The sequence below is a fragment of the Perognathus longimembris genome, chromosome 15 (assembly GCF_023159225.1).
Source record: "Perognathus longimembris pacificus isolate PPM17 chromosome 15, ASM2315922v1, whole genome shotgun sequence".
Classification (NCBI taxonomy): domain Eukaryota; kingdom Metazoa; phylum Chordata; class Mammalia; order Rodentia; family Heteromyidae; genus Perognathus; species Perognathus longimembris.
The window spans coordinates 33,270,211-33,558,568 of NC_063175.1; positions in this window are offsets into that span (position 1 = coordinate 33,270,211).

Here is a 288,358-nt window from a genome sequence, read left to right on the forward strand (position 1 = left end):
TGAAACTTCTAGAAAGTCACTCATTCTGGAAGTGTTCTTGAAGAGAACATTGGAACCCTCTCCTAATCCTCTGTCTATATCCTTGCTTTCTGAATATTGCAAAGTGAGCAGCTTTTCTTTGCCCTCTATTGTCACCATTTTGAATTTTGTGTCCACAGACCTCAAAGCAACCAGGCCAAGAAGCCAGGAACTGCAAATTTGGAAATCCTTAAACAAAATGGAACTTTTCTCTTAATAAGTTGAATCTCCCAGGTAATTTGTCACTGTGGCAGATAGCTGATTAACAAAAATGCATATACCAGTTGGCATTGACACACATGGGAAGCAAGGAATAGGTCAACTAGGACTTTTCATCTCTCTTCTTAGGCCTCCACAACAAACACTGCTAGGTAACATAAAAAACCTAGCCATTACTAGGAAATAGTACCTTGGTGCCACCTTCACATTCTTCATCCACTTATTCAAAACTTCAAAAGAACCAAGTTATATCTCATTGTCAAAGGCATCTGAGTCAATAAAGGTTGTTAGACTTGTGATTGTTGATATAAAGTGTGAATATCACATATATTGGCTACTTATAAAACACGAAGGCGTGTTCTTATATATATATTGGCACTGTATAATCCACCAAAATAAAAATGTGCAAACTAATAGAGCTTACTAAAAATTAATCGATTCGATCCATGATAGGTCAAAATATTTATTTAAATATGACAGTGTGTCTAAATCTGAGAAAATAAAGTCCTTCTGCTGGCATAGTAAATGTAAACTGATAAAAACAGCTAAGGTTGTAATGGAAGAACTTAAGAGGATGATTTCAGCAAGCATTTATTTTTCCACAAAAGATGGAGTGTGGCTCAGTTCCCAATTTAGATAGAATATTCAGAAATAAACACAAAGTTATTACTGCACTGGTTTGTTCCGGTTCTTATGCTTCCAATAAATGACTTGAATTACAAACTTTGGATTTTGAGAAGTAGTATCCGTTGTCTAAATGGTTGGTTCAATCATTCAGAATACTCAATAAAGAATACCCATCAAGCAAACATTAACTGATCACTTACTATATAGGCTTTATTCACTCTTATATATGCTTAGAAAGAATTACAAAATTAAAGGACACGGCCCTTTTGGTGTTTATATTCTACTGAGAAGAAAAGGAAAATGGTGAACAGACAAATATCATATACTAAAAGGTAACAATTATTAATGCTTCTAAGAAATACTCTATGGTTAGAGTTCATTACTCTCTCCTTGTCTGTGGTTGTTATTGCTATGGTTTCCTTGCTTTGAAACAAGAACATTACTCCAGAAATTTCCCTCTGGAGTCAGGCACAAACCATTGCAGCTAGATCTACAGTGCTGTCACAAACCCCATGTACTCAAGGACTCTACCATCTATGAGAGTTCAGTAGTGGTTCATTGAGGATGACAGGGAGAGAAGGTGTGGTTCCTGATAACCTGTCATAACTGCTAGATTTGTGAAAGCAAGGAAGGCCACATGGCTGACACAGGTTTAGGAAGACCAAACACACATGACTCAAACTGGCAGGACCTCAATGACCTGCCTTCTTATCCGATATCTACTCCTGGCTGGAATAATTAAAACCCAGGAGAGAGCCAGCAGGATGGATAATAGGACTTGGTAATGACCCTCTTTGTTTCAACAAATTCATATAGCAGTTCCTGAATTTTAAAAAGTGCTGTGCAAATCGATTTGTTGGCTGATAAAAAGTGAATAGTAATTAGTTTATAATAAAATGGCCCATTTCCATGCTGGCTCAGTGTGATTGGCTAAGGGAGGAATAATAGGATTTCGGAGGCAAAACTCAATCAGGTAAAGTTTGGATGGATCACTTCAGCAAAGTTATTGAAGCTCATCTTACCACAGGACTGAGCAAGCCATATTTCATCACTATTATACTTTGGAAAGAAAGTTTTACTCCCAAAACTCTTGTATTTCCTTCTCACAGAACACATCATTAGGTCAAGAAAACATCACTGGGGCTGGGGATATAGCCTAGTGGCAAGAGTGCCTGCCTCGGATACACGAGGCCCTAGGTTCGATTCCCCAGCACCACATATACAGAAAACAGCCAGAAGCGGCGCTGTGGCTCAAGTGGCAGAGTGCTAGCCTTGAGCGGGAAGAAGCCAGGGACAGTGCTCAGGCCCTGAGTCCAAGGCCCAGGACTGGCCAAAAAAAAAAAAAAAAAAAAAAAAAAGAAAGAAAAAGAAAACATCACTGAAATGTTGTTTAGCTTGTTCCTCTGCTCCATAATCAGAAACTATGCTTTGGAGTCAAATCAAGCTTTTAGGATGTTGAAGGTAAGGACCGCTACAATCATTAAAATAAAGGTGACCAATTGTATTGCATCACTTTAGTTGTCATTGTCTATTAAATGTTCAGAACAACTTCTTAAGGTACTAAAATCCCAATGTTAAGATAAAACACAGAGATCAAGTGATTAAGTGACTACTAGTCTGAAGTACTGTACATGGTCACTACAAAGGCCAAAATTTGAGCCTAGAGTAAACTCCCAAGGTTTTGCTGCTTCTACAATAGTAACTTCTATTTTTGCAATAAAGAGGTAAATGTGACTTCAAAATGAATATATTTAAATCTATGTAATGTTAAGAAAGTGTTCCAGATTATAATCAAACATGATGGGGTCATAGTATTTTGAACTTTCTCGAAGAATTGGAAGGACTTGGAAAGGATGATTAGCCAGAAAGGAAAGGCCCTAGACATTTCACTAAACAATTATCTTAATCACAAGCACACATTAAAAATCATGACTGTAATGCTTCAGGGTTGTTTCAGTGACTTAGGGGATCGGGGAAGTTGTCAACAGGGCCTACAAAGAAAGTGCTGTGCACAGATTACTTTGTTCAGACCATGTGAGAGTGAGTACCTTTTCTGAGTTTTTATTGCTTAGTAGGTTCTATAGAAATTAGGGAAGAGAGTTGGTACCTTAGCAGGTATGATAGACCATAATGGAAGTTGCAGTGTTCTTCTTGGTTATGTGGCATCCATATATTCTATAAATAAATGGTAGAATTCCTCATAGTGGTAGTGTGGTGTGACTTTGAAGACACACAATAACTTGAGTGGCAGTTGGATTTTCCTGTATGTACACACATGAAAGAACTGTTGTAGCCTTTCAAAAGTGCCAACAATTTGATTGTAAATAGTTCAGCAAATTCCAGGTAGAAGTTATTGTGTTTTATTTAAGCGATAAAGTGAAAATATTGATTTGTTGGAAGGTGACATGCATTTAGCAGAATCTGGGTGGTACAGTGGAATAAAAGAGTCAAACATCCAGCATATTCAGAATAAAGAGCAGGAAATAGGATCTAATTTGGGGTAAATATCATTAATGTGTAGAACTATTTTTTGTGTCACTAATGCTTATCTCATTTAGTTTCATATTATGGATTTTCCAATCTAATTTACTTATAGTACATTTGGGTAGTTCTATAGTATTGAGTTCTATGCACCCTGAGAATTCATGTATTTACCTTAGCAGTCTTTCTGGAAACATATGCCAGCAAATATCAAAGGTCTATTGCAAAGCATGGAAACAACAATATCATCAGCTTTGTACAGAGAAAATTTCCTTATTCCTATATACCTCCATTTCACTTTCCCCTACAAGAAGGAGAACTTTATCTGACAAGATGCATGTGTTCATAAACTGACATGCTGATGTGAAACTCTTTTGTACAATTACTTGAAGATAATTCAAATACACACACACACACACACACACACACATATATATGTAAAGTTATAATGAATTTGTGTTCACTTTTCTTGTGGATCTGTCCTTGAGATGGAACTTTGCGTTATGGATGCAGAATTATTCCACTCTGTGTTTTCTACAAGCTTCCTATACCTGCTTTGGTAAAAACAAAAACTTGATTTCTTTAAGCAAATCAGCACACAAACTCAGGATAATAGCTTCATTCTGAGATATTTGATGTTAGTTAATGTCCCTACATCTTTAAATTTGCCAGTACAAAAAATGACCTTAAAGTTTAATTTAGTTATTATGCTCAAAGACTGATTTTGTCTAAGCACTCAACCCAGCAACATGCACATGGCAGCTTAGAAGATGGTACCTGTTGATGATCTGACTTAGAGAAAAGCCACAAAATAGTTCCTGCTATCACAGCTTCTCAAAAAGGCTTCTCCTTTTACACACACACACACACACACACACGCACACTCACAAGCACATACACACACATACTGATAAAGCTTTGGAACCTTCTGAACATTTTTAAAAGTTCGTTGAAATCATTATTCATTATATAATACAATAATACTGGTATTATTATTCTACCTTTATAGAAAATAGAAGCAAGAAATTAGTATTATAAACTCAGCATGACAAAAATAGCCACTCAACATTTTTGTCAAAAATAATTGCACTGATTGTACAATTTTGGTTAATTCCATTTAATAAATATACCACATTTTCTTTTTGTAGGTTTTTCTGGTTTGCAGGATGATTCTGAAATCCTTACAGTATGGTGAAGTCTGAAAAAATGGGAAGCTTACCAGCAAAGTCTCTAAAGAAACAGGTAGAAATATTTAATATAGATAATTATGCAAACAAGATTTTCTTATTCTAAGTTTTAATAAAATTAGGTTTAACAAAATTCTCCAGGGATCAAGCCCTAAGGAGTTTATCAAAACGAGCATTCAACTGAGGAAAATTGAGCTTAAGGCTAAATTGATTTAAGGGTGAAAAATGCAGGGCCTTCTAGGATCCATTGGAAAGAAATAGACTTATTTTTTGAAAAAAAATAGAACATGTGCACACATTTGGAAAAGTTGAATGTTTTTAAATTTTAAAATCTGTAGATAAACTTCAACCATGCTAATAGAGTGCAAGCTTGCAGCATGAGGGAACAGGCAAGGAAGAAAGTGTGTGACTTTTTTTTTCAACCTGAAATAACTTTACAAGCAGGATATTACTGTGATACAGAAACGTTCTGACAGAATCCAGGTCCATTGTAAAATGATCAGATCAGCTATATGTTTGTGGATCTATCTTTGTGTGGATATTCTTAATAAAAAGCTTATTTTTTATATTTGTATTCATTGACAGGGAAGAAGTGGCATCTCCTTCCTGTGATAATTCTGGAAATTTTTATACATCTTAAGCAGTATTTGGCATATGTGAATATTTCTAATTGACCCTCTAACACATGACTGAAATAATAGTTAACCTTAAATGAAAGGTTTGAATGAATGTTGAACTCGATGAATGAATGACCTTTTCCCAGGATCATGTGCAAGATATTAAAACATGTGTGATGAATAATTAGAATGTTAGTATCACCCTATAAAGGAATAAAAAATAACAAGCGAAGAAGTTAATGCCTCCTTTCAATGAGTTATTACATAATAGCCTTATATTGGAGAATATCCTTCAACATTGCTCATTGTCTCCAAACTTGAAGATAAACTTTCATGTCATGGTACATCCAGTAGCTCAGGTTCGCTTTTTCCTAGTTTTCCACTTGCAAGTTTCTCAGTGTGTACCCTCTCATCTCTTACACTGAACGACTTCCGACTCTGCAAATAAGATTAGCTACTTGATAAGGCTATTTCTGTAGGCAGGCTGAAACCTCTATGAAAAAGCATCCTTCTTTCCTTATAAAGAAGATTCAGTTACAGATGTGGCTTAAGTCTTGCCCAGTAGGCTTTGTTTAGTTGTGAAGACACACAATTCTGTTTCTCTTTGTCACAAAGCACAGTGCACCAAAGCTGCATAGCACACCTGAATAACTGGTAGCAGCACTGACTGGTGGATTTGGCTTCCTATCTACATTAATTACTTGAGTCAAAATGTACTGCCTTGCTCTCAAAACTAGTCCCAGAATAAAGTATCGGTTGTCATGTACTCAGTAAACCATTGCTATGTCAAAGTATGAGTATGATTGAAAAAAAAATATAGACAATCCTGAAAAGAATTCTTCTCCTGCATTTTATTTCAGTAGTGAGATCTTTGACTAAGAACTACATTAGTTTAATATTTGTAACAGCAATATCAGCAATAATAACAACCTGGATGCAGGAGCTTACATCTGTAATCCTATAATCCAAACATTAATCAGACTTCAGAGAGCAATCAGACTCCCTTCCTTTTTTGCTCCCTTCCTCCCTCCCTCCCTTCCTTCCTCCCTCCCTTCCTCCTTCCCTCCCTCCCTTCCTCCTTCCCTCCCTCCCTTCCTCCCTCCCTTCCTTCTATCCATTTGTCCTTTCTTCCCCCTCTCTGTATGTCTCTGTATTGTCTCTATATCTCTCCCCTCTCACTTCCCTTTACCTTCTCCCTTCCTGTTTTCACTTCTTTTTAGCTTTTAAAATTAACTGTTATTACTATTACACACATTGGAAAACAGAAGTTTTTTGTCTTAGTTTTGAAAAGGTTCAACCAAAATGTGTGCTAGGATAATCTTGAGTCTTAAATCAGAAGGAAAATGATTTGTAGCTAGCCTGACCAAAAAGTTCATGAGATCCTACATCTCAATAAAAAAAATGCTGAATATAGTTGGCCATACCAGCTGTGTGGGAAATTCAAGTCAGAGAATTTTGGTCCTTACTGAACCAAAAATAAGATGTGAAAAAAAAAAAAAAAAGCAAAATTGGCTAGGGTCATGGCATAAGTCCTACATACACTACTTAAGAAACCACTGACCCTGAGTCCAAACATTAGTACCATCAAATAATAATAATAATAATAATAATAACAATAATACCATCAACAAAAACAGCAACCATTGATTACAGGTAATTGAATGTGATTTTATTGTTTAAATAAGATAACTGAATACAAAAGGAAAAAGAAAAAAAAAACTTAGAGGGGTTGAGGTGAGAAAAGTAGCAAACCTTTCTTGTGTATAGAGAAAATGCAAGTAACCTAAAGGTCTTGGTTAGATATTTCTGGATAATAAAAAAAGTTATAATTATTTTGTAACATGGTTTCCACCCAGAGCCTTACACTCAATTTTATAGCTCAGGTTGGTTCCCTACCATTTGAAAAAAATTTCCAGACCAGTTTCTTCTTTCTTTTTTTTTTTTTTTTGTTTTGTTGATGTTGTTGTTTTCTGTCATGGGGCTTGAACTCAGGACCTGGGTGCCATCCCTGAGCTTTGTTACTCGAGTCTAGTGCTCTATCACTTTGAGCCATAGCACTCCTTCCTCCAGACCAGTTTCAACTGATTAGAAATATTTTTTTTCTGAAAATTATAAGCATGAACAATAGGTGTGAGGATTATTTACAGTTAAAAATATTACTTGGTAGTTCTACAAAAAGGTTTCCTATGAGTACAGTGCATCTTGATCAATGTCACCTCTACCATCATTTTCCTCAGTTTTCCCCTTAGCATTCCTACCCTCTAGTTATGTAGTTCACTTTTTACATAATGAACAATTAATATAATGACTGTCTTTTCTTCCCCTTTCTTCCCTCATATGTCCCCACCTCTCATTGTTTTTCCTTCACAACCATGTTGCTGCTTCCTGATATTAATGATTTTTTAATATTTTTATTTATTTGTTTGTTTGTTTGTTTAGCAAGTCCTTGGGCCTGAACTCAGCCCTGAGCACTGTCCCTGGCTTCTTTGTGCTCAAGGCTAGCACTCTACCACTTGAGCCACAGTGCCACTCCTGGCTTTTTCTGTATATGTGGTGCTGAGGAATCGAACCCAGGGCTTCATGTATGCAAGGGAAACACTCTACCACTAGGCCATAATCCCAGCCCCAATATTATTATTATTATTATTATTATTTGCCAGTCCTGGGTAGGTATTAATGCAGCACATTAGTTGTTCTTGTTACACCGTTGGAATAATCCCCTAAGTATTCCATCCTTTATGCAGTTGGTTTGTGTGTACACCTATAAATCCTTGCACATGTCATCTTGTATGCTTGTATTTTAAATCCATCTTCCACATATTTGTGTTTTGCTTCTCTATCTGGAGATCTCATTTGATGCTGAAAGTTGTTATTTAGTTAAGAGAGGCTAAAACTGAAATCACAAAAAAATAATAATTTTGACGCTCTCCACAAAATCTATGGTAGAAGCAGGAACCTACCTACTGTCTGCTTTCTGATATTTCATACAGGCTCTCAGTATTGTCTCCACAAATATTTCTTCAGAGAGGTGTAAGTAAACTTCAAAACTAATACATTATCAAATCAAATTAAATCAAAACCAAAATAGGTCACCAGCTCGAAGATTAGGTTTCTACTTAATTTAATCTGCTCTTATAAACTTAGATTAGTGAGTTTTAATTTTAACTAAATTAAACATATTCTTCTTGATGTTAAATAGGAGAACAGAAAAAAAAATCGCCTGGGGAAATAATTTGGACATCGATCAAAACTCATTGTACTCATATGTTGAATTTAAGCTTCTTTATACAACTACTTAATAGTAATAAATCTACTGATATGCTATAATTTCCATATATCTTAGATCTTGGTACAAGAGATAGCTCAGGTATTTTGGCAATTGTTTCTAATAATTTCTACTAAAATGTTTATGTGTATTGACTGTGATAGCAAAAACACTTATTGTCTTTGATATTTTGAAACATCTTTGAGTAGCTATACAAAGGAGTTACCATTCCGTATGCCAGTTGTTCCCTATCACCCCTTTCATCATTCTCCCCCATTGTTCCCAATCCAAATCCTCATTTCAGTTCTCCTAGTTTAATGCAATTTGCATTGATTATTATGACTTCAGATGATTATTTTTAATTTGAATTTTGCCAAAATTAAAAATACTCACAAGGTCGAGTCAAGACCCCTTCCTTCAAAATTACCTTGAGGTCATGAATCAGAGAAGGAAGGCTCATCCAGGTACAGGAGTGGACCTCATAGGTTCTCTCCCACCTGAGTGTAGGCTGATGAAGTAAGCTTACCTAAGGACATTAGGACAAGTATATTTCCACATAATTTTTCCCCTTGTATGCTTTGTATTTTGATTTTTTTTTCTACTCCACTATCCACCTACCTTAAAGAATCTTGAGGCACTTGCTCAATTGCATATTCTTGAAACCAATCCTACATCTCCTGAATTGTTTTTTTTTTCTTTTTGAACTTGAAATCAGAGAAAAATGGATTTTCCAAGGCCTTCCTTTCTTCTGTAGACACTAAAATTTGATTTACAATAAAGCAAAAGAAACACTGACATATAAGTAGATGTGGTACATTTAGGTAAGAGCCTTATGGCTTAATGTGGTCCAGACAAGCAGTCATCTAGATATTTGGGACAAAACAATTTAACTAGCTGGGAATTCTTTTGCCTCTAGTTCAAGGTGTTTAACTTCCTAAGGGACTTAATGGCTCTTGCAATAAAGAGTGGCTAATTAGCCATTAATATCCTGGAGTTATACCCCTACATCATTCCAATGTTGTTAATTCTAAGACTCACCTCTTCCTCTCTTTCCTATCACAGGGGCTATTTGAGGATCAAAGATAATATATATGGGATTAGCCCATGTTATTCCAGGTGGCTTACTTAGGTCCAGGTTCATTTGGATAGTTTGATGACCTTAGCAATGTAATCTGCCTTGATAAGAAGTCAAAATGCTCCTTAACACAAGGATGTCAGTTTTAATATTCCTCAAGGAGTAGGTTCCAAATCATGTTAATAGGAGACATAAGCTTTATGCATAGGACTATCTGTCCTTCTAGAAGAAGAAAATGAACACTTATTTAAGTGAGGTACCCTTAAGAAGACTAGCTCACAAAATGCTCATCTCACATATGTATTTATACTCAAAGTTTTAAATAAGCTTTCAGAAGCTATATGTGACATCACTGATTTAGTTTTCTTCATGCTTTATCCCTTCTTGCAGGTGTTTGTCAATATGTTCTTTTCTTGAGCATTTTTTCATATTGCTGTGCTTTCACTGGAAAATGATCATTGTTTCCTCTTCCACATTACATGAGGTAAAACTTGGTGGTGTGTGTCACAGGGATAATTCCAGAAGTTCTTTCTTCTCAATTACTTATTTCTAAGAAAAGTAGGCATGATCTTTTTTTTCCAACCTCCATTAATGTGAGATATTTCTACATGGCTTAGTCATGAGCAGTGGGGATGTGAGTGGATATGCTTGGTGTCGCTTGCAGGTCTGGTTCTCCATTCCACATCCCAGTCAACATGCTTCCATGTTCAACCAAAGACTACTAAAGAAAACCTATTCAAAACTGTTCTAATCTTCAGTTTAAAGATATCAAGATATCCTTTTTTTATTGTCAGGTACACGTGACTAATGCCTGAAAGCCTAGAGATTCAGGTGGCTGAGATCCAGGGAATAGTGGTTTGGAAGCCACTCTGAGCAGAAAAATCCTGCAGGCTTCATATCCAAAATAGACAATGAAAGCTAGACTGGAAATATGTTCTCAGTGGCAGAGCACTGATCCTGCAAAGAATATGAGAAAGTGCATAGCCATGTAGTACAAATATTAGAAACATTTCCTAAACTAATTAGTAAAGTTTCTTTTCACTGCTTTTTTCTTAACTGTGTCCAATACAAATTATCATCCCATTTTTGTGGGGACAGTTACACAATCATGAACCCCCTTGTCAAGGTAAAGCTTATTCCTGCCAGACTTACATTACATATCTACAGTAATTATCACATTATTTTCTGCTGTGTGTTTTGATACTGAAATGACCTCTTCCTTTATAATGTGTCTGATGTTTATCATTTGAATTTTGATTCAGTATGTTATTACTCAATGCAATCTTCTCTGATTCATTCCCAATATTCATTCATCTCAGAAATTTTTCCCACCAAATGTGGTTTCACAGTACTGAGATAAATTATGAGCTCTGAAAAATTAGAAGGACCAATTGTTCAAGTCAACAAGGTTACCTTACAGACTCTCGTAGACAAAAATGAAGAAAAGTTAACTGTGGCATGAAGCTCCATGAAAACCCCTGAGTATTGCACCTTCCTAAGAAGTGCATGGTGCAGTACTCACTTATGATCAGGACTTGGGCAGGAAAAATGCTGCTGAAGTTCCCCAGTACAAGGACTTGGGATGTAAGAACATGTCATTTTCACCTTAGTAGAGTGTGAGGAGAGTGGAGATATCAAGAAGAGACAATTCTGTCTTTCCACCCTAAATGTAATTTTTCATAGATCATGATCAACTCTGAGGATATAAAAATAAACTATTGTCTTTCCCTTATGACTTTATTGAGAGTCTAGCTAGAGAGACAGAAATAATAACAATATAATGTAGAAATATGATAATCACTTTCTTTTCCTTTTATTTTTGTTTATTTTTACAAAGTGTGGTTGGGGTTCAGTCATGGGGAAACAGGGAGAAAGGCAGGTATAGAAAGGGCAATATGTTACATGAGTATGTTACTTGATTTGAGAGGAAGTTCATGAGAGTGACAAATAGAAAACATTCTGAGCACAAAAGATGTGATAGGACAGGCATGGGAATAATAAATAAGAGAAACAAAACCAGAAAGCAAAAGAAATGAAACAAATCATAGCACATAGTATATTGTATAGTAATCTTCTAAGTCAAGAATTTACTGTGACATTTCCTATGGAAGGAAATAAGCCAAGGTATTTAGAATAAGTCCTTACTTCATACAACGTCCTGAAAGAAGTATAAGCAGAAGTGAAATAATTGGATTTGCCTTCCACAAAGACCTTTTGGGATAGCAGTATACAGAATAAGGAGCATATAGGCAATCTGGAAAGAGGAGATTTTATATCTTATTATATTCTCATTTGCACATTTTTAGTAGAAGATTTCTGTGTCCAGTCTATTTAACTTCGTGTTAAACTTCAAAAACAAGAAAAGTGTGAGGTACTCTTTTTTCACAGAGCACAATGTAAGGCACTTTTTTTCCCCCAAGCAAAGGATGTTGATTAAATGTTTGATTAAAGTTAACTTTGCCCAGCCCCCTGCTGGGTGGAGAAGGATTTCATTGCTGCCCTGCAGGAGAGAAGTAGCTATCTACTCTTGCCTTGAATAGATATCTTAACCTGTCCAGAATAGGGAAATAACTACATCCGTAGCAGGGAGGTGTTGGGAAGTTTAATTAGCCAGTGTTTATAATCTTCTTTGAAGCTGAAAAGTGCTAATTATGTTTTTCCCACTTTAAGACTCTGAGTCACATGGACCCTATCTTAAGAGCTTGGGAGTTAGGAAAGTTTTTACCTTCATAAATTGAGCTGAGTTGCTCTTGAAAGCACATGTTATAGCAACAAAGTCTTTGAGTTGACCAAGTCATTCTGGAAAAGAGAAGGCTTGGAGATTTACAAGTGCACTTTTTTGTGTGGTATTTTTTTTTTTTTTTTTTTTTTTTTTTTTTTTAAGCAGTAATACCATTATACTGATGTATTATGTAGTACCCCAAGGTACGGGGTACTACAAAGAAGCAGTGAGTTTCTCTGTCACATTGGGATATTTCTTCCAGATTACCTTTGCTACTGTAAAAATAAATTAAAGGTCATAGCTCCCTTGACATAAAAGCCTTAGTCCTTGCAATCTCAGTATTTAAGCATGAATTGAAATCTAATTTTTTTTAAAAAGCAACATCTACAATTACTCTGACAGCTTACTCTGAGGGATCTATTGGGAATCTGTTGTGCATGTACATTTCTAGTCTTATGTTAGAGTCATCAAGCTCTAAAATGGAGCCCTCACATAATAACAATAGTAGTAATAATGACAATAGAAATAATAGTAATGTTATAAAAGATATACTAAAGTTTTTCCTTTGCATATTGAAGTGCTATTTTTTCAGAGCTTCTTTAATTGTCATTTTGAGATCCCATCTTTTATGTTCCTATGATTTCCTTTGGACACATACATTTATTCCCCCTCAGTGGAGAATTTATTCCCTAAAGCAAGACTGATGGTCTTTTAAAATTGCTTCAATATGTCAAGCAGGTAAATACATGACCCAATAGGATCCATAGTCAAATGAAAGAGGGATACAATGGTATCTGGTTCTAGTGAACATAGTCAAAAGATCAAACATTTCAGAAGTTGCCTAGAGCAACATTGTGGTTATTGGTGTTCAAAGGTTTATCTTCTGAAAGTGGTCCTTCATGGAAATGAATGTCTACACATTGGAGACCATAGCCTAAGGGAACTTGTAACTGTGAATGGTACTGATGATATCTACTAGACATCAGTGATGTTTTGAGCAATCTACTGTGTGCTTTGCATGTAAAATTTCCTCTTTCTTTTTCTTCTTATGTGTGTGTGTATATATACACGCACATATGTATATATACATGCACATCTATGTATGTATATATATATATACACTCATACGCACATAAATGTAATTGAGAAGTTATGAAACACAGCTAGGAACTGGTGACTAGTATGAGAAATCCTAGCTACTCAGGAAGCTGAGATCTGAAAATAAATGTTTGGAGCTCATGCCAATAAATCTTAGAAGAGACTTTTATTACTAAATAATTAACAAAAATTGGTGACAAGGCAGAAAAGGTAGAGTTCTAGCTGTGAGTGAAAACATATAAGTAAATGGGGCCTTGGATTCAAGCCTTATTATTTAGGAAGGAAGGAAGGAAGGAAGGAAGGAAGGAAGGAAGGAAGGAGGGAAGGAAGGAAGGAAGGAAGGAAGGAAGGAAGGAAGGAAGGAAGGAAGGAAGGAAGGAAGGAAGGAAGGAAGGGAGGGAGGGAGGGAGGAAAGGAGAGAGGGAGGGAGGGAGGGAGGGAGGGAGGGAGGGTGGGTGGGAGGGAGGGAGGGAGGGAAGATTATAGAACTGGTAATAGATGCAGTATGAGTCTTGCTTGATGTCCCCAAGACAACTCCTCTCCTAAGTGAAACCTTTCCTGTTAATCTGTTCATTTCTAGGGAATCAAAGAGTAGGATAGAGTAGCAAGCTGAGACAGCTGAATGGGATTGTCTTTCTGGAGTTAACCTAACTTAAGTTGTGGAACTATATTAAAATTTTTAAATGTGACAGAAAAAAACTCTCATCTTTATAGCAAGTTATTTCTGATTGTATGTCTTCACCTATTTTTGATTCTTTCCCAGGGTTTTCTGCCAGTACTACACTTTGGTAAAAAGATTGTGATGACATTCACTCCTCTATGATGTGTATTAAAGATTTTACTCTGATCATCACTTAATCGAATTGCTCAATTACTATCATTCGCTTTTGAAGAATATTGTCCTCATGCTTTATACAAGACTTTAGACATTAGTTACTTTGTACTGTCTACAATAGAGAAAATTAACACCCTTTCCTCTTTTTTAATAGCAAAAATACAGTAATAAGAAAATAAAGAGATTTGTACAGGCACACACTCACTTACCCATTGCCTATTGAGTAAAAACACAAAACAGGCAAAGGTAATATGGTATCAAAGATACCAGCACATCTACAATATTGCACTCTGTTGGGCACTCATGAAATGGTAAATGAAAGTAGCTGGAATGGTCAGGATCCTTTAAATTATTTTTCATTTATTTATCACATGAACAAGTAACTTGCTGAGATACCCCAATTTTTCTTTCTTTTTTGAGGGGGCTATTGAGATTTCTTTCTTTTCATTTTTTTGTGCATTAAGAAGGTTGTTCGTGACCTAAGAGGGAGATTGGAGAAAATGTCCCGATATACCATCATGTGGAATAAGCAATTAATTTTCAAATTTATAGGTATCCTTAGTTTCCAGGTCAAACGATCCTAGGGAAAGTGCTGTAGCAATAATTATAAGTTAATTCTGTGTCCTATGCATATAATTTTATGATAATAAAAATTTCATGAAATTTACTTGGCTCTCTAACAATTTTATATGGTGAAGATTCTATTTGGAGAGAAAGAACTCCATTCTAGTCTTAATAATTTCATTATTACCAAGTCATATCAAGGTTCACTGAATTTGCTAGCCTGTCATAGACAGGAAGTGTGAGCCACCCATGGTAACATTTTTGCCTAAATCATGCAGTAATTGGATTCCAAAGACCTGGTGTCACATGATCCAGCCCACAGCTTGTGTTTTGTTCCCCATTTTTAATATGATTATATGCATCATCCACACAAGCCTGCGTCAGTGGCCAATTCCATCAAAACACGTGGAATCAGTTGTTTGCATGGGGCTGAAGATAGCCGTGAACTTCCATCCCACCACATTGCACAGACCAATGATCTTCATATACTCACATGTATTAGGGGGCAGATATTAACTTACACACTTTCCCAAAGAGTGTTATATTGGGATCAATATTTCATTAGCACTCTCCAGAGTTAATGATTAAGCCATGCACCAGCTGGACCCAATTCCCGCAGTGAGTCATTGACATTTGCACTGTGGCCTGTGAGGTAATCTGCCCTTTTAAAAGAATGAAAAAGGTTAACCCAGACCCTTGTAAACCTTTATCAATGACTTCACATCATTAAAATCTGTCCAGTCCATTTTCAGACAGTCAATCAAACATAAAACTCCCAAGTGTTATGCCCTCAATATTTTTTTAACTGAGGAAATCAAGCCAACAATCTCTAGGAAAGTATCATTTAAATATCTAATATTGAATAACCAATATTTAACATTGGAGCCAAATGATACAGGATACTATGTTAGAGAAATAAGAGGGAAGAATTGATGGCTATCTTCAATTCACATATGTGAACAAGATAGGAAAAATCACATTAAAACCAAAGAACAACACAGGCTCTTAAATATCAGCTAATATCTAAAACAAATAGATAAAAGAAATGACAGTTACAGTGATGAATCTGACCTTTCAAAGTTTATGATCTATTTAGTCTAGTGAGAAAATAAACTAGAATACAGTGAACATGAGAAATAATGTTTAGGTTGCATTGCTAATTGATAAGATATTTATTGGTTGGAAGAAAGAGAAGACTATTTTGGTTGGGAGGGTGGAATCAGTGTATATAATGTAAATAACTAGGAAACTCAGAAAATAAAATTTCAGCTAAAGAATTCTACACACCTGAGATTAAACATTTCAACCTGGCATTCTAGTGTGAGCCACACTGGAAAATCATTAGAAGTCAAACCTGTAGAAATGAAGAGCAAAATGACAGTTTGCATTATGTGTGGGAGAAATGTTGCTTGTATTATACTTGCAAAGATTGCAGTGTGAAATTCTCTAGGTACATCTTGAGTGCCTCCTAACATCTTTCCTGTATGCACACACTTCAGTTATATATTCATTCTCCAACAGGTAGGCTTCTCATTCTAACAAAGTTTTCCCTCCCAACTTCAATTCTGCTACTGAAATAAGTACCAGGTTGCTCTAGGTAGCTTCCAAAAACCCTTGCATCTCCCGAAGACTTCACCCACAGTCTTCCATACCTCCTGCTGGGCATCAGCTATGTTTTCATTCATGCAAGCCCACAGAATGACAGGTGCACAATTAACCTTCTCACAGGCTTCCTTCTTCCTTGGCAGTGGGTGCCATTAATATAAAAAATTTCTCCCTCTTAGTAGATTGTAGTTAGCATTAAGTGCTTGGTTGAAGAAAACAAACACAAATATTTGTGGGCTTAGTGAGGTGGAAATAACTTAAGAAGGAAAACAAGTAGGAGATTTCTTTTGCCCAGTTGTGGAGTATTTGGGAAGTGATCTCCATTTAGCCCAACTCTACCATTTTACTAAAGAAGAATATGGAAGCCTGAGAAACTGTATAAAATCCAAGATATGATGAAAAATTAATGACAGAAGAGATATAGTCACCTCAAAGACCAAATTCATAAATAATAATAGATATTTGAAGTTCCACCCTATCTAGAAGAGTTCATCTGTTACTCATGATAGATGCTAAGTAGCTGATTGAAAAGATGAGGAAATAGCTAAACGCTTACTTTAATTGAATTCTCAGAAATCTGGGTTATAATTTTTTCAGATTCCTTCCATTTTTCTACTAATATGATCAATGATGGTTGTTTTTCCTCTTGCTTTTAACCTATAATTGTATAATCCTCAGTCAAGTTATGTGAATATATATCTCTTTGGAACAACAAAAACAAGTATCATTATATCCCTGCTTCTTTCATTTCTATCATTCATGTGAGATTATTCCACATTTATTGTTTCCCTTACTACATATATAACATATATATATGTTATCATATATATCATACATATATATGTATATATCATAAGTGCTAGGGAACAGCTTTCAATCCTAAGTTTATGTCATCATCTAGTCATTACTAGATGAAAAAAGTAATTTCATCTATCGTAAATTGTCTACTTGTTTATACCTTAGTATTCGGTAAATGAGGGCTTTCAAACTGAAGAAACAATGTTCACATTTTGGATACCAGAAATAATTTTATGAATTATTAATGATCTCATAAAACACAAGGAATTATTAAAAAGCCCAAACCCATTTGATTTCTATTTAGATAATAAATGCAGTAATAATGATTTCTGTGCAATTAACTGAAAATTTCTTTCAATATCAGATCAGATGAGCTCTTGGGTCATACAAGAACAGAGAGAGAAGGATGAACATTCTCATGGTAGAAAAGATATAGGTACAATGCTTTAAGATAGAAAAGCATTGATTAGTATATAATTAGATGTTATTGTGTAAATACATTTTGTTAAAGCAAAGCACATACATACCAAGAAAGATGCAATTTTATGGGCAAGGAGTTTTATTTAGCCTTTCAGTTTTTGATTTAAGTGCCTTGGTAGGTAACAGTTACCAGATGATTCTGTTCACAAAGGGCTCATGTGCTCAATTATTAGCTACAAATACATTTATAGAACTAGTAAGAGTTAATTTTGTAACTTTTGTGGGAAAATGCATGGCATTGAATCAGCTATAAATGACGGGTTTTTCCCCATGAAATAATATCACCAAAGAAGACTTTACATGTGGTGTTAAATTTGAAATGGTATTGCAAAAGCATAGAGAACCTGGATTAGCCACTAAAACAAAAGACTCTACAAGGAGAAAGGAGAAAGGACATCCATGCTTGCTCTTATTTTTATTTGTTAGCTTATTTCTGCAGCCTTACAATTAATTGAAAAAAAATGAGCAACTTTCTGTGTTCAAAGATTTCATAACTTGGGGAAGTGAGGACACTGGGGGTAAAATTTAGAGCTATGTGGGTTCTTTAATGAAGTCCTCACTGCAGAATGTATGTTTTACTATGCTTCATTTATTTTCTACAATTAATATTTATTGATTTTTTTAAATGTCACTTTGGTAAATGCTAAGTGTTTCTGAAATGTAGACTGTGATTACTTTCTTATGAGTTTTCTGTATGTTCTTAATTGTCTTCATATTCAAGAAAAGATGATTGCAACCAGAAGTTTGTAATCTTGAGTATGCTTCATCTGCAATGATCACTATGAGATAACAGTAAAGTGATTTTGGAGGCATAATTAGAGTATAATACACAAATTAAATTACATCTGTATATTACATGTTTAATTCTACCTCCAGTATTATTAGTCTAACAGCATTCTATGAAATGGAAGATTTTCTGCTTCAATATTAGCAAACATTGAGTTGAAACTGTAAAACTGTGATAGCTATATATAACATTCAGAATCTGATTTCTCATGGACTACCAGTTACTGATGTTTTAAATTTTATTGGTATCTTGTTTATTTTAGTGCTTGTCCATTACCATTATTTTTAGTTTTTATCAGTTATACTTACTTTTTATAGAAATACCAACGTAATAATCCCATATAGATCATCCAGGTTTATGTCACAGCCCAATGGGTCCCCCTACCTTCTCTTCAATACACATGATTGAGTTAGTGTAAACCTCAGATAAACTATCATTTCAGCTTTAAATATTAGTAAGTTTCTCAACAAATCCAGAACATCTTAAGATCTAAAAAATCCAATGCAAAAAACATACTTAATAAATTAAAAATAAATTCTTAATGGCAATAATTTTTAGACAACAGGGATGATTATTAAACAGTTTTCACTGTTTTGTTATTGTTGAATTTATTAGAGTAATTAGAATTCTCTAATTATGTTCTAGTGGTAATATTCAACATGTGCTTCTCTGCCTTGAATTTTCTTTACGTCTCTTAGGTAAAGAGACTTGCTCAAATTCAGTGCCAATTTCTTAGAGAAAAACATTTTAGAGAGAGATGTGAGAAGAGCTATACCTTTGGAATGGGAATTTTCAAAGGTCTGCCTACCTCTAACTACATTACAGCTATAAGCATAAGTAATGTTATAAAACCTCATAGAAAGTAAAAGTTTATTACAAACAATTTTGTATACTGCTTCATATGGGTTCATGGAATGTGGGTACATTTGGGGAAACTCATGTATTTTTAGAACATAATAGTGTATGGAAATTAAGATGATTATCACATGCATGAGCAAAACACAGGAATGAAGCTCAAATATGACATAACATTGAAAGCCCAATGACAGAGAGGGTTTGATTCAAATCATTTCAGAATTTAGAGGAATGTATAATAATAAACATAAAAGAAGCAAAGTATCTCTTTCTCTCTCTCTCTTTGACACACACACAAACACACACACATACACCACACATACACACACACACACACACACCCCACAGTACAAAGCAAGTTAGGGTATAACAAAAGGAAGCATAGGACACTCAAGAGAACACCTAAAAGGTTATATTTTTCTCTTTTTTTCCCACCCAAGAAATTCATGTAGTTCATTTTGTGTACCTCTTATTGCTTTGCTAAAGAAAGTCATCTTATAAACTTAGTTTCTTTGTCTTCAATTTGAGTGTGTTTCAATGCAATCTAACATACAAAAATCATTTATGTTCCAGTTCAAAGAACTTTTCCTCCCTTCACTTCTCTAAAATATCTAATATTAGAAACTCATTTACTCTATGGGAGCTCTTTAATACTTGGATAAGGAAAGTAAAGCATGTCTTGCCCCAGGCCAGTAAATAGGTGACAATCTGCAAATTTAATATTAAAATGATTAATTCTCATAGATAGTGGTGCAGCACAGTAAAGCCCTGTAAATTTGCTCTATTAAAAAGGTGAAAAATAAAAACTTAATGAAAGCTTATATTTAGAGATTTTTTTATTGTATAATAGTAGTGATGCTGTGCTAAACTTGGAAGATATTTTCAACTTTAAAAAAAACAACAACAATATGACAAAGCAAAGATACACTTATCATTTCAGAGGAACTATTCTTTTTTTTTTTTTTTTTTTTTTTTTTGCCAATCCTGGGGCTTGGACTCAGGGCCTGAGCACTGTCCCTGGCTTCTTTTTGCTCAAGGCTAGCACTCTGCCACTTCTGGCCATTTTCTACATATATGGTGCTGGGGAATTGAACCCAGGGCCTCACGTATAGGAGGCAAGCACTCTTGCCACTAGGCCATATCCCCAGCCCCAGAGGAACTACTTTTAATACAGCTATTTTATTGGTGCAGCTAAAGAGAAGTAACTATAATAACCTTCGTAATGTAATAAATACCTACACTTCTGTTTTAACATTGCCATCTTAATTTTAATATAACTTTATTGTTATTTTTAAGGTGTAGTACAGAGAGATTAATGTTTCCTAAGTCAGGAAATAAGTACATTTCTTTTGGGGACAGTGTCACCCCTTCCTTTACTTTTTCTCAATTTGTCCCTCCTGTCGCTGCCTACAAGTTACCTAGGTCATTTTCCACACAGTATACTGAATAGCATGACTACATTTGCTCACTCTCCACCCCTTTCTGTATCTCTGTTGTTTCCCCCCCCCAAAAAAAAATCCCCAAAGCAAAAACAAACACTGCTATCACCAAAAAAAGAGAAATATTTGCCACATTGATTTTTTAAAATAATCATTGAATAACTAAATCTAGTAGGTCTAGCTAGAATGAATAATGTTATTTCCCAAGAAATAAAACTATTAGATTTAAAGAATTTACAAACTTAACAAATTTACAAATGCCTTATATTCATCTAGTTTGTTAACATCTAATCTGAATAGATGTCTATTTATTTATCAATTATTTGAAAAAATAAAAATCTCCCATTAATATAAAAGGCTCATATCCTTTGTGTATCATTCCACTCAAAGGGAAAGGTGTAACTGACTAGAGAAAGAATGAAAAATAACAGCATGAGAGATATATTGAGTATAATATTTCTAGACATAAAGAAGTAATAAAGATTTTATTATGATTTTATTTACTTGTTTATTTACTTACTGTATTTGGTTTTATTCACTTTGAAGACTGAAAAAGAATTATGGAAGCACAGTGGCAGCCTTTTTAATTTACCAAGTGTACTTAGTCCATTAGAAAAACACTGTCTTGTTTATAGCCCACATATAATCAAATTGTTCAACACCAAAGGACAAGTTTCTCAATATCCAGAACACATCACATCTTATACCTATGAATCAAAGTGAAAAGGTGTGGTATAGTAAAAATATATATAATATACAAAACACATATTATGCATATAATATTATGCATATATTATTATGCATATTATATATGCATATTATGCATATATTATATGCATAATATGTGTGATGTATATTATATATATAAAACATATATTATATGCATAATATATGTTATGTGCATTGTATATATAAAATGATTTGTTCTTGACAGAGCTACTAAATACTTTTGAACTTTCTAGGTGATAGAAGCATCCTAGTCAGGCTTCATGACACGGTTGAGACAAAGGAAAAATAATGTCTTGATAAGACACTTTAAAAAGGGTAGGCCTGGGCTGGGGATATGGCCTAGCGGCAAGAGTGCCTGCCTTATATACATGAGGCCCTGGGTTCGATTCCCCAGCACCACATATACAGAAAATGGCCAGAAGTGGCGCTGTGGCTCAAGTGGCAGAGTGCTAGCCTTGAGCAAAAAGAAGCCAGGGACAGTGCTCAGGCCCTGAGTCCAAGCCCCAGGACTTGCAAAAAAAAAAAAAAAAAAAAAAAAGGTAGGCCAACAAATGAGTTATATAAAAACAAAGAAAAGAAGTGGGCAAAGAAAGTCATAATGTTTATCAAACATATCGGAAAATGAACTTATGTAATTTGAGGGATGGATAAGAGTAGGAGAGATGGGAGCAAATGATGGAATAAGTAATATTGATCAACATGCATTTTGCACAGAAATTGATTAAAATCACCTGTCCTATTACTTAAAGACAATATCAACAACCACAACATCAATAATAATAACAGAATCCTAGAATATTTATCTTACTCCTACTCTTTGGGGAGAAGAAAGGGGTTGGGTTTGAGTTATTGTTCATGACTACCAAATAAAATCTCCCTGAACCTCCCTTGAGTAACATACTGCATGGAACTTCTTAATTAGTGAAAACAAGGTGTTGGGAGAACAATGAACCCAGAGAAGAAATGGAAGCATGAACACCTTTTTGCTAGACTCTGCTTTGTCCTTTGCATCCGTTCTACTTGGCTATCCCACATGTGAAAAATTAATCAAACTATGTTACTTGATAGATATGATTTTTTAAATCTTCTAAATGGATAGATATCATTTTTTAAATCTTCTAAATGTTATGAAAGATAAGAGAAATTGTTAAGAAACATCCACACAATTCTTGTACACGAACTTAAAATGCATTTGTTAGGAAAGCTGTTCTGTACAACTTCCCCAATGGATCAAATAGCTAAAATATCAGAGATATCTTGGACTAGAAGCATCTACAGGTCAAAATCATGAAGAGATGTAGGTGGGAAAAGTGTTTCTGGATCACAAAACCAGTTCCTGGGTTTGGCTATGCTAGGGAAATGGAGAACACAGTCTGCAGTGATATTCACTGTTATCCAAAACAGTCACATGACCTTCATTCACTCTCTCCTTGCTTCCAGGAGACACATACCAGGTTTTTTCCCCTCAAATTTCTGTGTATGTATAGGGCAAAATATTATGTTTTTTCTACACACTCAAACCTGAAAGACAGAGTGTGAGGGTCTTTAGCCCCTGGCGCTCCCCCGACTCACGGGACTGACAGGGAAAGGCATGCCCTGACAGGACAAGCCAAGAAAGGAGAAGGGTCAGCAGGCCACCCACACCCAGCCCTCCCTCACCAGAGGACAATCAGATGGCCTGGGAGTCAAGTCAGCACAAGATCTCATTTACTGGGGAAGTACCTGCCATTAATTTAAGGCACAGGAGCCAATCAGGTCTAAGATCGGCAGGAATGGGAGGCATGATGTCCATCAAGGGCAGAAGAGCCGAAGAGCCGGGGCGTCACAGCCCACAGAACCGCCTCTGGGTTATAACCAAAGATACTTGTAGCAGCTGTGCATTGTTGTTAGGCGCTGCCATCTTAGCCACATGTGGCCCCAAGACTGAGAAACAGGCAAGGCCAGCTAGTTGACTTCCAGGTGTGCCCCACAACAGAGACCATGCTATGCTGAGAATTTGCACATGTAAGCCTGAAGAATACGGAAGTGGGGAAGTGGAAAAGAAATTGTGAGTTCAACTTTTACAAAATTCTTCCACTTGAGCATTTAATAAGCTTTTGAAGGAATATGTATGTATGTGTGTGTGTGTGTGTGTTTGTCTTATTAGTCTTATTATTCCTTTATTAATCTTCCTGCCATAAAGGGGCCCTCAGTCATCAAATATCAGAGAGTAAGCTTCCAACCAAACACCAAATATGAACTCATATATTAATATTACTAAGACAAGGTAATTAAGGACGTTCTTTGTACATAATGTAAATTAGTGTTATTAAATAAATTAATAAATAGGATTAGCATTTTCATAACAATACTTTTTTAGATTTTTATTTTAGCATTAGTTCTCTGTAGAAAGGAGGAACGGCTTTGGGATAGTGATAGAAGGAGTGAATTTGATTCAGATACATAATAAGCACAAGTGGAAAAGTCACAATAAGTGCTGACTTGTACAACTGATGTGTGCTAATAAAATGATTTTTAAAAGGACAGAAGCAGAGTTTTGAAGCAAAATATTTGATAAAACTGACATGTACAATAAACTTGGCTGATTCTGATCCTGAGCTTGTGACTCTAAGGGAAGCAGCTTGAAAGGTTCTAGTAGACTGTGAGCTACAGTCTAATCATGGCCTTTAGCAAAACATTACAAGAAAGAGATACGCTCAGGAGAGAATTGGCTGGTCTTCAAATAGAGGTACACACACACACACACACACACACACACACACACACACACGAGAAAAGGAAAGAAAATCTGAAGTAACAAGCTTTTATAAGGTTAGGCTACACAGAAGCTTCCAGATCCTGAACTTCAAGTGTGATGTCACAACCAAAAGAGACATTTGAACTTCTTGAAAGTAAATGACTGTATTTTTATTGTGAAATAAATATGAATAATTGTTACCACAACCATACTATTGTAAATTGGTTATGAAAATGAACAAAACTTCTATTAGCCTTCCTCTGTGACAACGCCTTTGCAACTTTTCTCAACAAGAAGTGCAGTCAGATCTTTCCCATCAATTCTTGCATCTGGACTCCTCAAGAGGTATGTTTTTTTTTCTGAGTTTTTTATTTACTAATTAAATTTTGTTGACAAGGTGTTGTGCAAAAGGGGAACAGTTACATAATAGGGCAGTGAGTACATTTCTTGTGATATCTTACACCCTCATTTTTTTTCCCTTCCCTAGATCAGGTAGGCATATATACAATACCCAGTGTACCAAAAACATATACAGTAGCTATGTGGCATACGCCAAAGGAAATTCAGCTAGAACTTTAAATATAATTTTTAATATAATATATATAAAATAAGAGGTATGTTTTTACCAAGAAAATGGAAGGAAAGTAAGGAAAATGCAGCTTGAAACCTCAATGGGCTTGGACATCTTTCCTTCTTAGAGACAAGCTTCTTTAACCTAGACAAACCAAGGATAGACTGATGCCTCACAGAAAACAGGGGAACCATTCACCTTGTGTCCACTTGGCAGTCAGCCATAAAAGAAAAGTGTTCCAGGCCAGGCAGTTCCCACACAGTAACAAGCTAATCATATGAACAGGATAAAATGTATGTAAATTAAGTCACACCTGGAAAGTTCAAGAGGCAAAGCCAACTTCTTATTGATCCTTGAGAAAAATAAATAAATAAATATTTATTTATTTGGTAAAGCCAGGAATTTTGGTGATGTTAAGTATGCAGAAGTAGTCCATAGGAATAGAAGCAATAGGAAAAGTAATTCTCAGAAAAATAAAAATTTGTTAAAAATTTTGGTTCTGGGGCTGGGAATATGGCCTAGTGGCAAGAGTGCTTGTCTCGTATACATAAAGCCCTGGGTTCGATTCCTCAGCACCACATATAAAGAAAATGGCCAAAAGTGGCACTGTGGCTCAAGTAGTGGAGTGCTAGCCTTGAGCACAAAGAAGGCAGGGACAGTGCTCAGGCCCTGAGTTCAAGCCCCAGGACTGGCAAAAAAAAAAAAAAATTGTTCTACTTACAAACAAGTCTGAGAAATAAGATAAAAAATAAGTAGGGATAAGCCAACAACAACAATATTTCGCATTACTGGTGCACTTAATTTGAAAGTATTGAAAAGTAACTTGATAATAAGAAAGCTTCTCTTGCACAAATAAATGGGGTGGGGAAAGAAATTATACTTGAGAAGATGTGAATAGAGAATGCTAAAGATCTTCTATGATATCGTCATTTCCCTTGGCTAAAATCTGGTTTTACTCCTTGTCAATGATTATTAGAAAACCCAAGAGAAGACTCAGAGCTAAAAGCTGTATGAATGGAGTCATGCGAAAACTGAAGTCTCTCTCCTTGGCTTCATACCAATACCCTTCTTTCCTGTCTCTTTACCTTTGGATCACTAGTTTTGTACTCAATGCCTTATGTATGAAACTGTAACCCCTCTGTACATCACTTTAAGAATAAAGAAAAGAAAAAAATGCATTCATGAATACAATGAAAAAAAAAAAAAAGACTGCAAGTCTTATATATCTAGGGCCCATAGCGTGTTAACTTCTGTGAGGCCTGACTTCCAATGATGTCACATGAATGATTAAAGTTGCAATATGTGAAATCTTGAGAGAACACTATGTTTTATGGATGATGAAAGCCACATGACAACTTGTTGGAGATTCTAATTATGTGGGATAGGAGCTTAAAATTTTCTGGTGGATAGATTAGTGATAACCTTTGTGTAGTAGTTACTCTTCCTAAATCTCCTTCCTCAGTTCCTCCTCTGCAAAGTAAAGAAAGTAATAACTTCAAAAGATGGTTCCAATGCTAAATGTAATAGTGTGTTCAAAGCAAGTAAGAGTGCCTAAGATTACAAACAAATTCAACTCTTTATAAATTGTGGAAAATTACATAAACTATAATTTTTTTTCTTATACTCAAATACATCCACAAAAGCCACATAATCAGATGCCTTACTTTGTGATTTTTTTTTTTTTTTTGCCAGTTGTGGGGCTTGGACTCAGGGCCTGAGCACTGTCCTTGGCTTCTTTTTTTGCTCATGGATAGTACTCTGCCACCTCTGGCCATTTTCTATATATGTGGTGCTGGGGAATCGAACCTAGGGCTTCATGTATATGAGGCAAGCACTCTTGCCACTAGACCATATTCCCAACTCTACTTTGTGATTTTTGTTATTCACTCAAAACATAGAAGCTGCTTTTGTTAATATTATGGCTGTACAAAGCTACAATAGTGGGGCTGGGAATGTGGTTTAGTGGTAGAGTGCTTGCCTAGCGTGCATGAAGCCCTGGGTTCGATTCCTCAACACCACATAAACAGAAAAAACTGCAAGTGGTGCTGTGGCTCAAGTGGTAGATTGCTAGCCTTGCGCAAAAAGAAAGCCCTGAACAGTGCTCAGGCCCTGAGTTCAAGCCCCAGTACTGGCAAAATAAAAAAAAACCCGGAACAGAGTAAATCACTCTCAACTCCACCTCGAGCTTATGTGTTCTCTCTGTATGCTTGTATGTGTATGTGCTATGGGAAAATAGTGACCAGCTTTACCTGAGAGAGGATGTGACCATGCCTATAAAACTGGATAGATAGCACAGTGGTAGAGCTCTTACTTAGCCTATATCAGGGATCCATTCTCAGCATCAGCAAGAGAAAAAAACAGCTGAGTACCAGTGGCTCACCTTTGTAATCCTAGCTAAGATCTGAGAATCATGGTTCCAAAGCAGCCCATGTAGGAAAGTTCATAAGACTCGTAACTCCAATTAACCACCAGAAAATTGGAAGTGGCTTAAAATGAAAGAGTGCTGGCTTTGAGCAAAAAAAAATTCAGGGACAGTACCCAGACCCTGATTTGAAGCCCAATGACCAGAGGGGGAGAAAAAAAAAAGAGATATAAGAGAAGTCAGAAGGGGAGGCAGTATAGGGAACTGTCTGATACCACTGGAGACTGACTGGAAACATTGTTCTGTCATGTTATTATCTGGATCTAGAAAAGAATGGCAACAGGTTCTATCAACATGGCATTGTTCTAGGAGTATAGGTTGATATATCTTCCCTTTAGGGACTAAACAGAAGAATCATTGTGACCTCCCAAGTCACAGTTTTGCAGAAAGAAATGGAAGAGTGCTGGTCAGAGGAGCCAGAGTCAAAACTGATACAGACCTGACCAAATGACAGAGACATCATTTAAGAAGGGCTTACTATCTCTAATTCTGAGTCTCTAGAACTCCTCATTAAAAAAAAATAATAAAAAACAAAAAGACTTTCATACTATTTTGATCATCTAACGATTCACATATAAGACTATCTTATACAGTCTGTGCTCTTATCATTTATTGTATTATTATTTCAGAATGTCATTTTATTCAGATTATTCTATTGTTATATTAAGATTTTTGTGTCCAGCAAAATATTTATTTCTTGATGTTTCTGTATGATCTTTCATACCATTTTATGAAAGTCTCTGAGTTACCTCTTTTAGCTCCCTTTTGTGTCTACATCAATTCGTTAAAACAATGGTATTATTTATTTTTTGGTTTTGTCTTTTTACATAACACAATTACAATTTTGCAATTGTTATGAACCAAAAAATATTAGGAGTTTAATATAAACCTAAATAAACTCCTCCTTCACTAATTGGGCAATGTGGTAATTATATTTTTATTTATTTTCATAGTTTTCCTGTTTTTACATCCTTAAACAGTAAATATTTGGGTTTCCTTTGTATATGAACTCTGTAACAATGGAAGTAGGTTATATTCATGTTCTTTCAGTTCACTTGATGTTACATCTGTAGTATTTGTAGCATGGAATAGCATGTAGTAACAAAAATGAGTACACTACAATTGGGCATAATAATAATTGTAGTAGTTAAAATACAGAAGAATGTAAGTTAAAGCACAAAATCATTATTTTTCTTAGATCTCAGTATTTGTTCTCATGATATTCATCATAAGTTGCCATGTCACCAGAAATGTCTCTTATTCATTTGCTTATACATAAATGAGAAATAATATTAAGTAGATTGTAGAACATTCATGAATATTTGTTTTACTTAACAGGTATCTTGAGAATGTGAGTTTCATTGAGAACATGCCCATCTCATAAAAAACAAAACAAAAAGAAAAAACTTGTTTTTGGGAATAGACCAAGAGCCTTTGTATTCTAGGAAAGTGCCCTACAACGAATTTACATCCACAGCACTTTTGTAGTTGTACATTATCTATATAAATATCTTTAATTCTGATATTTCTATAGATGTATACAATGTATTTGATCAAATGAACCCCCTCCATACTTGTCCAGTTTTGGTTTGTAGTAGAGGTATATCAGAATCATCATCTTGCAATGATTGGCACTTTTTTTTCTTTTCTGTCTATTGCAAATTACTCATTTATGATATTTCTGCAGATACTATTTGGGGCATATTTATATGTAATATTGTGGTCTAAATTATTTAGGAATAGAAATCTGTTATTATTAGTTTTCTCGATAAAGAACTAACTTGGGTGCAGTAGGATCTCAACGTTGTTTTTATTTATGTTTCTTTTATGGTCAAAAATGTTGAACATTTCTTCCTAAGCCTATTGACCATTCTTATTTCTCCAGAGAAGCCTCTATTTTAGTCTGTAACACAGTTATTAATGGGGCTGTTTTTTCTTTGAGGAGTTGATTCTGGGGAGTTTCAGTTTTTTAGTTCTAAGGACATTTTAGATATTAGGTACCTGTCTGTTGTATAGCTACTAATGATCTTCTCTCAATCTGTGGGCTTTCTATTTGTCTTGCTAGCTATGTCCTTTACCATGCAGAAATTGGAGTTTAAAACAATCCCATTTATCCAGTCTTTCCTTGATTTGTTGTTTTACTGGATCTTTATTTAGGAAGTTTCTAACTGTGCCAAGGAAGCCTACTGTTTCCTCTATCCCTCCCTGTAATTTTTTCAGGGTATCTTTGATCCATTTGGAATTGATTGTGGTGTAGGGTGATATATAAGGATCTAACTTCACTTTTCTATACATGTATAGCCAGTTCTTCCAGCACTATTTGTTGAAGAGACTGTCTTTCTTCCATCCTGGGCTCCCTTATCAAAGATTAGGTGGTCATAGGTCTGTAGGTTAATTTCTGAGTCTTCAGTTCTATTCCATTGTTCCTCAGGGCTGTTCACGTGCCAGTATCAAGCTATTTTTAAAACTACAGGTTTATAATAGAGTTTGAAATTAGGAATTGATATGTCTCCAGCACTGTTTTTCCTGCTAAGGATTATTTTTTGCTATTTGAGGTCTTCTGTTATTCCATATTAATTTTTGGATTGCTTCTTCTATTTCATTAAAGAATGTTTTGGGATATTGATGGGTATTGCACTGAATTTATAGATAGCTTTGGGCAGTATTGCCATTTTCATGATGCCAATCCTCCGAATCTAGGAGCATGGAAAATTATTTGCACTACCATAGTCTTTTGTTTGTTTGTTTTTCATTTTTAATTGTCATAGTAATGTTCAGAAGAGGGCTTACAGTTTCATATGTAAGGCAGTGAGTTCATTTCTTATCAAATCTGTTACTTCCTTCCTCATTTTTCTCCCTTCTCCCCCCCTCCCCAATTCCCTCCCCCATCCCATGAGTTGTAAAGTTGGATTACTACATATAGTTTTGTGAGTATTGCTGTTGCATTGGTTCACCTTTTATTCTTTGCCTCTCCATTTTGATGTTCTCCTTGCCTTCCCTAATATATATATCCAAGGGTACTGAAATTAGTCATTGTGAAATCAGGGGTAAAACCCCTGGGGTATAAAGACAAAAGCAAGTGGCATAATTTCTGATGGTACATGGAAAATAACAACAACAATAGTAGAACTCTTATTTCCATAACTTGGAGTTCATTTCACTTAGCATTATCTTATGTGTTCATATGTAACATAGCTATTGTTATATTCTGCTAGGACTATCCTAGACATGTACTAATTATTACCAGTGAGAAAAACCATACTGTCTATGCTTCTTTGGTTCTGGCTTACTTCACTGAGTATAATTTTTTTCAAGTCCTTCCATTTCCTTCTGAATGGGGCAGTGTCATTTCTAATTGAGGCATAGAATTCTATGTGTTTATGTTCCACATTTTCTTGATCCATTCATCTAGTGGGGGGTATCTGGGTTGGTTCCATATTTTATCAATGACAAATTGTGCTGTGATGAACATAGTTGTGCTGGTGGATTTAGTGTAGTCTTGCTTGTAAACTTTTGGGTAGAAGCCCCTGTAACAAGCTAAAGGTAGATCCTTATATATCACCGGGCATCAGAATCAATTCCAATGGATCAAAGACCTCGAGGTAAAAGCAGATATCCTGAAAACATTTTAAGAAAAAATAGGAGAAACACTTTGGCTCCTTGAAACAGGTCAAAACTTTCTTAATAAAGGCCTAGAAACACAGAAAATCAAAGAAAGGTTGGACCGATGGGACTGAATGAAACTGCAGAGCTTTTGCATTGTAAAGGACATAGCTCGCAAGATAAAAAGAAAGCCCACAGATTGGGAGATCTTCACTGGCCAAACTACAGACAATTGCCTCATACCTAAAAATACCTAGAATTCAAAAAATTAACTTCCCCCAAAACAAATCTTCAAAGAAACTCCTTAATAAATGGAATAGAGACCTAAAAGGAGACTTCTCTGAAGAGGAAATAGTAATTTCCAAGAAGCACATGAAGAAATGTTCAACATCACTGGCCATAAAAGAAACAAACGTAAACCAAAACAACACTGAGCCCTTAAAGTCAGAAAGCAGGTGAAGGGTAGGATAGTTAGGTAGATCTATTCCCCCAAACAGACTCAAGATTCACTACAGCTACCCCACATACAATCATGTTAAAGATGAGTATTTTAATCTAACATTTTGTTCCACTATAAGTCAAATATTTTGTAGTCTCTTGAAAGAGAGTTTGTAGTTGAATACTGATGAGGATAAAGGTTTCCATCATATGACCATGCGTGTTTAAGATTTCCACAACAATGTATAATAGAGAGTCTTTAACAGGGATGTTTTCCATTCTAACTAGTGCACAATATTGGTTTTGCAATCATTTAGTAATTATATAAGGAGGACATATTTATTACGTATTATTGATTTTATAATTACTGCTGCTAGTATTCACATTATTACACAATGAAAATCTTTTAATATACAATGCTTTTCACCCTCAGCTGGTGAGACGATAGTGCAATGTAATTTACAGACTAGCAACAGTAGATTTTTATCGGCATTTTTTGGGGGGAGCCAACCAGCTAAATAGTTTTATTTCTGAAAAAGGATTGCTAATGGTGCTTAAGCAGAAGGGAATGTCTAATTTCAAGGTCATTCTTGGCAGTTGATTACAATTACCCAATAAGCACAGGTTCCTATTTTATTGTTAAGTTATTTTTTTGCTACATTCATTGCTGGGAATTAAAAGTTATGGTTGTAAATTTTCTGCCAGCTAAATAGACATCAAAGGCCACAATCATACACTGGATCATGACACATGAAGATATATCTCTTATGAAATTGGTTTTTCTCCATGTGCAAGGCAGCTTTGCATTACTTTCCTCATGGATTTTAGCACAGGAAATGCCTAGGCAGGATGAGTATAATTGTCAGCATAGTTTACATTCTAGGCTCAGAGCACTTTTGATTATTTTTTTTTCCTCTGTGAAGATGTGAGGGGAAAATGTTGTCTAAGCATATATTTTGATTTTACTTGCCAACAGTATGTGAATAGCTGATTTAAGGTCACCGTCACCCCCAAATGGGAAAAGATTAGGTTTCTGAGGACCAGAAATATTAAAAAAAAAAAAAGTTGGCCTAAACAATATTTGATGCTCATCAGAATTCAAAATAGCTGATTTTTAACCCAGATACATCCCATAGAGTTTTGTAAAGGCTGTAAGTCTATTATGCTGTTTTAATCCATCAAATTTTCCCTATCAGGAGAATAAAGGCATTGCATAATTTTACACAAGCTTGGTTGGAGTTTTTCTGTCTTTGGACACTACTGTTACTTTAACAGAGGGAATAAAAATAATGAAGGCTGGGTGTAAGTAAAATATATGAGAATTTAGAAACTATATTTCAGTGTAAATGGAGGTTAGTATTGCTGAACTTTCAGTGTGAGAAAGCTTTGTGCATTGTAATGGAAGCTGTATCTTTCACTGGTGTGACTGGGAACCCTCTTGTAAGAGCCAAACGTAGGAAATTCACTGACCTGAAGGTCTGTTCTTTGAATCAATAAAGTGAGTTTTGTTAATATATTCATGTTAATATATTCTAATTTCAAACACACCAGGATGACTTTTTAGTGCCTTCAAAAAGTCACTCTAACTTTTCTCATAAAATCTGCATCCCTTTGGACTTCCTGTATTGTTTCATTCAGATTAGCTATTATTTTTTACAATAGGAACATGGATGTTTATTCTTTCTCCACTTTAATTACCTGAAATGTTTGAACATTCTATTTCTCTTGTCTTCTCCCTCACTTTGGCCTTCATTTTCTGTCTGCCATTTCTGTATTTCCATTCTCTCCACTTCTTTCAAATGTCAGTTTTATTTTTTCTATTTATTGTTTTTTCTATTATTATTATTTTTTCTATTTATTCTATTTAAAGTGATGTACAGAGAGGTTACAGTTTCATGTTAGGCCTTGGGTACATTTTATGTCAGTTTTAGAACTCAGTTCTGAAAAAAAAAAGTTCTTTATCTCCTGTCTGATTTTAAATCTGTAGAAATATAGTCATATTCTAATTGTTGTTAAGTTTGATTTTTTTTCCTTCTTCTTTACTGTCAAACTGAAGTACAGAGAGGTTATAGTTTCATATGTTAGGCAAGTCGTATCTTATCCAACTGTTACCTCCTCCCTCATTTTTCCCTGTCTCCCTTCTCCCACTTCCCTCCCCTCCATGAGTTGTACAGTTGGCTTACACCAAATGGTTTTGTAAGTGTCGCTATTGCAATGGTTTGTTGTTTCATCCTCTGTCTCTCAATTTTGATATTCCCTTTCCCTTCCCTAGTTCCAATACATGTACATATAGTATCCAGGGTAGTAAGATCAGTTACAGTAATAGCAGGGGTCAAAGCACAGGAAGGGAATATGAGAGAAAAGAAAGGTACAGTTTCACATGACATGTTGAAAATAACTACAACAATGACATACCACTTATTTCCATACCTTGGTGTTGATTTCGCTTAGCATCATCTTATGTGTTCATATAGGCATAACTACTGAGCTATTGTGATCTGCTATGACTATCCTAGAGATGTACTAATTATTCTTTATGAGGGAAACTATAGAGTTCATTTTTCTTTGGATCTGGCTCACTTTACTTAGCATGATGTTTTCCAAACCCTTCCATTTCCTTATGAATGGGACAGTATCATTATTTCTGATAGAGACATAGAATTCCATTGTGTATATGTACAGGCCATAATAGAAATGTAAATCAATACAACACTGAGATTCCACCTCACCCCAGTAAGAACATCCAATATCAGGAAAACTAATAATAACAAATGCTGGAGGGGTTGTGGTCAAAAGGGAATCCTACTACATAGTTGGTGGGAATGTAAACTTGTTCAACCACTCTGGAAAGCAGTGTGGATGTTTCTAAGAAGGCTAAACATAGAGCTCCACCAAAATCCAGCAGTACCACTTCTATGTATCTTCCCAAAAAATCATAAGTGAGACCAAACTAAAGCCACAAGCACAACTATGTTCATCATTGCAATTTATCATTGCTGAAATATGGAACAACCCCAATGCCCCTCAGTAGATGAGTGGAACAAGAAGATGTGGGATGTATGTTTGGCTTTAATTAGTCCAGCTTGATTATCTGCTTAATCTTTCAGCAGAAAACTTGACTAATAATGCTACTCAATGAGCATGTTAAAATTATTACTTAAAAACTATTACTTACAAATCATTATATTAATTTTAAAAAGTGATAAAATAGAAATCTGAGAAATAGAATTCTAAATACCAGAGGCAGGAAATGTGTTTTTTAAATTGTACCACACAATAAATATTTTTAACCTTGACATGGTAATGTCAAGTTTACTTAAAACCTGTACTTTGATGACTGACATGGACTTAGAAACAATTATCCTCTGTTTCCTAACATAAGACAAAGGGAAAGCATCTAAGATATATGCAATATGCTAAGTACTGAGTTACATTACGGATATTCTTTAATTAAATCCTATATTAATTTTGTGACATAAGAGTTATAAACCTCATTTCATAGATAAATAAAAGAGAATGAACTCAGAAAAATGAGCAAAATAGCAAAGGTCATAAAATCAGGCACAAAAATAGTAGAAAAGCTTTGAATCCTGTCCTTGAAGTCCATATTATTTCCCATATTGCCTTCCTTGATATTCTAGCAAGCACATGAACACTTTATAAATGTTAAATGAATAAAATATATAGTTTAATGAAGTTTTCAGAAAGGGCATATTATATCATTTTGTCACTGTTAGTAGCATCTCCATCATTCTTTCTCCTCCAGGTGATATCTTCACTCATTTCTACCCAAGTGAATACTAAGAGGCTTTCAGGAGCTATCAGCAGCCTTTACCCCAAAATCAAATTATTTTGCGACCACATTAGGCCACATTAATATCATTGTTTGTACATCACACACTGTCCTTTTGTGTTTCTATTTTTGATACATTTTGCTTCAAAGTAATTTTTTCATCATTTTTTGCTAAATTTATGTTTATTTAATATTAGATATGGGAAGACTGATGCTAAAGGACAGGGATATTTATTGAAAATTACTTAATATAAGAGCAAGACCTCGGAACTGAATGATTTCTAAAACTGGTCAAGTTCAACCTTCTGAATCTTATATAGATACAAGTGGAATTCAAATACTTTTAGACTCACAACTTACACATGTGCATGTGCATGCACACAAACACATGAGTTTGAGTGAATATGTGTGTGGGAAAAGAACACAATGTTTTTTTTTTCATTTTCTGAATAATATATTTCTTTATGCAAGTTTTGTAAACGTATACAATGTTCTTCCATTTTATTTATCCTCCATTACCATCTCTGGTCCCATTCTCCCTTTCATTGGTCTCCCTCCAAATAGCACCCCTTATACATTCAAGTCATTTTGCTTATTTCCTTTTCTGTTTAGATTCAGACTATCAGAGAAAAATGCTGTATTTTCCTTCTCCACTTGGATTATTTTGTTTAACATGGTGATTTGAAATTCAATCTATCTTCTTGAAAATTACATTATCTTATTCTTGCTATGAATGAATGACATTCCATTATGTATAGACAGCATAATTTCTTCATCCATTTTTCCAATGCTGGTCACTTAGGCTAGTTCTTCAACTTGGATATTGTAAATTGTGTGTTACTGAATATGGGCATATAGGAATTTAGACTGTATGAAGAAGACGTGTGTATATGCCAAGAAAGGATACAGCAGTTTCCTAGAAGTATTTTTGTTGTTTAGTTTGTTTTTGCTTTTGTTGTACCTCCACACTGATTTCCATAGTGGCAGCACTAATTTACATTTCCATCAGTAATGAGGTTATTTCACACAAGGATAGCCTCAGTAACATTCCTGATTCTTCTCCTTTGGGATAGCCCTTTGAAGAGGGATGAATGGGGAACTTCCAGGAAGACAGCAGAGAAGCTGCAGAGCACTAGCTGAGCTTCCTCCGACATCGCTTTTTTCTCACCCCATAGAAACTTTTACTCCTAGAAAGACAGCCAGCGTAAGTTCTAACAGTACAGGGATTCTGGCCAGGAAGGAAAAATCGACTTTGCTCGTCTGAAAACACAGATTTGAGCTCCAGGCAGTGTCCCACCACCGCGCTTGTGCCAGTGCTGGCACAAGCGCCGGGCACAACAACCCCTACTCCACGCAGCTAAAGCACACAGCTTAGACCAGGGAGAAATACTCCAGACGGCGGCTGATCATGGACGACCTGAAATCACAGAGAAAGCATGAGTACCCCACGAAAGATATTCTCACTGGCGTCCACAGAACAGCTTCTGGAAGGCAGCCCTTCCCCCACCGCCAGAGCAAAGCGCCATCTTTGCCACTGGCATAGGGTCAGACCAGATTGGAACTAAAGCGGGCCTGGGGAAAGCGAGGTCAAAGGAGTCATCTTTGAAAAGGGCAAGAGGGTCCCACCGTTGAGCGCCAGCTCCTCCCAGAAGAACGCCCCCTGCCCTGGCGGGAGGCGTGTCCTTGGCCTTGGCTTAGCCAGTGCCTCGCCCTGCCCACCGGAATTTATAAATTTAAAGCAAAAGCGGCATGCAGCTCCTGTGAGCATGGAAACACCAGATGGGGAAAAAAACAGTTTCTGAGAAAGTTAAATGGTCCCTTCACAGAGGAAGCCCAATTCCCAGCCTGAAACGGAGCTGCATTCCATAGCCACCTCCACCAAGGAGGCCGCCCAGCCCAGGAGGGAGGAGCCTCACCCATGCAAGCAACTCTCAGCCCTGCTGAGTCCACAGCCTATTCAAAGCCAGGCGTTAAAGATAGAGGCCCCACAGCAGACAGAGGAGCCACTATTCCCCAGACTGCTCAAGTCCCCATCTACAGAGGACGCCCAAGGCCTATCTGCAAGTTGTGTGAACCACAGAGACCCAGGATTGCACCAACAGGGGAGAAGAGTCAGACAGAACCATCCCCTGCAAACTGAAATCAAGTCAAACCCAGCCAATCAGGAAAATAGACTGCAGACCATCACAAGGAAACCAGAGACTGGGGAAAGACCACCCAAACAAGGAGGACTCCATTTTTTTTCTTTTCAAACATTTTTTAAACTTAAAATTTTTTTTTCACTTCTGAAATGTCATCGTTTTTTTTTGTTTGTTTGTTTTCTTTCTATTTTTTACCTGTTTGTTTTATCAAGTTTTTTTTCTTTTCTATTTGTTTGGGTTGTTCCTTTTCTGTTTTTTTTTTTTTTTTCTTTTTAAAATGATTTCTCTCTGTTTTGTGCATCGGTCTTCCACTATTTTTACTTTATTTCTCTCTTTGCATTCCCCTTTAAAAATTACTTTCCTATGAATAACACCTCCACACTTTTCTGCTAACTCTCCATTGTCTATCATTTTAACCTTGTTCTTTCGACTGATTCTACTCTTCTCCACATTTCCACATCACTGAAACTAAACCAAAATCACCATCCCCCTCCCCAATACATTTTAATCTATTCTCTTTACTCCCTCCAACTTATCCTCCTGACTTACTGCCTGGACCTCCAGTTTCCATTGACTCCTGGTTAATAGATAGAGAGTATCCCAGCTTAATCTGAGTGAATCAAAGGGGTTCATAGAGAAAGCCGTCCTAAAAGAACTTAATATAAAAATAAGAATTGCTTATAGGGTTGTAACAGTAAATAAGTAACTACTGAATACAGGGCCCAGGATTGGTTGTTTTATTGAAATTGTATTCTTTATTAACACCAAATCTAATTTTATAGACAGGTATACAGGGTATCTGTATATAATTGTGAACTTGTAAGATTTACACAACAGTGCTTGGTAAGGGCTGCTTTGGGTCTTAAACGGTGCTCACAGGTGCTGGTAGACTGGCATTCCCAACTCAAATGGGCAGAAGGAACACAAGAAAGATGGCAAACAATAAAGTCTTATCCCCAACTCAAAACAAGCAGGAAGCAGAGCAGTCAATCAAAGACATAGAAGAGAACCCCCAAAATGCTCTACAAAGTCTACTGATAAATGAAAAGTTTGAATCTCTTCAGTCAATTATTCTAGAGAGTGAGGAGGCAAAGCAAAAATTAATGGAGAATTTCATGGCATCCACAAATAGAAAGATAAATGAACTTCAAGAGTCAAATGAAAAGATAGCTAACCAGCTTAAAGATTTGAGAGACAACACTCAAAACCAAAGTAATGAAGTTAATGAAGTAAAGAAGTCCATATAAGACCTAAGAAATGACATGGAAATCATCAGGAAGGACCAGTCAGAAGGAAAAGAGATTCAAAATCAAGTAGCAAGACTACAGTCCCGACTGACTGAAGCAGAGGATCGAATATCAGGAGCTGAAGATTCCTTAGATTCTATAGAGAAAGATCAAAAATCAATACAAATCCAGTCCAATCAACAACACAGATCGCAACAGGAGATTCAAGACACGATCAGGAAACCCAATTTGAGGATAATAGGTATTGAGGAAAACTTGGAGAAAGAGGTTAACGGTATAGGCAACCTATTTAACAGAATATTAGCTGAGAACTTCCGAAATATGCAGAGGAAAGGCTTATACAGATACAAGAAGCATTTAGAAACCCAAATCGACCAGACCAGAATAGGACATCCCACCGACACATTGTGATCAAAACAGGATCAGTAGAGTACAAGGAAAGAATCCTTAAAGCTGTTAGGGAGAAGAAAACAATCACATATAAAGGAAAAGCAATCAGAATTACCCCAGACTTCTCAGCAGAGACCATGAAAGCAAGGAGAGCCTGGAATGAAGTATACCAAACACTAAAGAAAAATAACTACCAACCAAGAATTCTATACCCAGCCAAACTCTCATTCATAGCTGAAGGTCAAATAAAAGTCTTCCACAGTAAGGAAAAACTGAAACAATATATCTCCACCAAACCAGCTTTAGAGAAAATCTTCAAAGATGTACTATACAGGGAAAATAATCAAGATCCCAATACAGACAGAGAAATGAACCCTAAATAGTAAACATCAGATCAAGAAATGGGAAGACACAGCTTTAAACAAGATAGTGATAATGAAAGGAAGAAACGATCAACTCTCAATCCTAACTCTCAACATTAATGGAGTTAATTCTCCAATCAAACAACATAGGCTCATAAGTTGGATCAAAAATCAAGATCCATCTTTCTGCTGCCTCCAAGAGACACATCTATCCAGCAAAAGTAAACATCTTCTAAAAGTGAAAGGCTGGAATCAAATCTCTCAAGCAAATGGCCCCCATAAGTAGGCTGGAGTTGCAATCCTAGTATCAGACAAAATTGACTTCAAGTTAAAAAAGGTAAGAAGAGACAAAGAAGGTTACTACATACTAGTAAAGGGATCTCTCCTATAGGAAGATATAACCATTCTAAATATCTACACACCAATGCAGGAGCACCCAACTTCATCAAACAAACACTACTGACTCTAAAAACACTCATAGACCCAAACACATTGATAGTTGGGGACTTTAACACTCCACTATCACCTCTGGACAGATCAACACGCCAAAAACTGAACAAAGAAACCACAGAACTAAATAATTGCATAGAACAACTAGACTTAACCGACATCTACAGAATATTCCCCCCAGCAACAACAGAATACACATTCTTCTCCACAGCACATGGAACATTCTCCAAAATAGATCACATCTTAGGGCACAAAGAAAATCTGTACAAACTCAGAAGTATCAAAACCATTCCCTGCATTCTCTCAGACCACAATGGAATAAAATTAGAGCTCAACTCAAACAGCCACCACAGAAAATCCTACAATTCATTGAGACTAAACAACACACTGTTGAACCATCAGTGGGTCATTGAAGAAATTAAAAGGGAAATTCAAATGTTTATGGAATTCAACCAAGTTGAGGACACAAAGTACCAGCTCCTTTGGGACACAACAAAGGCAGTACTCAGAGGAAAATTTATATCTCTGAGTGCATACTTCAACAAACTGGAGAAACAGCAACTCAAAAATTTAAAGAAGCACCTTAATTTCCTTGAGAGAGAACAACAAGCCAAACCCCACGTCAATAGATAGAAGCTAATAATTAAAATCAAATCAGAATTAAATCAATTAGAGACGAGAAAAAAATAGAAAGAATCAACAAAACAAAGAGTTGGTTCTTTGAAAAAATCAACAAGATTGACAGACCCCTGGCAAACCTGACCAAAAAACGAAGGCAGCACACTCAAATAAACAAGATAAGAGATGAAACAGGTAACATCACCACAGAAATAACCGAAATTCAGAAAATAATTAGGGACTATTTTGCAAACCTTTATGCCAACAAATTCGAGAACTTGAAGAAATGGATGCTTTCCTAGAAAAAAATCCATATCCCCAAACTCAAACATGAAGATTTAAACCTTCTAAACAGACCCATATCCAGTATTGAAATAGAAATGGCAATAGATGATCTCCCATCCATGAAAAGCCCAGGTCCAAATGGATTCACTGCAGAATTCTACAAGCCCTTCAAAACAGAACTCACACCAATATTTCTCAAAATCTTCAATGAAATTGAAAGAGAATGTTCACTACCAGACACATTCTATGAAGCCAGTATAACCCCTATCCCCAAAACCAGGCAGGGACTCATCACAGAAAGAGGACTACAGACCGATTTCCCTGTTGAACATAGACGCAAAAATTCTCAACAAAATTCTGGCCAATCGACTTCAACAGGTCATCAAAAAAATCATACACCACGATCAAACTGGATTCATCCCAGGGATGCAAAGCTGGTTTAATATACGCAAGTCAATCAATGTAATCCACCACATCAACCGGAGCAAGGTAAAGAACCACATGGTTTTATCTCTGGATGTGGAAAAAGCGTTCGAAAAAATCCAGAACCCATTTATGCTAAAAGCCCTGGAAAAACTGGGATTCCAGGGAACATTCCTGAATATAATCAAGGCAGTTTATGACAAGCCAACAGCAAGCATAACTCTAAATGGTGAAAAACTAAAGCCATTCTCTTTAAAATCAGGAACAAGGCAGGGATGTCCACTCCCTCCCCTGCTCTTCAACGTAGTACTTGAATTCCTAGCCAGAGCAATCAGGCAAGAAGAAAATATAAAGAGGATCCGAATAGGAAAAGATGAAGTTAAACTTTCTCTCTTCGCAGATGGCATGATCCTATACCTAAAGAATCCCATAGACTCTACCCCCAAGCTACTAGACCTGATCGAAAACTTTGGCAAAGTTGCAGGATATAAAATACACCCTCAAAAATCAATGGCCTTTCTCTATGCCAACAACCTGAAGACCGAGGCGGAAATAAGGAAAGCAACTCCTTTTGCAATAGCCCCGAAAAACACAAAATACCTAGGAATAACCTTAACTAAAGAAGTGAAAGACCTCTTTGAGGAGAACTTTAAAAGCTTGAAAAATGAAATTGAGTCAGAACTAAGGAAATGGAAAAACCTCCCATGCTCCTGGATTGGGAGGATTAATATAATCAAAATGGCAATATTGCCAAAGGCTATCTACAAATTCAATGCAATACCCATTAATATGCCAACACCATTTTTTAATGAAATAGAGTAAGCAATCCAGAAATTCATATGGAACAATAAAAGACCTAGAATAGCAAAAACAATCCTAAGCAGAAAGAACAGTGCTGGAGGAATTACAATACCCAACTTCAAGCTGTATTATAAAGCTATAGTAATAAAAACAGCCTGGTATTGGCACCAGAACAGGCCTGAAGACCAATGGAACAGAATTGAAGTCCCAGAAATTAACCCACAGAACTACGCCTACTTAATCTTTGATAAAGGAGCTAAAACAATAGTTTGGAAGAAAGATAGCCTCTAACAAATGGTGCTGGCAAAACTGGCTCAACACATGCAACAAACTAAAACTAGATCCTTATATATCATGCTGCACCAAAATCAATTCCAAATGGATTAAAGACCTTGAAATCAAAACTGACACCCTGAAAACACTAAAGGAAGGAGTAGGAGAAACACTTGGGCTCCTTGGCACAGGACAGAACTACCTTATCAATGACCCAGAAAGGCTACAAATAAAAGAAAGGTTGAACAAATGGAACTGCATCAAACTGCAGAGCTTCTGCACGGCAAAGGACATAGCTCACAAGATAAACAGAAAGCCCACAGACTGGGAGAAGATCTTTACCGGCAATTCAATGGACAAAGGCCATATATCTAAAATATATGCAGAACTAAAAAAATTACCTTCTTTCAAAACAAAACCACAAAGAACCAATAGCCCCCTCATCAAGTGGGCTAGAGACTTACAAAGAGAATTCTCTGATGAGGAAATGAGAATGGCCAAGAGACATATGAAAATATGCTCTACATCACTGGCCATAAAAGAAATGCAAATCAAAACAACATTGAGATTCCATCTCACCCCTGTAAGAATGTCATATATCAAGAAAACTAACAATAACAATTGTTGGAGGGGATGTGGCTAAAAGGGAACCCTACTTCATTGTTGGTGGGAATGTAAACTGGTTCAGCCACTCTGGCAAGCAATATGGAGATTCCTCAGAAGGCTAAATATAGAGCTCCCCTATGACCCAGCAGCCCCACTTTTGGGTATCTATCCAAAAGACCATAAACTTAATCACAGTAATGCCACCAGCACAACAAAGTTCATCGCAGCTCAATTTGTCATAGCTAGAATCTGGAACCAACCCAGATGCCCCTCAGTAGATGAATGGATCAGGAAAATGTGGTACATACACACAATGGAATTTTATGCCTCTATCAGAAAGAATGACATTGCCCCATTTAAGGAAATGGAAGGACTTGGAAAAAATTATACTAAGTGAAGTGAGCCAGACCCAAAGAAACATGGATTCTATGGTCTCCCTTATTGTGAATAATTAGTACAGGTTTAGGCAAGTCATAGCAGAGCATCACAAGAGCCCAATAGCTATACCCTTATGACACATAATATGACACATAATATGATGCTAAGTGAAATGAACTCCATGTTATGGAAACGATTGTTATTTCATAGTTGTAACTACTTTCAACGTCCCATGTGTATCTGTCACTTCTATTATTGATGATGTTCTTGTATAACCTTCCAGTGGTTGTACCTACACTGTCTCTCTAATCTTATCTGAGTATATTGGAAACCGTGTATACTGGTATTAGAAGTAGGAAATTGAAATGGAATACCAAAATTGAGAGACACAGGGTAAAAAAAAGACAAACAACTACAAAAGCAATACTTGCAAAACTGTTTGGTGAAAGTGAACTGAACACCTCAGAGGGGGGAAAGGGAAAGGGGTGGAGGGAGGGGTGTATGAGGGACAAGGTAACAAACAGTACAAGAAATGTATCCAAAGCCTAACATATGAAACGGTAACCTCTCTGTACATCAGTTTGATAATAAAAATTTGAAAAAAAAAAAAAAAGAAGAGGGATGAATGGAATCACAATTAGTTTCAATATACAGATCCTTGATGGGGAGAGAGGTAATATATTGTCCATGTACTTATTGTCCACATACTATTTGAATTTCTCTTGTAAAGTGCTTCTTCAGCTTATTAGCCTACTTTTTGACTGGGTTATTTATCCTTTTGGTATTTAATATTTGTATCCTTTTTGCAGTCTAGCTATGTATCCCTTGTTAGATGAATAACTGGCAAACATTTTCTTTCATTCTCTTCAGTGGCTTCATTCTATCAACTGTACTCTTTACTATAAAGAGAGTGACAAGTAAGCTTTTGAATAGTTGTAATGTAAGTTTAGCCATCTAACATATTACTCTGAATCTACACAGTTGAAGATCATGATTATAAAAATATCAAGGAAGGAAGTAGGTTTTAACAGTGCTCAGATAAACTGTGCAGTTACATCATTAGGTTCTATGAATCTGCTTTTCTCAGTTACTTGAAGGAGGATTTATTTGTTTTTTGTTTTTGTTGCCAGTCCTGGGCATGGACTCAGGGCCTGAGCACTGTCCCTGGCTTCTTTTTGCTCAAGGATAGCACTCTGCCACTTGAGCCACAATGCCACTTCTGGCTTTTTTCTATATATATGGTGCTGAGGAATCGAACCCAGGTATAGGAGGCGAGCACTTTACCACTAGGCCATATTCCCAGCCCTTGAAGGAGGATTTATATCAAGAAGTTGTATTTTAACACCCAGGACTTAATTGATTAGTACAAATGTAAGAGTTACTCAAGAAGGATTAACTGCTTAATCAAGGTCTCAATTAGCATCTCTAGAAATATTCTCAATGAAAGATTCATATAAAAATAATATGAAACTCTTATACAACAGTTTCACTGGAGATAGACTGTACATACTTTTTCTTTGATAAAAAAATTCAGTTTTTTGAATTTTATTTCCAAGATATGTGACTAGCAGAAACAGTTCTGAATATTGCTATCATCTTTGTTTGCCTTATATAATCTCTTACTTACAAAGGGTCATGTATATAAAATCAAGCAAGGAATTGGTACTTATATTCCCTTGCCAAATAATTAAGGGATTCTTACCATCTCTACAGAAAACAATTAGCAAGCATTTGCGCATCTTAATTCTTGAAATTCTTTGCTTTGGTTGAAAAAAATAGTTCAACTCTCACAAATTTGTGAGAGAGAATGGGATGGGAATAAAAAGAAAAGAGAGAAAGAGAAAGAGAGATTAGAGCAAGAGCAAATTAAATGTGATGCTGCCGTATATCCTGGGGTTTTGTATGACTTTGCTTTTCTCTTCTTAAACTCCTATTTCAAATGCTTTGTTCATTCTTTTCATATTCATTTGGACCATATTTTTTTCATTTGCTAGGAACATAGATGTAAACATAACAACAAATGGCCCTAATATCAAAAGTTGTTATTTCTTGGAAGAGAATGGTCAAAAATTCCAGAAAAGAAAAAAATAAATAAAAGTAAATGAATAAATAATGGCTTTAAACAGTTATGTTTTAGCTGGCATCAGTGTCTCACACTTGTAAGCCTAGCTATTGCATAAACTGAAAACAGAAGGATTGAGAATCACAGCCAGCACATAAAAGTCATATTCTTTTTTTTTTCTTTTTTTTTTGCCAGTCCTCAGGGCCTGAGCACTATCCCTGGCTTCTTTTTGCTCAAGGCTAGCACTCTGCCACTTGAGCCACAGCGCCACTTCTGGCCGTTTTCTATATATGTGGTGCTAGGGAATCGAACGCAGGGCTTCATGTATACGAGGTAAGCGCTCTTGCCACTAGGCCACATTCCCAGCCCAAAAGTCATATTCTTAATGTAACCAGAAACAAACAAGCAACGACAAAAGAATAGACACGGAATATGAGTGACAAAGCTCAGGTTTAGAAAGAATGAAGCCCTGTGTTCAAAGCTGAGCAACTCTCCTATGAAAATAGCTAAATTTTGTGAAGGACTCAGATTGAGTATTCAGAACTAAGACACTGGATAGTCTTTCCATAAATAAGATCTTTTAGATTAAAAAAGTAGTAAAGATCCTCCAAATAGTAGCCAGGTAGAAAAATTTACCATTTTTGTAAACACAAGTGTCTAAGGTTGACAGCAGAAATTGTGAAAGGTCTGACAGGAACACATGTGTTGCTGCTCTATAGAAGGAATAAAATATAACAAGTTACTGAGTGATTCAGTTGAGATAATGGTTTGGGACAAGGTAAACAAATTTTTTTTAGATAATAACCAGATTAGAGAATATATTATGTTGACAGTAAGACAGCAAGAATGGCTAAGGCTGCTTAGTGTAATTGGGGAGTCACTGGCATACCTAAAGAAAGAAATAATGTGTTCTCATTTGTCATTCGCATGTACATGTGTAAGGAAAATTCAATAGTAGAATATTCAATGGATTTTACAATTCCCATCTGCTTATTATTCTCATATAAATGTCAGAATAAAGGAGAAATTTCTCTGGCATATCTTTACCTCATTGAATATGTATATATATATATGTGTGTGTGTATGTATATATATATGCACATTATATATACACACACACACACACACACACACACACATAGAAGTTAGTTCCATTCTCATGAACACAGCATTTTTGAAATAATTCTCAAAAGCTGTTCTATTTGGTTGTTCTGTTTGGACTTACAACAAAAAGGAGAATATTTTTTCTAACACTTACATGGGTCCTGCGTGCTTATTAACATTTTTTTTCAAAATAGCTTTTTACTTACTTATTAAAATATGCATATATATCTTTCATTTATATCCAAGTGTAAATCATGGTGACTGATAGTCAGGGAAACTAATAAATTGTGAAATAAAATTAAGTTAACTAAATTATCCCAAATCTCTGAGGCAGAAGGCAAAATGTTTGTAAATAGATCTATCTCAGTACTTGTGTACTATGAGTGGAACTCAGTGTAATGTAAATGTTATAAAATTTTACTAGGAAGTGAATACACATTTAATAGACTGAAAATGGTTCATCTCCTGAGAATGAATGATGATTGTTTTAAAATTTTTATTGTCAAGGTGATGTACAAAGAGGTTTCAATTACATATGTAAGGTAGTGGGTACATATTTTGTCAAACTTGTTACTTCTTCCCTCATTTTTCTCTCACCTTCCATTCTCCCCAACCCCCACTCTGAGTTTTACAATTGGTTTATTACATATTGTCTTGTCAGTATTGCAATGAATTGGTTTGCCTTTTACCCTTTTGCTTGCCATTTTGATGTTCCCCTTCCCTTCCCTGATTCAAACATATATACAATACCTTGGATTATGTTTAAAGTACTTCCTAGAGACCAGTCCTATTCATGCAGTGTGCCATGGTTGGAAGCCTATCTAGATAATTAAGTATTTACTGTTCAAGGAAAAATTTGTTGACCTAACAACTCAAGCTTCAATGAAGAATCATTCCTTCTTAGGTGAGTGAGGTACTCTGAAGTTCACACTTGTGACAGTCCATGATCCTGATGAGCTACAATGATTCATCCTCTTACAAAGGTGAAAATATAATTATAAGGTTCCCTATAGGGCATTGTGATATCGTCCTTCATTTTAAAGTTTGTTTATATTTTCACATCAACCTTGCCTATCTGCTACTGGTTAATGTTTATTTCTGAAATTCCAAGATGGCAGAAATGTTCCACACATAACGTTTCCCCAAGAATCAAGTGTTTCAGGTTTGAAAATATTTTATCCTCCGATGTTTCACATCATCTCGTTAGGTTCAAGTAAGGGTGTTGTGTTTTCCATTAAGATGGATCTGATGTCTTCTTCCTACAAAGTGGTGTGCTTCGGTGAATGGATCACAGGATGAGGAAATACTCGCTCTCAAATTGCCATGCATTAGCATCTTTGAAATCCGACATCTTGATCAACCAGCCACCAAACTCCCCTTATCACTGAAACTGATTGATAAAGAATAATAAAATGCCACTTAAATTATTTCTCTTCTTTAGTCTTATAGATTAAGCCAAACTAATAGAGAATGTATACATATCTTAACAAACTTTTCTGAAAAGCACATCTAAACATTCTTTGTGAAAATAAATGTTCTATCCTTCATTACTTCTCACAGATCTCTCTTTCCAGGATATATTAGGGATGATGAGTGAAAATTCACCATTTGCTGTTTTTGCAATATTTCTGCAACACTGAATTCACTATATAATCTTAGTCAAGTTACTTTACCTCCATAGTATATCTGAAAAATACTGGGATTAAATTTATGGAGTTCCAGGGCATATATTCTATCTCCACAGTAGTTTTCTTTGTATTGGTTGTTTGTTTTCTTTTATTCGTTTGCTCCTATCTATCGATAGTAAAATGCCTGGTATTTTCATTGAATTCCATATCATTTAAAGGCTCATATAAATGGACCACACTATATTTTGTCTTTCTTCAAGGTAAAAATGATGAGTTTCCCTTTATTAGTTAATACAACTTAAGTAAACAATTTATCATGAATTTGGAATGCCAAGCCAAATAGACAATTAGAGCCATATTTCCTTCCTCCCTGCTACTGATTAATATTTGTCACTTCCCAATCCAAAAAACTTCCTGTGATATTATGACAGCTGGCACTTCTGTCAGTCCTTTGACTTTATTGCTTCTCATTCTTTTATTTCCTCCTATGTCTTTTAAAGTCTTCCCATTATTTAGCTTTCAGACCAAATCTTTATTTGCAAAGCCAAAAGACCACTTGCAATGAGGTTAAGAAGATCAATACTACTTTGGATAGACTGACTATCCTTCTCAAAATGCAGGGGCTAATTCAAGATTAAATGGGGTAGCATTGCTTTTGATTATCTGTGACATGGTTTGGTAAAAATAGCAGACCATTCAGGAATCACTCATATTTGGCCTTGCGATGTATTAGAGGATGGATCTTTGATCTCCTATTCTAATTATGTTTTGCTTTGGTCTAATGTTAAAGAAATAATTTGCATTCCCAAAGCACATATGAGCTAACAACAGAGGAAAGGGACATAGAAAAATAAAAGGCTCCGGAGAGAGAAGCAGGATAAGCCTTGCAAATAAGATGGAGAATTCATAAAGTAAATGTCTATGTAAATAATCCAGAGTTCATTAATTTCACCCTTTGTTCTGTAGGCCAAATATTCTTTCTCATGTTTTCCTATTCTTCTTCTTCCCAAAACCAGAGTCGCTGAAGATCAATAATTTTTTTTCTTTTACAAAGCCCAAACAAACAAGAATATTGTCAGAACTTCATATGGTAAACTGCAGAATGACAGTCCTTGCATGTGGAGAAACACATCTCTTACCTTCCAGAAGCTTGCAGTTAGTGCTGTGAAGGGAAAGTAAAGTCTGTGAAGTGCAGGATATAACACATGACAGAACTTAAAATTACTATACACAATAATTCCTCAATATTTATAGTGCATGTACTCCTCAGCACAAAATAATTAAAAGAAAGATTAATAAGAATGGATCTCAGACACACCTCAGAACAGCTTCCCAAGAGCACTGAAACAATGCTTAAATCCTAAATGGGGTTTAAATAAATAGAAGAAAGGCTAAGAACCATTGAGGTTCTAGTTTCTTCAAAAAGAAATATATGGAAATTCATTATTTAATACAGATATCTATTACATGTGGATAAAAAAAAATTCAGAGAAATTATCTTCAATTGAAAAACGATAATTGTAGAAAATGTGAAATGAAAGAGGGATAAAATTCCCTGGACAATAGTTGATGTCAGCTGTTGAAATTCAATGCCTCCTTCCAAACAAGCATGGTAATTGGATTTAAAGAATTACAAATTCAAATGCCATTTGAAGGTTTATGGTATAATGGTTAGTAAGAGAGTGGGGGAAGCGGGTGGAATTTCCTATATGAGATTTCTGCTGTAGGGTCAGGGTGAGGATTTGTACCCAATCTCATGGTCATATAACATTAAAAAAATGATGTGGGTTTTTGGTTTTCCTTTGTGCATGCATGTGTATGTATGTATTTTCATGATTATTTTTACATCTTACAACCAATGTTTTGTCAGGATATAGCCATAGACACAGAAATAAATGTATGTAGTCTTTGACATATTCCCACATTCCTACCCTTTAAGATTCTGAAAATCCCTACAAGCCTCTCCTCATTTAAATCTTCTTGAGACAAAAAGGAAAATTCAGTGGTAGAACACATAAGTTATATTTCTCACATATTTTACCAACTGCAGGTATAGATTACATGAGATGCTGGGTTTTAAAAAATAATAACCTGGAACTGGGACAAAGAGTGAGGAAAGATGGCCTTAGAAGTCACTTTATTTTTAAGGATGATATTACTATATCCTGAAACAATCTATAGAGTAAATGCAGGGACAATGTTAACTGAAAGAAATATACATATAAAATCAATGTACCAAAATAAGGACAATTGGAGACAATAAGTTCAGTTTGTAATGAGACAATGGGAAATGAAGCAATACCTTAGTACCAGCATATATAGACAGCACGGTGCCTTGGGAACAGGAAATTACAGCAATATTTAGTAACAAAATATGACAGAGAAAGGATAGTCTTTCCTTCCTAGGGTCTATAATCAGGAAAGTTTGTAATTCCCCATATTTAGTCATCTGTCATAAGTTTTCATAGTATTAAATATTTTATCTTACTTTACATCTAGGGACAGGTTAGTGAATTTAATCACTTGTATTATGTGATTGTGAATGCCCAAATTATATGTATATCTAACCCCCAAATTCGTTTTATATACTCAGGAGCTATTTGAACCTATTTTGAGAATGAAAACTAAAGCAAAGATTATCTTCAAAATAATCAGAACTAAAAGATGATTGCAATTAGGATTCCATGTTATGAATAGAGACATACAAAGAGGAAGACACAAAATGATGCAGGAGGCAGACATAGAAAGTAATTAAAACCACATAAAGACATGGAGACCATTGTAAGCCAAGAAAGGAATTTAAACTCTGTTGAAAACTTCGTCTCTTACACTGTTGTCAACTTATAATTAACCAGTAAATCCATTCTGTTACAGAACACTATATAAAGCCACCTCAAATGGAATGGACCCTTGCTTCTAAAATTGAGTTTGGCTAACTCCTACCTCATGAGATGGTTTAGCAACATTTGATATGTCAGTAGTTCCAAATATTCTTTCCTTAAAATTTTCTAGTGTTTGGGAGACACTTCTTGCCAGTTAAGTTGGAAATATTTATCCTTATTTTTCAAGTTTCCCAAGTGAGTCTAATGTACACCTATGGTTGGGAAACAATGGCTCACCTGAATTGTTAGCTAATTTTCATCTATCTTATATTGTCCTTAATTTTTAGTTATTTAAAACTGGTATGTTTGATAAATATATTAAAGCTTACACTTGAATGGTTATACATACATGAATTAATAAACCAAAGCAAAAAATCAAAAACATGTCTGTACTCCTTTGGGCATGTTAGTGTTTTTAAATGTATGTTTCCTCATCCATAAATTAATAACAACCACCCCCTACTAGAATTCTACACTATTAGGTGAGAAGAAAGAGAAATTCTAGAACAATATCTACTAATAATGATTCTAAATTAGCTCTACCTCCCCATTTTGCTTGCCTGTACTCTACTACTTTTAATGAGGAAATTGAGTGTGCAAACTAAAGCAACTTGTCACAGGTTCCAGAGCTAATTGAAAGCATAGCAAAGCCTAGATGCTTTCAAGCGTCTCTTTCCTACATTGTTTCCATTATAAAATTTTAAAGATAGTGGGAGGAAAAACAATAACAACAGTGAAAACTAATTGAAAGGAATAAATAAACCTGTATATGGTTTTCTCTCTCCTACCTAAAAGTCTACAATGGTGCCATGAATCAAGCTTATGACCTGCTTACTGGGTCTCTGCCTCACTGTATTATATACATTTCTCTCTCAATTTTTGCAACATTTTTTCAAACCTAGTCTGATTTCTGCATATTATTTGTGTCTCACCTTTCTTTTACTAGTAGGGTTCTTTCTTCAATGCTTCCAACTACCTGAAAATGGCTCATTTGTGTCTTTGGAGAGAGTGGAGAATGACCTTAGGGTCTCACTCAGGACAGGCCCATGCTCTATCACTACATAATACCCTCCCACTTTTTGCTTTCTCTAGTTTGTTCTTGAAAAAGATCATATCAAAGGCTGGGAATATGGCCCACTGACAAGATTTCTTGCCTCATATACATGAAGCCCTGGGTTTAATTACCCAGCACCACATATACAGAAAACAGCCAGAAATGGTACTGTGGCTCAAGTGGCAGAGTGCTAGCCTTGAACAAAAAGGAGCCAGGGACAGTACTCAGGCCCTGAGTTCAAGCCCCAGGATGGGGAACAACAACAAAAAAAAGATCATATTAACTTTATCCAAACTGATCTCAAGTGGCAACCCCTGTACCTCAGTCTTCTAAGTACATGCTAGTACAGGTATGAAGTACAATGCCTGGCTTTTACTTTAATTATTTATTATTATTATTATTTAAATTTCTGTAACCTCCCTGTCATTTTGTGCGTGTTTGTGGTTTTTGGATCATCTTCTAAGAACAAGGTGAAAAATCTACCTATCTTTCAAGATATTTTCTCATAATTTTATCAACTTAATCTTAGTTGAAAGTGAAGAATCCAGTCATGAACTACAAACTTCTTTATTTAAATCAAATTGCCTTTTCCTCCCCAGAAAGGGAGATGGGCACATGGGGAAGAATAAAACTTAATTCATCAGGAGGTACTTTTGAACACTTCCACAAAAATATTGGTAGAGAATATGTCAGAACATTCCATAGTTCATGGAGTATGTTGTTAAAATTAACAACAGTACACTATAACTTAGATTTTGTTTACATATATATCTATAATGTAACCCTGGGTCCACGTGAAAAATAAAATTGAGAGACGAGTTAGTTAAAAATCGAAGTTTATTAAGTGGAAAGTTTTCTATTTGAGAGAAAATAGTTATTTTTTCTTTAGTTATTCAAGCTGATTATGTCAATCCTCCAATTCATTTTCCAGTATAAAGTCTCTCAATGTTTTAATCCCAAACCTGCCACTCATTTCCTCAATGACCTTGGGCAAGTCACTTAATTTCTGCACATCTCAATTTCTTTGTGTGTAAAATTGGGATAATAATCTTGACCTCACAGAGAGGTTGTATGAATTAACTGATTAATGATTATAAAGCAATTTGAAAATACAGAACACCATATAAATGCTAAGTATTGTTATTAAGCAAATCAATTCAGAAAATCAAGATAATGACATTTCTTTTCAATCTATTTCTTAAAGTGCTTAACGCCTTTGCATCAGTGTTGTAAAAATGCTGTTTAAATATTTATAACTTGAAGGTTTTTTTTTTTCTTTTAGTTTAATCAGTTCCTAGTGCACCTTATGGAAGAATAGGGAGAAAAAAATCTCTTAAAGTAGAAATTTGAGTGCTCACTCTGTTTGACTTTTTAATAGATGTCCAGATTAATTTAGAAAAAAGTAAGCACATATATATCTCTCTGTCTATCTTTCTATTTGTCTATCTATATATCAACAGTATAGATGTATGTATGTATACAGGTATGTAAGTATCCATCTGCTATAATCCTGAAATTTCAGATCTGACATGAATATTATGGGCTTCATATTCCAATTATTGTGTTGTATTAATGTAGAGAAAAAATGTGGAAATAAACAACATGGTTTTTTTTCAAGTTTATAGGGATTATTTGTGGGAGGTCTGACTTCTACCCACAGTCCTTGCCATTATTTCTTGCATTCAATTTCATAGCATAGAGGGAGAAAAACACGAACCTTGCCTTATGTAATCTTTCATAGCGGACATAAAATAAAGGCTCTGAAAACATATAACTAATTATTAGGAAATTTCAAAGCCATGTGACATAATCTGTCCAGTTCTTACTGTATCATTTGTGATTTCTACCTGCTCAGTTTTGTAAGTACAAATTCACAGTGCAAGGTTTACATATGATCTTTATTCCTTTCCATTAAGAGAAAGATGAACAAAAATTGTCCCTATATATATGTGTGTATATATATATATATATATATATAATCTCTATATAGGTATGTTTGTAATAGATATGGATGATAGATATAGACAAGTAGATAAATACAGATATTTATATATATTAGTTTAAATAAAAAAAATGGCTGTTTGTGTGGAATACTGAATTTCAACTAGAATGTTTGAGCTCTATGTCCATCTCACCCTAATCAGCCACAGTCATTGACTGGGGCATCACTCACAAATCTATGAAAGAGACTCAAGGTAGAGAAACCTATTCCACCCTCCCCATGTTAAATTTCTGAATTTTAAGACATTGGAAAGGAGGTGGTAATAATTCTGTGGATGGATTTTGGATTTTGCACAGATCATAGATAATAAATCTAATTGCAAAACCAGTCACACTTTAAAACAAATGTTCATTTGATGTTTCCTATTTTCAAAGAATAAATTTTCAGATTGTTAATACTAGTATAAATATCAAAATGATTAGGTATGATGTAGTCATTTGATGAGGACACTAGTCTTAAAATATTGATAGTCCAAAGTCAGAGTCAATTCATGAAGAAGTTGTGTCTATGTTTGTGTGTATTTGTGTGTGTGTGTGTATATGTGTGTGGCTATGATCCTTGCTCATATATATCTCTAGGGTTTTGTAAATCTTAATTCTAAAGCATTGGCTAATATGTTAATGGAGTGACAATTCTCTTTGAGGTCAAGACATTCATAACCAAACAATGATCTAATCCTTAAATATTATTTCTTATGATTGTTCTCGTTTGCTCATCAGAGGTGCTTATTCTGAAGACATGCCTTCTACAAAGTTATATCTCCTTCAAATTAACAAGACTCAAATGCCATAGCACGTCACATTTCACAATATATACCAAACTTTCCCTTTTATGGCCCATTGGTAATTGACTTCACACATTTTGCTGAATGAATCTGCTGGAGAAAAAACATTTTGTTTACTCCTTTTTTACTTAATCACACCTTCTTTTGCCCAGGCTTACATTTTCATAGTGTTCTTCCAGGCGAAGATATGTTTGAAAAAGTTTCCAGTAACATTGAACAACAGGAATCTCTAAACAACACTGAGATTCCATCTCACCCCTGTAAGAATGTCATATATCAAGAAAACTAACAATAACAACTGTTGGAGGGGATGTGACCAAAAGGGAACCCTACTCCATTGTTGGTGGGAATGTAAACTGGCTCAGCCACTCTGGCAAGCAGTATAGAGATTCCTCAGAAGGCTAAACATAGAACTCCCCTATGACCCAGCAGCCCCACTTTTGGGTATCTATCCAAAAGACCACAAACATAATCACACTAAAGCCACCAGCACAACAATGTTCACCGCAGCACAATTTGTCATAGCTGGAATCTGGAACCAACCCAGATGCCCCTCAGTAGAAGAATGGATCAGGAAAATGTGGTACACATACACAATGGAATTGTATGTCTCTATCAGAAATAATGACATTTCCCAATATGTAAGGAAATTGAAGGACCTGGAAAAAGTTATACTAAGTGAAGTGAGCCAAACCCAAAGAAACATGGACTCTATGGTCTCCCTTATAGGGAATAATTAGCACAGGTTTAAGCAAGTCACAGCAGTGGATCACAGGAGCCCAATAGCTATACCCTTACGAACACATAAGATAATACTAAGTGAAATGAACTCCATGTTATGGAAATGATTGTTGTAACTACTTTCAACGTGCAATATGCAATTGTAGCCTCTATTATTGATGATCTCCTTGTATCACCTTCCTGTGGTTGTACCTACACTTTCTCTGTGTCTTGTCTGAGTATACTGGAAACCGGGTATACTGGTATTAGAACTAGGAAATTGGAAGGGAATTCCAAAATCAAAAGACACAGGGTAAAAAAAAAAAAGACAAACAACTACAAAAGCAATACTTGCAAAACTTTGGTGTAAATGAACTGAACAACTCATGGGGGGAGGGAAGGAAAGTGGGGGGAATGAGGGATGAGGTAACAAACAGTACAAGAAATGTATCCAATGCCTAATGTATGAAACTGTAACTTCTCTGTAATTCAGTTTGATTATATATATATATATATATATATATATATATATATATATACATACATACATATTAAACAAAAAACAGGACTAGTGGAAAACAAATGTGGATTTGGCATCCACTACTGGACAAGTTCTTCCAGCAGAATAAGTCCCCACATTTGGCACTCAAGTGGATATGTGAATAGCTGAGGACAAGTAAAAAAGCATCAAGAAAATCATGGGTGCTTTTTCTTGAAAGATAGAGGAGACCTTCAATCAAAACCTGCTCTTCAGAACAACTGGAAACGACGAACATAGAAATGCCACATCATTTTATATTTATGAATCTCTACTGGGTGACATTTACAAGACTTGTTGTATAAAATACTTGGTATTACAATTTTGATCTCATCAGATCTGGTCAAAAACATGCTTTTACTACAAGAACTTTCTTTTCTGAAAATTAACAAAGTACCAGAAATTACTGGTTATCAAGAAGTTTATATTTTTTTCAATTATTAGGTAGGGTAAAGCATGTATCTGATCATTTCAATTTCAAATGTGAAACCCAAAGTTTCAAAAGTAATTTCATCTTTCCTAGATACTCTCTAAGTAATTTTTCCCCACTCAAAATAACAATTTTCCCTCTTCTGTGAGGACCTCAAACTTAAAATATCATCATCATCATCGTCGTCGTCATCATCATCATCATTTTGCTTGTCTTGTAGTCAATGATTTAATTCAACAAGTGGTTCTTCATAGCATTTTTACTGTTGTGTGATTCTCCATGCCCTGTGACCTAGGATTGGAGTAATTACCTTCATAAATTTTAGATGCTTAAAAATCCAGTATGTAGGGAACGAAAGAAAAATGAGGGCGTAAGATATCACAAGAAATGTACTCACTGCTCTATTATGTAACGGTACCCCTTTTGCACAACACTTTGTCAACAAAATTTAATTTTAAAAAATCCAGTATGTACATATCATTAAAAAGTAAACATGTCCACAGGGTATTCAATCATATAAGACATTAGAGTGAATTAGTTTATTTTTGGAAATTTCCTAATATAACATTTAAAGAGAAAGCCAATGGACCAATAGAAGAAACAGAGGACAGTGATGAAATTGTCTATCATCCTTCCTCCTCCAAAGCTTAGATAGACTAATTTTTGAAGACCTAACCATGATAGCAGTAGACCTTAAAGTTCTCTGCATAAAAATCAAATACTCCAACTCATTCCTGAGGAATTATAACTCTATCGAATTGGTATGGAGTACTTTATTTGATATGACCTTAAAACTCTACCAGTAATCCCATTAGATATTTAGGATTGGAAGCTGCTGCCCAAACCCTCCATATCTTTGATTTCCCCCTCATCAGCTGCTTCCTATCTCTGTGTTTAATCCATTTCTCATGTGCTGACAAGAGATGTGCTCTCCTAGAGTGAGTTGCCCTCTCAGTCTGCTGAAGTGATGTGTGGGACTGATTTTTCTTAATGAAGGTAATATACATAAGTGTTACAGTTATGCAAATCAGGTAGTAGGTGTATTTCTTTTTGAATAGTGTCACCTTTTGCCTCATATTCTCCCAGCTTTTTCCCCCTTGCAAGCCCACTGCTCCCTAAGTTGTATAGTTCATTTCCAACAGACTGTCTAGTGTCACTATTGAATTAGTTCACCCTTTTTTTTTACTATTTCTGTGCTTCCCCTTATCCTACCCAAATGAGATATTACAAGATATAAGGCAAAAGGTAAAGAAATCTAAAACATCAACCAAAGGGGGGAGGGGAACAGAAAAAAAAATAACTGAAAAAAGGAAGGACAGCACCCAGGCCCTGAGTTCAAACCCAACAACAGGAGAAAAAAATTAACAACCAGCGTGATATTTAGTGCATGTTCCTCTGTAATTTCACCACTCACAGTTTGTGACTAAATATGAATGCTAGGAATGGACATCCATCTAAAATGATGGACTTGAACCTTGGCATGTAGTAGCCTCCCCCCACCCCCACACACACTTTAGAGAAATAAAATTAGATGTCCAGAGGTGTTGAGGGTCTAAAGTTCTTGGGAAATTTCAGTGAATGCCATCATCCCATATCCATACAGAGACACTTGTATCTGTATTTATCTGTATTTATCATAGCATTATGAAGTTCCTCTGTAAACTCCTGTGAGACCCAGAACTCTGTTCAGAATAAGTAAAAAGATTCCTTCTAAGGATTAATGCTTCTAATTGGGACACACCATATAGAATAGCAATTAAAAATATGGGTTTTGAGTTTGAACATGTACCTAAAATCTAGCTGTTACTAAACAATGTAAAGAACACAGATAAATTGTGTAATATTTGGTTTCATATCTATTTTAACTAAATTTTATTATAAAGGTGATGTATGGAGGGGTCAGGTAATGAATATATTTCTTTTTGAACAGTATTACACTCTCTTTCATTCATTCCCCCTTTGCCCCCTCCCAACAATGCCCTGCCCATGTTGTAAAGTTCATTTCCAACATAGTGTCTAGTGAGTATCATTGATGAATTGGGTCAGCCTTTATCCAACCATTTCTGTGATTCCCTTTCCTTCCCCAAATCAGATAATCTTATATAAAAGACAAAGAGTATAGAATTCAAAAAAAAGTTACAAATGGGAATTAACTGAATGAAAATAAAGAAATAACTGTTAAAAGTACGATAAATAAACATATTTTTCCATTTGTTCGAGTTCATTATGCTAAGCATAATTTTATATGCACATGTGTACATACCTATTGAGCTTTTGAGATCCTTTCCTAAGAATGTCCTTCAGTCTCACTGTGCAAATACTTAAAATGCTTAGATGTTGTATAATTAACCATGCCCGAATGAAGTTATTTGTCTTTTAATACCCATTGGATTAATTTGTTGGTGTACAGTCATATCCTCACTATTACAAATGAGGGAAACTATGGAGCCTATGTTTCTTTGGGTCTGGCTTACTTCACTTAACATATTTTTTCCAAGTCTTTATTTCCTTATGAATGGGACGATGCCATTCTTCCTGTTGGGAGCACAGAATTCTGTTGTGTTTTTGATCCATTCATCCACTGAGGGGCGTCTGGTTTGATTCCATATTTTGGCTATGGTAAATAATGCTGCAATGAACATGGTCATGCTGGTGGCTTTAGTGTAGCCCACTTTGTGATCAATTGGATAGATAACCAGGAGTGGGATTGCTTGGTCATAGAGAAGCTCTGTGTCTAATTTTTTTGAGGAACCTCCATATTGTTTGCCAGAGTTGTTGAACAAGTTTACATTCCCATAAACAGCATAGCCTCATTCTCTTTTGGCCACATCCCCACCAACATCCATTATCATTAGTTTTCTGATAATGACCATTCCTACTAGGGTGAGATGGAATCTCAACGTTGTTTTGATTTGCATTTATTTTTTATTGTTCTTGTTTTTTTTTTGTTTGTTTGTTTGTTTTGTTTTGTTATCAGTTTTGGGGCTTAAACTCTGGGCCTGGTTGCTGTCCCTGAGTTCTTCAGCTCAAAGCTAGAGCTCTACCTCTTGAGCAACAGCACCACATCTTGACTTGCATTTATTTTATGGCCAGAGATGTGGACCATCTGTTCATGCTTCCACTGGCCATTTTTACTTCTTTTCTTTGGAGAAGTCTTGCTTTACGTCTAGCTCATTTATCCATTGGGTTGTTGTTTCTCTGAGGATTTGTTTTGAGTAGGTTTAATTTTTTGAGCTCTGTGTATATTTTAGATATAAGATCCTTTTCTGATGCAAAGCTAGAAAAGATCCTCTCCCAATCTGTGGGTTTTCTATTTATCTTGCTAGATAAGTTCTTTGCTATGTCGAAACTCCTCAATTTGATGCCACCTTATTTTTTCCAGCCTTTCTTTGATTTGTTGTGGATTCAGAATCCTTAATCAGGAAGTTTCAACTCATGCCTAGAATCCCTTTAATATTTTCAGGTTATCTGGTATTATATTGAGGTATTTGATCATTTTCAACTTGTTTCTGGTTCAGGATGATACATTGCCAATTCTGCCAGCACCATTTGTTGAAGAGGGTTTCTTCCATCTTGTGCTTTGGGCTCCCTTATCAAATTTTAGATGGCTATATGTCTGTAGGTTCTTTTCTGAATCTTTTTTCTCATCTCTTAATTAATGGCAAGAACATCCAACACTGAAGGTTTACATGGAAAACAGTAGTAATGATAAATGGTAAAGAAAACAATAATAATTATTGAGAAGTACTGACACATTAGGAGAAGAGACAATGTAGAAGGAATACAGCATTGCCTATAGTATATTGGGGCATTCAAGACATTTCTCTCTTTGAATCACCTCAAGTATATGGGCTTGCATTTATATAAAAACTATGGATTTGGCATGAGAAGCAAACATAAAAATTAACATAAAATTAACTATAGTCAATTAAGAAGAATAAAAGGGGTAATAAACTGAAAGCAAGAACAAGGTAAAAATAATTGATGATTAAAATAATGGTTAGGTTGTGATGCAAAATCTTATCTTTTGCTTTCATATGATTGGCCATATATTAGAAGCAGTAATAATCACCAGAAGTCAACCAACACTGACCTTATTGCTCTCAATAGTGAAATGACTCAAAAGCCTTGGTTTTGAGGTGTAAAAGTATGTTTGTCATCTAATATTTTTCATGCATACTGACCTTTGCATACAGGAATAGGAGAATTCCATCTCTCCATAGAAGAGCACTACTCCATGCAGATTAAGCACTCAAATAGGGGCAAGAACATCTAGGTTTTCAGTATTCCCAGGAGGAAGCCCACAACAACTTGTGTTGCTATGTATTTGTCACCTACACCCTATTCTACACAAACAGTTCATAACATTGACTATAGCACGGAACTCATATAACTCGAAACTTGGTTTTAGCAGGCAAATGCAAATAGAAAATAAAAAGGATCCACTTTTCCCATCTCACTGATGGACAGAACTCTACACTGAACCATTACATTGGTACTAAAATGGATATATTACTTATCATAAATACATACACACACATACTCGCACACAGGTGTATTTACATATGTCTTCTGAATGACACTTTGCACTGCTATTTAAATAAACTCAGGTTTCTCAGTATGAATCTCTCTCCAAGTCTTAGCCAACATGAACTGGATTCTTAACATTATATATTTTTGTGTAATTCTGAGCTGATTTCTGTTTGCCCCAACCAAAAAAAAAATCAGAGCTAGGCTGAAGAATCGCACTGTGCGGAAGTCTCATGGTAGGAGGGCACTGAGGAGGAACATGGAGAAGCAGAGACCAACCTTTATTGCAGCAACCTGCTCAGTGTGTGCTCTTTGACCTACTTTCTGCTTCATATACTCAGCTTAGGCAAGTAGGTACTAAGCAGACTGTGGGTGGAAACAGGATACTGCTTTTCAACTGATATTTCCACAGCAAAGAAATGATCACATTAAAAAAGATAAAAATCCCACATATGGATTTTGCATTTCATTTATGTGGGATTGGATGTATAGGCTTTTATATGTTCATGCACAGCTATTTACATTCAATTATTCAGTCAGTGCCATCGAGACAGTATTACAAGTGTGAATAACTGATATTTTCTGTTACCTGTATACTGTTTTTAATGTAACAAAAAACAGTTACCTAGACATTGAGAAGCAATAATCTTGTAGTTAATATGAAAGATAAACCAAAAAATGCATATGTTCTTTATACCTATCCAAATAGAACATCAGTAATCCTGTGAACAAGTGGTGAGCCCAAATTAAATCAAAAGGCAATCACAACAGAAAGAGTAGGAGCCATACATCACTCCACAGGGAGGTCAGCAAGCTCTTAAAGCCTGAGGAGATGACCTGCCCTGAAAAACCCAATGCCAGTTATCTCCTGTCTTTTCCCTAGTTCAGATCCACATGGCACCAAAATCCAGTTTTTGCATAAAGAAAAGTCAGCTAATGATCCAGCCAAAAGCCAGTTAGAACTTCTAAGGTCCAGTAAAACCATGCACCTCCACAAGATTATTTTCATCCATGGAATTGAATACTCAAACCAAAAGTTAACCCTGAGTCCAATAAAAAGGGAACAAAAAATAAAATCCTTCACAAACCATTTACTCCTTAAAGGAAACCAAAGGAGAAGCAAAGATGATGTCTACCTCCTCATAACTCCTCCCTTAGATCCTGTGTTGAATTTAAGCCCCTAATGAACAAAGACGTGATCATGCGCCAAACCCTAAAAGTTTCCCTTAGAATTGTTAAACCTGAAGGATTCCCTTTCCTTTTGTATTTTGGAATTCCAAGGTCTAAATAACTGCATAAAACAAATCAAGGGAAAATAGGGTCCAGCTGCCCGTGGCCTTTGTTGACGGATAGGGCTCTAAGTCAGTCACTCAGCTGTTTTATTACTTGTCTTTAAGGCTGATGAGTCCCAAGCAGACCTGCATCACTGAATTCTCAATAAAGGGTTAGTGCTTGTCCTGCAGAATAATAAGAACCGCTAATGACACCAATTAAGAGCTGTAAATGTCATTTATACTTGTTTGTTATTTTTCAAATCAATAAGGCTGGAAAGACAGAGCAGCCTGAGATAATTTAGATTAGAACAGTTTGTAAGGACATTTTAATGGATATATTACACTCAGGATTCTCATTTTCCTTTCAGAGAAATTGTGTACCTCATTGCGTCCATTCTGATATTTATTTAAAACAGAATTTCAGTTCCAAATAATTAAAAGTAAGAGGAAACATATAGGGTAAAAGAAATACAGACAAATACATTCCTCTCTAACCTGATGTTAGCAAACACCCGCATATTATCTAGAAAAGATTCTATCAGGAGAATAAGAATAATTTCATTACACAAGAAAGATTCCCAAAGATGGGGAAAAGTAGTAGTGGAAACTACCAATGTATATTCTGGTGTAATAACCCCTGTGCATATGCTTTCAACAAGATTTGGTAGAACAGGGAGTGGTTTGTAGAAATCTAGGAATACCTATTTATCTGTGAAATAAATGACCCAGGAGGAGTCTCATATTTCACTGAGGCCAACTTCTAGCAATAGTAAACGGTTGAACCCTTCCCAGCTAAGCCTGAAACCAGTGACAGATCACCCATTTCTGATAGACTCACAAAGACCTCCCAATTATGACTCTGGATGTCTCACTGCAAAGCTCCAAAGCAGCTCACCAAACTCACCTCTCTGCATTTCTTTGTGAGTGCATGGTTCAACTTTTCTATTATAATATGGGATATTGACAGATTGTAAGTGGCACAAAAAATTAAAAGTCATCTGTCTTGGTTGCTTAGCTCTACACCTCTAAGATTTTAAAAAGTCAAATGGAAGTGGTTAACCTTATGAATGCTTGTTTCTAATTGTGTTTGAAAAGGACAGTAACATTTTTGCATAAAAACACCTTAAAACACTATTTGAGGAATTGCTGTTGAAACAACCAATCAATGATCATTTTGTGTAAATGTCTACCTGACAAAATAATAATTAGTTTAAAAGTTAACATTTTGCCTACTCAATTTCTTTTGATTGAATAGCACATATTGTCCAAGTGGGTTATTTACATTGTAGAACAGCATAGGGATCTGAAGGAGAAATTGAAAATTATTCCAAACATACAATTTCAAAATAAAAGCTGGATTAAAGTAGTAAGAAAATTTTAAAAGTATAGAAAAGATATCATCCAAAAGCTGCTCTTTTATTAATTTCAAACCTACAATGTCATATCAAGGAGAAATATTTTTATTTGTGGGGTTTGTTTATTTACTTTTAATAGTTTATGTTAGTTACACAAGAAAGAGGATTTCATTGTTATATCTATATATTTTATTGTGTATTCCAGAAATCTCACCCCCTATTACAATTGCTGACACCCTACTACCCTTAAGTAAAAAACATCTCCTACAGTTAAGAAATGTTTTGGTTTTTTTTCAAAAGCCAACGACATACCAGGCTTTTGCCATTGCTTCTGCTCAACTTATTTAATACTTATTTGCTTCAATGCTTTTCAGTATTACCAAAATTTTCTTTCTTTTAATAAATTCAATTATTGTATACACATTTTGTGTCTAACTAACTTTCCCACTCACTCCATTATATTTTCTGGATTTCCTTTCTGAGATGCACTCATCTACTCACTTTCTGTGAAATACTTCTCAACTCTGCTCTATATCTTCTAATTTACCTAACATCTAGCTTTGAAAGTTTGTTCTTTATAGGCAAATGCATGTCAATCCGTCCATACATTCAATCATTGTTTCTTCATTCCTTCACTTATTTAACACATATTTATGGAAGTACTGCTCGACTACACATTGTTACTGGCTTGTATTCCCAGAAAAAAAATACTATATCAATATTTGGGCCAAACACTTGGCACTTTCTGTATACTTTACAAGATGTTAAAACCATTTACCATTTTTGTCTGTTCTTTCTTTTGTCTTCTTACTGGTGCTAGTTTGTACAATCAGGGTCTTGTTATGCTACACAAATGTTTGTCCTTGAAGTTATATTCTACCTGCATGCAAAAGTTTTATGTTAACACAGCAATGTAAGTTCTTTCAATTATGAGACATTTCTTCAGCACTAATTCCCTGGGACTTTTCACAGAGGTAGTGAATGAAAGCTATGATTCCAGAGCAGGTGAAGTCCCAGTTTGGGGCTTATGAATCAAATTCAAGGTTTATATCTAAATTTAGATACAATTTCTCAATTGATTCCTTTGGTTTCTTTCACATGGGGTATTTACATATTATACAAAATGTGTTCAATGAATTTTAGGACTTTTTAAACATTGGTCAAGAAGGAGAATCGGGCCAACTTCTGACACAATGTTAGCAAGAATCTATCTCACATGGTCCAAAGATAGCCATGACTAGCTATACCCTTATGATCACATAAGATGATGCTAAGTGAAATGAATTCCATTTTATGGAAATGATTGTTATATCACAGTTGTAACTACTTTTAACATCCCATGTGTATCTGTAGCTTCTACTATTGATGATGTTCTTGTATCACCTTCTTGTGATTGTATCTACACTATCTCTGTAATGTTATCTGAGTATATTGGAAACCGTGTATACTGGTATTAGAACTAGGAAATTGAAAGGGAATACCAAAATTGAGAGACACGGGGTAAAAAAAGAGAAACAACTACAAAAGCAATACTTGCAAAACTGTTTGGTGTAAGTGAACTGAACACCTCAGGGGGGGTAAGGGTAAGGGGGAGGGGGGAGGGGGGTATGAGGGACAAGGTAACAAACAGTACAAGAAATGTATCCAATGCCTAACGTTTGAAACTGTAACCTCTCTGTACATCAGTTTGATAATAAAAACTTAAAAAAAAGATATTTTTCTGAAATCTAAAGGGCTGGTGGGGGAATTGAAATGTTAGACTGCCTAGCAAGCTCAAACCCCCATACATACATATAGAAATTGTGTGTGTGTGTGTGTGTGTGTGTGTGTGTGTGTGTGTGTACCAGTCCTGAGGCTTGACATCTGGGCCTAGGTGTTGTCCCTGAGATTTTATAATCAAGGAAGGAAGCTAACACTCACAGATACACTTATGGCTTTTTAATGACTCATTGAAGATAAGAACATCACAGGATATCCTTCTGTAACTGGATTCCAATCTTGAGCCTCAAACCTCAATCTACTGAGTAACTAGAATTACAGGTATAAATCACCAGTGCCCAGCTCATATCCACATTTTTAAGACTGATACTAAAATATTATTTAGAATTTTTAACATGTAGTTATTTAATCAATTATTATGTCTGGAAGTGGCTAAACTGGTTGCAATTGTTTATAAGATTTATCAATATCTGGGCACCAGTGACTCACACCTGTAATCCCAGCTACTCAGGATGCTGAGATGTGAGTGTCCTGGTTGAAAGCCAGCTCAATCAAGAAAGTCTGTGAGATTCATCTCCAATTAACCACCAGAAAAGAAGAATTGGAGCTGTGGCTCAAGTGGTAGAGTGCTAGCCTTGACCTGAAGAGCTCAGGGACAGTACCCAGGCCCAGAACTCAAGACTCAAGACCCACCACAAAAAGTGGTCTGTGAAAACAGGGAGATAAGAATGTGTTCCACCAACACAATCACTCTTTGCTAAGCTCTATAGAGCTTAAGCACAATTCCAAGATATGATGGTGACTTTTGTTAACTGACTGTTCAAGTCCGTGCAGAAGTAGGTAGGCAGAAGGTCCAAGTTTTGCTCATTTGTATCATGTCCTTTCCTCACAAGGCCAATTTTTCCTTTTCATTAAGTCTCACTTGGCCAATTCTTGAGGCTCCCTGAATTCATGCTTTCATTCTCCAAAAGATGTCCACCAGAAATCAATAAATAAACACTCTCAGTCTTGGATTTGGGGTTAATATGAAGCCTGAGGGGATGTTATATGAAGGGATTCAATACTCTCCATAGAATACCCGGTTCCAGGTAGTCATGTGAGTCAGCACCTACAAGACAAGCAGCTCTAAAATTAAAATTAAAGTAATTGGACATTTTAATGACCCTGTTTAAAGGTAACTGAGTCCCAGAGACTTGGGCCCAATAGAAATCTGCTTGATGGTAGTGTTTACTCATTAGTTTCTAAGTTGATATGCTTCTCTTACTGACAAAGGATTCAATAAGGCAGGATGACCTGCAGGACAGAATGGGCATCCACTGTTCATATTATTTTCATCATGGAGGGAAATTTCTGTTGTTCCATATGTGGGCGAGTCAGAGGGTCAGTAGTAAACAATATTCTTGGTGCAGAGAGGGTTTACGGTAGTGTTTTCTTTCAGCTATGAAATATAGGTTGACATCTCTCATTCTGGGGAGGATGTGGTCTTTCAGGGACACTGAGCTCATCAACCTGCAGACCATACCCTATTCTGGAGGACTGTAGCTGGGCAAAGTAGGTAGCAGGGTGGAGAGCAAGAGATTCACCTCTAGAGGATAGCTGCTCATTGCCATGCAAAAGCTCATGTTCCACATTGCCACAAAAAATTTGGACTTTCTGTGTGTAAGCTCCCAGTTTCCAAATGTTCACCTAAATTGACAAGTTGTTAAACAAGTGATATCTAAAGGTGTCATCTCTGGTGTGTGGAAAGTAAGGATATTGTGAACAAATCTGTCTTAGATACATGGATTGTTCAGCAATTTGTCGCATTTTTGGTCTGCACAATCCCATCTTCCTTACCTGACCACAACCACTATCTTCCGATCACTTTTCCCCAGAGGCTTCCTTCTTTGCTTGTGTAAAAAAGCAACTGTCTTTTAAAATGACATAGGAAAATACAAATCTTCTATTCATGTCTCTGGGTTTTTTTTTATGTTCCCTTTTCCTAGATAAAGGAGAATGATACTTTGACAAAAGAAATAATAACCTTTACCTGGTTGTTGTGTGTGTTCAGAAATAAAAAAAACTCCATCTATGTCAATTTTCTGTTTAAGTGTTGAGAAGTAATAAGGGAGTAACAAATGCCATTTATGATTGCAACTAAGAACTTGCTTCTTTATGAGGCTTGCTTATCCTCACTAAATATTTGGTGATTTTTCTTATTCTAATGTCCTTAATTAGATTTATAGACTCTTTACAGTGTTTTATGTTGATGAGGGACTTAGAATACAACACACACTAATAAAATATCCCCACTACCCAACTTGTGCTTTTTCATGTTTTGTTGCAGTGAATAATGAGTCTTAAATAATGTTGTGAATATGTTGTCAAGGATGTTCTAAAGAAATATGGACTGGAGATCCATCAGGAAGCATTAATAAACATATAACCACATGGAACTCGTGACCAAGAGAAAGTGATTCATTGGGCCATAAACCATTAAAGAGTTTGGGTCATGAATGCTTGCTACAAGTAAAAAAAAATGGATTTCAAAAAACAACCATTATGCATTCTCATTTTTTAATTTCCTATCTGAGACTTTTAGCTTGCGTAAATGTTTTAAAATTGAAAGTAATCATTGTATAACATCCTCAATCCTAGGGTAAAGAAATGTACTCAGCATGGTTTCTTTTCTTTTTTTCCCACATGGCATAGCCATTTTCATGGTTATAGCTAATTAGCTTCCTTTCGACATTAGATACGGAGGATGTTTAAGAAACGTAAACTAGCTGTCATCCAGCGGCATCATAATCAAAATGGCATAAAATTTCCCATAAAACCTGCAGCTAATAACATTTATAAGGCACCTTATTACATAAGGATATTGGAGAAGCTCAGACACTGTATATCACAATGTTTCCCCAGGGACCTGGTTCATTTTCCTAATGACTGTGTATGGGTTTACTTTAGGAGCTTTTATGCACCTGCCTGAGCACAGGGCTAACTCAGCCAGACAGAAAAGGACTGAGAAGAAGCAAGGTCCAAAGTTGATCTGCCTGAAAATGAGACAGCAGTCTGGCCACTTGAGACATTCATCAGCTAAAACATCATTACTGCATGGCCATGCTGGTTTTATGAGGTCTTCCATGCTTTCTTTAGCAGGTTTATATCTGTTTTCCATTTGAGAATCTTGAATATTTTCTTCTCCATGGCCTACTCCTGTACTTATATATTGTCACTCATCTTTCAAAGCTACACTCAACTTCATGCTATGTTGCCACACTTCTTCATGAGTTTTTTTTTTCTTTTTCTCTTCTATTTTTCTCCTAATTTGTTTTATTTCACTATTTTGGAATTGAACTGAGTTTCACATTTGCTACCAAATACCTGACCACTTAAGCTATCCATTCAGCTTTTTGTTTTGGTTTTTATGTGGAGATACTTACTCACCAACTTCACACTGGCTCACCCTGACTTGTGACCCTCCTTTGTTTGCTACCTGTAATTAAAGGCATGAGCCATTGTGCCTGACTTTATAGGTGTGTTTCCTCCTGATTCTACCACATGGTTTTATTTTGTTCTGTTTTCCATGGTTTTGAGCTCAGCAGTATGGGAAGCATGGCTCAAGTGGTTGAGCACAAGCTGAAAGAGCAAGCCAAGTGAGCTAAGCCATGTGCAAAACAACAGCAAAGAGCACTGAGCTGTAATAGCTTCAAGAGAAGGTTGACATGGGTATATTTTCTTGGCAGCTTTAACACCACCTCCAGCATTCTCGGCAGTAAATGACTTATTAAAACAGTGACAACAGGGCTGGGAATATGGCCTAGTGGCAAGAGCGCTTGCCTCGTATACTTGAAGCCCTGGGTTCGATTCCTCAGCCCAACATATATGGGAAACGGCCAGAAGTGGCGCTATGGCTCAAGTGGCAGAGTGCTAGCCTTGAGCAAAAGGAAGCCAGGGACAGTGCTCAGGCCCTGAGTCCAAGCACCAGGACTGGCAAAAACAAAAACAAAAACAAAAACAAAAAACAGTGACAACATTTAGTAAAGTTTTCAATAAAACAAACTGATATTTGCTCTTAGTTTTCACAATAGCTTAATTCTGGTATATTATGTATATATTCATTAGAAATAAATATTTTAAGTTTAAAACACAAAACAAAATTGTATTTCTAGCTTTAGGAATTAATATACTGCTCCTTTAACCTACATAAATGCCCCGGTGAAACATCTGAAAAGAACATGGAATGCAAATAATTCCTTTCTTGTGAAGCTTCGCTCTGCTCATTTCAGACAATTTTGCTGACCCCAGATCATGTGCACCATTCTCCATTCTTATTGTAATAATCAAAGCTATGCACACAGTCTTGAAATCCACCCATGCTGGCTCAGATGAAAACAAAAAGATTAAAATTCATTTTAGTTTATAGGGAAAAAACGAGGAGCTTAAAGAACAGTCAGAGATACAAATGCAACTTTGAAATTATGATCAAGAGAATTCTCCAAGTGATTAAGTCATAGGGCATTTAGGACAAAAGCTAAACTTCAAACAAACATAAACATTGACCAGTTAAAGTTGACCATCAAGCTTTATGATTCGAAATTTAGATATGCCTATATTGTGTCCACTGACATATTGAAAGACCCAAGTATAAAGAAGGGGAAAGAAAAAAACCACTCAAAATTGATGGCATATGGTTAGATGCAAAATGAACTAAGAATTCAGAAAATCCTGGGTGAATTCTGAGCTTCTTGGACTATGTTTGCTATCTACTAAATACACTATCTCTGTGATACTTTAATATGTGGATCTGTGTGCTATATACATCTGCAACTTGCATGCTTACCACAAACTTCATGTGAAGCAGCTAACAATGCTAAGGCTAGTGTTTACATTGCTGTATATCACTTGCTAATAGAGAAGAAAGAAATTACTGGTTAAATAGAAGATAATGGTCAGGAGATTTTTTGTTTTGTTGTTTTGTTTTGCTCTTTTGTCTTCTTTTGTGCCAATATTGTGGGTTGAACTCAGTATTCTGTGCTCTCACTGGGCTTTTCATTTTCCATGCTAGGTTGGTGCTGTGCTGCTTGAGCCACACCTCCACTTCCTGCATTTTGGTGGGTAATAGAAGATAAGAATCTCTTGGATTTGTCCATATGGACTGGGTTTGTAACATAGTCTTCAAACCTTAGCCATAACTAGGATTACAAGCTTGAGCTATCAATGCCTGGATGATGATATGATATTGATTAGAAAATATCAAACCAGAGAGATTGACCATAGTTGCAAATACTATTTTAATGAAATGCAATGGTATAAAATTATTCCTGAAACAGAACACCAGGATAAATCACTCCTTCCCCCATTTTAACATTATTCACATTTTTTTTTTACCATCAAAGCCTTTTCACATCTTTAAATAAATACAACCTATTTCTCTCTCTCTCTATATATATCCATATACTTCAATATATTCATATGCATTCTGTGTGTATAAATAAGCAGTTTATTTTGTGTTCATCAAATATTTCAGAATATTTCCCAAAGATTTAAGTCTCTTTTTTCTTAACTTTATAAAGAAATTTAATGCAGAGAAAAAGAAAATAATCCATTTTTTATTCATTTACACTTCAATCATCCATGTTGTTTAATATGAACTATTTGATATTCAAGAACCCTTGGGCCTTTTCAAGCATCCTTTGGAAATATTTTTTTTTCTTTTTACCCTAATAGAAGAAGTAGCATTTTGCCAAAGGCAAGTCATAGCAAGTGTCAAGGGAACAGGGTGATACTTTCCTCTGAACTTATGAATTTTGAGTAATGTTTGAATGGGAAGCTAGAGCTCTTGAAAGCTTTCTGGTTGTATGTATTGCTTCAACTCTATCTTGAACAATCTTATGCCTATTTTCTCTTTTAATTATGCAGTAATATGGGACATTTCCATCCTCATCTTCTTTAACTCACACCTCATCTTCTTCACCTCACACCTCATCTTCTTCATGTTTATTTCATCATCCTTTTTTCTTTCATGATATCAACAGAGTCATTAGACACTGATAGCTTCTCACAGAATAATCTATCCCTTTCTTGTCTTTAATTTCTCATTATTATCTTTAAGTAGTTGTACAAAGGAGTAGCAATTTAACACATGAGTTTATAAATCCAATATATGTTTTTGTCAGTGTCAAACCATTTCAACATTCTCACCCATCCCAGAAGAGGGGAAGAGAAACAGAATGTATTCAATCAATTTTCCTTTTTTTGTGGAAAAAATCAGTCCAAAACGATAATCATAGAGCCTTAGCTTTACATTAGGTATGATATATATGTATGTATATATATTCTGTTAAAATCTATACCAGTAACTTTCTAAATTCTAGTTAATTCAAGATATGTAAAGTTCACTGACTTTAGAAAAGAAACATGCATCCTCAAAAGTGATCAAATTTACCAAGATAAATAGACGAGAATTATGGGAACAAATGAAAATTGTAAGCTTATATACACTGAAGATTCTTTACAGAAAATGTTTTAAATTATTATCTTAGATTTAAGTATAAGATGAATCTTTATTTAAAATGAGAAATAGCACATTATAATTTTCTTGAGATGTTAATATTGCTTAAGACAGAGTCTTACTATATAGCTCAGGCTGGCCTTGAATTTATTTTGTAGTCACAAGCTGACCTTCAATTTATGATTGTCCTCCCTCAGCTTCCTCAGTGCTGGGATTACAGATATGTGCTATCATCTATGGTGGTTAACATAAAGTAGAAACAGAAAAATTGCATGTTTGTAATTATCATAGTAGGTGCACAAAAAAGTGTCAGATACTGTCAATCAATTTTCCTTAAATGTATTGGCTGCTGGCTCTTTGGTCAAATTTTCATATGACAATGGTTTTGTAGTGTTGTCTCTTTTGTGGAGTGAATAAGAAAATAATAATTCTTTCTATTGGCAAGGTTGATAGAAATGTGTTTTTAATCACTGATGGCTTATTACATTTCTTTTCAGCACCGTCACTTGTCAGCAATGTCATATAAATTGTTAATATTACTATCAAAGTTGGAAAGTACACAAGTAATGTCAGGAAATTTCAAGTGTGTGTGTGTGTGTGTGTGTGTGTGTGTGTGTGTGTTTGTAGTGACAAACAAGAAATGATCTTTGACTTCGTAACAAGCATAGCTATTTTTGAGGGAATGATCTTAATGGGAATGATTGTCTGAGACATTTATGTTATTTTCAACCATGTGTGCAGTTTTTGTCATATCACCATGGCAGTAATCACAAGAATATGTTAAGAAAATGTCCTGACATAGGAAAGACTATGGGGAAAAAAAAAGAAAAGTTGAATGCAAGGCATGTACAATTGAAAAGTGTAAAAGGACAGAGCAAATTTTTTGGAATTGGGTGTGGCCAAATGCTGTATTTTGGTATTGAGTCTACTGGGCTGTTAGTTAAGGAGTAAGCAGACACCTCCTAATGCTTTATTGTTCAAACAAAGTGTTGCATTAGGAACATTTTCATTTGTGTTCCACAAAAACAACTCTCACTGTTATCAGCCTCTGGAACTTAGCTAAGGAAGCTCACTAAATACACATTAAATTTATCTTCAGACTTATGGTCTCCTAGTCAAATTTTATACGTGCCAGCTGCAGCTCCAAAATTACCTCAATATAATGCCAAGAAATTAATCCTAATATTGGCCTTTGTTGTTTCTGATTGATGCACTTGTTATTTCTTTTCATATACCTGATCACAAGGTGTGTGAAGACCTAGGGCTAGAGTTCAAGAAAAATGAAATATAACTGTGGGTGGGGATGGGGAGGGAAAAACTGTGAGAGGAAAGGGGTGATACTGTTCAAAAATAAATATACCCTTTTCTGTCTTACATAATTATAACCCCTTCATATATCATCTTTACAATAGCAATAGGAAATGTGTTTAAAGACTAGCAAAAAATATTTCCTACCATGTAAAAGGCATTGAGTATGATTCCTAGCCCAGAAAAAAAAATTAAAAAGAAAGGTGCTGATGGTTCACACCTATAATTCAACTACTCAGGAGGCTGAGATCTAAGGATCTTCATTCAGAGCCAGCCCAAAAAAGAAAGTCCATGAGATTCTTATCTCCAATAAACTTCTCAGAAAAAGCTTGAAGTGGCATTGTGGCTCAAGTGGTAGAACACTAGCCTTGAGCACAAAGAGGCTCAGGGATAGTATCCAGGCCCTGAGTTCAAGCCTGTGGCCGGGGGGGGGCAGGAGGGCGAGGAGAAAGAAAGAAAGAAAGAAAGAAAGAAAGAAAGAAAGAAAGAAAGAAAGAAAGAAAGAAAGAAAGAAAGAAAGAAAGAAAGAAAGAAAGAAAGATAGAAAGAAAGAAAGAAAGAGAGAGAAAGAGAGAGAGAGAATGAGAGAGAAAGAGAAAGAGAGAGAGAAAGAGAGAGAAAGAAAGAAAGAAAGAAAGAAAGAAAGAAAGAAGGAAAGAAAAAGGAAAGATATAAGAATCATGTATTAATAATTAAGTGATATTCAGTGTACTCTAATATATAGCAAGTGGAAGTGCATGTCAGTGAAATTATTGAAAGAAAATTCATTAACAATACCTTAGTGTAGCTTTGTGGTAGAGTGCCTGCCTAGCATGCATGAAACCCTTGGTTCAATGCCTCAGGCACTACATAGACAGAAAAAGCCAGAAGTGGCACTGTGGCTCAAGTGCTAGCCTTGAGACAAAAGAAGTCAGAGACAGTGCTCAGGCCCTGAGTTCAAGCCCCAGGCTTGGGGGGGGGGCAGAAGAGAGAGAGAGACACACACAGAGAGAGAGACAGACAGACAGACAGAGACAGAGACAGAGAGACAGAGAAACAGAGAAACAGAGAAACAGAGACAGACATCACAAGTATTGTATTGTTACCTAGAACTTTCAATTCATCAAATAGACATAAGTTGTATGTCTTTCCTAACTATAACCCAAAAGAACTAAACTAGGACAGCTCAGTAAAAGGTGACAGGCCAGTCATAGACATGTACACACCTCTGTCTTATATATCTGTGAATAAGGTCCATTAATGGTCAGTGCTGGGCAATACACACATAAAATATGTAATGTTTTCCTTGATTAATACCATTACATTCTATTTGGAGTTCTCTGGTCCAAGTGATACCTTTTCTTCTTCAAAGCCCAAACTGACTAAATCTGGCCAGACACGAAGAAATATTCATCAGAAGGCTCTTTAACAGGACAGTTATTGGGCCAGGACACTAAGATTTAATTTGCTTCTCTCTCCAAAAAAATAATAGCTTTCCTGCTCTTTCCTTTTGCATGAAATCTGGAGATGATTTGTGCCAGGCAGAGATTTGAATCTAATGCTTTAATGTTGTTTTAACATAGTTTCCATTTTTAATCTGTAGATAATCCTAACATAATACATGATGAATCAATATTTATAAATGAATTTTAATCTTTTATAGCAGAACCATTAACAAACCCAAAATTTATTGAGCCATAAAAGTTAGGCCAAAGCTATGTCGTGTAGTATAGTCTTATAGTTCCCAATTGAATCGCTAGACACTGTAGATATGTTGTTTCACACTGCATAAGTGCCCTCAAAGAAAAAAAGAGAGTACATTTGTCTCTTCTTTTACTTTTCCTTGGGATAAACACTGAAACAGTAAAAGCGGGCAAAGCACTGCAGGGGATGCAAAGTAGACAGGCAGCAAAGCCTACAAGGGAGGTCATTACAGAGTGACAGCCGCTGTTCCAGGACAACCAGCTGTGCATCTGGAATGAGCTGCTATAAGCGAGACACTTTTAATACTGGACCAGAATTTTTCTTCTGCCCCCACTTTTTATTAGGTTATTTTCAGAACACATACTTACATTACCAGATGTGTAAACAGTGACAATATTAGTGGTGTTGCCCCTTTGGCATTTTTTTCTTCAATAATTGAATTGAACAAAGGCACATATTGCCAAAGCTGCCCAGTTAAGTGTTTCAGGTTCCCCAATCCAACTACAGAAGGTCATGATAATTAGGTGAGATACAACCTTCACACCTGTGGTGACTATATGGTCTTCATCACTGAATATTTTTGCACAGATTTCCTACCTATCCTTCTTCAACTCCCTAATCAAAAAACTCAGATGCACCAAAAACCTATGCACACACAGAGAACTCCACAAAACAGTAGAAAGGCCTTTTCAGAAGTCAGTTTGGATGTGTTTTGGGCACTCATATGCACCAAAAATTTCATATGAAGAAAATATTGACATTTGAAGTCTTGCACATTAACTTCAGCTTGTTATAAAGCTGACTAAATGACAAAGAGATGTGGAGTTACTATGGACTTTGACCCAAGGGTTCTTATCTAAAGTTTTCTCTAAATTCATTTTCAGTGCTAAGGGTTGATGAACATTATCTTAATTCTGTTTGCTTATTTGGACATTGAGAGAGTCATTGTATTATGGAAACTAGAGAAGTTGGTGATGGAATTTAGCTGGTCTCTTAGCTATCTAGGAAACCTGAGCTGAAGATGTAGCCATCTAGTTCCTCATATCATATTGCCGGTGTGAAGTATAGCCGGAAACAACAACATCAGCATCTTCCTTCATTATCAGGTATTTTATAATTTTTAAAATAAACTAATAAAGTTTAGTACAAACATGGAGAATAACTATGCAAAGCAGAAGCTCGACCCATCCTGCTTAGATGTCCTTTTTATCTCCTAACTTTGAAAAACATCTCCATGTTGTATCATATCTCAAGAAACAAAGTGTACTCATTTTTTCTTCTTATGATATTTGATGACCTGAAAAAAAATCTACTTATAAAGCAGCCTTATGCTTCACAAGGATAGCAGTCTACCTAGTTGGCTCTTTATACCTTAGGCTTGAACATGCTTCTAGTGTGCCTGAACTAAATATGTGAAATATGACCCTTCCTCTCTGGATGATGTTGATGACCAAGAGGTGATCAGTAGGACCAACAGGAACCTTCTATGGCTTGTGCAGTCCATGAAATATGACAGCACTACCTAAGAGAATATCTTATGCTGGTGCATGATGCTTTGGTTAAGATTTGCAGTAATATGTGAGTACAGGGCACAGAAAAGGGTCAATAAAATAGTATGCTATGGTATGAATGAAATGAACAGAGAAAAAGAGAAAAAGTAACAAGCTGACCTGTGAACAAGAAATTTTTAGAAAGAAAAGAGAAGTGAATAAGGTATTTATGGCCAGAAAACTGGTATTAGAAGAAATAGCAGAGTCCAATCATCATCATGGAGAAAATCAGTATGAAAGCAACTGGAAACTTTTACTGAGAGACTACCCTAAAACAGATGTAGCCTATCTGTAACATTGGAAGCACATTCCATGCTTTGGGGTTAACTAAGGAAATGTCAATGATGCTTTCACCTGAAAGAATAGTAGCTGAGGTTCCAGGTCACACAGGCTTTCCAAGGTATCCGCTGGAATAGCTTACATGTCACTTTTCTTTCTCAAACATTCTTGTAGTAAATGTTAATTCGCTGAGGAAAATTCACAGAGTAGTGAAGGCCAAATAATTGTTTCCCACTTGCCATAGATACTGGTTGATTTAAAAGTAAAAAAAAAAAAACCTTACATAAAAGTACATATACAGAACATATAGAGTTTTCCTGTTGCCAAGCCTAGTTTGAAACCATCATTTACTGATTATAAAGTAGGAATGGGTGAAAATGTTCAAAAGAGTGACATTGATGCTTTGTATCCATAAACTGCTTTATCCTGTAGGAACTCATTTGTACAACTAGTTTAAAATAATAAAAGTACTTTAAAAATGAGACATACATATGATAATCATCTTTTGATGATGGACGAAAGGAAAATCTGAAGTGTTATTCCCCTTCAGTGTTAATCGGAAATACTAGTATGCCACTCTTAAATTTCTGGTATCCAATAGTTTGTGTTTAAATTATACTTAATGAATATTGACACAGTGGTTTCTATTTGCTAAACACTTTTCTAAGCCTAAATTTGATGCATTAGAATAAATTTAAGCTGCATAAATTCCAACTTCCATAATTTTCACAACAGCGTTTTAACATAGGTGAATATGTCCTTATATTCTATAATAAGAAACAGAAGTAAAAAGACTTGAAGGTACATAAAAACTCACAGTACATGAGGACTGGGGCTAAACTGTGGATTTTTACAATCTATTTCTAAAGTTGAACCACTTATCCCTGTTATTCTGCCATTCCAAACACAAATTTGAACATGAAACCTTTTTAATCACCTCTAGTAGGCATCTCTATCAGATAGATGGATGGATTGTCAGATAGATAGATGATAGATAAGCATAAAAATAAATAGATATAAAAACAGATGATAGATCTACAGATAGACACATATATTCTTAGTTAAATAGTGTATATATAATCATATTCAAGTATAAAAATGTAAAAAAAGATAGTAGTCAGACTACTGTTTTTCTTCTATTTTCTGTGTGTAGTAATTCAAAGTACTTTAGTAGTAACTAGCCTAACCAAATCCTTACTCCTATAAATATATCTCTAGACATAATAGTGTTTTGTGAAGTTTCTCCATTTTACTATCTAGGCAACCCAGCTTAAGAAAATCAGAGGCTTACAATCAATAGTCTTCCTGATAATTAGGAATAAAATCCCAAGACTCAAAAATAAGTATTTAAGAGCTATTGATAACTCCTGGTATTCAGATCAATTCAAGACCATTGTGATCTGCTCCACCAAAAGGCGTTTCCAGAAGGAAGTCTGTTTGACCTTTAAAAACATCGTATGCATTGAATTTCTATGTATTCATGAATACTGAGAATTTACATTCACACACACATACACACACACACACACACACACACACACACACACACGAATTCTTAGAAAAGTGCTTGGGACTATCCCCGTCCTATAACTAAGCTGGAGACACGTCACATCCAAAACTTCAGAGACATTTTTGCTTGGTGGAGAAAAAGTAGGTTATAAATTTGGATAAATCAGGTGAAACCCTATTAAAGAAGCTCTGGAAAATAGCGGAGGGGTTTGGACTTAATGTGATAAGAAATAAGTCTGTGAAGCTTGTTGAGGGGCTGAAGACATGATAAAAACAGTGCTTGGGGAAGATTAATCTGTCAACACTTTTCAGGATAGATGCTATTTTAAAGGTTGTATATTGTTATAGTACTTTATGCTTCCTTGGGGGTGTTTTGTATATATATTTTTCCTCCTGTCGTAAATTATATACTTCTTTAAGACAAAGCCCATCCTGTCACCTTAGGTTTTCAGTTTGCCACAGTATTTAATCCAGTGCTGGGCAGTTAGTATTGATGATCTTGAGTATAGAAAAACTACCTAATAGTACGATAAATTCAAATATTCTAGCAACAACATATCCCCCTATGGTTAATTGAAAATATGTAGGGTTTATGTTGTTCCTTTTTATTTGTTTATTTTTCTGAGTCAGAGATTTTGGAACCCTGGATCCGGTGGTATGACCAGTTATTTTGAAGGAAAAGAAGACTAAAATGGGAGAATACTCACATGAGATAAACCAGCATATTCGGGCACAGGGTTGCAGTAATATTAGGAAATTCCTACTATTTCTGTATACATAGTACATTAAATAATGTTGTTCACCACAAAAACTGGAAGATAAATGTCCACAGAGATAGGTCATGCAGTTTCTTATCTATATCAAATCCTAGCCAGGTGACAGTGGCTCATTCTATAATCCTAGCTCCTCAGAAGGCTGAAATCTGAGGATCATGGTTCAAAGCCAGTTGGGGCAGGAAAGTCCAGGAGATTCTTATCTCCAATTAACCATGGCGGGGGGGGGGGGGGGGGGCGGGACTGGATGTGGTGCTGTGGCTCAAGTGGTAAAGCGCTAACCTTGAGCCAAAGAGTTCAGAGAGAGCAAGCACCCAGGCCCAGAAGTCAAGCCCCACGATGCACAAAAAAACAAAACAAAACAAAATCTAAAGAATTTCTTCCCACATTCAAATGCTGTTTCTCTGGCAGGGAGCAGATATGTGTCTTGCTATTATTAGTATATATTGGGCTGTGATAGCACTGATAGGGGTGTGCGTGTGTGTGTGTGCGCGTGCACGTATGTGCACGCGTGCGCCAGTTCTGGTACTGTACTTGAACTCAGGGCTCAGACACAGTCCTGCATTATTAGGATAACAGCCTTGAGCCTCTGGTGCCCGGCTGTGTTAAGCATTTTAATATCTTGATTAATAATGTCTATCCTGAAAGAGGGTAAGGAAAAGACAGCACACACTCTCTCCCTCTCCCTCCCTCTCTCTCTCTCCTCTATCTCTCTGTCTCTCTGTCTCTACCCCCTCCCCCATTTTAGGCCATATTGGAGTGGCTAGTCTCAAACATCCATTGAGTGGAAGAATCAACACTGGAATCGTGCAGACTTACCTTTTCTTCCCTACCTCCAAAATCCCACAACTGATTTTTGTTTAAGACATTAGGGATCTTCATTTGTCTCCATCTATCAAAAGCATAAGGTAATATATAAACATAGATAAAGTACATATATACAGATGTATGTATATATACCTAAATTATATATAAATATAATTATATACATATATACAAATATATAAATGCATATATATTTATAAAACAATTGTTTTCTGGGTATACTTATAGGAAAAAGCAGAAATTCTTTTACACCCAGTGATTACTTTTAGTATTTTGTGATACTACGTTTGCCAAAGGGAAAATTCCTGAATATCCTCTGGGGCAGGCTAGTATTTACAGAGGTGGTAGCAATTCATACCTGCTAATGTCTGCAATGTGAAAGTAATTTTTTCTTTCTTCATAATGAAATAATTCAAATCTCTTTCATACATACTCTTCAAGCCTCATACATACATACACACTTCTTCACACACATAAACGCGTGCGCACACACACACACACACACCTGCTGGGTACACGTAACATCTTTGTTTCCGTAATTTCTTTATGATCATGGCTGTTCCTACTTAGATAATCTCCTCCACCTCCACAGTGGTACTCTTAGTAATGGGAAGTACAGCTAGCAATGTAGTTTATACCACCATATACCGTTGGTTAATGGCTGCTTTATTAGGCATCTCTAGTGAGATGATGGGCCATCGGAGAGTATTAACACCTGGATTTACAGTCTTCATGATGGAGCACATCGAAGATCTTTACTAAGCCAAATTACTCAATAACATCTTAGAAACATAAATAATCAAGAAGCCTCATTTTCAAGCCTAAAAGCCAGGAGTCTGTCTTACTAATTGACCATGATGGAGTTATAATAGTGAAATACAACATAGAAAAAACTCCCTGGAAGGCTGCCTTGGGCATATAACACCCATAAAGCAATGGTGATCCCATTTCAAGCCCCAAGTTCTTATGGAGGGCTCCTACAAGGCAAGCCCATGTTTTGAGATGCAGATCCATGGGGAAGTGTTTTAAGTGTCTAGTTATTTCACAGAATACATTGAGAAGAGCTATCTTCATGTAATTAAATGTGAGCTCCAAGGAATTTTCAAAATGCATTTTAGGCTTTTTGGAATTAATTTATAGGCTTTGATTACCCAATGAGATTGGCTAATACATCAAGTAAATATCATAAATTAAAACAGGGTAGATTAGACTATAGTACATTAAAATAGAATCAAACAAAAGAATAGAATAAAATGGAATGGCATAGAATAGAATGATAGACCAGAAGAATAGAAAGGATAAGACAGATAGAATAGAGTAATAGTGTTTAAATGGATTCAAAGAATTTATTCTAAAACTAAATAACTTTCAACTATGCAGTCAAAATTACATATACATATAAGATTAATCTATAAATTATGAGTGCTTATTTTAATCAATGACAAAGATAATAATTAATCATTTTTATAGTGTGAAAAACTTTACAACAGTTATACTCACAAGACAATATGTTGGAAATTAACTGTACAACTGGAGGAGGTGGTTGGGGGAAGTGAAAGTGGGAGAAAAGTGAGAGGTGGAAACAAGTTTGATAAAAAATATACTCAATATCTTATGTATGTAACTGTAGCCCATCTGTACATCACCTTGACAATAAAATTAAATTAAATGTAGAAGAAGAAAGTATTGGTTCATTTTATTGACTATAAAACTGCATCTTAAGTGGGGTCTAGCTAAATGAGAGATGGCGTACATACATTCTGGTTTTGGGATTGTAGCTAAGCCTAAGATGATCTGATGAATGTACTTCTTTTCCCATTCCAGTTCTGTGCAGCAATTGGGCTATTATACTGTCTTACAGGTCTGGACTGAATAGATTTGTAAGTATGCTTTGACTTCATGTTAATGTCAGTCAGGTATGTTCTTTACTATTGATCATATGATGACCTACTAGTGTTAGTTACCTTCACAACAGTACTTGTATCACATTCTATATCACTGTGCAATAAAACAGAAATTGAGTTTTTAGGATAATGGAGTCGAAGTTTCCAAATCTCAAACATTCTGACATATCACATTCTATACAGAAATTGAGTTTTTAGGATAATGGAGTCCAAGTTTCGAAATCTCAAACATTCTGACATATTTCTAAAGCACTATGGATTTTAAACACACTATGGATTTATTCTAGACTGGAAAGAACCTGCATTATTGTAAGAAGCTGATATTGTGTTGCATGCTGTTACTAGACTTGAGCTCTTCCTCATTTTATATGTAGTGATACATATCATCACCAGGGATGGTTATCCACTGTAAGATCTTATTTCTGCAAGATGTTTCTCTGCCTCTTTCATGACTTTCCTCACTTTTCTCCTTTTGTACTTATACACCTTTCCTTCTTTGTGTCTATAATGTTGAACCTTTTCATCAATACTAGTAGATAGCAGCATGGAATTATGCTGACTCAGGATTCTGGACATAGTCATTCATGTCTTCAATCTTTTAAATACCTGCAAAATAAACAATACATATCAAAGCATGTCCACATTTACCAGGCATCATTGGTTCTGATCTGTAACTTGAGAATTGCAGTATGAAGTCAGCCCAGGAAGCAAAGTCCATGAAACTCTTATCATAAAAAGTCTGAGGTGGAGCTGTTTTTTAAATGGTAGAGTGCCAGCCTTGAACAGAGGAGTTAAGCATAAATGATCAGACCTTGATCCAGCTTTGCTACACAGAGAATCTTAGTGTCCTTAGTTACATGAAATAAAACAGAATAGATGTATGAATAGACTCATTTTGGCAATACCTTAATGAGAATGCCTCCTACAAATGTGATTGCTATTTAATATGAAAGTAGAACAGGAGGGAAAGCAAATAGAATAAGTCATCACCTCATAAAGGAATGAAGGGGCACAATTTTAAGAAGCAATAAGGGACAGGCACCAGAGGAATTTATGTTAGAGTTTTTCAGAGAGAGTAATTAATACATTGCATATGGAATCAACCCATCGAGGGATGCAATGGAAGTAATTAGTATGAAGTTTTAATAAAGGAGCTAGACATGTATTTAGAGGAAAGAGAATGGTATGATGTACAATTAATAACTCTGAGCCTGGGATAAAGCATATAGGACATGGGCTTTCTGGCTGCATTTCCCTATTCACCCATCAGCCAGTCAGCTAAGAATGTGCCTTAGTGAACATTTTCTACAGCCGGCTCCCAGGAGTGACTTGTCTGTGGAAATCAAGGGAATCTAAAAACAGCTCTGTTCTGTTTCAGAAAGGTAAATGAACCTTCTATGGAAAGCAAGGTGTGAAAGGCTTTAGACAAACTCATTACAAGCTCCAGCACACACTTAGTGAATGGAATTGTGACTTAGAACCTCGTACCTCACAATGTCTGTCCCAGGGGCCAGGAATAATAGATAAAGTACAAAGAGAGGACACACAATTAAATATTGTAAATGAATGACAGAATGGCTCATACTGAACTGTCATTATTATTCTGTCCCTGCTCACATATATACTACAGGGGATGATGAGCCTAAACTGTGGGTGTCTCCCAGAAGCATTTGTAAATAGAGTCTCTTGTTTTGAGCAGAAGATCTCAGCCACTTGAGGGAAAATTTACCAATTAATGAACATGGCTCATAAAAACTGTGTCTGGTGGTCAACTTTAGTACACTTATGTAATTAGACATATGACTTCCTAAGGAAGAGTTTAGACAATTTATTAACGAAATTTTGTTTCTACAAATGACCCACTAGGTAAAACACATGCTGTCTTGACTGCTTGCATAAGGTTTACCTGTAGTTCTGTTTTGAGAATTGATGGTCTTCTAAGGTTTAGAGAAGCAGTGAGCTAACTAATCTTTCCTACCGTCCTTTCAATAATACTCATAGTGGTTTCTGATATCCAATATTTGTCACCAGAAAGTTTTGGAAACAATAGTTTCTGATGTTTGGATCTCATAATGATATGTGTCTATCTAGAAAAATAGCTAAATTGTACTGATGGTGTTTTCACATTTGTTACTTCTTTCAATATACTCATTTAACTGCCACAAAAATCAAGAAGGTAGATTTTTAAATATCAGATTAAAATAAACTGTCAAGAGCTAGTAAGTAGCACAGCTAAAATCACAAGCAAGCTTTTCCAGATGCCAGTCATGGCACTTTACCTTGCTGTTCTTTGAAAGCAAGATGTTCATAAAATGAATTATGAAGTAAGAATTTCTGGCAAATATCCTCATTCTTCTCTTCTTCTTCACAATGGAGTAAGCAGGCCTACCTGTGGTTATGGATCCAAGGAACAAATGGAGAATGAGTATTACTTGTTTATGGATTAATGTCTGCAAAGTCTCTATGGTGAGGAAAGCTTATTTTGTTCTAAGAAGTATTGGAAAGCAATAACAGAGTATGGTAAATAATGGGGGAAGTGTTTGTGTTTGGGGAAGAGGGTTGTGTGCCAGAAGAGACAGACTGGAACTAAAAGGCTCTATAGGAGGAGTCCACACTAGATCTAGACATATTCACATTGATCTATTGTGTGGAGACAGATTCCATGAGAAAACAGGGAAAGCAGTGAAGCATTTACAACAGAACTTATCCAAGATGTATTGCTGGCTTGGTGTGCCAAAATGGTAAGAAAGCAATCAAAAGATTCTGACTAGATATTGGTTTTAGAATATAGACAATTTTTTTCTGAAAAGGTAGATGTTATTTCAGAAACTACTAGATGGAAATACCTTGTTTATTATACTGATTTTAATTAGCATATATCAATAATACAAGGGTTTTTTATTTTTTTTCAAATTTTTATTATCAAACTGATGTACAGAGAGGTTACAGTTTCATACATTAGGCAATGGATACATTTAATACAAGGGTTTTTTAAGTGATCATTCCATAGATGCATGAAGTATACTTGGAAAAATTTCACTCTCTCTACTATATTCTTTTACTCTGCTCCTAACTCCTCTACTTCTTCACACAGTATGTGAAACATTTCATTATGATAGCATTACATATAATGTAACACACTTCAACCTGCCTAATTATTCAATACTCTTTCCTTTCCACTCCCATTGACTCCTCACAGACAGTTGGACTTCCATGTTCTTATTCTATTGTAGTTGTTATTATCATTATCATCATCATTTTAGGTCAAAATCCTACATGAATTAAAACATGGCATTTAGCCTTTTGAGCTTGGTTTCCTTGGTTCAACATGGGTGGTAATTATTGTTTTATTATTATTTATACTGTCTTGTTGGTTGTAGGGCTTGAACTCTGGGCTTGGGCACTGTCCCTGAGCTCTTTAACTCAAGGCTAGTGCTCTACCTCTTGAGCCACAGTGCCACTTCCATCTTTCTTGTGGTTAATTGGAGATAAATGTCTCATGGACTTTACTGCCCGAGCTGGCTTTAGATACTCAGATATCAGCCTCCTGAGTTGCTAGGATTACAGGCCTGAGCCACTGGCGACCAGCAAGATCTTTCATTTTTATTGGGAAATCTGGAATAGAATTACTCCCCACATCTCAAAAGAACATACATTCCCCAAGTTGCCTTCTCATTTTTTTTTCTGATTTAGAATATATAATATGACTGACAAGTTCTTGAGACTATGCCCCCTAGAAATCATTAGTCCCAAGGAAAACCCAAACACAAAACACAGAAACAATCATGTGAAAATAAACAATGACTTCCGCAGCCGCTCAGGTACCTGAGATTAATTTTAGTGCTTTGTAAATGAATAGACTACTATAGTAGATGAAAGGATCGAGCTAACATTACTAAGTACCTGACTGAAGACTGATAAGTGTTGGAAAGAAACAAGAACAAGAAATAAGAAACTAGAAGCATAGAGATAAAACACAACAAAGAAATACATTGGGACAAATTCAGGAGTGGTCCTCACTATACACCATGTTGAAAGTGAGTCATACAACTTGAAGGGGGGGGGTTGGAGGGGAAAAACAGGGTCAAAGTAAGGGGTGATACTCACTTTGAAATATACTCATAAACCTATGTAACAGTAGACCCACTATATATCACCTTTAAAATAACAACAGGATAGATAGATAGATAGATAGATAGATAGATAGATAGATGCTATTTCGATCTAAAAACTTTAAGAACTAATATGGTGGGCTGGGGATATGGCCTAGTGGCAAGAGCACTTGCCTTGTATACTTGAAGCCCTGGGTTCGATTCCCCAGAACCACATATACAGAAAATGGCCAGAAGTGGTGCTGTGACTCAAGTGGCACAGTGCTAGCCTTGAGCAAAAAGAAGCCAGGGACAGTGCTCAGGCCCTGAGTCCAAGGCCCAGGACTGACAAAAAAAAAAAGAACTAGTATGATGTATACAAGGATGGGAATGTTCAAATGATACCAATTATTTTGTGAAATTAAGAAAAGTACAGGAAAAGGAGAAGTTTGGACAATATGCCCTCTTAAAGAAATAAATGCGTAAATGACAGGTGGATTCTTTTATCAGGAGAAACTAGGGACAGGAAAAAGAAAACTAGATCCAAACAAAAAAAAGTAGTATTCTTGGAAAGGTCTGTGGCTAACAAACTGCATTTTAGACAATCTTCTGGGAATACAACTAATTTCTCTCATAACTTCAGTTCACACACCCATGAACTAAATAAGACCAAATGCCATCCTCTTTCTTGTTCTTTATCTATCCTTCAAATATATCAGAGAATTAAATATGCTAATCCAAGTCAAGTAAATGGAAAGCTAGGGGTAAATTTCAAACACTGTTATTGCTTTTAAGTAAAAAATGCATTGAAATTAAGTTTTTGATGCAAGATTTTAATAATATCTAATCTCTTTTCTTGGCATGTAATGAAGTTAAGGATAGTGATTCTAGGTATATGGGTGATAGATTTCAGTGTGTTCTTCCCACTTGTAAGTAACCAATTATAGGAGAATATGTGTCAACAACAAATATGTGTGTGTGTGTGTGTTTAGTTATCATCATAGCATTCTTTCAGTAGTGTAATACCAATGATCTGCATATGCTGCAAACTTCAACTGTGTTGTATGGAGTCCCTGGACTGTGACATTTTGGCTCCTTGGCTTCCATGTACAACTAAACTATTGATGTCATCTCCATGCTCTGTAGTCTTCCTAGGACCTGCTGTGTGTGTAACCCGCCCTAGTCGAAAGCATGGACTCTAGTTCAAAAGTCAGGAGGCAGCGGGTGTGTGTTTTCTGCTGAGTTGTGGGGAACATGCCGATTGTTGTCAAGAAAGGAAGGTCAATCAGTCAAAGGTCTGCTCTGAGTGAGAGGAAACTTCATGAAAGGCAGGTTACAAAGGCGAGCATGGGGTAAAACATTCCATTCATGCTACACTGCAGAGGAAGTAAGTTGCTTTGGCTTCTTTGATTAGAAGGAAGGAAGCTGTGGAGGGGGGAGCAGGCAACCACCTGCTGAAGAGCATTAAGAAGCTACACTCTTCCCCAACTCCTAAGCAATCCCACTCAGGCCTCTCATTTTCTTCTCAGTGTCTCAGAATCTCAAACTTTATATGAAGGCTAACTTATTCAAAGAAGACAGAGACCAGAGTTGCTACAAAGTAACTTCAATGTTTCCTTTTCCCTCCTCCCTAATGCAAGTTCTAACTGAAGACTCTCTTCCAATGGAATATGTTTCAATGGCTGATGGAAAAGTCACTGTGACCTTTTGTCTGCATTGGGAAAAGCATGCAGCAAAGGACAGGAGACATATTTCACTATTGAGCAAGGGGAGTGCTCTGAAGTAGGAGTAGTAATTTGACATTGAAAAGTGTTGTCTCAGTTGAGCTGAGATTATTCTGCAAATGCTTGATGAAATCTCTAGGATGAATGTTAGAACATTCTGGACTCTACACATCAACTAGAAAAAAATCTGAACTTTCTGTATGTGTTGCACGTAAGAGTTTAAAAGTAGAGTCACATTCACAATGACATTTTGAGGAAATCGGTAGGTTGAGACAGGAAAAAAAAAGAATTCTTAGAGGTAAAGGGGATAGAACTTGATTACATATGTATATGGAGCTAGAGAGAGAAAAAAGAGAGACAGAGAGAGACATAGAATGAAGCAAAGACAGACAGAGAGACAGAAAGTAATGAATTCCATAAAACAGTGGAAAAGAAACGGAGAGGAGGGAGAACAAAATGGAAATATAAAGATAGTATACTGGAATAGTGAGGATGTTCCAATTCCAACCTGTGAATATTTGGAATTTTTCCCAGTGAAACACCTCTATGTTATTAATTTATGATCACTCAAACATTTAAAAAATAAGTAAAGTAAATACCTGAATATCAATGACTTACACCTCTCTTCCTAACTACTCAAGAGGCTGAGACCTGAGGATCACAGTTTGAAGCCTGCCTGGGCAGGAAAGTCTGTGAAACTCATCTCCAATTAACCACCAAAAAGCTAGAAGGAGAGTTGTGACCCAAATGATTATTAGTCTTGAGCAAAAAAACCTCAGGAAGAGGACCCAGGTCTGTAGTTCAAGGGGGACTATGGGCACAGAAGAAAAGAAAAGGAAACAAAACAAAACTTTAGTTATCACAAAAATAAATCCTATTTATTTAGGCTTGAATTTTCTTTTAATTCTCATAAGATAATAGATGAAGTAATAATATCTCTAAACCATTTTAAATTGCTGAGCTCCACACTTTTTGATAATTTCTACCTCCTAAGAAAATACTTTCTCTTTTGAGAATTGCTATAAATGGATTTTCACAAAAAGGATCCTTGAATATACTGTTAGGAAAACCTCAAAGAAAGGAAGTAGGAAGAAAGCACTGTACCTTTCAGCACAAATGGACAGGAAGGGACACATGTAGAATAGAGTCATAGCAGATATCTGAACCAAGGAAATGTTCCCATAAGAAACCATCCTGGTTTACTCTCCACTCATTTTGATATTTACAGTGATTTTCTTTCATCTGGTGGGTCAAAGTGATGACATGTCTTACCTAGTTAGAAAAAGGAAAGAACTGAGGATCTTTGCAACAGGAAACTTCATTGAGGTTTTTCACAGTAGATGGTGCCAATTCCCCATAGTGATGAAAATGGAGGCAGAATTCTGAAACATCTGAAATGGGTAAGGAATGGGTTGTTTCTTCATTTTGGACAGTGGAGTCTATTATTAGCCAGAACAAAGAAGGTGATTCCACATTAACTTCACAAAGAATCTGAAAGTACCTGGAATTGAGTTCCTGTGAAAGTCTTCCTGCTTTGATTTGACTGCCTGAACACTGACAGTTGGACCCAGTGAAGTTAGAACCACTGCACACAGAGTAGTATTTGTTTATGTTAATTAATTTTCATACACTCACAGTTGTGTCCTACATAAGTTCCTTAATGAGTTCATGAGTTAATGCACTCTTACAGTCTTTACTTGGTTTTTGGAGAAGCTTGAGAATTGCTAAGCTTATTTACTTTTTCAAAAATACTTTGATTGGGATGGTAAAAGGATGCCTTGAAAAATAAATCAAGACTTTAAATAATTAGATTTGTCCCATAAAAAAGCAGCCTGACTTTCTTGTCTCTGGTTAACATTATATATTGGAAAAAAAAAAACATTATATAGTGGGACAATCCTGAGTTCTGTACTCAACAGAATGGTTAAAGGGTTAAATGGATTTCTGTAATATGGACATACATATAAGTGCTAACTATAGTGTTTGGTTCATTTATGTTGGTTAGAAATATACAAATTAACATATGTTCTGCTTTTTTGCTCTATACTGAATAAGACATGTATGCACTGCTCTAAGTATGAAACTGTAACCCCTCTGTACATCACTCTGACAATAAAGAAATTAAAAAAAACTTTAAACCAGGGGGGCGTGGGGAAAACTTAGCTCCTATTTGTTCTACTGGTATCTATTATCAAAATTAAAATAAGTACTCCTCTTTCCAGCACTAGTGATTATCATGATGAGTATTCTTATCCCATTTCCTTGGGGATTTATTTGTAAGGCAGCCATCAAAATTGAAAACATCTACAAGTTTATTTTACACTCAATTTTAAAGAGTAACATTGCATTTCTTTTTTATTGTAAGGTGATGTGCAGAGGGATTACAGTTACATCAGTCAGGTAATGAGTATATTTCTTTTTGAACATTGTCACTCCTCTCTCATTTTCTCCCAGTTTTTTCAACTCCTGATACCCTCACCTCTCTACAAGTTGGATAGCTCATTTTCAACATAGTGTCTAGTGGATATCACGGCTGTGTTAGTTTATCCCGTGTCTCACAATTCCTGTGTTTCTTCTCCCCATCCCCCAAACAGATAAACTTACATGCAATGCAAGACGAAAGGTACAGAAATTAAAAACAGTGGCAAAAGGGTGGGGAAAACAGAAGAAAAAAAGTGAAAAAGAAAACCAAACCACACACAATACAATTAAAAAAAACTTTTTTGATTACTTGGAGCTCATTTTTTTTTTTTTTTTTTTTTTTTTTTTTTTTTTTTTTTTTTTGGCCAGTCCTGGGGCTTGGACTCAGGGGCCTGAGCACTGTCCCTGGCTTCTTTTTGCTCAAGGCTAGCACTCTGCCACTTGAGCCACAGCGCCACTTCTGGCCATTTTCTGTATATGTGGTGCTGAGGAATCGAACCCAGGGCCTCATGTATATGAGGCAGGCACTCTTGCCACTAGGCCATATCCCAGCCCCTGGAGCTCATTTTTTTAATCATCATTTATATGATCATATGTACATAGCTACTGAGGCCTCCTTATCCTCTCCCAAGAATATCCTGTTGCACAGATCCTCAGTTCTTTCCTTTTTCTAACTAGGTAAGACATGTCATCACTTTGACCCACCAGGAAGTAGGGAATAACAACTAGTTTCCACTGCCAGTTGCTAGATACAGAGATTCCAATAGCCCTGTTGGTTTAAGAAACTGGAAACATAAGCAAATCATCCCTTAGTCCTTTCTGGAGAAAAGTCTTATCAACCTATGATTCTTAAATTATAGAAATTTTAGGGTTACAATTCCATACAATTCCCTAAAAAATGATCAGTATGGTATTTCTGAGGCTTGAAAGATGTTTACTTACTTTACTTTGGTACATTTCATTCAGAGGACAGGTAGGTTAGGTAGGTACTAGGTAGGTACCTACGTAGGTAGGTAGGTAGGTGGGTGGGTGGGTAGGTAGATATTTCAGTGCTAACTTTCTCCTATTATTATCAAGAAAGAAACACATGGAATTTCCCTTTTTAATTACACACATTTAGTTACTAAATAAAACCAGACTCTTGGAGAATGCGGATTAATCCCTGTGTTATATGGAGATCCACGTACTCCTTCCTCTGACTGAGTTCAAGAAAGAAATTCATTTACTATTTACCTTGAAGTTTGAAGAACTAGTGGTGACATCATAAAGCTCTGTTTCACAGAACAGTTTATGATAACTTGAGAACAAGGAAAATATTGGGATTGACTAAGATTAATGTCTTTTATTCTCCTTGGTGAGAATCTAAAGTGACATATGTCACTTTATAAAGTTGTAACTTCACTATAATACAGAGGTGGCACAAGTCATAAATTGCATCTTTTCTGTTGAGCATTTAGGCTGCAATGGAAGTTGAACATATAATGAGAGGTATAAACTGAGAGAGAAATATTTTTTTTTCACCTGGCAGAGTTCACCGGGCAAATGCTGAAAACACAGATTCCTGTTTTTCAGTGAAAATGTTCCACATTTTAAATCTTCACTGATGTTACCTTGATCTGCCTAAATTTTTTTCATCTTTTTAGAAAAGAAGGTTAATAAAAAATATTTTCACTTTAGATTCTAAGCGCAACGTTTTATCTTGGTGTTAGAGAAAGAAGAGATTGCATAATTATTTTGAAACATGAAACTATTAAAATATGTGGAGGTATTTCAACTTAGTCGTGCAGGAAATGCAAAAAGTTCATGACAATTTCATACATATGTTGGGATATATGATGCATAGCATTTATGTATATTACTGTAATATATAAAAATTTAGGTATTGTGTTATAAATGTAATATCATATTCACAATGATCTCAGACAGACTGACATATTAGAGAGATTAATCATGAACTTGCTTTTATTAAGATTACATCAGGAAGTAATATCAGAATATTTATCTCTAAACTCCAAGTATTACTACAATTATTTTCTAGATCTCAAATCATCATTTATAGCTCACTTAAATGAGTTATTATTGACTTCATAAATATAAAGAAATTTGAATCAAATATTAGAATGTCAGCTCTGACCAGCAGATACTGGGCAGCTGGATGGAGATATCTCCATGTAATGATATCTCTGAATATTATTTACTAAACAAATATTTTAATTTACCATAATAAGATGAAGAATGAGTTTAAGCTACAGGTATGGTTAACCTTAAATTCTCATTTTTAGCCTCTGCTATTATACTTTCAAATTACCTCAGGGCAAATTTAAGGTATTAACAGGAAAATAGAAAAAAAGGGCACATCCCAAGGGCTAGATGACTGAAAATCAGGAAGCACTTAATCAGATTCAATAAGGGGTCCAGCAATTCCTTCATTAAATAACTACATGCAGAGACTTCTCCTATCTTTTGACAGGAATTAATGCAAAAAATCAAGCATTTGTAATCCAGTGTCTTTAGACATATGATAAACAAGCATACAACTACTGTTTTCCACTGGTAACATTAAAAAGAAAAATCATAAAAATCTCCTGCAGTTACAAACCCCACAAGACCTAAGCTTCCCACATTAGATAATTCAAAAGTTTTGTAGTAGTGAAAAATATCTATTAACATACACACATATGTACACAACTAAATTACACATCAATTGCACTATGCAAGAATATTATTCAACATAGTGATGTAAGGAGACTACCTTCCTTGCAATAACTTTTAGATGAGTTCAAAAGATTAGACTATTCAGAAATGTTCTAGGGGGTTTCAAATACATATATACACACATACACACACATACATACATACGTGTGTGTGTCTTCATATTTAAGTAACATCTTACCCTTCATGTTGATATACACATAAATATAGGTCACAGCACACAATAAACCTGAAAATTCAATTTATAGGATAAAAAGGCTCCAGATGTGGTCTGTAAACACAGTGGAGTTCTATGTTTCCATCAGAAAGAATGATATTGCTCCATTTGTAAGGAAATTGAAAGACCTAGGTAAAAATATATAAAATGAGGGCTGGGGATATAGCCTAGTGGCAAGAGTGTATGCCTCGGATACACGAGGCCCTAGGTTCGATTCCCCAGCACCACATATACAGAAAACGGCCAGAAGCGGCGCTGTGGCTCAAGTGGCAGAGTGCTAGCCTTGAGCGGGAAGAAGCCAGGGACAGTGCTCAGGCCCTGAGTCCAAGGCCCAGGACTGGCCAAAAAAAAAAAAAAAAAAAAAAAAAAAAATATATATATATATATATATATATATATATATATATATATATAATGAAGTAAACAGGCCCAAAGAGAAGTAGATTTCATGGTTTTTCTTATTTGAAATAAATAAATATATGTATGATTATATGTACGAAGATATGTATGTATATGTGTGTATACACACACACACACACACACACACACACACACACACACACATATTCTTAATGAGACCTCAAATCTCCATAGCCCAATTGAGAAAAACCTTATCAGCATAAACTCCAAGATTTGGAATCAAGAGGTTCTTTTTTTTTTTTTTTGCCAGTCCTGGGGCTTGGACTCAGGGCCTGAGCATTGTCCCTGGCTTCTTATTGCTCAAGGCTAGCACTCTGCCACTTCAGCCAGAGCCACTTCTGGCCATTTTCTGCATATGTGGTGCTGGGGAATTGAAACCAGGGCCTCATGTATACAAGGCAAACACTCTTGCCACTAAGCCATATCCCCAGCCCAAGAGGTTCTTATTATTATATCTTGTATGCAGTAATTTCTCTCTTTTTTCCATTCTGTTTTAGTTTTCTGTAGCCTTTGTATTGTAAATAAGTTTATCTGATCTGTGGAAGAAAAAAGGAATCACAGCAGGACAAAGGATGAACTAATGCAACAATGACACTCATTTGAAACTATGTTGGAAATCAACTATATAATTGCTGTGGGTAGGTAGGGGTAAGTGGGAGAAAATGAGGGCAAGGATAACAGTGTTTGTAAAGAAATGTGCTCCTTACCTTACATATGTAACTGTAACCTCACTGTTCCTTACCTTTATAATAAATATAATATATAAATTATATAAATATATAAGTTATATATTTATATATTTAATATTTATTTATATTTATATATAAATATATTATACATATATAAATATATTATATAAATAAATTATATATAATTATATATTTATATATGCACATATAAATATATAGATATAATTTTGAAAAAGAACAAAAGGATTCCCTTCCCAAACAGAACAAATCTCATGAATTAAAGCAATCAGTTAGCAATCTGATTACTGCCACTAATGAGGAAAGAGACAGGGAAGAGAATTCCACTTTTGGAATTATAACCTCTATATTTCAAATGTGAAACATGTCGACCATCCTTAATTCATTATTTTAATTATTATTGCCACATCAAAATGTTGAAATATGAAGATGCAAACAAAATTAGATGCCTAAAATATTATAAGTGAGCATGAGTTCTGCCATTCTAGAACCTAGGGATGATCTATATGGTTATTATGCTGAAGAAAGGCGATTTATACAACAGTGACAGTGCATTCAGCTCAGTACCATGGGTGGGTGACTCCTGTCTCAGTTCAGTAGGCTTCCTAAGACTACATGCATAAAAGGACAAAGACAAAAACTTAATCCATCTTCAGAAATACAGAACTGAACTCATCCATATCACTGATGCAGTGCTATATGTTATTTTATGCAATGATTTATATAAAAAGACTATCTTCTCCTCTTTTTAGCACAATCAGATGTTTCCAGATTAGCACCCCCCCACACACACATTCCAACACCATGCATGTCACCCTTCCCTTCTACTCTCCATTCCTCTCAGTCTCATCATATAACATTTTTGGAAGATTATTTCCAAATGTCTGTGAACCGTGTGCACATCCAATGTATTTTCTAATTGGAAGATGTTCCTTCATGCTTCACAGTAATTTGAGGATAGAACAAGCAGCCATACTTAGGGGAAAGGGATGTAACTGCCAGGTGAAATCACATATGTGATGAATGAGTGACAGATCTTCCAGCTCCATCAATAGCACACTGAGGAACTAGCCTTCTCTCTCCTCTCCATGAAGATTCCCTTCGATTGTGAAATCTTTAAGCATGGAGAGAAGAAACATAATACCCCATCTCAGAGGAAGGCATTGTTATTCACTTAACAAGTCCTTTCAATAAATATTTGCTAATCTCTCCAATGGTCCTTTGAGGATGCTTAGACATTTTATCAATGGACTTAAGTACCTAGAAGGGTAGAGTGGAATGAAGGATCCAGTACAAAAACTAGATGACACTTATTTGAAAGGAAAGTGATCAACTGATTTTAATTGGAGGCATGGGTAACTTTCTGTCCTCTAAGCCCTATGCTCATACTTGACCTTTAAAAGCTTTGTGACAAGGTATGTGTGCACATACACTACATACTGTATCAGTCACCCAGCCCTGGTTAGGAAAATTAATTTTCCTAGTAAATGAGCTTTTAAGCTTACTCTCTTTTTCCTTGTGAGCTATAAAGTCCACAAAGGATAGTGAATGAATGAATGTATTCTGTACACTATATACTAGAGATCCTCTTCTGGCACTGGTTTTGCCTGGCTTACATTTCTCTCATTTACATAAGGCAGAGCCAAAAGTGATTCCTTCAGGACCAAAAGCCTTGTCTTTACTTCCTCATAGGAAGCAGTTCCAGTGTCAGTAACCCAGTTACACACAAATCCACAAATCAAAAACAGAAAGCATTATGTGATTGCTTCTTCTTTGAAAGCCTATCATTTCTTCCAGCACTTGAGAAAGAGTTCACACTGCAGAAACAGAACTCAAAGACCAGGCTAGAAGCAGACTTTTAATATTTCCATGTTTATTCTATCATTGTGTAGAGATGTATTCATCTTTAATGTATAAACTGCATGCATAATCTCTACACTTACCTGAGCATGAATGTACAGTAAAATTTCCTGCAAGAGTTAACATATGTCATTTCTGAAATATATGAGATATTGTAAAGTTCTGTTGAATTTGAGTAAGTTGTGAGAGAGAGAGCATAATTGCAATATAAAGAAGATCCAAAAGCAGAGACAGAAAGGGAAGTCTCAAGAGTGTAACATAACAGACTGTCCACACTGGAGAGCTAACAGAATGGACCTTTGGCATGTCTTTTTGTCATGCAACCCTCATTCTTTCCTACAGCTCAAAGATGTCAAGTGACCTCAGGCTAGTAGAAAGAGAGTTTGAAAAACATACCTTAGTTGCAAAACTTGGAGTCTGCTTATGTATATTGTTTATTTATAAAGGGTCTGTGGAACGAGAAATTTTGGCTGAATCACAGACAAATGGAAGACACATGGAAAATGAGAGAAAGATACATGTAAGTCAAGTCACATCTCTGACAACCAATTTCACCTTTTTTTTTTTTTTTGCTGGTTGTGGAGTTTTAACTCAGGTCCTGGGTACTGTCCCTGAGCCTCAATGTGCTCAAAGCTGGCATTCTACCACTTGAACCACAGGAATACTTCTGGCATTTGAGTGCTTAATTGGAAGTCTAGAGTTTTATGGGGACTTCTGCTTCACCTGGCTCAAATTGGGATCCTCAGATCTCACCCTTCTGAGTAGCTATGTTTATTGGAGTAAGCCATCAGTACCTGGCCAATTTCACCTACTTACCATGAAAACTATCACAACAACTTAATGTAGTTACTTTTATAAGATGACCTAATAGTTTCAAAGTGCAAAGACTCATATCAACCACAAAATACACTTAAAAATATTTCCAAATTCAACCACATCAATGCAATTATGGTATTTCCCAATATTTGTCCTCCTTTTCTTCTGTTTCCATATATACTTTTTGCTTTTCTTGTTCTTCCTGAATTTTAGAATTTTTTTCTACTACAAGCTCTTATGAAATATTGAAACTTATGAAATATTGAATAGTGAATGAGTAAGAAAATAAGTGAATGAGGAAGTGACTTAAGGATTGATGGGAAGCTCTTATCTTTAATCCTCATCCATTTCAGGACTAATAGTCATCTCCAGAAATGTTGTCAGTCTGATAAAATGATCCTGACCCAAAATATTTGCTGAATTTTTTTTCTTTAAATAATTGGGTGCTTTTTCCCATTTATGCTAAAAGCCTTGGAAAAACTGGGATTCCAGGGAACATTCGTGAATTTAATCAAGGCAGTTTATGACAAATCATCAGCATGCATAACTCTAAATGGTGAAAAACTAAAGCCATTCCCTTTAAAATCAGGAACAAAACAAGGATGTCCACTCTCTCCCCTTCTCTTCAACATAGTACTAGAATTCCTAGCCAGAGCAATTAAGCAAGAAGAAAAATATAAAGGGGATCCAAATAGGAAAAGATGAAGTTAAACTTTCTCTCTTCACAGATGACATGATCCTATACCTAAACAACCCCATAGACTCTATCCCCAAGCTACTAGAGCTGATCCAAAACTTTGGCAAAGTTGCAGGATATAAACCCTCAAAAACCCTCAAAAATCAATGGCATTTCTATATGCTAATGACCCAAATGCTGAGGCTGAAATCAGGAAAGCAACTCCTTTTGCAATAGCCTCAAAAAACATAAAATACCTAGGAATAACCTTAGCCAAAGAAGTGAAAGACTTCTATGATGAGAACTTTAAAAACATGAAAAATGAGTTTAAGGCAGAACTAAGGAAATGGAAAAACCTCCCATGCTCCTGGATTGGGAGGATTAATATAATCAAAATGGCAATACTGCCAAAGGCTACTTACAAATTCAATGCAATACCCATTAATATCCCAACACCATTCTTTAATGAAATAGAGGAAGCAATCCAGAAATTCATATGGAACAATAAAAGACCCAGAAAAGCAAAAACAATTCAACGCAGAAAGAACAGTGCTGGAGGAATTACAATACCAAACGTCAAGCTGTATTATAAAGCTATAGTAATAAAAACAGCTTGGTACTGGCAGCGGAACAGGCCTGAAGACCAATGGAACAGAATTGAAGACCCAGAAATGAACCCACAGAACTACTCCTACTTAATCTTTGATAAAGGAGCTAAAAAATAGTCTGAAAGAAACATAGCCTCTTTAACAAATGGTGCTGGCAAAGCTGGTTCAACACATGCAACAAAGTAAAACTAGATCCTAATATATCACCCTGCACCTAAATCAATTCCAAATGGATCAAAGACCTCGAAATCAAAACAGACACTCTGATAACACTAAAGGAAGGAGTAGGAGAAACACTTGGGCTCCTTGGCACAGGACAGAACTTCCTTAAAAAGACCCAGAAAGGCTACAAATCAAAGAAAGGTTGGACAAATGGGACTCCATCAAACTGCAGAGCTTCTGCACGGCAAAGGACATATCTCGCAAGATAAACAGAAAGCCCACAGATTGGGAGAAGTTCTTTACTGGCCATACAACGGACAAAGGCCTCATATCTAAAATATATACAGAACTAAAAAATTTACATTCCTCCAAAACAAAACTGCAAAGAACCAATAGCCCCCTCATCAAGTGGGCTAAAGACTTAAAAAGAGATTTCTCTGATGAGGAAATGAGAATGGCCAAGAGACATATGAAAAAGTGCTCTACATCACTGGCCATAAAAGAAATGCAAAGCCAAACAACATTGAAATTCCATCTCACCCCAGCAAGAATGTCATATATCAAGAAAACTAACAATAACAATTGTTGGATGGGATGTGGCCAAAAGGGAACCCTACTTCATTGTTGGTGGGAATGTAAACTGGTTCAGCCACTCTGGCAAGAGGTATGGAGATTCCTCAGAAGGCTAAACATAGAACTCCCCTATGACCCAGCAGCCCCACTTTTGGGTATCTATCCAAAAGACCACAAACAAAATCACAGAATGCCACCAGCACAACAATGTTCATGGCAGCACAATTTGTCATAGCGAGAATCTGGAACCAACCCTGATGCCCCTCAGTAGATGACTGGATCAGAAAAATGTGGTACATATACACAATGGAATTTTATGCCTCTATCAGAAAGAATGACATTGCCCCATTTGTATGGAAATGGAAGGACTTGGAATAAAATTATACTAAGTGAAGTGAGCCAGCCCCAAGGAAACATGGACTCTATGGTGTCCCTCATAGGGAATAATTAGCAGAGGTTAAGTCACAGCAGAGGATCATAAGACCCCAATATCTATACCCTTATGAACACATAAGATGATGCTAAGTGAAATGAACTCCATGTTATGGAAACGATTGTTATATCACTGTTGCATCTACTTTCAATGTACTATGTGTAACTGTAGCTTCTATTATTGATGATGTTTTATCCCCTTCCTGTGGGTGTACCTACACTATCTCTGTATCTTATCTGAGAATAGTGGAAATTGTGTATACTGGTATTAGAACTAGGAAATTGAAAGGGAATAACAATGTCGAGAGACACAGGGTAAAAAAAAAATAAAACAAAACAACTACAAAAGCAATACTTGCAAAACTGTTTGGTTTAAATGAACTGAACAACTCATGGAGGGGGGAAATGAAAAGGGGGACGGGGGAGGCGGGAATCAGGGACAAGGTAACAAACAGTACAAGAAATGTATCCAATGCCTAACGTATGAAACTGTAACCTCTCTGTACATCAGTTTGATAATAATAAATAAATAAATAATTGGGTGCTTTTAAAAAAATCATGAGTTACTTTTTTATGTTGAATTGTCCAATTATTTTTATTTTTTTCAAATTTTTATAATCAAACTGATGTACAGAAAGGTTACAGTTTCATACTAGGCACTGGATACATTTCTTGTACAGTTTGTTATCTTGTCCCTCATGACCCCCTCCCTCCTCACCCTTTCCCTCCACCCCCCCACAGAGGTGTTCAGTTCACTTACACCAAACAGTTTTGCAAGTATTGCTTTTATAGTTGTTTGTCTTTTTTTATCCTGTGTCTCTCAAATTTGGTATTCCCTTTCAATTTCCTACTTCCAATACCAGTATACACGGTTTCCAATATACTCAGATAAGATTACAGAGATAGTGTAGCTACAACCACAGGAAGTTGATACAAGAACATCATCAATAATAGAAGCTACAGATACACATAGGACGTTGAAAGTAGTTACAACTGTTTCCATAACATGGAGTTCATTTTACTTAGCATCATCTTATGTGTTCATAAGGGTATAGCTGTTGGGCCTTGTGATGCTCTGCTATGACTTGCCTAAACCTGTACTAATTATTCCCAATAAGGGAGACCATAGAGTCCATGTTTCTTTGGGTCTGGCTCACTTCACTTAGTATAATTTTTTTCCAAGTCCTTCCATTTCCTTACAAATGGGACAATGTCATTCTTTCTGATAGAGGCATAAAATTCCATTGTGTATATGTTCCACATTTTCCTGATCCATTCGTTTACTGAGGGGCATCTGGGCTGGTTCCAGACTCTCGCTATGACAAATTGTGCTGCAATGAACATTGTTGTGCTGGTGGCATTACTGTGATTTTGTTTGTGGTCTTTTGGATAGATACCCAAAAGTGGGGCTGCTGGGTCATAGGGGAGCTCTATATTTAGCCTTCTGAGGAATCTCCATACTGCTTGCCAGAGTGGCTGAACCAGTTTATATTCCCACCAACAATGAAGTAGGGTTCCCTTTTGGCCCCATCCCCTCCAACAATTGTTATTGTTAGTTTTCTTGATATATGACATTCTTACTTGGGTGAGATGGAATCTCAATGTTGTTTTGATTTGCATTTCTTTTATGGCCAGTGATGTAGACCATTTTTTCATATGTCTCTTGGCCATTCTCATTTCCTCATCAGAGAAGTCTCAAAGACCCAGAAAGGCTACAAATCAAAGAAAGGTTGGACAAATGGGACTGCATCAAACTGCAGAGCTTCTGCACTGCAAAGGACATAGCTCGCAAGATAAACAGAAATCCCACAGACTGGGAGAAGATCTTTACCGGACATTCAACATACAAAGGCCTCATCTCTAAAATATATGCAGAACTAAAAAAATTGCCTTTTTCCAAATCAAAACCGCAAAGAACCAATAGCCCTCTCATCAAGTGGGCTAAAGACTTACAAAGAGACTTCTCTGATGAGGAAATGAGTTACTTTTAATTTAAAAATCTTTAGGTAAAGGCGGATGAATTACTCATCATTTATTGCCCTAGGATTCTCTCCATCCTCTCTTTCTTCCTTCTTCTTTTCCTCCTCATCCTCCATCTTTCTTCCTTTTTTTTTTTCTGAATCACTAAGTTTGAACTCAGTGATTTGTACTTATCAAGCAAGCACTCTACCACTTGAAGGAAGCCTCCCACCCCTTTTGTTTTTATTACACTATACATCGTGTTTCTAATTCATGCTTACGCTGGCTTAGAACTTGATACTCCGTTTCATGCTTTCTGTGAACCTGGGATACATGCCAGTGGCCCTGCCTCTTTCTTGTTTAAGAAACAATGTTGTGAACATTTTGTACAGCTTGGCCTTGAAGCACAATTCTCTGGATCTCTGCCTTTTGTTTAGTTAAGACTACAGGTGAACATTTTCATGAGTGGCCAATGATCTTTATAATAGCAAACAAGTATTCCTTCTCTTCATTTTCATGGGATATGGATTTTACTATTGGTGAATACTTAGGTTTTTGAATCCAATAGTATCTTTGGTCACAAAGATAAGAAGCTACTAAAAATGAGATCATGTGACTGTAATCATTTAAACAAGGCTAGCTGCACAATATTCAACAAGCTTTGATGATTAATGTGAATTCTAATAACACAGTGAACAGGAACTTGAAGACATTGAATATGAAAATAACTATAATTCTTCAAAAACTGGACAAAAGAAGAGTAAAGAAATTATTGTTATGCAATAGAGATCTGAATAATGTAAAAATCCTGCTTTGGGGTTGGTGAGGTTAATTAAGGACTTACAGTTTTTCTTTTATGGAACACACATAGACAGTATATTTTACATTTACTTAAGGACCAGTAGATTGCCAGGTCCAATTTAAAGAAAGAAAGGGAAAAAAAGAACAAAAGTATGGAAAGAAAGGAAAAAGAAGGAAAGGAACAAACATTAAAACCTAAGCAGCAATCACAGAGTTAGATGGTAAGCACAAAGCAAAGTACATTCATGAAGTGTAAGGATCACAATACAAAATGAAATTGATCATTCATATGCCCAAAAGGGGATAGCTTCTAAAGAGTACTAGGGTTTGACTTTAAATATTACACATCTGAAGGGAATAAACATATGGACAATTTACCTTAAACACAAAGGACGATGATGCAAGTAGAAAGCACTCAACAGTGGCTTTGAGTTGCTAGTTTACTTTCTGCTTCATATTTTTCTAAAAGAAAAAATAAAGGCAATTTATACATTGAGCAACATAAGACAATTAGTACAAATGAAAGTATAGTTTCTATTGTACTTATTACAGCTATCTTAATGTAGGAAAGAAAGTGTTGTGGTCGGAAATAAAATCAGATTTATAAATAGTTGTTGATTAAGACTACATTTCATTAAAATAAGCCTTTTAAAGAATTAAGCAATGCTCTTGCCCTGGATATTTTAACAAAATTCTATTTAAGAAGATATTCAGAGATATTTTGTTTTAATTTAGCTAGAAAAAAACAAGTATACAAATGTAATTATACATATTCATAGCTACCTTTGTATCAGTCTCAAACTCATTCATTATACATGTAACCACTCTGTTCCATGTATACAGGAATATCTCTGTTGTCTTGGTAAGGAATCTTTAGGAAAATACCTCTAGATGTAAAACTATTTAAGGAACATATAAATTTGTGATGTGACATAATTTATCTACTTAATTATTCATTAGTGGTCAGTCTATACTCTCCTTCAGTTAAAGCCTATTAAATTCAACATTTCTATATAAAGCTGGTTGGTCAATTCTGCATAAGACAGAATGAGATACCCATGTTACATATCAGAGAAGAAGGTCCTAAGCTTTTAGATAATTGTTCACTGATACATTCCTGATTTAGTTGTTTGCCAGGGGACTACTGACCATTTGATTAGGCAAATCCATACTTAATACCCATTCATTCATGATACTATAGGTTGGTCAGTATTCACTACTAAGTAAGGTTGATTGCATCTCACCCTGTCCCTATGAAAGGGAGATGCTAGTCAACAGTTTCTAGGGGATACAAATCTTTCCAAATTTCAGAATGTCTCAGGTATGAGTTGTGCTCTATATATCTTGGCTTGTATTTTTAAAATCATTCAAAACTTTGATTTAACACTGGTAAATGAAAGGAAAAAATTGTGAGAAAATACAAGAACAAAGAGTTAATAGTTAAACATTATTAACATTGTCTATTTTATGTCTTCTTCTTCTTCTTCTTCTTCTTCTTCTTCTTCTTCTTCTTCTTCTTCTTCTTCTTCTTCTTCTTCTTCTTCTTCTCCTTCTTCTTCTTCTTCTTCTCCTCCTCCTCCTTTCCTTCTTCCCCTCCTCCTCCTCCTCCTCCCCCTCCTCTTTCTCCTCCTCCTCCACCTCCTCTTCTTCTTCCTCCTTCTCTTCCTCCTCTTCTTCCTCTGCTTCCTTTTCTTCCTCTTCCTTTCTTCTCCTTCTTCTCCTCCTCCTCCTCCTCCTCCTCCCCCTCCCCCTCCCCCTCCCCTCCCCCTCCCCTTCCCCCTCCCCCTCCCCCTCCTCCTCCTCCTTCCTTTTCTTCTTCCTTTTGCAAGTCCTGTGGCTTGAACTCAGGGGCTAAGCACTGTCCCTGGCTTCTTTTCACTCAAGGCTAGCACTCCACCACTTCAGACACAGTGTTACTTCTGGCTCTTTCTCTTTATGTGGTGCTGAGGAATCAAACCCAGGACTTCACATATGCAAGATAAGTACTCTAAAACCAGACCATTTTCCCAGATTTTCTTCTTCTTCATTTGTTGATTAGCACTTTCTTTTTATCCATAATCATCTTTCATAGGTTCAGAGGTTGACATCATGTGATGTAGTTTATCCCAATGATGAACTTATCTTTTTTTAAATAAGTGTATATGCACATGCCCCATATGTTTATCTTTCTTAATAAATACTGAGATAAGCCCAGAAGAAGAAGGGGGAAAAAGATTGCTCAAGGAAGGCACCTAGAACCTATGCAAAAAATAAAAGCATCTGTGAGTAGCGCAACAAGAATTTCCAGAGGGAATTGACTGAGAGACTGAACTACATTTCTGCTCACTGTTATCATAGCTTATAGTTCATAAAACTTTCTTTTGCCTATGGAGCCTAACTTATATAATTTTTTTGTTTTGGGGAAATCCACAGAAGTTTTTCTCTTTTTACTTTTGTTTTTTCAATCATTTACTTACATCTCTAGCCCCATTTATCAATTTGTTCCTGTGGTAGTAAAGGCCCACACCAATACTCATATTATCCTTTCATTTTACTAGAAAAGTGAATGAATGATACTAAGAAGGTCGGCCCCATAAATTGATAATCAAAGGTGTTGATTAATTTTATGTGGATAATACAGTGCTTCTGAAACATGTTATAATTTAACTGCAGAAAGTTAATTATCTAAATTGTTTCCTTACTTTAACTGGATACATTGATGGGTATTAAATATGAACCTTCTTTCAAAAGGCAAGCCTTTCTTAAGAGTACTTAGGCTAATTCAGATTCATCTTGCTAATAATTAAAGTTCCTCTCCTGGGCTAGCCTATTTCTCCTGATTTCCCCTGGTCTAAATAAGCTCCCTTGGGAGACTGATCCAACACTGTGTCTAGGGTTAGTGTTTTTTACTAGATACACTTTTGTGATAATACACTTCGTTAAATTACTGAAAGACTTTGAGGGCATGTACATACTTGAATGAAAAAGAAAGGAGATCAAGACCATTTGGGGAACCAAATCACAAAATTTCTGTCACGTCAAAACCAATGTACTTATGTGGAAAAAAATGTGTTTCCCAGGTATACAATGAATGATGGTATTTTAATTGATTCCCTAAATAGTGAAAAAAAAATGAAAGCTAGTATTTAAATACAAAGCAGCTAGCATTTAAGCTCTAGCTTACATCTCAAATGAAATAATCTCAAACATTTAAAACCAACCCTAGTTACTCCAACTGAGCACTTACCTCTGACCTCTGTTAGTTTCTTTTGTTTGCTTAAGTGCAATAGACTTAAAGTAAATCCCCCTGATAGTTCTTTTTTTTTTCTCCCAGACAGAGACTACAATGTGATAGCATCACAATGCCCTCACCAACAAGGCTACATTCCTTATCTCTGCTAGATGAATTATTCACCATCTCTGCCTTCTTTCAACATTGGGATATGGAAAGAAGGTGAACTTTATAGTCAGCTTTGCACTTATGGGTCAGCCAAGCATTTATCTTCAAAGCAGCAGAGCAATGTTCATTTCACAAGGTCTTCTTCTTGATTCCTCAGCAATGGAAAACCAAGCAGTATCTTATCAGCCAAAGGGATCAACCTTGGAGCTGTAAGAGAAGAGACTCACCTTGCAATCAGTGATCTAGGCAGTGAATTTTCAGTTTCAGATATGACACTTCCTATAATTTGTGCATTAGTATACATCTTGCTTTTTCATTGAGTTTTCTGCTTTTCTGCCACATTTCTGAAAATATTGAATTTGAATGCTATTCTGTATCTCTGACTCCATTATCCTAGGATGCTAGAAATCTCTTCACCACATCACTTTTCTTCAGTAGCAGGGTGATCCTTAAGCTCCAATGATAAAAAAAAAATGGCTGTATTTGCCTTTAACTTTCTTATTTGAACTTGTCTGCACATATGGGGACTCTTCCTCCTGCTTTCTTTGTTGTGATGTTACTTGCTGCCAACAGAAAATATATTAGTAGAGTTAATTTTAATGAAATTAGCTAATTCACATGTTCCTCTATTAAGCAGTGATTTTCCTGTTTACTTTTATTCCATATATTAACTGTACAAAAGATACTGTGATATCTCCAGCCATGTACATAATATGTTTGACCTAATTCACCCCTCTATTACTCTTTCTTATCCCTCCAACTCCATTTCAAGCAGTTTCAGCATTCTATTTTCACAAGGCATATAAAGTATTTTGATGACATTTATTCAACATCACCTTACCCTCATTTGTTCTTTCCCTCAAATGGGCCCAGTTTTACATTTGAGTGATTCTAATTTTTGTCTGTTTCACATATGAATGCATATGTAATATTTGTCTTTCTCTGTCGAGCTTATTTTGTTCAAACTCATAATCTTTTCAGTTCCATCTAATTTTCTACAAATAATATAAAATGATTTTTTGGGGTGTTTGTGGAGGGGGTGTGTGTTTATCACTTACTCTTTACCAAGTTATCAGCTAGCTTCATGGCTAATCCATATGCTGGCTATTGTGAATAGAGCTTCTATAATCACTGATGTACAAGTATCTCTGCTGTTTTATGGTTTTTAGATATATGCCCTAGTATAATAATGGTAGAGCAAGATCAGATGCTAATTCTACAGTTAGATTTTTAAATTTTATTTTATTTTGTTGTAAAGGTGATGTACAGAGGGATTAAAGCTATATAAGTATAGCAATGAGTACATTTCTTGTCAAACATTGTTACTCATTCCCTGATCTTCCCCTTCTTTCCCGCCCCTTCCACCCCATGCCTCCACCCTCAAGCTGTCAAGTTAATTTCCAACATAGTGTCTTGTGAGTATAGCTGTTGCATTTGTTCACCCTTTGTTCTTTGTCTCACAGTTGCTGTGATTCTCCTTTCCAACCCCAAATCAGATAAACTCATATACAAGACCAAGGATACCAATATCAAAAACAGTGACAACTGGGTTTAAGCCAAAGGAAAATAAAAGGAAAGAAAAAAGAAATAACTGTGAAGAGTAACCTAAAACAATGATAACAACAGCAACAAGAAATCTCTTGCTGGATAACTTGGAGTTCATTTCAGATAACATCATTTTATGTGGTCATATGTACGTAGATTTTCAGCTATGAGAGCCTCTGCTAGAACTATCCTACTACAAATGTAGGAAATCATGCAGCCATGTTTCTTTGATTCTGGCTTGTGTCAATTAATTTGTTTGTTTGCTTTCACAAATCTTTCCATTTCTTTATGAATGAGGAGATAGCTTCCATCTTTCTGATGGAAGCATGACATTCTAGTGTGTGTGTGTGTGTGTGTGTGTGTGTGTGTGTGTGTGTGTGTGTGTATCTCATATTTTCTTTATCCATTAGTCTACTGGGGCATCTGGGCTGATCCCATATCTTAGCTATTTTAAATAATGCTGCATTTAGCATAGTTGTAGGGGATGGGAATATGCCCTAGCAGTAGAGTGCTTGCTTTTCATTCATGAAGCCCTGGGTTCGATTCCTCAGTACCATATAAACCAAAAAGCAAGAAGTGGCACTGTATGTCAAGTCGTAGAGTGTCAGCCTTGAGTAAAAAGAAGCTCAGGATAGTACTCAGGCCCTGAGTCCAAGACCCAAGACTGGCAAACAAACAAACAACAACAAAAAATAAAGCATAATTATGCTGATAGCTTTAGTGTGGCCTTATGTGTGATCATTTCAGTAAATATCCAGGAGTCTGATTACTAGATCATAGGGAATTTCTGTATTTAATCTTTTGAGGAATCTCCGTACTGCTTTTCATTGTTGTTGAACAAGATTACACTCCCACGAATAAAATAGTAGTATTCCCTTTTGTCACATCCAGACCAACATCTGTTATTAGTTTCTTGCTAATAGCCATTCTAACAGGGCTGAGGTGGAATCACAATGTTGATAAGTTTTAATGATGGTGCAAGTGTATTATTTTTTTTCTTTTGGGTTATAATTCAGTTGGAACACAAAACATTTTTTTCATTTATATCTATGTATTTGTCTGAGCAAGATTTATTATGTTTAATCAATGAAACTTAAAATTGGAAAAGAATAATTAATGAATCCTGGCACATTAGAGAAAAGTTAATGTTCATAATTAGATAAACTAACTGAGTAACAAGTAAATACTTTTCAATGTTCTTAAAATATTGATTCCAAGAACACTTGACTTTATTTTGTTAGGTCTGAGACAAGGACATGAACTCAGTACCTGATATTTTGCCATTGGCCAACTCTCTACCTACTGAGGTATGCCTCTAACCCTATACATTTTTTATATCTGAGCAGTAGTGTATGAAAATTTAAGAGTATTTATGCCATTTCAAGAAAATGTAAACTAAAAATAGTTAAAATAAAAGTTTGGAAAAGTGTGTGAGTCTAAACATTTGTTCACATGACTTTTTTTCTAAAATCATTAGAATACTATTTTTTTCAATTATTTATTTGTTTGCAGAAAAGTGTGGGTTTAGCTACAAGCTAAAGTTTTCAGCAGCTACAATAACCAGTGCTGGTAATGGTCAGAGATGTGTATTCTTCATCACTTGATACCTTTTCAGAAGATCCAAGTCCGTTAGTGTTGTGAAAAAATAGAAGAAGAATCATGTAGTATATTATCATTATTTCTTAGTGAAGAATTTTAATAACTAAAAGCCATTAAAATAGTGTTCTAGAATCTGGGCATTTGACGATGTAGGCATTTTCTCAGGGGAGACTTTGGATAAAAGAATTAAAATAAAACTGTCCAACAGCAGAGACTCCTGATTATACATTTTGATAAATGGCAACATAGACAGAAAGCCAAAACATGTGATATTATATATACAAATATCACAGGAAAATATGTTAATATTTACCTCCAAAAGTTTTATTCAATGGCTTTAAATGGCCATTTACTTCTAAAGAGAAAGGAAAAAAGGAGAAGGAAAATCGCTGAAGGGTTTTGAGAAATCTAAACAAAGGCTTGTAACTTAGGCTACATATATTGAATTTACAGTAGCATCTATCATTGGAGATATGTACTTCTATCCACCAGCTCTACATAACTTCCAGTGTGGAGAAAGGCTGCATTATCTAGGGCTAAAGTTTTGCCCAGCTGGTGTGAAGGAAAGGTGAGAGGAAATGCACCTTGAGGTACCTGAAAAAAAAAAGATCACAACGGACTCAATTATCCAGTCATGATGAGTCACAGATGTGCATGTGGGTGTACTTTGAAGTATACAAGGGATCATAGGTCCTTTCAGTGCTCAGTAAGTGAGGAGGGAATTTTACTGGAATTTAACAGAATCAGAAGGAAATGAACAGTAAGTAAAGTAACCATAAGCCACAAAACCCAAAACACCTTAGGAAAGATCATTGTAGATCCAGTTAGCATTATCTAGAGATATAAGTCAATAGGATACAATATAAGGCATTAGATACTAGACAAATGAATAAATCTTCCTGGAATTTTTGGGGACTATGAATACTAACATGTCCCATAGAAAAATAACAGAATTTTCTCTTACCCTGAAAGCTGGCATATTTGTCCCAGTACATTATAAGCACATCTTTGTTCCTTCTATATATGTAAAATCAAAGGCAAAGTTTTGGCTTGTATCCAGAATATAAGAAAAGTAAATAATAGAGATGAGGAAAGAAGAAGCTAAGAGAAGGGAATTTAATATGAATTTAACTTTATGGATATTTTTGTAGAAATTAAATGTAGGTTTATATTGCTTTTTTCAAATATCTTTGACCTCTACTGTCTTAATATGATTTAGAAATAAATCATTCTACATGTCCTTTTAATTTAGGAATAAACAACACTGGAAAATGTGTTTTAGTGAATCTTCTTGGTATTTCTTTGTATTTTACCCACTGCTACATACCATAAAATAATAAGGTAATGTTTTATTAAGCATATCAGAGTCTAGGCTCCACAAAGACTATTTAGAGCTTTCATTGGATAATTCTCATGTATAAGCCTATGCCATCTTTACACATTCCTTTTCCTCTTCCTGGAATATTCTGGAATATGTCTAGCACTTCTTAAAAACTTAAAAAGACTATCAAATTCTTTATATTGAAGAGTTCTTTATGCAGAAGAGATTCACATTTCCTCTTATACTTTTGATTTCTATTACTCCCATGCTATGACTAACAATGACACTTTTCTAACCAAAGGGTTAGGTTCATTCCAAGAAACAACCACATTGCATGATCAATGGAAGACACTAATTTAATCTTTATTAGCCTATTGAGATATAGCACAAATCAGTTAATGAATGCATTGACAACATCATTCCTGTTGACTTCCATTCCACTACATTGCTGTACACAATGTGGAAAACATTAAGTTCAATTCTTCAATTTCCAAGCAGTCAAAATTCTTTTTATTTCGAAAAGCTCTACTAGTGATTCCCTTCATTATTTGCATTATAATCTATTGTGGATTGTAAAGATATAGTATTCCCATTGCAAATTTCAAGAGCCCTGACATAAAGGCACTGAGGTTCAAATAGAAGAAATGAGCAGGATAAAGAAGTTGAATGAATGACCTGTACATCCTACAACATAATCAACTGAGGCCATGTTTCTTTCATATACTACAAAATCCCTCCTTCTGCCACCCTTTTAACTATTAGGAAATTGTCTTTCCAATTTTCACAGCACCTACTAACCATTGTTGGAAATGATAATGTAAGTAAATTCAGTACAGGACTGATGAAGTGTTGTAATTTAGTTTTATTGCATCAGTGGCAAAAGTAAATAAATGCACACCATAATATGCTGAGATGGTCTATTGATCCTTTCAGTCAATACTGGATGAAAATTCCTAACAAAATGTAAAATTACAATATTGTTAGAAAATACATTATTTTTAGCTTTTAATAATACAAGCAAATTTGGAAGGGTAATTGTTTTATTTTACACACATATTTTTGCAGATGACCAAGGAATGAATTTATAGCTGATTATTTCTAGCCATGACTCATTTATCCTAGGGTTACTTATTTTGTGACCTCCTAGGGGAAGTCTGACTAGAATAATTTAAAATTCTTATATTTTACCAAAATTGCATAAAATACAGGTTACCAAGAAAAACTATATCCAGGCACTCCTCACAGATAAAGTTTGTCCTGTGAGCAGCCAGTTATCAATGTATAACTTCAACTCTCTATTTAGGATAGCAAGCAAACTATATTAGAGAGGATTAAAAAAAAATCTTCCTTATTGAGAAATGATAGTTATTTCACAAAACATGGTTTTGTAAAAAAAGGAAGCAGCCACACCCTGGTGGCTCATACTTGTAATCCTGGCTACTCAGGTGGCTGAGTTCTGAGGATCGTGATGTGAAACTAGCCTCAGCAAGAAAGTCCGTGAGACTCCCCACTTTGTCACCAAGCACTAAGATCAACTCAAAATAGGTTAAAGACCTCAATGTCAGACCTGAAACTCTGAACGTACTGCAGGACAAAATAGGAGAGGCACTAGGACTTATAGGCACAGGCAGGAACATCCTGAACAGAGTCCCAGGGACACAATAAATGGAGAGACACTCGACAAATGAGACTAAATCAAAATAAAAAGTTTCTGCACAGCTAAAGATATTGCTACTACACTAGAAAAACAGCCAACAAATTGGGAAAAGATATTTACCAGCAAGGCAACATACAAAGGCATAATATCTATCATATACAGGGACCTCAAGAAACTAACCCCTTCCAAGTCTAATAAACCAATCACTAAATGGGCAAAGGAACTTAATAGACACTTTCTAGAAAAAGAAATAAAACTGGTGGAAAAAAACACAAGAGGAAATGCTTAACATCCTTGGTTGTAAAGGAAATGCAAATAAGAACAAATTGAGATACCACCTTACTCCACTCAGAATGGCCTATATTCTGAATTCAGACAAAAACAAATGCTGGTGGGGATATGGAGAAAGAGGAACACTACTGCACTACTGGTGGGAATATAAACTATAACCACTCTGGAAAGAGTCTGGAGATTCTTCAAAAAAACTGAACACAGACATATCTTATGACCCAGCCATACTGATCCTAGGCACCTAACCTGAATAACAGGAACCAGAATATGACAAGCACACCTGCACCTCCATGTTCATTGTTGCACTATTCACAATAGCCAAGATATGAACAACCCAGATGCACCACTACAGATGAATGGATTAAAAAATGTTGTACCTATATACAATGGAATTTTACACTGCCATTAGAAAGGATAAACTAATGGCATTCTCTGGACTATGTATGGAACTAGAACAAATCATGTTGAGTGGGATAAGCCAAGAACAGAGAGACAAATGACATATGGTCTCCCTGATACGTGGATGTTAGAACTAAAATGCAAAGAGATAGAACAAAGTAAACACGTCTCAAGATATCAAATTACAGTAAAACGAAAGAGAGGACATGGAATGAGCGGAAAGTGTGTGAAAATAATGATGATAATAATAATAATTACTACTAGTAGTAATCATAATAATAGTATAGTAGAGGGGACCATCAGCTACATTGGACACTGGTGAAAGTTGCACCAAGTAACTCATGGGTGGGAATGGGAAGGAACGAGTGAAAGAAGGAACAGATATTACTAAATAAAAGTAATGTTCATATCATCTGAAATGGAGGAAATAATTTTATTGTTTTTTTGGGGGGTTCTTTATATTTATTTTCAAAAAGGATTTTATTGTTAAAGTAGAGGCTTCATAAGCAATGTAGAGTAGAATCATAATTTTCATCATTGTGAAAGTTAAAATGTGTATGGTGAAATCTACATAGTAACTTAAAAACCAATTAAAAAGAAAGTCTGTGAGACTCTTATCTCCAATTAGCCTCCAGAAAACTAGAAGTAGTACTGTTTCTCAGAGTGGTAGAATGATACCTTGAACGAAGAGCTCAAGTAGAGTGCTCAGACTCCAAGTTCAAGCCCCTGGACTTACACACACACACACACACACACACACACACACACACACTATCAAATAATACACAAGTAAAACTATTTGAAACCTTTAAGGTAGGGAGATACGTTTTTACCAACAGTAAGATCTATTTTGGATATTTTAAGGGATTTAATTCTCTAGGAAATAATTGACTAATATTGTCTTTTTATTATGAGTTAAAATTTTAAGATATTTATTAATGTGACCTGATAATGTGTCACATCAAGAAATTGTTTCCCTGATATTGCATGTCTTTTAGTCTATGTTGAGATCAATGAAATTAAAACCTTTTAGGGCAAGATATATTAATGCATAGTCAGTGTCTCCTATGTGCCAGCACCTTGATTGGCACTTGTAGAGAGCAGAATGGTAACCCAAGCCTGGTATTAAACTTTGCAAATTTTACTGAAGCCATTCAACTTTCAACTTGGTAGTAGTGACTACACCCTTTGCTGGGACATTTCAAGAACAAGGGATATAATATTGAGATAAAAGATACAGAAATAATTCATCACAAAATATTTTTCTTGAAGAGTTAGCTTTCTAGATTTCAGTGTTTCCAATCAAGTTTTAAGAGTAACTCCCTCTAAAAGTCATATTTTTCTCCTTTCATAATGTATCTTGCAAGAATCTGAATATTTGTCCTACAAAAAAACCTATTTACATAAGCCATTTGCCTGGATAGTTTGGGGGGAAATATTGTTGCAGTTAAAAATTAAATGTTCTTCTGAAGAAATTTTTCTTCTTCACTCCCCAATATTTCTTTCTCTCACTTGACAAGACTGTCTTGTGCATTAGATATTAGGGAAGGAAGAATATCCCTTCCACTTTGAAGGTGGGATTCTGAAAAACAACCTGAATTCTTTGTTAACAGATATTGTAGGCCTCTATAAATTAACCATATGAATGATAAAATGTCAGCTTCTGGTGGGATATGATTTCATTCTAGAGAACTGAGTTTAGTCTGTTGCTTTGTTTCAGTAGACTGAAGCTCACTGGTGATAGTCAGAGTAGCACATGACCCATACTGGATCAGGGTCAGAACTATCAAACATTAACTTTTCATTACAGATAATATGAACACACTTAAATTTCTCAGTAGTAAAATAAAGCCAGTGTGTGTGTGTGTGTGTGTGTGTGTGTGTGTGTGTGTGTGTGTGTGCTAGTGTTTATTAAATATATTGGTGCTCCAAGGGTTCTTTAGAAACCATCCTATTAGGAAAATCCTACAAAGTCAAAGTCAGGGAAAGGAGATTCTGAAACAAGAAAGTTCAAGTGAATGTAATTAGCCATATCAGTAAGTGATGGAAGACATGTAGAAACAACCCAGGTTCCATCTTTAAGCAAAGGTTTCCATGATCTTTTTGAAGCTATAGGAATGAGCTGTCTCCCCAGACCTATCAAAGTGGTTGAAAGCCTAAGACTGTGTTCAGCTGAGAACTCTAATAGCACCCATATCCCTTGTTTCTGCAGGATTCTTTTATGATGTTATTGAGTTTCAGTAACTGCTGCTAATGCTGTGTATGTGAATGACCATATGAATGACTGATTGATAGTAGTAATATTTTATTATCTTTAAGTAGCTATACAAAGGGGTTTCGGTACAATATACAAGTTTATAGGTGGAGTACATTTGAGAAAATAAAAATATTTTAACCTTTTCCATCCTTCAGGCATTTCAATGTGCTCATACACTATACTTGTATACTATTTCATATTAATTCTCATAATAGTTATGACTAAGTGCACTAGGGATTTTCACCTCATTTCTAACAAATGAGAATACTGTTCATCAAAGAGACCATTTAGTATGTAGAATAATCATGACTCTAATCCTAGCTGCTAGATAGCTGAGATCTGAGCAACATCAGCCCAGACAGGAAAATCCACGAGATTTTTTTTTGTCGCTAATTAAGCACAGCAAATTTTTATTTAAAAAAAATCCAGAAATAGAGGTGGGACTCAAGTGGTAGAATGCAAGCCTTGAACACATGAGGTCAGAGACTGCAGGCAGACGGTGATTTCAAGCCTCACGGCTTGCACCTAAATTAATGAATTAACTAATTAATTAATTAATCCTAAGTCCAGAAAAAGTTTCTGAAAATGGAATCAGATGCCAGCAAACAAACCAGCCCAGCTTTAACCTCAGAATCATGCCTCATTCTAGTTCACTAGACAGGTATTGAAATTAGCAGAAATATTTGTTGTTAAGTACATAGAAAAGAACTTTGTCTAGGAGGCATAGAAGAATTTCTGGGGTTTACTCCCATCATATGAATTGCCCTTCTGTATCTTCAAAGGTCTGTGGCACAGGAGAAATGGCATTCTTCTGTAGGAATGGCATAAACCTTGATGATGGTCTACATGTAATGAAATCATGTGAATACTCCTGCTTCCGCAATCTCTCCCTTTGGTAGTACACACAGCTACTTCCTTCACATGCAGAACATTCTTGAGATGGTAAGGGAAGTTATGGGAAGTGTTAATCCTGTACCAGTATAAAAATGTCTGAAATAAGGATGTAACTCTACATTTAAAATATTTCTGCTTCTTTAGATGTTTTAAGAAAAGACATAAGGAGCTATTAGGAATTGAAGGCAATGTTTTCAGATATAATTTGAGATACAAGAAAAGGAGAATATTAATTTTTCTTATTTATTGTCAAAGTGATGTACAGAGAGGTTACAGTTTCATACGTTAGGCCTTGGGTACATTTCTCGTACTGTTTGAGAATAATTTTAAATAGTATGTTTAAAAATATCTCCCTTTGAAAATATCTCAAAGAAGTCTTCTATATTTTCATCCAAATATGGAATTGCTTTGAGCATGTGTATTTTTTTTTATTATTGAGTGGACAATCATGGAAAGCAGAGTCCTTAACGGAAATGAGCTTCAGAGACTTGAGAATATAGTATATTTGAAGGGAAAAAATAAATATTAGCAGATAAAATATTGAAAAGAAAGGGAAAGGGGACACTAACATAGCTTAGATATTTGGTGTGTGACATCATTGCAGCTGGAAAGAGCCATTGGGCCTGCTTCACTACAAAACTTTGAAAACAGGCCCTTTAGTCATCTTCAGGGTGCCTCCAACCGCTAATGGCTTTGAATTTGATAAACAAGTCAAAGTATGTTTAGATGAAGACTCCAGGGTATATTTCCTTTGGAAATTATCATTCCTGTTAGATACTGAACTTTTAGAAATCCAAGGATAGACTATCTTAAATTTATTTTATTTAATTTTTTTTTTTTTTTGGTAAAAAGTACATTTTTTTTCTGGCTTTTAGCGAAGTGAATAACAATGAGCTTAAGACTATAAACAAATGGTAAAACAGTAGTTTCAATTCAAAGCCAAATAACTAGATGATGTCTCTGACAGAGATCAAATTTATTTAAGCAAACAACTTTCCATATTACAGAAGTATTAAATGTTATTTTTTAATTTAAATAAAATTTTAATAATAATTTTGAAAATATTTATTTTGAAAGAACACATAATTGATTGCTATGCAAACTGAAAAGGTAACAAACAGTACAAGAAATGTATCCAATGCCTAACGTATGAAACTGTAACCTCTCGGTACATCAGTTTGATAATAAAAATTTGAAAAAAAAACAAACAAACAAAAAAAAAAAGGTTAACTTACTAATTGTATGTTGCGGTTCTTGTTCATGGCTAGTCCTGGGGCTTTGAATTACTTGAGGTCCTTTAGGTTAAAGCTAAGGCTCTACCTATGGAGTAACAGCACCACTTCTTGCTTTCTATGTGTTAATTGGAGATAAGATTCTCACAGATACTCCTGTCCAGCTGGCTTCAAACTGCAATCCTCAGACCGCAGTCTCCTGAATAGCTACGATTATACACTTGAGCCACTGGCACCTAGCTAACACTTCTATGGAAAAGAATAATAATCTCTCTCTCTCTCTCTCTCTCTCTCTCTCTCTCTCTCTCTCACACACACACACACACACATACACACACACACATTCAGTGTAAAAATGGACAACCAAACATTTATGCACCATTTCAGTTATAAATTAACTGCATTGAATCTACCACACTGAAATAAAATAGGACCTTATATTCCTTTTGCTTACCTTACACATATTTTCTTTATTTTACAAGAATGTGATGATTTATGGAGACTCATTTGTTTTCTACATTTATGCTACATTGAGAGGTAAAATTGCTTTATGGATCACCATTATATACTGAATATCAGACATATGCTTGCATGTCATATTGCTCCTTCTAAGCTTACTTAATGATCCTGAGTATAAATGAATGATAGATTATTTTTCCAAGTGATGCTTTTTCTCACCTAGTAAAAATACTGTTTAAAAAAATATACTATTTAGGATAATCATGGCTTCATTTAATATTTCTAAAAGTACTTTATATATAGTAAATCCTTTAATACTTACAACAACCTGAGGAGCCAGCTACCTTTATTATCTCTATTTTGATTAAAAAAATAATAAATCCTCTGAGGAGTGTAAGTTAATGACTAACGACACCACAGTAAGAAAACTAAGAAAGTAAAAAAAAATGCAGGTAATGAAACCCAGAATCTCTCTATTTACCACTAAACCATAAGAGTAATTAAAATATACATGTTCAATTAAATATTTGATTCAGAGTAAAAATATATTTAATTTTACTCAGTGACGACTTTACTTGGAGGTCAGTGGCGATTTTCATGTTTACTAAGCATGATCTCAACCTAAATTGTTAGGGTTTGAAAAATAGGACTTTATCCTTCAACTACAAATATACAGAGAGAAGAATTGATTAAAAAAAACAAACAGTAGGATTAAGCAAAGTCTTTCCTTGATTTTATCCTTCTGTGGTATTGAAGAGAAAATATGTAACCACAAGAGAGTATATTTGGTTTCTCTGATTAGAAACACTTTCATGAGTATGTGTATTTAATATTGACAATATTATTGCCTATCCAATCATGATGTAACCGAGTGGCAATACGTTGCTAAGAGTTATATGAAGAAAATAATTTCTATTGAGCTTTTACATTGAATTCTGCAGGTAGGAAAATACCTGTTTTGTAAGCAAACGAAAATTGTGTGACTGATTGATCTGGAACAGTTGTCCACTCTTGTATGTAAGATCAAACTTATAAATTAAAATGTTTCATTGGATAAACATTTCTGTATATTCTTAGATAAGTGTGGATTGATTTCCAAAGTGGTTTAGTTAATTTACACTTTCCCTAAAATGTATATACCAGGTCTAGTTGCTCTAAATTTCCATGAGCGAGCTGTCAGTCTGTTAAATTGTAGTCATTGTGAAGAATCTGTGATGAGTTTTCATTATGATTTTGCTTTATTTCTAACTATAGTGACGATCTTTTTACAAGATAAATAATGACCATTCAGATTTACTCTTTTGTAAGTTGTCTATTTAAAACTTTGCATATATCTTAATGAGTTGAAAATCCTGTGATTTTAATCATCCAGAATTTATTCTCTAATTGTACATTTACATATATGTGATTATGTTTGTATAATTTTGTATTGTGGTTACTCATTCTTTCTTAAAAACCTCTACTGCAAGCATGTGTTTTCCCACTTGGCAGCTTATATTTTTCTTTTACTTTATTAAAGATGTCAGTTAATAAAAAGTAGTTCAAAATTTTAATCTACACAATTAATCATTTTGTTCATTTATTTACAAGATTGTCTTTCCCTGTCTGTCCTATGGTCCCACCTTATCATAAATCATGTACAGATATGAAACTAGACTGATCTAGTAGCTTAAACTCTGATTTTCTCTGACTATCACACCCTCAAAAAACAAGCATTTCAGACTTTTAAAATGCCTGACCATATTGTAGTTGTAGGTCTTTCATTTCTTTTGTCTTTTTGAGTTGGTATTTAGTATTTCCATGCATTTCATAACTGCTAACATTTTGCTTTGTGATTGCATATTTTATCACATCTCTGCATTAACTTCAGACTTCAATTCCTTCTTCATTAATAGTTCATATTTTCTCTTCAGAATTCTTAAAAATCTTTCTTTCTTTCTTTTTTTTTTTTTTTTTTTTGCCAGTCCTGGGCCTTGAACTCAGGGCCTGAGCACTTTCCCTGACTTCCTTTTGCTCAAGGCTAGCACTCTGCCACTTGAGCCACAGAGCCACTTCCGGCCGTTTTCTATATATGTGGTACTGGGGAATCAAACCCAGGGCTTCATGTATACTAGGCACACTCTCTTGCCACTAGGCCATATTCCCAGTCCTTAAATATCTTTCTTTACCTTTCTTCATAGGTATTTAATCTGTGCTTAATGCCACTGGATAGTGGTATTTTTCAAATATTTTGTAATTAATAGTTGATATTGCTATTTGCAAAAACAATTTTTTTGTAAACTAGCCATATAAGCATAAGTCTTTCTATAATTACTCTTAGATTAATATAGCTTTTTTGAATATTACATGTGCCTAGTTCATGAGTTACATTATTCAGGGACTCACTCACTGTGTTCACCTACTCCAGAGGAAATCTATAACCATTGTGCTTTGGTGATTATTTGCAAATAGGCACAGAATGAGGAATTATTTGAGTTGGCAACACATGTATCCTCTTCTAAGGTTAAGAAAACCTCACATTTTCTTTTTTTTTTCTTTTTTTTTTACCTCACATTTTCTTGCTTCTGTTCTTCTACAGTATTTCCAATGTCCGTTTGAACCTCATTTGTATATGTTATCTTTGTTAATGTATTTACTATTTTAAATAGTCTGCAAAATCTAGAGCTAAGATGGTGTGTACTGTCCCGAAGTGCAGGAAGACTGTTGTGCCTCTTACTCAATGTTTATTTGTTAGATATTTATTTAGATGTGAATCATAGTGTTGTGGTATGTGAAGCCAACATAATGAGTCAAAAATATACATTAAACACAAAATGATGCTAAACATGGGCCAATAGATAAAAAACGATGTAATTGAGCTCTTGAGATCCAAACCTTACATTAATCTCATAAGCACTATTCTGTATTTACTGGTTATTTTTTATAGTGATTTTATAGAATAAACCTACAGCCTCCAAAAGGATATAATTTCCATCTCCCTATTTTTCCCCCTTCCTTCCTTCCATCTTTTCTTTCTTTCTCTCTCTCTCTCTCTCTTTCTTTCTTTCTTTCTTTCTTTCTTTCTTTCTTTCTTTCTTTTTTTCTTTCTTTCTTCTTTTTCTTTCTTTCTTCTCTTCTCTGTATGTACACATATACATATATTCCATAAATCTATCATGGCTTTGTGTTACTTATGAGAAAACAACCACATAATGTCAAATATTTATAGTGACATAGAGCACATTTGCTGAATTATTATTCTCAGGAATGTCTTCTAATAAGTCATCACTAAGAAAAATGGCTGTAAACCTTGTGAAGCATGCTATTAGCAAGAACCTCTGAATATTGTGAATATGAACCTCTATCCAAAGGAAATTATCCTAAAAAATAATTAAAAATAAACAGATTTAATGACCCCATACCCTACTATCACAATGGAAATGAATAATTAATTTCCACTTTGCAGCCATTCATATGGAAAAATGGCATTGAAATTCCTCCAATACTCTATAACCCAAAAAAGTATTATTACTTGTGTTGTGGTCAACCTCACTTAGAGTGTGTGTCTTTATTTGACCCAACCCACTTCACAGAGTGGAAACTGCTTTCCCTTGGGCATCTGTCAAAAACAATCAGATGCAATTGTTAACAATGCAAATACCTCAGGTGGAGATAAGACTCAGGGCAAATAACAGGTAAGCCAAAGACTGAAAGGAAAAATGGACAGATAAACTGTACATACAGGACTTTATATGGGAACCAAATATTTCTGGTATCCATGCAATAAAGGACTGTGTATATCCTTGGCTAAACTCATGGTTTTAAACAGGAAAGAAATCCCCAAGTTCTCAACTGTCATTGACCTGAGCACCTATAAGATGAGAAATTAGGATGAGTAGCCTATGCTAGCGTTGTTATACCAATAAAGTACCCTTCAACAATTCAAAAATAGAGAACTGCCTAATAAATTGAAAAGATTTTGTTTTACTTGCGGAATGTGTTTATAAAGTCACTTATCAAACAGACAAGTTTTATCTAATACACCATTCACTACCATCACTACCACTACCACTAAACTTGAAAAGAGGAGAAAATCTTAGTTTTAGAATTGGCATATTAAATTATATTATGTTAAGTATCAGATTTCAGGGGGAAAATTGCAACACAAATAAGTGAAAAATAACCTTCAAAACAAAAAGCAAAAATAATCAACAGAAAATATCATTGAGGAAACCTATTTGTTGGACTTACTGGACTTTAGAAGTATTATTTTGAAACAAGTTCAAAATGAATATCAAGTTATCTCAAATACTAAAGAAAATTTTTAAAAATGGTGTCATGCCAAGTATAACCAATATTTTTAAAAGATTAAATATATACAAATAAAATCCTGGAGTTAAATATTATAATAACTAAATAAAATTTCACTAAAGGATTCCTATCAAATTTAATCAGTATTAGAAAGCATGCATATAATGTTATAGCACTCAGACTTAGTCAGTATGAGAAAGAGAAAGACAAAAGAAAGTAAAAAAATATAGAATCCTGCATAAAGAATACATTGCATTAGCATAATGGGAGTTAGAGAATGTGAGGAAGACACATGTGTGCGTGTGTGTCTGTGTATATGTGTGTGTATGTGTGTGTGTGTGTGTGTGTGACAGAAAATTCCAGAAAAGATAAATTCGGGAATCTTATCTAGCTACAGTATGATAAAGTAAAAGAATATTTGAAGCATGAAGAAAGATGACCCCCAATGAAATAAGAACTTTTGCTGTCACCAGTAAACGTACACAAAGATCCACTGTGGTGACTAATCAATGTTCACTACTACTTGAGAAGTAGAATTGCTATTCTAAGCCAGCCTAGACAAAAACATGTGAGACCCTATCTCAACAAAATATAGTGGGTGTGAGGTAATTTTCTGACATCCTACCTTAGTGTAATGTAATTTGAAATAGAACAATCACAGTCCAGATTGTCCCAGGATTCAAATTAACCAAAGCAAAAAGGATCAGATATATGGTTCAAGTGGTAAGTGCTCTCACCCTGAAATTCAAACCCCAGTTATATAACAGAAAAATAATCCAAGACAGAGAGCAATGGAATGATATTTTGAGGAACCTAAAGAAAAAGACCTTAACCTTATTTCTATGTACAAAAAAATTATATTTCAAAAATAGAGGAAAAGGCCAGGTACTGGTTGCTCATGCCTGTGGGGACTGCTTTCTCTGCTCCGGCTCAAATTCTTATTTTCTCTCTTATTACCCTCGCATCGCCTTCTCCCCCAACCCTCGGCCTGCAGGTTTGTCGGGGTGAGACGTGGGGATGTCTCCGTCCTGGCGGGCGCGCGACCCGCGTGGCAATGTGACCGCTATCCTACTCTGGGAGCCACGGACATAGACCACGGGTCAGCTTCTGAGAGCGAACTAACTTTATTGAGAGAGGGACAAGGGTAGATGATCAGGGGAAGGGGGTTGGCCAGGATTCCCATAGGCCAAAAGGCTGTCACTTGACCTCCAAGGGGCTGGTCACTTGACCTCCAAGGGGCTACGTCACTCTGAGCGCGCCAAACCAGGGCGGGGCTGGTAGGCGCCAGGCTGGCTGCCAGCTAAGTCGGGGGTCTCTTATCGGACCGGTTTCTCTGGATTACAATGTATAGAGGATGGAAAGGCCGCATTCCCCAGCTGGGGGAGGTGCATCAGGCCCCTTCCATCTAGGGGGGGAAGATGGACCCCAACACATGCCTATATTCCTAGCTACTCAGGAGGTTGAGATCTGAGGATCCTGGTTCCAACCTAGCCTGGCAGGAAAGTTTGTGAGACTCATTTCCAATTACTCACAAAAGAAATCTGGAAGTTCTGCTGTGTCTTAAGTCATAGAGCACTAGAATTGATCAAAAATGGAGCTCTGGAAATGCACCCAAGTCTAGAGTTCAACCACAAGCCCAGTTTAAAAAAAAAAAAGAAAAAGAAGAAGAAGAAGAAAAAGAAAGAAAGAAAAACAGAGAAGAAAGCAGTGTAACACTGTTCTGACACATGAGAAGCTTGGATTCAATCTCCAGGATAGGAAAAAAAAGAAAAGAAAGAAAAATTATTACACTAAAGAAAAGTAAAATTTTGAGGCTTTCTTATGCTAATAGATTTGGTCCACAATGTATATTAATAGGAATCTGGTTGAAATAAATGAAAACTAAGGAGTAGCTTGAGGAATTACAATCAATAATGAGAAATGCATATGTAGTATAGTGGACTACACAATACATATTTGTATGCACATGGATTATAAAGTTAAATGTTAATATATTTGTTTATGAGAGTATAATATATGTTGATTCCCTTCTTAATTTTTCCATAGTTATTTAGTCATGCAATTCTTTACCTTTTTAAAAAAAAGTTGTTCTAATGCTTCCAAGCCATTTTTTCTAGCTGTTTTGAGACTTGAGCTCTACTTCTTACATTATTTCCAGAATGTTTTGTTTGTAGCATCTCATTCACTTTGCTTGACTAGCCTCTATTGTCTCTACCACCTGTTTATCTAGGATCAGTTACACTGCACTCCATGGGTAGGTGCTTGTAAATCACTTGTTACATCATTTTAAAAACTGGAAATTTTAGATATACATTCTTAAAATATGCTTATTTAATTTTGGAAAAAATTAAAAGATCATGGAAAATAAAAATCATATGAAATAAAAATGATAAAGGATTTTAAAGTATTATAAAATATTGAACAGTCAAAAGCTTAGACCTTTTTCTTAGTGGTACTTGTTACTGTATTTTTCTCTACTTGCAAAATGAAGCACATGAACCCTAAATGAACTCCTCTTCTGAGATCAATCTTTTTTTTGTTGTAACAGTCTTGGAGAAGAAAATCCAGGTCAAGTAGAGCCCAACTTCTTATAAGATAACTTAGAATTATGATTCATAAATAGAGAAAGAAAAGACTTTGCCTTGCTTCTTGGGCATAACCAGAACGGGAAACAGTAAGCTGGGTACAATCGTGAGGTGCTTTCAAACTTGACTTTCTGCTTACACTGGAAGTCTAAGTCCATTAGTGATCCTGGTATTTTTAAGATAGTCATATCCTTACGTAGTCAGCACACATTCTTTAGGGACAACATTCAGGCAAACAGAGCATGCATATTCATGCTGTTACCTTGATGTTTTCTTAGTAAATAAGTCTTTTTTTAAAAAAAAAATAAAAGTGCGTTCCCCAAACAGAGATTGTTGGCTTGTGAAATAATGAGTTGGTTACCTTTATTGAAATAAAAATTCCATTCTGTCCTGTTTCATCTGTGACACCGATATATGTAAGGACAGATATATTTAAAACAATCCATGGAAGCCCACATTAGTTGTTAAAATTTTAACTAAAGCACATAGCATATAAAAGTCTCCACAAAATATTGACTAATTCTATTTCTAAGAAAGGAACCTTTGTGCAGAAGGATTTTTAAGAGGCTTTATACCTTTTAGGTAATACTTGGTTATGATTCTCCAGATCCCATTGGTGATTCTCTTAATATCAACAATTGTTTTCTTAATGATCTGGTCAGTACTCTGGAATGTGAGGGGGAAAATGGATAGATTTAAACCTAGGTAAGATATGATGCTACCAAGCAGCTTAAGTCTATTTGGGTTTATTTTGTTAATATAATCAGTTAAGATATAAACAAATACATGACCAAAGCATATCATATGTATTATTGTGTGAAAGGGACCACATTCTTGACATTTAAGCACTGAGTTTCCCAATAGCACTAATCTGGATTATATACAGCTGAAAGAATCACAACATGATAAATCAACCAGCAATGAACATTAACAATAATTGACCTAGGGTTGGGGATATGGCCTAGTGGCAAGAGCGCTTGCCTCGTATACTTGAAGCCCTGGGTTCGATTCCCCAGCACCACATATACAGAAAATGGCCAGAAGTGGCGCTGTGATTCAAGTGGTAGAGTGCTAGCCTTGAGCAAAAAGAAGCCAGGGACAGTGCTCAGGCCCTGAGTCCAAGGCCCAGGACTGGCAAAAAATAAAAAATAAAATAAATAAAATAATTGACCTAATGGCTGTCATTAATTGTGGTAACAAACCATTGTTATCATGAATTTCCTTAGCAACAATGAAGACTCAGTAGATTTCTGATATTTTGATGGTGGAGTAGGTGGTTCGGTACTTTCCATTAAGTAACAACAAAATATATTTAGCATGGTAAACTGTTCACACAGATAATTGAAGCATTCCTGTTATGCAATGTTCAGCAATGGAAATGAGTTAAGTATATTGCCATTGAAAATAAGTGAAAAGAAAGTAAAAAATAATTAATCTTTTTTCATATTTTGAAAAAATACTGTAGATGACAATGGGAAGGTAAGATGATATTTTAAAATAGTAAGTGATGTCTCAAAGTGTGAAAATGTATCAGTAATTCAGATGAAAGGACTCTTTAACTGGGTTTAAGGAGAATGGAAAACTATAGTTGTTAATTTAGATGAAACTGTAGAGGAGTTTAGATGGACAGGTATGGCTACTGTGATACAGAAGAATATATTCATACATATAGCTATTATTACATATATGTTTTATATTCACTTAATTCATTTTGTCACATAATGTTTTAAAAGTATCTTTAATAATCTCACTTCAATTATGAATAAAAACTATGTCTTATGAAGGCAGTGCATCTTATAGTTTGGCAATCCCTTGTGATTTAGAAACTACAAAAATGTGAGTGAAAATTGTAACATGGTGATATGCAGACAATTGCCCTATAGCAGTAACAAATTATAGAACAGTGTCCATGAAGATTATGCCTTTCTTTCCTTTCTCAACCCTAAATGATTGAATGAATTTTCATGTAGATTTATAATAAATTGCATGGTTTTGTTTTTGTTGGTATGTCTCATTACATAATATTGCATTTCAGTGAGTTCCTTTGCCTATCTCATCCTGAGGCTTTTATGTGTCCCATGAAATGTTCATACCATTCCAAAAATGGCAAAGCAGCTGTTGGAAGCATTTGATATTGCTCAAACAATGCCCTAGTGCACTCTGTAATTTCATAAAAGTCAGTCAGGGGAGGGTGGGGCTCTTAGACATACATAATGGGAACTTTTCCAGTGAAGAAAAATGGGCATCACTGCTTTGCCATTTGCATATAGATTTCCCCCCTACTGCTACCTGAGAAAATTAAGAGATTCCACCCTAACAGTTTCTTAAACATGCTGTTGAAAATGTCCACATTTATGTCAGCATTTTTTTCGACACATTAATGATGTTTTTTGCAAGGACCCTGGCATCTATATGGCTTGTTACCAGCCTAATGAAAAGTTCCTTTCCATGTCAAAATAAATCTAAGAATGTACTACACTTTAGCTGACTGTAATATATCATCATGGTCTGCTTAAGTAGTATAAACTGCAACATGATAAAGCAGCTAACAAAACCTATGAGAACCGGTAACTGGGATAATGGGCATTCAGTGAAAGGATAATAGAGCTGCAATAAAAATTTCAATAACCAGGGTTATATACTATATTTTTTAATAGATTGCTTGGATAACTGAGCTTCCTTCAGTAGTAGACATCTGAGTAGACATCTGAGTTGATTCATTACAAGTCTCCATCTGACTTTTTCTCCCCACTAGGAAGACTATTAATGATCTCCTTTCCTCAAGATGCACGATTGATTAAATTCCACTTTTTGAGGAATTCTGTTTTACCTCAATTTATAGGTAAGTCCTCAAATTGTTCTGCCTAAAACTAGAATAGATTCAGTGATTTTTGTGTGTTAAAAATAAAACAGTAGTTGAGCAGAGTGAAAGGACCCTTGAACTAGGGTCGTGGACACTGTTCTTAAGCTTTTTTTGTTCAAGGTCCTTGAACCACAGCTACATTTTTGGCTTCATATTTCTAATTTGTGAAAATGTGTCTCGTGGCCTGTTCTTGCTTCCCTGAGCTGGCTTGAGACTCTGATTCATAGATCTCAGACTCCTGAGTAGCTAGGAGTACAGGCATGGGTCATTGGCACCGGGCACAATTTTTTTTCATAGAGGAATATATATACCTGTGTTCCCTATCATTAAGGTGTTCTGGGTATGTGATTATTTTTCACTTACTTTTATCATTTAAAAAATTATCTTTAAGTAGTTGTACAAAGGAGGTACAATGTAAGAAAGTAGTTTATGAATATAATTCATTTTGATAAGTGTCACCCTGTTAGCATTCTCACCCCTTTCAACCCACTCCTTACCTTAGTTTACTTAGTTTTATGACATTCTCTTACTTTCTCCCATCATTTGTCTTCTTCTCTCCTCTTGCCCTGCCACCATTGGATGTAGCCATTTCCTAGTGTGGATTTTGTTGGGCTTTAACTTAATCTTTCTACGAGATTATATAATTTGAGTTCTCTATAGAGTATGTTATGCTTCAGTTAATTCATTTGTAACCATTTGCATACTGCCTAACATATCTACTTATATGTTTGTAGGCACGTTCTAGCTACTACTGCAAATGAGGGAAACCATATTTCTCTGGGGCTGTTTTCACTTAATACACTCTTCTCCCCAAATCTTTCCATTTTCTATGAGTGGTACTATATCATTCTTTGTAATAGATTAGGAAAATTCCAATAGATAGATAGACAGATCACATTTCTTTATTCCATTCATCTATTGAGAGGCATCTGGACTGATTAAATATCTTGGCCATGGTGAATAATACTGCTATGAAGAAGGTGGTGCTGATAGCTTTACTGTAATGTTGCTTGTGCTCTATTGGATAAATGCTCAGGAGTAGTGATGCTGGGTCCTAGGGTAGTTCTATGGTCAGTATTTGAGGAATCTCCATATGCTTTCCAGAGTGGTTGAACAAGCTTGCATTCCCACCAACAGTGCAGTAGGGTTCCCTGTTGGCCACATCCTTGCCAGTATTTGTTGTTGTTTGTTTTCTTGATGGTAGCCATTCTAACTAGTGTAAGGTTAAATCTCAGTGTTGTCTTGATTTGCATTTTCATCTGTTTTTAAATAAAATACATGTAATCAAACTGAATGTACTTATTTATATAAAGATAATTTTATTTAAATAAGCTCTGTTACTGCATGAACAAGTATCTTATGCATTTTATTTTTGAGTAGTATGCTGTTGTATATTTTCATTTGTGATATATTGGACTATCAACTCATCAGTTCATCAATATTTGATTCATTTATAGTATTGGGTTATTATAAGTATTAGAAATATTTAGGGATAATATATTTTAATTTATCTTTGGTAAATATATAAGAGAAAATTTTTCTAAAGTTAAAAGAAGTCGAACTGATCAAGGCACGTTCTATTCATAAACTGCTATGTGGAATGGCAACTCTTTTGCACAACTTCTTCTTCTTTTTTTTTTTTTTTTGAGCACTGTCCCTGGCTTCATTTTGCTCAAGGCTAGCACTCTGCCACTTGAGCCACAGTGCCACTTTTGGCTGTTTTCTATATTTGTGGTGCCAGGGCTTCATGTATATGAGGCAAGCAATCTTGCCACTGGGCCATATTCCTAGCCCCTGTACAACCATAATAAACCATAATAAACCATAATAAAATAAAAAAGAATTAACTCACTCTCTATGTGCTATATGAAATGGCAATTTACAAGAAATGAAAGGAGACACAATCCATTATCACAGCTCTATAACATAACTGAATTTAAAAAGTGGCATATGATCTACTTTTTAGGTCTTTTGTTTAAAAGCAAGTCGCAGGTTGTTTCTGTAGTGGAGACAGATTGCACAAGAGAATACCTCATTTGTCTTCTGGTTCCTGAAGATCTACTGTAGAAATTTAAGTTAAAATACCTAATTGTGTTGAATTTCCACCAGATAATGTCATAACCTTCTTTCTCAGGATTGCCATTAAAGTGCAGTTTTCATTCTCCTCACTGGGCACCTGACTGCTATTTCTGTAGGACCACCTCCCATTAACAATGCTCTCTGTTGCATGTTGAGTTTTATGCTGACTTTTCCTTATCAACGTACCCACAAGCCCTGTTTTCTCCCATTCAAAAAAAAATTCCTTCACCAGATTATAGCTTTTGAATCTACATTATTGATTTGCATATTGTCATATTTCCCTAAAGAGTAATGTGTACTTATGATAAAAATTACTACATTCTTCATCAAAATTTATTTCTTTCACAAAGGATCCAGAATCATGATAAGGGAGAATCTCAATTTTCCTGTAAATGTTCCTCAACAAACTTCAGCAAAAAGAAAATGTCTGATGCATGAGCATGCTGGTACTGGAGCTTGGAATTAGGGCCCATGTACTGCCCCTGAGGTTTTTGCTCAAGGTCAGTATTCTACCACTTAAGCCACAGCTCCCTTTGTGGCTTTTTGCTGATTAGGAATGGGAGATAAAAGTTTCATTGACTTTCCTACCCTGAGATGGCTTTAAATCTTGATCCTCAGATCTCAGCTTCCTTTAGTTACAGCCATGAAATACTGGTGCCCACATTTATTCTTCCTCTTTTATTAAAAAGTTCTAATATGTAACCTGAAGTTTCACTTAGTCTTCCTTGTTCTATCATATACTGACTTTTAGATTATTTTTTCTATTTTACTATTTTGTCAATACTGAGATTTGAACTCAAGACCTTGTACTTGTCATTTTGAGCACTCTATTACTTGAGCCATGCTTCTAAGTCCTTGCTACATAGCTATTTTCAGGAGGAGGCCCTTGAACTTTTTGCCTGCAGTCAGACTCAAGTCAAAATCCTCCTAATTATGCCTCCCATTGGTGGCATTTTAGAGGTTTACCAATGTCCAATTTGTTCCATGAGATGGGTTTTTACTAACATTTTTTGGCCTGGTCTAACCCCAATTCCTCTTTTCCTCATCTCTTCCTCCTAAATAGTTGGGATAACAGGCATGTGCCCTCACACATGACCAAGTTTCTTATAATTAGGTTGCCCTGGTGTTTATTTCTCTGTGGTTCTGGCTGCCTTATAATAGTCAAGATGGATCTTTTCATAAAAAATAGGATCAGCATTCAGCTTCCCCAGAGTGCTTCCCCAGTCACAATAACCACCAACAATTGACTTTATCTTCTTTTGCTGAAGAATTTAGGTGTTGTCATGCTAAAAGCTGTACAAATAATTAATGGCATGGAGACCCTTGGATGCATAATTCAATTGTATTAGACAAATAGATCAGTTTTGTTAGAGCCACCGCACTGGCAATAGATGGGTGACTTATTTAGCACTACTAAAATACAGGGCTGAGAGTGTTGCTGGTGTTACAACTAGGATGAATTACTGCGACCAGCAGAGATATAATAACAGTATGAATTATTGAATTGGCATCTTCCTGAGACAGCTTTGGTCACAGCCTTGCTATGTTCTGGAGATGATAGAAGGAGATTTGTGTGATGTAAATTTATAATCAAAGGGTGTTCAGGATGAAAGATGACCTCCAAGGTTATGAACCTGAGCGGGAGACTGCATCATCACATGAAAAAGAAACTCTAAAATATGAACCATTCTTTGGTGAGTAGTTGGAAGCCAAGGAAATTCCACTCTGAGAAATTTAACTCCAGGAAAGTTTCAGACAGGCAGAGATAGAATGCAAGGCACCTAGACAATCAGGAAAGAAGCAGCTCAGACGAGGAATACAGGCCTGGGTTAGATCACATTTACTGCAATTATTCTTGAAGTAAAATTATTAGCTAATTAATACATTTGCCTTCAGAGAAAGCACAGATACCTAAGGCCCTCCGCCACACACAAAGAGGCACAAAGACACACAGCCATTACAGCTACATTTATAACTTGGCAAATACTTGGGAAATTTGAGTCCTATGTATGTTTATCATGTACTGTTGTTTCATTGTTAACTAAATAACAAAGATGCTATTAATTTGGAAAGAGATCCAAACAATATGTTCTCTTCCTGTTGAAGAGTGAATCCTTTTATGCCTCCTGAGTTCAGGTAGCAGAATAAAGAAGAGCCCACTAACACTGAGAAGAATCCTTTTCTTTGCCATAGCTGCTTGATGTGCTGAGTGATGGAGATGGATCTGGTAGGCAGCCTCTCCTTTCTGAAAACAAAGTAGCCTTTAAAAAGGGCTGTTAAACTGCTGTCTCCTATTTGATTATTCTGTCCTCAGTAAAGTCCTTTATTTTTTACTACTAAATGGTCACCTTTATGAATGACATTACTTTAGTCCAATGACTATTTCACGAAACAATAGGTCAAAAGCAGCAAAGCTATAGATCAGGGCTAGAATTATAGAGAAAATTACTCTCAAATAATAGACCATGATCAATTCGATCAAAGCATGTGTTCTCCAGGAAACTCTTGACAGATATGCGGGGAATTTGTAGAAAATCTCTTATAGACAGACTTTTAATTTAATGTAATGAAATAGTAATGCATAGATTTATGCCAGGCAATAAGACATTTTTATGTCTATACATAATTTCAAATTACATATGAAAAATACAGTAACTCAAATTAATGCATTTCTAACATATGATCAATTGCATTGCATTTCCTGGCTGTTAAAATTGTGTTTTATAGCATCAATAACAAATGTAATAAAATGTATTTCCTTATTAGGTCCCTTAATTTTTTTTTCAAAGAAGGGCAATAACCTAAAATTGTTATCTGCAATGTAACATAACTTTCTTTTTAAAAAATGGCTTAATTGTTCTTATATTGTGTAACAAACAGACGGTATTGACAAAATTAATTCCAAACAAAAACCCACAGACAATTTTGCTTTTATTTTCTTGTAAGACAACTAAGATATATCAAAGACAACTGAAAAAGTATCCCAGTAAAGAAATTTATTATTACATATAAAGTGTTTGAATCAATAAAATATAATCAATTCAGTTTATTATCTTGAAGACTTTTAAATCATTGATGTTTTAGCTTTACATAATTAATTATCTTCACAATTGTATTTACTTAAATAGAAATTGTTTAAAACTTGCACTCCAAGAAGCAAGTATTCAGCTTGTCTGTATTCTTCTCCAATGAAGATAATACTTTTTCTTTTACCATACTTATATACATTGTACTAACTTTCTTCATTCCATCCTATTATAACTCTTCTGTTGTAAATAAGAAAGTAATGTAACTTGCTCATGAAGAAGAAAGATCATTCTATGAAAAAAGTAATAGAAATGTTTAGAAATTTCTGTTCCCTTGCCAGATGGAAAATAGATTTCAGTTTAGATTGAGAAAAAAAATGAAAGCTTTACTTTTGTCTTTGAGAGTTAAGAATCTGATTCTAACTACCCCAAGATTGTTTGCACCATTGTGTTATTTAATGGAATTCAGGAAGCACACACAAAAAATAACTTTGTGCAAAAAATCCAGAAAATAATGGTAAGCACATGCTATTGTGATTCACTGAACATTTTACATACTTCAAAACAAAATAAAGCTGTGGTTAAAAAGTGTTGGTTGGCTCACATGGTCTTCTCTGGCTTTTTCATCTCTTGAGCATTCCTGTCATGATAATTATCAATGACCATGTTTCTTTTTTTTAATTATTTAGTTTATTGTAATGACCATGTTTCTTATACCCTCTACCAAAGAAAAAAGTCAAGTGCTACTTGGTAAATATCATACATATTCTCTATGAAAATCCATAGGGGAAAATCCTATACATCAAAAGTAAAGTAACAGTGGGGCTGGGGATATAGCCTAGTGGCAAGAGTGCCTACCTTGGATATACGAGGCCCTAGGTTCGATTCCCCAGCACCACATATACAGAAAACGGCCAGAAGCGGCGCTGTGGCTCAAGTGGCAGAGTGCTAGCCTTGAGCGGGAAGAAGCCAGGGACAGTGCTCAGGCCCTGAGTCCAAGGCCCAGGACTGGCAAAAAGTAAAGTAACAGTGTATGTAATAGATGCTGAGAGCCACAGCTAAGATAAAGATAGAATAAATGATAGAGAATGCATTTTGAACTCTACACATTAAATGAAAATATTACTCTTCACTTCTCTTTTCTCTTCTCTATACATATACAGGATCATGATTAAAGGGATGTTCTTTTGATTGGTGCAGAGTTGTGTTAGGATTCATGGTAGTTTTGTTCCCTCTGTATTTTTACTAAAGGTAACTCTAATGCTGGCCTCCAAGGAACCCATAGAGTGGAGATCTCTGATTTCTCAGACATCCATGGATGAACCTGACAATTGATAGCTTTAAATTACTGATGACCCATAGTCTTAATCCTTTCACCTTGCTGAAACACGTCTGCTGTACCACAGTGATCAGGTCTTTTCTGCTCTTCATAATCCCATTAACAAATTGAAAGATATATCAGAATTTTTTAAACCAATCCTTATGACAGAAAATAGTGCAAAAGGGATATATTATGCCTTTTTTTATTATACATTGGAGCAAGTGCACGTTAGCCTAATTAAAAACACAGTGTGAATATGCAACTGCATCGAGCTGCGAATGTTTAAGGGCTGCCTGTAACAGCTGAAAGTATATTTTGGTCTCAGGAAAGCTCTTGTCAAGTTGTATGGCAAACTGAGTTCAAGAATAAATGATTGCACATTTTTGTGTTGGCGGATTTAGTGAGACCTCTTCATGTAAATATGTGCTAATCTAGTACTCAGACAAAGCATACCTGAATGAACGACAGGATTGTGGAAGAAGGCTGCCCGTGCTGTGTTTGACTAATGCAAGGAAGTCAGATACACAGCTTCACTAAATCTCCCAGACTGCTTTGGATTACCTTCAGAGGAATGTGTGGATGAGCCAAAATCGACCCCAGATTTGATCAGAAAATACCGCTTCAATGCCTTATCAGTATAACTCATTTATCAACCTCAGCAGTATTAGTTTAGAATTGTAGAATTATAGAGTTAGATTGTCAGAAAATACAATCCAAGTATTTAAAACTAGGCAAAAAAGACAAAAAGTGAAATACGCTATCTAAAATTATCAGCAGGCAAGGCTGAACCAAGATAGTGAAAAATGTTTGGATGGTTTGTTTAATGTACAATACTAGTAGTTACCAATCAGCAAAACTCTGATGAATGAAATGGGGAATCCCATTCTCCAAGCAAAGGATGTTTCCATGCCCCATAGTGCATTTCATGGCTCAGTACTTTTTCAACTCTCCTCCTTTCCTCCTTTAAATGTTTAATTCTTCACCTTCTTATCAGACATCTCTTCCAGTTGGAGCTTGGTTTTTTTGTTAATAAAATCATTTTATGGAAGATGCTTACCATCAAACACAAAGAAATAATGAAGTATCGTGCTATTTATTTCTACTGGTGAAAACTGAGGCTTACTTCAGATAAGCTGAGAATCTTGATGCAGAAATGCATCACATATCTTCACTTAGGTAGACTGATGGTGTAAACATGTTCATGGGTGAAGCTTATATCTGGACTGAAGGTGAATACCACTGTTGGCCATCTTCCTTTTCTACTTATATACCAAGATTCCGTTTAGCCTTCAGATCCTACAATAAATATCACTTCATAGTGTTTCTTGTTCCCAGATTGGTTCTCTCTGCTAGATTCTCTCAGAATCTTTCAATTTTCATATAAAACCTTTTTCACAATAGTCATTCATACATATTTCTGAAAATTGTCAACCATGATATTGTCTGTACTTAAGCATCAAACATACTTTTCAAATGTGTATTTTGCTAATCAATGTACTGGGTAAGTTAGCATATTACCTAACATAATAACCCTTTCATTTTTTAATGAAAGGATGATCAATAAGGAAGAGGTTTTTTTGCTTGCTTGTTTTCTTTACTTGTCTTGTGGCTTGAATTCTGGGCCTGCTTATTGTCTTTGAGCTTTCTTTGTGTGCTCAAGGCTAATACTCTACGATTACAGATAGAACAGCACCTCTGGCTTTTGTGTAGGTAATTAGATATAAGAGCCAATCTTTTGGGGCTGCAACAGAACTCTTCAGATCACAGCCTTCTCAGTAGCTAGGGCTAGTGGTGTGAGCCACAAGTGCCTGCAAGTTGTTCTTATTGTTGTTGATGACATGAATGTGTTTGCCAAGAAAAGCATTTAGTATTTCAATTATAGTGGTTAACAGTATCTAAGGAAGCCTAGATCTCAATGGAAAAGCTGACAGTCTTACTAAACAAAGACAGATGTAAATACTCAAAAGGAGAAGCATATTTTTGGCATCGCTTTAAGGCAATGTCTATTGTCCATGGTTTCAGTCTTCTGTAGGAAGGGTTACATTTTGCTCAGTCAAAACCCTTACAATGACTTATTCCCTAACTCCTGTTAGTTGTCCCCTGGATTCAAGTAAAGACAAAGTTCACAGTACTCCACAAACATTTTGAAATCTTCTGCAAGACCAGTAGGCAGAAAGAAGTTGTCACTAGGCCACATTAATGACTTCATTTATACATGATTCAAACAAGAAAACTAAGAAAAGCCATCTGGCTAAGATGCAGAGAAAATACCCCAGGAGATCATAAGAAACTCTCCCTTTACTTTCTTTTCTCCAGGCTAAATGAACCAGTTCTTTCAGGATTTTTTTTTCATAAATTGTGTTCTAGAGTACTACAGTCTTTGACCCCTATTCCAAATTACAGGAATAAGAAATTCATTCCACGTGTTACAAGTTTGTTTTTTTTAATCTCACTGAAAAAGAGGGCACATAGACAGACAAAAATCGTAGTCTATCGTAGCCGTAACCTTCTATAGAGATGACTGTCATAATGAGAAAACTAAGACCTGCAATGTTTGTCCACTTGGAAAAGGTCTTGCAAATACTCTATTGCCTACTGGGTTCTGTTGAGCATGAATACAGCTTCTCAGAGGCCTAGGTTGTTATGAAATAAAGAGAAGACTTCAAATACCCACCAAGATATATTTCTTTTGTAAAAATTGATACTAACTGATCATTGCCATTTTTGGTGGTGAATGTAGTATTGCTTAATGACCAGCTTTTGAACAGTGACTAATTCAGTTAAGACTCATCTGGGATTCTATGAGGTACCATTTTTAAGATGTTTAGTTTCCCCAGTACATGGATGCTGAAGAGTATAAACTGTCAGAAAATGACAATACCAAACAGTAGATCTAATTTGTATACAGAGAGACTTGAGTTTTTTCCATTTTGGATATTTTAATACTTGATAAGTGATACATAATATAACAAACTTTGTCATCATTTTGTTCTAATTTTTAATTGGATTGTACTAATTGACATTTAAATATGGAAGATAAGAAGTACAGATGTCAAAGGTGATCATTCTTCACAAAACTGAAGCTAGTTCTTCAAGAGCATGGGGATACATGTAGGCAGTCCTGACATTAGCTGTCTCGGCATAAATATAGGATAATCATCAGTTTAACAACTGGAAATCTCAGGGTTTCTTTCTCTCATCCCAGTTCTTTCTCCTCAGTGCCCACCATATACAAGATAAGCAAGTTATTGGTAACATTCAATAAATACAATCATTACATAATACATTTAATTGTGGTTCTGCAATCTCTACACTCTTATAAGTGATTAATATCATTATTACAATTACCTTCACACTTCTTCACTTGAAGCAATTGACCTGCATGATCTTCCAATAGAAACTATGAGGACTACAACATCAGTATATTATATAATAATAGTAGGACTAATAAAAAAGCATCATGGCTGAAGTGATTCTTTATTATTTAAAAAATTATTATATTAAAAAGGTGTCTAGAAACCAACAGAGATGTAGACTTTATTACAAAACGTAGACTTTCATTTACATTGAAAATATAAGGAGATACCATATCCCATTTACTAAAATGACAAAATTTTAGAAAGACGTAAGGGCATAAGTCTGGCTGAGCATTTGGAGGAAGTAGAATTTTAAGACAGTTCTGAGGGGAGTTCAAATAATTTGATCATATTGCAAAGATTTGGAAGTTTCTTAAACATTTAGCATGTACCTGTCATATGATTGAGGTTTTCTGTCGAGGGGATTTGCTAAAGATAATAATGAGGATAATACCTGTCTTCAAAGATGAACACATAGGTTTTCATAATAACTTTATTTATGCTAATTCAAGCTAGAAACAACAAAAATGTTCATAAGCAGATGAACTGATTCCCAAACTCTAAGTATGCATTATTCTAATTCCATTAAGCACTAATAAGGAGCAAATAAGCAAATAAGTGATTGAGAGCTTAGGTAAATCTCAATATAATTATACTCAATGGAAGAAATTTCACGGGAAAAATATATGTATTGGATAGCCTACCTATGTAAGATTCTAGGAAATGCAAGTGACAGAAAGCAATGAGTACTAACTGGGTAGAGTGCAGGGTATCTGTTTATTTTTTTTTTTAAGTATAGTGTAGAGGCATAAAGGAAATGTTAGGAGAGATAGATAGATAAATGTATTTATAATTTTGATTTTGGTAATGGTTCCACAGTTTTAAAATTTGTAAAACATGATACATCAATAGCATTGTTGAAACAAACTATGGAATTTCACAAAAATACTTTTATTATTTGAAAAGTAACACACAAATAATCACCTTAATTGGATTTGGGAATGAAGTAGGAAGTCAGTATTGTCAAGCAAAAGGGAAAGAAAATACAAACAAAAATAATAGCTAACTTATTATAAAATTTCTGAAAATCAGAATTGACAACAAAACACTGAAAAAGTTTTTCATGGATCAAGAAATTGTGGTACATATACACAATGGAACTCTATACTTCTATCAGAAAGAATGACATTGCCCCATTCCTAAGAAAATGGAAAGACCTGGGAAAAAAAATCTTACTAATTGAAATTAGTTAGACCCAAAGAAACACATACTCTATGGTTTCCCTCACTGGTAATAATTAGTGTATGTCTAGAATAATGCTAGCAGATGAGCACAATAGCTATGTACATATGATCACATAAGATGAATCTAAGTGAAATGAACTCCAAGTTATGGAAACAAGCAGTTTACCATTGTTCTTGTTATTTTTAATGCACTATGTGAAATTATTTATTTCCTTCTTTTGTTTATCTTCCCTATGGTTTACCCCTGTTGTCACTGTATTTGATTTTGGCACCCTGGGTATTGTGTATATATTTGTTTGGGTGAGGAAAGGGAAGTGGAACATCAAAATGGTGAGACAAAGGGTAAAAGGTGAACTAATGCAACAGCAACAATTACAAGACAATATGTAGTAAACCAACTGTATAGCTTGCAGGGAGGGGAGGAAATAGAGAGGAGGGAAAGTGGGAGAAAAATGAGGGAGGAGGTAACAAGTTTTACAAGAAATATACTCACTACCTTATGCATGTAACTGTAACCCCTCTGTATATCACCTTGACAGTAAAAAATGAAGCATATCAAACATCTGATATACAGATAAGAAAAATTATGATTTAAAATTTTAAAGGTATCAAAAAGAAAAACAATAGATTTAACATATGAAACTAATATAAAAGGAATTTTATCCAATCCCATGAAAATAATTTGGGAAAACTAAAATCATTATAGTATTACTGTCGGGATATGAATGTAAGAAAATTGACTCCATATGTGTCTTAAAAAAATAAAAGAAACATGGAAGAAACAGATTAATTTAAAAGCTGATTTTTAAATTAATCCTAGGTGTTGTTATTTGGCAATTTTCTTTCAAACTGTTACAAAATATTATCCATGGTTGTGCTAACTATGAGAACATGAGAAAAACTCAGTAATTGGCCACAAACAAAGCGACACAGTAATGGAAAGAATACTTAGAATATTATTACAGAAAGTAACAAAACAGAGAAAGATAAAGAAAATAGAGTGAAAGAGTTAATAAATATTACTATTTGATTGAAACTGTGAACTATTTCATAATTATTTAACTGATAAGAAAAAAATGGCCAAGTTTTTGTAATAAAACAGTCTTGCAAAGCAATTGATTCTCAATATTTTTCTACTTTTATGGGCAACTCCTTAAAAGCTGTTACATAATGATTTTTTTACTAATAACCTTGACTCTGAGCTTCATGATTAAGATAACTTTGAAATATTTAAATAAGTGTATCCATTAATGACATCATAGTGCATACTGGCAAATATTTAGGAAATGAGAAGTAGAACAAAGGTAGACAAATTAGATATAAGCTAGATATATCTATTTATAGACATGGATTAATATCTTAAATGATATTAATCTACACTGGTATGCTATATATATTAAATTATGATATAGGTACACATATGTATATATGTATGTATAAGACATATTGCCATGGAGAAATGTCCTTAAATATCCATGGGTTTGAAAACATGTATACCTGAAGTGGAAATCAGGGTATGTTCCTATTTTAATAGTATTTGTATTTGATATTTGATACTTGTGCACATGTTGATTCATATTCCTAACTCATAAGTTTTTATATTTCCAATTCAAAGAAGTGGTTTTAAGATATTGTCAGAATGGTAATAAAAATAATTTTTGACATGATTCATGTAACAATGGTTATCTTTTTAGGGGGTCCTTTTAAGGATCTTGTATGTTTTATATTTTTAGAGAAACTTTTTATGTTAAAAACAATGATGCTGTTTTTAAGTAACCTCAAACTCTTTGGGTAAACAAGGAATTACCTGTGAGGTTTTTTTTTCCCCCCTAAAAAGTATACTGACTCTGATTCTTGTCTTATGTAGCTAACTACCCTCTGTAAGAGACCAGCAAAAGAGCACTGAGCAATGTTGCTGCGGTGAGAATTGGTGGGAGCTGTGTAGAATAGGGCTCTCTATAAAAATAGAGACAGGATTTCTAACTGGCAGAAAATGATTATGTTACATTCCAATATACTCCATCTACAATTTGCTGCAACTTGAAATGATTGTGTTGTTTCCCAAACCATGAGTTTACCTGAAATTTATCTTGTTTTGGAAGTTATCTTGTTTTTCTTCTTTCCTTAGAAAAGCAGGGAACCTAAGAGTGTGGAAACTGTTAGCAACTTGGAGGAATTGAGGTTGGCAGGCACACACGGAGTCCTGTAGCAAAGACTGAAATCTACTTCTGGATTCATAGTTCATGGTTTAAAAAAAATTTGCTTCTTTTGTAACCAATCACCACACATTCCAAATTCAAGTCCTAAGACAAAAAAAATCAATCATCAAAGATTCTGACACTCTAATTGTAAATCTAGCTCAATGTAAAAAAAAATACTGTAATTCTATTAATGTGGAGACTTGATTCACTTAAGCTTAAACAACTGCACCAAAGTGTGTAAAGACTATGACAAGAAGAGTTGTTTAGTTAATTCCTGTATTTAAATTTAGTCTTATTAAGCAGAGAAGAATAACTTTGGGCAAAGACTGAGTGAGCTAAGCCTATGGCCTTACCTTCCCAAGGACTGGCTACCAAAAAAATAAATAAATAAAGTCAGCCAGAGAATGGCATAATTCAGAAACCATGGCATTGTTTCAACCCTACATGTAGTTTGCACTCAGGAGTCCATGAGTGGCAACAGCAAGATATTGAAATATCTTCCAATTTGCCATTTCTTCTTTGTCTTCTTTTAATTTGTTTGCCCAGTGTGTTATTTTTCTAGTGCATCCTGAATCAATTTTATGAATGTTTCAATGACAACTGATTTTTGTCTGCATAAAATCTGAGAGTGATGAAGCAGATGAGCTATTTTCATCTCTCCAACCTCACCTTTGCTGCATACTCACTTTCTCTCTCCTGAATTTCTCTTTATTTCTGATCTGCACACGTTGTGTTTCATCTTTAGGTCCATACACGTGCTGACATGATTTTTCTGTGCTGGTTCAGTTTCCTGCCTCGTTCATCCTTTATGCTGGTACGAAATCCTTTACAGAAGATATTTGGTCTGACCTCATGCATCTTTCCTGCCACACCTCTTTTTTTGTCTCAATTTAAAGCTCGTCATAATTGAATAGTTTCTTTACTTTCCCAAGTACATTTTCAGCTCCTTGAGGTCAGGAGGTCTATTGATTGTCTTGTTATAACCAGAGGTAGAGTCTTACCATATTTCTAGTTTCTGAGGAGTACCCAAGATTGTGAAATGCAAACCTAAATGAGTAGTAAAAGTTGACAATAAAATCAGTGAGTTGTGAATATCATTATAATGTAAAATTAACTATATAAGAGTATATTGATTGAATAGAAGAAAAACAGCAGATAATGAGACCAAAGCATATTATATTAATTCTCAGCCCATTCCCAAACTACTCTCAATACATATATTCATATATCTATATATGTACATAGAAGGTGAATTAAGAATATGTAAAAATGTATGACTACATGGATACTTATTACACACTATCTTACAAATACACACATATTCACACTCTTAACATGATTAAGTTCTTATCAGTGTGCTAGCACAATGAACCAGTGAAACTTGCAAAATAGCTTCTATTGTGAATTGCATATTTCCTGTCTTTAAACGATCATTTGATTCTTAATGTCAGAATCTTTTCTGGGTTTGCGTGCTACATAGTGTTAATCAGTCATATGGGGTTATGGACTAAATATCATGGGTAAAGAAGCAAAAATGTGGGTAACAGAAATACAGAGCAGAAACAAAACAACAATCTTGGCATTTCATGAATGTGGGGAAGTTTTTCAGGAGAAGCTTAATGCACAGGAGTTGGTGTTTTATTAATAATTCCTTTCTTGAGAGACATAGGCTGCTTGGGCGGCTTTCAGCTCTTTCAAGTCCTTTCTTCTGCTGATGTAGCGAGAAGCAGCAAATTCAAAGTAAAGCTAAAAGAAGCCTGGAAGCTCAGCCTCTGGGCAGTCGTTTTTAGTATTTATGAGTGCCTGTAAATGGCTAGTGAGCTAGTGGTAGCACCATTGATTCTATTTTTAACAGTTGACTTCCTCACAATCAATGGGATTGACCAAACCAACTGTCAAGTCAGCAGCAAGAGGATGGCTACAGTGTGTCCCACTAATGTGTGTTGTGTCTTCAAGGTGGGGATCCACTTTCACAAAGCCTGCAGTCAAGAACATGTCCCCTGGCACCAAATATGACCAACATCTTCCCCCACCCCCCCTCCCGCTGCCAAGCTGACCTCATTACCATAGAAACTTGGTGGACAAAAGCCCAGAAGTCAATTAGGCAGCTCTTTAGCACCCTCTTCTGTCCAGTCTTCCAAAACTCAAAATTCTCCTGGGTTTCAAGAATTTCAAAATGATTGTTCCTGTGTGAACCTGTACATCTGCTTGTGGCTTATAAAAAAACTAGAGGAATAGGTTCTTTCACTGGCAGTCTATAGTGATTAAAAGAAATCATTTGTGTGGAAGTTACTAACTTGAATTACTGTAAGAGGAAGGAAAATGCCAAGAAAGAAGTATAAATCCAATGGGGATAATTGCTTTGCCTCTTAGGGCTTACCATTGTCAACTGTCACTGAAGGAAACAAACAAACAAACAAACAAAAAAGGCTGTTGATTGGCCATCGGATCTCGACCCCTAGTTGTGACTTCTCTTTCAGGCTGAAATAATATTTGGGTGTTACCATATTTGATGAACCTTAGTTTTCTCAACTTCAATGTAAAGAGGAAAATATGTGAAAATTTGAGATCCTCCTAGGTTTATCAAAGTTCACTTTCCATACTGCCTGAAGATAGGTAGTGGATATCTGGGGTTCTGAGTTACATAGGCAGAGATTTGAATCTTTTGGTAGTAAAGAAATGTTAGATGGCTGACAGTTGGAATCAATTTTCCATGTTACCCTGAATATTCAATTAATGAGACGCAGTGGCAATCCTGAAAACATAGCAAGAATGGTTGAATCTCATTTTAAACTCTCTCATGATTATATACTTTAGAATAAGCATTGGTAGTTCAATAAAAGTTCTCCTTGTTTTTTAGAGTGGCCTTAAGCAATGTATGAGAAGACGTGAATTAGGGAGAAGGATTTCCCTAGAATAGTACCAAGTGTTCTTCATATAACTTCCATTTTTATCATAACCATGCTCGCTTATTAGATCCTACTAGGTACCAGGAGTTTTAGCTACCTCATTTTATTTAATCCTCCTAACATTGTTGCAAGGTAGGTTTCATTATTCTCATTTTGTAGAAAAAGAAAATAAGCCTCAGAGTTGCAAAGCAATTTGTACAGGGTAATGCACAACTTGTCCAGGGTAATGCACAACTTGTAGAGCTAATATTCAGATTTATTTTTGACTGAACCCAAAGCTTGTTTTCTTCTGCTAGAACTGGCTTCTTTTAATTTAGATAGAGAAGGAGGGATGGGATGGATTCCTGAACCCCTTTCTTTCTTTTCTTCAGAATAGATTATTTCTTTTTTTTACAAATAGATGATTCTGAGATGTAATATCCTAGAAGCAAGCAGTTGAGGGTGTGCTGAGGGTGTGCTGCTATCAGGAAGAGACTTACAGGTAGAGGAGAAACACATATCATTAATCATAATGTAAGCCATCTGATTACTTGCTGGTGTTTTCAGTTATTTTTAACTGAACATCTACTATATGCCATCTATTTCTAAGTCAGTAAAGTAAAACTTTCTATCAACATGTCAGAGTTTTCTATCTTTCAGAAGAACCATAACAGGTAGGGCTAAGTGAAATATATAGAAGAAAGCTTTGCTAATTCCTGTTATAGAAAATGTTCTACATTTCGGTATCTACAAAGGTCAGTATAATTGTCACTGCTGGTGGCCACATCCATCTTTTCAACAGACAATAAAATGGAGAAAGCCCTCCAATCCACACCACTAGGAGGCATCCTCTAATTAGAGGAGAACTGCAAAACCCACCCCGTACCTTACAGAGAGATTGAAGGGAATTAGGATATCACAATTCATTTTGATCACACTGAAGTCATGTGGACACGTTATTGAGAAGTATGCACACTATCTGAATGTCAAGCTGCCTTTCTGCTCTAAGGCCTATACCAGAACACCATACTCAAACAATACCAGACTCTTATGTTCTAAAAGGCAAAAACATGTGCTCCCTAGCACTGAGGCTTTTGAGGAAGGAGGATGGTGACTTTGAAGCCAGACTGGGTGGTGTTATGAGACTATGGCTCAAAGTTAAATAAAGAAACCAAAAACAAATTCTGAAGAGAGTGTTCCTGTAACAATCTTTGTGCTATTACTTGGTAAATAGATAATAAACCATGTACTTCTTATCTAATACTAGTTTCCCTTCGGATGGATTCCTAGCTAGTGAAGAAATGTGTTCCAATCTCTCAACATCCCAGGGTATGAAAAGAGTTCTTAGGTGTTCATCACGGTCTCTTCCATCCGATATGCCTTCCTGGGCTTGGAAAGGAGCTTCACGTCACTCATAGCACTGCTGCTGTGACCTATTAAAGGAGACAAAAGTGAAGCTTCCTGAGATAGATATTTTCCCTGGATATGACTTTGAAATCCTAGATGTTGAACATCTTCAGGATCTTCATATGGATACTCTTGTGACTTACAGAGTCAGAGCTCTGAGACGATAATCACAACAATCTGAACAAACCAGCTAGGAAGTTTAGAATGACATGCACACATGACAGGTCATACTCCTTCTGGAAAGCTACAGAGTTTGTAAATCCAAGTATCCAAGCTTTTGGGAAAGCAAGCAGTGTTAACATATTTTAAGTGTATCCTTTTTTTTATTTTTTGTAGCTTATACTACATCCTCTATTTCCCTTTCTAATTCTTTATTTCAGGATCACTGGATTCTACTGTGTTTAAGGAAAAAATTGGAACTATAAACCTAAATTATAGCCAATCAGATTGTACTCACAGCTCAACTACTAGACAAATTGCAGTTCATGAAATTTGCTATGGGTCAGGAGACTGAGTAATTTTATTTTAATCAGTCTTATTCGAAGCTGCAATGCCATTGCAGCAAATCCTCTGAATAGGATTTCAGAGAGGATAAAAACTGCTCTCTCACTCTCTCTCTCTCTCTCTCTCTCTCTCTCTCTCTCTCTCTCTCTCTCATCCCCGTTGTTTTCTTTTTTTCCCCCCCAGTTGACTGTTTCAGGTCTCTGACAAGTAATGAGAAATATAAAAGTGAAATAGTGAAATTTTACAGCAGTTCTGGATGGAAACATATCTAGAGCTTATGTTGGCTCTGGCCTTTGTTACAATGCAGGATTAAGCTCTACTGAATCATGACCCTCGCACTCATTTACATGATGAAGCCCCAAGCAGAGCTCAGACCCACTCCAAGTCCACAAATGCTTTGCTGTAGTTCACATTTCTGGGACATTAATTCTATGTCATGGAGGCAGCGTGGGCTGCTGCAACATTGGATGAACTGATATCACAGCCACACAGCTGTCTCTATAGGATGGAGGGAGCAAATAAGAGCCTTTCAGAGTCAGTGGTGTATAGGGTAGACATTCATTAGCACTTCTCAGCATTCCTCATATTTGTAATATGATATGTGCTGAGTCTTAGAATACAGAGTCAGACGTCTAGTGGGGTAGGCAAATATTCATCTTGTTAGGCCAAGGATTAGGGTAATTACACTCTGTACTCTTCTCTAATGTTGAAAACAATATCATACAGTAGATAAACCTATGAATGAGATGAATTTGCTGTTGAAACAAGATCATTTAGCCACAACTCAACCTGCAGCCAGATGCCAAAACTCTAAAAAGGAAATTCTTTTGAAGGGCCATCAATTTATTTCACATACACTCCCAGGTACATGAAAATATTGGCTCTGTGTGTGAATGAAATGCTAGAGTAATTTTTACCATACCCTTTCTTTACAGTTTTATTTAGCTTTTCTATTTTTTGTCTTAAATTTAATTGCTTTGCTTTTTAGTTAAGGAAAATAATAACCGTAGCCAAATAATTCATGATAGCAAAACACTGTTTAAATCAAATACCAAAATACATCTCAGGTATTTTCAGAAACACATGTATTTGCTCTTACATTCAATTAATGAAGTATTATAAGGCCAAATGGAAAAATAAATATTTTTAATGAGATAATTGTTACTGACCTCAAGAAACTGATGTCTTCAAGTATCAGCTTGGTGAGGTTTGGGGACAGAACTGAAAGAAATGCACATGTTCAGCAAGAAATGTACTTGTTACCTTACACTTGTAACTTTAACATCTCCATTCATCACCTTGAAAATAAAATTAAATTAAAAAATAAATGCACCTTTCAAACAAGATGTGGCAGGAAATTTTCAGACTTCTCCGCAGAGAATGTGTTCAACTACATGAAAATGATGGACATAAGCATCGATTACACATCCCTTTCATAAGAGTATTAGCAAGCACTCACTTAAGATTAACTCTGTGATGGACTGTATTAAGTTTGCTACACAGGTGACAATATCTAACTCTCAAAGTAGGGTTATGATGCCATCCCATCATCCTACTTTCCCAAAATATTTTTCCAAAAACTGTTTTTCTGTGACATACTGAAAATCAACAATTAATTAGAGACAGATCTTTATTCCTGTCAGGATTGTCTAACTCTACATCATGTAATTACATTTCTAAAAAGTATAACATATAATTCTCTTTCTTAACAGAAATCTGTGAAAAGGTGGGTTTTAGGGGTTTTTTGTTGTTGTTTGTTACTTAAATATTTTTATACTAAATAACCTTCAAGGGGCACTTTTGTTTGTGGCTTTGTCTAAATCTTCAAAGGGAAAAGTCCAAACATTTACTGCTTAATAAGTAAATTAGAATTATCATTTCCCTATCTTAAGAACACCTGCTTTTTGCTTTTTGTCTAAATTGAGAATTTATTAAAATTAATACATGCATTTTGAATCTGCTTTTATAATTTTCATTTAATGCTTTTACCTTTTTGTCATAAAAAGAATATAATAAACAAACAAGAAAAAGTAAACTTATCTAAGAACCATTCTTCTATTTGTTCTGTGTTTGCTAGAAAACACATTCGGTTTCTACTAACACTGTGGTAATAAAAACAAAACAAGAAAAAGGTTTCCACAAGATTTTTAAGAAATTGGTTTTAGTTACAGGTATTTTAACTATCACAACATCTAATAATAAATTCAGTGACATTTCCACCCCCCCTGTTTTGTTGTAAACTCCTGCAGGAGTTTCCGATTTATTTGCTGGAATCTGAGACAGACATTTCAAAATGTATGAGTCTAGATTTGTATTTCCCCCAGCATTTCTAAAATCTGCCTTTCCTCAGAAACTTTACTCACTGCTCTGACGTGTTTTGTTGACTGAAAACATTCTCTACATAAACTTCTCTGTGTTAATGTTGAATTTCTGCAGTGGATGCATTTTTCATGATTAGAAGTCACCGCATACTTGTTGTCTGGGGAACACAGTTTAGAAGAGCAGTCATTTTTAGTTATGAGTTTCTAAGTCACAAGCAGTTTTAAACTTTGATTCACTTCAAAATGCTTGGATTGAACAATAACATGGTGACATTGTGAATTGGGGACAAAGTATCTTGGAATTGTATGTTCATGCAACAAAATCTACATTTCATTCCCAATGAGGGCATTCCAGATTCACCTTTTCTGTGAGGGTCCACGTAGGCAGAGAAAGCTGACTCAATTTGGAATAATTCCAGAAGTTGCTAACTGGGAAAATGTGGGCTGGTATAGAGGAAACCCAAAACAGAGAAAGGACATGGGATTAGCAGCCAAGAAATAACAAAAACTACATCCTAAACCAAAGGAGAGCAAGAAAAAAGAAGTTATGTGACCAAGGAGAATGTGGCTAATCAATCATCATCATCATCATCATCATCATCATCATCCTCTGTTAGCAGACACTGGATCTTGAGGATATCTTACAGGAAACAAGCTAAATAATATGTACCCACCATCCTTTCTTGCCTTTACATTTTTCTTTAGACTGCTCTTGAATAACTCCCCAAAAGGAACACATAGCTTAATTGTGCCTTAGTATTCCAAATCTGAAAGGTAAATGGATATGGTGCAGGGAATTTCTGGGGCAAATTTTTTTCTTCATCACCTGGGAGATCTAAATACCATAGTGTCTGTCTCACTTGGTCTTAGTATCTGCTTCAGCACTTAGCAAGAGGGCTTCCTTGGGCAAATTCCTTGGTATTTCTTAAGACTTGACTTCTCACTCTGTAATATAAAGATTCTAATTTCCCTACTGAAAGATTAGGTCACACACACACACACACACACACACACACACACACACACACACACACACACACACAGAGCCTAAATAAAGAACTCAGGTTTATCTATAGCCCATTTCCAAGCAGTACCTAGTTTTCTATAAATTTTTTTAATTAGTGTATTTTTTTAGCAAAGTGATGTACAGTGGGGTTATAGTTTCATACGTAAGGCAGTGAATACATTTCTTATCAAACTTGTTATCTCCACCCTCACTTTTCTCCCCCTTTCCTCCTTTCCAATTCCCTCCCTTTCCCCTCCCCCAAGTTGTACAGCTGGCTTACAACATATTGCCTTGTAAGTATTGCTTTTCCATTGGTTCAACTTTTACCTATTATCTCTCCATTTTGATGTCCCTCATTCCCTTCTCTAGTTCTGATAAACATATATACAATACCTAGCATAGCAAAATCAGTTACAGTGACATCAGGAGTAAAACCATGGGGAATAAAGACAAAAGAAAGAAAGGCATAATTTCACATGGTACATTGAAAATAACAGCAACAATGATAAATCACTTATTTCCATAACTTGGAGTTCATTTTACTTAGCATCATCTTATGTGTTCACATGTATATAGCTACTGAGCCATTGTGATCTTCTGCTAGGACTTCCTAGACATGTACTAATTATTTTCACCTATGAGGGAAACCATAAAGTTTATGTTTTTTTGGGTCTAGCTCATGTCAATTAATATGATTTTTTCCAAGTCTTTTCATTTCCTTACAAATAGGGCAATGTCATTTTTTTCTGATGGAAGCATAGAATTCCATTCTGTATATGTACCACATTTTCTTGAGCCATTCATCTACTGAGGGGCATGTGGGTTGGTTCCATAGTTTAGCTATGGTGAATTGTATTGTGATGAACATAGTTGTGCTGGTAGCCTTAGTGTGGTCTTGCTTGTGATCCTTTGGGTAAATGCCTAAAAGCCGGATTGCTGGGTCATAGGGGAGCTCTATGTCTAGCCTTTTGAAGAACCACCACAATGCTTTCCTGAGTGGTTGAACAAGATTACACTCCCACCAACAGTGGAGGCACGGTTCCCTTTTGGCCATATCCCTGCAAGCATCTGTTCTTGTTAGTTTTCATGATAATGGACATTCTTACTCTCCATAATTCTTAATTCGTCTTACTCTTTCCATCCTCTTCTCTCTATCTTCATTCCATTTAAGGATATTACATATATATGCATATATAAATATTAAGTATGTATATCTATATGGTATATATGTGATATTTATACAGAAAAAGTAAGAATGTCTCACTTGATCAGGAAATAGGAAGATTATTAAGATATTTGTGCAATAATTGTACCCATAACTTTATCTGATTTAGAACAATGCTAAACCCTTTGGGGAAAGTAACAATATTCTTTTATTATTACAATAGAAAAATATAAAAAGATTGATGATAAAGTTCAAAGAACTACACCTGGCAGAACACACTTGATGAGTTTTGATTTCTAAAGATACATGTTTTGTGAAGGAATTGGGAAAGTAAGTGTTTCAGAAATATCTGCCTTTTCAACACTTGATGAGTTTTGATTTCTAAAGATATATATTTTGTGAAGGAATTGGGAATGTAAGTGTCTCAGAAATATCTGCCTTTTTCAACAAGTATTGTGGGTAGATTGTGAATTCCTATGACAAGGGCCACATCTGCTCTAGTAGTGACACATCTTCACATATCTGAACCTTCCTGGTACTTAAATGTCTTAACTAATTACTTGCCAAGTAAAGCTAAGTATAACATCTTAAGAGGATATTCAAATGAGAAACTTTTAACTGATAGTATAAGAAGTTATGAAAGGTAGTATATGAATGAAAATGTGGATTAGAGTGGTTTTTAAATATTTAACAATTATTTCTTATTTGCATCTCCCAAATTGATATTATCTATATAAAGAACTTGATTTTACTTCATTCTCTCAATAATAGGTATATCTTACTCTTCTTAAGAACTATAATATTTATTTAGTCTTTTTTTCATAAACCATCTCTGATAATCTTCAAAACAACACAAGTTAGTATGTATTAATTCTTCTTCACAGATGATGAAACTAGACTACCTACAAAATCATTCAGCAACAATTCGAGAGATTGTTCTTTAAACTAGCAGGACAGGCATGGTAACATATGACTGTCATTCAATTCCAGATACTAAGGAGGTAGAGATAGAAAGATTGTGGTTTATGGCTAGTGTAGGCAAAAGCATAAAACTCTATCTGAAAAACAAACAAAACAAACAAAACTAATGACATGAATCGATTAGTACTCTTCTTAACTAGTAATCATGATTCTCTGAGTTCAATCACAACCACTACCAAAAAGGAAAAAAAAATAACAATGCAGTTGTAAGAATCCAGAATGTATAGAAACATTAGCAATAACTATGCTAGACCTAGGAAGATTAAGAACTATATAATAATACGTTCCCATTATTTTAAAACATGCATTATTACATAAAAGCTAAATGAAATAATACAAAAAAATTGTTAATCATTGGATTAAAGCTAAGTGTGGTGGTGTTTTGAAGCTAACAACAACTGAGTTCTATGGAATCTATATTTTTGTTTACTTACTCAACTTTTGCAATGATTGATGTAACCAATAATTCAAAGGTCCCCGTGGATATTTCTCTTGTTTGGTAGTGGCACAGGCTGACAGTGAAAGCTAAGTGATTTCTGTGTCCAGGTAACACAATTGGTCTCATTGTCTTAATCAACTACAAGTTACAGAATTAAAATCCCAGAATAATAAAAACAACCACATATCTATGTGCATGCAATTGTATACATAAATGTATATTATAGCCTATCTGTTTCTTCCATACCCTTTTCATTCTTCTATCATTTTTTTCATATTTCCTTACGAAAATATTTTGAGAGCAAAGCCTATGTCATTACAGGTTGAAAACCAAGCATAATTTGAAAGTCAGAATTTTTTTTTTTTTTTTTTTTTTTGGCCAGTCGTGGCCTTGGACTCAGGGCCTGAGCACTGTCCCTGGCTTCTTCCCGCTCAAGGCTAGCACTCTGCCACTTGAGCCACAGCGCCGCTTCTGGCCGTTTTCTGTATATGTGGTGCTGGGGAATCGAACCTAGGGCCTCGTGTATCCGAGGCAGGCACTCTTGCCACAAGGCTATATCCCCAGCCCCTGAAAGTCAGAATTTTGAACAGTGAAAAATGAACAGTTTAACTGAGAAATATGCAATCAAATCATCATAAATAAATCTGAATTGTACAAGAATACCATTCTGTGTGGCATCAATAGGGAGTTTTTCATTGAATCTATTAATGGATAAGACAGGGTTTTTGTAGTAGGTAGAAATGACTTGTGTCTATTTGTAATGGGTAGACAGTCTGAAGTTAAAAGCAAAAAAAAAAAAAAGGAAAGTAAAATTTGAACAGGTTTATGTGATATTCTAGAGGACTAAAACAACCTTGACTCACATGAAGAAATAACAGAATTTTGTTTCTATTAGAACAATCTGTCCTTGTCATTTTCTCTCTCTTTTTGAAGAATTTCTTTGTTCAATTTTTAATATATAGTTCCAGATGGGAACATCCTTGGCTAAAAAATTTAAAATCTGAGGTCTCTGTCCAACACTGATATGAGATTAACATGTAATAAGGATTTACTAATGAAGATGATGAATGTTGAGGTGCTCAGAGAAGCACGTAGGATGAGTTTTGGTCTGTACCTTTGAAGGATGACTTGGATTTATTTTAGATATACACAGGAGTTATATTCAAAATTGAAACATCTGCTGTAGCATGAGTACTTTCATCAGAACAGATGTGTGACCAATCAGAACAGTTGTTAGAAGTAAGTACAGGCTGAAAATCAGTGTTGGCTCTGTACAGAAGTAAAATGCCTCTGATGGTTAAGGATCACTTCTCAAAGACTCCTGGCTGAATAGCTCTGAATGATTTGAGGAAATGGGTGTGGGGATGAATTGAACCCTCAATATTCATACCCATGTCTTTGTCAATCTTCCAACTGAGTAAGCACAAAACTTTCATTAACAAGAGTTATTTTCTGAAGCAATAGCTTTAAAATGTGACTCAATTTAGCTGCAACCGCTCTGTACATCACCTTGACAATAAAAATTAAAATAATTAAAGAAAAGTAAGCCAAACTCAGAAAAAAACATCCTGACTTATTAGCCCAATCATTAGAGCCTAGCAGTTGATGAGCTATCTGATCAGGTAAAACATGGCTCACACATCTTTGTCATCTTTTGAGGAAATTTAGTTTAGCAAACATAAAATGCAAACCATAGTTCAGCAGAACTCAGCATGAAACTTGTTTCTAGCTCTGTGACCTTGGGATACTTCATCAACTTTGCTGAATCTGTTTTTTTTTTTTTTTCTTGTGAAAGATAAAATAATATCTACCATGGAGGGCTGTTGTATTAGAGATCATTTCATTCATAAACTGTCAAGTGATGTGTCATGCGCATAATAGCTTCTCAATAAATGGTGGTTGTTATTGTGAATTCCTTTCTCTATGTTCCTATTTGGCAGGCTCCAAGTATTTCTTTGCTCCCTAAGGTGCCGTCCCAGTTCCTTTCCTACATTAAGCTGGTGTCAATTAATTCTCCCTAAATTGTTACCTGGTGGGGAGTCAGGAGCCCTGGCTCTGACTCTGCCATTGGAACACAGAATAACCTTGAAGAAGTAAGTCACCAGTCTTTTCTTAGCTTTAGTTCATGTAGATGTAAATTGAGATAATTTCTCAGATAATGTCGGCTGCTGCTTCTAACCATCTGCATACAGATCACATAGAATTGATTTGTTGAGAAACCATCTCTAATCTCTGACTTGAAAGTTCCATGGGACCTAGAATTTTTCCTATATTTTATAATATCATGATCCTGTAGATATCTTGTCTTGAATAATTAATTACTTTTGATAAAATCATGGTATCAAAGAACTCTAAGCACTGGTTTTCCCTGAGGTCATATAGATTTTAAAAAAAGAAAAAAGAAACAGAAATGGTCTTTAAGAACTATTCTTTATGTTTATCATATTTATCCACAAAACTTATCAAAACTAAGATGAGTATATGTATATACAACCAAGGATTTAACTGTAGAAAATTATGTCCGTTTTTCTTGGTGAAATTTGAAGGTCTTTCTTGTTGACCTCAATTTGTCATAGACAGAAATGAAATTGTCCAGATCTGCTGCCAAATACATGGTATGTAGTGGTTGTTTACCCAGTTGGGATCTAATAATGAAACCATTTTGGCAAGAAACCTATGTTCATAGCTATTTAACAACTGGCAGCAGCAAGAGCAGAAGATCCCTGAAATTGAAAAAAAAAAAAAAAAAGGGTATATGTCAATTACATCAGGGGTGGGAAATGGGAGGTGGGTGAGGGGAGGGGAGAGAGGGGGAAGGAGAATGGGAGAGAGATAGGGTGAAGAGGGAGATGGAGATTGAGAGGAAAAGGGAGAGAGAGAAAAGGAGAGAAAGACAGAAAAGAGAGGAGAAGGAAGGAAGAAGGAAGAAAGAAAGAGACAGAGAATTCTCCAATATATTGGTAGCAAAATGGGGGTTTCAATAGGAAATTGTAAAGGGAATATCATAATAGAGATATTCCATATAGTTCTTATATCATATTTCATTATTTCAAATGGAGCATTTCTAGATTTGGAAATTCCAGCCACTCTCAATTGGTCAGAGGTCACAAAGTGTACATCAATGTTTTGTTGTTGTTGATGTTGTTGTTCTTTGTTTTTTTATATACATATTTAGTAGGTCAGTCATCCTTAGTCACTATCATCTTTGTGTCTAAACTCAGCAAAAAATAAAACAAAACAAAACAAAAAAACCCACTTCTTAAAGTACTGTTTCAATATATTAATTGTCTCTAGAAATATTTTTCAGTAATAGAAATTTAAAATTATTTAAAGTTTGATATAGCACATATATGCTTTGTTTGTGGGAAGTATTTATTGTATTTATTACTCCTTCCCCTTCAGAATCCAGATATACAATATTAACAATTTAGTCAAGATTATTAATGCATTTGTTTTGGACCCTTGAGAACAAGATAAATAAAATCATCTAAGACATCAATCTTTTGTAAATTTTGATGGAGTAAGACGGTAGGAAAAAGGGAAACATTTAAAAATAGACAAAAATAATCAAAAAAAAAATCTATGAAGGAGGACAATGAGATGTTAAAGAATAAAACTATCAAGCACATCAATGCTTTGTTTATACTTCCTAGAAAGTACTCATTGATACAGTGATGTATAAATTGAAATTTGGGTTCTGAAAAAAAGTTATTACCATAGTTTTCTGGAAAAGAGTATTGTACAGTTGTTTAGGTGGGGCTTGATATGGAGACTAGGAAATACTGAAAGATAAAAACCTAGATTTCTTCTGTCAAAATTTCAGTGTGTTAGTAGGGATATGGGCACAAACAGAGCAGTCAATTTCTGTCCTCCAAAGAACTTTGGTGTTCCATCAGAATGGATAGGAGAGATGAGCAGAGAAAGAAACTGGTATGTAGGAGACAGACAGACACCCTGAGGATCGATGAGAAAATGGCTGCCTCTTATCTGTCAGAGAACACAGTGCTTCAGTTATTTCCGTACTTAAAATTACAGGTTACATGGGGAAAATGTGTCAACAATTGTGTGGGAATAGAGATCCTAGCCATGCTAGGCATTTTATTAAAAATTCAAGACCCACATTACGAAGGATGTTATTGTCTTGTACTGACCAAACAACTTGGCAGAAGAATTCTTGACTATTTTTGGAGTGGGGAGGTGGTTACGTCAGATATGTGCTTCATATTCCCTCAGCACATCTTAAGTTGCCAGACACATGACTGGAAATTGTTTTCTGAAAGCAATTCCATAATTGAAAAACATATCTGGGTTTAGAAGTTCTTTCAAGTTCAGATAGAATGTGGTCACACTGGCACTGCTGTTAAGTCTGCACAGTGGACTGTATGATTCACAATCACACAGGGGAGGGCACTGAGTGGTCTAGGATCACTTAGTTATGTTGACATTGAATGGCAAAACTATCCCTTAACTCTCACATCTCATCCTACTGTCTGTGAGTTCCTATGGGTTTATCTGTCTTATTTTTACTCTTGGATAGTATGATATGATGAGAATACAATGATATGATAATATGAGAAAAGGCAGATTTCATTAAGTAGAAGTAAAACCCAATTCTCTCCTTCTCTCCCTGTTAAGGGTCACCTTTGGATTATAGGACCTTGACATTGTTAACAACAGTGGCATTGCTTTATCATTTTATATACACCTCTCAATTGTTTTAGAGGCCATCAAAGTGATCTTCTGTACAATCTGTCATCTCCTCCACACCATAGTGCACTGACCGCTCATGCCATTCAATATCCACTTCAAGAATACATCTCAGTCTCCACTAGCTTCTTAATAAAATATATACATCTCATTCATAATTAAGTTTCCCAATCATTGTTAACTAGTCAACTATTTTCAGGTTTTTGGTTAACGAGATACCAAAGAATGAAGCATAGCTAAGAGACAGAACTGAAAGATTGGACTATTAGATCTGGGTGGTACATAAAGTAATTTGGTTGATTATTAGATATCAAAAAGTGAGTCTTCCCTGAGTAGGATAGTCAATATGAGAAAACAATTAGAAATTTAGAGCTTAGATGGGGCCCAAAGAATCATTAGAGAATACAAATACTAATGTCAAAACTTGCATAAGTTTCTGCTGTTCAAACATGCCCTAATCCCCATTTTCTCCTCTAACTCCAACAGGTGTAAATTTAAGAGTTTATTTGTTCTTTTTTTTTTTTTTTTTTTTTGGCCAGTCCTGTGGCTTGGACTCAGGGCCTGAGCACTGTCCCTGGCTTCTTTTTGCTCAAGGCTAACACTCTGTTACTTGAGCCACAGCGCCCCTTCTGGCCATTTTCTGTATATGTGGTGCTGGGGAATTGAACCCAGGGCCTCATGTATACGAGGCAAGCACTCTTGCCACTAGGCCATATCCCCAGCCCCGAGTTTATTTGTTCTGGACAGTATCCCTGAGGTATTGGACCTTTCTTCATCTTTCTTCCCTCGGTATGTATGGCCTTTCCTATTTGTGTGTTTGGGGAATGCTCCATCAATATAAAAAGGCAGTTCAGAGTAAATGTGTAATCATTCAAAACACAAAATCTTCAGGATACAAGGACATTTTAGATAATAATATCATCCCAGCATATGTAACAGTGTGTGTGATCATGTATAAAATATACCAATTTATTCAATCTCTATTCAAGTGCACACATAGAACTAAGAAGCATTTACAACTACAAATGGGTATTCAGGCATAACCAGAGAGCATGGACATTTTATGCCATTCCATATCTCTGTTTTAAAATGATAGGTCAGTCCTCTAATCCAAAATTACACCAGAAGTTACAGACAAACTTCTTTTGTATATTGCTCAGCTTTCCCAGAAGTGCCCACTTTGCATAACGACCCAAGAAAGAGGAAAGAGCCAGATGCAGCCACATGCCAGGAAAAAGTAAGGAATACCATTGCTGGCTGCTGGAATTCACAGACTTCGAATCTGCCAAGGAAAGCAGTTAAGTCCATCCAGCTGCGCTGACAATAATATGAACGAAATTCCCTTTATACAATGGGTTTTGCTGAGGTCAGGTGATTACCTCACTAGGCCTCTGCTTGTAGAAATTGCAGTGGTCAGGAAAACGTGGGATGGCTGTAAGCTCATCAGCTGGAAAGCTAGGAAGACAGCTCAGAAAGCTGTCAGTTGAGAGACATTTTCAACATATCAGCGGTATGATGTCCAGATAGCAGATTGCATAACAACTAGTGCAGCAAATAGATGGATTCCCCAACCCCCAGAAGAAAATGTTTCACACAAGGATGTGACCCATTGCTTTAGCAGACTCTCTCACTCTTGCTGGCCTAAACACACTTGATTGCCCAGCAGAAGTTAACATCCAAAAGTGCCTAGGATATATACAAAATCTAACAATTAAAATAATTGTACCTGTTATATATCTTTGCTATCAATATCTAGACTGAAAGTCTATACCTTATTTTCTTCCAATTTTACCCAATTCTGTCTTTTCCAAGTAAGAACTTAATAATAACAGATTTCAACTAGTGACATTCTTAATTTTTCTTAAAGCTATTTTTCATTGTGAAGTTCTGATTGCAAGATGTGGCACAGAAGAGTTGACAGAATTCTGAGAAACTAATTAATCAAATTAATCAAACTGCCAGATGCTTAAATATAAAATACAATAAATTAGATATTGTTTTTGACAGCCACCAATATAGAGTATAATGTAGCTACTTTTCTTCCCCCCCCCCCACATTTCCCCCCTTTTGTTTGTTTTGGTTTTTTGTGTGCAGCTCAGTATTTAGTTAGTACAGGACCAAATTATTGAATTTAGTTATTGAAATAGTCACTTTTAGCCAATTCATCCACACTGTGAGTAAATACCAGCTGTATTTCTCTTGGTTGAGTTGACAGAACCTGAGTCATCATCATTTTACAAAGATTCTTAAGACTCATGGGTTTTAGAGCTTTAAGTACATAATTTCAAGACTTCCACTTCAGCTTTCAGGAAGTTAAATTCATATTTGACTGTAGGAAGTTTAGATAGGCTCTATCTGCTCACAAAATTATTATGGAAGTATCTAGAAGACTTTCTGCTGCCTCACAATCTACAGTCATTTTGCTATTCCAAGACTACAAATAAGCATCATACAACTCATTCTCTTCCATTATGAGCTTGACTAATCAATGGAGGATTTGGTTTCCTGGTTAACCTCAGAATATATTACCTCTAACCAAAATGGTCAGGAAATCTCCTTGACAGAGAGATCAAACCTCTTTTTTTTTTTTTTTCTTTATGAATTACCCTGTTTCCTCAAAGGGCATTCTCAAGGGGTTTGGCTGGAAGTCTTTGTACGGGAAAGCTTCTAGGATCAGAATGTGAGTCAGTTGGATGATCTATTCTTATTGCTGATCCCTGTGGAATATTACATTGTATCTTTGCTTGTGGATATTTGATAGGCACTATAAAGGAGAATATAGTGGATAAATCAGGTATAAATAATGAGTATATTTTTAGGATGAATCTGACATATGACACCTAAATGTACATATTTGAAGTTATACTGTCTTCTATATGTTCACATATTGAAATGGAAATGTTTTTTTTCCTTGCTAATGGAAAAAAATACCAAGGCATAATGATGGTTGTCAAAGTACCATTATTTTCCTTTCATTTTTCCTAAAATTAGCAGGCATAAGTTGTGGGTTGTGAAACACAATAATCTTCAAGTGTATGCTCTATTATTCAAGGGTAAATAGATCCCACAGGAAAAGTTTAAGAAAGTGGTGTTGTTTAGCTTGGCAAAGAAGAGATTAAAGGGTGCTCTGAGAATTGTGTTTGAAATATGATGATCTATTAAATGGAGGACAGGAGCCAGCTGTTCTTCATCTCCAGTGAGGCAAAGATAGGAAATTGACTCCATAGAAATAATGGATTTAGGTAAAATCTGCCTTCCCTAATTAACCCCATTTTTGTTTATCTGTACATTACTTTATCATTCTTTCATTGGAACACGGGGGGTTATAAACATAAAATATATTCTTATGCTTATATATATTTTTGTGGGGGGGTGTGCTTACATGTGTGTGTAAACAAAACTTTATATACAGGCTTTATTCCCCATTCTCAGTAAGCAACTCAATCATATAAACCATTTCTCTACACCACAGATTTATAAGTGTTTATGACCTACTTGGTGCCCTAAAACTTTTTAAACTATGAACAAACAACGTAAATGTATCCAAATTTACCACGATGAGCTAATCATCATTACAGACATCTTTTCTGCCTTAATTATATCACACTAGGCACCATGTAGATATTTAACATTTGTTCATTTTCTGGGTCCTATTATATTATCAACTTAGCAGTCACACACCACATTTACTTCAAGACAAAGGAATTTCATAGGAAAGGAGAGAAACGCTCAATATTATGTTACATATATGTGAACAATTAGTACATTCAAATCACATCATTGAGTAAATATAACACCCTAGCAAGATGCAAGGTAATGACAAAATGCAGAACATGTCAAATACTAAGGCAAAGAATGCCCATGCTTTCCTCTTCAAGAGTACACCTTTCAGAAAGGAAAGAAAAACACCTAGATGTGAGTACCAATTGGAGGCAGACACGGCTTAAAAACTGGGTTTTCTATCAGTACAATTCTGCTTTGGAAAAGGAGTTTCCAATTGTATATTTCACTGTTAGCATGGGAAGTAAGGAAATGAGACTCTAAGGGATTTCTTGGTGTCAGGGGCACTAACCACTAATTGTAGTTCCTCAGGAGGCTGAGATGCTAAGGAATGATTTCTGAGTATATCCCATTCTGAAAAGTTCCAAGCGTCCACCTCCAAAATAAGCAGGAGAACATAGGGCTGAAGTCTTAGCTCAAGTGGGAGGAATTCAGCTGAGCAAGTGGTAGTCTCTGAGTTTAAATTCAGGTACTGGGATAAAAATACCATAAGGATTAACCTTGCCTCTCCAACTTGTGGAGCTACTGGTAGGCCTTAAGTTCAAATACTGGTACAGGCAATAATACTAGGGTGTTATATTGCCTCCCTTAAATGTAACTCAAAATAAACAGGGAAATCAGTACAGGCAACACTTAGCAATTATATGATATGATAGAAGCCCATTTCAGTATAACTGTTTGGAAGTAAAAAAAAAGAATCAGAATTTTAGAAATGAAAATAAGTTTTTTCTTTGTTGCTTTTGTTTTCTTTACCAACTCTCTTTCTTCACCAACTCTCTTTCTTCAAAATGACAAAACCTTAATATCCAACAATATTTTTTAATGTGCCTGAACTCATAAGGCACAGTAAACAACACCACAAGCAAACTAATCATTAGTTCCTGCTTGTCCTAGAGAAAAGGGAAACCACAGCAGGGTGAGCATGCATGTGTAGAACAAAGGAAAGCTCCTTGGATATCTTGTTACATGGAGAGGAAGTCAGGATCTGAGACACATACTTAATTGTTTGAAGAAAGCCAACACAGTAACAACTGAGATCACTAAGAAATAAAATACCAGGAACTGTAACTAATCAGACATGAGATAAAATCTAGGTGTAAACAAAGTATTTTGTAGCAATGCGAAATTGTGGAGCCTTGGGATATTCTATAAGAAGTCACTTGGTGTTGCAGTCACTTGGTGTTGCTTTGTTTTTCATTTCTCTCTCTCTCTCTCTCTCTCTCTCTCTCTCTTTTTTTTTTTTTTTTTGGTACTGGGCATAAAACCCAAGACCTTGCACTGGCTTGGCAAGTGCTTTGCCAAATGAGCTCTACGTTATGGAAACAAGTGTTATATCATTGTAATTATTTTCAACATGCCATGTGAGACTGTACCCCCTTTTTTTTTCTCTGGTATTCCCTTCCTTTGGTTTCACCCCTGCTATCACTATATCTGATCTTAGTACTCTGGATACTGAATTAGCAAAGGGAGAGGGAATAGCAAAATTGAGAGACAAAGGATAAAAAGACACATGATTCCAAAAGCAATACATACAAAACCATTTGGTGTAAACCAACTGTACAACTCATAGGGGAAGAGGGAAAGGGGGAAGGGGGAAAGGGGGGGTGTGGTGGATGAGGGAGGAGGTAGCAAGTTGAACAAGAAATGTATTCAGTGCCTTACATATGAAACTGTAACACCTCTGTAATTCACTTTGACAATAAAGGAAAAGAAAGAGAGAGAGAGGAAGGAAGGAAGGAAGGAAGGAAGGAAGGAAGGAAGGAAGGAAGGAAGGAAGGAAGGGAGGAAGGATGGAAGGAAGGAAGGAAGGAAGTCACTTGGGCCAAAGGTAGAGAAAGCAGTTTGACAATTGGGTATGACAAACAAAATCATGCAAAAAAATCTCTGTGCTGTTTCATCCAAGAGTTTTAATCCCAGAAACGTCATCTAAACATTTTATGTAGGAATTTGGCATCCATCTTAGATGTTGTTGTTTTTTTTTTTCTTAATATGCCTTCTATTCTTCACTGAAGTCTTGGATTAATTTTAAAGCACTGATAATATGATGATGGACCATTTGTTTAGAACATAGATTGAAGAATATTTCTACGTGTGTGATGGCTTGAAACTTGTTCTATAACAAAACAGGAAAGACCAAAGATTATTGATTTCTTTAAAATCTCAGAGATGGGTATCAGTCTCCCTTTTCATTGGAGTCTTCCCCACAGTTGACTAAGAATGGCACAGGGGCAACACTTCTTGTTCAGAGGACTACTATCTGAGAAGAAACAGGAACATGGGACAGATGCTGACATCTCTTCCTCACTTTTCAATCCAATCAATTGGATCACAAATAGAACTGAAAACCAGCAGGTGTTTTCATTACTTGGATTTGTATTTGCTCTGCCAGAGCATAATAGCTAACTAATTGTTAAACATTTGAAGGTTATTTACATAAAATGTAATAAACGAGGCCAATAAAAGCAAATATCAACATGTTCTGTTAGATATTCTGAATGTAAATTTAAAAAAAAATAGAGGCCAGGATTGTTTGGACATAGGAACCACCTTTGCAAGTGGGGAGGGTGACAAGAGAGGATGATGTAGAGGAGTGATGGTGAAAATGATAGAAATAATTTGACTGTATGAAAATAGAATAAAATGTTTAAAAGCAAGAGTAGGAATACGAAAGAGCATTGCAGGGGTGAATATGATCAAATCCAACATGGGGATGCATGAAAAAAATCCCAATAAAACCCTCAAAGGATTAACATCTGGGCAATTTCTAATTCTTTTTTAAATTAATGAATTTATTTATTGCCAAAATGATGTACATAGGGCTTACAGTTTCATACATAAGTCAGTGAGTCCATTTTTTTTTATCAAATTTGTTAGTTCTTAAGAACTCTGTATCTTTGGATACACACAAACACACATACATACACACACATACACACATAAAGAGAAGAGAGAGAGCAAGAGGCTCACATTTTTAGTTTAAGGTCACAACAAAGAACTGAAAGAATTTTGACTTTATGAAATTGGAATCATCTCCTTCCAAAATACTGTGGAAACTATGTTCATGGTTTTCTAGATACGAGGTACCTGCAATTCTGAATGCAGTTCTAAGTAATCACTAGTCAAAACATTTATTTTATTCTTGATTTTTTGTCTTTACTAAAAGAGTTAAAATGACATAATTGAATTTCTTTTATCCATATAACTTGTCTTCAACCTCAGTTAAGGTCTTGAACTTTTTTATTTTTGCTTTCTCCTTTTAAAAAAAATCATAAATTGTGACTGATTTAGATTGCATCTCAACAGGTGAGTTCAAGTACATTCTGGGAACCCCTTTCAGTTACCCCAGGATCCCTGAGCAGGATCTTGTTAGCACCTGAAAAGTTTGGCATGCACAAAGGCAATTAGCTTCTTTTCACACCTAAATTTACCTCAACCCCATGCAAACTTGCAGCTGTTCTCTTGTATTTGTTACTCAAATGGTCTCCCTGGCAAACTATGAATCATGAAGTTGAGGCAACATAACCTTATTGGCCTCCTAGGGGCCTGGTCCTACAATAATCTCTCTTCACTGCATTACTCAGGGAGTCATTTTCCACATTTAACATTGGGAACTTGGAGTTACTTGCAATGCTTTCCTATATAATCATAAAAACAGATGCATCCTTTAAAGCTGCTGTTTCCATTGATTGTTATCTTGATTTTCACTTATCATTTGACTTGTGATTGGTGAATACTTATTTATTTCATGCAAGTATTGATGTATTTAATCGTGAATAGACTACTTATTCATTTAATAGTAAACACTGACTGTTTTGAATTAATATGAATAAAGAGTCACGCAAATAAAACAAATGGAAAAGTGAAATAGAATCACTTCTTTTTGTAAGTTGGATATCATCATGTACTTAAATTATTATAAACATTTCAGGGAGCAGGTGGTACTGGGGCTTGAACTCAGGACTGCAGGCTCATTAGTAAGTGTTCTACCATTTAAGTCTTGCCCATAGTTCTTAGGACTTTTTGTCCCCCCCCCCCCCCCGGGTAGGCCTCAGACAACTATCCTCCTACCCCTGCTTGCTACTATTTTATAATCTTTTATAACACTTGTAGTTTTTACTCTCAAAATTATTATTAAAATGGGCTCATACATTTTTCTCTCCTTCCTTTTGCCTCAGATCCTTTCCTGCATCCCATTTCTCATTTTTTTTTCCTTTTCTTCTTAAAGACATGTTTTTCTTTCCCTATTTCTTTTCCCTCAGTTTTTTTTGTTTGTTTTTAACCAATGCTTGAAATATACAAAATTCTTGTTTGTACTCTGGGAGAAGGTAACAAGTTGGATAAGAAATGTACTCGCTGACTTAGATATTAAACTTTAACCTCTCTGTACATCATTTTAACAATAAAGAAATAAAAAAAAAGTCATCTGAAAGTAGGCCAATGTGCATGGTAACTATCGAAGTAAATTCTATAAAAATAGTAAACAACCCTAGCTTCTTTCCAGTGATTAGATTTTGTCAACATTTCTGTGCCATTTCTACAACTCTAGCGACATAGAACATCTTCCTCAAGTGCAAAGAGAGGGACAAAAGAATCAGAAGTTAGTTTTCAGTATCATCTCCTGGTATTAATTTTTTTCTCATATTAAGATGGCAAAACGTTTCTTATACATAGTTTGTTTGCTCTGCCTTACTGTCCCTTTATTGAGCTTATTGAAATAATGTCTTTGTGTTCCACAGTCTCATTATTTTCATCTAGAAAGCGGGTACAATAGATTTTAGTAATGTGAAAACTGCCACTAATCTGGTAGCTTAATACTGAGTATACTGTTTCTATCACACTCCGTTGCCAGAAGCCTGGGTGTGATTTATGTGAGTTCTCTGGTTAGGTGTCACAAAGTTGCAATCCATTTATCTTTTGACAAGGCTGTATTTTCATGTGGAGGCCTCGACTGAGGATAAATCCCTTCCAAGATCACTCAGTTGCTGGCAGGGTTCATTTCCTTCTGGCTATGTGACAGAGAGCCCCAGCTTCTTCTTCATGTCAACTGGAGACCAACCTCCACAAGCCCAGCCTCATGGCACAACGTATTCTCCAGAGAAGCTCATACTACCTAGATGCTTCAGACTAGTGGAGACAAAAAGTAAGTCATGTAACAAGACAGAGTATATGTAGTATGATACCACATTACATTGCAATACAACACCACACCACAACACCACACAACAACTAACCTGATCAGAGCAACATTCTAGCACTTTAAACCTTCACTTCTGGTCAAAAGAAAGGCTCAGACTATAGCCATACTAAAAAGAAAATTATATAAATGCAAAAACACCAGGAGGTAGAGGACACTGGAATGTCTTAAAGTTACCTGCCACAGAGAAGGTAAGGTTTAACATTCACTGTCTTCAATCTGAGAAAGCAAGCAAACAACCCAGTTTCATCTATCACAGTGCAGCTGATCATCCCATCCATTTTGCAAATATTCCAGGTGGTGAGAAATATGGTGCCATAAAATAAAGATGATATTGGAGGGCAACCTGTTAGGTGACTGGTGAGTGATGAAGTTGCTGTTCTCACTATTATTTGTGGTATGAGTTCCTGATTTCTAATCTTAGCCATGATTCAGGGTCTATTAACATTGACAGGTCTAATTCCTCTTTAACTTCTTCCTCAACTTTCAAAATAGAGATGATGATGTGCATCAATCTTAAGAGGGCTTAACATGTAAAGAAATCATCTCCATTCCACATGGAAATACTTTGGAGTAAGATTTCAGCAGAAAAGCGGCATAAATCTTTAAAGACCTGGCATGAAAGAGTGCTGCAAAGGAAATGGAGTTCTAATTTAATATAGAGAACTGAAGGCTAAGGTGTGATTTAATTGCAATCTCAAAATAGAGGTGAATCTTTATGAGAAACAAACTATTTTGCATATGCAGTGAAAACACAATTCGATTAAATTCAGAAGATAACAGATTTTGTTTGGCCAACATATTTGTTTTAAAAAGGCTTTAGAGACATTCTAAAATCTTCTCCAGGTCTGTTTTAACATGAAAAATGGCATGTGCTTTATAATGAGTTGGGGAGCAGCCTTGACTTGTATTGTCTTTGCTTAGATTAAACATGTAAAATCCTTTTTTTTTGTAATTTATTTATTAATTAAAGAAAAAAATTTTGACAAGGTGTTGTGCAAAAAGGGTCCAGTTACATAGTAGGGCAGTGTGCACATTTCTTCTGATATCATACACCCTGTTTTTCTTTCCCTTCCCTAGGTCGGTAGACATATATACAATATACAATATACCAAGAACATATACAATAGCCACGTGGCCTACGCCGAAGAAAATTTGCCTAGGGCTTTAAATGTATTGTCGACAGTGGACAATATGTAGACAATAGTCTTATATGAACGTACGTACATAGTTTTTGAGCTATTGTGATCCACTGAGAGGTCAATTTTTGACCTTTATATGTTGAGTAGTTGTTTGGTTTTAGTTACATAGTGTAGGATCGCAGACCCAAACCAGTGAGAAATACCATTTGACAAGAAGTTTTTGGTTTCACAGACTTTGTCTCTACTGTCTCCCCTACCCCACACCTTAACAGTCATATATCAGGGAGATCATGCCCCTTTGTTTACTGTGTTCTAGGCTTGTCTCACTCAACATTATTAGTTCAAGTTCTGACCATTTCCCTGAGAATGCCAATATTTCACCATGTCTAATAGCTATGTAGTATTCCATTGTGTATAGGTACCATATTTTTTGGATCCATTCATCTGCGGAGGGGCATCTGGGTTGTTTCCATATTTTGGCTATTGTGAATTGTGCAGTGATAAACATGGAAATGCAGATGTCTTTTTGATATCTTGGGACCTGTTGTTCAGGATAGATGCCTAGGAGTGGTATGGCTGGGTCATAGGGTAGGTCTATGTTGAGCTTTTTGAGAAACCTCCACACTGTTCTCCAAAGTGGTTGTACTAATTTGCACTCTCACCAAAAATGGAGGAGGGTTCCTCTTTTCCCGCACCCCCTCCATCATGTATTGTTGCCTGAGTTCAGAGTATAGGCCATTCTAATTGGAGTGAGGTGGTATCTCAGGGTTGTTTTTATTTGCATTTCCTTTACTGCCAGGGATGTTGAACATTTTCTCATATGTTTCTTTGCCATTTTTATCTCTTCTCTTGTGAAGTGTCTCTTTAGCTCCTTTGCCCATTTCCTAATTGGTTTACTGGGCTTGGAGGGGCTTAGTTTTATTAGTTCTATGTAGATGACAGATATTAGGCCTTTGTCTGTTGCTGGGCTATGTCCTTAGCTGTGCAGAAACTGTTTTTTGTAGTAGTCCCATTTGTTGAGTCTCTCCCCTATTTGTTGTGCCCCTGGGACTCTATTCAGGAAGTTCCTTCCTGTGCCTATAAGTTCTAGTGTCTTTCTTACTCTATCCTTCAGTAGTTTCAAGGATTCAGGCCTTATATTGAGGTCCTTGATTTATTTTGAGTTGATCTTGGTGCATGGTGATAGGCTTGGGTCTACTTTGAGTATGCTGTGGTCTCCCAGCACCAGTAGTTGAAGAGACTATGTTTATTCCATTGTATGTATTTAGCTCCTTTGTCGAATATCAGCTGAGTGTAAGAGTGCGGTTTTATTTCTGGATCTTCAATTCTATTCCATTGGTCTTCTGGTCTGTTTTTATACCAATACCAGGCTGTTTTTGTTATGATGGCTCTATAGCAGAGCTTGAAGGCTGGTATTGTGATACCTTCTGCACTGCTTTTTTTTTTCTTTTTTTTTTTTTCTCAAATTTTTATTATCAAACTGATGTACAGAGAGGTTACAGTATCATATGTTGGGCATTGGATACATTTCTTGTACTGTTTGTTGCCTTGTCCCTCATGCCCCCCTCCCTCCCCCCCTTTCCCCCCCCCAGGTGTTCAGTTCACTTACACCAAACAGTTTTGCAAGTATTGCTTTTGTAGTTATTTCTCTTTTTTTACCCTGTGTCTCTCAAACTGCCTAGCATTGCTTTGGCTATTCTAGGTCTTTTGCTGTTCCATATGAATTTATGGGTTGTTTTCTCTATTTCAGTGAAGAATGTAGCTGGGATTTTGATGGGGATTGCATTGAATTTGTATAACAAATGGCAATATGGCCATTTTCACTATATTGATTCTGCCTACCCATGAGCATGGGAGGTCTTTCCATCTCCTTGTGTCTTCTTTGATTTCCTTTATTAGATTTTTATAGTTCTCATTAAATAGGTCCATCACGTCATTGGTTAGGTTGATCCCTAGGTACTTTATTATTATTTTTTGGCTACTGTAAAAGGAATTATTTCCATAATTTCCTTTTCTGCTTGTATACTGCTGGTGTACAGAAAAGCTGCTGACTTTTGTGGATTGATTTTGTAGCCTGCCACTTTGCCAAAATGGTTTATAAGGTGTAGGACTTTGGGGACTGAGTTTTTTGGGTCCTTCAGATATAAGATCATGTCATCTGCAAATAGGGATAGCTTCATTTCTTCCTTGCTGATGTGGATCCCTTTGATGTCCTCATCTTGTCCTATTGCTATGGCTAGGGATTACAGCACTATATTGGAAAGAAGTGGGGAGAGTGGGCATCCTTGTCTTGTTCCTGAGTTTAGGGGGAATGATTTTAGTTTCTCCCCATTTAATATGATGTTAGAAGTTGGTCTGTTGTATATGGCTTTTATTGTTTTGAGGAATGTTCCATCTATTCCTGTTGTCTCCAGAGCTTTTAATAAGTATGGATGTTGTATTTTGTCAAAGGATTTTTGGGCATCGACTGAGATAACAATGATTCTTGTTTTTAGTTCTGTTGATGTGGTGAATTACATTGATTGATTTATGGATGTTGAACCTTCCTTGTGTCTGTGGGATGAGGCCTACTTGGTCAAGATGTATAATTTTCTTGATCAGTTTTTGGATCCTGTTGGCTAATATTTTATTGAGGAGCATTGCGTCTGTGTTCATTAGTGATAATGGTCTGTAGTTCTCTTTTTTGTTGGGTCTTTGCCTGGTTTGGGAATGAGTATGACATTAGCTTCATAGAATGAGTTTGGGCTTTCTCCCTCTGTTTCTATTTCACGGAAGAGTTTGAGGAGTATTGGTATTAGCTCCTCACTGAAGGTTTTATAGACTTTGTTGGTGAATCCATCTGGGCCTGGGCTTGTCTTTGTTGGGAGGCTCTTAATTGCCCCCTGTATTTCACTGTAAGTTATTGGTTTATTTAGTTGATTTATTTCTTCTTGGTTCAGTTTGGGGAGTTTATACTTCTCTAAGAATTGATCCATTTCTGTAAAATTATTGATTTTTAGTGTGTAGAAGTTCTGGCAATAGTTCCTTATGATTGTTTGAATATCATGTGTATTTGTTGTAATTTTTCTGGTGGAGTCCCTGATTTTATGTATATGAGTCTCTTCTTTTTTTTTTTTTTTGTAAGTCTTGTGAGGGGACTATCAATTTTATTTATTTTCTCAAAGAACCAGCTTTTAGTCTTATTTATTTGTTGAATGGGCTTTCTATTTTCAATCAGATTTATCTCTTCTTTAATCTTTGTGATCTCTTTCCTCCTAGTCATTTTGGATTTGATCATTTCTTGTTCCTCCAGTTGTTTTAGTTTCATCGTGACATTATTTACCTGCTCTGTTTCCATTCTTTTAATGTGAGTGCTGAGGGCAATGATCTTGCCCCTCAGTACTGCTTTAGCTGTATCCCATAGGTTCCTTTGTGATGTATTTTCATTGTCATTGTGGCTTATGAATTCATTAATTTCATCTTTAATTTGGTCTGTGGTCCAAGTGTTAGATAACAGTGAGTGGTTTAACCTCCAAGAATGTGTATAGGCTCTGTGGTATCCTTTGTTGTTGAGGGTTACCTTTAATCCACTGTGATCAGATATAATACATGGGATGATGTCAATACTTTTGTATTTGCTGAGGTTCTTTGTGTGGGCTATGACATGGCCTATTTTGGAGTATGATCCATGGGCTGCTGAGAAGAAAGTGTATTGGGTCTCTGTAGGGTGGCAGATTCTGTATAGATCTGTCAGATCCATTTGGGATATGGTGTTACTTAGGTCCTCAGCTCCCTTGCTAATCCTCTGGGTATTGGATCTGTCTCTTGGAGAGAGCAGGGTATTAAAGTCACCCACTATGATTGTGTTTGGGTCTATCTTGTTCTGTAGTTCTGTGAGAATTTGCTTGACATATGTAGGTCCTCTTTTGTTTGGTGAGTATACATTTATCACCGTGATATCTTGGTTCTGGATTTTTCCTTGTATTAAAATGTAGTGTCCTTCTTTGTCTTTTTGAGTTGATTTTAATGAGAAGTCCAGCTTGTCTGAGATCAGAATGGCTACTCTTGCCGTTTTGGTAGGTGCATTGGCTTGGAAGATCTTGCTCCATCCTTTCATTCGGAGCCTGTTTTTATCCCTTGCTGTAAGATGGGTTTCTTGTAGACAACAGATGGAAACTTTTTGTTTGCGGATCCACTCTCCCAGTCTGCTCCTCTTTATTGGAGTGTTTATACCATTTATATTCAAAGAGATTAAGGATAAGAGTGTTTTTTCCCCTCCCATTTTCCTGTTAGGCTGTTTTTCCTCTGTTTTTTTTTTTTTTTTTTCTCTTGTCTTTAGTGAGCTGCTCTTTCTGTTGGGTTCTGGCTTGAAGAATAGAACAACATCCTTCAGAAGGTAACTGACTATGGAAAGGTATAATGGTCAAGTTTGTTCCCCAGAATTTGTTGTGCCTTGTTTGCATGACAGTAGTACTTGCAGACATGACATATGCATCCATACAAGAAGAAATATAATCATTGCTTTTGGTGTACTTAAAGACTTAGATGTACTTAAATAAAAAACTAAAAACAAATGCAGACTAAAAAGAATGAATTGTGGAAACTAAAAAGGGAAGAAAGAACAAAAGGGAAGGTAAGCAACCTCATATGTTAAGTAAGTTTTAACTCTGTTGAAGGTGAGTCAAAAAGAATATTTAAAAGCATGTATTTATACTGATCAGGTAATTTAGCTCTATCTCATATCAAATGTGTGAGCAATTTTAATATACTCTTCAGTTCTTCAGTTGGAATATTTGCAATCATTCATTGCCTCTTTGGCTCCTTTGTTCCCCCATTGTACTCTAAAAATGTTCTTATCACTCACTCTTTTCCATATAAGTAACGTCTGTTTTCTGGTAAAATGCATAGCCTTTAAAAAATTTTTTTGAATATAGGTAAGGCAGACACTAGTAGATTTTTTATTCAAATCTTAAACTATTTTGGTCATTTTCCAGATTTTGTCAATTATTCAAGTTAACAAAGCAGACTTAAGTTTTTCTAGAAGTTTATTTTTTTCTCTCACCTCCAATGTTGATAGATTAGAAACAGATGACTACAGGCCAAAAGCCTTAGTTAGATGCAGATGAAGCAATGGCCTGCTTATGAATTTAACTCCCCAACCAGTTGCTTAATCAGTTCATCACAAAGACACAGACTGGCTCATAAAACAACAGATGAATGAGCACACAATAAAAATCTAAGCTGCAAAGGCCATTAAACACTAAAGATATATTGTAGAGGGGAACTCGCTTAGGTAAGAGCCTCCTGCCCAGTGCCAGGGCATGATGATAAATGTGTGCATATGTGAGCTTTATGAAAAAGATAATGAATTGACTGTGTTCTTAAATGATGCCATTTTAGATCTGTTTGCCTTATTTTGCCTCCACTTAGCCAATCAGCTGGCCACACCCTGTTAGTTTAAACAAATGAACATTTGATATTTATCATTGTGTCCACCAAGTTGGGGAAAATGGAATAACTTATCAAGGAAAAAGCAAAAAAACAGAATAATGAGTTGACCTTCTATTCTAGGAAGAATGTGAGGACTCATGCTTATGGTGAGCAATGGAGACTGCCACAATTTCTGATTACAGATACAACACAATGAGGGCCTTGCACATACTTTCATGCATTGCTTCTACCAAACTGTGTATCCAGGAGACAATGTTTAAAATTTTATTTATTTTAAAAGTGAAGTACAGAGGAGTTAAAGTTTCATATGTAAGGCAGTGAGTACATTTCTTATCCAACTTGTTACCTCTCTCTCATTTTCTCCTGCCTCTCCCCTCTCCATTACTCTCTCTCTCCATGAGTTGTACAGTTGGTTTACAACATATAGTTTTCTAAGTATTGCTGTTGCATTGGTTTGTCTTTTTTTCCTTTGCTCTCAATTTTGGTACTCTTTCTTTCACTAGTTCCTATACACGTATATACAATACCCAGGGTACTAAAATCACTTACAGTGATTCAGGGGTAAAAACCACAGGACATAAACATGAAAAAAAGACCACAGTTTCACATGGGATGTTGAAAATAACAACAAAGATATAATACTTTTTTTCATAACTTGAAGTTCATTTCAGTTAGCATCATCTTATGTGCTCATATGGGCATAGCTACTGAGCTATTGTGATCTTCTGCTAGGACTATCCTACTCATGTTCTACTTAGTCCCAATGAAGGAAACTATAGAGTCTATGTTTCTTTGTGTCTGGCTCACTTCACTTAGTATGATGTTTTCCAAGTTCTTCCATTTCCTTAGGAATGGGACACTGTCATTCTTTCTGATAGAGGCATCAAATTCCATTGTGTATATGTGCACATTTTCTTGATCCACTCATCCACTGAGAGGCTACTTGGTTGGTTCCATATTTTAGCAATGACAACTTGTGCTACATTGAACATAGTTTTGCTGGTGGCTTTAGTATGGACTTGCTTATAATCTTTTGGTAGATGTCCAAATGTGGGGCTGCTGCGTCATAGGAGCTCTATGTTTAGCCTTCTGAGGAACCTCAATACTGCTTTCCAGAGTGGTTGAACAAGTTTGCACTGCCACCAACAATGTAGTAGGGTTCGGATTTGGCTACATACTATCCAGCATTTGTTATTATTAGTTTTCCTGTTGATAGACATTCTTATTGGGGTGATGTGTAATCTCAGTGTTGTTTTGATTTGCATTTCTTTTATGGCCAGTGATGTAGAACACTTCTTCTTGTGTCTCTTGCCCATCTTCATTTTCTCTTCAGAGACGTCTCTTTATAGGTCTTTAGTCCATTTGTTGAGGGGGCAGTTGGTTCTTTTAGGATTTGTTTTGGGGGAATTTAATTTTTGGGGTTCTCCACACATTTTTGATAAGAGGCCTTTGCCTGTTGTATGGCCAGTGAAGATCTTCTCCAGGAGACAATTTGACTAAGGATTTTTCTCCTCTTGTTCTCAAAGAGAAACTTCTTGATTTCAATATCATTCAATAGACTATAAAATAATTGTTGAATGTATCAGTAGGAAAAGCAATCTGTAGCTTATTTGCCAAAATACAAAAAAAATGAGTGATTTAGTCATGTATCTAATGTTTAACTATGTTAAAAGTTTACTTATTCTTAGTAATATTCTAATAACTGAAGATCAAATATAAGGCAAACTTTGCATTCCTAGGACCTCAAAAATTTTAAGAAAAAAAAATATGTTCCTCAGAATAAATATGAATGTATATAAATATATTATATATGATAATATAGAATAAATTTGATGATATATTTGATAAGCAAGTGCATGTAATAAATTCAGAATGTGATAAAAATGGAATCTATAATGGCAGGGGAATGGAGACATCACTGTTGGACCATGTATGTATTGGTTATAAGAAACAAGTGAAGTAAAGGGAAAAAAAAAACCCTCCATAATGTATTTTCTGTTGAATTTCCTTGTCATTTTTTTGATTACTAAAGAAGGAAATATGAATATATACTCATACTAAAGAGAAAGATATCACACACAGAGAAAGTGACAAGTAATCACAAATCTTTACAAAAAATTTCACCTCAGTCTAGTCATTGCACTTCCATTCTGAATAGGACAAGGGGGACCAGATGAACAGGAATGTTTTTGTTTTGTTTTGTTTTGTTGTTTTTCAATGGTGAGGGCATCTTATCAGCTTCCGCCGGGCAAAAAAATGATAGGTATGTAAATTTTCTTAAATAAAGGGTGAACCATTGCAACAACAGTACTTATAGGACAACATTTAGGAAATGAACTGTACAACTTGTGGGGAGGGGGTGGGAAGGAGGGAAGGTGGGAGAAAAATGAAGGTGGAGATAACAAGTTTGACAAGAATTGTACTCTTTACCTTACCTATGCAACTGTAATCCTTCTGTGCATCATCTTGTAATATATGCATATAGGTGTATACACACACACCTACATATATATGTATATACACACATACACATATATGAAGTTCATTATATATTGAGCACTTTTCTTGTGCCTGGCATATATTTCCTGTGAAATGGCAGCATGACAGATAAATCCACAGCCAGATCTTGGTTTCAAGCTATTGTAACACATTCCATTTCTCATTGGTCTGTGGCTGCCTATAGGAAAGAAGTAACAAAGGCTTACAGAAAGTGCAAAGCTTGTTGTTGTTGTTGATTTCTAATTTAATATGTATATTATCAGTGGAGCATTAATAAGCAATAATTTAAAATGAAGAGAAGTTGGAATATGAAGAGAGCAAAGTAAGCAAAAAAATCTAGGATTATGCTTAGTAGCTATGTACATATGATCACATAAGATGATGCTAAGCAAAGTAAACTCCAAGTTATGGAAATAAGTGGTTTATCCTTGTTGTTATTTTCAATGTATCATGTGAAATTATGCCATTTTCTGTTGTCTTTCTTACCTGTGATTTTACCCCTATTGTCACTGTATTTGATGTTGGTACCCTGGGAAGGTGAGCATCAAAATGGTGAGACAAAGGGTAAAAGGTAAACCAATTCACCAGCAATACTTAGAAGACAGTATGCTGTAAACCAACTGTACAACTCAGGGTGTGTGTGTGGGGGGATTTGGGGAGCAGGGAAGGTGGGAAAAATGGGGTAAATAGTAACAAATTTGATAAGAAATGCATTACATATGTGACTGTAACCCCTCTGTACATCACCTTGACAATATTTTTAAGCATATCCAAATATGTAAGAAAAATCCCTACAGACATTAATATTTTGTTGAATGTCCCCACAATATTCTTCCTCATTCCTGTAGGAGCAGCTAGCAAGTTCTTAATGAAGTATGGAATATGTGTAGAGAAATTAGAGAATACCCTTTTTATTTTTACACTACATTGCAAATGAGTAATAGTACAATGCTTAAATTATAAACATTTCCTTGCTTTGTAAAATTTGAAACCTCTTATAGGAAAGGACAGTGACTTATACATTTTTCTACCACTGTAATAGAGTCCACTGTCTGAGAAATTGAAATGAATCGAACAGTTAAGAATACAAGAAGCCAAAAAGGTTATGTTCGACTAGACTAGAATTTTTTTCTCCTAGGATTTTAAAAATGTATTATTTATTTATTTATTTATTTTTGCCAGTCCTGGGCCTTGGACTCAGGGCCTGAGCACTGTCCCTGGCTTCTTTATGCTCAAGGCTAGCACTCTGCCACTTGAGCCACAGCTCCATTCCTGGCCATTTTCTATATATGTGGTGCTGGGGAATTGAACCAAGTGTTTCATGTATAGGAGGCAAGCACTCATGCCACTAGGCCATATCCCCAGCCCCGTAAAAATGTATTTTCTTATAATTTACATATTTATAATTTTCCTTGATATAGCTAGTCATGGCAAATCACAACTCTTTTACCTTTTACTGGTCTGTGGCAGAAAAGTTGATTGTCTTTCTTATTTTTTTTATTGTGTGGTTGACTTAAAAAAAAACAGCTCTGCTCATAAGACAAGGTACATAAAAGAAGAGGCAGATAATTAAAATTAAAAAAATTGCAGAGCTTTTCTGGTAGGCATGCAGATCTTGGAAAACTGACACAAAGCCAGTTATATTGTTATCTAAGGTGGTTTGCTTTTAGCATCTCTTTGAGATTTATTATACTTTCTTTACAATCTCCAAACCTATTTTGCCAAGCTTTAACAAGCTTACTGTCCCCCACTTGAGATCTAAAGTCTCTTCTCCATGCACCTTTGTCCTTCCAATGCTCTATGACCTCTCTCTGGGACTGGTTTATATTTCCTAAGTTTTCTTTAAGGTCTGTAATTACTTGAAAAAACTTCAGAATTTTGTCTTTTTGACTTAAAAAATCCCATCACACCTTAGATAAATAATATCAATAATTATTCCTCTAATTTTCAAGGGGAAGAAATGGTTGTTCTTATACATAAATTATTGAGAAAACTCCAACCAAATTATACTGTCATATCAAATAATCATTTAATCACTGACTAAATCTAAGACACTGAGATCACAGGATTCAAGAACTCTGGGAGACATTAAAAAATCCTTTCCAAATTAAGCATTTATTGTTTTTTCATTGCCCCCTTGTTACTTAATTTTCCGGAGTCTCATGTTAGGAGAAATTTGTTCCTTTAGCCTTGCACACTTCATCACAATCAATACGCTATTCTCCCTTGAGGTTCCAAATTATTCTTTTCAAATGTCTTTTTTATCTACCCTTGGAAACAACAGAAGCAAATGGAGTTTGACTTCCAGCTGTCAAATCAAGTGTTCAGCAAACCTTGTGAGTGTGAATCATTCGATTTTGCCTTGTCCAATCTGGGTAATGTGGCACAGTCCCAAGAATCCTCTCCTACCACCAAGAGAGAGAAGGGGGAAAACAGGATTTGGCATCATTAAAAAAATAGAAAATTTGTTGCTATTAATTATACATAATTTATTCACATACAAATTAATACCTAGATAATGACTCTTCCTTGTCACCTCTTGACTTCATTGGTCAGCCACGGTAAACATTTTCAGATGGGATATGTGAAGTGGACCAACTTGCTACTTCAGATTTGAGTTTAAGTCTCACTATAAGTCCGTCTCTGGGAATCTACACTCCGCAAATAGTGGTAACAATTTTGTCTCTTTCTTTTAGGGATTAAAATGTACTCATAGAAACAGAATGCTATTCACAAACCTATTGAGTTCATGGATGATTATATATTATTTTTATATTAATTTTACAATTTTCTAATTTTATATTAATGTAAAAACATGTATTCATGAAAAAGGATGAAATATTTGGAAAGCCTATGATCATCAAAATTTCCTTTTTAATTATGGAATTTTAATAGTGGCAGAAATAATATTTCTAACATTAGGAGAAGAATGCTTGTTTACATGTTGGCTGACATGTTTTCTTTGTTTAAAACAAAATTATATTATCTTCTGAGCCTGATTCCTACACAATAGAATTTCTACAAATGCACACAAACACACACATACACACACTCACACACACATATGCAAATCTATTCTTGTTTTGTAAATCAAATTTATAGATGCTGTTTCCTTGCCTTGAGTGTCTGATTCTTATACTTGGCATATAGCTCCTATAGGCAATCCTGTGGCGGATAGGATATTAAATATACAAACAAACATCTTGCATTTGAAATTTTCCCTTTTGACTGTCTTGGGGTGTCATCGGGATTATTCTGGAATTTTTTTATGCCTAAAATGTCTGTCTGGTAAGGTTCAAATACCCTACGTGATTGTGTTTTGTGTGCTTTTTCACGGTTGGTTCAATTTTCTTCAAACAAAATGGTAAAGCAGGGACGGCGATTCTTTATTTTTCATTCACCACTGTCCCAGATCCTCAGACTCTATCAAAGCACACCTTGAGCCTCACCTCCCACATTGTGCTTCCCACTGGTGCCAATCTTCCAGCTAACTCCATTTCCCCTTTGTAAACGCTCGATGTGCTGACCTATTTAAAAATATAACTCAGGTGCCTGGCGAACCATGATGCCTGCCAGCTCTTCAGATAAAGAGGATCCACTTATTAATCTGCTCTGTCTCCATCTGCCTGCTCAATTGGGATTGACTGCTTGCTGTCCAGACTGATCCCAGGGAAATCTGATTGAGAACAAGAATTTCTTTGTACATTTCCCCCACTGATATGGCACAACAGGTCTGTTGTAGTCAGAGAGGTAAGCTGATGTGACATGATGTCAGATGGCCTGCCATTGTACGTCAGAAATTAAAACGAAAATATACTTTCAAACTGGAATTCCTCATGTGATTTTTTTTTCTTCTTCTTTTTTTATTTCCTTGGGCTTTCAGCAGATTGAGTATCGAATTGCTTGACTGGAGCCCATGGATAATTTAATACCTGCAACATTCATCCCCAGGTGAATTTCAGCCACATTTGACTTGTTCAGCATGACATCTCAGCTCTAACCATTTCATGGAAATCTTGTAAATATTGATTGATGAAATCCCAAAGAAATAGTTTAAAAAAAAACAAAACAAAACTGTGGTACTGAAATGCTCCAGAAGGCAAGATCTGAACTCTGTGTCCATCTTCTAAGTTCCACTCCTACTGTGTAAATGAAAATTAGAAATATTAGAAATATTCTTTTATCATTCTCCAGCTAGATCAGTCAATTTGTACAACTTAAAACAGAGTAATAAGATTTGTTCCACTAAACTAGGCCAGGATAAAAGGTAAAGAAATAAGCTCAAGCTAAATAAGGCAAATCTATATGTTATTGATTCTTCATTCCTTAGGAAGTTTCAGACTCCTTCAATTTGATGTCTTGGCTACATAATGTAAACTATTGAGGAGAGCATAAACATAGTGTGCATACATGTGTTCTCATGTACTGTGTGGTGAGCATCTCATTGCAAATAATTTGGATTTAATGTGCACTATGTTTTCACTGAAAAGGCAGGAAGAATGAGTGTTGCATTATATCTAGCATCAAAATGGAATGATACACAAACAGCAATTAGATGTTATCAGTAAGTAAAGTATTATCAATACATTAATATCCAGACTTTATTCTGGATAAGTCATTGGATAATTTGTGTAAGTTCTAATGCTTCAAAGTTCACATGTGAATGAAATGCCTTTGTGATTTTTAGTCCTTTATTATGAAATTACCAGTATTAATGTAAATTCTGTTGAAAAATTAAAGTCACATTCATTTATTGTAAGTAATGTTGAATAATTTAAAATGACTTTCTCCTTTATACTCACTTTCTATGTCATTGTATATCTATCTATCAACCAATCATGTACCTATCCATCTACCCATCTGTCTCTGTGTGTACATGTGTATATCTGTACATATGGTTTAAAAATAAAGGTAAATGAACATGTTAAACAGATGAAGTATCTAACAGTAACAAAAGTGGCAAAAGTTTGTGATTTGTATTACATATCAAGAAATTATGTGAGCAGTGATATATATTTGCTCAGGATAAGAAATTGAGATTTTTTGTAAAGAAAATATCTATCTTTTGTTGTAAAGATGATGTACAGCAGTGTTACAGTTACATAAGTCAGTTAATGATTAGATTTACTTTTGAACATTGTCCTCCTTCCCTCATTCTCTCCTAGTTTTTTTTCTTCTTAACATCCCCTCCTCACGTTGTATAATTTATTTCCAACATAGTGTCTATTGAATGTTACTGCTGAAATAGTTTAAAAGTATTAAAGCAAAAATAAATCCACAACGTATAGAAAATGTATTTGTTTTAATCTTGCTATATTGATCTGATGCTAACTTGGACGTGGAGTGCTCTCCATCCAAATCCATTTCCTTTGGATCTAAATTAGAAATGATAGCCTTTATAACACACATTGTTTACAACAGACAAGACTCTAGCAAGACCTTGCTGCATTCCTAAACAGAGTAAGACCAGAAGAAAATTATGCTTTATACTCTCCACTATAGTCACTCATCCAGAGACCTTTCATCTGAGACCTAAGCTAAAAGAGATTCTCCATTCAAATTTACCTCAATCCTCAAATAAGCATAAAATAATGGAAATAAGTGAAGGAGGGAGAGACCATATCACTGAAATGATGTAATTCTATGAATTATTTAGAGAAGCAAGGACTTCCATGATGAAGTAAGAAAATTCAGAATGACACTGAAGAAAAGTCTTCACACTACAGACTATAAACACACACAGCATTCTGTAGGACACCAAATAACTGACTTGCATTTTGTAGCCTGGGTTTTAAATATGATATTCTATTAACTATGCCATCCAAAAATATGAATATCTTGCTTATTCCTCATGCATATCCTACAACAATTTTTGTACACAATTAGTGCCAAACTAGATTGGAAACAAGTACTCAAACTGAGAGGTTTGTTTTGCCACCCCACCCCACATTCTTTTTGCTTGATTTTGAAGGTAGGGAGGGGCACATAAACCTAAGCAAAGTGAAACTACATTTTATGTATAGAACTAGAAGAGAAATTTATTTTACAGACTCAGAAGGAAGAAAATCACTGAAAACAAGCAAATATCATTTCTTAAGGAGAGGATAGAAGAGGAGAAAAATGAGAAAATAAAGGCTGTTCATTATTAATTTGCCTTTTGGTTCCAAGAAAATGTTTTCAGGGAAAGTTACTTATATCTGAAACTGAATATTTTTCACGTCCACATGATATCATTCTAATAGTATTTTTCCTTTGCAAATTGTATTTCCTTCCTATCAAATAGCTCCTTTGAAGTCAATCAAGGTAGGAGGCTGGAAGGATGATAAAGAGGTCATTACAACAATTCAAATGGAAGGCATAAAACAATCCATTTCAAAGAGAGAGACCATTTTCTTTCAATACTTGCAATATGATTTTTATTTCATAATTTCTCTTCCCTTTTTCCTCTATTGCTACCCCTCACATGCTTTGTAGTAGAAAACTTTGACCTTGCAGTGAGAAATAATAACACAACATATCTGCACCATCCCTGTGATTAATATTGCCCTCTGAAAGAAACACCTCGCCTGGCAAAGTACAACTAAAATGCCTGAACACACTGAGGAACTCTTTGCCTTATTCACCTTCTTCCTAAATAATTCATCAGTTTAATGATAATGACATTCAAATATCATAATTACAGCCGACTTTTTAAAAAACATCAATTCTGAGGCCAAAAATGGAGCAACAAGCCCCTACTCTTTTTCTCCCCATTAGCTGTTAATGCCAAAATATGATCTTTATTCATTTCACTGACATAATATAAAACCAATGTAGATTTCCCATTTTTCATAAAATTTTCATCTGCACTATTAGTTTCACTGATAGCAGACTGCAAAATGTTGTTAAGCTACAAGATGGAAGACACTGCAAAAACCTCAGCATGTTAAGAAGCCATAAAATTTTATTCAGTTCATTTACTGCTACAGTCCAGTAACCCTATAGTAAGAGTGTGCTATTTTTATTGTGTATTTATTTAAAGGTTGAATATTCCATTGCCTGGACTACACATCTAGCAGAATTATTTTGGATTGCTAATACACTCTATTGTAGTATACTTTGGGGTTTATCATTTTCTCCCAAATATTTTTGCATTTTAGTCATTATAAAAGAGATGAAAGCAAAATATTGCAAACAAAAGTGGGATTATGCATAGGTACTTCTTTGGAGCTCAGAATTAATACAACAGCCAACAGAGCACAGGCCTTCCATGCTACTTATGAGAAAACCTCCACTTTTCATCTTTTCAACTCCAATTGTGTTAATAAAAAGCACATTAAAAGAGGTTTTGCATTGGATGGTCAGGATAGGGGTGCTCTTGCTCATAATCTTGCAGCAATGAGCTCCATTTTCAATCTATCCCCTTGAAAAAGGTACAGTGTGTATATCTTAGCTGTTTAATATTTGCAGTAAAGTAATTTTAGATAGGAATGGGGCAGAACATACTTGGGTCTGCTAATGAAACCCTGGCTATCTAAAGCTTGCTGATGTTTTTCATATCAAATTATACTAAACATTCATTTTGTCACATGAAAGTTGGAATGTAAGTACCCATGGTAGAGAAGAAATGCTGCTGACCTAGTCTATTAATACAAAAGGTATCTTTATGTATCCAAATGGTCTATTCCTCAATGTTCTTGTAACGTGGGACAATGATCTCAAGAACGGTGATGATTCTTCTATGAAAAAGAAAATCAACTTGATTACCCTTTGTGACAAGAAATGTACTCACTATCTAATGTATGTAACTGTAATCCCTCTGTACTTCACCTTGACAATGAAAAATTAATTAATTAACCAAGAAAAATAATATCAAGAGAAGACTTGGCAAACACAGTCAGAATATTGAATGCACATGTACGAGACTGGAGCCAGAGAATTTGGGTTTGTGGGTAGAGTTGGGGCCAATGGAGCAGAAAGCTGGAAGAAATCACATTGATCAGAATGTGGTGAACTCATAAAATGACATGATGAATATACACCTACATAAGCCTTTCTGTACAACTATTTAAACGTAATAAAAATAAGAACAGGTAAGGAGAAAATCAAATGGTCAAGTGAAGCCAAAATACATTTAAACACAAATGGTATTATATAATGGGCAGTTGTTCTTTGAATATCAAGACTATTCCCTTCTTAGATCTAAGTGCTCACTGCGTGAGACTAAGAAAACTCTCAAGAAACTCATTGCTTTATACTGACAGGGGTCTCATGTATAGCAGTTTCCCCGTTCAGTCCCAATTAAAGACCACATGGAAACTCCAGGTGCAGTAAATAGATAAACTAGCAACAAAAACTACAATAGCAAATAGACTAGACAAATGATCTACCACTTCCCTACCACATTCCTTCTGTGCTCTGACTTGTTAGAAACCTAGAAGATTTGGTCACCTCATCTATAATAGAAGCTGATAAGAGAACCTGTGCCAGTTGTAGTGTTTTCTCTTAAAAGTTCAAAATATAGGGTTGATAAAAGCAAACTGTGCATTTTTAAAGGCACATGAGAGAGAGAGAAAGAGAGAGAGAGAGAGAGAGAGAGAGAGAGAGAGAGAGAGTTTTAAATCACTCAAGATAGTCTGTATTTATTCATTCCAAAGAGGTACAAAGGCTCTGTCTGGGTAGCATTAAAGAGTAAAGGTTCAAAAGGAATATGTGAGAGTCCCCAGGAGCCTGGAAACATAAGAATGCATTAAAATGAGATGGAGAATGTGTCCTAAAATAGCCAAATAATGACTCCTCGTAGTCACTATCTTGTTAGCATCGATTGTGTAATATTTGAGGGACTGGAGCAATCAATGTATATGGTAAACAGAAAATGTCAGAGATACAATTCAGAATAATAAATATAAAATCTAGACAAAACTAATGACCAAACAAGATGAGCAAATTAAAACAGATAAGCCACAAAGGGTGAGTGACTAAAGATCGAGTTAGGCAAAATTCCTGTGGAAAATCTGAACAGCCTTTGCTTCATCATATCAATGCAACCTGACAGCTGAGTCTAGCCTGGCTTCCCTCTCTCTAGCTTCTATGAACTAAAATTTTGGCTGTTTAGTCTGAGATGCCATAGCCAGTATAAGTGTCAGCCCTGTTTCTGCAAATTGCCTCTTCTTCAGTCTTCTGAGAATGTGGTCTTCAAGTAGGGTTGGGAAAAATGATTGCTCATCTTCACATTTTCATATCCATTCATTTAACATTTCCAGACATTAAAGGTTTTCTTTTGTTGTTGTTTGTTTTCCTCTTTATTATTTGGTTCCTTTTTTTGTCAAGTTGAAGTTCAGATGGTTACAGTTACATATGTTAGGTAGTGAGTACATTTCTTGTCCAACTTGTTACCCTCTCATTTTTTAAAAACCACCTTCCCTCCTCCTCAATCCCCCCACGTGATATATTTTACAACATACTGTCTTGTAAGTATTGCTGTTGCATTGGTTTGCCTTTTACCCATTGTCTCACCATTTTAATGTTCACCTTCCTTTCCCTAATTCAGACAGGGTATAAAATACCCAGGGTACTAGAATCAAATGCAGTGACAACAGGGACTAAATCACATGGAAGATAAACAGAAGAAAAAAAAGAAATAATTTCACACAGTACACTGAAAATAACAACATCAATGATAAAACACTTGCTTCCATGTTTTGTAGATTATTTCTCTTAGTGTCATCTTAAGTGATCATATGTATATAGCTATTGAGCTATTGTGATCATCTGAGAGGACTATCAAATTCTACCTCATTGCTGTAAGAATGGCCATCATTAAGGAAACTAATAACAATATGTGCTGGCAGGAATGTGACCAAAAGGGAACACTACTATGCTATTTAGTGAGAATGTAAACTTGTTCAACCACTCTGGAAAGCAGTGCGGACGTTCCTCAAAAGGCTAAATGTATAGCTCCCCTATGACCCAGCAAACAAGCTTTTGGGCATTTACCTAAAGCATTACAAGCAAGCCCACACTAAAACTAACAGTACAGTATGTTCCCCACAGCACAATTTACCATTGCTAAAATATGGAACCAACCCAGTTGCCTTTCAGTAGATGAATGGTTCCAGAAATTGTGTTATATATACACAATGGAATTCTACGCTTCCATCAGAAAGAATGGCATTGTCCCATTTGTAAGAAAATAGGAAGACAGAAAAAAAAAACATACTAAGTGAAGTGAGCCAGACCCAAAAATCATAGACTCTATGGTCTCCCTTATTGACAGTAAAGGTTTTATGTTATGCTTATTAGACATCTAGTACAGGTGTCTTGTATTCAAAGACATTCTTTAAGAATGGGTTCCAAATTGCTTTCCTTTTCTTTACTTCCTTTGGTTATTTATGTGCATTTCTTTATTTTTTCTTTAATTTTTCAAAGTGGCAGTTCTTCCCATCTGCTCTTCTTAGATTTTCTATTTTGGATTCTGATTTATGAAATTCTTTTGGGGGCTAAATGATTTAGCAGGGATGATATACTTATAGACCTCACTAAACTTTGACAACATTATTCTGAAATAAAGGCAGTAACATTACTTAATGGTACCAAAATATTATCAAAGAATACATTTTATGTCCAGGTTATAATCATATTTCAAGTTTTTCTATCCTAAATCATGAGTAGACAAACCAGGGATACAATTTATTCTTTCTCTCTCTCTCTCCTCTCTCTCTTTTTCACACACACACACACACACACACACACACACACGCTTGCTCACTTGCTCACTCTCCCTGAGAGAGATGTTTGTTCTCTGCCATCCTTGCCACCAAAACAATCTTTCACTTCCCCATCGCACCCCCTATACACTTTGGTGTTTACTCTCTTCATGTAAAAACTGAACCACTGTGAAATTTATAAGACCTCTCTTTTTTTAAATTTTATTTATTTATTTAAAAAAATTGCCAGTCCTGGGGCTTGAACTCAGGGCCTGAGCAATGTCCCTGGCTTCTTTTTGCTCAAGGCTAGCACTCTGCCAACTTGAGCCACAGTGCCAACTTCTGGCCTTTTCTGTATATGTGGTGCTGAGGACTCAAACCCAGGGTTTCACTTCTAGCCTTTTCTATATATGTGGTGCTGAGGAATACAGCTTAGGGCTTCATGAATACAAGGCAAGCACTCTACCACTAGGCCATATCACCAGCCCTAAGATCTCTTTTTATAGTTTGTGTTGCGTGTGGAAAAGATCTCAATTACAAGTGTATGCATAATAAATGGCTACTGAGAACACTTTCCTTCCTAGTGTTATGTATCATGAACTGGACTCTCCACCTTATTTTGAAAAAAATATATCCATATGTAATGGTAGGGATTTCAGACACAAAGCCAGCAAGTATAAGGATTTCTTTTCTTCTTCTTTATCATCAAAGTGAAGTACAGAGGGGTTACAGTTTCTTTCTTTCTTTCTTTCTTTCTTTCTTTCTTTCTTTCTTTCTTTCTTTCTTTCTTTCTTTCTTTCTTCCTTCCTTCCTTCCTTTCTTCTTTCTTTCTTTCTTTCTTTCTTTCTTTCTCTCTTTCTTTCTTTCTTTCTTTTTTTGTTTTTGTTTATTATGCCAGTTCTGGGGCTTGAACTCAGGGCCTGAGCACTGTCCTTGGCTTCTTTTGCCCAATGCCAGCACTCTACCACTTGAGCCACAGCACCACTTCTGGCTTTTTCTATATATGTGGTGTTGAGGAATCTAACCCAGGGCTTCATGTATATGAGGTGAGCACATTACCACTCGGCCATAATCCCAGCCAGGGTTACAGTTTCATATATAAGGCAAGTACATTTCTTATCCAAATTGTTGCCTACTCCCTCATTGTTCCCCCATCTACCCCCTCCTCACAACCTTCTCCCCCAATAGCTATTGAGCTAGCTTGATCTTCTTCTATGATTATCCTAGAGATGCACTAATTATTCCCTATGAGGGAAACCATAGAGGCCATGTTTCTTTGGGTCTGGCTCCCATCAATATCCCAAAACCATTCTTTAATGAAATAGAGGAAGCAATTCAGAAATTTATTTGGAATAATAAAAGACCCTAAAAAGCAAAAACAGTGCTGGAGGAACTTCAATACCAAATTTGCTGTATTACAAAGCTGTAGTAATAAAAACAGCTTGGTATTGGCACAAGAACAGGCTTGAGAACCAATGGAACGGAACTGGAGACCCAGAAATGAACCTGCAGACCTATGGCTCCTTAATCTTTGATAATGGATCTAACACAATAGGATGGAAGAAAGACACCCTCTTCAACAAATGGTTCTGGCAAAACTGTTCAACAACTGTAACAAACTAAAACTAGATCCTTATATAGGACCCAGCATCAAAATCAATTCCAAATGGATCACAGACTTGGAAGTAAAATCAGATACCCTGAAAACACTACAAGAAGGAATAGGAGAAACACTAAGGCTCCTAGGCACAGGATGAAACTTCCATAATAAAGGCCCAGAAATGCAACACATCAATGAAAGCTTGGACAAATTGGACTGCATCAAACTGCAGCGTTTTCTTCATGGCAGAAAACATAACTTGCAAGATAAACAGAAAGCCCACAGATTTGGAGAAGATCTTTACCAGCCATACAACGGACAAAGGCCTCATATCTAAAATATACATAGAACTCAAACATCTGTAGAAGGAAATTCTATGATGTAGACAGTATATTTAAATGTACTACAATTTAAAATATTTCAATAAGGTATCTTTCTAGAAAATGTATAATCAAAAATGGTTTGAAATGTATCATATTTGGTTCTATGACATTCCCTACTTGCTATAGAGATGCATGTCTCATTATCTTGTTCTGTATATGTACATCCTGGGAGCTGTCTCTGTAATTATATTGAACTCATTAGGAATGGTGCAAAATATGTTCCAAACTTTATTTAAGGTGTTGAATAACATGTTGTTGGACTTAGAGAACAATCATATCAGCCTCAATTCCCTGCTCATTATCGAGTGTTAAAATTATTATGTGCTTCCTCTTTTAAGTTCTCTGTTAGCTGTGTGCTCACTAATATATTGTGCTGCTATACCTGCCTTAAAACTTTGGACCGAGTGGGAAGTTGAGGAAAGTTGCCTACCTTTTTAAGGTACACTCTGATGATTTCTTTTCTTTGTTCAGTAGATTGAGAACAAGAAGTTGAGACATTATTAAAATCAAAGGCCACATGTTGACACTTGGTTATTGATAGTAATCTTATCAAATAACTTGTGAGGTAAATTGAGTACCTTTTCTCCAGTCCAACAGGATGATTGATTAAAGAATTTGACAGAGTCACTCTTGGGGGAAATTCTTCCCCAAAAATAAATGGTATAAAATCAATGAAGATACATTTGGGGAAGGTTATTCTTCAGGTATCTCTTGTGATTTGCACGTATTAAATCAATGTCAGTGTCTCTATTCAAAAAGATCTGATATGCTTACTGCCCTGAAAGCATGGCTAACTTCTCCCTCAAGGAGTCTTTAATGGTATATTTTAAGAAATTACCTCCTCAAACTATTTTTTACTTAAAATGCAACCTAATATGTGTGTGAAAGTTAGCTGAACCTTTCTGCATGTCCTAGCTAGGTTTCAGGGATCCAGTGCAAGAAATATTGATACTCTCAGTATTGATACTTTCATTATTGTTGTGAATAATGGTCTTGTTCTCTCCTTCAGTGTTCCATGCTTTCTTCAGCTATCCATAAAACTGTATCCAGTGAACTCAATATCTTGTAAGTAGGGTAAAACCATATTCTTCGCATTCTTGAGGCCCATGATTACACTAAACAGGATTTATTTCCTCCAGTAATTCAACTGTCACTTAGATGTTCAATTATTAGTATTCTTATCAATTAGGTCTTACATTCTTGCTATCAAGAATATTCAGTGTGGGGCTGGGGATATGGCCTAGTGGTAGAGTGTTTGTCTCATATACATGAAGCCCTGGGTTCGATTCCCCAGCACCACATATACAGAAAATGGCCAGAAGTGGCGCTGTGGCTCAAGTGGCAGAGTGTTAGCCTTCAGCAAAAAGAAGCCAGGGACAGTGCTCAGGCCCTGAGTCCAAGGCCCAGGACTGGCCAAAAAAAAAAGAATATTCAATGTGAGTCAGCACATAGAGTTCACACCTGTAATGATAGCTCCATAGCAATCTGAGTTCAAAGCCAGCTTGGGCAAAAACCAAATAAAAACAAAAAACAAAAATGTTTTCAGTTAACAAGGAAAAAGCCAGGTTGGAGGCATGACTCAGTTGGTAAAGTGTCAGCTGAGACTGAAAAAGTCTTTCAAAGGCATGGGGCTCTAAGTTTAAACCCTAACATTGGCACAAAAGCTTCAATACGAATATGACCTTAGAGCTCATTCTTTATTGGACTTACTATGTGAGTCTTAACATTTGTTTATCTGAACGACTATAATAGTGCTTTGTGTCAGCATTTGAGCAGCAATTTAATTTTTCTGATTTCCTGTTGTTGTCCTTCCCAGTACATTCCATTGCCTATCATAAAAATTCCAAAATCTATTTAAGTGGAAAATAGATATCCAATACTAAAGTATCATAAATATTTAAACATGAAAATGCAAAAGCAAATTGTCTATTCTACATCAAAAGAGAGTAGTGGTTTTAGGAAAATGCCTAGTTTGGCCTAAGTCTTGGGATGGAGTTAGGAATGATATTTTCCAATCATAAAGAGAACACTTTGAAAAGGCACATTTTCCTCTTGGATAGCTACAACTATGTTTGGAAATATCCTGAAGTAGGTTTTTTTTGTTGCTTATTGTTTTTTGTTTTTGATCTTGAAGATGTCATGACTATGGACAACAGGAATTAGCACTTTTTGCATCCATCCAAAATATAGGATTAGTTTCTGTCCTCTTTTACATTCTGGGGAAAATCTTCCTTAGAGTAACAATAATTTAAGCTCATTTTCTTTTGAGTCTTTACACTCTAATCTCTGAAAAGCAATAGCTTTTTTTTATGTTTCCTTTTTCTCTTGGCTACTGTTCTTCTAAGAATAGGGTATATTATATACTCTGTGCGACAAATGACCTCCAAGTCTCAAAGGCTTGAAATGAATTTTATTTCTTGTTCATGCTACATTGCATGGACAAATCTAGAGATTTTAAGTTGTTTCATCCTGAGACTCAAGTTGACCAAGCCCTACACCTTGGTAATTTTGTCAAGATGTCTACTCTAGTGACATTTATCTTTTAGTAATTTTGTTGCCCTTTATGTCTATTATCTATACTATATGCCATGGTCACACCCCAACCCTAAGAGGAGAGTAAAGGATAACGTATTTGTCAGGTGTTATGATGTAGTAGTTTCAGTCAAGGCTAAGACTACAATGTGGCTAACTTTGATGTTTGCTTCAAGGTTTTGGCTGAATATTCCCCAATCTGGAGCCTTACCTCTTACTTTGGCCATACTTATTATTTTTAATGGTCTTTCCTTCTCAAATATTTCATACTTTTTCAAAGGAAAAGGGTTTGGTGTTAGTATATGAGTCAAATTTGAAGATTTTAAAAAAAAAGAAAAGTAAAAAGAAAGCTACAGAAATGACTGAATAAAATAGAGAAAGGGCAGTAGGAAAACAAGAAATAGGGGTGAGAGAGTTAAAAAGAAATCTAAATGAAAAGAAGGAAAAGGTAAGAAAAAGAAAAAGGGTTTGGGAGGAGGAAATATTGAAGAAAAGGAAGCCAGTGGGAAATGAATACTGAGAGAAAACTTGCACATTTCAACATACTTAGAACTCTCTGGGAATAAAAAGGTATGAAACCTATAAAATATTATTTAAATCTTATGATGTTGTGCCCTAGGGCTAAAACTAAGTCCCGGACTCATCATCTCCAGTTCCCTGCTGACTTAAAGGGGAAAAATATATTTTTTTTTAAGTAACAGTAGAACAAAAGTTCTGAATCTCAAAGCAACTAATGAAAACACAAACAAAGTCTTCAGATTCTTTTCTTTCCCTTGGGCTCACTTTTTCTTAGAAGGAAAAATTGTAAGAACCCAGCTGAGATCTAAATTCCCTCCAAAGTAACAGAACACTACTGCTTCCCAAACTTCAAATATGGGGAGACCAAATGACATTTCAAAAATTAGAAGACTTCTTGAATGTTGTCTTTTTGTTATATGGTTTACTTCCCTATTCATCTGTAATTCTGATTAATTGCTTTGAGCAGGTGCATCTGTGGGTGGGTTGGGGGGAACTACAGGTCTACTGGAGCTTTCTCACATCTACTTATACAACCAAATTAGATCTGATAAGAGTATATTAACCCCATGAAAATCACAATAAAAATTGAGTATGTATATTCCTTTACTTATTTGTTTTCCAGAAATTTTTTTTGTCATATATTTAACAGAAAAGCCTAGGAAGTGATTACAAGACAAAAGTTGAGGATAAAATAATTACACACAAAGTAGATTTTCCTTGTTGTAATCTGTAGGAAACCTTCCTTTAAAAGTGCCTGCTTTGGGGGGCTGGGGATATGGCCTAGTGGCAAGAGTGCCTGCCTCATATATATGAGGCCCTGGGTTCGATTCCCCAGCACCACATATACAGAAAATGGCCAGAAGTGGCGCTGTGGCTCAAGTGGCAGAGCACTAGCCTTGAGCAAAAAGAAGCCAGGGACAGTGCTCAGGCTCAGAGTCCAAGCCCCAGGACTGGCAAAAAAAAAAAAAAAAAAAAAAAAAAAAAAAAGTGCCTGCTTTGGGTTATTTTCACACTATATTTGGCACATAAGAGTCAAAAATTTATCAACTCTATGGTGCTAGTAGCTCATAACTGTAATCCTAGCTACTCAAGAAGCTGAGGTATGAGGATAATGTTTCTAAGCCACCCGGGCAGGAAAGTCCCTGAGATTTTTATCTCCAGTTAACCACCAAAAAGAAAGAAGTAGACCTGTGGCTCAAGTGGAAGAGTGTTAGCTCTGAGCAAAAATGCTCAGGGATGACCCTGAGTTGAAGCCTCAGGAGTAACAGGAAAACAACAGCAAACTATCAGCCTATTGTCTTGGAGGTGTCTCAGTTTACTATTGTTTTATAGTAAGTCTTAAAGGATGGGAAAGGACAGACATTCTCTGCTCTGGAGGTATATTCCTAGTAGCATTGAGCTTTACAAGATTTAGTCCTCTCAATAAAAAGACTTGTAGTCTGACTTTAGGATTGTTTGCTCTCAAATTCAGAAAAGTGTAAAGACCCCACCATGGAAGCTTTCTTCTCTACAGAATTATTTCTCTACCTAAAATGTATATTAACTGATGCACTAACACTTTAAATATTTACATCAGCATATGAGTGAGCAAGTAATATTTTATAGATAAACATATATAACTGAATGATTCAAATTTCTTCATTTTATTTTTCACCCAATTTACTCAGATGCTCTCTCTTATGAATATCAAAGTGTAAAAAGATGAAGAAAAAATGATAAACATGGAGGAAGGTGTTAATTGTACTATTAACATTAAATCTGCGAGGGAGAAAAACCACTGCCTTATGTATGAAACTGTAACCTCGCTGTACATCACTTTGGCAATAAATAATTATTCCGAAAAAAAAAGAACCAGTTGTAGTTTGTTTTGTGTTGCACAGTTTTGTGTTCTCTTCAAAGAAGTGTGCTTGAACAATGGAAGTATTCTTTCTGGGATGTGCAGATTTCCCTGGGCTTCTTAGTTGTACTTCGTAAAATTTCATTTTGGAGATGGAGATTCTCCCAAAATATGAAGTTAGTACTAGAAAGAACATTCCTGGAAATTCATGTGGTGTGAGTCCTGACACAGTCTTGTGTTTCTCAAATGGGAAGATTCTCTCCCACATGTGAAGAATAAAGAGCTGGGATTTCTAGGGTCTGGTTTTGTCCTCTGTGTATGACCAGCATAAAAAAGGAGCATAAAACAGGATGTAGACATCAAAGCTGGCCATTTGGATCAACACAGATTAGTAATGGTTCATAAGAAATGACACAAAATCTCCAACGAGAAATTTTCTCTATTTCCTAAATTTCTCCTTTCAAAAATGAGCCTATTTCCGATCTTATTTTTCATTCTAGTACTTTGGGTTGTCACAAAATTGGTATGTGAGAACCCAAACACATAGTGTTAGAGCTACAGTTTTGTGTTTTGGTGCCTTGGGATTATATGAAGGGACTTTTAAAGTTCCATTCCCTTGCCTCTAGGCAAGGCAGGTGAGCATCAAATCCAAACAAACACAAAAGAATAAATTTCATCTCTTCCCTTGCTAACTCATATCAATGTTTAATAACTTCTATATAGTTTTTTTTTAACATTTACTTTCCTGCTTTGTCCTTATTGTAGAGTACAATATTGGCATTTTCTTTTCTGTTTTAGCAGGAGGTACTGTAATCAGAGTACACACCCACACATACGTGTGTTCTAGGAGTCTGAGAAAGCAGTAACAACACAAAATCTAGTATAATATTGAACACTGAAAAACACTTCATTTGTTAGCTACCAACAAAACGTGGAGCTCAAAGCTTTGCTATTGGTACACTGCTCTAGTCATTTTAATGCAGTTTTGCTTCCTTGGCAGGTGGCTGTGGGTCTGTACATCTTTCCATCCACTCTAGGCTCACAGTGCATTTATGGAAATACACACAGTGTGTCCACATTACTCTTAACCATCAACTGTGGGTTGTTTTTTTTCAGAGATCTTAAATGATTTATTCACTACTACTGTTCACCAGTACATAGAATAATAATTGGATTAACCATCCTATATCAATAGTAAAGAAGATCAGATCTCAATATTCTAATTTTTTTCAAATAATTTTTAAAATTTATTGTCCAAGTGATGTACAGAGGGGTTACAGTTTCATACGTTAGGCCTTGGGTACATTTCTTGTACTTTTTGTTCCTTTTATACTAGTCATCAGGCTTGAACTCAGAGACAGGGCGCTGTCCTTGTGGTGCTGCTTCTTTCCTCCTCCTCCTCCTCCTCCTCCTCCTCCTCCTCCTCCTCCTCCTCCTCCTCCTCCTCCTCCTCCTCCTCCTCCTCCTCCTCCTCTTCCCCCTCCTGCCCTCCCCCTCCCCCTTCCCTCCCCCTCCCCCTCCCCTCCCCCTCCCCCTCCCTTCCCCCTCTTCCTCCCCCTCCTCCTCCTTTTCCTCCTCCTCCCTCTCTTTGACTAGAATTCTACCACTTGAGACACACTTCTGGCTTTTTTAGGGGGTGGGTGGGTAGTTTATTGCAGATAAGAATATTACTGACTTTCCTGCCCAGGCTGATTGCAAACTGTGATCCACAGATTTCAGACTCCTAAGTAGCTACGAATATAGTCTTGAGCTACAAGCACCCAGAAATTTCCAACTTTTAACCATTCTTAAACTCTTTTTTAGTTTGCATTCCTTAAGTAAGTCCAATTTCTCAGGAATTGTCATCCTCAGAGCTTCCTGAAGTGTATTCTCTTTGAAAGACTAATAAAGCGCCTATATTCTGCCTTGAGATAAATTTTCGTGCTATAAAATCCATGTAAGTTTTCTTTTCATTCTTATCATGCAAAAATCATAATCTGAGCCATCGTTTATTTATCTCTGATCCCCTCACAGTGTCTAGCTGAGTCCTATGTAAGTAATAGGTCCTTAATGTGTATTTCTTGCAAAAATGAAGAATTAATTCATCATTTAGGATATTGCACTTTAACTGAGTGGCAGTGAGTTACCATCTCAAAGATATAATAGGTGTCTTTCTGGAGAGAATATACAATCTCCATGTGATTAGGAAAATCACTTTCCCACTTGATCCCATATTTTAATTTACATCAATACCTGAGTTTCATTTTTCAGATTAGATCTAATTCAATGGGATCCTTGACGTAAACACCGATTACGTTCCTCTTCTGAGATGGATATTATGTACATAGAAAAAAAGTATCGGAGTCATTTCTTATAAAGCATTCATATTATAAGGTATAGGATAGGAAAAGTATTATGGTACTCGACATTTTTTTCATGTGAAGCATTCTACTGGACATACACACAAAGAATATCCTAAATGCAGATAAGAGAAGGCCACAGATAGAAGATATTCACTATTCGTTTTTATTTTTTCCTTGCATAAAAATGGCACCTTAGAAATAATAATTAGCCTATACCCATTTAGTAAGCAGATAAATACATAATTTGAGGAAAGAACTAAAGTTTCATAATTTTCCTTTCTGCTGAGTAAGATGGAGCAATCAAAGCTTGGGCATACTGATGTCATCTTATATTTTTATCACATAGACTTTATTCACTTTATTTCCTTTGTTGTTATTTATGTTTTTAACTGGTACCACTGTTGTATTTTTTTATCCTTTCTTCTACCTTTTCAGTGCCCAAAGAAAAACCAACAAGACAAAAAGAAAAAAAAAACACATAAGTAGCAACAACAGCCACAAAATTCTCTTGTTTGCTTTTTCTTGGATTTTTTTAAGTTATTAAAAAATTTATTGTCAAACTGATATACAAAGCAGTTATAGTTTCATATGTTAGGCACTGGATACATTTCTTGTACTGTTTGTTACTTCCTCCCTCATTCCTCCCTCCCCCGTCCCCTTTTCCCTTTCCCCCCATGAGTTGTTCAGTAGATTTACACTAAACAGTTTTGCAAGTATTGCTTTTGTAATTGTTTGTCTTTTTTACCCTGTGTCTCTCGATTTTGGTATTCCCTTTCAGTTTCCTAGTTCTAATACCTGTATACAGGGTTTCCAATGTACTCAGATAAGATACAGAGATAGTGTAGGTACAAACACAGGAAGGGTGTACAAGAGGATCATCAATAATAGAAGCTACGGTTTCACATCGCATGTTGAAAGTAATTACAACAGTGATATAACAGTCGTTTCCATAACATGGAGTTCATTTCACTTAGCATCATCTTTTGTGTTCATAAGGGTATAGCTATTGGGCTCTTGTGATCCTCTGCTGTGACTAGCCTAAACCTGTGCTAATTATTCCCTATGAGGGAGACCATAGAGTCCATGTTTCTTTGGGTCTGGCTCACTTCACTTAGTATAATTTTTTCCAAGTCCTTTTTCTTGGATTTTCTACTTGCAATTAATAGAAAATTTTGAAACTGTAAAACTTCTACTCATTTACTATGAGGTTATAATAAAGTTCAAAATTTATAGAAATGCTCTTGATCATGAGAAGATAAGAATATATATCATGATCACAAGAAGTGTTATAAAGTAAGTAATGAATAATCAGTTTGGATGGTTTAATATTTGCAGATGATAGTACTAAGATGCATCTTCAAGGAACATGTCTTTAAGATTTGGATACTGAGAAACTGATGCTAAGAGCATTATTTCCAAACTTATGGTATGATATTCATGAGATACATGCCCAAAGATTCAATGAGACATGACTGATTTAAGAATATTGTTTATAGTTCTGAAATGCTAAGAAAGTGAGGAATTAATATTACTGCATAAACTTGGTCATTAACTTGCAAATATATTTTCTTTATCTCTGCAAGTTACGTGGAGTTTCATTTTTTTTCTGTTGAGACCACTATGACCACAGTGCAAATTGAAAATGAGCATGCTATATAAAGCACATGTTTATTTCCCTTTTCATCCTCTTCAGTCTTTTCCCATGTCAGGACTTCAGCATATTAGATAAAAAGTGTCTTTGTTAAGTTGAGTGTGCATATCATTCTCAAAGTCCAGGAGAAATAAGAAAGGGCTCTGACCTTTTTCTGAAACTATGGAATAACCCATTTCATTTGAAGAAGAAAGTGTTGTGTTTGAGACTTTGTTCCACTGTGCTGTTAATTAATGAGTCCACAAGAAAAGCATCAGGATGTCAGTTTGAAACTGCAAATTACTAGAAGCAGCTTCTGTTTTAGATTCTGCTGTTTACAGATTTACAGATTTTTTTTTTTTGTGTGTGTGTGTGTGTGTGTGTGTCTGTGTCTGTGTGTGTGTGTTTGTGTGTGTGTGTTTGGGGCTGGTGAGGGCAATAATAACCTTTAAGGAATCTTGCAGAAAGAAATAGAAAAGAGCATCGTTCTCTGTATTGCAAAGTAGCCACAGGCCTTTGAAGTAAAAGCACTTGGACTTTTCAGAAATCTTTTTGTTTGTTTTCCTGTTTTTCCCTTTGGGCCATCTGAAAGTGAACCAGTCTAAATTGGTTTAATCAATCAATAGGAATTTGCAATTCTAAGCTAAGTGCAATGAAAGATAATAAAAGACTTCAAGATTCCTAGGTGTTTTGTGAAATAGGGGCACTCAGGAGGCAGATGTCCACTGATCCTTTGATCTGTCTCTGAGAAACCTCCTCAGGGCTGAAAACCAGACATGTCCCCACTTTCGATACTCCTCCTATATTGATTATCAAGCAAGGGAAGATTACATTTCTAATCAGTCATTCTAATATCAGGTGTTTAGTTTTATAGAAATGAGTGATGAGGGTCTACAAATCATCTGCACTATGTTTTAGGTGAGTCACATGTTTCAGGTAAGAGTAAGCACTTAGAATAGAGACAACTTTTTTTTTCCTTAAACAACTCAGGTTGAAATAAGTTGTCTTATGTATTATGTTAAAGAATAATTTTACATCAGCATAGATTGGTTAAAAAGTCCACAAAGTTTCAAAATTCAGCACCAGATATAAAGGAACCTCTTGTGACTTACTGCTTGCATTCCCTTGTTCCAAATTACTGGGTCACCGACACATCTAATCTTCTTTTTTTATTTTTTTATTTTTTTTTATTTATTGTCAAAGTGATATACAGAGAGGTTACAGTTTCCTATGTTAGGCATTGGATACATTTCTTGTACTCCATCTAATCTTTTTAAACATCCATTATTTTATATTAATTTAAACAATGACTTCTTCCTTCTATTTTAGAGTTAGAGACACTCTTCATAGAAATATTATGGAACTTGACTAAATCCATTAGTAATTACTTGTATTGAAGTTCAATGTCATATTTGTTTAAATATTAACATCTGATACTATTATCATTACTATTTTAAGTAGTCATACAAAGGGATCAGTTCCGTAAGTTCAGTTATAAGTAGAATGATTATTAGTCAGTGTCACCAATGGTAATATTAATTTAAGAAATCAAAAGCTACTGCTTTACTAGTTGCAACAACAAATAAAGTATTTATAGGATCTGAAATTTTGAGATTGATATGCAAGGACAAGTTTTAGTATTTGAAACAATTTGTGCCTTGGTAAAAAGTTAGTTGATTATATTGTGCTGTGACACATCCCATTTTATGTCATAGAAATTCTGACTACAACACATTTCTATGGAAATCTGATTATGGTTAATCAGTATGCTACAACACACTTAATTACAAATTAAATTAAATGATTCATTTAAATGATGCACATTGGAGGCTAGAAGACAATACCTTTACTTGTATTAATCTAATCAAAATAGCAGACAGCAACTTAAACTTAGCTTTGATTAGCCTCCTTTTTAAAATTTTGATTTAGATTTATAGGTCAAATAGTATTTAAGTAGTAATCATGATATAAAGTTTGTGGTTTTATTTTTATAAATAAGTGTAAATTTATGTTTTTCATGTAAATATTTCTTCACCAGACATGTTACTTTTCTCTATTGCTAAAAAAACTACATATTTTGATTACTTCTTTCATATATCCCATTTTATCACTTCATCAGAAAATCAAATGTTAAACATTCATTTATTCATTCCTTAACCTTCCAAATGGAATTTAATGTTTCCAAATATTTGCCTTCGTAATTGAATTATTTACCTTATATCATTATTTGTGACAACTCTTAATAACTTCTGCCTACAACAGAGAAAAGCCTTTTCCTACCTACTGCCTTCCCAATCATTACCTGAGTAAGAAATGAGGGAAAATTATTTATAAGGATTGCTCAGAGCCACCTGAAGAATTGGCTAGGAGATGTTCTTACCATGATTTTAATTCCTACAGGTTTCCACCTTAGAAGCCCATAGCTAGTTAGTTGCCTTTTCTCTTGTCAGGTCTCCAAAAAGTATTGTTCTAAGGACAATTGTAGTAATCTATTTAAATAGCATTCCTTCTGTTTTCCTCCTGATTGATGTGAATATAAAATAGTTTGTTTATTTCTTTTTCATCTGGCTTTAGTTTCAGGACTCTGACCCACTTATGAAATTTCTAAAGGATAAAGAATACTTACACTAGTTATCACCACTATAAATCAAGCCAGAACCTGTATTTAGTGTGAAGAAAACAAGATTCCTTAGGAAATCTTTTTTCTCAAAACCAAATCTATGTCCACCTACTCCATTTGTATCTCAGTGTAAGTTATTCTAATACTGAATCTTTATCTCGGCACTTTCCTCTGCCAAGAAGGCTCTTTGGATATTTTAATTCCTAGATTCTTCTTAGTATTGATTAAGAATGGACTGTAGGTAAAGATTCACATGTGACTGTGCTCAATATTGAATACATTCTCTCCATTAAAAAGTAAATATAAACATTGAAGACTTTTTGTGGAACACTCCTGTAAGTATTAATTATTGGTATTTTTTTTCTATTTTTGGTTATTTTTTCCTCCTTGGATAAATTGATTGAGATGAAGACCATTGATAGGTCAGTTTTAATATAGCAACAATTATCAGGGAAGAGATTTGTTTGAATTTTTATTAGATTATTATGAAATGTTGCCAGTTGTGTAATATTTCTGTATATAGGTGACCTAGTGTATTTTGTTTGGAACTTAAATCTTATTTAGACCAATCAGTACCATTCTCCTTCATTGTGATTATTTTTAAAATTAATTAATTTATCATTAAAGTAATGTATAGAAGGGTTAAAGGTGTAAGGTGATGAGTACATTTCTTATCAAAATTGTTGCCTCCTTCCTCATTTTTTCTCCCACCTTGCCCCCTCCCCAATTCCCTTCCCCAGGTGTACAGTTGGTTTACAGCATATTGTGTTCTAAGTATTGCTGTTGCACTGATTCACCTTTTACCCTTTGTGTCTCCATTTTGATGTTCCCCTTTGCTTCCTTAGTTCCAATAAACATATATACAATACCCCGGGTATCAAAATCAGTAACAGTGGCATCAGGGGCAAAACCCTGGGGAAGAAAGACAAAAGAAAATAGCATAATCTCACATGGCATGCTGAAAATACCAACAAAGATGACAAACTCCTTTTTTCCATAATTTGGAGTTCATTTCGCTTAGCATCATTCTTCATATAGCTGTAGCTATTGAGCTATTGTGATCTTCTGCTAGGATTATCCTAGACATATACTTATTATTACCAATGCGGGAAACCATAGAGTCTACGTTCCCTTGACTCTGGCTCACTTCACTTAGTAAGATTTTTTCCAAGACTACATTTTCCTTAGGAAGGGGGCAATATCTTTCTTTCTGATAAAATCATAGAAGTCCATTGTGTATATGTACCACATTTTCTTGATCCATTCATCTACTGAAGGAAATCTGTATTGGTTCCTTATTTTAGCAAAAGTAAATTGTGTGTGTTGAACTTAGTTGTGCTGGTAGCTTTAGTGTGGTCTTGCTTATAATCCTTTGGGCAAATGCCCCAAACTGGGGTTTCTGGCATAGGGTAGCTCAACATTTAGCCTTTTGAGGAACCTTCACACTGCTTTCCAGATTGTTTGAACAAGTTTACACTCTCACCAACAGTATGGTGGGTGTTTCCTTTCGGCCACATCCCTGCCAGCATGTGATTGGTTACTCATAGTGCCATTTATCATGCTACTCTTCAAGAACTGTTCACTAAACAGTTGTCAAATGAGGATGAGTTTTTAACTACATAAATACTGGCAATCATGCAAAATTTCACCACAATTAATGATTCTCAAACCCAGTCCTATATTACAACATTTCTTAAATTGAAATAAAAATTCTGCTCTCTATTGCCTCCATGTCCATCATGAATGCCAGGAACCCTGCAGACTTCAGAAATCCAAATACAGTAGACAGCCTCTTACATATGCTACTTCTTACACTCTGTCTGTCCACTTGGTTCCAGAATCTAAGTTACTGCTACAGAATCACAAGAATCTATCTGTCTGTCTGTCTGTCTGTCTATCTATCTATCTATCTATCTATCTATCTATCATTTACCTACATATTCTCTAACATCTATCTGACGTCAATTTATCCTATATCTACTATTAACTGATCTATTTGTCTTTTACATTGCAACTAACATCTATCTATCTTTTTGTAAAATATCTCAATAGCGGATGGAACAAATGTAACAAATATTAGCTGTCTTTTTCACTTAAGCACCAAGACCATACAATTCTCAAAGGTAAGCATGGTTATAACAATTTTGATTTTGTCTTTGCAGACACATTTTCCAAATGAAGTCTTGGTTTTCTCACCAATGTCTTTTCTTTGCAAATCCATCATCCCAGGAAAATTTCTGAGATCCCTGAGAGTCATCCAGATATTCCTCTATGGCTTTCTTTGATGGAACTGAAAACAGCCTAGAATTGAAAATTAACTTTTCATCTAAACAGGTCATTTCATCGCAGAAAATGTGTGAAGTCCAACTAGAGGTAACATAATTTCTTTCTCCTTCAATTTTCTACTCTCTTAGGCACAGTACCTCTCTGTGTCAAACACACACACACACACACACACACACACACACACACACAGTATCTATCTATCATCTATCTACATAACTATCCTTCCTAATGGTCTTACATTATAAGTCCATGTGATTTTCACAGAACAAATCTGAAAATATGAAATAGAGCCTGTAACCCACACAAAAAGAACGCATCTAATCATACTCCTTTCTAATGAACAATACTTGTGATTCTGTAAGAACTGTTACCTTAAAGGGGCATGGGGATAAAAATTGTATCCATATCTCCTTAATAAAAAAAAAGATTGACTTAAATATGAATCATTTTAAAGTTAATATTCACAGTAATAGGATCATATACATATGGGCATTTAGACTGAAAGCTTTGAGTAGCTATTAGTGAAAATTGTGTCACAGACATTGATTTTGTTTATTTCCTCTTTTAGAGATCTAGTAAGTTTAGTGTTTTTTTGTTTTTATTTCAATATCTTATATTGGCTAATTCATCAGAGAAAATCTATGAGTGCCGGAGAGAATAGAAGATTTACCTGGTTAAATCAGTTGAAACAACTTGATGTTTTGAGAGACTCTATAACCCATACTTATATTTGTATCCATCTGTATATAGTCAGACTTCTGTGTGTATTTGTGCATATATGTGGTACATATATGCAAATATACATAGGTATACAAAGAAAACCAAAGAGATTGAGAAAAGCAGAGAATACCATCCTTACTGGACTTAGGACTTGGGTTTATCTCTTGTATAATATTTGTTGAGGTAGCCATTGTAGTTTTCTACCACTGCCAAGGTGAGTAAGTAGCTAACAGCATTCACACAAATCTTTTGTGCATATATATGCATATCTTATTAGATTTCCTGGTTTCTGAAATCATTTGGAGAATGGAAACATGAAGAACTGAATATGATTGCATATATACTCTTATCACCAGATTGTATGTGGAGTAGTAGTAGGTTTGCTACTTATTTTCTTGTCATTTCTATCAAAAAAGAACTTTTTTTTTCTTCCTCTTTGACTCTTGGCATGACTGCTGGCAGCAACACACTGCTGAAGTGCTTGAGTAAATAGAGAATAGGAGATTTCTCAAACAAGTGAATTATTTAAATCTGCATATGCAATGAGACCTGTTAGGCAAAGCTTCTGCTCATAAGACCCTCAGGCTTCTAGGAAGATATTTGATATGTAATTTCTTAAATTGCTTACTGTAGTTTTTGCATCTTATTGTTTATTTTCCACAAAATTGTATTGTCAGTAGGAAGGATCTCAGAGAGAGTTTTGATTGAAATATGCTTGGATGAGCATTAGGCTGTGTGTGTGTGTGTGTGTGTGTGTGTGTGCAATAATATTAAATCTTTGAGTTATTGCTAGTTGGATATTTGCCAAGATTTGAATCAAAATGGTTTCTTTCTTTTATTTGTATTTTCATTCTGTTTGGTTCCTTTAAATAGCACAAATTTTCTCCTTAGTTAAGCAAAAGTGCTGTTAAAGTAAACAAAATGTGCTTAATTAGTAAACATAAGCATTTCTAATAGATGTTTGCCCCATTGCCTTGAGTAAGAAAGGTAATCATAATTTCCTTTGTCCTTAGAGATTTGTCTTTGTGGTTTCTGCACATGTTTATGCCTACTGTCCTAGTCAACTCACTTTCACTCAATTCACTTTAAATGAAAGGATATCATGTATTTATCTGCATACTCAGATCAGTAGATCAGCAGACACTTACTGCCATTGGGTCCAGAAATGTTTATTACTCTAATGGGAAACACACACAGACAGACAGACAGATACACACACACACACACACACGTACACACACAAACACACATGACTCATAGTCTTGCTTCTCCTGTCTTTGTGAGCAAAAATACTTTCACATAAGGGACCAGTGTTAAGTATGGGAAATTTAAGCAGTGAATGAAATCAAACGTAAGTGAGATTTGTGTCAGAGAATGTTCACTGCACATACACATTCACAATCCACATACAGAACAAGCTGGAGGGAATATGATTTTACATATAAGACTTTGTTAAAAAAATTAGAAACAATCTTCATTTTTCTTTTGTCTATTTCGTTTCATTTAGCTATTTTCTCCTTAGTTTTCTTCTTCTGATTACCCCTTTCTCTCTTCAATCTACAGAATTTCTAAACCTAGGAAATTCAAAAGTTACACTTAAAGAATAATCCAATGATATCAGGGGTAAAACCACCCTAGATATCACTGTAACTGATTTTAGTACCCTGGATATTGTATATCCGTGTATTGGAACTAGGGCAGGGAAAGGGAATACCAAAATTGAGAGACAAAGGATAAAAAGACAAACCACTGCAACAGCACTTACAAAAAGCATAAGGTGTAAACCAATGCTACAACTCATGGTGGGGGGAGAGGGAAATGGGGAGGGGGGAGGTGGAAAAATGAGGGAGGAGGTAACAAGTTGGATAAGAAATGTACTCACTGCCTTACATATGAAACTGTAAATTCTCTGTATTTCACTTTAACAATAAAGAAAAAGAAAAGAACACTCCAATGTATCAAAGTCAATTACAGTGATATCAGGGGTAAAACCCGGAAGGAAGACAAAAGAAAAAGGCATAATTTCATAGGGTACATTGGGAATAGCAACAACAAAGACAAACCACTTATTTCCATGTTTTGTAGTTCATTTCACTTAGGTACACTAGCTATTATGTGTTTGTTTAGTGGAACTAGAGGAAGGGAACACCAGAATGGATAGTCAAATGGTAAAAGGTGAACAAATGCAATACTTAGAAGACAATATGTTGTAAACAAACTGTACAAGTCGTGGGAGGGTGAGGAGGGAACTGGGGAGAGGGGAATGTGGGAGAAAAACAAAGGAGGTAAAATGTTTGATAAGAAACATACTCATTGCCTTACATATGTAATTGTTACCCTCTTTACATTATTTTGACAATAAGAAAAAAAAGAACACTCCAAGTCACTAGACTTCTATCAGGTTTCTCAGGTTACTCAATTGTAAAGAATAAAATATCAGATGACATTCTTCCTAAGGCTTTCATAAGGCTAGTAGGGTAAAATACAATTCCTGGTAACAGTATAATCTAAAAAGATTTTTTTTGGCTAGTCCTGTGACTTAAACTCAGGGCCTGGGCACTGTTTCTGAGCCTCACTATGTGCAAAGCTCTACCACTTGGGCCAATATGCCACTGCCAGGTTTTTTCTGAGTAGTTTATTGGTGCTAGGAGTCTCATAGACTTTTTTCTCCTGCTGGTTTTAGCTGTGATCTTCATATCTCAGCTTCCTGAGTAACTAGGATTACAGACATGACCCAATAGTACCCAACTCCAAATAGTTTTAAGGCAGACCAAAACCCTGGTGTCAATTTTTGCAGAAATGCACAGAAAGTCAAAGCAGACTGTAAAGAATTTTATTTTGAAATTCAGCGCAGTTTCAGTATTTACAATTTCTGGGCCCAATAGTATATTATCTTGTTATATGCATCCTTCTTGTCTGGTCACCTACAGTTCATGGTTACAATGATATGGAAGTAAGTCTCCCATCTCTGTGTTCCTTTTCTCAATTTTCACTATAAAATGATGGCTCTGTCCATCTACAGAATAGAAAGTAACAACTGTCTTTCTTTTGGATGGACATCCAAGCCCCTCACATTCACATGCTTCTCAAAGAAGTTCAATTTTCTAGATAATAAGAAATAAGAGAGAAAAATAAAACAAAACAAAACTTAAGTACATGCTTGCTTCTGGTCTTAAGGACTGGGAAACTGAAAAAAAATCAAGGTGACTATGAATTCAACTGGGTGTTGGGATAAAATACTATTATGGAATAACTTGCCACTTAATCTGAATATTGTGTTCATTAACTTTGGACTTGGTAATTCTTCATAAAAATCATCTCCATTTCCCTGATAACTAAACTCTGCTTTGTTGTGAAGGTATGACAAACTAAGCACTTGGCAATAAAGATTAATCTTACAACGAAAACATCAAGCAGTTAGAGAGAAAGATTTGTTTGTGGAGATTTGGAGTATGCAGCCATTTTTGCTGTTTTTCCATTCATTTCTTCTAGCTGTAAGACTATTTGACTAAGCTTTTCCAGTGTCTCATCTTCCTATCTCTCATTACATTGAGTCAAAGATTTATTACACCCTATTTAGGAGGGTGTTGCTTGCATGCAGTTATGTTAGCTTAATTGTAGTTCACTCTTCCTCATATATTTTTGTATGATCTCCTTGTTCGCTCTATTGTGGGCTGTTGCTGTCAGGCATAATACCTAGAAAGATGTAACTACATTGCAATTCATTAGAGAAAGAAAGAAAAGCACGAACCAGGGTGCAAAAGCTCACAAACTTTGAGGAAGCTTAATGTGCTTCATCTGCCTTTAGAGACAGAGAAACTAAAAGCCTAATCCAGGTCTACAACCCTGTAAGTGTCAGTGTAAAGTTCTGTCATGAAAAAGACTGGCACAAAGCTAGAATTGAGCTTAAAGGCTAGTGATGTTTCTCTCCCTGCACTCTTCAATACCTTTCTGGGAATTTTGTGCACTTATATCTGCGCATTCTTTTACCACATCCTCATCCCACTCTGGCATTCCCAATTCATAGCTTCAAAAACTTTCCACTCCTTTGTTCATGATATCCTAACTTGTCTTGAGCACAGCATCAGAAACTGATAGTGGGCTAATCTTATGGGTGGCCCCGTAGTAAATTGCAACCAAAGATAATATTCCTTAACCTTGAAAATGAACTGATAATGATGCCGAGAGGCCTTGTGAAAACAGAATTCAGGCCCCAAACTTATTTTTCATTCTGCAGAGATGAATCAAGACCTGAGAATTTGCATTTAAAACACATTCTCAAAAATGTTGACATCACCAAGCTAGAGTACCAGACAGCCAATGATAGCTTGCTTTCTTCCAATAGTCAGATCCACACAACAATGCCATCTACAGAGATGTGTCCAGCCTATGCCAGGCTAGGCCATCATTGTGTCCATCATTACTTCTGCAAAGAGTTCAGCTTGATGATATGGGAAGATAGCTTCTAATAAACTAATCTACAAACTTACAGTTGCTTCTATTGCCTTGATCATTCCAGAAGAACCTGTGTTTACAAAATAAGAGACAGTGATGACTATGTTTATAGAAAAAGAATGTAGGTCATGGGGCACAATTGAATGACAGAAGATAGCAGTCTTCATAGAGAAGATCTGACAGGGTTCCTCTCAAGATGAGCCTGAACTCTCCTGTAGTAGTGTGTTCCTTGGTTTCTTAGTCTTTCTGATTTACTTACTGCCTGTAATTGCAGAACAGCATACACACTTATCATTATAATTCCAGAAAGGACAGAGGTGTCTTCGCATACCATTTTGCCTTAAATTGTATACTATTTGACATATATGTATATATACACACATATATGTATACACATATGTGTGTATATAGACATATAAACGTATATATACATGTCTATATACACGCATATAGTTCTATATGTACACATATACATATACGTACATATAGACATATATACGTAATATAGACATGTATATATGTCTATATGTACATATAGACATATATAGATGCTTTCTATTTTGTTTTTTTTGTTTGAAAATGCTAAAAATAGAGAGGTTACAATTACCGAAGTCAGGAAAAAGTACCTTTCCTTTTGGATACTGTAACCCCTTCCCTAGCGCTCTCCCAGATTTTCCCTTACAACCCTCTCACATGCTGTATACTTCATTTTCAGCATAGTGTCCAGTGAGCTTAGTTGCTACATTTGTTTACCCTTTATGTGCATATACATGTGTATACACACACATATATGCTTTTTGATACACAAAATAAGATTTTAAATTTCTGACCATTGGGTAAAAGTATATTTTTCATGATTGTGATTATGCTGACAAACTCTTACAGAATGGCCTATTCCATTTTTTTTATTATTTATTATTATTACTTTTATTATCAAACTGAATTACAGAGAGGTTACAGTTTCATACATTAGGTATTGGATACGTTTCTTGTACTGTTTGTTTCCTCATCCCTTATTCCCCCCTCCCCCCTCCCCTTTTCCCTTCCTCCCATGAGTCGTTCAGTTCATTTACACCAATGTTGCAAGTATTGCTTTTGTAATTGTTTGTCTTTTTTTACCCTGTGTTTCTCGATTTTGGCATTCACTTCCAATTTCCTAGTTCTAAAACTAGTATACCGGTTTCTAATATACTCAGATAAGATACAGAGAAAGTGTAGGTACAGCCACAAGGAAGGTGATACAAGAAGATCATCAATAATAGAGACTACAGTTACATATGGCATATTGAAAGTAGTTACAACTGTGATATAACAATCGTTTCCATAACATGGAGTTCATTTCACTTAGCATTATCTTATGTGTTTGTAAGGGTATAGCTATTGGGCTCCTGTGATCCTCTGCTGTGACTTGCCTAAACCTGTGCTAATTATTCCCTATAAGGGAGACCATAGAGTCCATGTTTCTTTGGGTCTGGCTTACTTCACTTAGTATAACTTTTTCCAGGTCCTTCAATTTCCTTACAAATGGGGCAATGTTATTCTTTCTGATAGAGGCATAAAATTATTGTATATATGTACCACATTTTCCTGATCCATTCTTTACTGAGGGCCATCTGGGTTGGTTCCAGATTCTCACTATGACAAATTGTGCTGCGATGAACATTGTTGTGCTGCTGGCTTTAGTGTGATTATGTTTGTGGTCTTTTGGAAAGATACCCAAAAGTGGGGCTTCTGGGTCATAGGGGAGTTCTATGTTTAGCCTTCTGAGGAATCTCCATACTGCTTGCCAGAGTGGCTGAACCAGTTTACATTCCCACCAACAATGAAGTAGGGTTCCCTTTTGGCCACATCCCTCCCAACAGTTGTTATTGTTAGTTTTCTTGATATAGGATATTCTTACTGGGGTGAGATGGAATCTCAAGCCTGCCTGGGGAAAGCGAGGACAAAGCGGTCTATTCCATTTTGAAAGCTTAGACTCTTTCTCTCTCCCTTTCTCTTCCCTAGTCTTCCAGTATTTTCATTGATAAGTTGCATCACTGATTCCCTTAAGCTTTGCTGTTGTGCTATCATCCTTTCCCTTCAGAATTCATGCCTGTACTGGATTTTCCATTGTTGCTGGAATAGTTAGTCTGGGGTGGCAATGGAACATAAAGCTTTCAAAATATCAGTATTCCTGATGCATAGTTAGGGTGAAAGCACTTGAGTGAGGAAGCCAATAAGGTCTGATTCAGCAGAATCTGAGGTCTTGAAATATCCATCATCAAAACTCTTATCTGTGGAATAATGTTGAAATTCTTGATGCTGCAATAACTCCTGGAGGTGTGTTTCAATAGAATAAAACCTGGGGCTTTTTCAAAATCTAGTTGAATAATTTACAAATATGTGGAATTATAATAAGGGTTTGATTGAAAAGAAATTGCCTGGTGATTGTTTTTTGTTTGTTTGTTTTATGTAGCTGCTTACAACTGGCTTTAAAATACAGTGGTTCCTTGAGGTGCAATCAAGACCTACATAGCAGTTGAGGGAAAAGACAGAGACACAAAAAGCACATTTTTGAGCCCAAATCTGACCTCAGGTTTACCAACCTTAGCATCTTAGTGGTTCCTGCCTGTCATCACCCTATTTACATGTCTGCTTCCACTCATTTGAACATAAGACTGTTCCAGTTATCCCCCTGGTTCCTTCCAACCATGATTTCTGAAAATCAATCACTAAATGATTGATGAAATGCCATATACAAAGCATACCTGTGGAATTTCATGGAACACTATGTGGCCATAGTACATGCTTAATTCATTGTTATCAAATAACTGTCTCTTAGATCCAGCTAATCTGTTTTTTTTTTTCTCTGACTCCACATTTGTTTGTGGCCTACTTACATGCATGTCTGTGGTTTTCTTTGTAGAAATTCCCCAGGACTGAACCTCATGTTAGGAAATAATAGTATGTATTGACATAGCAAGGAAAAGAAGTTCCTTGCACTTATGCTTCCCAGAAGTTTCTAGACTTTATTGACATAGGTAAAATGTAGAAATTTGGACTTGGAAATTCCTGCCTTATCTCAGGAAGCTCAAGTGTGAAAATGATATTAACAGGTGCCATTTCCTAAGTTCAAAGAAAGCATTATCTTATGCATCTTTTCAATTATTTCCCCAGTTCCTCCTGTCTTATTATCATCCCCTCTTCTTGTCATATTACAACTCTAATTCATACTCAGATATTTTACTTTTAAAAACAAATGAGAAATTCTTTTCTTCCCTTTCCTTAGGTTCTAAGGCACTTAATTTCTCTGATACATATGTCTCTACACCACAACCAACTTTTTGTCAATCACACAGCTACACATTCTTTTTTCTGCAGTGTACCAGTAATAGCTCAGTTACTCCCCATGCAGACAACTTCTCACAAGGTCCACACATCCACCTCACTATTATTGCTTCCTCTTCTACATGTGTGCATCAGTTATTTTCATGTGTCAGTTATCGAAATCTCTGAGAAAACCACTTTACAGCTCAAAGTTTCAAAGGATTCAGTCCAGTTTGGTAATAGCTCACATCGTGGGGACAGGAACATCTGCTGCATGCTCTTCTTCAAGTATTGACTGATGAGAAACAGAGAGACACAATGGCAAGAAGCAGGGTTCAGTTAGAACTTCCAAAGCTTGCCTCTAAAATAGCACCACAAGCTGGGATTGGAGGGAGGGGAATTTCATATTCAAACCAAACCGTAATACACCTATAGGTCTTTTTCAGTAAGCACATAACATTTTTTCCCTTATTCATTAACTTTTATTCTCACCCTCATTGCTGCAATTGTGATTCCAACAATAGACTAATCATAGCTCCAAATTCTAGGGTATTGTTCATGATATACCTGTATTAAAGCAAGGACATCATGCTGTTTCAAGTGGCAATTAGGAATAATTAAGATCCACTGCCAATAATATATAAACCCTTGAAAATTCTCATAAATCTCCTTAGAAACACCTACAAATTCTATACCGCCCTCTTTACTTTTCACTAATTAAAAAGGCTTGCACACGTATGAGAATGAAGTACGTAGTATGTATTGTTTAAATGTTAACATTCTTTTTTTTTTGCCAGTCCTGGGCTTGAACTCAGGGCCTGAGCACTGTTCCTGAGCTTCTTTTTGCTCAAGGCTAGCAACTCTACCACTTGAGCCACAGCACCACTTCCAGCTTTTTCTATATATGTGGGGCTGAGGAATGGAACCCAGGGCTTTATGTATACAACATGAGGACTTTACCACTAGGTCATATTCCAGCCCCTGTTAACATTCTTTTTACATAAAAATTAATAGCATTGACATGATGGTGTATTTTATTTTTTAATCTTTTTAAATTTATTTTTGTTGTCAAGATGATATACAGAGGGATTACAGTTACATATGTAAGGTCGTGCCTTCATTTATTGTCAACCTTGGTACTCCCTCCTTCATTTTTCTCCCACTCCCCCCCAATGTTATTTATTTTATTTTTGTTTTGAACGTAAAGGATGATAAGTTAATTTGACATTGGAATATTCTCCCAGAGATCTCAATTCTTCTAATTAATATCATCCACCAGGAAAGTGTAAAATGTTTTAAAATCACTAATTTATAGGTAAAGTTGAAAAAATAATATATTGGTAGTTGTATACTTCTGAGCCGATAAAGGTAAATTCTTTAATATTCTTTTCTACCCTGATTTGATTGCTGAATGATTTTCCTTGTTAAACAATCAAATATGACTATATGTAATTGGTACATCAAATGATTTTTGAGCAACTTTTTTGTTACATAAAATAAAAAGCAAATACATCATCGAGGAGGAAATGGCTGTTGACTCCTAAATGCAGAAGATACTTTGAAATTGTAATTTCTGGCGTACCGAGTGACAAAGAGGACAAGTTTAGCTTCAATAATGTACATCCAAAATGCAAAGAAGTAAAAAAGAAGACTGATTTGAGATACATTTATGAGTAAAGCAGCCCAGAATTTTTTAAATGAAATATTTAGGATACTTGCATAGATGTATTCACTAAATAGTTTCCTACCATCATGATTTTAATAATGGCCACAAAATGTGTTGTGTCGATAAAAGTATTAAAAAAGCTATGGGTCTCCAGGGTAAAAACTTTAGTAGTGAATAGCAGTTCAATACATTTTCTTTCTCTTAGTTAAATTGAATATCATCACTCTGGCCCTAGTCTTGGAAGAAATCATCCAACTACCTGATGCTCTGAGTTAAGGAGGGAAATATATCTTAAATTATATGGTTCAAATCCTCAAGGTACTTGTGGTTGTGTTGCAACATAAACTACTCTACCCTAACTAACAAAATGAATTTAATTGCTTACTAATAAATAAGTTCAGGGGCCCTGTACAAAACCTTTTAGTTCAGAATCAGAATCTAGAGTAGGCAAAGCTTAGTGTTTACAGTATTTAGTGTGATCCTGAGTTGCTTGGATTTGAAATATTTACCACAGATATTGTTTTAAGATGCTGGTTAAGCAACAAAATTATGAAAAAATTTTCAGGTTTCACATATGAAAAGCCATCAGTGGAGGAATTTGTCATCCATCTTGCGAGTAATAGGAGGCTACAGATAACTGAGCAAAGGACAATTGTGTTCCTTCAATAATAAATGTGAAGGTGCTCACATCCAATAAACAAACTTTGAACAAAACATAACATTTTAACACTGTTGCTACAATTCAGGTAGAATGTTACTATTGCAGAAGTGTTTACTTGGTTCTTGATGATAAGTTTTAAATATCACAGAACTACCTCTTAAATATTTATGTATATGAGATTTGAAGAGATATTTTAGTTACTTGATAATTATATCTTAATTAAAGATGTAAGTTCCTTAATAAAATCATCAAGTAAAATTCACTGAAGAAAAATATCCTTAAAAATCCCATCACTTAAACATGGAAACTCAATCAAACTAGAACAATTGAATTAACTTTTATTTTTGGCTTTTGATTTTAGAGCAGGAGTAGAATTTATTTGAGGCCATCGAGACCAATTTATTTGTGTAAATAAAGAAATCTATGAGTTTACCTTTCTGTCTGACACATGGATGAACAGACATTTTACACATTTACATCTCAGTTTTCTCCAAGTATGTAGAATTATATTAGCATGTCAATTTCAAATAACGGAATGTAAATTAAAGCATACTACAGTCCCATACTAGGATAAAACATAAATCTATGCAGTCTATAAACAATTTCATTTCTCTGAACCTTTCTCTTTGAAATTCTGGATGGCATGGCACCATCTCAATATCATCCCTCTCATCTTTACCATATCTCCAGATGATTCAGGCCCCATCAAACCTTATTCATGTTTCCAACAACAGTGGACTTGGTTTAAATGATTATAGCATCAGTTCCCCTGGGATCACTGTGTGCCATGCTCACAACTTTACCAAGACCATTTAAAAAGAGGAGCTCTCATCACTTTCATTTCATAGTCATTCCTGCTTTACTACACTTACATTGTCTTCTTCTTCTTCTTCTTTTTTTTTTTTAAAGATGGAAATCTTACCAGGTAGTCCAAGCTGTCTTCAAGCTAGTTATCCTTTCTGCTTCAACTTCCTAAGTAGTGGATATCAGAGGTATTTGTCACCATGACCTACAATTTACATATTTTTATTCAACAAAATTGGAGAAGCTGTGATACAGAGAAATTCGTCTTAGAACAAAAAGAGGAATAAAAAAAGTTCTTAGGTTCTGAGAAGAGCTTAGGGTATATGTTTACTATCCTCAAGAAAGGGGAGACATGCTTTGTAAATGTTATGTAAATAGAGAGGAAAGTCTTGACTCTTACTCCTCCTTTGGAATATAGGAAAAGGATTGATTCTTATAGTGGTTGAGACAAAATCTGTGAGTCTGAGTGATTTAAGATTCCCAACAATGGCAAAATGGAATAATGATATCTTGAGAAAGAGGACTGTCCCAAGTAAAGTGAGGATTTGCATTTAGGGGATAGGTTTTATGCAGGGTTTTTGTTGTTGTTGTCCTTGAGTGGGTAGTGTTTGTGGAACTCAAAAGTTCTTCCTTCGTAGGTCTACAGCTTGAACCATGTCTCCACCACATTTTGCCTTGGATAGAAGATTAAAGGTAGAGTTTCATTTGATGCTTTTACTTTTCTGGATTGCATTTCTCCTGCTTGTGCTTCTCCAAGTCTTTGGAGATGAGAGGTGCTCACCATCATGCCTAGTCAATGTGTTTTCTATATCTGGAAGAGCAGGTATTTCCAACATGCCTAGCTGTAAGATGGCTAAATTGCAGTCTCATAAATTATTATTCATTTTTGCCTGTGTGTGTGTGTGTGTGTGTGTGTGTGTGTGTGTGTGTGTGTGTGTGTGCTGGCCCTAGGGTTTGAACTCAGAACCTGGGCATTGTACCTGAGTTTCTTTTGCTCAAGGCTAGAGGTCTACGACTCCAGCCACTTTTACCCTTTTTTGGTAGTTTACTGGAGATAAGAGTCTTACATATTTTCCTTCCTGGGCTGGCTTGAACCAGGATACTCACTTCTCAGCCTTCTGAGAGGCTAGGATTACAAGTATGAACCACTAGTACCAGACAAATCTCACAAACTTTTATGCCTGGGCTATACTAGAACTTTAATTTCCCCATATTTAATGTCCCAAGTAGCTACTAGGATTATAGGCCTGAGCCACCATGCCTAGCCAGTTAGCTGTTTTAAATAATGTGGGAGAAATCTCAGAGTCAATGCACCATTCCAGCAAAGATATTAAAAGTGATAAGGCAATGAGCCATCCCTTCTACCTTCACTAGGATATACTAGCTTTTCCTATACCCAGTCCCTACTGTGGGTAGAAAGAAATAGAAGAGCTGATACTTAAGCTGGTGTGTATGTGTGTGTGTGTGTGTGTGTGTGTGTGTGTGTGTGTGTGCCCCTATGGAGATATGTCATATTTAGCAAAAAAGATAGAAAATTCTATAAGCAATTAATTTTTCTCATTCTGTATTTTTGAGGTTGTGTAACATCTCTCTGTACAGATATAACATTGGATGATTTGAACATCATTGCCACTGTGTGGGCTGATGTCTGCAAATGCAGACCACAGAGAAGAGAATGGACCCAGAATTGTGCAAAAATAACTGAATCCCAAGATCTTTTTATGGTGACATTACATCTGCTATTGGACTGCTCAAGCTCATGGAAAAATAAATGTCACTTAAAAAAAAAAGCTCTAAACCCCTTTGACTTGTACATAATTTTACAATTTAATAAGATAACAATAAAGTCTCTTCTATAAACTGGATACATTTAAACAAATTTGTTAATTTTTTAAACCTGTTTTGTCTTATGAAGAAAAACCTAACAGTGTTTCTGAAACACGTTAAGGAGATAAAATATTCATTATATTTTATTAGTATTAATTATAATGCATTGACCCTTACCAAGATAAATATTCTGAAATGTATAACATATCTTCATTTTTTTCTTCCAAATAGACTTAATTTTCGAATTACTCTTTGTGTTTTCTTCATAGTGATAGTCCCTTTCTAGGTAACTACATAGATGATAAAGGTCTTCTTAATCTGCTATTTTTTATATTCTGATTCTCTCAGTCAACGGTATTTTCTGCTTATTATTCGTGGGATATTTCTCTTGTCTACAAAGACATTCTTGTTTTCTTGGGAGTTCAATGTTTTTCCATATCACTGAAGTCTGAAGTGCAGGAAAAAAAAAACAGTTTGTTATATTTTATTTTGGCTTCTCACTGCAGTAAAGCATAATTTGCCTGAAATAATGAGATTCAATTGCTCATAAGTAAACTGTGGCTTAAACAATGACAGTTGGGCAGTGTTTGTTGTTGTGTCTCCTGTTTCAGTGGCAAGCTTTATTATTGACATGTTTCCTACAGATTAATAATTTGCTTAAAAATCTGGGAGGGGTCAAACAAAAAACATATCAGGAAGCTAGTCTGAATTCTTAAAAAGTGCAAAGCATTCTACATTAATTCTAATTCCATTTTCAAGTACTTCTCAACCTTTACTTAATAAGAATTGATTCTGAAAAACAACATGAAATATCAAAGTTGTTTTGTATCCCATATTGTCCATTTCCATAGCCCATATCTCAATTATTTTGCCTAGCCCTAAATCCAATTAATTTATCATTATGTATTTTAGAAAACCTAATTAAATTATTCCTTTTAGTGTTCTACAAGGCAAAGCCAAGAAACCTGAGCTGTAAATGCCCTTTAGAATACTTACAGATTTACATATACATGACATACTGGCTTACTGACATTCCCCATGCCTGCCTTGTGTGAGACAGGGAAAGATCAAGTAGATTTCACTTGAATGACACTTCCACATGAGAGAAGGTCATTTTCATCATCTCTCATCTCCTTTTGTGAACTTGTCTCAACGTTTTTAAATGCCCTGATAATTGTGTCACTTAATAAGCATTTTTGCTATAAGGTTATAAAAGTCAGAATAAAAGAAATCCTGTTCCATATCTTTTTCTAGGAATAAAAAAATATATAAAATTAATAAACAAAAAATGTAAATATCATAGGAAATTAGGGATAAGAAGCAAATAGCCACTTATGGTGGATTAATATGATCTTGCATGTAGAATATACACTGGATACCGAGAATTGTCTCAGACTAAGAAGAGTAGACCCTGCTTTGTTTCTACTTATTATTTATGGGTACTTTGTTGTTTTGGAGTGTTAAGATAAAAGAGATAATAGAGATTTCAATTCACTAGGGAAATAGTTAAGATAACTAATGGTTGAGGCAAATGGGCATATTGCCCAGGCACAGAGAGAGCAAGATCTTCCCTTGAATTTCTACCTGGACCACTGTGCTTGAAGCTGTAGTCTTGCCCTTGATACTTTCAGAAAGTTTTATACACAAAGCTGAACTATCTTTTGTTATCCTTAGAATTTAGCTCTTTTTTTCTTTTTCTTTTTTTCCAGTCCTGGGGCTTGAACCAGAGGGCCAGAGCACTGTCCGTGGCTTTTTTTTTGCTCAAGGCTACCATTCTACATCTTGAGCCACAGCTCCACTTCAGTCTTTTTCGATATATATGGTGCTGAGGAATCGAACCCAGGGCTTCATGTATACAAGGCAAGCACTTTACCACTAGGCCATATTCCCAGCCCAGAATTTAGCTTTCTTGTGAAGGACAAATTTGTAGTTCCGCTGATTTAATTCTTTGTGAATTCCAATGTCCAAGTGTTGAAACCTTATTCCTAAAATGTTGGCACTAGGATTTGGGCCTCTGGTCAGTGATGAGGTCATTAGGAAAAAATAAAGGCCTTAGGGAGATGAGAAGGCTCCATGTTTGAAGCAAAGGTGAACAGTAGTACACTAAATCTCTGGTACCTTACTGGATCTCTTAGGCTCCAAAATAGTAAGGCAAAGATTTACTTTGTATATAAATTACACAACCTAAAGTAATTTGTTATAGCAGCCTGACATGGCTATGACACTGGTATAACTATCCAATTTTCTCCTAATGAATTTTTAATCAAAATAATAAGGAATGATAATAGATTACCAATGCTTCAAAATTCATGAGAATTTTTAAAAAATCATTTCCAATAACATTCTTTGACTAGTTCAATAAAAATAACCTTCTCAGTTCTTGTTCATTTTCACAAATGCTGCTTAAAATTAGTACTTGATGTTACATGTAACAGAAGTATGATTCAAATGCAATGTCATTATTTTTATGTCATTTCAGAATTTATATCTTCAAAGGATTGTTGGCCCTTGGGCAATTAGGAGAGAATTTTAATGGTAATACTCTAGCTCTGAATTCTGTTTGAATTCCTCTTTTGTAATTTTCTTCAAAGTTTATACTACAATTTTTTGAAAGCCTTGGTAATAGTAAATAGTCTTCTCTTGCAGATAGACCCAAGGTTTAAAAAATAGCAAAAATTTATTTGTTGCTAAGTTGAGTGAATACAATAAATGATCAACCATGGTGATGCAGTTTGTGGTTAGAAACAAGATTTAATTACAAGCTAATGACACCCATGTTCCAGTGTGATTCATAAATGGAAACAGAGAATCCACAGTGTTGTAAATCCAAGCCACAACTATTTTCTTTAGAGGACTGGCTGGCATTTCATGGTAACTAGATTCATACTTGGGTACAGAAATTGGGATAGGAACACCTTGTTTATAGATGCAAAATGTAGGACTCCAAAAAATACACTCTTTGAACGGTTTAGTTCAATAGGTTCCCCCATCAAAAGTATATAGCAATTTCAATAATCAAACAATAGAATAAGTTATCTTCAAAGGTGGTGAATAACCTCTTTATATGATATTGGTTAACTGTGTAGCATACATTAACTTTTAGCTGGTCATTGGTGGTTCACGTCTGTAATCATAGCTACTAAGGAGGCTAAGATCTGAGAATTGCAGTTTGAAGCCAACCTAGGCTGGAAAATCAGTGAAACACTCATCTCCAGTAAAACTACTCAGAAAAAGGCTGTAAGTAGTGCTGTGGCCTGAGTGGTAGGGCACTAGTCTTGAGCAGAAGCAGCTCAGGAACAGTGCTCAGGCCCTGACTTCAAGAACCAGGAAAGTCAAAAAAGAAAAGAAAAGAAAGAGACAGAGAGAGAGAGAGAGAGAAAGAGAGAGAGAGACAAAGAAAGAGAGCCAAAAGAGAGGGAGAAAGAAGGAAGGAAGGAAGCAAGGAAGGAAGGAAGGAAGGAAGCAAGGAAGGAAGGAAGGAAAGAAAATAAAAATGAAACAAAAGGTCTTCTTATTTAATTGATTAAAATGAAAGTTCATAACTTGGTCTAGGCATAATTTACGTCCTACAAAATTGTTTTTTATTTACAAAATATAGAGCTGGCTGGCATTAAATGCTGTGAATCATCTCGAGTGTGGATGATTCCCCTCATAATCCATTAAACTTCATCTGTAGAAGGGATTAAGGAGTTTGTATGGATTCACTTGTGGGTTGTCCAACAAACATAATTACATACATATTTTCTTGTTTTAAATTCTTGGGGGTGGACAATTCATATCAAGACTCCCAAGTGCAGCTCTAGCTGTTAAAAGTTTTTAAATGAACTAAAATTATTGTTACCTATACACTGTTTCCATTTCTGGTCATTCTCAGCCCATGAGGTACATTCAGAATAAATAGCACCACTCTTTATACGTTTGAAGAAAACAGTAAAAAAAAAAATGCCTCCAATTCTTCTGTTCTTATAGCTAAATGTACCATTTTCTTCAAACATTCCACATAAAAAGTAATTTCATAACGTCATTCTCATACAGGTATCTTTTGTCACTTGAAATTCTCTTACGAAATGGAGACATTAGAATTGATATTTACTTCCTCAGAGGGGAAAATACAGTTTCTACATTTGTCTGTTGAAATGAAAGATCTTGCTATTAGGAATTTGACTAGCAGTGTGGAGATAGATTGCCCTTTTTTCAAATGAGGATTATGGCCTCTATTAGTTTAGGTCATCCAAAAGTAGTGAAAGCATTGCAGTCTCTTTTAAGAATTTTGCCTCATTTTACATATTTTATGTTTAGTATTATTGAACCCCCCCCCTACAGTCTGGAATCTGTCCTCTATTTCATAATATTTCATCTGGATACATATTTCCTAATCCTCCAAACACTTTATATTATTTTCAAAATACTTCATCCTCCTAAATTTAAGAAAAACAATTCTGATATTATCTGTTTATTTCAATTGTCTAAGAAAATCAAGCATCTTTATTTTTTCCATTAGCAGTAAGCTATATGAGAGTTGCACAAAGAAAGCCAGGAGTTAAATAAATGGCATATATATATATTTATATATACACATCCATGTATATATATATATACATACATACATACACACACATGCACACACATATTGTTACAAGCACTACTAGAAGAAAACAGGACGATAGTAAGAAGTAATGGAAAACAAAAACGGAAAGATCTCTTACAGTGGGCAGAAGATTAAAAAATAATTTTCTTTTGTTTTTAGTAAAGTTTGAACCCAGGACTTGTGCTTGTACTCTACTTTTTGATCCGTAACTCCAGCTTATTCTTTTTAAAATTTATTTTTAAATAGTTGTATGATAAGTCAGAATCTTGATCCATGTCACCCTTTTTATCAATCTACCTTAGGTTTCCCAGTCCCATTCATATCTTAAAATAACGTATTACCATTTTACATATAATGATTAAACCTAATGACTGTATTTTCCCACCCTTTTCTCTATTAATCTGCTCTAGTTCCTACTGCCCAGGTCCCTCTTTCCTGGTCCCCACCAATAAAACGTATTTCAGCGTTCTTGTATTCATTTGTTAATCTGTTTCTTTGTTGTGCAGAGGCGTTCCACTCTTAGAATCCTCTCCTGCATATACCTATCTCATCTATGTCTATCTATCTATCTATCTATCTATCTATCTATCTATCTATTATCTATCTTAATCTTTTATATATATGTGTGTATAATCCTGAAACCTGTATATATTTCCTTATATATTTTAATTTAAATCTTGACACTATAGATGAGAGAAAGCTAGTCCCATTTGTCTTTCTGAGTCTCTCTTCACCTAACATAATTTTTTCTAGGTCCATCCTTTCCCCTACAAATGGAATAGTAATACTCCATTCCTTTTGATTCAGTTGTTTTGTACACACACACACACACAAACACACACACACACACCATCCAAACAACGACAAAACTAAATCTAGTCACATCTATCATATCATTACACATGTCTTTCTATTGCATGTTATGCAGCCTTTAAAAAAATCATCCTGACATAAACCAATGTAAAAAGTTACTTGTTCATTCTATACCCACATTCCTTCTATTGTAAGTGTGAAGAGCCAGGTTGACCTCTCTTTCTGCCTCTACTTTATTTGAAGATTGATATTATGAGCTCTACATTGTATGTGATGATGACCTTTTCATGAAAAGCCCAACTTTCCGGTTTGTGCATAGTCCTCCCTTAATTTCCTGCATGGAATTGGGGCAAGATTCTTTAAATACAATATTCTTTACCAGGGTGCTAGGCTTCTCCTTCATATTCCTGCACTTTCATTGAATGAAACATGTCTTTTAGCTTCCAGTTACTATTCTGGGCCATGGTATTGCTTTTTGAGAGGCACATTAGAGACACCTGCCACTCTTGGGGATGTTGAATTCTATAAGTATCACTGCACAATGCATTATAGAGGTCAGTGATACTTACAATGATGTAAACTTGTGAGAGCCCTGTGACTCAAAGGAGTTGAGAGACATCATTTTCTTTGGGAACAAAGGGGCCTCTTTCTATAGTGATATTTACCTGACTTCAGGAATAAGATAAACCAGTAATTGCAACATTTGGAAGACTCACAAATATCAATGTAATGCTTGAAAAACGAAGGGGGAAAGGGAAGTTGTTACTTAATTTGGTCTATTTATTGTGCATTGCTTTTAACTTCCTGTTAGCTCCACGTATGTTTATGTATAAGAATACCTTGCAGAAGAAGTGAAGGTATTGTGCTTTAGGCATTCATGCTCAAATTTGATAGTCAGATATTGAAGTTGAAATATACACTGTTTCTAATTGTGTTGTATCCTCTCTCAAATACATATATTATAATAGAAGTATAAGATTATAAAATAAGTTTTCCTTTGCTTTATCCTATTGCGCTAGGAACTACACATCTTATTATAAAAATCCCCATTTTATAAGTCACAAAGTACATTTGCATTTCCAAGTTATCTCTTGATCCTTCCTTCAATGGTTATTTCCCCAAATTCCATGGGTGATTCCTCTTATTTGGCCCTCTGATAGTTAATTTTATGTGTCAACTTGTCTGCAGCATAATGCCAAGATCTACAAATATTATTCTCTGTGCTGCCATGAGGGGATTTTTTGATGAGATTTACATTTAAATCAGCAAACTTTGAATAAAGCAGATTGTCTACCATAATGTGGGTCTCAACCGATCCTTCAAAGCTTTGGGTAGGCAAAAGGGACTTCTCGAGCAGCCAGCCTTCAGTTTTCATCTGTGGCATCACTTCTACTGCAGACTGTGTTTGCATTTGAGTCAAGCTCTTTGTTTGAACTTCTGCCAGCCCCTAACCCTCATCAGATTTTGAACTCAACAAGCTTTAACAACTGTGTTCCCAGTCCTTAAAATACATTGAATCATCCCTTGAAGAAGAATTGGTGTGAACCATAAATATATACACATTGTGTTAATTCTGTTTCTCTAAGGAACTGTGAATAATACAAGGTCATGTGGATGGGGATGACAATCCAAGGTCCTCTCCTGAACAGAGAGAGCATCATGTCTTTATTTATCACCTCCTGGGGAGGAATGGATATATTTATGTCATAGTAAAGTATCATGCGTTACCATTTTGAATGCCATTCCATGCAATAATGCTGGGGCTGATGGAGACCAGACTACAAAGTCTGTTTTTCAACCTTCTTAAAAAAAAAAAAGTAAAGATGATGTACAGAGTAATAACAGTTGCAAAAGTCAGGTAATAACTCGGGTGGGAGGAGGGAATTGGGGCTAGGTGGAGAGGGGAGAACAATGAGGGAGGAGGTAACAAGTTTGATAAGAAATATACTCACTGCCTTACATATGAAACTGTAACCCCTCTATACATCACTTTGACAAAAAATTTAAAAGTCAGGTAATGAGTACATTTCCTTTTGAATACTGCCACCTCCTCACTCATGCTCTCCCCATTTTTCCCCTCCTGAATGCCCTGCCCCCAAAATTGTATAGTTCATTTTCAACATAGTGTCTAGTGGCTTTCAGGGCTGAACTTGTTCACCATGAAACATTCTGTATTAGCTAAAGCCTGCAAAAAAAATGAAGCTAGCTTAACCATAACATCTTTATGCACAAAGCAAAAAGTATACTAATAAAAATGCATTATTCTTAACACTTTAGAAAAAAAATGACTAATGTTTTAAAGTGGAATTTAATTATACATAAGTTTACATACATATTTAATGTCTGAGAACTCTGGTTGATGTTGTTTTCAGTTTGACTGGCTTAGTTGAGAATAGAGGTGGAGAAACTCAATTTGGGGAAAGGTAGTCAAGCAGAGACCTAATGGTACTTTACAGATCTGAAATTCTTAGAACATAACTAGACTCTTCAGGAAGACTCAGACAAGGGGATACCTCAGCCAGAGCCAAAGTCTTCAGAAGCCCTTGTTTGTTCCTTACTCTGCTTTGGGAAGTATTTCAGTAACTACAGAGTAGAGCATCATTAGAAATCTCTTTGTTTAAAAACTTAGAAAGGTTCCTCCTCAACAATGATCAAGTGCAGCACATACTGGTAGCTGCCAGACCAGCAAAGACACAAAACATGTGTATTATGTGCATCAGGATCCATGGATCTTTTATTGTAAAATAATTTAAGACACATTTGATGTTCATTTAGCAAGGCCTAACCTCCCTTTCTTATAGTGACTTTTTCCTATCTGTCCTTGCTGATCCTGCACTCACTACCACTCCTCCAGCAAGATTCCAAAATGGCTACACTGAGACATGAATTTAAGTTTTTCCTAGCTAATGTGAAAGTTATTTGTATTTGTTTCCTTACCTGTAAGTGTTGAATGTGAGTTTCCATAATGATTCAGGATCTTGAAAATAGACTTAACTGAGAAGGACCATTTTTTTCTCTCTCACAGAGGTGAACATAAAGACAAATATAAGGTTACCTTCAAAGTAAGCTTTCTCTAACTACATACCAACCTATGATGTGCTACCACAAAATTGCACAATGTTTTTCTTGCTCAGCCCCAGCATTGCATCGAGTTTGTATGCTATATGAAACATATTAGACATGCCAGTAAAGATCAATGTTTTATATGATAATTTCATGGTCTTTACAAAATTATTGAGGAACTAGTAGAGTTTTATTTCCTTTATTCCAACTTTCTAATTTCTTGTTAATGATCTCTCTCTCTCTCTCTCTCTCTCTCTTAAGTATAGCCACTCTGTTTTTGCTCTAGAATTTTCAGTGTTTTAGATAATGCTTAAAACATGACAGGTGCTCCAAAAATTACTGAAAATTTAGTTGATCAATTAATAAAGAGAATTTTTTGCTAACTTACAAACTTGATCAAATCAATACATTCAATGAAGTATCAGCAATTTGGTAAATTATTAGATATTAAATATTTGGCTTTGTGGCCAAACATATCATTTTTTCTGCATTGTTAAATATTAGCCCAATTTCTAACAGTTGTCTCAAGCTAGAAAGATACGTAAACTTTCTAGGCTTCTTAACCATTAACCTTTACTGACTATAGAATTCAATGATATCATAGTAATGATTGTTTAAAAATCAAGGACTCAATTATTCTATTACCTACTTTCTTTTGAGTAATTTAAAAGGTGTGAGATGAGAAATGTCATGGGTCTGGCTATTGAAGCATTTACAAATAAAACAGAAACACACTTAGACACTTAATACTGAAATTAATCTAATGTAAAAATATTTTTAAATGGTCGGAATATATTTCTTCATTAAGGGATGCATCCAAAATACATTAAGGCTATTAACCCACATCTTACCATTGTTGATGTTTTTAAGGCTCATCTAGATCATCAAAATGTTTTGGACAAATTCATTTAGTAAATGATATTTCCATTATGCCACTTATCTCTAATATTGCATCACTAAATAGAAAAAACAGAATCCATATGACATACCATAGAGTGCTGAAAAATAAAGGGAAGATTACTACACATTAAATAAACTGGTGGACTAAAAGAAGGAGTGATTTTTTTTCCTGAAATTTCTTTGAGAACAAATTATATTTCTTGATGAAGCTCTGTTTCCTTATGGCTTTATCGAGCTTGAGAAGCACACATGTTCTTATCCAGCTACCTTTTGTCATAGTATAAATTGCTAAACTTGATCTATCTCTGGAACCTTGGAAAGACTCTGAAATAATATCTAAAAAGAGGTTTTGTACTTTCATCAGCTTCTGAAATTTAGTGTTTTGGTATCAGGAGTCAAGTGTGACACTGCATCCTCCTCAGTCTTTCTCCCTAAATCTCTCAATAGCATAATGTTATCAGATTATCTTCATGGTTAAAAATTATTTCAATCATGTTAATATCACAAAACAAATAACATTATGTTTTTAACCTATTTATTTATGTGTTATTTAAAATATGCTTTGAACTATTATTATTTTTTTTTCTCAAATTTTTATTATCAAACTGACGTACAGAAAGGTTACAGTATCATACGTTGGGCATTGGATACATTTCTTGTACTGTTTGTTGCCTTGTCCCTCATGCCCCCCTCCCTCCCTCCCTTTCCCTCCCCCCCCCCAGGTGTTCAGTTCACTTACACCAAACAGTTTTGCAAGTATTGCTTTTGTAGTTATTTCTCTTTTTTTACCCTGTGTCTCTCGAATTTGGTATTCCCTTTGAATTTCCTACTTCCAATACCAGTAAACACGGTTTCCAATATACTCAGATAAGATTACAGAGATAGTGTAGGTACAAACATAGGAAGGTGATACAAAACATTATCAATAATAGAAACTACACATACACATAGGACGTTGAAAGTAGTTACAACTGTGATATATCACTTGTTTCCATAACATGGAGTTCATTTCAATTAGCATCATCTTATGTGTTTCTAAGGGTATAGCTATTGGGCCTTGTGATGCTCTGCTATGGCTTGCCTAAACCTGTACTAATTATTCCCAATAAGGGAGGCCATAGAGTCCATGTTTCTTTGGGTCTGGCTCACTTCACTTAGTATAACTTTTTCCAAGTCCTTCCATTTCCTTACAAATGGAACAATGTAATTCTTTCTGATAGAGGCATAAAATTCCATTGTGTATATGTACCACATTTTCCTGATCCATTCATCTATGGAGGGGCATCTGGGTTGGTTCCAGCTTCTCGCTATGACAAATTGTGCTGCGATGAACATTGTTGTGCTGGTGGCATTACTGTGATTTTGTTTGTGGGCTTTTGGATAGATACCCAACAGTGGGGCTGCTGGGTCATAGGGGAGTTCTATATTGAGCCTTCTGAGGAATCTCCATACTGCTTGCCAGAGTGGCTGAACCAGTTTACATTCCCACCAACAATGAAGTAGGGTTCCCTTTTGGCCCCATCCCCTCCAACAATTGTTATTGTTAGTTTTCTTGATATATGACATTCTTGCTGGGGTGAGATGGAATCTCAATGTTGTTTTGATTTGCATTTCTTTTATGGCCAGTGATGTAGAGCATTTTTTCATATGCCTATTGGCCATTCTCATTTCCTCATCAGAGAAGTTTCTTTGTAAGTCTTTAGCCCACTTGATGAGGGGGCTATTGGTTCTTTGCAGTTTTGTTTTGGAAGAAGGTAATTTTTTTAGTTCTGCATATATTTTAGAGATGAGGCCTTTGTCTGTTGAATGTCCGGTAAAGATCTTCTCCCAGTCTGTGGGCTTTCTGTTTATCTTGAGAGCTATGTCCTTTGCCGTGCAGAAGCTCTGGAGTTTGATGCAGTCCCATTTGTCCAACCTTTCTTTGATTTGTAGCCTTTCAGGGTCTTTGTTAAGGAAGTTCTGTCCTGTGCCAAGGAGCCCAAGTGTTTCTCCTACTCCTTCCTTTAGTGTCTTCAGGGTGCCTGTTTTGATTTCAAGGTCTTTAATCCATTTGGAATTGATTTTGGTGCAGGGTGATATATAAGGATCTAGTTTTAGTTTGTTGCATGTGTTGAGCCAGTTTTGCCAGCACCACTTGTTAAAGAGGCTATCTTTCTTCCATACTATTGTTTTAGCTCCTTTATCAAAGATTAAGTAGGCATAGTTCTGTGGGTTTAATTCTGGGTCTTCAATTCTGTTCCATTGGTCTTCAGGCCTGTTGCTTTGAACTATTATTTAATGAGTGTTTAGTATACTTTCCATATGATACCTAAGTGAATAAAAACATATCACCTCTCCTATGTCTCTGGAAGGCTCATAATGTCCGTTACCTAGCCACTAACCCAAACTGACTACTGAACACAAAATATAGTTACTTTAAGGTTTGGTTTTGAAAATTTTAATTAAATTAAATTTGCACTGCCAAGTGTGGATCTAATTGCATAACTCTAGAATGTCTATGTCATTTAGAGTAAAATTTAGCCAAGTGCTGACGACTCATGTATTTAATCCTAGCTACACTGCAGGCTGAGATGCCCAGATTACAGTGTGAATTCAGACCAGGCATACAAGATACCAAGGTTCTCTCTGCACAATAAAAAGCAAAAAAAGCCAGCCCTGTATGTGCCCAGCTGAGGGAGTGAGCCAGCAGAGCACAGCAAGCATTCTAAAAGCTAAACACTAACACTAGTGAAAAATAAAATAAAAAGTAGGACAGTAAATTTAAAATTGTATTATTTACTATGGAATTATAAAACTGAAGAGAAACAGGAAATATGTAAAGTCTATTCTCATGGTTAGGATGATTTTAGGTAATTTCAACATAGGCCAGAGAAAATGCTCACCGTTAAAAGCAAATGATTTTTAGCGCTTTCTCAATGAACATCAATCTCAGTATTTGATTTTTTTTTCTTTTTTCTTACTGCCAGTCCTGGGACTTGGACTCAGGGCCTGGGTACTGTTCCTGAGCTTCTCTGTACTCAAGGCTAGCACTCTACCAGGTGAGTCACAGCATCACGGCCAGCTTTTTCTTTTTATGTGGTACTGAGGAATCAAACCCAGGGAATTTTGCATGCTAAGCATGCATTCTAACACTGATCCACATTCACAGCCCCCGTATTTGACTTCTATATGATAAACTGTGTTTATAAACTATTCACTGTAATATCTTAATTATACACACTTATGTGTTCACATTCATGAATCCAACACAACAACTGTCCCAAGAACCAAAAATATGCGCATATTTCTTCCTTGAGACCACAAGTTCCAAAATGCCGATAGTCTGAATGAATATATATGTGTGTGTATATATATATAATATATAATGAATATATAAAGTGAATAAAATGAATTTATATACATATATATTAACTGTGTCAAATGTGCTTGTGTTTTAGTACTTTTTTTTTTTTTTTCCAGTCCTGGGGCTTGGACTCAGGGCCTGAGCACTGTCCCTGGCTTCTTCCTGCTCAAGGCTAGCACTCTGCCACTTGAGCCACAGCACCACTTCTGGCCATTTTCTGCATATGTGGTGCTGGGGAATCGAACCCAGGGCCTCATGTATACGAGGCAAGCACTCTTGCCACTAGGCCATATCCCCAGCCCAATGTGTTTTAGTACTTTTTACATTAAGGGAATATATATATGCAAGCCAATTAATGTAACTCACCATATCTATAGTAACAAGGTCAAGAACCACATGATTATTTGTTTAGACACAGAAAAAAGCATTTGATAAAATCTAGCACCCATTTATAATTGAAGCTTTGGAGAAACTAGAATTCCAGGGAACATTTATGAATATAATAAAGGTGGTATATGACAAACCTACAGCAAGCATTATACTTACTGCTGAACTGTTAAAGTTATTCCCTTTAAAATCAGGAGCAAGACAAGGATGCCCTTCCTTCTCTCCACTCCTCTTCAACATAGTACTAGACTTACTAGTCAGAGCAATAAGGCAAGATGGAAAGATGAAGTCAAACTCTCTCTCTTTACAGACGACATGGTCCTGTATTTAAAGAATCCCATAGACTCTACTCCCAGGCTACTTGAGCTGATCCCAAACTTTGGCAAAGTAGCAGGGTATAAAATAAATTCTCCACAATCACTGGTTTTTCTATATACCAACATTGCAAAGAGAGAAGTTGAAATCAAATAGCCTCAAAAACATAAAATACTTAGGAATAACCTTAACCAAAGAAGTGAACAATCTCTATGATGGGAACTTTAAAAACCTGAAAAATGAAATTAAAGCAGAAGTAAGAAAATGGGAAAACTTCCCATCCTCCTGGATTGGGAGGATTAACATTGTGAAAATGGCAATATTGCCACAGGCTATCTACAAATTCAATGCAATACTCTTCAATATTCTAACACAAATCTTTAATGAAATAGAGGAAGCAATCTAGAAATTCATATGGAACAATAAAAGACTCCAAATAACAAAAAAATCTAAGTAGAAAGAACAGTGCTAGAGAAATTTCAATACCAAACTTCAAGCTGCAGTACAAAGCTATAGAAATAAAAACAGCTTGGTATTGGCATAAGAACAGTCCTGAGGAGTAATGGAATAGAACTGAAGGCCCAGAAATGAACCCACAGACCTATGGCTACTTAATATTTGATAAGGAGTTAAAAGAATAGAAGGGAAGAAAGACAGCCTCTTCAGCAAATGGTTCAACAACTATAACAAAATAAAACTAGATCCTTATATATAACTCTGCACCCAAATCAATTCCAAATGGGTCAAAGACCTTGAGGTGAAATCAGATACCCTGAAAACATTACAAGGAGGAACAGGTAAAATACTTGGGATCCTTGGTAAAGGTTGAAACTTTCTTAATAAAGGTACAGAAACACAACAAATTAAAGAAAGTTTGGAAAAATTGGATTGCATCAAAATACAGTGCTTCTGCATGGCAAAGGACATAGCCTGAAAGATAAATAGAAAGTCCACATATTGGGTCAAGATCTTTATTGGCCATACAACAGAAAAAGGCCTCATTTCTAAAATATACATAGAACTCAAAAAATTAAATTTTGGGCTGGGGATATGGCCTAGTGACAAGAGTGCTTGCCTCCTATACATGAGGCTCTGGGTTCAATTCCCCAGCACCACATATACAGAAAATGGCCAGAAGCGGCGCTGTGGCTCAAGTGGCAGAGTGCTAGCCTTGAGCAAAAAGAAGCCAGGGACAGTGCTCAGGCCCTGAGTCCAAGCCCCAGGACTGGCCAAAAAAAAAAAAAAAAAAAGAAAAAAAAATTTAAATTTCACCAAAACACATCCTCAGAGAACCAAATGCCCCCTCAACAAATGTGCCACATACCTAAAAAGAAAACTCTCTGAAGAAGAAATGAGAATGCCCAAGAGACACATGAAGAAGTGTTCTACATAACTGGCCATTAAAAAATGCAAATCTAAACAACATTGAGATTCCACCTCACACCAGTAAGAATACCCATTATCAGAAAAATTAATAATAACAAATTCTTTATGATATTGGACAAAAGGAAATCCTACTGCACGGTTAGTGGAAGAATAAACTTGTCCAACCACTCTGGAAAGCAGTATGGAGGTTCCTTAAAAGGCTAAACACGGAGTTCCCCTATGACGCAGCAGTGCTGCTATAGGCAGCTACCCGAAAGATTACAAGCAAAACCACACTAAAGCCACCAGAACAACTGTTCGTTGCAGCACAATTTGTCATCACTAATATATGTCACAATTTGTCATCACTAATATATGTAACCAACCCAGATGCCTCTTAGTAGATGAGTGGATCAAGAAAACACGGTATATATACACAATGGAATTTTATGCCTCTATCAGAAAGAACGACAGTGCCTAATTTATAAGGAAATGGAAAGACTTGGAAAAATTATACTAAGTGAAGTGAGCCAGACCAAAAGCAACTTAGACTCTATGGTTTCCCTCATTGGAAATAATTAGTACATGTCTAGGATATTCCTAGCAGAAGATCACAATATTTCAGTAGCTATGACCATATGAACACATAAGATGATGCTAAGAGAAATGAACTCCAAGTTATGGAAACAAGTGGTATATCATTATAGTTGTTATTTTCCACATGCCATGTGAAATTATGCCCTTTTTCTTTGTATTTCTTTCCCATGGTGTTACCCCAGATATCACTGTAACTGATTTTAGTACCTTGGATATTGTATACATGTGTATTGGAAGTAGGGAAGTGAAAGGCGATACCAAAATTGAAAGACAAAGGATAAAAAGACAAACCAATGCAACAGCAATACTTATAAAACTATATGTTGTAAACCAACTGTACAACTTGGAGGGGGGGAGAGGGAAATGAGGAAGGGGTGGGGACAAATGAGGGATAAGGTAACAAGTTGGATAAGAAATATACTTACGGCCTTATGTATGAAACTGTAGCCCCTCTGTACATCACTTTGACAATAAGGAAATGAAAAAAATTAATTCTGTAATTCCATATATTACCTATAGGTTTGAAATATATTTTCATTAAAATCCCTTGTGTGTGTTATAAACACAACATTGAACTATAAACTATCCAGTATGTGAAATAGTAAGTACATATATTTATTCAAATATTTAGCATGTCCAATAATTTTTGATTCTCCATGGAGATACAAACTTTTGTGTGCATATTGGGTTTCCTTTAAATTTTCTTTAAAGTAAATATGCCAATAATGAGTTATTTCAACTTAGTATAGTTTTAAACGAAGTTTTTAAAGCTGTGTGCTGGTGGCTCATGCCTATAATCCTAACTTCTCACAACAGTGATAACTGAGGATCATAATATACACACAACTATTTGTGTATATCTTCATTAATGGAAAATTTGTATATATCTTAATAGATGGAAAATATTTTTTTCTGTATTGAATTTTTATCTCTTTGTTTTTAGTATTTTAGGGCATTGCTCCACTACCTTCTCTCTTGATGCAGATCAGAAATTCACTATTAGTCTTAACTTTTTCCCATTTTCATAATGCTCTCCTATTCCCCTTGAACTACTTTCAAGATTTTTTTTCTCATTTAATGGTTTTGGGTAATTTGATTCTGATGACACATGCTCATTTCTGTAATCTGGAAAACTTGGATCTGTTTAAATTATTGTCTTGTGAATTTTTACTCCCTTAAATCTAAAAACTTTATAGCCATTGTGTTTCTAAATGTTTGGCCCTTTTTGATCTCTTCCGTTTTTAGTTGTAGCTGGTGCTTTGTTCCATCTTTCCAAATTCTTCGTTCTTTTCTCTCTATCTACATTTGTCAATGTTTCTTACGTAATGACTATTTTCCCCACAAATTTTTGCTGCTATTTCTTTGCTATTTATACTCTCTGCTGTACTATTCATAGTGAACATTGGAATTTTCACCTCTGAAAGTTACAATTGTGTTATGCTCAATCTTCATTGATTCTTAACACTTTTAATTTTTCATATTTTTAAAAATTAACCGTTTAGCACTAATTCCATTCATCTGATCATCTATATAATTTCCAGGTTAGTTTCCATTGATTAATTTTTCTGTTTTATTGATCCTTTATCTGTTACTGATTCTTTTGGACACGTGTCTGAGTAAGTAAAATTTAACTTATTAGATACTGCATATTTTTGTATTGCTATGCTCTTAGAATAGCATTGTTTTATTTTAGGACACAGTTGAGTCACTTGGAAAGTTTTACAAGATTTTAAGGTTTTATTTTAATGATTAGTTACATAAGAACAAAATCTAGCTTAGTGCTAGTTTTTCTTTAATTTTAACTGAACTATTATTCTATGCCTGCTGCCTCATGGTTTATGAGTAATTATACATGGACTAGTGGGCACAGAGACTAATTTCAAACCAATATAAGTTTTGCAGCTTGTTCTCTTTAAATCTATGCAGTTTCCCCTCTTTTTATTTCCTCACAATTGTGTATTGATCACTACTCACCTCTATACTATAGTGTTTCACTTAGCTGATACCCAGAATTCTCTCGCAATTATAGTCTGAACTCTCTCTTTCATATATGATATGTGATATAAAATATATAATATACACACATATATACAAATAGTGATATAGGTGTAGTTGTTTATGTAGGATATATATGTGATTAATATCATGTATATATGTATTATATCTAAAGATCTATATCTATATTTATATTTTTAGACCCCTGCTACTCCTGGACATACAGATCCATCTTTTAAATCCAACAGGTATCCTAAGCACCTCCTGAATTCTTACATTTTTTTGTCACATCCTGGAAATCGCTCTTCTGGTAATAGGCAGAGATAATTAAAACCATAACTAAACTAGATTGTCATGTCTCACACTGTCCTTCATAGATACTCTATACCTTGTTTTTTTAAACGTATTTTGTCTGTATATAAGCTCTACTTCTCCCTTTCTTTCTATGTATATACATACATGTCTATATTTAAGTTGCTTTTGATGGAAGATAAGCCTAAATGTATCATCTAGAAAGGAATATGCAGATCAGAATGGTGTTGACATGAATTTTTATAAACCTTGTTCCATTTGGTTCAGAAGTAAAAACATACTGTGTATTTGATTTACTACCACTTTGCTAAAATAGTTCCCCAAATTATATTAAACTTTCAGGCTGTTACACTAAGAGCTTCCATTTCTCTTTAATTACCACCCACCATTGTCTAGTCATTATTTTATTAAACAATTAAAACATGAAGTCATCACAAAAAATTGAAAAAGGTTAGTAAACATTGTATGATCCAACTGGAGAAAAAAACTTACCCTTAAAATCTGAGAAAATAAAGAAACTACCAAGAAGGTGCATGGGTTTAGAGATGAAGTGGTAAGACACTGTAGAAAATATATAGCATTAACAGTCTAGGGGCGTGGAAAATATGAATCCTTACGGCATACTTTGAATGGCAGATGTGTATAACTTGATACACAGATCTTGCAACCTGCCCTATACTATGTTAATAGTCTATGGCACTATGAAGCCCTTTGCAAGGAGATTTTTCCCACCACATATTTTGCATTTACAGAGCCAGTATTCCCTATAAGGCATGGATAGAATCCAAAAAGGGGAATTAATTAAATAGATTTCTATATGCAATTGGAAAATCTTTCAAGTTTAAAATCGTCTCCAAACAATAAGTCCCCCTTCCTTTGTGAATGCAGTACTGACACAGGGTAGGAAATGGATGAGGCAGTCAATGCAAGCAGTTTTAACTTAAGAACTCTGGGTGAAGTTACCATTTCTTCTGTAACTTGCCATTCCCAATTATCTTTTTCCCATTCCCCACAAGTATTTTATAAGGTGAACGGGTTAAGTGGTTCATTCAAATATAGTGGGAGGGGCCGTTTGGAAACGATACGTGGTAAAACCCAGTGCTTTGCATCCTGGATTGGTTGAGCAGCTACACTAGGCATGCTGCGGATCACTGCATTTAAGGTGGCTTATTGGGCTCGCTGGGGGTATTGTTATAATGTCTCCAATAGGTGAGAGGCCTGAAATCTGCTGGAGGACAAAATAGAAATCATGGCACTTTATTGAAGTCCATTCATCATGTAATGCTTGTTAACGTGCTGTTTTATAGCCATACCGCTCCACAGTAGAATCATTTTAGTATACAAACTCTTATGTTTTTAGTTTAATTTGCAACTGATATGATATAAAGATAAATGAGTCTGCGTTTCTCACTCACCAACAGGAATTGTCCCCAGTAGTTTACAAGCGATCAATCAAGATGGGACAGAAATCCTCCCCAATGCATATTAAATACCTTATTTGCAAAGAAGGAATCTATGTGTGTGTATTACTAATGGATGTTCAGTTCCACTTAACTTTTTAAAGACATATTTGTAGAGCCACTAACAGATCATCTGTTGCAGGAAGTCATCACTGCTTGATATCTTGATGAGCCAGTGACAGAAGGGCAAATCACTACACAGAATTGGTCTTCCATGTGATATATATTTTAATTAAAGTCCAGTTGAAACTTCTACAGATCCTTTGTAAAGGACTGTATATTTTTGTTTGTATTGAGCAAACTAAAACTGACAGACCAATATTTTCCCTATATTTTTAATAAATGAGGAACAACACAACTTAGACATACGCTATTCTTTGCAGTTGCTTTCTGAGCCACTACGTTGCTCGCAGAAAAGCATGTCTTGAGTATGTGCAATGTATATATTTCAGCAGTACACTGTAAAGTACAAATGCAACAAAACACATCATGACTCTGATATTTAAGCAGATTTCATATGTGTATGAGTGGCTTTGCTTTCCTCTTATGGAAATAGTATATAGAATTTGGATATATTTCTTTAAAAACAAAATTGTAGATTCTCTTTCACAACTATGCCCTAGAGGTTATCTTTGATGTGAGTATTCAGAAAACATTAGGAGACTTGGTTTCAGCCTGAAACTCAGAATTTGAAAGATAGATAGCAGGAAATCAACTAATATCTAACGGCTGCTTAGTGGAAGAATGACTGTCTTAATTACCCCCAACTCTGCTGGCCAAGGCATCTGTGTCAGGAACTTAAACAAGATGTTGAATTGACTGTTAACATCTGAGTAGTCATTAATATTCATTTACAAGTTTAGTGTCATTCTGGATATAATTTGGAATGAAAAGCCCCACAGACTTCTTCAGGCAGTTGAAACATAAGCATATTTATTTATTACAATAATAAAATGTTGAAATAATTAATGCTGATTTTGAAAGCTGTTAATTTGGGGTACAAAAATTATTAAAACTTTCTAACAGTTAAGCAATATTAGCAGTTATTATGAATAAGAGAGACTGCATTAAATAGATAACATTAGCAAGAACATAATATCCGTTTTGAGCTGGCAAATGTTTATAAAAATTTAAATGCTAATAAAAAGACAGGATAATAGAAATTAGATTATATCACACTGCTAATCTGTAGAAGCATTAAGAGCTATATTTTATTTCTAGTTATTTAATTCAGCTTAGACTAAGAGCCTTTCAAGAAGAATTCCTATTTAAGAAGAGTTTGTGTCTTGTGAAGTTGGAATTAACAGCAGATTCTCAGTTTTCCTATTTCAAAATGCTACAAGGAGGAAAACACTAAATGAGGTGTAATAATGGACATATATATCTTCTTTAATCAAACTCTGTAGTTCAAGGAAGTAATTTCTTAAATCTTTTAGCATAAGGAGGCCACAGCTTAAAAACTATTGAAACAAATTTTCAAAACTGATGATTATTATCACTATGTGAAATGTGCTTAAGATAAAAGATACTCATCTAGGGATAATATTTATAGGTCTCCTTATTTTTTTTTGTATCAATGACATATAGTGTGTAACAAAGACATAATTTACGAGTTCATTAGAGTTCAAGGTGGCATTTACAGGGGACATTAGAAACTAGTGTTACAGAAACATTATTGTCCCTTTTCCATGTTGTTGACCTTTTTACAAATTCTATTTTTAAGTAGTTGTACAGCATAGTTAGCATTCAATAATTCAGTTTATTCATGCAATTCATCTTGGTAATGTCACTCCTTTCAAGTTTTCCAAAATCCATCCCAACCCGTTTTCTCCCCTCACTTTTCTTATTTGTATAGAATATTCACTCAATGTTATGACTACCCTCCTTCCTGTCTTTATTCTTCTACCCACCTCTTCTAAACAACTCCCAATTCACATGCAAATTCCTTCATAAACACTTTGTTGAACTCTGAGTTAGAATTTCCCAGAAATTATATTGATTGAATTCTCCTCTGCAAATATCATACTTTGGTTAATACATTCCTGTGCTCCTGCATACACTTGCATACAACCTTGTTTGTGTTTACTTGTACATTTAAAATTAGTTCTCATTTCAATGCATGAGAGAAAATTCATTCATTGTGGGTCTGACTTATTTTACCTAACAATTTTTGGAGGACCATCTATTTCTTTGCAAATAATATAATATTTTTCTTTCTAATAGATGAGTAAAATTCTACTGTACATATAGATATATTATATTTTTAATATCCATTTGTCCATTAAGGGACTTCTAGGCTGCTCTCATACCTTGGTTATGATGTCTAGTGCAACAGTGGACATGGTTGTGTAATGGGATTTACTATATTCTGATTTGTAGTATTTTGGCTGAATGTCTAAATGTAGTACTGCTATGTCATAGTATTTTGAGAAATCTCTAAATTGCTTTCCACAGTGATTGAAAAAGTTTACATTCCTATGAACAAGATATTAAAGTTACATGCTATGGGTTGCAACAATTTGCAATACTTAAAGTGTCAAACTCATTTTGTAAAAGTTTGTATTTATTCTTTATTGTTAATTTACTTAGATTTTTTTTTTCGGGGGATTTGAATTCAAGGCCATGCACTTCGTAGGCTAGTGTTCCATTTTCTGAGGACCATCACCAGCCTTGCTTTTTTTGGGTGATTATTTTGGAGATAAAATCTACTAAACTTTTCTTCCCAGGCTGAACTGAAACTATGATCCTCCAGATCTCACCCCTTAAAGAAGTTATGATTACAGGTGTGAGGCTCTTAGCACGCAGCTATCATGTAATCTTTTACCCAAGAAATGGACATTTCTGGTCAAATGTTTATAATTGAGCCATAAGGAATAGTTGATAAATTTCTACCTCATAGATATCCTACTGGTAAATTGTTTTTTAACTCTCGGGTTTTGTTTGTTTGTAGTCCCTTGGCTTACTTTAAAATTTTGCACATGGCAACTTTTTGGCAAGCTGAAGCACTAAGAGAACCCTTTTACATTGTTCTCTGGACCTGTATTATCACAGAGACTTTGACTATCAGTCTAATTTTAAATTCATTATAAATGGTCCAATTTAGCATTTTAGTGATAGCTCAGAATTTTTGCATACTGAGGATATTGTTTAATATATTTATCTGTCTTCACACAGGGACCCAGAATCGTTTACCATGACCACAATTCCCAGGCTTCCTCACAATGATATTTTTGTTTCTGTGTGATTCCATTGTGTTGACCCAAAGGGCATCCATTGTCATCATCACAACATGATAGCAGTCTGTGGTACTCTGAGGAAAAATGTCCACCAAAATGTAAATAAGATAGAAACAATATAAGAACATTTCATTCAATCCACATTACTTCATGCTATGTACATACGTATCAGAAATAGTTCAAAGCATTGTATTGTACACTAAAAAATAGATGCCCACATCTAGGTAATTAAAATATGTTTCAAGCACAGCATGATATTTAGCAGACTGAGAAAATTAGGGATTTCTGACACTTGAATGTTTATCGATGTTTATATTTGAAATCTTATAACAATCCCTCTGAGAAAGTGAGATGTCACAGGGTTTGGTGGCTATGGTTAGGTAGCCTAAATTGATCTTTTAAACATAATCCCACCTAGAATGCGGACCCTGTGAAATCACACATCCTTCAGCAACAGTTGGCTATGCCTCCTACTCCAAGGTTGTCAACCCTTGATGCATGCTGTCTAACAGTGAGCTCTGGGATTGTTTTGTATCACTCCATTGCACTTGGTGAGCAAGTTCACCCATACAGAGAATTTCTACATTGGTCAGGGAATAGGGGGTGGAGCTTTACAACAATTCTGTGAAAACGATATATTTGAACTTTTGTGCCTGCCTGGTTTCTTACTACAGGCAATGATATCCGATAGCACTTTATATTCTTACAGGGAACCTTGGGGCTCCTAAAACAAACAAACAACAACAACAACAACAACAACAAAAAACCCAGCGCACACACACACACACACACACACACACACACACACACACTCCTTGTACTTCTGCTGGGGACAGAACCTCTGCTTTGAACAGCCTTTTTTGTGCCTGGAGATGGGTGAAGGCTTCCTTCAACTTCCCAATTTCCATGTAAAATCACTTTTCCCTGAGAATCACTCATGAGAAATGTTTCAAGGTGTCTCAAAAAAAAAAAAAAAAAAAAAAGAGGTTTACATGGTGAATGGAGAATTGGCAAGAAAAGAAAGAAACATTTCAGGCTTCTTAGGCAAGAAATGGATATAAAGTCTCATGTATGGTAGTTCTCCTTTAAAGCCTTTATACTTTCCGAGCTAGGAAAATGGTTGTGGTTTTGCTGCCTAGATATTGCTAATTCTTAGGCAATGGTTTTCGGCAAGTGGGGTGAGTAATATTTATTATCCTAAAAGACAGAGGTGTTTCTGAACCTACTTAAACCACAGGGATAATAAAGTAGTTTCACAACTTCCTTTTCCAGTCCAACCACTTGTTTTTCTGGCTCTACCCACTCTTGGAGATTTGGCAGAATTAAATAAGGTCTGCATGTCTCCTATTCTTCTAACTTAACTTCAAAAAGACATGTGTTATGAGGGGAACTTAACTGCTTTTCAGTTAGTTTGCTGCTTGGTCCTAATTTCTGAGTTTGGTCCTTTTGATATTTATTAACAATAATATAATTCCCCTTTCTGTCCCATCAGCCATTCTGCCTCATTTCCATGTCCTTTAACGTGGCCATCTGATGTCAATGTCCATTTTGGCAAGGATAAAATAGTGAAACATGAGTTACCTCAAACAACAAGTTTGCAACAGACTATGGAAATATTTATGTAGTTATAATTGTAATAAACACCATTTATTTAATTTTAAATATGGAAAGAAGTTAATAATGAATAGTAAAATTCCAACTGTCCAATGGTTCATTTTCTTTAGGACTCTATTTCTCAAGAAAGAAAACTTTAACGTAGGCCATATTTTGCTGCTAAGATTTTTTTTATAATATTTATTCATAGTTTGCCTCTAGACCTTTCTGCTAGCAAGCTGCTCTGTATATGTTTTCAAAAATCTAATTTTTTTTTCTCTGCAGGAGCTTTTCAAGCAATTAGCTACAATCGTCTTTATCACTTCTTTATGCATTTGCCTCTTTCATCATCTTTCATTACAGATTTAATTCGCTAAACTTTTGAATTCCACATGGCCCCCTTTAGAGTACACTGTAATCTCTCATAATTCTTCTTTTTAAAATCATACTTGTTATTTTAAATCTAATAGCATCTCTTGTCTGTTCTGACTGCCTAAGGGCTATGGGATTATCACTTCCATAATTATTTTCAGACAATGTGCATCCTGAAATCAGCCTCTGTGTCATAGACTTCTTATCTGGTATAATTTTCCATCTATGACTAATATTAGGCTTTTAAAATCTATCATTTTTGATACACTTCCATTTTGCATTCCACATACTGGGAGTGGTCTTAGTTTGCACAGTAGACTTTTAAAGAGAGAGGTAAGTAACTACTCACCTGTGAACTCTAATTGTGAGCAAAATATAAAGCCTCTCACTGGTCACCATAATGCTTGGTGAGTTTATGACAAACATGACTTCTTTATAATTTTAATGTGCTCACCACTCCCCTACTTATGCAGCTCTACTTTTGCCCTTATATGCAGAGTTTGACTAGTTTACCAGTTTTGGCTGAATCTTAAATGGAGAAAATAGAGTTAATCATATGCCAATGGTCATGACCCACTATTTTCTGTGGCCAAAATAGCACATTCCATTTTTTTCTATCAACATTTGACCTAATATTTTGGACCCATTACTCCTACCAATTGTAAGTTGTATTTTCTGTGATTAGTTATCTCATGTAGCTTTGTAGCTTGGTGTCATTTGCAATTTTCTTAATCAGTGTAAGAGGATTAAGTTACAAGAAATAACCACAAAATAAATCATCTATTCAGTGCTGAATTGTAAGTTTAGGCTTTAAATGCTGTCAGAGTTTGGTAGAAGGGTAGAGCCTAAGAACTAGCAGGGAGAGTTATGAAATGGGTGACATTGGTTAACATGAAAAATACTCATAAACTGGTATGCTGAATTGATGTCTCTTTTTAGAAGAGAAAAAGGATTAAGTAATAAATGAGCAGTTCATTTCCAACATATTGTCTTGTGAGTATCACTGTGGTATCTGTTTGCCCTTTGTCCTTTGTTTCACCATTTTGTTATTTCCCCTTCCCTTTCCTAATTCAAGTAAATGTATATACAATACCCAGGGAATCAAAAGAAAGTACAGTGGCAATGGGGGTAAACTATATGGGGAAAACTGAAAGAGAAAAGAAATAGCTTCACTTAGTACATTAAAAACAACAACAAAGATAAACAACTTGTTTCCAAATCTTGGAGTTCATTTAGATTAGTATCATCTTGTATGGTCCTATGCACATAGCTATTGAGCTATTGTGATAAAAAAGAAATGAACAGAATTCCTCATAAACGCTGATTCAGATATAGATAAACTGAAAACAGAGGAAATTTTGAGCAAAGGAAGGAAAAAACAAATATAAAAAAAATCACAGACCTATATGGGTGCTAGATGAGTTAGGTAACATGTAGTGTTATGATACCATTTAGGAAGTTGTAACTAGAACTCCAGAATTCCTTCTTATTATTTCTCTACTATGGCCGATGGAGTGAGAAACATCGTAAATATATATTCTGCCCTTTTATTTTTCAGAGCTTTCTTGAAATAGTAGTTTTTAAGTATTTTTAATTCATAAGATTATCCAATTAGGGAAAGAGGTAAGAAGGAAGAGAGAAGAGCAAATGACAGAGAAAATGGCATACAGAAAGACACAAGAAAGAGAAAAGTTTGTGCTAATGGATTTATCTCATCAAATGTTATAAGAAGATTTGGGGTACATGCAACCAGCTAAGCCTCAATTAAGGTAAATATAGAAATGGTCTTTAGAGAATATATTAATGAACATTTAAAAAAGCATTGAAAATAAAATATCCAAGGTACTACTACATGTGTTGGAACTAAGGAAGGGAAAGGGAATACCAAAATCAAGAGACAAAGGATAAAATTAAATTCCTCCAAAACAAATCCTTAAAGAATCAACAGCCCCCTCAACAAGTGGGCTAAAGACCTAAAATAGACTTCTCTGAAGAGGAAATGAGAATGGCCAAGAGACGTGTGAAAAAGTCCTCTACATCACTGGCCATAAAGAAATGCAAATCAAAACAACATTGAGATTCCACCTCACCCCAGTAAGAATGTCCAGTATCAGGAAAACTAACAATAACAAATGCTGGAGGGGATGTTGCCAAAAGGGAACCTACTTCTTTGTTGTTGGGAATGTAAATTTGTTCAGCCACTCTAGAAAGCACTATGGAGGTTCCTAGAAAGGTTAAACATATACCTCCCATATGACCCATCAGCCCCACTCTTGAGCATCTACCCAAAAGATTACAAACAAGAACATATTATAGCCACCAGCACAACAATGTTCATTGCAGCACAATTTGTCATTGCTAAAATATGGAACCAACCCAGATGCCGCTCAGTAGACCAATGGATCAGGGAAATGTGGTACATATACACAATGGAAATTTATGCCTCTATTAGAAAGAATGACATTGCCCCATTCATAAGGAAATGGAAGGACTTGGAAAAGAAATTATACTAAGTGAAGTGAGCCAGACACAAGAAACATGGACTGTATGGTTTCCCTCATAGGGAATAATTAGTAAAGGTTTAGGCTAGTCACAGCAGAGGATCACAAGATCCCAATAGCTATGCCCTTATGAACACATAAGATAATGCTAAATGAAATTAACTCCATATTATGGAAACGAGTGTTAGATCACTTTTGTAATTACTTTCAACCTGCCATGTGAAAGCGTAGCTTTTTTTTTTTGGCTGATGATCCTCTTGTATCCTCTTCCTGTGGTTGTCCTAGTGCTATCATTTTATCTCATCTGAGTACCCTGGATATTGTATATACTGGTATTAGAACTAGGGAAGGGAAAGGGAATACCAAAATCGAGAGACAAAGGATTAAAAGACAAATGACTCCAAAAGCAATACTTATAAAAACATATGATGTAAATCAACTGAACAGCTCCTGGAGGGGAGAGGGAAAAGGGAGGGGGAGGAGGGAAACCAAGGAGGAGGCAACAAATTGTACAACAAATGTACCTGCTGCCTTACTGTATGAAACTGTAACCCCTCTCTACACCACTTTTACAATACATAAGTAATTATTCAAAAAAAATAAACCAAGTGCAACAGCAATATTTTCAAAATTATATGGTCTCAAACAACTGTAAAATTCATGGGAAAGGAGGAAAATGGGGAGAAGGGAGGCAGGGAAAATATGAGGGAGGAGGTAACAAGGTGGTAAAGAGATGTACTCACTGCTTTACGTATGAAACTAACCCCTCTTTATATCACTTGGATAATAAAAAAGGGAAAAATAGACATTGCAAAAGAACTTTTGCAGTTGTTTAAAAGTATACTGCAAATTTATGGGTCAGGAACATAATGCTCAATGTCTGACTCTGAGACTTTTAATAGACAATTAGTGACTTCAGATGCGTAGGAAAGGTCCAGATTTGATAAATGTCACACAAATTTCTCTGATAAAAGGCAAAGTAATCCAATAAATAACTTAAAGTTAAGAAAAAGTGATGGGTGGGAGGGATGGTTGAGAATGTGAAAAGGAGGAAACATTGATCAAGAGACACTGTATCCATAAACTGCTCTGCAGACTGCTAACTCCTATGTACAAATACCTAAGGAAAACAAAATTTAAATGAATTAATAACTAAGTATCACCTTAGTTTATTTTTGTACTGCTACAATAAAATTGTTGAAACTGGATAATTTATAAATAAAAGAGATTTATTTCTTAACAGTTCCAAGAAGCCCGTGTTGGAAAGATATATACTAGGCTTGTTGCATCATACCATGGTAGAAGATGACAGAGCCAGTATAAGAAAGCAGGGAAGAGGGCCAAATTCATCTTTTGGGGGAATTCCACTTTTGAAATAACTAACTCCGCTAAGCAATGGTGATATGACAGGAAGGAATGTATACATGACATTTGAAGCTGATCAAAAAGCTACTCATATTATATTTTCCAAGTAGCAAATTGATCCCTTTTTATGAAGAATTATAGTAAAAAAATATTCCTTGCAGTTGGAATGAGAGCATTCTCATTTCCAACAATCAGGAGTATATACTTTTTAAAGAGCATCCATATCTTCAAAAGACAAATTTGTATTTGATTTCTGTAGGTAAATAGATATGTTCAAGAGAACCCATTTTGCTTAAAGTGGGTTGTTGAGGTAGCAGAGAGTATTAAGGGAAACTGTAATTCTGCATCTACCTTATTATAAAAACAATACCCCTGTGATTTCAAAAGATGTTCTTTCCATCTATTTCTTTCATCTAAATAGTAGGAAGTGAATTATTTTGTTAGAAATAAGCCCCTGTTCAACATAAGCTTCAACCACAGATCCATCACATATAAATTTATCTAGAATAATCTTAGAAATTATGCCTGTTTTATTTATTTGTGGATTTATATTTCCTATTGGAGAAGAAAATATGACTACTATATCTCCATTATGCTCTCAGGATTTGATGTGACACACTGAATAAATTAATCTTACAAAATATTGCTCAAATTACAGAAGTTCAAAAAAAAACACTTGAAAGGTATTATCACTACAATATACTTGGCTACTCTTTCCTTCTGATTATAACCTAATATTTACATTAAAACAATTTAAGTATCAGCATTTGCCACATGCAGTAACTATTACATGCACACATAGCCACAGTTATGTGAAATAACTAGACCAAGAGTAAAGCAAACTCTGAATTAATCAATAATCATAACTGGAGCACTATTGTGTAGCAAGTCTAGATATGTGCACAGTAGTCTAATGGGTAGTCAACTTGATTCAATCCATGCAATAAAATGGTTGTGTCCATGCTATGAGTAAGAGGAGAAGTAATTGATTGTACTGGAGCAGAAGAGAAATATTCTAAGCCTAGAGTTGCCACTTGTAAATTTCATGCTATGGGGATAGTATAGTCAACCTCAACATTGACATTTGAAATGGAAAGTGATTTGGGATAGTATTTGGCATACCATTGTAAGTTCTAAAAATGGCTTTCCCCCAAGTTACTCACCTGCAAATACTTCAAAACAGAAGCTTAGCTCAATTTGAATTTTGAGCCAATGCTGGCTTGCAAAATGGAGAATGTTGTCAAATCTTCGTGAAGACATGACAGGGAGTAAGGTTTTCTTGAATACCAGTGGTCTGGCACTTGGTGAGCATAGACAAAGCCATAGCCCTCTGTATGTTTGCCAAGCCACAGTTTTCCCCTAAGCTTTTGGATTCCTAATCAGCATTTGATTACCATCCCCTGGGAGCTGGACCCCATCACCTCAATTTCCATCCATAGATATGACCCTGTGCCAAAATACCATCTGGAATACTGTGCTGCCATCCACCTGACTGTCATTATTGCCTCTGCCCGGAGCCTCCTACCACATGTCCCAATAGGCAGGGATGGGCACTCTCAGATATGAACCTTGGCCTGTCTCAAAACTGAAATGATGACATACTTGGGAATGTTCAGTTGAGGTGGATGCTGCTAGTAGAATGCATCAGAGGCGAATCCCATAAACCTACCAGCACTTTTTGAGTTTATGTAAGGAACAGTCTGCTTAATAATATATATATATATCCATATATATTATATACAGACATATATAATATATGGATATATATCCATATTACTATATATTATGCAATCCTCATAATACCCCATGATTTAACTATTATAATAATTAACATTTAAAAGTACATAAATAAAAATTGACAGAGAATGCTACTGCATCTGATCCAGGGTTTCAAAGTTCATAGTAATGATGCAGTTTTTGAGTCTAAGCAAAAACTTTCAGGAACATGAGCAGGCCCTGCTAATTCACAACTCCTATATCAACGTGTGGAATTGCTTTCAGCTCATTTTTTCCCATATGCTGATGGATTGTTAATATGTTTCTTGACAAATAAGAAATACATAAATTAATTTTAAAATAGAATTAAAGAAGGAAATGCTATATATATGTATTATATGCTATATAAAGTGTATATAACATACACATAATCTATATTATAGTATTTATATGTAATATATTTACACTCTAGTGATATTTGTACTACATATAATATTTTATAGTATATAGTTTACACAAATTAGTTGATATATAATATAAATGTATTCTATTACATATTATACCTATGGCATATAATATATAGTATATATTATATAGCATATGGTATATAGTATATAGAATACTAGTATGTTATTCTATATAGTATATATGCACATAATGTATAATATACTATATATACTACATAGTGTATATTATTTGCTAAGGATGGCATATATATGCTGTATTATATATATATATATAAGAGTACATACTATATGTATAGTATATTAATATATAATATCTGTAGAATGTAGTATATCTAGCATATTTTTACTATTATGTATGTATATGTATATATGCTACATATATATGTGTATATATATATATGCTTAACAGAAATCACTTCTTTTTATTTCTTCTTTTTTTTTTTTTTTGGCCATGGGGCTTGAACTCTGGGCCTGGGCACTATGCCTGTACCTTTCAGTTCAAGGCTAGCGGTCTAGCACTTTGAACTACAGCATTCCTTCTGGTTTTCTGCTGGTTAATTGGAAATGAGAGTCTTACAGTCTTTCCTGCTGGGGCTGGCTTTGAACAGCAATCCTCAGATCTCAGCCTCCTGAGTAGCTAGGATTTCAGGTGTGAGCCACAGGCACCCAGCTATTTTGAACTATTTCTATACAAACAATATTTCAGTTTTATGTTCAGAGAAACTAAATTTATACTTTCGCTATTTTAACTATCAAAATTTGAACAGGTTTATTCTAAAAACGTTAAAATGAACATAAATTTTTCAAAATAATAATAGGATAGTTTGTATTATGTCCCACATTACATCTGTTTCTGGATAAGTGATATAAGTAGAATGTGAGTGAATCAGCCATGGTGTCATCTTGTGGTAGTTCATATTTTCTGAAATTTACAATATACCTATTCCTGGGCCTTGCTTGTAATCTACACTCCAGGTTTCATACAAATAGGAAATATCATTGGCTATATTAGTCCCAGATGAAAATCTGGAAGGGAATGCTATATGGGCTTGTGCAGGGAACATTGCTTCTCTATTCATTCACTTTTCCTTTCTCCATAGATGCCTCCCTCCTAAAGACATTCTTACATTCATTATCAATTACAGTTTCAGAGAAGGAAATAGGAAGATAATGGTTCAAGACTAGTACGGACAAAAATTATTAGGAATCAACCTCAAAAATAAACTATCATTGGAAATGTATGCTTTTATTCCCATATACTCAGGAGGTAGGGAAAGAAGGCTTGAAGTCTTAAGTCAGGCTAGGAAAAAGTATGGGACCCTACCTGCAAAACAAGTGAAAAGCAAACGACTGGGTGTGTGGCCTATGCAGTAGAATGAGTAGAGTGCTTGATTAGTTGAAGTGAGGTTCTAAGTTCAATTTCTATCTCTAAAATATAATAATAGTAACTTAAACTTAAATTCCCTTATTTGATTGTGGCATTTCTATGGGAAGAATATAGAATTGGACAACAAAAATGTCCTTTCCTTAGTTTTTGTGGATTATATGTTTACAATGTTCTTTTGTCACAGTACAGCCTATGACCTGTTTGACATGCAATTATTCCTTGCCCTTGTATACCAAAATGAGTGAATACAGGGGGACTGTAGATGAACGTATACAGTAAACTTCAGGCTCACCTTTGTCCTACTTAGAGATTAAAGCCTATAAAGGTTTCCTTGACAGAAATGATTTTAGTTTAATTTGCATTTGAAGGCTAATATTCTATTAGTAAAATGTATGATTTCCTCTACAGCTTGTCTATTTGATATCTCTTTCCTAAGATATAAAAGTGTGACAAAAGCAGACAGCCAGAATAGGGATAAAATTATCATCTTTTCACTTAGTATACACAGAGAAAGAGAGAGAGAGAGAGAGAGAGAGAGAGAGAGAGAGAGAGAGAGAGAGAGAGAGAGAGAGAGAGAAATTTAATAAAATTGGTCTTTATAATATCCCTCAAACACAACTGCTGTCTTCAGGATCATGTGACAAGAAATTCATTCTTGGAATCCTAGAATCTACTTTTTGTGTTTGTCCTCAAGTTGAACTCAGTCCTATGCTTGCTATACAGGACTTCAGCACTTTATTGATTCATATATACATTTGCTCAGTCTAGTTCGGACTTCAGAACTCCTATTTACATTTATCTCTCCCATGTAGCTGGGATGGCAAGTCCACACCTCATGCTCATGTTTTGACTAATTGAGATGGGATCTCATTAACATTTTTTCCATGCTGGCCTCCAACAGTCATTCCCCTGGTATATGCCTCTCAAGTAGCTGTCATGGACACTATTCCCAGCTAGAATCATGAAAGACTGACGGAATGGAATCCAGGACCTAAGAGGCATGTGCTATGAAGTTCATAGGCACAACTCTACATGAATTTGAGCAAGATCAACCACCTGGGAAAATGTAAATGTACTAAAACTGCTTAGTAAGTTTAAATAAGTTGACTGAAAAGAAACAGATAAAAGAGCAAGGAGTAAAAAGAAGAGGGATACGTGACAGAGTTGTCACTGACTTTGTGGTTCAGATGGGAAGATGAGAACTAGAAGAACCTTTGGAAACATGAAGACCCAGCTATATCAGGGCCTGGCAGAAAAAAAAATCAGTGTTTTCTTGGCAGAGTTGATTTCAAATGTGCCCTGACTTTTCCCACTACCATGAAAATTACTATATAATATTCTCTTGCTTTCTCAATACTTCCCACATTTTTTTAAATAATGCCTTTCCTTATATTTATATAATTAGGCACCTAATCAGGCATGCTATTTTATATAGCAAGACTGTCCATACACATGGATCAAGTTAGGTGCTAAAAGACCCAGTGAATGAAAAATAAACTGAAGCTGTCCAATTTTTGCTGTTTTGTGAGCCAATGTAGGATAGCTTCTGCTAAGGGCCCCAGAAATACAAGTGGTCTCAGAGATTAGGACCTATTAAAATTGTATTTGTAAATAATTATCCTCATTATATGTAGTACTCTCTATCCATGGCAAATAGTAAATAAATACTACTTGGATGAGATGACACAAGAATGATTAGCTATACTTTCAAATAGAATGATTAGTCAGAGTTATACTTTAATGTTAAGCTTCAAAAACATTTGGTAAACACATACCAAATCAGATCCAAAGAAATTAGCTAATGAAATCATAAAGATATTCATAGACCCTTGAAAACCATCTAGGACTTAAGGAGGTACAAGGAAGATGTGGAATTGTTAGTCATGATGAGCTAAATTTAGTAAATGCATCATGGCATACATGGCATATTCTGTAAATGGCTTCTGTCATAAGAAGTACATTGCCATTCAGACAAACTCAGTTCTGGTTAATTCTCGGGAATCATTCCTTTTATCAAAACTGATAGATTAATTCAGAATCTTTCCACTATGTCCACGCTGTGTGAATGTTGCAAGACAGGATCATCCTAATAAAATTCTACTTCAGAATTCAGGACTTTTACATCCTTATGTGATAAATTCTGTAAGATACAAAATAGACAGAAAAACAGACAGACACATAGAGAGAAATATATACCTCCATTCCCTACATTTTTTATGAGATAAGGACTTGCTACTAACCTTGGCTGAAGTCATATTCCATTCCCTGTGTTAGTCCTGGAGGATTGTAAGGCTTAATCACCTTGCTTGTCTTTATCTAATTTGAATTAGAAATTATTGATGGTAATAATGTTATTTGGTCAAAATTATTATTGATTAAAAATATACACATAGATCTTCTGAGGCAGCCAATAACAAAAAGGATTTCTGAAAATAAAATTCCCTTCTTTCTATTTCATCTGAAATTATAGCACTTTCTTGGTAACACTGAGAGACTCCATTTGACAAAAGTCAGGAGCACAACTTGACCAGTATCAAATAAAGAATGTCCTAAGAAAACATGTGGGAAGGCTAACTTGTAGAATATTTGGAAGAACAAGAATAAAGTCTTTTGACTCACGCTATGTGGCAACGCAAGTCGGTTTTCTATCTTGAAATGACATGTATCCTGAATAATATTTTTAAAGTGAAGGGGAACGAGTTCTATTCTCTTGATCTATAAAACTCTTGCTAAAATACTGTTAACAGGTTTTCCTCTGAGAAGTATGCAAACAAAGACAAAGACAGACAAAGAGCATATGCTAAACCCATCATTTATTTTGGTATGAATATTCTCTTTTTGAGAGAAGAAACTGCTCAATCTGATTTGGGATATGATTATACGGTAGTCCAAATTGAAGTGTCTGTGGAAATGGATTGGGTGAGCCTCTCAGTTGTCAGTCATATCACTTATGCCATGCCAAGTGAGATGAGGGCACTCATGGAAAACAGTAGAAGTGGTTCTTTGCTACACCTAAGACAGATGAGGGTACTTTCCTTGTGAGGAGGCCTTCACTGTCTCAGAGCCACTGTGGGTGACAAACAGGGAGGGAATTCTGCCACTTTCCACCCTTTCTGTTCTATTGGAATTGATTCTTGCACATACCCAAGCCCCATATTCTGGTCATTGTTTCCATACGAAGTCAGCAAAGATGTCAGAGGAACTGGGCTGGGGATAGGAGAGGTGTCCTAGGTGGTACAGTGATGAGGTTGTTAAGAGAAGTTGTGAACATATAACCAATGAGATAATGAAATATCTAAGTCTAATACAACGAAGCAAAGCAAACTGTGTGGCCCCAAAGTATCAAATTATGTCATTCTGAAGAAAAGAAATTCCAGAGTTCTAGAGGTTAAAGGAATACATTCTTTTGGGACTTGATGGTAGCTCAGAGGAACAATGCTTACCTAGCATGCACAAGTGACTATCACTACAAAATCAAGAAAGAAACAAGACTTTGTTGGTTACAAAAATCAACTAAAGTTGTATAACTTTTAGTAAAATATACAAAAACACTGAATTTGATTAAATATTTTCTTTCCCATCTATTTCCTGGGAGACTCTTGAAATAAATAGAACCAATGAAAGACAGATGAACAGATTGATAATTAGACTGAAGATAGATAACTAATAGATGATAGCTAGACAGACAGACACATATGTACACAGATACAGAGATAGATATATAATCATAGACACATAAATATGTAGATACATAGATTCATTGATTATTAAGGAATTAGCTCTTGGGCTTGAATTTTAACATATCTGAAATGTAACATAAAGGATTATTTTAGAGTCTGAATGCAAAATTTCTCCTCCCGTTGGAATTTTTTCTTTTGTATTGCTCTTAGCACATTTACATGATCTGGGCTCATCCACATTCCCACATAACTTTTAGTAGAAACTGCTTGGTTATAAATGTTAATTGCATCTACAAAATACATTCACAGCAAAGTCTATGTGGGTGCTTGACTAAACTACTGAGCACCAGAGCCTTGCCAAGTTGACATGTAAAATTAGCCACTGCAATACTTTCAAAGCCCCCTCCCCCAAAACACTCACACACGGTAGATTATAAGGCACTGCAAGTTTTCAAATAAAATTCGGCTGCCCCATTTTCCTTCTTTGTATCATTCTTAACACTGTTAATTTTTGCTGTCATTAAATATTCACAAAATCACTTCACCCACTATTTGCATTTTCCTTCATAAATCTGGCAAGGGTTTGCTGTTCCTTTCTTGATTACATTGGCAGGTTTTCATCAGTCTGAGCCACCCTTCATCTCAGTGTTATTATGTGGCATCTCTCTTAGAGGTATGGAACCTTTTTTGCTGCCAAGGGCCTTTTGGATATTTATGACCTCATTCACAGGTCTGGATTTATTGGATTTTGCTTTGAAAAAGGCTCCTAGATTTATTGAATTTTGAGTCTTGCCTGCGTTTCCTTTGGCGGGACCAGACCAAATCATTTCCTAAGCCTTATATGGCCTGCAGGCCCGATGTTCCCACCCCCAGTTCCAAACCAAGATTGAACTTCTCTCACCTGATCAAAGCTTTCTGACTTAGGTTATTATTTTCTTTTTGCTTTTTCTGTTCATTTGCTTGCTTGATTGCTTGTTTCCCATGGATACAATCATATTTTATTTTGTGAATTAATGTTTTAGCATATACCCATCATCACTTGCTAAGCATTGGCTTGTTACCCTGATAAAAGGTATTCTAATTTGGCACTTCTTAGATATATACTGCCTGATGTATAGTTACTTATATTTTATTTCATTTCCCCTTTTTAGAGCAATAAGTACTATGATGCTTGAAGAAGTTTCCAGCTTCCATTGTCTCTCACTCAGAGGATAAAATGTGAGTTTGGGGCATGTACTTTTTCAGTACATTGAAAGAGAAGGAATGGAAGGAGAGAAGAAGTATAGAAGGGAGCTACAATAAAATTCATTCATCAACCTCATAGATAGCACGGCACAATCATGAAATCTAAGCATTTTATAGTTAAAAGAATGTAGTGACCATCATAGGTTTCCCTTCTTTGTATAAGGGGGGCGGGGGAAGGAGACACAGTGAGTTTAAGTGACTAGTCTAGAAACAAGATAAATAGCAGGCAGGGACAGAATGTCCATCATTACAAGTACTTTCTATGCCATATTGACAGCTAACATGAGAGACATACCAACATACATTGGAATTCCTTTCTCTAATAACTCTCCAAATGTACAGATGTTTCTTCCTTTCTTTCTCTTCCCATGGGGTATAGTAGCACAATGATAGATCTTTTGACTGATATTGCTGTCCTTCCTGCATACAGGACAGCTAAACCTGTCAGTTCTTTTTCATTTGTATTTGGCATAGTAATGCTCTTTGGCCAGGTGTCATTTAAAAAAAAAAAACACGAATGGAAGACAAGAGATGACCTTTCACCATCTCTTTCCACCTGCATGCAGCTCTTGGTGTTTCTGTTGGTAGAGGACCTACAAATCCAGCTTTGGTAACAATCATATGGAGTAGAGCCTCCAGCTAGCCTGAGAAGGGACATAAGAAGATTTTTTGTGTTTTGCCTATGGAGACTTTTAATTTTTTTTTTCTACTGTAGAGCTCGTTTTGTCTGATATCTTGAAAGTGAGTAGAGTGATTCAATGGACCTTCATTAACAAAATATGAATGACCCAGACTATATATAACAGACAATTATTTTCTAACAATTTTTGAAGCCATATGTTCTAGATCACATAATATCCAGAAGAGTTATTTTTTTTCTGAGGACTTTTCCTTGTATTATGGATAGGCAGCACTCTCTGTATCTGTCTTTCTTCTCTCCAGGAGCATCCTGGGTTTCTTTTTATGTATTTAAATGTATACTTCTTTTAAAGACATCCTTCTGATTAACTAACAACTTAGCAGTCTATTTTTTAAACTTTGATTACCCTTTTAAAAGCTTTCCTTGGACATATAAAGATATTCTAAAGTGCCGAGTTTCAGAACTTCAACATATAAATTTTGTAGGAAAAGAATTGAGTCCATAAGAGTGAGAAAATGCTATTATCCATTTAAAATATTTAGAAACATACTAGCTAGTTTTAGAAGTCTTTTAGGTTTAGTTGTTTGCCTCTGGCCTCAACTAGACATTACAACACTTTCCATTTTACAGGATTTGTTGTAGTGTTAATTCTTTGCCATCTTTGTTTTAGCAGTGGCTGGGGATCAAAAATGAAACACAGGTAGTTACTGGTCACTAAATATTTGTGAGCTCTCCTACATTTCCTAGTCTTTTTGTGAATAGACATTACAACATGGCTGTAAACAGAAGGGAAAGATATCCCTTCCAGTGAATTTTTTTGAAAATATAGGCAGTCTTGAAGCACTTTCCTCTCCAATATAAACTGGTAGTATGTGTATTGAAATTGCACACATACACACACACACACACACACACACACACACGATGAAAGCTACCTGGATTGCCAGGATACTACTACTCCTTGTGGCGTTATTAGACTCTATGCAGGTTTCCATGAAAAAAAAAATGAATTAAACATGCACTGTTTATTATCGCAGCATACACCTACCTTATCATTACCTTAAAAAGAAGTATGAGGTATGTGTGTAATAACTGAGATGAGGATGTACAGTAGTGTTACTGGGCACCTGAAACTGAACAAGAGTGAACTTTCTTGATTTCTAGTTATTGGTCTTTCCTTTTTTTTTGGTCATGGAAAGATTCCAAGTTAAAAAAAAAAAATTCTACTTCAGTATTTTACCTAGGGCTGGCCAGGATTACCAACGTAACAAACCCATCTTTTCTCTCTGGACAATTTGCACTTCAGAAAAGCATTTGGAACTAAGTTTTCCTAAGGTAGAAAGTAATTTAATGTTGAAAAGGTAGAGCCAACCATACATGAATAAATGCATATCCATTGCATATTAATAATGCAATATAATAATCTACCCTTCTCACTTTTAGAAGACTCCTCTGAGCCCTTCCTCAATGTTAAGATGGCTCTGAGCTCCAGGCCAATTCTGACTTTTTTCTCCTTGTTTCTACGAAGTGTTCAGGAAAGTTACAAGCAGATGCTAGAAAATCCATTTGAAATGGATTGCTGGCAAAGTTCTCTGAGATCAGACAATGGTAAGTGAAAATATATGAAGGTTTTTATACTTAAAATAGTTACATGAAAAGTGGTTCCTTATTACCCAAAAGGAAGATGTTAGGGCAAGGGAGACTACTTACCCGTTTTCTTTATTTCAAAAGGAATCGTGTTTATAATTGTAAAAATTAAAAAAAAAAGATGATGTAGATTTACTTTCAGCTATTAAATCAGGACCCAATGGTTTTTAACATAAATATGAATATCTGTTGGGTTTAATGTAGAATAACTTTCTGTGTTTGAAACTGTGTTTGATTTAACAATAGTTGTTCTTTGTGTATCTACTAAGGATCTATTATTTGTTTCTTCAACAATGCATTTATATAAGCCAAGTAACTTATTTCACCTCATAGAACAAAAATAGCTCACATTAATGAGGTACATGGGGGATGAAAATTCTATACTTAATTCAGGGACTAGTGTACCACTGAAGAAAGAAATACAATAACTTCTTCAAGGAGACAGTTTCAAGGTATCTTTGGGAAGTTAGATCATTCATTGGGTCTTCTAGAAAAGGCAAAACCAAGGACAGACCAAGGACATGCAATAAAATAAGACATGCAAAAATGTATTATTATTGCTAGACAAATTTGAGACATGTTGAAAACAGAGAATGTCCTGTCATGGTAAGAGATGAGGTAGGTAAGGCAAGCAGCAATTTTGAAAGCCTGTGGACCACCAGATTTTATTTCTAGGCAAGGAAAATAATTTCTAAAATAATCCAAACTTAACTCATAAACCATTGTAAAATCATATTTATTTCCAAAACTAAATTATCCAGAAGAATGGATAACTATTACTTCACCAGTATTGCATATGTCATAGCAACATTTTATTTTATTTTTTGCTTCACAGCAGTGTTCTTTTCCATTTTCCTCATTCCAACAACAGTTTCTTTGAGACAAGAATGGCCAACTTTTTCTTATAGCACCTGCCATAAATAATTGCCTATATTAGACACTTGATAAAGGGATTTTGCTATGATTCTAAGACTTCTGGCCTGTGGAGATCTCCTTAGGCTACTGGCAGAGTACTTAGAGATGAGTCATACAATTGCTTTTGAAAAGTCTGAGTAGCCATTGGGCTGTACTAGAATACCTGGCCTCAAAGTCAAACTACACGACTCATCAGATAACTTCCTTAACCAATCTGTGCCTCAACTTTCTCATGTGTAAAATGACTACAGTGACGACGAGTTTTCCCTCAGATGGTGTTTGTAAGACTGAGGATTACAAGTGAAATGTTACAGAATCTGTGAAATACAATAAAACTTGTAGGGGGGGTTCATTAGGAGGTGTAATAAAGCTCTCTTCTCATGTCTCTGGTAGAAATATCTTTGAAGTCAGAATCTCCTTCATCATATTAAACTCAGATATCTTCATGGACTGAATTTGGGCAATGGTGGTCCCTCCTAGAACAAATTCCATTTGGAAATTTATTTTTCATATTTAATAAGAAAGAACAAGGGGTTAGGATTTCTGGTTACTGTTCTGGTTTTGTCACTAACCATTATTCTGCTGTTTACAACCATGCGATAAATAGCACTACAATTTTGATTTCCTCTTCTAGATTAATTTCCTGATCAGATGATAGGAAGTAAAAATCTACCAATACATTTGTGCGGAGGGCTATGTTACTCATAGATCTGATACAGCTTGATATAATATAAAATTTATTCAGTGATTTTTTTTGGGGGGAGAGACATACTTATACAAGAAAAGTGAAGCTGGGACCATATAATTATAAATAACCAATAGGCACATCAGCTTCACAAAGGTCCTATGAAGCACACTTGTGCACACAGAAACTCAGTTCATAGAATTTTTTTCCCAATCACCAAGGTTAATTCATCTGCATAGGTGCATAAAAAAGACAGGAAATGAAATGTCAACAGGGAGTTTAATACCTTTCTAATATGTGTCTTTCACTTATTGAGACAGTTACTAGGCTGTTCATGAAATAATAAGGACTGTTTATAAACCAGTTTCATTTTTTTCACCGCTATAAAGGAGGAAAATAATTTTTATTATTTTTATGAATATGCATTCATCTGTTTGTTCATATGCAAGTAATTTCTGTGTATATACCATGTACAAATCATATATGATGCATAGTAAGTTGCCCTGGTTTTTAAGTATTTTTCTACTTACCAAAATGTCAGTCACAGAAGTAAAGCAGGACAATAAACCGTGTATTGTTATGAAAAAAGTACATCTAGCATACACAGGGAAACACAAAGGAGAATATTTAATTTTTCCTGGGGAAAAGTTAAAACCTTATGAAAGAATTGATGTTGATGTGACTACTTAAAGATGAGCAAATTTCCATGCCAACACAAGAGGAAAGGTTCTGTACCCAAATAGAATGGGGGCAATAAAAGCACTTCAAGTGTTAAAAGTCAGAGGATTGGATGACCAATTTACTGAGTAAGAAAAGTCTTATCCAATATGGAGTGTATGCTATTAAATGCCCAGTCAACTTTTCAGCTATATATTTGGGCATATTAGAGTATCGTGGGTGAAGACCATGGTAATTATCCATGCTGCTTCTTCATTTCTGCCTTGTGGACAGACATCCCTTTCTCAGAATGCAGCTCTGAGGAGAGACATCTGTGTCTCAGAATGCAGCCCATCTTCTTTCCTCATTTTGTGGTTGGAGAAGAATAGCATCACAGTTCATGCAGTCCTCTGACATGGCCCTTGGCCTATTCCTTTCTTTTGCCATGTTCTGTGGACTTAAATTTGAAATCTGATATCCTCCAGATCATGAAACTCTTATTTTACAGATGGCATAAATTTGTGTTCAGGTACAGACTTATCATTGCCAGAAATAAGATTATATATGGCAGTCATACTGAGTGATTGTGCAATAACCTTGCATGGTTGTTGAAGAATGGACTGAAGTAACAGACAACTCATATTGTCTGTAAGAGTGAAATAAGACACTATATTACACATTTCTTTGTTCTAATTTATCTATAAAATGATGACTAAAACAGTGTCTGCTTTGTTGAGTTGCTAAAAGATATATACAATATGTTGATAACTAATATTTTCATTATGATTACTGTCACTGTCGATCAAAGCTGGTAATATATTTGTCGCTAGAACACAGATAACTCAATCAAGGCTCTTGTTTATGTAAATCTCACATATATCATTTCATTCAACTATTTTGACCAGTGAATTATCAAAAGTACACCTTTAAAAAAAAGGTATAAACCTTGTGATTCTCTGCTGTGACTAGCCTAAACCTGTGCTAATTATTCCCTATGAGGGAGACCATAGAGTCCATGTTCCTTTGGGACTGGCTTACTTCACTTAGTATAATTTTTTCCAAGTCCTTCCATTTCCTTTCAAATGGGGCAATGTCATTTTCTCTGATAGAGGCATGAAATTCCATTGTGTCTATTTACCATATTTTCCTGATCCATTCGTCTACTGAGGAGCATCTGGTTTGGTTCATATTTTAGCTATGACAAATTGTGCTGTGAAGAACATTGTGCTGGTGGCTTTAGTGTGTTCTTGTTTGTGGTCTTTTGGGTAGATGCCCAAAAGTGGGGTTGCTGAGTCATAGGGGAGCTCTATGTTTAGCCTTCTGAGGAATCTCCATACTGCTTGCCAGAATGGCTGAACCAGTTCACATTCCCACCAACAATGAAGTAGAGTTCCCTTTGGCCACATCCCCTCCAAAATTTATTATTGTTAGTTTTCTTGATATGGGACATTATTACTGGGATGAGATGGAATCTCAGTGTTGTTTTGATTTGCATTTCTTTTATGGCCAGTGATGTAGAGTACTTGTTCATAGGTCTCTTGGCTATTCCCATTTCCTCATCAGAGAAGTCTCTTTTTAAGTCTTTAGCCCACTAGTTGAGGGGGCTGTTGATTTTTTGTAGTTTTGTTTTGGCTAGTCACAGCAGAGGATCACAGAAACCTAATAGCTATGCCCCTATGAATGCATAAGATAATGCTAAGTGAAATGAACTCTATGTTATGGAAACGAGAGTTTTTTCACTGTTGTAATTCCTTTCAACATGCCATGTGAAACCGTAGCTTCTATTGTTGATGATCCTCTTGTATCCCCTTCTTGTGTTTGTACCTGCACTATCAGTGTATTTTATCTGAGTACATTGCAAAGTGTATATACTGGTATTAGAACTAGGAAAGTTAAAGAGAATACCAAAATCGAAAGACACAGGATAAAAAGACAAACGACTACAAAAGCAATACTTGCAGAACTGTTTGGTGTAAACCAACTGAACAACTTATGGGGGGAGAGGGAAAGAGGGAGAGGGAAGGGGGGAATGAGGGAGGAGGTAACAAATAGTACAAGAAATGTATCCAATGCCTAACATATGACACCGTAACCTTTCTGTACATCACTTTGACAATAAATAAGAAAAAAAAATAAAAAGGTATATACCTTGACTTGGAACTCTTCTGAATGATTTGTTAAGGTTTACCAACCATACTCATTTTCTAAACACTTTTTTTTTAATTTTCACACACTTAGGAGTAAAATGAAATATTTCATGCTAAATTTGTCAAATCTCTTTTTAATGATTCTTCAAGAATATAAAAGGAAAGAATTTCTGTTCATGACATAAATTCCTCAAAATCCACACACAAAATGAATAACCTCTCTCCCCTAAATAATTTTTTAAAAATCCCAGCATGAAAATACATTAACTAAAATAAGTGTTTGATCCTTCAATCCCACCCAAAAGCCTTGAAGTATGTGTATTACACTACTTGCAGACTTCTATGTAGGCAGGGGATAAATAGTCTCCTTTCATAATTAATATCTATTAAAGCTGTTTGACTGATCATATCTTTGGGCTCTTGAAATCCCTTCTGTGCAGGTGTGCATTAATGGAATCCACTAAACTCATATATTTCAACAGATAGTAATTTATGTTTTCTTGTAAGGTCTGACAGTAGCTGCAGCAGCAGATACAGGTGTCTAAGGGCATATAGTGTATATTGGACTCTCTCGGAAATGACTTACATTTGCATACTACACAGGAATGTCAGTGCCACGAACCTTCACTCTAGATACTACCTATGACGTTGACTGGGTTGGGATATGTAGAAACATTTTCTATCACCAGGAAAAACTCTTAACATGAGCCTCACAGTTTTCAGAGACACTGAAGGAAAAGTGTGTGGGAGTTTTAACCACTTCACCTTTATCATAAAAAGTACTGAAATTGAGACTATATCAATGCTAGAGCAAAATAATACAGTTTTCCAAGGGTCAGTCACTCTTTACCAGCCAACTGCAGTTGCTGATGAGGTAGCATCTCCATTAGAGCTATTGATTCAAATTAATGAACATTATCCTTCTTAATACCCATGTTCCACTGTCTTCTCTACTCAAAGAGAATTCCATCCTCTCAGAGGCAAGGAGGGGGCAGAACCAGGTCTTACAGTCATGAGAAGATCAAAGGTGATGGCCATGTGTAGGAGCTAAAATTGTGTAAAGGTAGTTTTCAAGAATAAGTTGAAAATTAAATGAAGTAGCATCCGAAATACAGTTGCTGAATGGGAGCTTAGCACAAGTTGATGAATGAGTTTGATGGGTTTAGGAAGCTGTGCTGAAACACCAGGCCCTATTGATCAAAATAATTTGTGTGAGTTCTAACACAGTGACTTTTCAAAAGTCTCTAATCATTTATAGGCACATTAAGTTGCCCTTCAATGGGTTTCAAATGGCAAAAGCCATTGACATGTGGCTCAGAGAATATTTTGAATGAGATATAATCTCTTCTTAGGTGATGCTCAAATCTAGACTGGACATGGCAGTAACAAATGTACTCTAAGGAACAATTCGGTGGGAGGAACAAGTTAGCCTTATTGCCGTCATGGGCCATGCTTTTCTCTATCTGCTGTGATATGAGAGCTGACGAGATCCTGCCTGAGGCACTAGGACTGTCTCAACCCAGATTGCCTCTCCATTCACATGGGTAAACACTTTACTGGGAGATTTAAAGTGAAATTTAGAATTACATCAAAGTACCTAAAAACGGATATTTTTTTCTTCAGTGAACTCTTAAGAGGGCTTGTCAGTAAAGTTCAAGCAAGCAGGTGTGCTGAAAATTGCTTTTAAAACCAAAGAGACAGTAGGAGGCATGCATATGCCAGAAATCATAGCCCCCAAGAGAGAGACAAGCCCATTTTTCAGCAGGAGCAGCTGTTGGTACATCTGCAGACAGGTTGTTGTCAGGAGTGTTGAGCAGAGAAATTTTAAGCGAAAGGCACTCAGGAGAAAGGAAGAGGCATGAGGTCTCTAGTGTATGAGATTTCGTAAAGATACTTGGGTGATGGGCTGAGTGCCTGGCTGACATTGGTAGAATTCAGAATTTCATCTGAGATTGAGAGGCTGGATGAAAGTGGCACTGTGACTTTAGATTGGAGTTTGTTAAATCCTGAGCAATAAAAATTGCAGTTCACTCTAATGAAACTTCCTGGGAGGACTATTAGTATTAAACAGGGAGGTTCTCCTCCATAGAAATAATGCTAAATCACAGTCACAAATAATTCTGAGTCCAGTTCAGCACAAGGCAGAACATGATTGCACTTTTTAAATTAAATTCACTCTTACTGCTTCGGTGGTTGCCATTTTCTGAAATTAATAGGAATTACACACAGTGAGCCACAAGGCCAAGGATCGCCAAACTGTATTAAAGCTCATGAAGGTGCAAGTGAGTAGGCATAAAGAGCCAGGCAGGGAAGTAAAGGTAGAAGTGAACGGCCATGATGTCTTTATATGCAGTTATTTAAAGAATGGATACATGGAAACACAAGGAGTGTAGCAACCAAAATCCACAAAAATCATTGTAGATTTTAAGGCTCAAAAGAACATGCTAATTTTACTATAAGAGAAGCCAAGTGTTTCTGTTACTATCTGTGTGATTGTTACAGAATCCATGGTTCTTTGATGTCTTGTATAAGGTCCAGAGCAAGGAACAAGTGTGCTGATAAGTAGGTAGATATTCACTTCTAAGACTTAAAAATTATACCGTAATATCTGTAATAATTCTTGTGGGATTCTAATTTATTAATAGGAACCATCTTTATTCAACTGGCCTCAATTTGAATCATTTCCTGAATTTTAATAAGTTAATCACTTATTTATGAATTTAGCAAATATTTGTTGAGCCTTCCTATTGTGTACCAGGTGATTATATTTTGGAGACAGAGATTAGCAGCACTTGGCTCTTACCCTCAAGCAGTTCACTTCAGCATCAGCTGAAGAGATAACAAAATGAGCAACCACAGTTTTGAGAAATCCACATCTGTCAACCATGAACATGACTGAAATGGGAAACACTGTCAGGAATATGAATCTTGCTGTCTCATTTGGAGAATATGCAACAATCACCATGTAGACCAGGTCAGACATGCAGTGACAATGTGGATAGAAGATGCAGTGGACAGAACATATGAGCAAATGAGGAACTGAAGACAGTAATCAGAAAGCCAAAAGATGAGGTGTATGGAAATCATGTACTGAGAGAAGCCTGAAGAAAAACTGAGGCTAGTAACTGATGTAGGTCAGGCTGATATCTACCATAATCCTTATAAACCACAAGAGGATTTTGAACAGTAGTGACATGAACACACTTGTACTTCAGACCGGGATACAAAGTTGTTTTGGAAGATAGACTAGAGCACACACACAAAAAAAGTGGAAAAGTATGGAGGCCATTAGGGAATTATTACAATAGTCTAGAGAAATAAGAACCAAAGCATATGATAATGCAGAGGTATAGAAGATAGCAAAGCACAATTTAATACATTTAAGAGATAATGTTGTAGCCAGGAACTGGTGGTTTATGTCTGCAACCCTAGCTACTCTGGAGGCTGAGATCTGAGGATCTTGGTTCAAAGTCAACCCAGGCAGGAATGTCTGTGAAACCTTATCTCCAATTAACAACCAGAAAACTGAAAGTGATACTGTGGTTAAGAGTGGTAGAGTGCTAGCCTTGAGCTGAAAAGCTCAGGTACAGTGCCCAGGCCCACAGTTCAAACCCCATGACCCACAAGAAAGAAAGGAAGGAAAGAAGGAAGGAAGGAAGGAAGGAAGGAAAAAAGGAAGGAAGGAAGGAAGGAAGGAAGGAAGGAAGAAAGGAAGGAAGGAAGGAAGGAAGGAAGGAAGGAAGGAAGGAAGGAAGGAAGGAAGGAAGACGTGTTAATAAGATTGGTAAAGGATAAGGTAGAGATATGTGTACAATACATAATCTAGGCCTGTATACCCAGGCACATTAAAAATAACAAGTTGTGTAATATCATAAGTGCTATTAATTGGATAACAACACTAAATCAGTATTATAGATGAAGAAATGGACAACAAAAACATCTGGGCATTAGTATACAGAGCTCTTTCACACACCTTCTCATTTCAGACCAGAGTAACACACTGTGGTAAACATAAGGGTCAGTATCAATCTAGCAGCATGTTGTTCCAAGCACCCCATCTTGAAGTTAGAAATTAGAAGCAGATGGCAGAATGGATATGCTCTATATAAACCATGCTGCCCACAGACATGAGATAAGCAATGCTAATGAGAAAAATAGATCCCAGTGAAGATGAAAAGGTAACTCCATGCTTCTCTCATGTGCTGTCCCTTTTACATTTTACCTATTATTAGGGTGTGTTCATGTAGTAAGGGCTCTTGTAACGTGATACCTGTAATGTGATAATCAATGAGTAAGTACAATGCGGAAAGGCAACCTACAAAGCACCATATTGGAGTGATTTCAAATTGAAAACAGAAATGATTGGAAAGTCCAATCAATGATTAACTTGATCAAAACTACATGTGAAATTATAAATGTGATAAGGAAAGAGATTACATCTCTAGATGGATCATAGTAAAAATTTATGAATATTCAGCTTAAATAAAGCAAGGAATGAGAAATAGAAATCAAATAATATTTAAAGGAAAATAGACAGTAAATCACTAAATACAAACTTTGCATGCCAAAATAATATTTAAGTTAAATGTAACTGGGAACATGTTGGTTAAAAGTAACAAAAATAAATATGGCTGGGATTATGGCCTAGTGGCAAGAGTGCTTGCCTCATATACATGAAGCCCTGGGTTCTATTCACCAGCACCACATATATAGAAAATGGCCAGAAGTGGCACTGTGGCTCAAGTAGCAGAGTGCTAGCCTTGAGCAAAAAGAAGCCAGGGACAGTGCTCAGGCCCTGAGACCAAGGCCCAGGACTGGCAAAATAAATAAGTAAACAAATATGCTCTAAGGGAATTTCAGGTGAAGCTCCCAAAATACAGTGAGTAAAACTATGCAGGTGAAAAGGTTACCAAGTAGAAACAGAAAACAAAAACCATCCCCAAAATACAATAGTCAATATAATTAAACATTATTTTGTAGAAAATGTTAACAAAATGGATTTGAAAACTCAGCTAAATGTGCTCAAGACAGAAAAATAGTTCATTAAAGAATAAATATTATGTTAAAATATGACATAATCTCATCTATATGTGGAAGCCATGGAAGCTGAGAGAATAGTGGTAATCAGAAATTGGTAGAGGAGGGACCATGGGTTGAAGATAGTCTTTGGATATAATGTTATAGTTGGGAGAGATAAGTTAGCATGTTCCACAGTGCAATGGGTTGGGTTATGGACTAGAATCTTAGTTCTCGATCATGCTAGGTGAAACTAAGATGTTTGTGGATGGTGACATCCATGAGAGAAAATAATAATGTACTGTATGCTGTATTCAGAAGGGAATTGAGGAGGGCAACACTGATATTTGGACTCAGGGACTTGTGCTCTATTGTTTGGACCAAATGTCCAGTCCTAGAAAAGAGGAAGAAATGATTTGTAAATAACCGATTTCCTAACTATCACTGTTTGAGCTTTCATCTTTTTTATTTGAAAAAAATATTGCATTGTGTATTATCCATAGGATCAAATATCATGTGTCAATTAAAAAAATCCATAACAAAACATTATAAACAGAAAGCAAATGCAAATAAAATATTTGTATTTTTAAATTGCAGCATAACACTGTGAAAAATTTCATTCCAGCATATGTGGAGAAAACACATGCTCAACCTGACAGAAAGATGTAAAACTTTATTACTCAAATATAAATTTTATTCAGAAGTAAATGTTACAGACCACTGAAATAATGGTCAATAATTCCATCTCCCTATTTTCCTTCCCTCATTTTACACATATCCTATTCAGTTTAATTGAGAGGCCTATGCAGTCCCTATAAAACTTAAGAAGACAACCAATTTGTTTAATACTGCAATAATTTTACTAAGATGGAATAAAAACAAAGCAAAAAATAATTATATTTGTAAGTACAAATGCTTCCATGAACACATGTAAAGTTAAAAATTTTTTAAAGAAACTTGATGCAATTAATTACCAGGAAAAGAACTACAATGTATACTAAGATAAGAAAGATGTTTTAGTCTTAGAAAACCTAGTACTCTTCATGGTTGAAGTATAAGGCAATGCTATTACAAGAGAAAACCAATGTACTGATGGGTGATAAACAAAATAGTTTTGGTAATCGATGAGTAAAGAATATATCTTTCTGCTGATGAAAATTCCTAGTAAGTTGGTAGAAAAATAGACACAAAAATTAATGCTAGCTACTCAGTAGACTGAGATCTGAAAATCACAGTTTGAAGCCCATTTGGCATGCAAGTCCGTCATCCTCTTACCTCCAATTAACCAGTAAAGAGTTTGAAGAAAAGGAGTAGCTCAAGTAGCAGAACATTATCTATGGAAGAAACAGCTGATAGTTCAAGCCTCATTACCAGCATCAAAAACAAAATAGCATCAAATGCAAAAAGGGGTGCAGAAATGAATTCAAAAAGACTAAACATTAATGGTGTAACAATTAAGAAAAAAAATTAAAACTTTTTGAAGATAAAGGATCCATCCAGCCTGGAACCTGGGGCTCATGCCTCTAATATTGGCTACTCAAGAGGATGAGATCTGAATTTCCTGGTTCAAAGCCAGCCTGAGCAACAAAGATTGTGAGTGTCTAATTTCCAATAAACTGCATAAAGTGAAAAAAGATAAACATGGGGTTATAGATCAAATGATAAATGGATAGCATTGATCAAAAGAAGCTATGGTACAGTGCCCTGGCCTAGAGTTTCAATCTCAGGACTGACACCAAAACAAACAAACCGTCAAGAAAACACTCATCCAACTAAAATCTTTGTGACAATGGCATGAAAACATGTTGATTTTAAATAATATTTTACATATAAAATGATGAAAGCAGAATTGTAAATGAGTGTTTTGAAGGGTTTGATCTATGAGTAAATGAGAAGGGTAAAGTGCAAGGAGTTAAAAAAGAATAAGCACTTCTAATATTTAACAGCATTTTTAAGACACATGCTGGAGTATTGTACAATAGAAAGGAAGAAACAAATAGAATCCACATATATGTGATAAGATGATGTGAGACAGATAAATATTAAAAATCAATGAGAGATAACATAGCTAATATTCCTTAAAAATAGCTGTTCCCAGGGAAAATAAGTGCAGATCACTAAGTTACAGAACAGATATAAATCAGTTCCATATGAAAAAGACCTATGCTAATGGTGAACTTAGAAAACTTTTAAAGAAAATACAGTGAAAAAACTTTTTTTATACAAGTAACTCTTAGGACATCTTAAACATGATACACAAAATACTAACATATGTAAAACTAAGGCATTATACTATGAAAAGCTTTTCATATGAAAAAGGATGAATTACATATTAGAAATAATTAACAATAATACATGGAAGTATTTCACTGCAGGTAACATATTATATGCTTGCAAGTCAATCAAAAAACTGAAAAATAGAAAAATAAGAAAGTATTTGACACAGAGTTCCACACAGAGTAAAATCAAATAACCGTGAGGAAAACGTGGAGCAGGGCACTCGTGGCTCTGGTTTGTAATCCTTGCTATGTAGGAGGCTGAGATCTGAGGATCAAGACTGAGGTATGAAGCCAGAGGGGAGTAAATGTCTATGAAACTCTTTTATTGAATTAACCAGCAAATGGCCAGAAATGAAGGTGTGGCTCAAGTGTAGTACACACACTCAAAAAAGTGGAATCTCATTAGTTTTCTTTTTCAGAAAACAAATGTGGATTTTTTTGAAAGCCACTAGTCATTTTTTTTTTTTTTTTTTTTTGGCCAGTCCTGGGGCTTGGACTCAGGGCCTGAGCACTGTCCCTGGCTTCTTTTTTTTTTTTTTTTTTTTTTTTTTTTTTGGCCAGTCCTGGGCCTTGGACTCAGGGCCTGAGCACTATCCCTGGCTTCTTCCCGCTCAAGGCTAGCACTCTGCCACTTGAGCCACAGCGCCGCTTCTGGCCGTTTTCTGTATATGTGGTGCTGGGGAATCGAACCTAGGGCCTCGTGTATCCGAGCCAGGCAGTCTTGCCACTAGGCTATATCCCCAGCCCCCCTGGCTTCTTTTTGCTCAAGGCTAGCACTCTGCCACTTGAGCCACAGTGCCACTTCTGGCCATTTTCTGTATATGTGGTGCTGGGGAATCGAACCCAGGGCCTTATGTATATGAAGCAGGCACTCTTGCCACTAGGCCATATCCCCAGCCCCACTAGTCATTTTTAATAAAGTGTTTGAATGGAATAATATGTAGGCACTCTATAATTGGCAAGGAGAATGGATAATAGTAATTTAGTAGAGTTACCTTGGAAAGAAATTTAGAAAGATATAAGGAAATGTGAATTTATATGTAATCTAAGCCCTTTCATTGCATTTACAAATCTACTTAAAAATGTTCAGATACATAAGGAGATATGCCAAAACTTGTTTTAATATTGTGGATAATAGTGGAAACAAAACCGTGTTCTGCCTAATTTCCAAACTATGAGAAATGGATGAATCAATGTTTACTCTTAAAATGCAAGACATTCTTCAATTTACTGAAAGGTGCATTCATAAACTTTTGTTAACTGACACTTCATTTGTGCAACAACTTAAATACTATAAAACTATATATGAATGAATAAAATAGTTATACAGATTATCTAATGGAAAACTAGATGTTCAACAAAAGAAAAATAGTAAAAATCTTTTTAAACCCTGTGTGGTAAGTATATGAGTTCTTCAAAACTTTTTTCTGTTTTGCTATGTTTGAAATTGCTATAATAACTAGTTGAAAAGATCACATTTAATGTGATAATATATTATACTCAGATATTATCATTCATGGAGTTATCAATTACTAATATAGTTATAAAAATTTCCATGGAAAATGACATATAGTTGCTTCAGGATAATGGTTATCTGTAGTGAGGGAGAAAGAATCGCAGAATTCTGAGAGTGGTATCACAAAATTTTGTTCAGTCATTCACACTTCCTTACAAAAAAGTCTGAAACAAATCCAACAGTTGCATTCACAGATTAATAGCATGTTATTTCTTTAGAACTATAACTTATCTTTTTTTTTTTTTTTTTTTTTTTTTTTTTTTTTTTTTTGGCCAGTCCTGGGGCTTGGTCTCAAGGCCTGAACACTGTCTCTGGTGTCTTTTTGCTCAAGGCTAGCACTCTGCCACTTGAGCCACAGTGCCACTTCTGGCCATTTTCTATATATGTGGTGCTGGGGAATCAAACCCAGGGCTTCATGTATATGAGGCAAGCACTCTTGCCACCAGGCCATATTCCCAGCCCTAACTTATCATTTTGTACATTCTAAATTTTATTAAAACAATACCTGTTAAAACACAAGGAACAAGACACAAAATGAGTAGTATGTACAATGTAACAAATTATTTTAAAATGACATTGAGAAACAAGCAAGACAAATAATCATTTTCATGGTGTAATAATTCTTATGTCAGAATTTCAAACTCAAAATGGATCTAAATGTGTTATATATAGTCACACATAGAATAACACACCCAGAAAGGTGGAAATGCAGACATATGGCAGATAAAAGTTATTGGACATCTTGGGGAAAAAGAAAGAAAAGAATAGGTTAACAGGTGCTAAGGATCACCTTAATTGAAATTACTATAGTTCTCAAAACAATTTTATTTTAGCTACATCTGGATTTTGAATACAGTTCTTCATGATATAAAATCTTCATGGCAGGCTGGGAATACGGCCTAGTGGCAAAAGTGCTTGCCTCATATACATGAAGCCCTGGGTTCATTTCCTCATATATAGAAAATGGCCAGAAGTGGTGCTGTGGCTCAAGTGGCAGAGTGCTAGCCTTGAGCAAAAGAAGCCAGGGATAGTGCTCAGGCCTTGAGTCCACGGCCCAGGACTGGCAAAAAAATAAAATTAAAAAAAAATCTTCATGATATACAATATAAAAGATATCATAAATCTTTGGAGTATAAAATGGTTACTGTACATCTGAAGTAAGAAATAGTAACACAAAAAAATTCCCATAATACCTGAGAATTAGCTAGTACATTCAATGAATTCTTTTACATATCATTTTATGACTGGGGCCTATAATATTGGTTATTGAGACTAGTTGAATTATTACTGTATTATGAACATCTTCACTTTGTTTTTTCTGGCCACGAGTTTATATCTCTTAGATGACATCATCCACAAATTACAACATGTAAAGAGTTTTATGAGCTTTTTTGGTTTTTTTTTTGGCTAGTTCTGGGCTTGGACTCAGGGCCTGAGCACTGTCCCTGGCTTCTTTCTTTCTTTCTTTCTTTCTTTTTTTTTTTTTTTTTTTTTTTTGCTCAAAGCTAGCACTCTGCCACTTGAGCCACAGCGCCACTTCTGGCCATTTTCTGAATATGTGGTGCTGGGGTATTGAACCCAAGGCTTCATGTATATGAGGCAAGCACTCTTGCCACTAGGCCATATCCCTAGCCCCATTATGTGCTTTTTAAATTAAAGAATCCAACCCAAAAGTAAGTCCATCCAGATTAGTCTGACCCATTCTCAGTCTGTCTGTTGATGAAGTATTCAAATCACCAGTTACATGTGAGAAGCTTCTGAAGAAACTACGTGTGAAATAGATTTTTAAATTAGCTTTGGCAATAAACAGTTACATAAGCAGAATATCTCCATTGGATGGAAAGTAAATGGTCTCTGGTGTCAATATCACATTCATTCAGATTTTTCTTGGCTTTACTAGATAGGAGACCCTCCCCCTATAACCTTGGCATCTAGAAGGATAAAGCACAATATAGAATGTTTTAGACCTATGATAGGCCACTCACTACCAGAAACTAAGGAAATGTGGAGTGACTTAAAATCTACCTTCAATGTAACAATTGTTCAATGTCCGAACTCAGAGCAACTGGACACCCAAGTAAAAGAAAAAAATATTTCTACAAGTATCATCAGAGTAGATAACAATTGGTTGTTTCATTTTACCTTTTTCTCCCTACTACAAAATATACTTTTTTTTTCCTGAAAGATAGTCATGAAAAATAACCCTTCTATAAAACTATTATTCACTTATATTTTTGCCTGATTTTGTGTTTTTATTTTATTTTTATTTTCTTTAAGTAGTTTTATAATGGGGTTCCCATCTAACAAATCAGCTGACAATACAGTCTCTCTCAATTTTTAGTTGTTTCTGTTTTACAATTTGAATCCACCCCTACTTTCATCTCCTGTGGAGGTAAATGAAATGGAAATGCAAAGTATTCATAACATATACATCATTGAGTATTTCACCAGGCTATTGTAAAGATTAATGAGTTATTATTGGAAAAGACATTTGTAGCTTGTTGTCAAAAGGTGGAATATAATAATACATAGAGTTTTGAAGGCTTTGTTATGTTGTGGTCATCCTAATTACAGTAGAGTTGTATGTTCTTTGAAGCCTGGGGCTAGCCAAGCATCTCCTTTTCTAGCTCAGTCCTTGCACTTTAAAAATAAGCCTCTTGCTCTCATTTGGTCTTGGATGTTTTAAGCACCTTGGAGTTTTAGGACTGACTTCATGGGCAAATCTTGAATTATTTAGCTGAAGAAAAACATAACATTTTGGAAAATTCCCTGACCTTCTTAACACTTCTGTTTCCCCTTTTCCATCTCTTCAGAGTATTCCTTCTGTGTGCCAGACTTTCTATTTTGATACTGTATCTAATCTGCTGAATTTGGGAGAGAAATTCAGGCTAAGCACCAAAATGCTAACTCTATCTATGCCTCTCTCAAACAAAAATGAGTCTGGTTTGCCAACCTCTAATAAGGTATATAAGCTCAAACCCATCAATCAAGGATAATTGTGCATAGATCTTTGTTTACCAGCAAGCTGTTTTCTCTAGATTGTTTTTGACCCTGGCTTCTGGGGGCTGTTTTGCATTTTCTGAGTAGTATACCTTTTCCCTGCTGCCCTTCTCTCCCTTATTATGTATGGCTGTCTCCTTCGAAAATTCCTTATGCTGATTTTCGAGACACATTTATTTATGTTCACTGGCTAATTGAAAATCTCATATTTGATGTTATTATTCTGATTGATGTCTGTCATTTTGATCAAGCAGTAGCTCACAGTTGCTTTGTGAGAACAATTTTACAAGGGAGTTTATCACCATGCAATTCTTGCCTGACCTTCTCAATGGGCTGGTAGTGAAAAATCTCTGTAGAGGTTCAAAAGAAGAAAAATTTGGTGAAGCTCCCACCTATTTCCCACTGTGTCCTCACTACTAAAAACAATTCTTCTAGTTCAGTGATGTTGACAGCAATGAATAAAAGGCATAGCAATCAAACACAGATCGGGAGGAAAAAATCAGGTAGAATCATTTCCCATTAGGCTAAACAACTTTTTTCTGTCCCAAATTGAGCTCACCATTACTCTCCTGCAAAAATAACCTTAGAAGAAGGCAATATGCAAATCATATTGTTCTCCATGATATTTGAAATACAGACACTTTCTATGTGGCCTTAGGTACCAGGACACTGAAAGGTAGAGAAGCTCTCAAAGATAGGAGGAATGGCACAGGTCACACATTTTCATGCACATTACACTCTTTCAGACACAACACTTGTAAGAAAAAGTGTTATCCAATGAACTTGAGTTTTTTTTTTTTAACCAAACATCTTAAAAATCAAGCAAATCTATTTTAATAGTACAAATGTCCAACTACTTTGGGATTAACATCTGTTTTTGTAATTAAGTTCCATCCTAACAAGAAGCTTATTTAAATTTATCAAATTCAAAATTTTCAAATGTTTTAAATCACTATTATCATCTATCTCAAAGATTCTGATTTCAAGGAAATACTACCATCTCAAAGTACCACAGTTTTATCCATAAAGTTCATTGCATGTAGACAGTTTATCTACAGAACCTTGAAACATTAATGTTGGAAAAACATTTAATCAAACACTGTACCATTCTAAGGCATAGACCTCTTCCATAGGATAAACTCCTTGAAACCAGCCCAGGCAGAAAAGTCACTGTGACTTGCTTTTCTCCAATTAAGCACTCAAACCAACTGGAAGTGGTGCAGAGGCTCAAGTGGTAAAGCCCTAGCCTTGAGCACAAAGAGGCTCACAGACAGTGCCCTGAGGCACTGAGTTCAAGCCCTACAACTGCCACCACCACCACCAGCAGCAAAAACCTCACTTTAATAAGACAATCACTATTCATGGAGAGAACGGTCAATTTGGGGAATATGATTCTAGTTGAGCTAAAATTTGGCTTGTGACAATTTTTCTTTGAAATTCTGTTGCTATTTTTGGTAATAATAGATTAAAAAAATTAAATGTATATGTCAGGGTGAAGTACAGAAGGGTTAGAGTTACATATTAGGTAGTAAGTACATTCCTTGTCCAAATTGATTCCCCATCCCTCATTTTTCTCCCATCTTCCCTTCTTCCGCATCCCCTCCCGAGTTGTACAGTGAGTGTACAACATATTGTCTTGTAGGTATTGCTGTTGCATTGCCTTGTCTTTTACCCTTTGTCTCACCATTAAATGTTCCCCCTTCCCTTCCATTCCCTAAGACAGACATATATAAAATACCCAGGGTACCAGAGTCAAATACAGTAACAACAGGGGCTAAGTCTTAGGGAAGATGAACAGAGGAAAAATGAAATAATTTCACATAGTATATTGAAAATAGTAATCCCAATGATAAACCACCTGCTTCCATATTTTCGAGGTCATTTCTCTTAGTGCCATATTATATGATTATATTTACATAGCTATCAAGCTACTGTGATCATCTTTTAGGACTATCCTAGACATATATTAATTATTACCAATAAGAGAGACCATAGAGATTATGTTTTGTTGGGTCTGGATCACTTCATTTAGTATGATCTTTTCCAAGTCTTTCCATTTTCATACAAATGGAGCAATGTCATTCCTTATAATGTCCAATTAAAGGCATCTGTTGGTTCCATATTTTCTCTACGGTAAATAATTCATGGTTGTGCTGGTAGCTTTAGTTTGGCCTTGTTTGTGATCCTTTGCATGCATGTCCAGAAGTGGGGTTGCTGGCTTATAGGTGAGCTCTATGTTTAGCTTTTTGAGGAATGTCCACACTGCTATCTAGAGTGGTTGAACAAGTTTACATTCCCAACAACAGTATATTAATGTACCCCTTTGGCCACATCCCTGCCAGCAACTATTGTTATTAGTTTTTTTGATAATGGCCACTCTAACTTGAGTGACGCGGAATCTCGATGTACTTTTTATTTGCATTTCTTTTATGGCCAGGGATTTTGAGCACTTCTTCATGTGTCTCTTGGCCATTCTCATTTCTTCTTCAGAGAAGTCTCTCTTTAAGTCTTTAGCATACTTGGGCTGGAGATATGTCCTAGTGGCAAGAGTGCTTGGCCCTGGGTTCAATTCTCCAGCACCACATATACAGAAAATGGCCAGAAGTGGGGCTGTGGCTCAAGTGGCAGGGTGCTAGCCTTGAGCAAAAAGAAGCCAGGGACAGTGCTCAGGCCCTGAGTCCAAGCCCGAGGACTGGCCAAAAAAAAAAAAAAAAAAAAAAGCCTTTAGCCTACTTATTAAAGGGAGAGTTGTTTCTTTGAGGATTTGTTTTCAGGAACTTAAATTTTGAGTTCTAAGTATATTTTAGATATGAGGCCCTTGTCTGTTGTAAGGCCAGTGAAGGTCTTCTCCCAGTCTGTGGGCTTACTATTTATCTTGCAAGCTAAGCTATGTCTTTTGTCATGCAGAATTTCTGCAGTTTCATACATTTATCCAACCTTTCTTTGATTTGTTGTGTTTCTGGGTATTTATTAAGTAAGTTTTGACCTGTTCCAAAAAGCCTGGGTGTTTCTCCTACTCTTGATCCATTAAAATTGATTATGCTGCAGTGTGAGATATAAGGGTCTAGCTTCTGTTTTCTTTTTTTTTTTTTGGACTTAGATCTAAATTATCATCCTTTCGTTCTTTTCATTCCTCTCATTTCTCTACTCTTACATTCTCCTCCTCTTTTTCCTTATACCTTTTAAATTTCCTGTTCTTCACCCTTCTTGAATCTTCATAGTCCATCAAACCCTAGTCGTTGGTTGTCTGTCTAGCTAAAACTTCTACTCACATAAAAGATATTCAAAAAATTAAATGAATTAATAAAATAATGGGACAATCTTAAGAAAACTTGTAGTCACCATTCAAAACTTGTCACAATGAAAAAAGTAAAGAAAATATTAATCTAAAAAAAGAAATTTTTTTAAAGGAATAAAGAAATAATGTCAAATTTGAGGGTACTGAGTTTGAAAGATAGAGGTTTTAGTAATTGGAGTCTGCATTTTTTTTGTGTGCACAATGAAGGAGGAGGTCATTTAATGACTGCTGTCTATGTATCCAGGGATGAGGTTGAAAAGGAAGAAAATTCAAAAACAAAGAAAATAAAAGGAAAAACAAAAAAAGAAAAAAATCATCAACAACAAAAAAGTGGCACAGAGGAGACAATGAAGAAACTTTTAAATTTAAGCAAAAAGAGTTTTTCAATGCCAGTGGGGTCAGTGGCGCTGGTGGCAGGAGAATTGGCCCTGTGTGAGGCATCAGTATGACAGATTCTTCCCTGAGACCTTGGCTGTGGCATAGTGCCAGCAATGATTGGTGCAGGGAGCAGCAGCTCACAGAAGTGAGATTGACATCAGTAGCTGTTTCCCAGTGGGCCCACTACGTGGTAGGGATGCCCTCCCTGTGACTATTGTGGAGGTGTGTGGCACCAGTGGCAAGGTGTGTTGGTAGAAGAAGCAACCCTAGCACTTGGAGATGTTGGGGTGTGGTCTTGCCTTTGATGCTGATTTTGGCTGGATCATCAGCCGCTGGGGGTATCAGCAGTGGGCAGAGAGAATGGTGGCAATGGGGTGAATTTCCTATACTCATTTAGATGACAAGTTGTTCCTTATTCCCTGGACCTAGGATGCTCTACACATCCTTCTACTGTAGTCCCATCGCCTTTCACAGGATTCTGCTTCCGTTAAGAATGTATCCACAGGGGCTGGGGATATGGCCTAGTGGCAAGAGTGCTTGCCTTGTATACATGAGGCCCTAGGTTCGATTCCCCAGCACCACATATACAGAAAATGGCCAGAAGTGGCGCTGTGGCTCAAGTGGCAGAGTGCTAGCCTTGAGCAAGAAGAAGCCAGGGACAGTGCTCAGGCCCTGAGTCCAAGCCCCAGGACTGGCCAAAAAAAAAAAAAAAAAAAGAATGTATCCACAGTTCTCCCTGGGTTCTCAGTTCTGTAGAGAAAAGAATTATGTTTTATTTTTAGATGTAGAATCATGCCCACTGCTTTACAGATGAATTTCTACATAAAGTCAATCTGAATGCTTCAACTTCCTTATGACAGGTTGTTCAAGTGAAGCAGTGAGATTAGTTTATTTATCTAAATTTTTACTTGGAGTTCTGACTCTCCATTTCCACATGCCAGTTGAAGTATATTCTCTCTTCTGAAGCCATCTATACATCTAATCCATTTATCTCCCTTGTTTATGATGGTGCTAGTATTCATAATCCTTTTACTGTTTGTTGTTGTTTGGCAGAGTTTGTTCCCTAAGAAGGCAAATATATACAATACTGTATTCCTTAGCTATCAAAACTTTAAGTGATCAAGCCATGATTATTAAAGACTAGTTTGAAAAATAGAACAATACACACAATTTCAGTTTATTGAAATTCTCTGGTTAAATTTTTCAGAGACAACAATACTATATTAATGTACAGTTATTTAGAAAACTTCAAACTAAAAAAATGAGAAAATATCACCTAGGTTATGAGCTAAAATTATGATAGAATTGTCATAGCATACTAAGGTTTTAGGGAGAAGAGGACAGAGAAATGTGTGATATTTCACACATTTTAGAGAGGTTTGGGGAAAAAAACAACCTTTTGCTGTATTGACATTTATAACTATTATTTTGTGTGATAGTATTAGATGTCATTTTGTCTGAATTAAGCGATACCTGGTTACTTGGAAAATAGTTTGTTTTTGCATATGCAAGTTTGAGTGTTTGCAGAAATGACTAGAACTTGAAATCAGAGGACTGACCCTTCAAACAATTAAAGATCCTGATAGAACAAAAAGACATCTGTCAGGAGATTTCTCTCTGTTCTGGAGGTGAAACACCCTTCATCTATTGCCACTGGTGCTCAATTTCTTCAGTTGTTAAAGTTTTCGACTTTGACCAGTGAAACATTAACTTTCTAGATCTTTGACTTTGAACTAAGAAAACTCCAGTGTCCTTGATTCTCAGGTTGTCACATTTTCACTTAACTATACTGTTAGCCCTCCTGGTGAACCTTTTGAAATGGAGGATGGCTAATCATGAGCACTCTAAACCTCTGTAATTGCAGGACACAATTCTTTTTTTTTTATTTGTTTGTTTTTGTTTTTGCCAGTCCTGGGCCTTGGACTCAGGGCCTGAGCACTGTTCCTGGCTTCTTTTTGCTCAAGGCTAGCACTCTGCCACTGAGCCACAGCGCCACTTCTGGCCATTTTCTGTATATGTGGTGCTGGGGAATCGAACCCAGGGCTTCAAGTATATGAGGCAAGCACTCTTGCCACTAGGCCATATCCCCAGCCCCAGGACACAATTCTTGAGATAAATGCCTTGCCATATATCTATATGTTTACATATCTATGTGCCTACTTATCTATATAAAACTCATATTTTTGTCTCTCTGGAGAACCCTACCATACAAAGTGAAAAATAGATGCATTTCCAGAATCCAAGACCTAGAATCTCTGACCTAGGTCAGAATCTCTGACCTAGGTAAATAGGAGTATATTTTGCTGAGGCTCAAGGTAAGATCAGAGAACATAGCATTTATTTTGTATTCTATGATTGTAAATTATAATTAAAAATGAACTCAAAACCTAAGTTAAACATCATGAATTTTGTTCCTTATAAATTGTTGATACTGCACTCAAAACCCTGAAGCTTAGGACAGGAAATAGATCAAGAAAAAAAATATATATATATATATATTACAAACATACATATAGTTCATATGGAATAAAACACGTATCAATAATATTTGTAGAAGCATTTAACTAGATCCACATCCATTGGCCAATTAACTCCAACTGTTCCTTTGATTTCTCAGGGTAGTACCAGCTGAGCTTTTAAGCCAGTCGAGGGAAAGTATATTATTTCCATCCTCTTTTTAAACACTCTATAAAGAACTCTCTCGTTCATAATAGCTTTGTTTACTGCATAGTACAGCATGTTCTAATTATCACCCCTGCCTCACTAACCGCACAGCTTATGTTCCCACACTCATCAGTTATTTTTATGCCTCCTGCTGAAATGAAGAGAACATTAATAAAAATAATACTTGGAAGATAATATTTTCGGTAATTTTTAAAAATGTCTGATCATACAGGAAACCAGAGTTTTGAAATGAAATTGAAATGAACTATCACCAAGAGCAGGTTTGCCTTCCTGTTTTTATTTGGGATATGCCATCATACCCCTAATTTGATCTTTTTCGTGTTTCTCCAATTATTTGTTTGGTGTCTCTACTGGTTTCCTCTGCTTTATTTTCTCTGTTACTACATTTTCTCCTCTTCCATGCATTCTCTTTAACTTGATAATTTACTTTTTTGAGCTTTGTATATTTTTTAAATCCTTTATTTCTTTTTTTGCTTTCTAAGTTTCCATTTTTTTCTGTTGCTTTTTCATATATTTTTCATTCTCTTCTTCTAGTAATAATATCTCTAATGTATGCACAGAAAATATCTCTTTATATGTCTAACTGGAAAAAATTATATATATATAGATATGGGAATGAATACATTTTCTGCACATGAAATGGGGCCAGTGGGAATGTCAAATGGAACATTAGAACATTTAAAAATCACTACATTATCTGAGTAAGGTTTAAATAATATTTTCAAGGCACAGGATCTAAATAAAGAAGCAAGAATAATGAAGTAATAGAAGAGGAATATGACTATAAAAATGATACTTTCAAAAATAGTAAATTGGCACAGAATCAGAAGAAGAATATTTTCAACCTATAAAAGGTGGAGTCAATGTGACGTTTGCACACAGCCTTTTCTAACACTTAAAAACATATGCATGCTTACATATTTCTCACAAGATGAAGTAAGCAACAGACCCTACCTCATTCACAATCACACTTTAAATGGGATGTAATTCAAGGTTATCAGCACTTGCTTGCATGTTCAAGCCTTGGCACTGTCAGGAAAACAATGAAGTTTGCTGTTGTGTTGATTTCACCATTCAAGTAGTGGTTGATAGTTGCAGGAATATTTCTGCTGAAAGGAATTGTAAATGATGTGAAAAGGAAATGAGAGAAATAAAAAAAAAAAAGAAAAGAGGAGAGAATTGCTAATTAAAAGGGGGAAAATGGCAAGGTGAGATGCAACAGTTCCTGGACACATGTATTTTCAGTAGTGACTCAGGAACACGTTTGGGTAGATTATGTCAACTCTTTCCTTAATAGTTGAACGTAATCAGCTCTGTGAATTGCTTGGAGTTTGACAAAATATCGCAACTATGGCTTCTTTCTTATGCTTATAAATGTCTTCTAGAATTGTGCTATGTTAGTTAAAATAATATAGATAAAAGAATATACTTCAGGGAAGAAATATTTTCAGGAGTGTGTAAGTATTAATATTATTCAGTGTAATTGAAGAGTCTAGAAGTCAGCTCTAACAGGAAGAATCACTTGGCTGGAGTGAAGGAAAGAAAAAAAAAAGAAATCAAAGCCCATTGATACTTCTATTCTGGATGTTCAGTATCACATTGAACTGTGGTTCTATAACTATTTCCCACTATTCATGTTTCCCTTAGGCTTCTTCACTGATCTCAAGTGAGTACCCCTCCAATATTGTTCTTATGATCACGGATGAGAGAAATAAGACATCTTTATCTTCCTTCTAAGTCTTCCCAATTTATTTATTTCCCTAATTCACATGTCTTAAGTGGGAATCCCTGTTCAGCCAAAGAAGAACCTTGTACCTGCCCTCTTTTCCTCAGGGAAAACAGTAGTCAATTAATTGTATGGGGGACAGAAAGCTAATCAAAAATAACTATGAGTCTAGCATCTGTAGCTCAGGCCTATAGTCTTAGCTACATAGACGGTTGAAAACAGAGAATTGGGTTCAGAACCAGCCCAGACAAAAAAATTGGGGAGAATTTTTATCACAATTAAGGAACAAAAATGTTATATCTTAGCTGGAATGATCTGAGGGAAAAGTAAAGGGCTGAGATACTGAGAAAGGGCCTTTACTATCAGGACCCAGCATGTGTGGCTTACTACCCTCCTAACAATGACATGGCAGAGAAAATCTTCAGATCTTATTCACCAAACATGGAGTCCATTAAGAGCAAATTAAGACAATAGCCAATGTGTGAGAACAATGGATGCTGTCACTGAGTAGTGACATTCTTTCCTGGTGTGTTGTTTATCAGAGAAAGCAGGGTACTAGCAGCTCAGAAGATGGTCAAAAATGGAATCTGAGAAAGAGTTCTGTACTTAAAAACTTTGGGAAAGAATCAAAACTATAGCTGAATTCATCAAAGTGATTTACAACTGTTTGAGACTTTCTGGAATCAAGACCTAACCTTGTTTTCACATAACTCTGGTTTGAATATGCTTCCCTAAGGGAGAAGAGCATTTCAGAGCTGAGAGAGGTGGAAAAGTCAGAAATCCAATAGCAGCTTGTTATGGTGCATTGGTTTGGGATGTGGGCCTGACTGAGTACCTTTAAGTTTCTCAGTCAACTTAGATCAAGAGCAGGCCAGAGAAACCATTACTTCTTTCCAAACATTGTTGGGAACTAAATCTAAAGCAGGTACCATTGGATGACAAGGAAGAACAGAGAAGTATACAATCTGCTTTGGGTACACTCCTTTAAAATGTGATACTAGAAGGAACAAATTGTGGCAGTCATACCTTGCCCCTTTCTGCCTGATATATGAGCTTCTCCCAGGTCACAAAATATTGTCTTTGCCTTTTCCCAAATTAAGACCCTAGAGAAGCTTGTTGTTGCTGTGGTTACAAAATACTACAGTGAAATCAACACAGACAGGTTCTTTGAAAATATCCCCAATTTAGACTTGTTGTTGGACTGGTTTGCAGCACATTAAAAACTGAGAAGAAACTGTCTGTGAGTTGATGGGAGTGATGAAATGTTGCTTTGGTTTACTTTGTTTTGGTGAAGAAAATGTCCTCCTTTTGAACAAAGGAATGGAAGCTTCCTCATGCAATCTTACTGATTCAATAGAGAAGATTATGTATGCCACTAGATGCCAAACAGATATAATTTACAACAGATCTACTAGTTTCAGCCCACCATTGATGGTTAACGACATTCCTGGCTTTTTTTCCTTTAACTTTTACTCTTCCGAGACATTTTTGGACCTTTGAAGCAGACTCTACTACCTTCCTTAAGTGCTAGGACAAGCAATTCTCATGCTAAAAAGTCAAAGGATAATGTATTCTATTATCTTGAATTAAAAGGCTTATCAGGAAATATTTTTAGGGTTTATTTTCAAAGGGAAATAAATTCATCCTTTGTGATTTCATATACTTCACAAAAATATGCAGAATAACCTTCAGTTCACTCCATTCATATGCAAAAACAGTCATTTGTAAAATAATTTTTCCCCTGTATTAAATGAATTTCAGTTGTTTCAGGTTCCTCCTTCCCCTTCTGTCCTAAGGTCTCCATGTCAGCTGTTGCTATCAGCAATGATTAAACATAAGTTAGCATTGGGATTCATCAACAACTGATGGATTCATTGTGGATATAAACCTGCCTTAGTTTCAAGGCTAGATCAGGAAGGAAGCTGGAACCATTTCATATATAGATGTACGCAAATTAATATATATAAATGTGACTCTTTTCATATCATAACTGAAACATAGGGTGTATACTTATCAATATGTTTATAATCTAATTTCTTGAACTTACTAACAGTTGTCATAGGAAATCTCTAACATGCCTAGCACATGAGTTCCTTTTGGCACATCTTTCCAACAAGAAACTCAAAGCCCATGGATGTAAATTGAAAACTATGGTTCATCAAAAACAAACATGAAATAGAAGAGAGATGGTCTTAGGATATCAGAAAGCTGAACCATATAAAATACTGGACTTCTCTACCCTTCTGTATGACAAACTTCTGATCTGAGTCCTGAGAAATTTTGGTCTATGGTTTATGACTAGATATTCTTTAGGAATTCTTTCTTTATTTCATTAGCTCACTGATCATCCTGCATGCATCTGTAATCCTTTAGTTTTCTCCTCACACTCAATCCTATGCTTTACAAGAGCTTTTAGGTGAACTTTGCTTTGTGGGGAGGGGAGAAACAAAAACTTACTCTTTTAAGTTAGTAAGGATTTAAGCTTTTATAGTTCTGGAGACCAGAAGCTCTGTTGCCTAAATACAAGATGTCTGCAGGACTAAATCTTTCGGGAGGCTCTAGGAAAGAATCGGTTCCTTGGTTTTTTTCACATTACAGAGGTTTGCAACATTTTTTGGCTTGTGGCTACGTCAATGCAGTATCACATAGCCTCCTTTTCTTCTGTAGAGAGTTTCTTTTTGCCTTCACTTCTTTGCAATCATATCTGTGATTATGTTTACTGACAGACACATCAATCCAGAAATAATCCAGAACAGTCCAGCCTTTCAAAAGCCTTACGTAAATCAAAATGAGTCCCCTTGCCATGGTAGATGTCATCTACTGCATTTCAGCATTTAGTTGTGATGTGTCCTGGAACCATTGTTCAAACTATTATGCCTTGCCTTTTCCTTTCTCCATCCCCCCTTTTGGTACCATCTTTCTCAGTTTCCCTTCTTTATTCAAAATGTATCTACTCTGATCCTCTTGTAGACACCTAACCCCTGTCTTGATTTAGCATTGAATCTTGACTTTTCAGTAATTGATTATATCCATTGCTTTCAGATGGCATATTCAAAGCCAGCTGAATATGATAGAAATTTAATTCAAGCATGCAGATTCTCTCTCATACACAGAGATAGAGAAATATCCATCATCCTCTTCATTGTATATGCTTGAGCATAGAATGATGTAAAATCATATTTCCCTTATTTCCATAACATTTCACAATCACAGTTTAGGCTGTGTTCCTTTGATAAAAAATACATTTTCTATCATTTCAATGTATACCACAGTTGAAATTTTTATTATACCATACTCCATAACCTTGCTAAATGTCAATGAACTTCTTTGCCTCTATCCTCTCATTATCCCTCATCTCATTACATGCAGACACTGCCTGATGATGGTGGTTCAAAATTATGGCTTTTTGTTTGTTTATTTTTAGGATGGTGTGAAAGTAATATAGATTTGGCAGAAGAAAGATCATATTTTCTGTGTTTTAATCTTTCCAGAGAGAGTTCTGTGTGATGTGAGACTCTTTAGAAAAGCTGTGCAATTTGAGGACTACAGAGACTAGACAACTGGTAATCTTCAGAGTCCTGTGCTGCTAAGATATGTCATAAAGATTTAACAAGTTAGGTAAACTAAAGGAAGCTTTGAGTTAGCATTTTTTAGCTTAAATGGGTTTACTGATCCCTAATCTCATTTTAAGTTGAAATGTACACATATTTGTGTGCAGCAGAGATGCTGTGATTAGCATCTTCTTCATCAAAATATTTAATGGTCTATGCATACCTTAAAGCTCTTCTAAATTCATCTGAAGTAGCTATAGCTATAACCTACCTTTCCAGGTACATAGTGTTTTCTCCAATTTAATTATTTCTATTTCTTATAGGCAACACTTCAGTGTCTTCTTTGTAGTTGTTTGCCCTTTGCAATAGCCTCACATCTCTTCTCTTCTGCTTTAAAGCCTTCTGTTTACCCAAGTCAGCTACCTGTATTCTTAAAGTGAAATCATTTTTATATTGATTCTTCTTTGTCCAGTTACATGAATAAGATAGCATTACAGTATATTATATCATACATTAACCAAATTGTGCCTAGAGAAGAGAAATAAGGTGTAATCACAAATTTTTAATCTTTCAAATTTTTGCAAGACACAATATGTTGAATCAGCCAGATATCACCCACCTACCTATACTGGAGACTATTTAAAAACCTCTCACATGGAGACTTCACAGTGTAGTTTCATATTCTTGGTCATCAATTTCTCAACCAACTTACCTGGGTCCTGAATTTGAGGAGCAGGAAGAAACTTCCCACGTACACACATAAAAATTTAAGTCTGTCTTTTCTTTCGCACATCATTTGGGTTTGATGGATACCAAAAGACATATATCTGGTCCTAAGCAGGATCCCATTGAGAGTTCACATAGCACTTCAGTCACTTATTCATGATCTATGTTCTCAACAGCTGATGATAATAACTTCAGTAACAATCTTTCACAGATTTCATATTAAATGATATGAAAGTGCAGAGATGGCACTAAAGCTCCTTGTTATTTGCAGAGTACTTAGACTAACCTCAAATATGGAGATGATCAAATTTCATGACCTTTAGTTTTAATTCTTTCATTTTAACTTATTGCAAAATTCCTAGTTTTAATAAAGATGTGTATATATGTGTGTGAGTTTCTGCCTAAATTAACTAAGTCCATACAGCATTAACACTTGAGAGCTGAAGGCAGAAGCTGGAAAATGACAACATAAATGTGCCTATTTCTTATTGTAAGTTTATCTATATTACCTCCATCACTACACACTTTAAAGAGACTATTATTTTAAAATGTGCTTGGGGCACATTACAATGTTAAGAGGATTCATCATTGATTTTCTGCCTACCAATTTCCATATTTCAATTTATAATAAAATGCAGAGCTCATTAAATTCTATTTTCAACAAGATATTTTACTTTTAATATTAGTCACTAATAGAAAACCTTCCCATTACAACAGAGGCAGTGTTGTTTCCAGTGTATAGAAAAATCCAAAAAAGATAGTGGAAAAATTTGTAAAGAATAGTCCCTAGGGTAAAGATATGTACATATTTGCAGAGGAAAATAGTCATATATCCTTTCTAAAATCCATAAGTGCAACCCAAATATGTACTTATTACTTCTGATGAGCTAATATCTGTAGGTACACATAGCATCCAGAAGAGTAAGTATCATACAATACACCTGAGGAAAATAATAATCCAATTCCAATGAAAACTCAAACAAGGACTAATAAAAGTAACACATTCTGTTTTAACATTTCTGAACTATTTCATAGAGCCTTGTTACAAATTACATATTGCCTGGTCCATATAAGCCTTCCAATGGCATTCTAGATGGTTGAGTTGTAGTGTCAATACATTTCAATGAAAGACAAAGAAAACTGAAAGGTAAAAACACTAACCATGGGTTTATTCAGTGAGTAATTTTTGAATTACCTTGACATAGAAACTAGTCTAGCTGTCTCTTTAAACTTTTTTGAAAGACTTTTCTGTAGATACATTAACATCAAGATGACTGTGCTTGTCATATAATCTTGTCCCTTCAACAACAACACCCTGCCCATATAATCATACATTCTCAGCATTTCCTGTCAGAATGGTGCATTTTCCATAATGATTGAAAAGGCAGGACATAATCAAGCAAAGTGAAGAGATAACATTAAAATTTACTTGGGTCTTGTACATTACAAAGATTTAGAAAAGAAAACCAATATATGACGTGGTTCATCATTATAACATTATTCGAGGTATTTTCACTGCAAATAGTTTGTGTTCTGCTTGATGGACCAACTCCTCAACCCTCAACTTATGGCAACTACTGATCTCAAGACTGTCTCCACAGATGGACAAATCCCTGAAGGCCATATGTTGCAATGCTGTAGTGTGTTACATTAGCTTCTCTCACCTAGTCTTTTGTTTTTGCCTTGGTAGGTTATTTTTTATAGTTGAATACTCTTCTTATATCTGAACATCACAGATTTTCTATTCAATAACCTACTGTAAAAGACATTGTGGTTATTTCTAAGTTTAGGGAAATTATGTATAAAGCTGCTATCAATATTTTTGTGTATGTTTTTGTGTGCACATAAGCTTCTGACATCTTTAAGTAAATTCCAAGGAGCATGCCTGAAAGATAATATAGTAAGTGTGGGTTTAGTTTTCCTTTATGGAATTTGACATAATGAATCATCAAAGCTTTCAATAAACAAATGTCTGTGTGTGTGTGTGTGTGTGTGTGTGTGTGTGTGTGTGTGTGTGTGACAATGTGAGTTAAAGATGGTGGCTCACCATCTTTCCATCTTTGTCTTTGGACTTTATGCTTTCATAGATAAACTGAAGTTACCTTTTACCAGATAGCTTCTTCTAAGATAATGACAGCAGTGTACACCTTGTCACACTCTGTCATGAAAGAGCTAGTTGTTCTGAGAGGCATTCAAACCAGAGTTAACTTCCGTATGGACGCTAACACCACTATTAACAATTTATGTTCTTCCCATATTCTTTTTCATTATGTTGATGTTTTTGTCATTGTTAGTTTTCCTATTAAAAATGCAAGTTCTTCAAAGAAAATCATTCTAACCCAAATTTCTTTTGTTATTTCTAGCTTTGTAAAGAAGCAAGGTAAATATATCATTTGCATGCAATGAATGCTGTTGATTGACTGGCAAGCATTTATTTCTTAAATAAAAATGTCACATTCAGAAAGAGTTCTTGAAAGACAGAAGATTACTCTTGAGACTTGGCAACTCCTCTAAGCTAATACAGTCACATCGATAGGAAAGGTACATAGCTAATAAAGTGCCCAACTCTGCAGGTTTCGATTTAAAGATCTTCCAAAGACTGGTTCTCTTTGGGTCACCACACTTGCCAGGTTGGACTTTTGAAACCTACTAATATGGGCTGACATAACAAATTAGCAACAAGAAAAGTTCATGGAAGGACAAGTGTGAGAAAGTGTGCCAAATATATTAGCATTCATTTTGCAACCTTGTCTCCAGTTTGTGTGAAGTTGATGGTTGGAGGTTACGCTTTCATTAAAAATTGACAACATTTTAAATGCTAATCAAAACTGCTTGTCCTTTCTACTTCTATTTATCTTAGAAGGGGAGAGAGAGAGAGAGAGAGAGAGAGAGAGAGAGAGAGAGAGAGAGAACAAGAGAGGAAAAATAGATGACTTGCTCTAAACTGCAATAAATCTCTTCTGCAACACCCTCACAGAAACCCAGTGCCTCCTCTGTGGAGGACAGATAGGAGCAAGGCTCATGGAATGGTGAGACCACAGCCTCAAGTGTCAAAGTGCCACATGTGGGTTAGAGATCTTTTTCCAAGAAGAACAGAGAAGGCAGGATATGTGTCAGTATATTAGCTTGTAGGCACACTCTAAATGTGTGTGTGTGTGGCCTTTGCATATAAATAATTTTATTTACTTTGTATTTATTTATTTATTTATTTATCTATTTATTTATTTATCTATCTATTTATTTATTTATTTACTGTTGGTTGTGGGGCTTGAACTCAGGGCCTGGGTGCTGTCCCTGAGATTTTTCACTCTATCTCTTTGAGCAACAGTGCCACTTCCATGTAAGTCATTTTAAATGACAAAAAGGTATTGTGGAGGTTCAATATGCTTTGCCTTGGTTTAATATATATACATGCATATATACATATATACATAAATACATACATACATGCACACATGCATATATACATTCATGTGTCTCTATTTTTTTTTTTTTTTTTTTTGCCAGCCCTAGGGCTTGAACTTGAGGCCTGAGCACTGTCCCTGGCTTCTTTCTGCTGAAGGCTAGCACTCTGCCACTTGTTTATGTGGTGCTGGGAAATTGAACCCTGGGCTTCATATATACAAGGCAAGCACTCTTGCCACTAGACCATATCCCCAGCCCCGTGTCTCTATTTTTCAGGAAAAAGTGGCTATGTGGTATAGGAGTAAACTAAACAATAAGAGAGTAATACTAAGAACACAATATGTTGGAAATTAACTGTACACTTTTGGGAGAGGGGGGAATTTGGGGGAGAAAAATAAGGGAGAGAGAAACAATTTTGTCAAGAAATATACTCACTACCTTCTGTATGTAACTATAAACTCTCAGTTCATCACCTTGACAATAAAATTAAACAACAAAAAAAAGAAAACTCCTACAAAGCAAAAAAATCATAAAATTTTAAAATGTTAATAAGAAAATGGAAGAAAAAAACTGTTTTAGACCAGTAACCCAAACATAATTAGTAATTACCCATCAGAATTAGTGTATCTGTTGTGAAGATGGAGGAGAACCAGAAAGGAATAGGTTGGACTCCATTGTCAACAGGCAAGGACTGTTTTTTGAGGAACAGTGAGAGGCACAGACCTTCCCCTGGCTTTGGAAGTTGTGTGAGGGGGTGAATTTGGGACCAGGCTGATACTGGGTCTGAGCAAGGAGGCCGAGGTTATTGAAAGCACCACTAGGTCTAGGAAGTAGGTGGCTTTTCCTTGGGCCAACAATGGATTGTTTACAGGTGGGCTTAGGTGAATTGCCCTGCCTGCACATCAAACAGGTCAGCACATACTGGGATTTTTGCCTGATGGCTGTATGGGCCTGGGAAAACTGGGTTGGGACAATCCTTCATATCCCATCTTTGAATGCATAGAAAGAATGGGCCTATAGGGAGAAGCAGGTCCTTCAGTATCTCCTTTAAGGGTACTGTTAGGAAGGTTATACAAGAACAAAGGACAATGCTTGTGTGCTTCTACTTCTTAAGCATGTGAAACTGTTGGGAATGTGTCAAGTTCTTCCTACCATAGTTTTATTTTATTTTATTTTTTAAGGGGTGATTATTCTTTTTTTATTAATTAAATTTTGTGACAAGGTGTTGTGGAAAAGGGGTACAGTTACATAATAGGGCAGTGAGTACATTTCTTGTGATATCTTACACCCTCATTTTTCTTTCCCTTCCCTAGATCAGGTAGGCATATATACAATACCCAGTGTACCAAAAATATATACAGTAATCTCGTGGCATATGCCAAAGGCAATTGACCTAGAACTTTAAATATAACATCAACAATAGAGTTTGCTTATCCTTGTCTTTTATGATCATATATACATAGGTTTTGAGCTATTGTGATTCACTGAGAGGTCTATTTTAGACCTTTTTTATATTTAGTAGTTGTTTGGTTTTAGATACATAGTGTACGGTCGCTGACCCAAACCTGTGGGAAATACCATTTGACAAGAAGTTTTTTGTTTTGCAGACCTGATCTCTACCATGGTTTTACATAATTTGTTTTTCTTTCTCCTCACAGTTGTCTGGCATTTCAGAGCTCCAGGAGATACAACAATAAAGATGGGTGAAATAGACATGAAAATACTTCACATTTGTACCCATGCCAAAAGATGGCTTGTATTTATAAGTGAAATTGACTCAATTAGTTTTGCTGGGTTTCATGTTCTAATCGATTTACCAAGCTAAATGTTTTATTTCTTACAAAAATGACTATTCACTGGACCAAAAATTTTAAATGTGTTTGTGTCCATTTATGTGTGTGTATGAGTGCATACAGGTGATGGTTTGTAGGGCAGTTGAGCTTAGCAACCTGTAATTAAGAAGACTGCAACTAGAACACATTTCCTCAGTGTAAATTTAATGTCTTGCCCTGTATTTCTAAAATAGGATTCTAATTTCTTTCTCACAGTATAATGCTTTGAAGGTAAGACTATTAAAAATGTCATAAATATATTATTCACTTTCCATCGAGAATGACTACACATCAGTAAAATTTCGTTACTGTCATTCATATTTTCCTTCTCTTCATCATCTTCCTTTTCTTTTTATCTTTTCCACCATCTTCCTCTTCTTATATTTTCACTGTTATCCTCATCACCACTGTCATCATCAAGTACTGTTATGAAGTCAACATTCCCAATTTTATTTGATTATTACAGCAATTTATAAGAACTATTATTTTCTCTTTGGCACAGCGTATACTATGGATTTGAAGGTAAATTACCCAGTAAGAACTATACTAGAACTTAAAATCACACTTGTATGACAATAAAACAAAGGCTCCTGACCATCAAACTAAAAACTAGACCTTCCTTAGTAACCCATTACTGATCTTAATTCAGATATGACTCTTTGTCTGAGTCTATTTATATTTTTAATGAATAGCAGTGGTTGTGATAATGAGTTCCATAAGTTTATCTCCCACCGTGTTAAAAAAATAATTCCTTCCATTTATCCTAAATCCTCCCCTTTCAAGCTTCAAAGGGGGCCTTTTGTTCTGGAATTTGATGAATAAGTCCATCTCAATCCGCTCTCTATTCTTTTCAGTTTTATAGACTTTTGGACTTTGAGCCTATTCAGCTTTGATTTTTACAGACTGAAGAGCCTGATTATATGATATGTCCCCAAAGAAAATATTTCCATTCATTTGGTCACTTTCATTGCTATACTCTCTTAACTTTCAGTAGCTATCTCTGAAACAAAAGCCACTTCAAACATAACACAACCAAGTAGAGCATGGATAATTCCTGACATGGAGCCTAGCAAGGTGGATTGGGCTGAGTTTCCACTTAACCTTTCTAATAATACAATATCATAGCTGATCTAACATCCAAGACATGATTCTCAACTGCACAGCAAGAACAAGTTTTAAATAAATGAGGTAGGATCTACAGCTTCAGCCAAACTGTCTCATTTTCTCTCAGAGTTTGAAATACACTTTTAATACTGGGTCGGCATTTATTTTCAATTTCTGAATGATCCACAAGAAAAGCAGTATACACACACACACACACACACACACACACACACACACGCACACACATACACGCACACACACACATACTTTTTTTTTACATTTTCCCCCAATACTAAGGTTTGCTTGAGCGTTGACCCTTAGCTATTTTGCTCAAGGTGAATGCTTTTTCACTTTATTCACTACTTAATTTCCATGTTTTTAGTGTTTAATTGGAGATGATTCTCCTGAACTCTCTGACTGGACTGGATTCAATTTATGATCTTCAGGTCTTGGCCTCCTGAGTAGCTAAGATTATAGGCATGAGCAACAAGCACTCACAAGCAATACATTTTTTTTTTAATTTATTAAAATCTCAACATGGGGGGCTGGGGATATAGCCTAGTGGCAAGAGTGCCTGCCTCGGATACACGAGGCCCTAGGTTCGATTCCCCAGCACCACATATACAGAAAACGGCCAGAAGCGGCGCTGTGGCTCAAGTGGCAGAGTGCTAGCCTTGAACAAAAAGAAGCCAGGGACAGTGCTTAGGCCCTGAGTCCAAGGCCCAGGACTGGCCAAAAAAAAAAAAAAAAAAAAAAAAAAAAAAAAAAAAAACAACATGGCTGTGTCTTACTAAAATTACAACCCTAGTTGTGTTGAAAGAAGAGAAGGCAACAAGTCCATAACTTGTGGTTTTGCTTGTGAACACTAAGTAGAAATATACTCCCCTGGCTTCTCTGAAGATATTAGTTTACACAATGCCATGAAATCTGACAGTCATTCTAGAAGTAGAGTAATGCCAATGGCCATAAAGGAAAAGGCAGATTCTACCCAAGGTTAATTCCTTTCTCTCACCAATGTTGCTGAAATTACAAATACTCCTTCCAGATATTCTTTCATTATATATGCTGTTATTCCTTGGGCTCATTTTCAAATGTCCATGCTTGAGTTTTATGTTTTGATACTGTGTTCATGTGAGGAAAACAGCTCACAGCAATTATTGGGAGGTGTTTTGTATCAATAAATGTAATTTATATGCTAAATAATTACTTTGAATGGATAGTTTTCTTCCACATTCTTGACTCTATTATAATGTTTAATGCTCAGAATAAATACATAGGGAAATGTACTATTTTTTAATATGGAGGAAACTTTCACAACTTGGCCTGGATATGTTTCCTGATGTTGTGATTGACAATAGGTCTGGACTATCAAAATCATCTTTCTACCCTTCTCAAGGACATGGTACATGCTGACATCCCATTAATATATTTTTACAGATAGAGAAACTCAGATACTGGGAAGTGAAACCATTTCTCCAAGGTCATATCCTCAGTACTGGGAATTAGCTAAGAAAAGAGAGTCACTCTTAATTCTAAGAATACTATTTAAGTCGATGAGAAATTCCTGTTATTGATATAAATAGAGCCCAGCTT